This window comes from Dipodomys merriami, unplaced genomic scaffold (assembly GCF_024711535.1).
Source record: "Dipodomys merriami isolate MVZ:Mamm:240054 unplaced genomic scaffold, mDipMer1.0.p SCAF_2, whole genome shotgun sequence".
Taxonomy (NCBI): domain Eukaryota; kingdom Metazoa; phylum Chordata; class Mammalia; order Rodentia; family Heteromyidae; genus Dipodomys; species Dipodomys merriami.
Window position 1 is genome coordinate 67,980,720 of NW_027203381.1, and position 263,184 is coordinate 68,243,903.

General features: G+C 39.3%; 3 protein-coding genes across 7 annotated transcripts; all 3 read right to left on the reverse strand.

The window, feature by feature from the left end:
• Positions 1-291: 291 nt before the first annotated feature.
• Acap2 (ArfGAP with coiled-coil, ankyrin repeat and PH domains 2) lies at positions 292-116,720 on the reverse strand. 4 transcript variants are annotated; one of them, XM_070029876.1, is made up of 25 exons: positions 116,396-116,720; positions 83,340-83,397; positions 72,860-72,979; positions 72,059-72,112; positions 65,993-66,051; positions 63,696-63,879; positions 60,115-60,159; positions 55,340-55,435; positions 52,424-52,498; positions 43,012-43,124; positions 37,852-37,872; positions 34,669-34,720; positions 31,096-31,196; positions 30,218-30,323; positions 25,984-26,192; positions 25,696-25,765; positions 19,865-19,956; positions 16,072-16,256; positions 15,559-15,663; positions 15,103-15,195; positions 13,487-13,674; positions 12,994-13,103; positions 11,258-11,368; positions 7,470-7,531; positions 292-1,604 (listed from the first exon to the last, which is right to left on the reverse strand). In XM_070029876.1, exons 1-25 carry the CDS (start codon positions 116,446-116,448, stop codon positions 1,504-1,506), a joined length of 2,463 nt encoding a protein of 820 aa, XP_069885977.1. In that variant the 5' UTR covers positions 116,449-116,720; the 3' UTR covers positions 292-1,503. The 4 variants fall into 4 exon arrangements, with proteins under 4 accessions (XP_069885977.1, XP_069885978.1, XP_069885979.1 ...); XM_070029877.1 differs by lacking the exon at positions 37,852-37,872; XM_070029878.1 differs by lacking the exon at positions 15,559-15,663.
• Positions 116,721-153,150: 36,430 nt separating this feature from the next.
• Positions 153,151-175,895, reverse strand: Ppp1r2 (protein phosphatase 1 regulatory inhibitor subunit 2). Its single transcript, XM_070029880.1, has 6 exons — positions 175,534-175,895; positions 166,869-166,976; positions 166,266-166,343; positions 164,330-164,424; positions 156,631-156,795; positions 153,151-154,830 (listed from the first exon to the last, which is right to left on the reverse strand). The coding sequence occupies exons 1-6, from the start codon at positions 175,653-175,655 to the stop codon at positions 154,784-154,786; spliced, it is 615 nt and encodes a 204-aa protein (XP_069885981.1). The 5' UTR covers positions 175,656-175,895; the 3' UTR covers positions 153,151-154,783.
• Positions 175,896-197,277: 21,382 nt separating this feature from the next.
• On the reverse strand, positions 197,278-213,740 carry Apod (apolipoprotein D). Of its 2 annotated transcripts, none has more exons than XM_070029889.1 (5): positions 213,634-213,740; positions 209,370-209,531; positions 204,735-204,856; positions 200,491-200,579; positions 197,278-197,757 (listed from the first exon to the last, which is right to left on the reverse strand). In XM_070029889.1, exons 2-5 carry the CDS (start codon positions 209,487-209,489, stop codon positions 197,522-197,524), a joined length of 567 nt encoding a protein of 188 aa, XP_069885990.1. In that variant the 5' UTR covers positions 209,490-209,531; positions 213,634-213,740; the 3' UTR covers positions 197,278-197,521. The 2 variants fall into 2 exon arrangements, with proteins under 2 accessions (XP_069885990.1, XP_069885989.1); XM_070029888.1 differs by lacking the exon at positions 213,634-213,740 and adding an exon at positions 213,280-213,372.
• Positions 213,741-263,184: the final 49,444 nt, after the last annotated feature.

The window sequence follows — 263,184 nt, forward strand, 5'->3', positions numbered from 1 at the left end:
TAGAGCGCTTGCCTTGCATGCCTGAGGCCCTGGGTTCAATTCCTCAGCACCACATAAGCAAAAAAGAAAAAAGCCGGAAGTGGCACTGTGGCTCAAGTGGTAGAGCGCTAGCCTTGAGCTGAAGAGCTGAGGGACAGCGCCCAGGCCCAGAGTTCAGGCCCCACGACTGGACCCAAAAAAAAAAAAAAAAGAGAGACTTTTCTTTCACCAGAATCAACAGCAAAAAATGTTTCTTACAAAGACAAATTTCAAGTATAATTTTGATGACAGCATAAGTTGCAACATGCAAGAAACCTTTGAAACAGTTTTATTACATTGATATTAATCCATAAAGGTTTTAGGAAATCAGCCCCCAACAATGAAGAACTACAACTTCTGAATGAAGATGTTTTGGTGATTAAAAAACAAAAAGCTGAGCACTGGTGTCTCACAGCTATAATCATAGTGACTCAGGAAGCTGAGATCTGGTCCAAGGTTTGAAGACAGCCTGGGCAGAAAAGTCCTTGTGACTTGTCTCCAATTAGACACCAAAAAAAAGTTGGAAGTGGAGCTGTACATCAAGTGGTAAAGTGCTAGCCTTGAGCTACAAAGATCAGGGACAGCGGCCAGGCCCTGAGTTCAAGCCCCAGAACAAGGGGAAAAAAACTAACAAAAACTAAGAGTTCTTTGCTTCATAAACATGCAGAAAATTAAAAGACTGAACTTGGTCTAATTGTACAGCCATGATATATGTATATGTGTGTATACACGCGTGCATGCATGTATATAAATGTATGTTAGATTAGATATACATAAGATAGACAGACAGACAGACAGACAGACAGACAGACAGACAGACAGACAGATAGATAGATAGATAGATAGATAGATAGATAGATAGATAGAGATAGATAGATAGATAGATAGATAGATAGATAGATAGATAGATAGATAGATAGATAACAACTAAATTGCCTAAGGAATACAATGTCATTTCTGAGCAATGGGTCAAAGAATATTTCTAATTCAGTAACACATTGTGTGGATAGTAGCTGGGCTACCAATACACCAATTTCTAAAACAACAAAAACCATCAGGGAAGCTAAGGAAAAGATGTTTTCCTGACGCAGAAGGATAACGGGCTCACACGTGACGAAGACAGGCTTGACTGAATGATCCTGGGCACAGTGTACAGGAAGAAACATCAAGGCTATCACCCATCGGCGAAGAACCTCTTAGCATATTGTAGTATAGAAATGGCCTAAACCTAGATCCAAATTTTATCTATAAAACAGGCTTTAAAAAAATAAAAATGAAATAAAAGAGGTTGTAAAGTAGTTCCCTCTTCCAACTATGAGGTGTATGTTTTAATTTTTCAAAGTATCCACAAATGTGTACCTTTTCCAAAAAATTCAGTATCTACCAAAATTATATAAGCAGATTTAAAGCAGTAAAAAAAAATTATGAGTTTTAGGCTGTATACATTAGGAATTCATCAAATTTCAAATTTTCCCCTGAAAAATTTCAGAATTTCTGTGAATCTTGCTGAAAACGATTTAGCTTCTCTGGATTATTGGATGCCATTTGTGAAAAGTCACGAAAAATGTCCTGGTAAGTTTCATCACCTGCACGAAATAACAGGATAGTTTTAAAATATATACAATTAGAACATTAATAAAAACAGTATTCATTCTTTATAAATCATTATATTAAAATGTCTGTTCACATGAGCATTTTTGGAAGAAAAGAATTCCCAACTAGATACAAATCCAAGAAGAATATATAATGAAAAGAAAAACTATACCTGAAAAAAAGCATCTCAGATGCAGCCACAGAGGAAAGTTCAAAGTTAGAAAAGAGCAGAGATGAAAGTGTTCAAAGCAATGCAAAGAAATACATTTATTAACATATGAGAAATAAAAGTCATTCTAATAAAGTAAGCAAGACATTCTTTATAAATAAATATTTTTTGATAAAGGCCCAAACAAATGACCAAAACTAAACACTAATGTTTCTGATGGATGCAAGTTATTAACAAGGCAAAATATAAGCAGGTGGAAAGAGCCTTCTACTATAATACTATATTTAATTATAAGAAATTTGAATTAAGTAATTCCTTACTTAAACTTTAGTGCTTAGGATGAATATACCTAAACCACTATTTACTAAGCTTATAAAATAACAAAGCCTAGAAAACTACTAAACCAAAGTTTAACACTGTTATAGCTTGCTGTGTACTGTAGGGTCATATAAGCAATAGTGCTATGAAAAAATGGGAACAATAAAGATATCTGTTAAGAGAAATAAACATATGGACACAGGTAAATATTCTTATACAGATGCAGCAGAACCATAGCAAACTGAATACAGTTAATCATATTATGAGAAACTATATATACACATACCAATTAATCCCTCAAACAAAGGAATCTTAATTTCAAGATGAATAATTCATCACAAATGCTTTCTGCTAAACATTAGCTTTATATAGACACTGGCATAATGTGGTTTTCAGGATTTGGGGCATAAAACACTGATTTAAATGATTATGGTTACAACATGGTTGTTAAAATTATTTCCCATTAGATATCTTGCATCCATCTAATAACAAACTTATGCTACAGTTGCTGTCAGTGCACTAAGTTGTGTTATGTTTAAAAAGTAAGATTGCTGAGGCAATCCATGCTATACCAAAAGCTAGAATTAGAAAACTGTTGCGGAAAGGGATAGAAATCTAGTAAAAAGGCCTACCAGCACAACCCAAGAATTTTTAATAAAAAAATTTAATATGCTTAATACTTAGTCCTTTTACCACTTAGTTGACATAAAAAGCAATTTTTTAAACCCCTACACAGTTTTCATGTAGCCCTGGAAATTTAATCATGACCTGAAACAATTAGTTAAAAAAAAGAAAAGAACATTAAGAGAATAAGAGCTAGAGCTAAGGTAGGAAATGAAACTAAAGGCTGACCTACTGGAACAACTGGTACAACCCAATTACAACAACCCAGTTACGCTCAGAACTTTTTTTTTTTTTTTGGTCTTTTCTTTTTTGCTACTGGGGATTGAACCCAGGACGTTGCACTTGCTAGGCAAGCACTTTGCCACTGAGCTACATCCCAGCCCACGCTCAGAACTTAAGTGTACTTCTACACTAAGACAAGCTACAAACTATAAGCATTTTTAGATATTCTAAAAGACAAAAAACAAAATGAGAAAAAAATCAACACTAAATAGCAATTAACAAACCATACAAAATATTTTTAAATTTTTCTTATTTTTAGATGTTGAATTAAAGTATGTAAAATATTTATTGTAAACATTAGAAATATTTTTAAATACTATTTAAACTAGATAGTGTAGAATTTTACTTTCCAGGAAAGTTTAAAGTGCAGATTATAATACAAAAATACCACACTAATTTTACCAATCAACACGAAAAATAACTTAAAAGGCACACATTATACATTCAGAAGAAACAGGAAAAAGGTTCTAGCAGACATTAATGCCAAGTAGTTCACAGATAGCACCAGATGAGCATTCTCAAGTGTAACACCAGTACAATGGCAATATATGGCTTCTACAATCAGCAATGCATATTTTGTAGAACAAGCTGTGAGTTTTTATGGTTTTCAACGTTTTTTTTTAAATCATCTATTATCTATTCCACAAATACATTTTAGTAGGTCCATTGTACCATGCAAAACAAATTTTAAGACCTTTTACTCACTGAATTAAATGCTCCTTAAAGGAAAGTGTTGGTGCTGTAATAATCACTGGCTTCACTAACTGGGTATGTTTTAAAAGGATACACCAAGAAAGATGTTTTCATCTTCATACACAAAACTTTTTGTTAACATTCAGTTTCTAACAAAACATTAATTAATGCATTGTTAATATGCTACCTTTCTTAAACCTCAAAATATTTTGCAAAAAGCAAATGCTATAAAATAAAACAATAAGGACCAAGATAATTACTACAACTCACACAAATTGAAGTTCAACGTGATTACTCAAAATTTAAGTAGAATTTTAATCACTTGGAATATTTCCCAAGGCAAATACAATTTGTCTATACTAGAACACATAAACAAAACCCAGAATATATGGTCCTGGAATATTTCCAGAAGTACATTGCACAGTCTATTACAAACGAAAACAACTAATCATTCAATATTTGTAATGTTAAGCATATTCTTTAAATCACCGAACCACATTTTTTTCCCTTCAGAAGAGTTAGCTTTTCTTTATACCTGGTCATTTCTGAGTTTTTAAAAATGTAGACTGAAGGTGTGGTGGTACACACCTGTAATCCCAGCTACTTAGGAGGCTAAGATTGGGAGTTTGAGGTCAGCCCAGGCAAAGAGTAGGAAGATCCCCATCTTAACCAACAAGCCAGGCATGGTGGTACATACCTATAATCTCAGTTATGAGGGAAATATAGGTAAAAGGATCATAGTTTGAGGCCAGCCCCAGGCAAAAATGTAAGATCTAATTGGAAAAATAAAAAAAAGGAAAAAGGAGCTAGGGGAGTGGCTCAAGTGGTAGAGCACCTGCCTAGCAAGTGCAAAGCCCTGAGTTTAAACTCCAGTACTGCCAATAGAAATAATAATAATAATAATAATAAAGTTATGTTGTTTCCACTGATGATGTAAATTCATTCCTAATTTTTGGTATTTAGAATATCTATCACAACAGTAATTAGGGTGATTCAAGTGTTTACTGAGTTTAATCTTGAAAGTAACTTGGTCAAAGAACAGCAACATGTGTCTCTTACCCCCAGGTGATCATATGTACTATGCTGCTAGCTCTTGGTTCGTAACAGTTTCTTCCTGTAGCTACCTAGATCAGCTACATACTCACATATTCAGAAGTAGTTTCTAAGCCAGTGATTCTCTACTGGCTGAGAACTTGCCAACCATTAAGAAGAGACTAGGAGAAACTAGGAGCCACCAAACTGACTTCCAACAGTGGAGAGCAGGGTGTGCTACTTCCCTTACTCCCTCAGGCTTCTGAGAATCCTGGGAACTGCTAAAAAGGAACATGTCCTTCCTTCAGAAATTGTGTGCTCTTAAAATTGTCTTGCAAAAATTGAGGAGTACCAGGTCCTTAGGGTTGTAGATAGAAGTTCAGAAATTGAGTTTCCTAGAAATAAGTTCATGATTGCCAAGCAATTATAGCAGTCTTTTAAATGACAGAGCTCTTCATAATCAAAAGATTGAAAATTCTTACACAATTAAGGACAATTTTTCTAAGAAGGAGCGATGTCAATAAAACAATCAGCCAATGTCTGAGAAAAGAAAAATGAACAGATAAGCAGAGGGAAAAATAAAAGATCTGCTGTCAGATCAAACATATCTGCTCTCCAAAGACTATGAAGGAAAAGAAAGTAAGCAGAGGGCAAATGCTGTGCCATTTCATCATGTCACCTGTATAACATTAAAGATTTTCTGCCTTATTAGTAGGCCCTGAAGTGAGTCAAAAATCTAGCATTTTCAAGATGATCTCCAAATATGTAAAGAAATCGCTTTCTATCCTGATGCAGAATACTGATTAAAATTTTTTAACTTCTAAATTAAAAACTTTTTACTAGTAGAAAGATTTTTTAAAATTGGTACCTTTTTTTCAAATTTTCAATAAAATGGTTTAGTATTGATTAATGGAAGTTCATAGAGTTACATATAAACTTAAGACATACTCAACAATGAAAAAAACACTGGAGTGCTCCTATATGCTAGAAGAAGCAGCCCAATCAATTTGGGCTGAGCTATGAGCAGCAGGAACACAGAGGTTCTGTCCTGTCAAGCTTCCAATTCCAGAGAAGAGTTGATCAGGGACCTATGACTAATCAGCTGGGTGAACTTCCATCAGCAAATACCTTAAGGAAAGACCAGCTAACTAAACATATTAAGATTTTAGGGAAAAAATACTATTTAACTTAAAATCTTGAAGTTGACTCTTACCTCACAAATGTCTTTGATCAGTTTTATTTAAAGTGCTTAAACACAAAGGCCTAAAAAAATGGCCTAGTAATACTATCACTGAAGTATATCTATTACAAAATTATAACTTATTTAAACTCTAACATTCAAGTTTGAAACAAATGGGCAAAGTCCAGAATTAACACCAGAGCTTCACCTGTAATCAGCACTCTTAGTTCTTAGAATATCATAAGTCAATAGTACATATGATCCATAGGATTCAAGTGGGACATTCTAGATTACAAGTATCTAGCTGAAGTGCCTCTAGTCTCTAAGTCCATACTTGTTTCCTATTAAATTAGGCCAATAAGTAGTAAATACAGCTTTCTGAGGAAAGAATAGTCTCACATGGGTATTAGTTATATATTAATCTAGTTAAATTAAATGTCTGACGATAGTATAAAGCACAGAAATTTCAAAACATTTAACGGGAGGAAGAGATGATATTGCCAGGCCAGATTAAAAATCATTTTACAAGTAACTTAAAACAAATCAAATGTACTCAATGGAAATTTAACATGCCTTAGGTATTAGTCATGAATTCTTAAATTTTTTTCTAATATGTATATGAATTTAAAACAGGTATCTTAGTAATTCATATTCTTAAATTCATGGAACTAGAGGTCCAACAATTATTCTCTTCTTTGTGAAGAATATCTAATCAGTATGAGTTCAAAGAGAAGAAGGTAATCAGTAACATTTCTTTCTATCCTTGACATCTTGACACAGGTGAAAATTACTCAAAATGAAACTTGAGGTGATCATGAGTTGAGATTTCTCTACTAAGTCTACTTTACATCAGGTTCACAAAATACTGCTCTAAATACTTTTACTTATCCAACAAATATTTTACAATTGCTTGGAGCAAAGATTAAAACAAGAACTTTTTCTTTAGTCTTTTAAACTAATTCTATTTCCACTGTGGAGTTCTAAACTTTCTGGTAGATTTTTAGTTTAAATCTTCAACTCATTGCTAAACTGGAATACAAACATCAATAAAGTTTTTCTTACTCTTTTCCATACTGACTTTTTATATGCCAAATACAAGGTGACTTTTTTTCCCTGAACACAATTTATAGAAATTCCCTGAATAACAAAAAGAAAACAATGGTGTTATATTCACTGGAAAGATAAAAAGAATTTCAAAAAGGAAACAATTATTTTGCTGCTGTAAGTATATAAAGAACACTTCTATCATTCCATTCACTTCACTGGAATGTATATGGAAGACATCTGTACAGCAGACAGGGACTCAGCAGCCAGAGTTAAATATAGAAGTCAACGTGTACTGTAATAGAAGAGTTATGAGTTTTTAAAGGCTCGGAATTAGCCACCCAAGAATTGTGTGATTTACAGTACATAGCTAACAATTCACAATTTACAAGTAGGTTATAAAATATTATCACATTCATTATCTAGAGACCTATGAATCTTCCAATTGTAAACTGATAAATTCCTGAATGCATTTCTTATACTGCATTTCAGTATGGTTATTAGTGGAATATTGACCTGGCTGTCCATAAAGTCCTTCTGATTCCCGCATTTCTTCGTTCATTCTTGCTAATCGTAACCTAAAATCAGACAAAAGGATCTTTTAGATGAAGTTACAGAATATAAATGTTCATAAACCAATAAACTATATAAGGAGGTAATACATGTACTAATATAGTTTTCTTTCACTGAAACAAACTGGCTTTTAGCTTACAAGATCTAGCGATCTGAGCTGACCAAAACAACTTTCTTACCTTCATACAAGTCTCATGAGAAAGGTAAGAAAAGATTTCTAACAAGTGTATTTCAGACCCTTGCAATTCTTCCAGCAGCTCCTACAGCAACTATCAAGATAACTGCCAATTACTGCAATGAATGCTGCTATAGCATGCAAGTGATAGCCTGTTGTTTCACTCCAGCTCACTGTGAGGTGAGATAATTACCAACACATAAACAGCATATTTGCTTGTAGTTACTAGGAATTATTTTGATACATTAATAATAAATGATCGTGGGTTACCAAGATTTTTATTAGTTATATGTTCTGTTTTAGGTTAGTGATCTTGGAGAAAACATGTAGCACTGGATTAAGAAAACAAGTTTTCTTCTGCCTTAAAAAAAACAACCAACTAACTTTAAAAACATTTGAAATGGGAAAAAGTTCTCTCTTCTTTTTGAACTGCCTGCCTGGCCTCTGGACCAGTAATCTTAGCTACTCAGCAGATTCAAAGTAAAAGTGTTTCAGTTCCAGGTAAGCCTGAACAAAAAATTCAAGATATCCTATCTCAACAGAAAAGGCTAGATGTAGTGGTGTAAGGCTGTCATCTAGGCCAGCCAATGCAAAAAGTGAGACCTTGTCTCAAAAATAACCAGACCAAAAGGGTAGGAAGCATGGCACAAGTGGTAGAGAGCCTGCCTAGCAAGTACAAAGCTCTGAGGTCAAACTCTAGTACCACCAAAATCTTATTCAAATATTCAAATTCTTATCTTTAAAAAAACTAAACTAACTAAAATAAACTAAGCTAAACTAGCTAAACCTAGATCCTTATATATTACTCTGAACCAGAATCAACTCCAAATGGATCAAAGACTTTGGAGTCAAAGCAGACACCCTGAAAACATTACAGTAAGGAATAGGAGAAGCCCTAGGTCTCCTTGGCACAGGCCGAAATTTTCTTAATAAAGACCTAGAAAAATAAGAAATCAAAGAAAGGTTGGACAAATGGGATTGCATGAAACTGCAGAGCTTCTGCATGGCAAAGGACATAGCTAGCAAGATTAATAGAAAGCCTACAGATTGGGAGAAGATCTTCACTAGCCATACAGTGGACAAGGTTCTCATATCTAAAATATACTTAGAACTCAAAAAATTAAATCCCCCAACAACAAATCCTCAAAGAAACAACTGCCCAATTAATAAGTGGGCTAAAGACTTAAAGAGAGGGGCTGGGAAGGTGGTTCAGTGGTAGAGTGCTTGCCTTGCATGCATGAAGCCCTGGGTTCAATTCCTCAGCACCACGTAAGCAGAAAAACCCAGAAGAGTGGCACTGTGGCTCAAGTGGTAGAGCGCTCAATTTGAGCTGAAGAAGCTAAGGGACAGTGCCCAGGCCCAGAGTTCAGCCCCCCCCCCAAAAGACTTAAAGGGAGACTTCTCTGAAGATGAAATAATGGCCGATAAACACATGAAGAAATACTCAACAACTCTGGCCATAAAAGAAATGCAAATCAAAACAACACTGAGATTCCACCTCACCTCTGTTAGAATGTCTATAATCAAGAAATCTAGTAACAACAGATGTTGGAGGGGATGTGGCCAAAAGGGGACACTATTACACTTTTAGTGGAAGTGTAAGTTTGTTCAACCACTCTGGAAAGCAGTATGGAGGTTTCTCAAAAGACTATACATACAGCTCCCCTATGACCCAGCAATCTCAATTTGAGCATTTACTCAAATGATCACAACATGGCCATACTAAAGCTACCAGCACAACTATGTTTATTGCAGCATTAGTCCCTATAGCTAAGTTATGGAACCAACCCAGATGCACCTCAGTAGATGAATGGATCAAGAAAGTGTGTGTGTGTGTGTGTGTGTGTGTGTGTGTGTGTGTGTGTGTGTGTGTGTGTGTGTGTGTGTGTGTGTGTGTGTGTGTGTGTGTGTGTGTGTGTGTGTGTGTGTGTGTGTGTGTGTGTGTGTGTGTGTGTGTGTAATATATATAATGGAATTTTATACCTCCATCAGAAAAAATGACACTGTTTCATTTGTTAGGAAATAGAAAAACTTGGAAAAAACTATATTAAGTAAGCCCGTCCTAAAGAAACAGGTCCCATGGTTTCCCTTATTTGCAATAACTAGTATATGTGTAGGACAAGCAGAAAAGGTCAAAAGCATATAGATGATGCTAGGGCTGAGAAGATGGCTCAGTGGTAGAGTGCTTGCCTTGCATGCACGAGCCCATGGGTTTGATTTCTCAGCACCACATAAGCAGAAAAAGCCAGAAGTAACACTGTGGCTCAAGTGGTAGAGTGCAAGCCTTGAGCTGAGGAGCTCAGGGACAGTGCCCAGGCCCAGAGTTCAGGCCCCATGACTGACCCCCCCTCCAAAAAAAAATGATGCTAAGCAAAATAAACACCAATATAGGGACACAAGAAGTTTTATCTTTGTTGCTGTTGTTTTTAATGTACTTATAATGTACTATGTGATTTTTGTTTGGTTGTTTGTTCATCCCCCATGGTATAACCCCTGTTTTCACTGTATTTGATTCCAGTGCCTTGCATCTTATATATACATTTTTTTAATTTGGAGAGGTGAAGGGAAATAACAAAATGCTGAAACAAGGATACAGACTGACCCATTGTAATGATGAGATGTACAAGATACTATGTTGAAAACGAACTTTACAACTTGGGGGGAGGGTGGAGATGAGTTGGGGAGGGAAAGGATGGTAGGGGAAAAACAAAGGAGGAGGTAACAATGCTCAATACTCATGTAACTGTAACCCCTCTGTACAGTACCTTTACAGTAAAAAATATTTTTTTAAAGCACAGATTCCTATCATTGTCCAAAGGCAATATAACTTCACAAGTTAGTAGCATCAATGTCCCTGTCCTTCAATTCATAATACACTAATCCTCCAGGTAGTCAAATAACTACCTGTTACTCTACCACTTGCAAACCTAGCCCCAGTACTACACTAACAGGTAAATAAACAGCTTCACAAAGGCAATGATTATTGTTTTCACTAGCTAGGTGGTATGATAGAAGTGGCTAAGCACACTTACAATCAGAAGTCTTGATTTCAAGCCCTAGCTATAACACTTATTGATTTCTCAAACACTGATTGTTCAAATTATCTATAAGATAAAGATAATAAAATGATACCTTCTTAGCTGGGTGCTGGTGGTTCATACCTATAATCCTAATTACTCAGGAGGTTGAGTGAGATCTGAGGATTACAGTTTCAAAGCCAATTTAGGCAGCAAAGTCCATGAGACTTTTATCTCCAAAACTACCAAAAATATTGCTCAAGCACTAGCTTTGAGCACAAAAGCACCCAGGTTCTGAGTTCAAGTCCCAGAACCAGCACACACAAAAAATACCTTTACTTTCTTCATAGGGTTTGTTGGGAGAACCAAATCAAGTCATGTATTTCAAAGTGCTTTACTACATTTGATGTACTTAGAAAAGCACAAGACACACAGTAAATTAACTAGTCAAAGTTCACACATAAGCATGAAGCTGTAATGAGTACTCTGTACAAGAAATACGCTGTATGGGAATCATCAAATAAAAAGGAAATACTTACAAGGTTACAATATCAGCATTAGCTGCTTCCACAGCTATGCTCAAAGGGTCTTTCCCTTCCTCATCCGTGGCATGTTGATTGGCACCTCGCTTTAGGAATAAACATACTTGCCTATTTAAGGAAACAAGATTTTTAGATATGGCCAATAAATAAAAAGTTCTACCTAGTTACAGAATTAATATTTTCACTAAAAATTCTTGATTCATTTTACAAATAATTAATGAACATTGACTCAAGTATTAAAAATTCAACAATCAATATTTTACAAGTTTCAAGGTAGCTTCATTCATATTTACCTAGCATAATCTAATGCTATAAAAAGTAAGAAGGAATATAAATTATAATGAGCATCATTAAAAGATGTACACAGATATTGAGACATTTAAACAAAAGAAAAATCACTCAAGCCTATTATTTTGGAGTGAAAAAAAAAACCCAAGGCAATGTAAATACCATATTAATTAAAATACAAGAGTTAAAGAATAGGAATATTTTGTTATATTCCACAAATACTCATAATTTGAAGTGACAAAAATAAAAATAGCCAGGCGCCAGTGGCTCATGCCTGTAATCCTAGCTACTCAGGAGGCTGAGATCTGAGAATCACGGTTCAAAGGCAGCCCGGGCAGGAAAGACCCAGGAAAGACCGTGAGACTCTTATCTCCAATAAACCACTCAGAAAACCGGAAGTGGTGCTGTGGCTCAAGTGGTAGAGCACTAGCCTTGAGATGAAGAGCTGAGGGACAGCGCCCAGGCCCAGAGTTCAAGCCCCATGAGCAGCTAAATAATAAATAAACAAACAAATAAATAATTAATTAAAATAGATGAAAACAGATGAACAGATTATATAAAATAAAATGGGAAGAATTATGATAATCTAAGAAGAAAATATTTAAAAGTCAATTAAATAGTATTTTATGTATGAAAACTTTATATGAGGACATTATTGAATTGAATCTTTTTGCTACTAAAGGAAAACGAGCTCTAATAAAAGATACTATTAATGATAGTGCACTTCGCTAATCCAAGTTACTCAGAAAAGCACTGATAGGAGAATCATGGTCTGAGGCTGACCTGGGCAAAAGTAGTAAGATCTTTTCTGAAAAACTAAGGAAAAAAGAGATGGCAATGTGACTTAAGTGGCAGGGTACTAGCCTAGAAAGCAGTTAGCACTGAGTTAAAGCCCTAGTAACTGCCCAAATAAGTAAATAATCACCTATGACAAACATTTTGTACAAAGTCAACAGTTTTACTTCATTTACACTTTCTAACAGAAAAGTCTAGTTTTATGACATTATTGAGTAATAATATTGCTCCAGAAGCTAAAATGTCAATTTCCCAAAGAAAGTAGTTTATATAATTTAACTAGCTGCTACAAGAAAAAAACTAAGATTTCCAGTTAAAAGATTCTCCTAAAAAAGACTGTGTATAGATAGTGTATGCATACTACATGCATAAATACATACACTCAAGCTCTCCAAATGACTACAATGTCAGAAATAGGCAAAATACAAAAACGGATCTATTTAATGACAAGATATTTCATATCTGGAAAGAAAGTGTAGTTTTTATCTGAATAAAATTTTTTTCATTTAAAATTCCATCATAAAATATAAGTCATAGGAATGCATCTCCTTACAAACTACCTAATGACCTCAACCTAAGAAAATGCAAATTTTTATTTTAAAGTGTTTTTAAAAATAAAACCTACATAAATGTGTAAGCAATAAAGTTACCCTGTATGTCCTAAGACAGTTGCGTGGTGCAGTGGTCCTCGTCCTTGGACATCTCTTTGGTTTACATTAGCACCATTCTGTAGGAGAAACTCGCATGTCACCAAAGAGCCCTAAGAGAGACAAAGAAGGTAAGAATATACTCACGCAAACAACAAGAAACAGTATATTACTCAAATAGCACTTCAAAACACAACCTAGCAAAAGCAGTCTTCAGTCATATTTGTTTCTTCCCAATAACTACTTCCTGGTAAAGATTTACTTGCAAGTTTGTGATTTCATTTTACTACTTTTATTATCAGAATTCTCTTCTATTATTCCACCACCACTACCACAAAGCTAAAACAAAGTGATGTTCAGTAATTACTGAGGTACACAGAGTCCTCTTTATTTTCCAACCCATCTCAGAATACTAATAATAAAAAAAACCCATGTTCAAAATGTATTATAATAGTTTATATTTTTCTACCAAAAACTTCTTTGTTTTAATTCATACCCCTAATACAGCCTGAATGAGTGGTGTTGCTTTGTTTTCGTCTGAATTAGCCCAGTTCACATCTGCACCATGAGCCAAAGCTTCAGCCATTTTAGGAAGGTTTTTTTCATATGAAGCCCTATAAAGCTGAAGTCCTGGATTAAGATGTTTAGAGTCCAGAAACACTGAAGAATCTTGCCTTTCCCCTTCTGAAAAGCAAACATAAATACTTGAATAAAAATGAAATCTTGGTAAAGATCTTGTCTAAAAATAGGATGGATTACTGTCAGTACGGATCAATAATGTTTACTACAATTTAAGAAACAATATGAAACGTGAGATACTAGTTTCTGATGTCACTAATTGATGGTAATGGGATGTGTTTTACACAGATATCTTATTTCCTATAGACATAAGCATTCCTCAAATGTCAACTTTCTGTATAAGCCATTGTGGTCTTACAAGTATTCAACAGATGAGTTAAGTGTTGTGTTAAAAATTGGCTAATATCAAAGTGAAGAAACTCAATGAAGCATGGGTAAATGGCAGGAGTAACTTTGACTCTCTTAAGGTAGCCAAATACCTCGTCATCTAATTAGTGATGCACATGAATGGATGAATGAAATTTAAAAATTGGACTTAAGAGGAAACAAGAATCCCTAAAGTATTTTACTACTGGTTCAAACCTAAATTCCTAGGATGATTCAATACCATCACAATTTGCACTATAACCAGTTCAAATAATCTGAGGAATGTTTACTGCAAGACCCAAATCACTGAAATTATGGAGAGTATACAGGAATAAAGCATTTGTCATTCTCTAATGGGGATGAATTGCTGATCTTTTTTTTTTTCCTGATAAGAAAAGATAGCCATACAGGATGTCAGGTGACTTATAGCCATACAGGATGTCAGGTGACTTATACCTGTAAGCCTAGCTACTCAGGAGGCTGAGATCTGAGAATCAAATCTAGCCCCGGAGCAAGAAATTCTGTGAGCTTCTTATTTCCAATTAACCACCGAAAAGTTGGAAGTGGAACTATGGCTCAAGTGGGAGAACACTAGCATTGAGCGTAAAAGCTCAGGATCAGTGCCAAAGCCCAAAGTTCAACCCCAGGACGAGCCCAAAAAAAGCCACAAGGAAAGACAAAAGAATAATAAGCCGGAGGTATGGCTCAAAAGATGGAGTATCTACTCAGCAAGCATAAAGCCCTGAGTTTAAAGCAGAACTACCAAAAGGAAGCCAAGGGAGATGAGAGGAAAAGGGAGAGTGAGAGGGAAAGGAAGGGGGGGAAGAGGGAAGTGGAAGGGAAGGAGAAGAGAAAAGGGGAAGCTGGAGGGGAACAGAGACAGCATAAATGAAAATAAATATAAAATGGTACAGATGGACTAGAAGTTATCCTTGCCTATTGGCAAGGCACTTGAGGTGCACATTAAGTGGCTTAAAAGAATGTTGAACTAGCAAAGAACTTCCAAATATAAACAGAAAGAGTTGCTTTCTGATTTTACAGTATTACTCCTATTGCCTTCTAAAGAGCTGTTTCCTTTAAAGAAACTATTTAACGAAGAATTGGCATTTACTAAATGTATTTTTCAGCAGAGTATACCAATTAACACTAAAGACCATCAAAACTCACCAGGCTCATATAAACTATTGGCTGACACTGTGGAGGGTAAAGATTCTCTTCCATCATCACAGCTTTGCTGGATCCCACTGTCATTGCTTTTGACTGTTTTAAAGAAAAATTGGCTAGTGATTAAAGGTCACGACATTCAGAACAACATGTCCCACAACCAAAGAAATTTTGAAATGAGCTTTTATATGTCAACATGAACTCAGCCACCACCAGTAGAATATTTAATACAATTTTAGTTTTTAAATACTTATCTTATTGTGATATAAATCACTCACAAAGCCTGAAAATAACACATATAATACCCCATAAAATGTCAGGAATCATAAAGAGCTTGATTTATTGCATGACTGTAAGTAATATGTAATTCTGAGACAATGGGTAACATCTAGAGAAATGGCCACACCGCACAATGACCACTGGCACAGACTTGGAATGCTCCACAAGAGTAGTACTTACTACTACGCAGTTTTGAAGAAGTATCAAAGTAGGAGAAGAGTGAATCTAGCTCATCAGGACAGAACAGAGACTCCCGCCTGGCCTCGTCGCTATTTACAGCAACCACTGAGGACATGCAAGTTAGCAAAGCACAAAGCAGGCCATAAGAAGGGAAAGGGCAGGAAAAAAAATGTTACTGGGAAAAACCAGGAGGAAAAAATAGGAAGGAAATCAGGTAGTTAATCAGATATTTAGGGCTTCTGGCATGACAGATTTCTAATTCCCATTTCCCCTTGCATTTTAAGCAGTTTTATTCCTTAAAATATACACATTACCTAAAAATGTGGGTTATCATGGCATCACTTCAAATTAACTGCTTTAAAGACACAGATATCTAGTTTTTCCTTAGAATATGTAGAAGGGAACAGTGCTTAGCAAAAAAAAAGAAACCTACAATAGCTTCTAATTCAGAAATTATGAAACTGACTTCAATTTAAGGTAGTATTTATATTCATAGCAAAAGAGGTATAATACCTGGACTTTGGACAGATGCTCTGATTTGGTCACTTGGCCCAAGTTTAGAAATGCTCAGCCTCTTTTCTTCACAACTTTTGGAGGTAATCTTTTTGTCTAGCTCGGGAGGTGACGATGATAGAGAATACTTATCCACAAACTTTCTCTCCACATATTTAGCTCTGATATATGCCTCTTTTTCCTGTCTGGTACACATAAAAATGTCATGATATTCTTGCTGAATGCTGAGCATGGCCAATACTGAAAGGATGTTATTAGTTATAGAGTATTTTCAAACAATAGTTTTGCAAAACTAGTTAAAACAATCAGTGACAGTTCTTATATAATGTGTTTCTTTCCAATTTTTAATTAATCAATTTCAGAAATTAAATAGCCTAATTGAAAAATCACAAATGGTTACATGGCACTCTATTTTCTTAATTTTATGTATATTTACTTTTTACATATACTCTCATGCTTTTTACAGAATAAAAATATTACCAGGAAAAGCATAAAAATTTATCAAAATTAACTAATTCATTTTTGCCCAGAAATACTCTCATACTGAACTATCATTATTGATGGCTATCATTTTTCATAAGATACTTTAAAACACAGTAACATTCCTAAGTGAAAATAAAAGCATCACATTTAAGCTTTTGACTTACAACACCAAATCTGTCCTGTAGTTTTTCTCCATTATCTCTTTTTAAAATTCTTAGGTCTTAGCCAAGCACTAGTAGCTCATGGCTGTAATTCTAGCTACTCATAGGCTGAGATCTGAAGACCACTGTTCAAAGCTAGTCCAGGCAGAGAAGTCCATGAGACTTGATGGTAGAGCGCTAGTCTCAGATCCATTCATATACTAAGCGGCATCTGGGTTGGTTCCATCTTTTAGCTATGGTAAATAATGCTGTAATAAACATAATTGTGCTGGTAGCCTTAGTGTGGCCTTGTTTGTAGTCATTTGGGCCCAAAAGTGGGATTACTAGATATAGGGGAGCTCTATGTGTAGTCTTCTGAGGAACCTCCATACTGCTTTTCCAGAGTGATTGAACAAGTTTACACTCGCACCAACAATGCAGTAGGATTCCCTTTTGGCCACATCCCCTCCAGTCTCTGTTGTTATTAGAGTTCTTGATTCTAGCCATTCTAACTGGGTTGAGGTGAAATCTCAATGTTGCTTTGATTTGCAGATTTGCATTTCTTTTATGACCAGAGTTGTTGAGCATTTCTTCATGTGTTTATTGGCCATTCTTATTTCCTCTTCAGAGAAGTCTCTAGCCCACTTATTAATGGGGTAATTGTTTCTTTGAGGATTTGTTTTTGCGGGATTTAATTTTTTGAGTTCTAAGTATATGAGGCCCTTGTCTGCTGTATGGCTAGTGAAGATCTCCCAATCTATGGGCTTTCTACTGATCTTGTTAGCTATGTCCTTTGCCATGCAGACGCTCAGTAGATAAATGGATCAAGAAAATGTGGTATACATATACAATGGAATTCTATGCTTCCATCAGGAAGAATAACACGGCCCCACTGATAAAGAAATGGAAGGACATGGAAAAAATCATATTAAGTAAGCCAGACCCAAAGAAACATAGATCCCATGGTCTCCTTTATTTGCAATAATTAGTATACATCTAGGATAGTCTAACAGATAAGCAGAATAGCTCAATAGCTATGTACATCTGATAATATAAGATGATGCTATGCAAAATGGACTCTAAGACATGGACACAAGAGCACAAGAGGTTTTTCTTTTGTTGTTATTGTTCTCAATGTACTATGTGATTTCTTTTTTCCTTTGTGTTTTCCCCCTATTGTTTACCCCCTGTTGTCACTGGGTTTGATTTTGGTACCCTGGGCATTATATATATATGTTTATCTGAACTAGGGAAGGAAAAGGAAAAAACAAAGTGGTGAGACAAAGGATAAAGGGGGAACCTATGCAACAGCAATACTCACAAGACAACATGTTAGAAATGATCTGTATAACTTGGCAGGGGGTTGGAGAGGGGGAAGAGGGAAAAAAACCTTACTTATATAACTGTAACCTCCTCTGTACATCACCTTAACAATAAATTTTTTTAAAAGACAAGAAACTGAGACCTAGATAAGTGAAGAAAACTAGGTTGTCCATGAATGGAAAGTCTGAATACCATGAAAATGATATATGTCCCTAGTAAATTTGTTTTCAATTAAAAAAAAAAAGCCAGGTGCTAGTGGCTCTCATCTGTAATTCTCACTACTCAGGCAGCTGAGATCTGAGGATCACGGTTCAAAGCCAGCCCAGTCAAGGAAACTCTGTGAGACTCTTATCTCCTTAACCACCAGAAACCAGAAGTGGTACTGTGGCTCAAGCGGTAGAGCACTAGCCTTGAGCTTAAGAGCTGAGGAACAGCGCCCAGGCCCAGAGTTCAAGACCCACAACCAACAAAAAAAATAAAATTTAAACTTAAATTTTAAAAACCTCAGAGACAGCACTCAGAATCTGAGTTTAAGCTCTAGAACCAGGCACATGCACGCATGTACCCACCTACCTTAGAGATTGGGTCTTTGGCTAAATTAGAAAAGTCTAAAATATCTCAATTATGCATAGGCAAATGTTTAAATAGCACTAGTTTAGAGGGTTAAAAATCTCAGCATAAAATTCTACTAAATTAAAATTTTAAAATTTTCTTATTATGCTGGACGCCAGTGGCTCACACCTAAAATCCTAGCTACTTAGGAGGCTGAGATCTAAAGATCTTGCTTCAAGGCCAGTCCAGGCAGGAAAGTCCGTGAGACTCTTATCTCCAATTAGCCACCAGAAAACCGAAGTGGCACTGTGGCTCAAGTGGTAGAGTGCTAGCCTTGAGCTGAAGAGCTGAGGGACAGTGCCCTCGCCCAGAGTTCAGGCCCCATGACCAAAAAATAAAATAAAATAAAATAAATATTATTATTAAGTAGTTGTACAAAGGGTTTACAGTCCATAGTCAGGTAATGAGTACAATGCTTATTGGTCAGATTTTGGCAAGTTAATTTTTTTTCTTATTATAAGTAGTTGTACAAAGGTTTTACAATTCCAAAGCCAGGTTATAACTACAATGCTTCTTGATCAATGTCACCCTTTCCTTAATTCTCCCCCATTTTCTACCTCCTATGCCTATCCTAAAGTTGCATAGCTCAAGTTTTACATAATATACATTGAATATAACTACATTTAACAAATAACATTTCAAAAAGAAAATCAGAATGACTAAAAGCAGCACCAGGCACCAGCAGCAAAAATTTTATCTTGAAGGCACTCTCTTCTAGCTGCTTCATTCAGTAACCTCCTTATAACAGAACTGAAGTGCAATCTAGCATAGCACATAAGCCTTCTCTCCTGCATTATCATCTTTGTTCAACATTACAATGCCATTCATGACCTATGTGATTAACAAATATTTGCTGAACTAAGTCAAACACTGTAACATGATTCAATGTTGAAACTTGGTCATTGAAGACATTAATGAACAGATTATTTCTCTTTAAATTCCTCCCAGGAAGAGAACTATGATATACTTTTAACAGCTAAGCATTTTCTACACTCTTAACAGATGTTTAATTTTTAAGACTTATCTCCATCTATAAATTATAATTCCCTGTTCAATAAAGTATAATTGTCAAACTAATATACTCAAGACTGAGATACTCAAATTTGAAGAGAAGCAGTAATGATGACTTGTAAACACTCTGTCTCAAAAGTATATAACAACTGCAGTGAGATAAAATCATAGCTACATTCCTGCTTAGAGGTGGGGTATGACATTAAAGACAATTAAAATGGTACCTTTGTCCTGGCTGTGGTTTCTTTATTCCCATTTTTTCCACTTTAGCTTCATAAACATGATTTATAACATCATTCCCCAACTCACACATAAGCTGTTTGACAGGAAAATAGAAAAATAAGCTATAAAATTAAAAGTCCTGAAATTAAGCTAAAATTTAAAAGGACTCAAAGTCAATATAGTTCACTACTTCTTTTGCATATGCTACAATTACTCATTTCACAAAGAAGCTTAAAATTAAAACAGACAAGAACTGAGAGTAAGTATCATTTTGTCATTCTTCACTACAACATTAGCACTCCTACGTCTTTCAATCTAACAAAATACTATATGTACTGTATGTACATACATACACTGTATATAATGGCAAGCATCTACCTATCCATTTACCTATGTATCACAACTACTGTATCTGAATATCTGTAGTGGGGCAGTAAATTATAACTGATACAGTTAGGTATAGTTAATGCTAGCTAGTCTAAGGAAAATCAACTAAAGTTAAATATTTATTCTTTTCAGTTTTTTTCCTTATAGAAATATTCAAATCCATCAAACATACAACTTTTCTGAAACTTAGTTTTGAACTTTTCCTCCTCTTTGAGTTCTATCTCCAAATACTAAACAACTCGTTGCTGTATGTTTCAAAATCTTTTAGATGTTATTTTTATCTGTCCCTCTACCTCTGATTCAGTTTACAATTCACAAGATCTATCTGTAGTGTCTCAGTAGCAAATCATATACTTTTGGTTGGGTCTAATTCCAGACTTGACCACTAGACCAAACATACTATGCCAAGATGCAGGTGATCCAATTCATTTCCCTGGTCTTATCTAGCATAATAAGACAATGGTTGTAAAGAATAAAGTTAAGACACTGGGGATTATTAGTTGAGAGGAAAATGGCCTAGGATGATACATCAAGAAAGTGAGAATGCCATCTGGATATCAGAATCAAAGCAGGGGCTGGGAAGGTGCTTGCCTCGCATGCATGAGGCCCTGGGTTTGATTCCTCAGCACCACATAAGCAGAAAAAGTCAGAAGTGGTGCTGTGGCTCATGTGGTAGAGTGCTGGCCTTGAGCTCAAGAGCCGAGGGACAGCGCCCAGGCCGAGTTCAGGTCCCACAACCGACAAAAAAAAAAAAAAAAAAATAGAAGCAGTGTAGGAAAGGCATCTTAGAAAGTGTACATTAGGCAAGCAGTACATCAGGCAAGCAGAAAACTGTATACCTTTCTCCTTGTTTCCTTATTCATGAACTCTTTTAGGGTCTCATTATTTATATAACTACCATTTCTCTTCAGATGTGGTTTCCTGTCATAGGCCCTCCCTTTCTCTTTCCCCCTCCCCTGCTCTCCCTATCCCACCTCTCCTCTTCCTTTGTCCCTTTCTCTTTCCCCTTCTTCCCCTCTCAGCTGGCACCCTGACACAGATATTTCTTTTTTTTTGGGGGGGGGGGTCTAGTCATGGGGCCTGAACTCTGGGCCTGGGCGCTGACCCTCAGCTCTTCAGCTCAAGGCTAGTGCTCTACCACTTGAGCCACAGCGCCACTTCTAGCTCTTTCTGTTTATGTGGTGCTGAGGAATCGAACCCAGGGCCTCATGCATGCAAGGCAAGCACTCTACCACTGAGCCACCTTCCCAGCCCTGACACAGATATTTCTTATAAATTTTAAATGTGCCATTCTGTTTGCTGTGATAGGTTTTATGTTTGTTTTTTGGTGATACTGGTTTTTAAACTCAAGTCAAGCACTAGAGCTGCAGCTCCAGCCCTTTTTGCTTCAGTTATTATTCAGACAGGGTCTGGTCTGGTTGGTCTTTGACGTCCCTCCAGACTTCCAGAATAACTAGGATTATAAATATATTCTACCACAACTGGCTTGTTTTAGGAGGCGATGAATGCCTAACAAGTTTTGTGCAGGGATGGCCTGGAACCACCATCCTCTTAATTCCATCTCCTAAATTACTAGGATTATAGATATCAGTCACCCACCATGCCCAGTTTTAAATGTTCTATACTTCCTTATTTGAGCAATTATAATTGTATTTCATATATCCCGTTTTTTAATTTTCAAAGTAGTGATACCAATTAGGTATTATTCTTTAAACAATCTGCACAAGAAAAGCTAGGTGCTGGTGGCTCAACCTAAAATCCTAGCTACTAAGAAAGCTGAGATGGAAGGACTGAGCTTCAAAGCCAGTCCAGGCAGTAAAAGTCAAAAGACTTTATATCCAAATACACAGCAAAAAGCTAGAAGTGGAGGTGTGGCTCAAGTCATAGAGCCAGAGCTATGCAGCAGAAAAAACAAGCAAGAGCTTGAAATCTAGAGTTCAAGCCACAGTACTGGCAATGGTACACAGGCGTGCATGTGCGTGCACGCGCTCACACACACACACACACACACACACACACACACACACACACTCTAAAATCTGTATTAGAAATAGAGACAATAGATATATCACTGGATGAAAATGATAGCATAGACACCAACCTTATTTACAAAAATTTAAAATAGGTCAAAAAAGAAATTGAAAGGGAAAAAATGATAGGGAAAGTATTACTTTACATTTGATTCTAAGAAAGTTGGTTACAAATTTGGTAAAACTAGCTGTACACTGGTGGCTCATGGCCTATAATCCTAGCTACTCAGGAGGTTGAAACTTGAAGGATCATAGTTCAAAGACAGCATAGGCATACAGACTGTGAAACTCCATATTCAATTAACTAGCAAAATACCAGATGGAACATATGGCTCAAGTAGAGCTCCAGCCATGAGCAAGAATGTTTAAAGAAAGCCAGACGTCCTGAGCTCAAGACCAGGTACTAGTATAAAGTAAAAACAAAAAAAAAACAAAAAACACCTATTTGGAAAAATTATCAAGAATGACACAATTTATACTACCCAATGAGTAAACTGATATGTATATTATGATTAAAATGTATAAAATTAGCTGATAAAATAACTTATCTAAAATAAAAATGAATTTTTTAAGCCAAACTCAGATGTAAAGCTGTATGGCTCAAGTGATAAGGCACTAAAGCCTTAATCAAAAATACTCAGGGATACCACCCAGGCAGGCCCTGAGTAAAAGTCCCAGAAAAAGGGAGGAAGGGAAAAAGGGAGGGAGGGAAGCAGGCAGACCAACCCAAACTCTACTTAAAAAAACCAGCTAAATTGTAGCCAGGTATCAGTAACTCATGCCTACAATCCTAGCTACTACTCAGGGGTTGAGATCTGAAGATCAAGATTTGAAGCCAGTCTAGGCACGAATGTATCTCCATTAACTACCAAAAAAGCCAGTAATGGAGCTGTGGCTCAAGTGCTAACTTTGAGCAAAAAGCTCAGGGACCATGCCCAGGCCCTGAGTTCAAGCCCCAGGATCAGGACCAGCACAAATACATACATACACACGTACAAACATACATACATAACTAAATGGAATTATTCTTCAATTTTTTAAGATGCAATATTATATCATTTTTCTTTACAAATTCTAATATATTATAAAATAATCTGTAAGAATATGTGGCAAAAGAGTAACTATTTTTTTCTTGGATCTGGAAATTAAGCTCAAGGCTACAACCATACCAGCCCCAATAGTTCACTTGGAGTGAAGATGGTGGTTATTATTTTGAATACTTTCTTTTTGGTTACTTATTATTTCAAAGCTAATCTTTTATATATGCCATTTTAATTTTAAAATAATTAAAGTTGTACAAAGCTTATCTTAATCACATCCAATTATTCCTTTCTCCTATATATATGCCTAAAATGATTTCCCTATTTCTTCCCCTATAATTCTAAAACAAAGAAATATCAAACCACTATCAGTACTGTGAGCCTTTGGTCCCTTCAGTAATAACATCTGACTTCTATTTCCTCCCAAAGAGTTCTCATAATACTCCTCAGTATTTTCTACTTACAGTCTTTTAAATGTATATTTTAATTACCTGACACTCAATAATAACTTGCCTAAACTACCTAGGGGATAATTTCATTTTCATCTAGACAGGCTTGACCCAGAGTATTTCCTTCCTGTTTAAATACCTGCTTTACTAATAATCCTTTATTTAAAATTGGAACTAGGTGCCCAGTGGCTCCTGCCTATAATCCTAACTACTTAGGAGGCTAAGATCTGAGGATCTCAGCTTGAAACCAAACCAGAGGGAAAGTCAATGAGACTCTTATCTCCAATTAAACACAAGAAAGAGAAAAAAAGCTGAAAGTGAAGCTATGGCTCAAGTGGTAGAACGCCAACCTTGAGCAAAAAGGCTAAAGGACAGAGGATTGAGTTCAAGCCCCAATACACACACACACACAGACACACACACACACACACACACACACACTCTCTCTCTCTCTCTCTCTCACACACACACACACACACTCGCCTATATCTGCTATCTAATGTCATTACATGTATGTTATATTACATGCTGTTTCTCAGCATGATTTTAAGCTTCTGCAGAATCCATCTTCTACTAGTTTTCCTTCCCCCTTCTATGCTCTATTATTGATAATTTCTGATGAGTTAAATGGAAAAAGAATTCTATGGTCAGACAGGTAAGGTTTTAACTCAAAATTGGATAAAAATATACTTCCTCCTTTTAATTTGTACATAAGAACTTGTAAAATTTGCTTTAAGGTTTCATTTTTAATGTGTAAGATAGGTTTACATAATTATCTACATTCAAAGCTGCTACAGAAATTAGATTCTGTTCTTTATCTCACACTTTCTGCTTTGAATGCATAATAATTGGTAGGATCTAACTGGTAGGGCTCTACTCTGGGAGTTAATTTCATTTAGATGTTTACGAATTAATTCCATAAGGCATTTTTTACATAATAGACATAAGACCAGAAATAAAAACATAAGACACAATTTTCTGACAAAGTATATGTTGACTATATTCTAACCCTTAGGTGAATTTATTTTCTATAATATGGTAAACTAGACAGGGGAACTTGAAAGGACTGTACTAATAACTGCTAGGTAAATATCACTATAAATGGAGTTGTAGTCTAATGTCATTATTTATTACACTTTTAGAGATTTGAATCCTTAGATAAGGAAAAGAGAATTTCTTGGTTTGATTACTTCTGAATGGTCCTATGCTATAATAGCCCAGTGATGCCATTTGGTATAACAATACATTACAAAGTTTACTATACCAAGGTATCTGTATATTTTTAATAAGAATCTAACACAAAAATGTATGAATAGTAGTTTTCTTAAAGAGTGGGCTTAGAGATACAATTGCTATATATAACAGCCACTGCTTTTTAAACTCTATAATCCTTCCTATTCAGGAAACTTAGATCAAGAGGATTGCTGGTCAAAGCCAGATTGGGCAGAAAAGTCTGAGATTCCACATCTCCAATTAACCATCAAAGCAGTACTGAGGCATGGCTCAAGTGGTAGAACACCAGTCATGAGCAAGCAAGCTTGCTTGCTCAGTAAAGAAGAGGCTCTGAGATCAAGCCTATTATAAAAAAAAAAAAAAAGAAAGAAAAAAAAGAGGGAGATATAGGATCAGGTATGGTGGTATAATCCTGTAATCTCAGGACTAGGGAGGGTGAGGCAGTTAGATCTGAGTTCAAGGCAAGCTGTGGATGCACAACAAAACCCATCACAAAAAGCAAAACAAAAGTGTATACTATATAAACTGAACAACTTAAAAACTTAAAAACATCCAACTTACCAAGAGCCTCAGATATGTTTAATACCATTTAGTTTGATATTAACATGAGTAAACCATAAAACTATAAACCAAATTTCTGAATTCTTCACTTATGTGAAAATATGAAATATTTTCATGCAGATATTCAGTTTACCTTTAAAAGTTCAGGCTCCCAGGTATCTAAAGTTAAAGAGCGTACTTTTGAAAAATGAACCCCAAGACTCCTGTATGGGGGAAAAAGAAGACTGCATTATTTATTAATATAAAATTTTCAAGTTTCTATTTTATATTCATTCTCTCTTACAATGACATAAATCCTAATATAGCCTTCAACATACATATAAGTAGCAAAATTAGAGAAATAGAAAAGATCTGCTACCAAGTAAAGCACAGTAATTTACTATATCCAAAAGAAGTGTACCCCTCTGAGTGGGCTACCCACCGGTGAATCCCAGAGCACTCGATACACAAGGTGATGCCCAAGTTGATACTGGCCCACCGAGGATCTGCCAGACCACAATCACAACAGCTGGCATTGCCAGGGATACACTGAACCCGCTGCAAAGCACTTTCTCCTTTCAATAATTTCTCTTTTGACTCATTTCCAGAATCTAGGCTTCCTGTTGATGGAGATGATTTCTTATCCAGCTTCTGAAAAAATTAAGAATGTTTCGCTGTTTAAAAAGAAATTATTATGTTGCATACTATCTGCTTAAAAGGAAAAAAAGCTTCTAATTCAGACATTAAAAGGCTACTGAAGGCATAAAACAAGCACTAGTAGTTTAGGCACTGTTTACTGCAGGATGAAAAGACTCAGATGCAAGATTCAGGTTCCTCCATCAACAAACTGTCAGTCTAGTTAGGGTAAATATACAAACACTCCAAATTATATGTAAAAAGTGACACAATGAACATATGAACAAGATAAAGAGGCAGAAAGGAAGAAGAAAGCAAAGAGAATGGGAAAAACAGGGTAAGAGACAGAAAAGGTAATTGATACTATTAAGATTCATGAATAAGAAAGAATTCCAGAGCCAGGCGCAGGTGGCTCACGCCTGTAATCCTAGCTACTCAGGAGGCTGAGATCTGAGGATCACAGTTCAAAGCCAGCCCAGGCCGGAAAGTCTGTGAAACTCTTATCTCCAATAAACACTCAGAAAACTGGAAGTGGCGCTGTAGCTCAAGTGGTAGAGTGCTAGCCTTGAGCTGAACTGCTGAGAGACAGCACCCAGGCCCAGAGTTCAAGCCCCACGACCAACAAAAAAAAAAAAAAAAAAAGAAAGAAAGAAAGAAAGAATTCCAGCGCTAGGAGGATGAGGCAGAAGAATCATAAATTTGAGACCAGCTTGGTTACATATTAAGACCTTATTTCAGGAAAAACAAATATTTTTATATAATTAACTGTAAGGGAATTATTTTATGAATTACTACAGTAAATAACTAGAAAAAGGGGCTGGGAAGGTGGCTCAGTGGTAGAGTGCTTGCCTTGCATGTGTGAGGCCCTGGGTTTGATTCCTCAGCACCACATAAGCAAAAAGAAAAAAGCTGGAAGTGGCGCTGTGGCTCAAGTGGTAGAGCGCTAGCCTTGAGCTGAAGAGCTGAGGGATAACACCCAGGCCCAGAGTTCAGGCCCCACGACTAGACCCTCCAAAAAGAAAAATAAATAAATAAATAACTAGAAAAACTGTGGCTTTTGGGGGGGAGAGAGAGGGTCAGTCAAGGGGCTTGGACTCTGGGCGTGGGCACTGACCTTGAGCTCTTCTGCTCAAGGTCAGCACTCTACCACTTGAGCCACAGCACTACTTCCAGTTTTCTGGTGGCTAACTAGCATTAAGAGTCTCACTGGCTTTCCCACCTGGGCTGGTTTTGATCTGCAATTCTCAGATCTCAGCCTTCTGAGAGTAGCTAGGATTACAGGCATGAGTACCCTGCTGGCATTATTTATATATAAACTAAAGAACAGATCAATTACAGAGTGAATCACAAATAACACACAGTAAAAAGCTGTTTCTAAGCGCATAGTGAAGGTTATACAAATTATACAAGATTATATAAATTATAAAGATTACACAAATAATAAAAATATTCAATATACCCTAGTCTATACAATGACATGGCTCATTGATTCTAAGCAATTAAAGATAAGAGTCTACAAAAAGTTTTGATTTAAAAATAGAACAATTTTTTAAAAATAGTATGTTAGCAGAGAGTAGTGAGACATAAACCCACCGAAGAGAGCTACCTTGGCTCTTAGGCAGGGAAGTAAGGATGTGTGCCCAGAGAGGCAGTCCAGCAAGGGAAATACAAACCAATGAAGGAGAAGAGGGCATCTAACTAGGAATGCCCCCTAGTGTGAAGTGGCAGAGCCTAAGTAGGATATCAGTGTAGGGCTGGAAGGGCAGGAAACACAGGATATTGGTTATATACACAAGGATCTATCACAAAGCAAATCAAATGAGAATAAATAAGAGCCTAATTTCTCACTACAATGAAAGACATTATTAATATGGAAAAGAAGAAAACTAGAATCAAACCTGTTATATTAAACCAGAACTGAAGATACCAATAGGCTTACTAATGGTTTTCAATCTGAGTAGATAAAGAAATGTAGATGTAAATGTATGCATATGCGACACTATACATCCTACCTTGGTTTCTAAGTATCATTCTCTAAAAAAAGGAGTCAGAGATTTTTGGAGAAATGGCTAATTTCATGGCTTAATACAGAGAAAGCAGAAGATGCACCTAGAACCACTTGTTGAGCTATAAATAAAGGAACACTCAAAGAACAGTGAGGACAAAGCAAAAGAATACAGAAAACTCCTCTTTTCAAACTTGACTCAATTTAAGCAACAAAAGGATGATGATAGTAAATAATATTGGATAAAATAGGAGCTCATAGTCAGAAAACTGATTAGTTTTTCTAAGAAATGATACTAGCCAAAAAGACTGTGAAGATTGTGACTAGATGATTTTTCAACAACTAATCCAGACAAGTAGTTTACAGTTGACAAAATCTTATCTACTTGTCTAGAAGTTCCTCTGAGAAGTTCTAAGTAACTATAGTATTAATTATAATTATGAGCAAATTATCAGAGAAACAATGAAAGCCTATAAACACAAATGACTTTCATTCTTGGCTATTCATGGAAACTACCGGTAAGAAAAGCTCATGGACAGCACATAGGCCAGTTCAAGCCTTATGACTGAGAAAAAGGAAAAAAGGAAAAACTTAAAAATATTAATGCCTGGCTCCCAAGTCCATTCAGATGATCTGGTAGGGACTCAAATGATCTGGTAGGAACTTAAGCTTCCTGTGTTAAAGGGTACAATGAAATGAAGAACCAAAGCTGTAAAAATGTATCCATGACCAAGCAACAGATTTGTATAAACTTTCAACAAACATAAGGAAACTCTTGGAAAATTAATGCCAATAGGATGAAAATATCAATGGAAAGTTTAAAAGATTAACTGAAATTTCTCAAAGAGTAGGCTAAGAAACACACAATCACATTTAGAACACAATTTTAGAAAGAGAAATTAGAGAGAAAAAAATAAAGTATCATTAATAAGCTCCAACAACATTGGATACTACACACAAACAAAAATAAATAAATAAATAGTAGAACTAACAAAAATATAATGCAGTTAAAATTCTTAAGGATAATTATTTCCAATATAAAATTCTGTAACAATCAAATTATTAAAAATATGAGAACATAGTATTATTAAGATATTTTCAAGCATAAGAGTCATAAAACTGGGCACCAGTGGCTCATGCCTGTAATCCTAGCTACTCAGGAGGCTGAGATCTGAGGATGGTGGTTCAAAGCCAGCCTGGGAAGGAAAGTCCATGAGACTCTTATCTCAAGGACAGCATGTAGGCCCGGAGTTCAAGCCCCAGGACCAAAAAAAAAAAGTCATAAATAGCTCATTTTCAATAGCATATCGGAAAAAGTCCTCAAATCCTTCATAAGTCAAAGAGAAAAATATGAGACAAAGGAGAGAAAAATCTCCTTTATGTAAAGAAATCTTCTTTATGTAAAGAAATCTCAGACCACTAACTACATTGCAAACTTAAGGACAACTGATTTAAACTGGAGAAGTATAATTCAGGTGACACACCAATTTGAGGGTTTTATCACCAACATACCCTTTTTGCCAGTGTTCCAATAATTAGTATCCAATATTGGCTACTGATGAAATTGCTCCTCTCCTCATTGCTTGGATTAAGTAAATTCCTCATTTTCTGCTAAGGAAGGCTTCTAATTGAGCTACTCCTGACCTTTCAAATATAATTTAGGGAGCTTTTCATTTCCCTAATCATATTTCTGACAAGTGTCTATCACTAAGTTTATGCCTCAGCCCTGCCATATGAGTCAACAGCAGTGAGTTTCATTTCTCAAAATTCATTCACATAAAGTCATAAAATATTTAGGGGAAAACACTAACATTAGAATACTTTATTCCAATCTGGGATATACAGTCAAATATTAAAATAAAGGTAAGTTCAAATATTGAAAACTAAAATGAGAAATTCAGCCTAGATTTTAAAAACTCACTCAATTACATAAAAATTATCTATCATAAAGATATTATAATCATATATTAGCATGTGACTGAGATTAGACACTTCTTGTAATTTTTCACTTGATATTGATAATGCCTTTACTAACCTCTGACTCATCGCCCTTCTCTCTATAAGCAGTTGCAATACTGGTCTGAACAGCCTTAATCCATGCCTGGCGCAGCTTTTCAGAATCTGCCTGGAGCATACAACTCCTAAAAGGAAATAAGATATTGGTTCAATAATAAAAAATGCTCAAATCCATAAATTTTATACTTCTGTCCACTTTGCTATTTAATAATTTGTTGAAATGTTAAGCCTATTTTCAGGACAAATTGTTTTCAAAGAAATAAAGATACCAATAGTATAAATATTCTCTTAAAACAAATCATCCATCCCTAAACATAAAAGAATATAAACAAGACAAGTATAGTAGTCCATGCCTATAAACCCAGCATTTGGGAGGCTGAGGCATGAGACTAGTCTGAGCTACAAAACAAATACCTGTCTTAAGAAAAATAAAATAATCAAGAAATAGCATATAGTATGTATTTACTTATTTATTTATATTTATATAAAATATATATATAGTTTTAAAAGTAGATGAATTTACATTAAAATATACAGATAAACTCTTAAGCGTACCATACATTACTTCTCTGAACTGTGCTATACATGAAAAAGAGCTACCAAAGTTCATATCAGAATATGAAGTAAAATCCTTATCATAAGAGTTAAAGAGTTCTCATATGGGCATATAATCATTATAGAATTTAAAGGATAAAATTCATAAAAAGAAGTTATGTTATATAACATGTATTATCAAGGTACCTCATTAGCAGAGTAGGTAGTACATCAGTCTCATAATATGTATTATTACTGAAATTTATTTTTAAAAAATCTTTTTATGATAATCATAAATCAAACACAAATTTCATAAACACAAAGTTCATAAAATCAATTTTCAAATTCTTTAGAACTACTCACTTTGTTGGCGAGACCACCTCAAAGCAGAATCTTCTTTCAATGTCTTCACAATGCTTCACTGTGCAGAGCCTGAGATCTTCCACTACTACAGTGGGGTTATCCTACAATAAAGAAACAGGATTCCCATATTTATCAACTTATACTACAAATAACAACATACTTTAAAATATTATTTATAATAAAGGATTTTATTTTACCTTACTCTTAGGGACTATCAACACATATAATTAATAGAAGTAATTCTGTCTTATTAATAATTTTATTTGCCTCACAAAATTATTATACATGGAAAAAATATTACATATGGATTAAGTGAACTTATTAGATGGTCAATAATTTTAGCTATTTTTTTTCCACTTTCATTTATATTTATTACTCCTCTAGTCTCCACTTATATATAATAGACAGACACCAGATACTCATACCTGCAATCCTAGTAAGAAAAACCACAAAACTCTTATCTCCTATTAAACATCAAAAAACCAGAAGTGTAAGTATGGCTCAAGTACTAGAGCACCCAATTTAAGTAAAAAAGTTAAGGGACAGTGCCCTGACCATGAATTCAAGCCTCATTACTGGTACAAAAAAAAGTCACTCCATATGTTATAATGAATGACTACAATTTATGGTTTTTAAGAAGTTTTTTTATTTGGCTGTTCTGAGTTATTATTATTGTTGGGTTTTTTTGTTGTTGGTCGTGGGGCTTGAACTCTGGGCTTAGGCGCTGTCCTTGCGCTCTTCAGCTCAAGGCGAGCACTCTACCACTTGAGCCACAGCGCCACTTCCCATTTTCTAGTGGTTTATTGGAGATAAGAGTGTCATGGACTTTCCTGCCTGGGCTGGCTTTGAACCTCGATCCTCAGATCTCAGCCTCCTGAGTAGCTAGGATTACAGGCGTGAGCCACCAGCGCCCGGCCTGTTCTGCATTTTGAACTCATGGCTTTGAGCTTGTTAGTCAGGTGCTCTACCACTTCAATCATAGTTCCAGCATAATTTATGTCATTTTTAACCTTTCAGAATTATGACCACTGAATGAAAATCCTTAAAAAGCATATTCTCTTTCTGCCTCACAAGATTATCAAACAAAAAAATCATAAAGACATTAGAGTAATAATCCTAGGACACAAGGAAGTCCATCTCAAAGCTATAATTAAGAGTCCAGGACTCAGGCTGGGTGCTGGGGGCTTATGCCATAATCCTAGCTACTAAGGAGGCTGAGATATGAGGACTGCAGTTCAAAGCCAACCTGAGCAGAAAAGTCTGTGACTTTTATCCCCAATTAGCTACCAAAAAAGCCGGAAGTGCAGCTGTGGTTCAAGTTGAAGAGTGCTAGCCTTGAGCAAAAAAGCTCAGGAACAGAACACAAGCCCTAATTTAAGACATGTATGTGCACGCACATGCACAAACACACAAAGACACACACACACACACACACACACACACACACACACACACACACACACACACACACACACACACACACACACACACACACACACACACAGAATTCAGGACTCAAGACTAGAGTTGTAGCTCAAGTAGTAGAACATGAGCTACAAGTGAAAAAATCCAAACAATAACATTGAGTTCAAACCCTAATGCTGGCACATACACATAAAAGAATCTAAAATTGAGTGACTGAAGGGCATTAAATTTATACATGAAAATAGCATAATAAAGTCCATTATACGCTGTTTAAAAGGGGGAATAGGAAGAACAAGAAAGTCATAGGAGGGTCAATTTTATCAAAATATGTTCTATGCATGTATGGAAATATCACAATAAAATCCCTTTATGCCATCAATCTATACTAATAAAAATGGGAAGAGTGTCAAAATGCTTCTAATTATAATACTATAGAAATCAAGAGAGTAAAATTGCTCTTGGGTAAAACAGTGAGTATGTTCTCTCAATACAAAGATAAACTACTTTTAACTTTTACTGATGTATAGTTTATACCTACAACATGGAAACTTCAGTTTTAACAGTTTTATCAACCAGTGTAACCACTATTGAAAACAAGGTAAGACACTATTTCCATCATCCCAGAAAGCTCTCTGGCATTCTTTCCAGTTAATCTCCTCATGTCTACCTAGAAGCAAGAACTTACTTTATTTCTCTATGAATTTGCATGGCTGGTTCTGTGCAAATACATGTGTGTGTGCACACATGCACCTGCACACACCAGTTCTGGGCTTGAACTCAGGGCCTAGGTGCTGTCCCTGGGCTTTTTGCTCAAGGCTAGCAATCTACCACACTTCCATTTCCAGCTTTTTGGTGGTAAAATGGAGCTAACTGGCTTCAAACCACAACCCTCAGATCTCAGCCTCCTGAGTAACTAGGATTACAGGCATGAACCACCAGTGCCCAGCTTGCATTGCTGGTTCTTAAAAATTACATTAAAGAACGCATATAGTGCACATAGTCTGGTTTGTCTTGGGGATTTATTGTATAAAAATTTTACAGGGGCTGGGAAGGTGGTTCAGTGATGAGTGCTTGCCTCACATGCATGAGGCCCTGGGTTTGATTCCTCAGTACCACATAAACAGAAAAAGCCAGAAGTAGTGCTGTGACTTCAGTGGTAGAGCACTAGCCTTGAGCTGAAGAGCTGAGGGACAGCGCCCAGGCCCAGAGTTCAAGCCCCACACTGATAAACAAAAAAAGAAAAAAAAAATTTCACAGGTTTTTTTCTTCACCTCCTTTTGATGCTTCCTAATTACTAATTTTTTCTTGTTTCCAATACTGGTTTAAAAAAGAGAATTCAGATTCAGAATCATTCTGCCTTTAGGATAAAATATTGGTGGTTTTTAAGCTAGTTGTAGTGGTGTATCCCTATAATTCAGGAGACATAAGTAGGACAATCACTGTTCAAGGCTAGCCTGGACAAAGTTACCTACACACTGTATTTGAAAAACAAACTAAAAAGCAAAAAGACTACAACACTTGCCTAACAAGTGTGAAGCATGGAGTTCAAATCCTAGTGCCATCAATCAATAAATAAACATAATTTAAATGTTAATAGTTTCCACTCAAGAGTTTCCTTATACATGCTAAAACATAACACTAGTAAGTAGTAACTATAATAATTTTGTACATGAGCACTTATGGACTGTAATATTTACTAAGGCAAACTATAAAAAATAAAGTAAAATTAGAGACTGGAAGCATAGCTCAAGTGGTACAGTGCTCATCTAGCAAGTACAAAGTCCTGAGTTCAATCAGAACTGAGAAAAAAAAAGCTAAACTTGGGAACTCACTCAGCTTTCTCTTAATTTCTTTTCCTTTTTCCTGATTTTGAATTAATAAAATATGTGTAGTTTTTCGCAATAAAACCAGATGGGGCTGAAGAGACAAAACACTTGTCCTGAAGATAGTTAGTTCCAGATGCCAAAAAATGTATTTTTAGCCCATCCCCAAGTGTAGGTAAGTGGCATGACCAAGGACAAAGACAGGGCTGATAAGGACTTACCTACCAAAAAAGACTATAAGGCCAACTCTCCTTACAATGAAACACTGGCACAGGGAGCATTTGTGCGCATGAGTTTTCAGTTCATTTCTTAAGAAAAGACCTACCTTAAACTTTTTCTGGTAAACCAACTGATTGTTCTGTATTGAAAACCAGCGTCTAAATAAAAAACAAAATAGATTGTTTTCATAAACATAAATTTACTTTTCCTATGGACAGAAATGAAATACTGGAGAAAGGACTAACAATCAGCAAATAGTAATTATATTTTTTATAGACCAGAAGCAATGAGATAAATTAAGAGCAAACATCATAAAACCATAAATTAGGAAAATAAACTTACAATATTTTGATTCACTTTATATCATAAATTCACATCCCAACAAAAGCTGTTATTTGTGCTATCATCCAATAATTGTTTTAAAATTTAAATTTGAAGCTTTTGAGATTCCTCAAAATAAAATGTTTTCTCCCAATTACATATTTATCAAATTAAAATATAAATTGTGAATTGAAATATCCTTGCATATAAACATTAGGATAAATTGTTTTATTTTCAACCTTTCAGCAGATAATTCAGCAAGTCTTTGATTTTATAAGCAAAAAAGAAAACTTAATCATTCTAGAACTGATTCAAACAGGATAATCATCAACTAACTTGGTCATACTGTGTACTTCTAAGCAAAATAAAGTTATCACAAATGATCCTCTCAATTACATGGTTCTGCTTATTACTGTAAATTAGAAAAACATTTACTTGCAATCTGCTTTAGAAGAAAAGGCTAAGCCATGTATACCATATTTACTAATTCTAATTTATTAAAACAAAAAAGACTTAATATCACAGCCACAAGCACTTATAAAAGAAAGCAAAACTTCTCAACAAGCATGAAAGGTAAAATGATATTTAAGTTATCATTTTAAAATTAGTTTCATGTAAGATGGTCTCTATTGTAAACATTAGTTATTAATCTATTAGCAGATAGAAAGTCTACCTTTTCATTGCTACTAGTACCAAGCACTAGAAATTATATTTAGACATTTCAAATTTTTTAATTTGGAAACTTCTCCAAATCTGAGAAAATGATTAAGAAATGCTTTTCCATTTTCAAGCCTTTTACTAGATTGTTAGGTATAAGAAAAAGGTTTCCCCTTTTTTATTATAAAATTGTTAAAACTGTTAAATAAGCACCTAGATAAAACAAGGTGGGTTGCCTCTAAATGCAAATCACCAACAGGCTAGAAAAGGAAGAACTTCTCAGTATCTTTTAGAACAGATGGCTGGTTAGAAATGTTAAAGGAAATACCTACACACAAACAAAATGGTGCAACTCTGCCATGTGAGATGACATGCAATGGAAATAATCTCTGCTACTGATTAAAGGGGTTTTCTTAATTGTTTGCTGGAGAGTGACCTATATTAATGAAGATTCATAGGTCTTATAGCATAGTAACCATTTTATTGTTTTATTGAACTATGGGAAAAATGCCCATTTAACAATGTAACTTCCATGCTTCTAAGGTCCTTAAAAAACAAATTTCTTTTGACCTATTTCATCATAGGATAATACTCCCTGCAAAGAATAACAAAATACTGGGGGAGGAAGTGTTCTTTTTTCAGAGATAGTTCCCTCTAGTTATTAACTTCATATCGTATTTCTTCCTTCCTAGTCCCCAACAGTAGAGTTTGAACTCAAGAGCTATATATTTGCTAGGCAGGTGGTCTATTCTTTGAGACACCTCCCAACCAATCATATCTTTCTTGAAACTCAGTTTCCCTACCATTTATCTGCTTGTGAGTGGCATAATCACTTCATCAAGCTTTTGTATGCTCAGGAAAGACAATATGAAGTAATCTAATTTAGATACCTCCTAAGAAGGTATAACATATATCCTAGGTAGAAAAAAAATCTGAATTAGAAAGCTTACATATTACAATACTATCTCCCTCTACTACCACTAAAACTTAAACAAAAAAAGTGCACTCTTCATTGTTCAAAACTTCACGCAGGTAAAATTATTCCTATAGAATAAACCTAGTGATTATTAACATTTCTAAGAAAAGGAAAACTGAGAATGGCAAACAGCTCATGAGCTTTGGGATACAGAATATTTAATAGTTTTAAATACTTGGTACTTGAAATTTGAAAGTTCTTAAAAAAAAAAAAAAAAAAAGTAACAAAGCTGGGGCTGGTGGCTTAGGGCTTAGGACTGAAGTTTGAAGCTACTCCAAGCAGTAAAGCCCATGAAACTTTTATCTCCAATTAATCACCCAAAATTTCAAAGTGATAGAGACATGGCTCAAGTGTGAGGTACTAGCCTTGAACAAAGCAGCTCAGGGACAGTGCTCAGGCCCTGAGTTCAAGCTCCAGGACTGGCACCAATAAAGAAAAAAGTAATTAGATCCAAAGAGAAAAACTTTCAAAGGCATTATGCTAACTAATATACTAAGGTCTCCAAGATTAAGGAATGGAACACAAAGCCAAAAATACAAGTTTTCAAAAAGGAAAATTTATTCATTAATATCAGACAGCATTACATATCTACCCAGTTGAAATAATTCAGTATAGCATTTTTAGATTAAAATATGAAATTTATTAAAAAATTAAAGATCATTCTTTTTTATACACTAAGAATGTCCAGATGACAAAATTTTGATAGGAAAGGAAAAAATATTTAGAAAAATCAAGTATCATTTGATTACTAGGTTCCAGAACTGTACTTAAGATCATAAGGAAAAAGTCAAACTTCTAAGTCTGTAGATGGTTTCTCACCAAAACTGTAAATTATGGGCTCATACTTTATACATACAGATGCCAAGTAGATAAACATTTAATAAAATAAACTAACAAACATGATTTTAGTTTATATAAATTCAACCTACTTTATTATAGGGGAAAAAATTAAACAAAGAAAACTTAGGAACAATGTATTCTTTCAACAAAATTAATATGGTTTCCAAAGTGACTAATCTTAGCTGCTCAAATTTTATAGTTGGCTAGTTTATTTCCTTAATTTAAAAAAAAAGAGAGACATAACAGTATTCTTTGAGTAACTGAAAGTACATGAAATGTTCTTTATAGATTAAAATGAAGTACAGAGATGGGCAATCAAGAGGTATAATTTCATTCCTCAAATAAAATGCTTCTATTTTTGTTCCCAATTTAAAACATAAAGAGACATTTTATCCATTGCAAGTAATCCAGCTTAAATGCAGGTTAATTATGAGCTTTCTCGTGCCAAAGAAGAAACTGGAGTAAGATGAGAAAGGGAAGGAAGCCATTTGGTACCTGATATGATCGGGCTTTTTCCTGTCATGTAAAAAAATGGGGCAGGATTAAAACATAAGGGAAAGGTGGTAAAAGAATGAAAATGCAAATGTGCAAAAAAAAAAAAAAAAGCAAAGGACTAGCATGATACAAATAAAGCAAGAATTGAAGGAACAAGCTTAAGCTTATAAACTAACAAAATAATCAAAAGTATCTGCTGTATTTTATTTAAGCATCATATACAAATGTGTAACAATTAATTCTAACTCTTGGGAATCTGAAATACTAATATTTTAGAAATATTCAAACCATGCTTCAAGTATTACCTTATAAAAATTCTGGATGGTCTTAGTATACTTGGGCAAACCTCTTCTATTATTATTTTCTAAATCTATGGTCATGACTAGACAATACAGATAGTACCTTGCCACTTCATTAAAAACTGCTCCTAAAATCACTGCAGGTATATCTACAGAAATATAGAATAAATGAAAGGTTTTTGTAAAGAAATGGGATCACGTAGAATTTCAGATTATAAAATATTAGCCAAAGAAACTTCCCACCTACCCACCTCCATTTTTATCAAATGATAGCAAAGATTCTAAGGCCACACATAAGAGTCATCTTTAATTTATGAATACTTATTTTAAAACAAAAACCAGTAAGAATAAAACATTTAATCTGTAGCAGCAACATATAGAACATTTTGCTTTTTTAAACAAAGTTGTGTAACACATTTCATGCTTTTAGCTGTACTTTCTAGTACAACAATGATATTAGCTATTTTGTCAGCCTTTCTACATCGTTAAATAAACTATATCAAAATGTACTTATTTTCCTTTTTTATCTTTTCTACATTTTTTTAACAAAAGGAGGAATATATGAATACACTTGATCCTATTCCAATAGTCCACTAGTTTATGCATATGGTGACGCTATCATACTGAGAAAATAACTGACAAGGAAAAGTTATTATGGCAGAAAGAATACAGTAGTCTCTTGATATGTGTAGAGTTTCAGAACCATAACCCTCTTTCCAAGGATATCCAATCTATAGATGCTCGTCTTATATTTGCATATAATGTAAATGTGTGTGTGCATGCATGTGTGTACACAAGAGGGCCTTGTCAGTTGCCCGGACTACTCCTGAATTCCTGGGCTCAAGTGATCCTCCTGCCTCAGTCTGAGTATGATAGGACTACAGATGGGCATGCACCATGATATCTAGTTCTGTATACTAACACAATATAAATGTATGTAAGTAACTGTTAGATGGTACTGTTAAAGGAATAAGAAGAAATAAAAGTCTGCACAAACTAACTACAGACTTATTTTTTTCCAAATATTTCTGAGTCACATATTTTGCTTGAATCCATGGACAAAAAGAGCCATTTGTATTACAGATATACCTAACTTTGAGATGCCACTAACTACAAATCTGAAAACAATCAGAAACTAGCTCAACAGTCCACTTCAGATGTAAACCTTTTCACTCTGATGCTATTTTAATTGCATCACATAAAATATATATCTATTCTGGCAACTTTAAGACTAGTGAATACCACTTTCAAAAGACTTTTAATTACAAAACATAAGCTGAGGTTTTAAAACTATTTGGGAAGTCAAAGTCGCATTCACATATCTCTCAGGAAGGATGTCTTTTTAAAAAGTTGATGTTAAAAGTTTTATATGCCATAATTCCATAAAACTATAGATTGTCACAGTATGGTGACTATAAAATGTTCCCTAAAACTAATTAATCATTGGGCACCATTGGCTCGTGCCCATTATACTAGCTATTGAGGAGGCTGAGGTCTAAGTATCCAGGTTCAAAGCCAGCCCAGGCGGGAAAGTCTGTAAGACTCTTATCTCCAATCAGCTACCAAAAGAGCCAAAAGTGGTACTGTTGCTCAAGTGGTATAGGGCATCAGCCTTGAGCAAAAAATCTCAGGGACAGCACCCAGGCCCTGAATTCAAGCCCCAGGACATCTCTCTCCTTTCTCTCTCTCTTCTCTTCTCTCTCTGTCTCTCTCTCTCTCTCTCACTCACTAACTCACTCACACACACACACACTCACACACACACACACACACACACACACACACACACACACACACACACACACACACACAAGTATATAAGCAGTAGTTAGAAACTCTTCATATTAAGTAGCTGGGGTTACAATTCCGTAAGTCAGGTTATGAGTACAATGCTGCTTCTTCAATTTTTCCTTCATTTTCCCTCAATTTCCCTCTTCCATCTCTACCCTCAAGTTACATAGTTTCCTATATATTTTTTAAGTTAAAGCATAAATATTACAAATATATAATCTTACCCAAAGACTAGTAGTAACAGATTAGATTATGTTAGATGGAGAACTAATTAGAAAAGCAGGGCAGATACTAATAAAATATGGCTAAAGAGAAAGTATTTATATTTCCTGACATTAGCTTCTTGACAAAACTGTTAGAAACTGATACATTCTAAATGCAAAAACAAGAATATTTTAACTAACATTTACTATACTTTTTTCTTCTCCCATTTATAACTACTTTCTATTATGCTTTAGATATATTTGTCCCCCAAAGTTTTATGCCTAGTCCTCAGTATGGTGGGAGATAAAATCTTTAAGAGATAGGGTCTTGACTAGGTAATTACATGATTGGGGAACCACCAATGGAAGGGTGGTTATAGAAAAAGAAGATTGGCTCTTTTCTGCTCTCTAACTCCCTGTTGTCTACTATGAGTTGTATACCACTTCTGCCACTATGATGCAATCCACTACCAGGCCCTCACCAGAAGACAGATCAATGAGGACACTAAATCTTGAACTTTCAGCCTCCAAAACTGTGAGTGCAATTAATCTATTTTCTCTCTCAATTATCTCTAAAGCTCATTTACTTTACTGATAATTGGGCTATTAGACTTTAACCCATGATTCTAAATAGTAATTGTTATCTCAAAACATAAATGGCACCTCCTTTAAAAGCAGCCCAATTTCCAATCAGCACATAACATGTTTACTTTTGATGATTGTTTATCTATTCCTTACTTCATTTTATTTCTAGATCTATTAAATAGAATTCATAAATCAAATAAAAATGAAAATGTTAGCACACTCTAATACAAATTTTCTTCTATTGTCATAAGTACCAATTTAATTTTTCACTGTGCTGCTTCATTTATTTTTTATATGATTTTTTTTCTTTTTTTCTTCTTTTTTGCCTGTCATGGGGCTGGAACTCAGAATCTGAGCACTGTCTCTGAGCTTCTTTGGCTCAAGGCTAGTGTTCTACTACTTTAACCACAGTGCCACTTCAGGCTTTTTTCTGTTTATGTGTTACTAAGGAGTCGAACCTAGGCCTTCATGCATGCTAAGCAAGCACTCCACCACTGAGCCACATTCCTAGCCCATGTTGCTTCATTTTAAGTCTGAGATCATTCATCACTGAAGGAAGTTTATTTCTTTTCTTTATAACATAAAAGTTTCTATAGATTTATTGTATTTTTCCTTTTGTTAAATTTTAAGGAAGTTGTTTTAAAATCTGAAGTTTAAAACTTAATTCTAACATAAAACTATACTGGATGAATAATTTTTTTTTACTATGAGATTCACCAATAACATTAATTTTTTCCCATTTCATGTTCTAGTTACAGAAATGACCCAGAGGTTTAAAAGATTATTGTTATTTTTCAGACCCTGTAAAACATCCATTTTCATTTTTACTTCATAATAATTAGAAACATTATTTCTAATCAGATCACTATAGTTGAATGACTATGACGTGAGTATCACTATATTCATGTTTTTTTGTTTCAAGTTCTTCAAAACTTAAACAAGTTTAATGTCAAATATAATTATTACTCTTCCTAGTTGAAATTCACTCTCAGTTTGTTTTTCTAATAAAACCTTCTACCATTTAAATTTAAATTTGACTGTAACATGCTAGGGAAATATTCAATATATTTCCTTCATGTTAAGAAACCAAAGTAATCACACTCAAGGCATTAAACATTTGGGTTTCTATTAAATTATATACTGAACAAACTTACCAAAAAATCCTATTTGTATTTTTATTTTTTGTCAGTCGTGGGGCTTGAACTCAAGGTGCTGGGTGCTGTCCCTGAGCTATTTTGCTCAAGGCTAGCCACAGTGCTACTTCTGGTTTTCTGGTGGTTAATTAGAGCTAAGAGTCTCCCAGACTTTCCTGCCAGCGCTGGCTTTGAACCTTGATCCTCAGAGCTCAGCCTCCTGAGTAGCTAAGATTAGAGGTATGAGCCACCAGTACCTGACAGCTCAAGTGTATAAGTGCTAGCCTTGAGCAGAGGAGCTCAGGGATAGTGCCCAGGTCCAGAGTTCAAGCCACATGACTGACAAAAAAAAAAAAAAAAGAAAAATAGCTATTACAGTTTCCCATCTGAAAAATAACACTATGTCCTTAAGTTCCTCTTTATGGCTTCTACAAAGTACCAAATATCAGGATCATCTGGCTTAAAAATTAGTAAGTGAACAGTAAGTAAAAGCATACATATAGGGAAGGAACCAAAAGGGAAAAAAAGCTTAATTATTTTAATCATCAGTTATATTTAATATATAATTTGAACTAATACCTATTCAATAACCATTGTGGGAAGTAGCTTGTGTTCAATAATTGTGATGATATAGTCACAATAACCAAACAACATGAAAGTTCTACCTTGCTTCTTCCTTAACCTTGCTTGCAGTCTAAGGATTAAGAATATTTTCATTTTCACCTGCTTTAAGAGTCTTTTCTTCAATGGACTGGGATCAAGAAAGTTACTACAAGCTAACTACCAGTGGCTCACACCTACAATTCTATGTACTCAGGGGACTGAGATTTGAGGGTTCCAGTTTGACGCAGGCTAGGGAAAAAAGTCCAAGAGACTCATCTCCAAGTATCCACCAAAAGGCTGTGTAGCTCACATCACAGAGTACTAGCTTAACATGAAAAAGCTAAGCTCCCTTAGCTTTGGCCCTGAGTTCAAGCCCAAATAACAGCACAATAGAAAGAGAGAAAGAAAAAGAAAAAGAGAAATAAGAAAGCATGCAAGCAAGACATAAATTTACTACACAATTTATAGAATTTCAGGAAAAATGAAGGAAGCAATTGCCAAACTCCAAATATGGAAAAGTCATGATTCACATGTGAAATATATTACCTGTTCCACGTTTTGAAGGCATTACTGGCCCGTTTAAAGAGATACCCTTCCATGACAATGCCATTTGCAGCATCTACATTATATTCCAGCTTAGAATCATCACTGGAGAAATCCTATGCAAAATAACACACGAGAAGACAGATTAGGTCATGATGTTACCTACAAAAATCAATTTTTCTAGGGAAAGAGTTGAAAAAGAAGGAAAGTTTAGTATTAAGGCTGTTTCAACACTATTCATGAAAAATATGGGGGTCTTAGATGGCCAGTAATTGAGGATGTTTCAGCACACTAAAGTATTTTAATTCAACAGACTATTGTACAACAATTAAGATAATGTTGGTTTAAAAGGACAGGTGAATACATAGAATATAAAAAAACAAAGTAATAGTATGTAAACAAAGACACAGAAACCAAGTGATATATTTGAAATGCTTTTATCACAATTATTTATGACAATATGTGTTATAATTTTTTATATATAACAATATATTTAATTGGGATTATTTGAATCTACCTAGATATTTTAAATTTATTTTTTAATTTTTAATATGTATTTTTTATTGTAAAGATACTGTACAGAGTGGTTACAGTTACATGAGTAAGGTAATGAGTACATTTTCTATAAAGCATTGTTACCCCCTCCTTTGTTTTTCCCCTACCATTCTTCCCTCCTTACCTCCCCAACTCCCTGCCCCCCAAGTTGTAAAGTTTGTTTTCAACACAGTGTCTTGTACATATCATTGTTACAATGGGTCAACCTGTATCCTTGTTATTTCCCTTTCCCTCCCCAAATTGGAAAAATGTATATACAAGATGCAGGGCACCAGAATCAAATACAGTGACAACAGGGGTTATACCATGAGGGAAGAACATACAAAACAAACAAAAAAATCACATAGTACATTATAAGTACATTAAAAAACAACACCAACAAAGATAAAACCTCTTGTGTCCCTATCTTGAGGTTCATTTTGCTTAGCATCATCTTATATGGTCATATGTACATAGCTTTTGACCTTTTCTGCTTGTCCCAGACATATACTAGTTATTGCAAATAAGGGAAACCATAAGAATGTACTTAATTGGTACTATTTTAATATACTTATATATTTTTTAATTTATTTATTATTTATTTTTCCAGTTGTGGGGCTTGAACTCAGGGTCTGGGAGGTGACCTTGAGCTGTCTTGCTCAAGGTTAGTACTCTACCACTTTGAGCCACAGCTCCACTTCCAGTTTTCTGGTAGTTACAAGAGATACGAGTCTCATAGACTTTCTTGCCTAAGCTGACTTCAAACCATGATCCTCAGATCTCAACATCCTGAGTAGCTAGGATTACAGGCATGAACCACTAGTGCCGGGCTTCTACCAATATTTTCTAAATGTACTACTATCATGGTAGCTTTTTAATATAAGAGGAGCAATTACTATTTAGTAAGTTCAAAAATAGGACAAAAAAACTATGTTTTTTCTTTCCTCTAAATTAGAATTTAGTTTTGCAATACCAAAGAAAGGACTTTCAGACAATTTCAAGTGAGCATGTCAAACTCACTTTTTGGGAGGAAGTAGGGAGAAGATACTAGGGTTTGAACACAGGGCTTGGCGTCACTGACACACATATTCACCCCTTGTGCTCACTTTTAATGTTAACTACAAAATGATTCATAGGCTTCTTGTACCACCCTAATCATTCAAATATATATATATATATGTATTTCTATATACTGTATTAATATAGTATAGAAATATATAGTGATTAATATTTATCAATTACTAATTAAATGTTAATATTGATTATTACATTCATACAATATGATGTCAATATATTAACATATTATACATTTGCATGTAACTCAAATGTTTGATTTCCCTCCAATGATTCATAAAGTCTGGAAATCAGATAATCAATACTTTCCTCACGAACTTCCTAATTTGAACACAGTCTCAATAATGTTGAATCACAGCAAATTTAAAACTCTAAAAATCAAGTACCAGAACTTTTGAACTTATTCCTGCACCAATACCTACAACTAGAATGCTACTTGTCTTGAGAAACCTTTTTACTGATGGCCCACCTGCTGATAAACCTGAGAAGTAAGGGACCTGAACAGAAGGGGAGGTAGAGTGAGTCACTCAAGGGCCTTCCAAATCTGAGACTGCTAAGACAGGGAGTGGAAATGGAATGAAATTAGAAATAAAAGGAAAATCTGATTTTTTTAACCTTTATAATTACATAAAAAGGAATAATTTTAATAACTGCTATTTTTGCATAAGTCTTAGGCAAGGGTTGAAAGAGAAAGTCATTCATATACACATATATATGTATGCATACATATATATATATATCTGTATTAAAGGTGTTTATTTAGGTCATAATTCTGGACTTTTTAATGCCCACATGTGGTGATGGCCTTCCTGTCTGAAGAATCCCTAGGAGGCTTAGCATCTCCTGATATTTTTTACTCTTTAATCATAAGAAATGAATCTAGGAAGTGGCGCTGTGGCTCAAGCAGTAGAGTGCTCACCTTGAGCTGAAGAGCCCAGGGACAGCACCCAAGCCCAGAGTTCAAGCCCCACGACCAAAAAAAGAAAAAAAAAATGAATCTATAAATGGATCATTACATTTCTTCCTAGTACTTTTTAGAAAAACCACTGCATTACTTCAATTCTCTCAGTTAAAATTTATTTGAAGTAAAGCTCAAGAGTGTATCTCAGTGGTACTCTGCCAGCCTAGAATGTGTAAAGCCCTGCATTCCTCAGATCTGTAAAAAAACAACTAATTTATTTGAGGATATGATTTTGTCTTTATTTATATTATTGCATGTATATCTCAGTGCTAGATGTTGAACCCAGTGCTTTTTGCATGTACAGTAAGTTCTACCTTCAACACAAGGCTATAATTTACCAAATTATGCACATTTGTTTAAGTTTGAAATAGATATAACTGACTTTGTAACATTTCTAAATGTTTCATTCAGAAAGGTATAGTTTCTTTAATAATCCTAATTCTATTTAAGAAAATAATGAAACTGGGAGTGTAGCTCATCAGTACAGTGCTTTTCAATGATGCACAAGAACCTGTACTCAACTTCCAATACTGAGAGAGAAAAGACAGAGAGACAGAGAATAAAACCTCTCTGAATGTGTAGTGGATTATAAATGTTACTCTACAACTATGTCTTTGAGAGAAATAAGTATTTAATTTACTATTAATATCAATATTTAAAGTACTTTAAAATGACAATCATTGTACTTAAAATGTGAGAAATGTCATAATGTTAGCAACTGATAATATTGGAATGGATATATTGTAGAATCTCTCTGATGATCTAGTGATGACAAATTAAGAAAGAATACTCAAAGACAAAAGACTAATATGAAATTTGAAAGCCAAAGAAGTCAGCAGAGCAAGGAATCTAGCTTTCACATTAGGGGTATTTGCCCAACAAGAGAACTTGAACATTCTTATGAGGTTCAGGGAATAAAAAGGTAAAAACAGATGGATGGTCAGTGATGGGTATCAAATAGAAGCTTTTTCCATTGCAATTGTAAGCTAGACAAAAAATATTACCAGGGCTGGGAAAGTGGCTCAGTGGCAGATTGCTTGCCTTGCATGCATGGGCCCTGGGTTCAAATCATCAGTACCACATACCAAGTGGCTCTGTGGCTCAAGTGGTAGAGCGCTAGCCTTGAGCTGAAGAACTGAGGGGCAGCGCTCAGGCCCAGAGTTCAGGCCCCACGACTGAACAATAAAATAAAATAAAATAAAATAAAATAAAATAAAGTTGTTCCATAGCAGCAATAGTCCTAATAATAAAAGAAAAAAAACTAAAAAAAAAAGAAATATTATTACCACTTACATTTGAGTTTATGATAAAGGTTGTAGCCAGCCAGAATGGTGAAATGTTGGAAAGAAAAACCTACCATATTTATGAATGAAATGTTTTACAAGGATCATTTTAAAGTATCCAGAAAAAAAAATAAAGTATCCAGAAATAATCAGTATTCAAAGAGAATTACTGATTACAGTAATTACAAGAATACTGATTAGTGTCAGGCACCAGTTGCTTATGCCTATCATCCTAGCTACTGAGAAGGCTGAGATCTAAAAATTATGATTCCACAAATCCAAGAGGCACTAACATCCAATTAACCAGCAAAAAAGCCAGAAGCAGAGGCATGGCTCAAATGGTAGAACATCAGCCATAAGTGAAAAAGCTGTGAGATCTCGAGGCCCTGAGTTCAAGCTCAGTATCAGCACGAAAATAAAGAAAGAAAAAAATACTGTTTACAAAATCAATAGAGAAATATTGCCTTTATTCTAATACAACAGAAGGAAATGAATTTAAATAAATTAAAAAAGATAACATTACAAGAATATTTAAAATGTGTTTAGAGCCAGGTGCTAGTGGCTCATGACTGTAATCCTAGCTACTTAGGAGGCTGAGATGTGAGGATCTTCCTGAGCTGTAAAGTCTATGAGATGCTCATCTCCAATTAACCACCGAAAACCAGAAGCGGTGCTGTGGGTCAAAGTGGTAGAGCGCTAGCTTTGAACAAAAGCACTCAGGCCCTAAATTCAAGCCCCACGACTGATCCAAAAAAAAAAAAAATGTGTTTAGAATAAATCTAGCAAAAGAGATATAAAAGAAAATAATAAATCCTTATAAAATCAATCAAAAAACTCCAGCAATTGAAGAATATAACAAGGCCATCAATTAAACAACACTATTAAAGAAAGACATCATTTTCCCCAAAGATTATTACTTGATCTCATTTAATGTCAAAATCTCAAAAGCTATTTTTATGGAACCTGAAAAGCTGCTCCTAAAATTTACATGGAAATGCAAACCTACAGTAATTCATTTCTTCAAAAGAAAAGGTACGAAGCTGCTTTATTCGATATGAAGACTTACTATAAAGCTAATAACAACTAAGAGACTATAGTAACAGGATATTAAGAGAAAAAGATTAATAGAATAAAGAGCCCGAAAACAGCCTTAGCTATATGTAAATGTGAAGTACAAAAAGGACATACTATAGAACATTTGGGGAAAAAAAACATTGATAACTAGTCCAGATCCACTACTAATGGAAAAAAAATGAAAATTGGATCTTTACTTGACATCATAAACAAAAACCCAAGTACACATGTACTGAACATCTAAACATGAAGTCTAATGTTTTAGCTCAGTGGCACAGTGCTTGCCTAACATTTGTGAGGCCATGAGTTTAATCCCTAGTACCACAAAAAAAAAATTAAAGCAGTGATCTTTATGACTTGGAGATGGAAAAGATTTACTGAACAAGACACAAAAGGCATCAAATAAAAACTAATAAACTACATAAAAATTTAAAACACATAAACCCAAAGGGGCTTATCCTTATATTCAGAATACATGGAATGTATGATTGACAGCTAACCTGACAGGAAAAAGGGAAAAAAGGGAAAAAAACACTAATAGACATTTCACAAACAGTATGACTAAATGATCAACAGATATAGTCACAAAATTATGTATAAATTAAACCACAGTGATATAGGTTCACATCTGCCCACAAAATTAACAAAAACATAAAATTGTTTGCAATATAACAAGGTGACAATGAGCAATGGGAATTCTCAGAGTGCTACCTGCAAAGAATGGAATCACATTTTGAGATATAATTCAGTAATACCGACTAAGGGTGGACTCTTTGATTAGACAGTTTTATTCCAAGAAAATCACCAAAAATGTGTACATATCCAAAACCATGTACACAGATATTTACAGCATCACAGTGTCTTTAATTGATCAATTCCAGTTCTTTAGAAATCTAAGTAATTATATTAAATACAGTTTCCCTTAAATTTGATTTTTTTTTTTACCTGTAATGCAGCCTTGTGCCAGCATTTAAGGACAGAAAAAAAGGTAATTATTCATAATGAACAAAAATAGCATTATTTTCAATAAAGGAAAATAGTTTGAAGTATTGTTTAAAGTCAAATAAATTAATCTCAGATTTAATACCAGTTCTGAACCTCCAGTACAATCTTTAACAGAATAGGGAAAGATATGAAATTATATATAAATATATATAATCATTAAATGTTTGAATTCAAGCAAATAATCATATATTTCTACAAACATTTCAATCTTTGACTTCAATTAAAAATGATTCCATTGGGCTGGGAAGGTGGCTCAGTGGTAGAGCGCTTGCCTTGCAAGCCTGAGGCCCTGGGTTCGATTCCTCAGCACCATATAAGCAAAAAGAAAAAAGCCGGAAGTGGCTCTGTGGCTCAAGTGGTAGAGAGCTAGCCTTGAGCTGAAGAGCTGAGGGACAGGGCCCAGGCCCAGAGTTCAGGCCCCACAACCGGACCCAAAAAAAAAAAAAAGATTCCATTTTAATAATCTTTTCACAGTAATGTTACTAAAACAAATTACTCATCAAAATATATTGGGCCAAGTGTAGTGGTAAATACCTGTAATTCCAGATATACTAGAAGTCTAAGTAGGAGGATTGTAGTACAAATCTGATCCCTGGCAAAATGCAAGATCCTCTATGAAAAATAACTAAAGCAAAAAAAGGCCTGAGAGTGTACCTCAAGTGGTGGAGCATAATATAAAAGGGGTAGGGATATTTCTAAGTGATAATGTGCCTGCCTAGCAAGCATGAGGCCCCGAGTTCAAACTTAAGCACTGCATTAAAAAGAAAAAAAATCATCATGTCCCACACCCTAAATTTATTCCATTTTTTCCTGACAATAAAAAAAAAGTGCCCCAGCTATGATGGGACACACTTGTTGGTTATCCTACCACTCCAGAGGTTGCGGTAGAAGGATTACAAGTGCTAAGCTAGCCTTGGTCACATAGCAAGACTAAAATTTTTTAAATTGGTTTTAGTAAAAAAGGTAAAAATAAAGGGGGAAAGAGAGAAAAGTTACTCAAATAAAAAACTAAAGCCAGGGGGCTGGGAAGGTGGCTCAGTGGTAGAGTGCTTGCCTTGCATGTTCGAGGCCCTGGGTTCGATTCCTCAGCACCACATAAGCAAAAAGAAAAAAGCCGGAAGTGGTGCTGTGGCTCAAGTGGTAGAGCGCCAGCCTTGAGCTAAAGAGCTGAGGGACAGTGCCCAGGCCCAGAGTTCAGGCCCCTCGACCGGACCCAAAAAACAAAAAAAAACAAAAAACAAAAAACTAAAGCCAGGCATGGTATGCACACATGTAATCCCAGCTACTCTAGACAGAATCAAGAGTTCAAATCCAGTCTGGAATACATACCCAGATCTCATTTAATTTTTTAAAAAGTTAATCTAACCTTCCAACTTTAAATAAAAGAAAATATGGAGTTAGTTTTATCTGATAATAATAAGAAATAAAAAATCAATGTAGCCAGGCACTGGTGGCTAATATCTGTAATCCTAGCTACTCAGGAGGCTGAGATTGGAGGATGGCTGTTAGAAGCCAGCCAGGGCAGAAAAGTCCCCATGAGACTCTTATCTCTAATTAACCACTCAAAACAAAAACATAAACAAAAGCCAGAAGTGGTATTGTGGGTCAAATGCTAGAGAGCTAGGCTCAGAGACAGTGCCCAGACCCTAAGTTCAAGCCCTGAAACCACCAAAAAAAAAAAGAGGAAGAGGAGGAAAGGGAGGGGGACGAAGAAGAGGAGGAAGAGGAAGAGAACTAGGAGGAGGAGGAAGAAGAAATAATCTGAGGTGAGTCTAGGACAGGTTATGGTAGTGTATACCTGTGATCCTAGCACCCAAGAGGTGGACGCAGGAGTATTGTGGGTTCCAAGCTAGCAGGGTATACAAAGTGAATTCAAGGACAACAAGGCTACAAAACAAGACTCTGCTATAAAAAAAATGATAATAAGAATCATAACAAAGGTTGTCATAACAGAAAATCCTTCCTTTTTAAAATACTATTTAGCCAGGCGCTGGTGGCTCACACCTGTAATCCTAGTTACTTAAGGAGCCTGAGATCTGAGACTCAAGGTTCCAAGCCAGCCTAGGCAGGAAAGCCCATGAGACTGTTATCTCCAATAACTACCAAAAAGTTGAAAGTGAAGCTGTGCCAGTCCTAAGCAAAAACGTAAGGGAAAGTGCCTGGATCCTGAATTCAAGTCCCAGGATGGGAAGGAAGAAAAAAAGAAAAAAAAAGAAGTTGACTTAACTGTTTTTACTAAGAAAACAGAAAACAGATTTATTTTTAAGCAAGCAAGGCAGCCTGACATCTACTTATAATACTGTATCCAACCAATGCTCTCTCTCTTTTGTTTTCAAAGTACTGAAAAAAGGCAGGCTCCATTGGCTCACTACTGAAATCCTAACTACTTAAGAGACTTAGATCTAAGGATCACAGCTCAAAGCCAGCCCAGGCTGGAAAGTCTATGAGATACTTATCTCCAATTTATCACCAAAAACCCAGAGTGGAGCTATGGCTGAAGTGGCAGAGCACTAGCCTTGAACAAAACAGTCCTGAGTTCAAACCCCAGAACTGGCACAAAAAAATTACTGCACAGGCTGGGAAGGTGGCTCAGTGGTAGAGTACTTGCCTTGCATGCATGAGGCCCTGGGTTCGATTCCTCAGCACCACATAAGCAAAAAGAAAAAAGCCACAAGTGGCGCTGTGGCTCAAGTAGTAGAGTGCTAACCTTGAGCTGAAGAGCTGAGGGACAGCGCCCCAGCCCAGAGTTCAGGCCCCATGACCGGACCCCCCCCCAAAAAAAAATTACTGCACAAAAAATTCACTACTTAAGATATATTAAATATAGTATATATTATATACTATCATATTGCATTTCAGACATAACACTCAATTCATTATAAAGAAAAAAAGAGCTTAATATTTGAATTTTCATTCTTAAAAGCAATTTCCAAAAGCTAGTGTAATTGGCCTTGGGCATTTTAACAAATCACACCTTTTAGCACCACTGTGAAAGAAAGGAGTGTTGCTCTGAAGTGAGCGCACCGGGGAAATGAGTAACACTGTAACCAAGGCACATGTGCTCACAATCAATCTCTCTCTCACTGTCTTCCTCTCTCTACCTCTTTTATCTCCCTCATATCATCATTCTCTTTTATTACTCACTTTTATCTGTCTCTTCTTTATTACACAGATGCACACATGCACACATACATACATTTACAGAATATTAGTAGCATCCTAAATGAAACTATGAATAGTATTTAAAATAGGTTTTTTATAAACTGGTTCAAGAACATGGCTTTCAAATGTTTTGATCTGAAGGAATAATAAAATACATACCTTAACATCTGAAAAATATCCTACTTTCCACAAAAAGACATTTATTTGTACCATGAAATTAAACAACTGAAATGATTTGTTATAACACAATGGTACCTTGCTTAAACCAAAACTAATTTAGTAAAATGAAAATTAATCTTCTTTAACTTTTCCCCTCATGTACCTTTTGTTGAATAGTGGAATGTTTTTGTTCCATCTCTCTTTTTTCCTTTGCTGCATCTACAACCAGTTGATCCAACTAGAAAAGGAGAAATATAAACTTAAAAATCAAAGAAAAAAGCACTTTTTTTCAAACCATACTTGCAAGTTAGGCACAAAAACTCCTTTTGGCTAAACTTAAAAACACTTCATATTTCTTTCTGGTATTAATCCCTCTTGGAAAAGGTCCATTCCTGCTAGGGAAAAGGTTTCCAAGAACAATCATGGTGCCAAGCATTCAAGGCAGGAGGCCTTGTCTTGGGAATGTCAGCAATATGTGTTCAATCCTTGAATAAGGAAAATGACTGTAGCTTAAGGTACATGCTGACTCACTCCACAAATTTGGATAGTTACAATCAAAGTTACCAAGAGGAGACACTGGTGACCCCCAAATGGCAAAGGGTAGTTCAGCTAAACAAGTCTAGTCAACCCTCACAAATTAATATTAACAGATACTTCCTATCACTCAAGAGGCTTCAAGTCTTCAAGTTGACTGTTACAATCAAATCTAAATGTAGAAAAAATGACCAAATAAAAGATAGTTAAAAAAAAAATCATGAGCTGGGTGGCAGGCAGCACATGCCTATATTCCCAGCACTTGGGAGGCTGAGGCAAGAGGATCACTTAAGCAACACAGCAAGAAGACAACCCAATCTCCCAATAGTAACAATAAATGAATATCACTCCAGAGTTTTAGATTCTATTATTTACCAACTAAATTTCTAACAAAAATCCTAACTAGCTATTTATAGCAAAGATATAATATCCATTAAACACTATGGGCATTATTAGTTATTACAAAGGCCTGAAAACATTTGACATTTGAGGGGGGAAAATATTATAAAAGCAATTAATAAAACTTTAAAATATATAAATATTTCAACTAGTCAATTGCAATTTGATTTACAAATTATATTAAAATGAGAGTGTAATCTAATGTTTGATAGGCCAAAATCACATAGAAAAGTCTTACCTTCCCTCATGACTGGGCTACATATGCTATCTACTGATTTCTACAAAACCCTGACCCTTCTCTAAGTGGTAAATAAGGCTACTTGTTCTCATGACCAGAAAGGTCATATTTTAGCAGACCACATTCTGGCATCAAAGCTGTATTTTCCAGGTTTCCCTGAAGTGTGTATGACTTTGTGACTAACACTGCTCGTTAGAATGTACACAGAAATAACATACAATTTCCAGATGTCCTTAAGGAAACAGAATGTGTCTTTCCCCTTTCCTCCTTCCTGCTAGTTGGAATGTGAGAGCTTTATTAACTACTTTGAACCATGAAACAAACTCAAAGGATATAGCAAGCCTGAGTCCTTGAGAATCAAATAGTCATAATATTTTGCTTTGTATTTTTTACATTGAAGAACTGTATTTCCTCTGTATGGTATTTTCACAATACAAAACTTATTAAGAAAAAAAGAAAGAAAAAAAAGAACTATATTTCTACCTTTTTAAACTATCACTATTCTGTTTTCTCACTTGCAAATAAACACAATCTCAACTGATTTCAAACAGACTTTTAACAGAGATTAACAGTTTGGTGACTTGCTGGTTTCTTTTAATAGATTAAATTCAACAGAGACCAAAAAACCCAGAATTATGTGTGTGTGTGTGTGTGTGTGTGTGTGTGTGTGTGTGTGTGTGTGTGTGTGTGTGTGTGTGTGTGTGTGTGTGTGTGTGTGTGTGTGTGTGTGTGTGTGTGTGTGTGTGTGTGTGTGTGTGTGTGTGTGTGTGTGTGTGTGTGTGTGTGTGTGTGTGTGTAATTAAAAACATATGTCTTCCGTAATAGCTCAACACACACACACACACACACACACACACACACACACACACACACACACACACCATCTACATATACTTTTTTATCAGTAAACACAATTCTGAATCCATTTACATTTGTATCTTATTTCCTTAATTCTATTTTCCATCCTTTATTCCTGTGCCTCAAAAAATAAACCACCTTGGGGAAAAAAAACTACCTAAAAATTGACAATATTAAATCAAGAAAACCTATCAATCAATGACCCCACCCTGTTCTCAGGAAGGGGATAGAGTAGAGCACTTGACAAGCATGAACAAGGTTCTCAGCCCAAATCTCAATATGGGGGGAGAAGGGGGAGAGAGTAAAGAGGGAAGTTCCACTACAAAATGCTACTCAGATGTGGAAAATAATCTGAACACGGTGAAATTCATATATATAAAATTCTTGTGTATGTCTATGTGTATTCAGTGTGTGTATATATATGTATATATATATATATGTTTAAATATAAAATCACACAGACACATACTCAAATGCCTCTGTATAAAATGAAAAAGGACATAGAAATGGTATAGTCCTAAATTGCTATAATTTCATTATCAACATAGCAAAATGAAATTCTTTTAAAATAGAAATGTGCTATAATTCAAATGAAAAGCAAACTAGGACAGTATCTCAATTATTCAAATGTAAGAAACTAGAAAAATCCAGCAACATGTACTATAAATATAAATTTTGCATGTGTAGGGGCTGTGTGTGGGTATTGGGGAATGTTTTGAGATAGAATCTTGCTATGTAGATCAGACTGGCCCCAAAGTTACTATGTAGACCTGGCTGGTCAGTCTCAAAACTGAAAGCATCCAGTCTCAGCTTCCTTGAGTAACAGAATCACAGATATATGCCACCCAGTTTTTGGTTCCGTCATATAAAATCTATAAGATAGGCTATTTTTACCTTTACTATCATTTTTGGTAAATATATTTAGCCCATAGATAAATAAACTAGATGGCTGAATTTTCATTAAGTAAATGAAACATCAAATTAGCTAACATGATAAATTTCTTTTAAAATATAACTAATATAAAATCAAGAAATATAGTTCAAGATTACCTGTGCTCCAAGATCTTTCATGTAGGGCCCAAGTTCACTAAAGAGATCATATCCTTGATGAAAGAAGGCCAAATGGGCATACATAAAGGATAACATCTAATAGGGAGAAAAAGATCACCAACTTTAAACCCATTCCTAGAAAAATATTTGAAAATTTTATAAAATATAAAATTCCTAGGTCAATATTTTAAAGTTTTATCCTGTTTAATGTTTTAAATTTTTTCCATAAGAGTCCAAAGTATTAGATCTATTTTAAATTAAACAGTAATTTTTTATGCATGTGATAATTGTAAAAAACTGGAAAAAATAATTTCTTTTTAAATTTTAAAAGTTAAATTTAAATTCTTTAATTTGTTGACTTAAACTTTAAATTAACAATGACCTAAATTTTAGTTGTTTGGACTGTATCTAGATGATAGAAATTGATATAGATGATATCAACTAACCACATTTTCAGCAACCACACTATCATCTTAGGTATTCTGAGGTATATTGTGTTCCAAGAAAACTAAGGAAGTAAGGAAGTAACACTTAAGAGAAGAAGAAACATAAAACTCTCAACAACTCACAAACCACTCACTCTGCAGCTTACTAGATCACGAAGTGAAAACTAAAATAGGAGCATATATAATCATTTGGGGTTTGTTGTTGTTGTTGTTACAAATAATGAGTAAATACTTTGCCAGTGTGGAAGTTTCTTTATATTCATTCCACAACTCCAAAAAGGATATTAAGGGTTGAGTTTTTTCCCAGATTTTTTTTGTATTTTACTCACTTATGAAAGAAAAGTCACTTATTTTTATTAAGTTCTCATATGGGAAGGAAATATACAATTAAATGTTAATATTGAAAGAATTATATGATACTGATTTTATTTTTAGCAAGAAGATATCTATTTCTCTAATATCTAAATTAGGTCAAAGTTTCTTAAACTGTTTTGTTGAATGGAAACTCCTTTGTACAATAACTTAAAGATAATAAAAATATACTTTTTAAAAAGAAGGTTCATAATATTCAGTAATTCTACAAAAAAGCTTCTGGAATAATGGCTGATTAAATGCAACACAAAGATTAAAGGATAAAACTCACAAAAGTAAAATTATGCTAGAATTAAATAATAACAGGGGTTTTTTAATATAATTAAAAACATTGAATTATAAAAGTGAAGAGGAACTAACAGTACGATTATATATATATATAGACTTTATATATATATATATATATATAATATAAAGCATCTATACATTAAAAGACATACTAGTCACTGGTGGCTCATGCCTGTAATCCTAGCTGCTTAAGAGGCTAAGATCTGAGGATCACAGTTCAAAACCATCTCAAGCAGTCAGTGAGCCTCTTATCTCAAATTAGTCCCCAGAAAACTGGAAGTGGAGAAAACTGGAAGTGAAGCTGTGGTTCAAAGTGGAAGTATGCTAGCCTTGAGCAAAAAAGCTCAAGGACAGGCCCTAGGCTCTGAGTTCAAGCCCCACAACTGACAAAAGGAAAAAATGGCACACTAGTCATATTAAAAATGATAAACTGCCGGGCGCTGGTGGCTCACGCCTGTAATCCTAGCTACTCAGGAGGCTGAGATCTGAGGATCGCGGTTCAAAGCCAGCCCGGGCAAGAAAGACCCTGAGACTCCTATCTCCAATAAACCACCAGAAAACCGGAAGTGGCGCTGTAGCTCAAGTGGTAGAGCGCTCGCCTTGAGCTGAAGAGCAGAGGGACAACGCCCAGGCCCAGAGTTCAAGCCCCACGACCGACAAAAAAAAAAAAAAAAAAATGATAAACTAGGAAAAAACACATGATTAAGGATAATCTTAGATGTTGTCATTATGAAAAACTGACACACTCCAACAGACACAAAAATAGAAAAAAGTTCAAACTAATTTGTTATTAATAAGATACAAAATTAATCCCATCTATATCCATCAAGTGGCATGGGAGGAGACTGTAATACTCACTATTGGTAAGGTTAATGGAGAAATGTTCACTGAATCTCACTCATTGGTAGTGAAACTATTGTACAACTCTTGAAATTTAACAATAGTTTTCCTTTTCAATGTTAAAATTTATAGGTAATCTCTTATTTATAAATCTCCCCTAGCAATAATCAGATGATACATAAGAATAATCATTATAACAACCTTAATGACAAAAACATGGAAATTATTTTAAATTACATTAATAAATGAGGGTAATTTATGGTATATTTCGGGTGAGCAAGTTATGACCTCCAAACTACATCTAGACCTACCATCACCTATTTTGTCATAGCTTTTGGGCTAAAAATGACTTTTAGATTTTAAATCATTTAAAAAAATGAGAAAAACACATAGTATAAACATTTCATGCACATATATAAAGTTTTCCTAGAAAATAGCCATCACCATTCATTTATATATTTGGCTGTCTGCTGCTTTCTTCTTACCTGGACTTGGTTGACAACATAGCCTATGCACCTATGTTATTTATCAGCTAGCTGTATATCCCTATATAGTCACATGCTAGAATTTGGCTGCTCACTGCTGGGGGTTATAGTGCACACCTGAAATCCCAGTACTCCAGAGGTTGAGACAGAAGTATCTTGAGTATGAGAAGGGGCACTGTGGTTCAAAGTGGTAGAACATTAGCCTTGAGCAAAAGAGCTTAGGGACAACGACCAGGTCATGAGGTAAAGCCCCATGATTCCCCCCAAAAAAAATTTTTTTGGGGTGCTGTCCCTCAGCTCTTCAGCTCAAGGGTAGCGCTCTACCACTTGGGCCACTGCGCCACTTCCGGCTTTTTTTTTTTCTTTTTACTTATGTGGTGCTGAGGAATCAAACCCAGGGCCTCATGCATGCAAGGCAAACGCTCTACCACTGAGCCACCTTCCCAGCCCTCCACAAAAATTTTTTTAAAAAACCACAACCATCTCGAAGTTGATGCCAGCTTAAGCTATACAATGAGATGCTGCCTCAAAAGCAACAATAAAATTAGAAAATTTTAAAAAGAATTTTAACTGTTCACAAAAGTAATCACTAAATATTAGTCCCACCCATTACACTCAATCTAGAGAACATGAGAGGGAGAAATAAATATATATATATTAGTAAGCATAACTTAACTATATTATACTACCTAATAAGGTATGACATGAAGATTAACATAAAATTTAAGAAAAAGCAAGAACAAGATGAAGACAAGAATCCAAAGTAATTTAAGCACAGCCTAAGGGAAACAAAACTGCAAAGAAATTAAGAGGAGAAATTATTTTGAAGGTTCTCAAAATAAGAAAGAGTGTAATATGCCATATAATTCCACATCCCTGCTCACTTCCTTGTTAGCCCTAAGACCAAAAGGGGGGAGGGGGTAAATAAAAAATCCCTGTCATCAGTGGTAAAAAAAAAAAAAAAAAAGATTCAGGGGGAAAAGAGTAAATAAAAGCAAACCTCCAACGGTTTTGTAACTGCACACAAAAGAAACTCAAAAGCTGTCACATAATCAGTCTTAAGGAAAAATGTCACCAGATGTGATGTTACTATTAAATACTTTTTTTTTTTTTTTTTTTTTGCCAGTCATGGGGCCTGAACTCTGGGCCTGGGCGCTGTCCCTCAGCTCTTCACCTCAAGGCTAGCACTCTACCACTTGAGCCACAGCACCACTTCTGGCTTTTTCTGCTTATGTGGTGCTGAGGAATCGAACCCATGGCCTCACACACGCAAGAAAAGCACTCTACCACTGAGCCACCTTCCCAGCCCCAAACCTAAGTACTTTTAAAGTCTAAATAACACATATAATCAACAGGGCACTGGTGGCTCACCCCTGTAATCCTAGTTACTCAGGAGGCTGAGATCTGAGGATTGCAGTTCAAAGCCAGCCCAGGCAGGAAAGTCCATGAGACTATCATATCCAATTAAGCCCCAGAAAACTGGCAGTGGCACCATGGCTTAAAGTGGTAGAGTGCTAGCCTTGCGTGAAAGACCTCAGGTACAGTGTCTAGATGCTGAATTCAAGCTCTACAACTAATAATAGTAATAATAATAATGCATATAACCAAATATAAATTATAAATACTATAAATGAAGTTGCAGAGAAAAAATTTTAGTGACTATAGATGAGAGAAAATTCAAAACCTAAGTGTGATAGTATTTGTGTGTGTGTGCGTGTGTGTGTGTGTGTGTGTGTGTGTGTGTGTGAGAGAGAGAGAGAGAGAGAGAGCACATGCACACGTGGGTACTGGGGCTTGAACTCAGGATTTAGGCATGGTATCCCTGAGCTTTTCTGCTCAAGACTAATACGATATCATTTGAACGACAGCTCTACTTCTGACTTTTTGGTAAGTTTTATTGTCAATTAGAGTCTCATGGACTTTTGCTGCCTGGGATGGCTTTGAACTGTGATCCTCAGATCTCAGCCTCCTCAGTTGCTAGGATTACAAGCTTGAGCTACTGGTTCCTGGCTAGTATTTTGTTTACATGAAGTTCAAAACAAATATTCACAGATGTTTACAACCATCATTTTCAGTCATTTGCCAAATAGTACTAGATACCTAGTGTGTATGTGCAAGAATATATTAAGGTAATAGAAAATAAAAACAGAAGTAATCAGTACAAAGTTTATTTTTATGGAGCTCAGAGTAAAGAAGATACACACAACCATAACATGAAGACAAGATATGAGAAACGAAAGCTCAAAAAGAAGAACAATCATGAACTGAGAATATATACATACTAGCTACTATAATATGTATCATTTCATATTAACATTTTTAAATATTTCAGTTGATATCTTACTGATTTTAGGATTTCTGATCTTCTTTTTGATTGAAGAACATTAATCTGAAGAAAAATACATTTGGTTAATTATTCAGGCTTTTTCAAAACTAATTCCTAATACAATAGTGTAAAACTTGCTTATTCAAGTGGCTTTAACAAAATGTAAGTAAAGCCTGTTTTTCATCTTTTGACCTTTTTCTCTTTTTTTCCCAAAAGAGTTAAGCGAAACGTGCCAAAGAAATTCTCAAATGATTTTGATCTCAAGGTATATATGTCCATTAAAATTATAAGTTGTAGTGATAGAACTATTTTGACACTTGAATTCTGAAGGAGTATATATCTTTTCTCCACCTCCCTTGTCTGCAGTACATTAAGGTTCAACATAGAGCGTAAATACAAATTCTCATCAGTTGACCACCATCATATCTTTTCTGGACTGTTGTAACAGGATATGAACTAGATTCTGCTTCCCTTCTGACTCTCTTTATTACATTCTCAACACAGGTACCAGAGTGGTATTTATAAGATGTAAGTAAAATCCTGTTACCTATAGTTTAAAACCCTCATAACTACCAACAAGGCCCAATATGATGTGGCTCTTCCCTCTCTCTCTGACCTGGTTTTCTATTACTTCTGTCTGTGCTCTAGCCATGACGTTGCCTTAGTGACTTTGTACTAGCTGTTAGGTTATAACTTGGTGTACATGAGGCTATTCTCATCTAATCAAGTCTCTCCTTCAATAACACCTCCTCACAAAGGTATTAACACAATATCATACCCATTTAAGTTTACTCACAGCATTTATAGGTACCTTATGTTTTCTAATTGTTCCCTAAAAACTGAGTTCCAAAGTTAAAGGTTGCCTTTTTCTCATCTCCAGTCCCCAAGCAAACATAGTAAGCACTAAATAAATATTTGTTTTTTTTTTCTTTTTTTTCTTTTTTTTTTGGGTCCGGTCGTGGGGCCTGAACTCTGGGCCTGGGCGCTGTCCCTCAGCTCTTCAGCTCAAGGCTAGTGCTCTACCACTTGAGCCACAGCACCACTTCCGGCTTTTTTTTTTGCTTATGTGGTACTGAGGAATCGAACCCAGGGCCTCAGGCATGCAAGGCAAGCACTCTACCACTGAGCCACCTTCCCAGCCCCCTAAATAAATATTTGTTAAATAAAGTAATGGTTCCTAATATTTTAATTAAGGTTACTAAAAAACTCAATAAATTAAGAGAATAGCCTTTTATAGCATTTCTCATCTCTAAAAATTGCATTTTCAACATTTTTGTCAGTAATCACATATCAACTTATTAATGAAAAAAATGTTTGCACGTAAAAAGAATCATAAACTCTTGAGGCCAATGTCAGAATCTTACTTAATGTCCATGCCACTAATTTCTCTGCCTATCTTATAATAGTAAAGTACTGACTAGAAAACAAAAACAGACCAATATAAATCTAAATGATGTTTCTTTAAGCATTGGTTTCTTTTGTACATCTGTTTTAAACACTACTCAGTTTTGAGAATTCAAACATTAACTTCATATGATCTGAAAAAGAGCAGAGGTTGCAAATAGCCTATTGTTTAAATGAAAATGAAGAACTCAGAGAAAATAGATTTTGTCATCTATGTACAAGTGGTAATTTACACAAGGGCCATGATGAAAATGTCAGAAAATAATAAAGAAAAGAGTAGAATAAAATACAAGACTTAAAAAGGAAAAGGAAAGGCAGACAAAGGAGAAAAGCCCATGGCACAAATTGAAAAGAAACAGAACTTAGGAGAAACTAATTTCAGATAATGAAGACAAATGGATATTTCAAGAAGGAGGATGCGTATGTTCTATCTTTTCCGTAGAGTAGAAGAGCCAAGGTGGCTAAAACTAGAATATGTCTAATAAATAAGGACTCTACATAGGTCATTCATTCAGTGTCCTGTTAGGAAGGCTCACAGCTCATCCTAAAGCAGGAAAGGATATGAATGAAAGGCAGACTTAACTAAACTATGCTGAAAACCTGTATAATATACTGTATTTTTAAAAATGTTTCTCTTCCCACTTACTAGAAAAAAAACAAAATTCATATTGTGTTTTTGCAAAGTTACCTAAGTGGTTTTTAATCACTAATTTCTGCACAGTTTAGTAGACTTTTTAAAGAAAGATTCATACTAGCTACACAGGAGGCTGATATCTGAGGATCTCGATTCAAAACCAGGAAAGTCCCTGAGACTCTCTCACCAATTAGCCAGCAAAAAGCCAGAAGCAGAGGTATGGCTAAAACATAGAGTACAAGACCTGAGGAAAAAAAAGAATAGCCTGAGTTCAAGCTTCAGTACCTGTATAAGAGAAGAGAGAGTAGGGGAGAGAGGAAAGGAGAGAAAGAGAAAGGAAGGGAGGAAAGTTGAAGGGGAGAAAGGAAAGAAGAAGGAAAAGAGAAAAGGAGGGCCGGACAGAAGAGACAGAGGGAGAGGGAAAGTTGGTCCACAATCTCTGAGATAACACTGCAGTTTTATAAAGTAAGATTCAGAAAAGACCATTCCCTAAGCTTTAAAGCTTTTAACATCTAAATGCATGATACATAAAAACACATCATATGCATTTTAAATAAAACGTTCTACCTTCATTATCACAAGTTTCAAATTCCTTTGGAGATCTATCACGTTCACACTAGTTTCAATTACACACTGTACAAAAAGAAAAAGCTGTACCTTCTGGCAAAACATCAGAACACTATTTCTAGAAATAGGTTTGATTTAGTAATAACAGTGAGCCTTAAATATCTACTATAAAGAAATAATCACCAGAGCTCAGTATAAGCTCAGTGGTAGAGTACTTGCTTAGTATGCATAAGGACCTGAGTTCAAACACTGGGGGTAGAGGGTTGTACTGGGAGAGTGTCTCAAGTTGTACAACATTTACCTAGCAAGCATGATGAGGTCCTAAGTCAAACTCTAGTTTTATCCTTCAATAGAATTCTTTAATGTGTCAAAAAAGTCTATTATAAGTTATCACTTATAATAATTAAAAATTATTTTTTACTATTGCCAGTAAAACATGGCAATACCATGAGGCTAATATCAAGTATTAATCAAATGGACATAGCAACTTTAAAATGAGAGATGTTAAAAGAAGAGAAAAACTGTTCTGCAACCAAACTGGAGTGTTTGCCTGGTCAAAATCAGAGCCACCTAAAGGGAACTTTACCCATGAGCTAGGGATGTAGCAAAATGTCAGAGCACATGCCTAGCATGCACAAGGCCCTGGGTTGGATGGTCATCACAAGAAGGAAAACAAAGAGAGATTAATCAAACAAAGGCATATGTGTCCATACACCTATCTAAATGCATACACACATACACACACAAAAAAGACTGATGACTTGTCCCCACAAAATATCAGGTTTTCCACTGAACATGGTAGTGCACATCTGTAATCTCAGCACTGGGGAGGCTAAGGCAAGAGTATCTCAAGTTTGAATCCTACCTAGGCTATAATATAGCGAGATTCTGTCTCCCAAAAACAAAACAGAATACTTACCTTTCCATTTTAATAGTATTTATTTTATGGGGGTAACCATACATAGAGTAATAATATTTCAAACATGTAAGATACCTGAAGGACATAGTCTAAAGCTATGTGTCGAAAACATTTTCTTGTTGCTGTCAGAATGTTTGCAGCTTCTTCAACTTCATGTTGCTTGTTTCTTTGTACTTGGGCATTTTTTACTAATGCATTTTCTTTTTCTTCACTGACTTTTTCAAACTGTTTTTTGGCATCTTTGAATTTTCTAAGATCCCTAAAAATTTTTAAAAAAATAAGTGAGCCTTTGAAAATTTTGGCAAAATAACCTCAGAATTCTAACATATCTCTGGTCATTTGTTTCACTGAGCAATGAAAACTATAACAAAACTATATTATTTTTCAATTACAGGTTAAATACACCTTATTTGATACACCTGGGCAGATCATGGAGTTTTTGTTTGGATTTGGTAATATTTGTTTAGAATTCTGGTTGTATACTCCAAAATCCAAAAATCTAATACCCCAGAGCTCAAAAGGTTTCGTGTTTCAGATCTGGAGCATTTTAAACTTCGTATTTTTTGGCTTATGGATGATCAACCTGAATATACAAATCCTGACACAGTGAGCTAACATTTCATTATTTAAATCTATGTAAAAATGTAAATAATCCAATTAACAGAAAAAGGAAGTTTTTTTTAAATGACATCAGTGACATGTACCATTATCTAACCAAATGATTTTTTTAAACAGAAGTATATACAGAATCACTACTTGAACACCTGTATAAAATACAAATTCCAAGGCATTTTCCCAAAGATTTTCCTAAAGATTATAATTTATTAATTGAGTATTGATCTTTCTTCCTTTTTATCTCACTCTAGTTCAAATTGTGAATGAAGTCATTCTGTAAATTATGAAAGTACTTGGAAGTGCTATGACAAGTCTCAAAAAATTTGAGAGGCCTTGTAGACACACCTTTGATTTTACTTCTATAGGTAGTTTACAAACCTTACTTTGAGAAACAATATTAGTCAGGCACCGTTGGTTAAGGATTTCAATATTAGCTATTCAATGAGGCTGAGAACCTGGAGGATCAAGGTTCAAAGTCACCTCAGGCAGTAAAGTCTGTAAGATTCCATCTCAACCAGAAAAACTGTAGAATGGAGGTATGACTCAAATAGTAGAGAGCTAGCCATGAGCATGAGAGCCAAGCAAGCCCAATGCCCTGGGGTTGAGGTAGTAAGCTCAAGCCTGAGTACAGTGGAGGGGAAAGGAGAGGATAAAGATGAGAAGAAGGAAGACGGGAAGGGAGAGGGGAGGGGAGAAGGAAGAGAAAGAGAGCAAAGGGAAGGGGAACAATATCTGTATCTTCTCAGAGGAAATTAATGGGTTGAAAGGTAAACACAAGTAAGTCTTAAAATGCACACACACCTTGGAAGTGGCGCTGTAGCTCAAGTGGTAGAGCGCTCACCTTGAGCTGAAGAGCTGAGGGACAGCGCCCAGGCCCAGAGTTCAAGCCCCACGACCGACACACACACACACACAAAAAAAAATCACAAAAAAATGCACACACACCTCTGAAACAATCTATGAAACTTGATATTCAGGAGAAATTCTAACCTACTGGGCTAAAGTTGGAGCTCACTGGTAGAATGCTTGCCTAGCATGTGTGAGGCCAAGTTTAATGCTCAACACTGAAAACAAAAATGCATTATGTTGTTAATAAGATCTGTCACTACTTGCAGTTTTATAATATGTATAACATCTCTAATAATACAGCACAATAAACTTTTTCTTCAGTTCTTTATATTCTCAGTTAGGAATTACAAGAGGAAAAACAAAATTACTAATGTGAAAAAGGGAACTTATCTCATTTGAAAGTTTAGACTTTTTAAAAGTCTAACTCACTTTTATTTCACTACAAAACATGATGAATCTGGCACAAAAGATTCACAATAACAAAACATGAACTTCCGTGAGTCATTCTCTAAACTATCTTCTCTTCAAAGAAAATAACATATCCAGACTAGACAAAACTTAGTTCCAACTATAATACCTAACAGTATTTCAACTACCTTTGGGTTTCATTTCAAAAGGCCAGTAGATTTTTGTGTATATTTTTTAAATGTTTATTAAACCTATAACAACTCTAGCTATATATTTGAATACATGCTCATGAAACAAACTATAAGGAATCCAATGACAGACATGAAATCTGATTCCCATGCAGAAGAACTTAGGAAGAAATACAATGCACATATCACAAAGTAAACAAAGACCTCCAATATTTTCAGAAATTCATGATCCATAATTTCAAAAAATATCAATTCCCAGATGACATCATTAACCAGTCACTTTTCTTTGCTCTTCACTGTTAAATGACTTACTCTTTAACAAAATTCTGAAGTTGTGCCTTAATTGATCTCTGAGTTTGGTCAAACAGTATCTAAAAGACAAAATGTAACATTGGGTGATTAGAAAAGTAAACAAATAATTTTACTGTAGTTCTATAAATACCACATCATTTCACCAGTACTCCAATTCTAATAATACCGAAATTCCTTCTTACTGAAGACCATCAAATATGTAAGAATTTAAAAAAGAACCTAAAACTAAATTTAAGCCAGTTTTATCCTCAAAAATGAACTTCTTTCTATTTACAGAAAAAAAAATCAAATCTGTTTTAATGTTGAAATAGAATTCTCACACAGAAAGGCAACCAATTTTCTTTATTGTAATTCAGGCTTCAGTAGGTAAAATGAGTAATAGAACCCCCCCACCCATCCACAATAGATATTTTTTAGTCTGATATATTGAAGCACCACAAATGTAAACTCCAACAAAACTGCCTCACAGCCTAGTCAAGTGTTACTCATTTGGGAAGACTGTGTATTTAAATGTTGTATGTTTGAAATTCAAGTAAACCTTAAATAGTGCTTTAGGTTAAAGGATGGTTGCAATTAGAAATAAAAATAATTCTTTTGTCCCTCTTAAATGATACTTAACAAGGACCGTTTTAAGTATGGCTAAGTTTCACAGGACTTTACATGGAAATTGCAAGTACTTTAATAATTTACAGAATAATTCATTCTTAGTTTGAAGAAGAGTAAGATGAACAGGAAAAAAAGAACCTATCAGTCAGCAAGGTACATACTTCTAATCATAGCTCCTTGGGAGTTGCTGGTTGGGAAGGCTGTGATTAAAATCCAGTCAGGGTAAAAAGTTAGTAGGAACTATCTCAACAAATAAGTTGAGTGTGGTAGCTCTTGCCTGTGTCCCAATTATGTGAATATGGGTAGGCAGGAAAATAATGATCTAGATCAGTTCTAGCAAAAGGAGATACACCTTATCTAAAAAGTAACTAATGCTAAAAAGGGCTGGAGAATGGCTCATGGGATAGAATGCCTGTCTAGCAAGCATAAAGATAGCCAAAAGATCAATGAAACAGAAATAACCTACTCATAAGTTCAAGTCATAGTTTTTCTTTTCCTTTTTTAAAATCAATACTAGGATACAGGGCTTTGCACCTGCTAGGCAAGTGTGCAATCACTGAGCTATACTATATACTCAGCTCAAGAACTATAAATAGGGATAAGTTAATAAACAAAGACTGATGGAACAAAAATTTGGAAAGCCATATAGGGGGGTGGGAGGGAAGATGTTCACTTACGGAACAAAAATTTGGAAAGCCATATAGGGGGGTGGGAGGGAAGATGTTCACTTACTGTGGAACATCTCAAAACTTAGCTCTAAATGGGTCATAGGCTTACACATCTACAAATTAGCATAAATAAAATCTTAGTGAACTGTGGTTATATGAACACTTAAAGAACAAACCAAAAACACCCACAATTCACCCAAATTTAAAACTATAGTACTTCAAAAGATGTCGCTTCTAAAAAGGAAAAAGCAAGCCAACCCCTAAAAGAAAGTATGTGTAAAACATATCTGAAAAGATACATATGGAATGTAGGCTAGAAAAAAACTTTTTAAAATTTAGTAATAATAATATCAACAATTAAAAATAGCATTTTACCAAAAAAGGTGTATGAATGGGGAGAAATATGTTCAACATTACCAGTTATTATGGAACTACAATTTAAAATTAAAATCATTTCTTCCTTTTAAAAGTCAGTTCATTAATGTCTAAAAGCTGATAAATATATGTGCAAAATCATGCATGAAAGTTGGAAACCTGTTAAATACTACTTTTAAAAAGACATACCAGAGAAGACAGTAAATCAAGACTTTCCTTTGCAATCACTAGGAAAAATTACTAACAAGTATTAAATAAATGCTTATTATTTGTTCTACTCTACCTGTAATTATCAATTTCTCTAAACTAATGGCTTCCCAGTGGCTTAGATTTATATCAAAATCACACAGAAAGTTAGGAGAGTATGGAGCATTGTGGCACACACTGGTAATCTCAGTCCTCAAGTAGTTGAAGCAAGAGGATTGAAAGTTTACAGCCAGCCTGGACAACAACGAGACTTTGTCCAAAAAACAGAGGAAGAAGGTAGAGGAGGAGAAAGGCCATAAGGGAAGAGAGTGGAGGAAAGAAAGAAAAAAGTTAATAGAAAATACAAATGACAAAGATTTGTAGAAGACTGAGATCTTTCCATATTTTTAGCAAGTTTTCCAGGTGATATTGTTAACTAAATATTGAGACATACCAATAAACTACTTAGAAAAAGCCGGGAGTGGCACTGTGACTCAAGTGGTAGAGCACTAGCCCTGAGCACAAAAAGGTTCAGGGGCAGCAACCAGTTCCTGAGTTCAAGCCCAAGGATCAGAACAAAAGAAAAAAGATTGAGACAAATTGCTCTAATCCTAGAGTTTCCAAATTGGTTGCAGAATGAAATAATAGGAGAAAATATTAATATACAGATGCTGAGATGACTAAATAGACTGCTGAGTATCACCTTATTAGAAATGTAGAATATATAGAACAATTTCAGACATACCAGAAATCAGAGAAGAATGTCAGTAAAGAAGCCACCTGATCAGACTGGGCTACATATATGAATGCACTGAGGAATTCATTCTAGGTTCTTAACCCAAAGATTTTGATTGTAACTAGACTGGGTTGTAGCCCATTCATCAACATTTCAGTGAGAAGAATTCACCAATGACAGAAAAATCACTAAATAACTTTCACTAACACAGAAAACAGGTGTCAGTAGGTGTTATGGCATACAGTCCACAAAAGTGGGAAAAAATTAAGAAATCCTCAAGAGCAAAGGTCAGCATGCTGCTTCTGAAAAGGAGTTCATAGTAATAAATATATGAGGTTTGTAGACCAGATAAGTCTGTCACAACAATGCAACCCTTTTATTAAAGTCAAAATTAGATATAGATGATACAAAATAAGTGCAGGTAGCAGTGTTCCAATAAAAATTTGCAGGAAAAAGAAAGAAAGAAATGCAAGGAGCTATATTTGTCTGTAAGACACAGTTTACTCTAGAAGAGTAGTTCTCAAACTTTAGAGTGCCAAAGAATTGCCTGGAAGGCTTGTTCTAAAACAGGTTGCTGGCTCTCAGCCTTATAGTTTCTGATTACAGAGACTATGTGTGGGTTCAGACAATCTGCAGTTCTAGCAAGCATTCAATCATGCTGATGCTATTGGTTCAAGGACCATTCTAAAAATCACTGATCTCACCTTCAGTGGTTCTCGAATTTTCTTGAATCCTAACACTTGGTAAAATTAGGTATTTATTAGGTATTAAAAGATGTGGTAGAAGGCCAGTAATTCCTCCTATCTCTACAGGTGCCTGCTACACTTTCACCAAGAGGCAGAACTTGCCTCCTGATTCTTTCAAATCTGAACTCACCCTGTAGCTCGACTTCATCCAAAGAATGCAACAGAAGTAAAACAATGCGACTCTTAAGCCATAGGAAGCAACACCTACTGATTTTAGACCCTTGAACACCAACTGGCTGACTGTATTACTGGAGAAAAGCCAAATGCAGACAAAAAACAACCTGGAAAATAAGGCTAAGGCATGGCACAAATGGCCCTAAGTTCAAGCCCAGCAACATGAGATGGAGGGAGGGAGGAGAAAATAAGAGACTCCAGAGACTGCAAAGAACCCAGCCAACTCCAACCATTCTAGCCACCAAGCTCTGGTGCCAAACACATTGGTTCTTCCAGTCACAGACAAGCCACCTAGTCAACACTGGAACAGAGGCAAGCTGGACCCTCCATGTCCTGCTTAAGTCATTAAGGGTAAATATGAACACATTAAAAGAGATGTTGACAGTCATACAAAAGATATTCATGTTTGCAGTTATCTCAACCAATGGCTGATCATGGTGGCAAGTGCTTATTATCCCAGCTATAGGGAAAAACACAGTGGTATAGGTCATTGCCAGTAACACCATAAAGGACAAGTAGGAAGATCATAGCTCAGGCTGGCTGGCCCTAACATACAGTAAGACTCTAACTTTAAACAAATGCAAAATGGGGCTTAAGGTATGTTTCAAATGGTAACGTACCTTCCTAGCAGATGTCAAACAGTGCTGCCAAACATTCTTGGTGGAAAAAAACTTCATGAGATTGTTTTTGGAAATAAATTCTCTTGTGTTTGGAAATTAATTCTCTTATATATGATAGTAAAAGAACAGGCATCAAAAGAAAAACTGGACTTTTGGCTTTATCAAAATTTAAAACGTCTATGGTCAAATGACATTATCAGGAAAGTAAAAAGGAAGGACTAAAAAAGCCATTCAGGGATAGAACATGAACTTTTGGCATGAAAAAGATCCCAAACATCAAAAAGAAAAAGGAAAAACTGAAAAAGAAAATTTATGGAGAAAATCTATTGGCAAGGGCTTAATAGTCAGAAGATAGACAATATTCTAAACATTCAACTCAAAAACAAAAAAGCAATCTAAAACTGGACAAAGGACTTCAAGGGGCAGCAATGATAATAATGGCAAAAGACAATATACAAATAGCCAATAAGAACACAAAACATACTCAGTATTCATTAGTCACTAGGAAATATAAACCAAAACCAAAATGAGATTCTACTTTAGTCTTACTAAAATGACTATAATTTTTAAAAATTAAAATTAAAATTAATCAGTTTGGAGGCTCTTCAAAAAGGCAAATACAGAACTGCCATATGACCTAGCAATTTCAGCTAGGTATATATTCAAGAAAATTCAGACAGGCACTAAGGTCAGTAACTTGTCAATTTTGGAACAGCTAAAATTTGAACTGCAATTGAAAATAAATATGTTCATGTAAATTCACCCACAATATAATGATAAAAAATTAAGAAGCTCAAATTCACTAAAAACAAAAATTAGATTTCATAAATACAAATGTGGATACTATTGTAATAGCTGCTAATTATTAAGTGCTCCAAAATTTATGACAGCCCTATTCATTTCTTGAAAAATGAAATCTATAACTTACAAGTTTCCATATTTTCTGTAAATTAATTCAATATATAAAGGCATTTTGTGACATTTCAAGAGTAATATATACTCCTAAATCTTTTTTTTTTGGTCGGTTGTGGGGCTTGAACTCTGGGCCTGAGCACTGTGGCTCAGTTCTTCAGCTCAAGGCTAGCGCTCTACCACCTGAGCTACATACAGCACCACTTCCGGTTTTCTGGTGGTTTTTTGGAGATAAGAGTTTCACGGACTTTCTTGCCCCAGCTGGCTTTGAACTGCGATCCTCAGATCTCAGCCTCCTGAGTAGTTAGGATTACAGGCATGAGCCACCAGCGTCCAGCATACTCCTCATTCTTAAAGGAGAAATGCCCTCAACTCTTAGACATATCTATAAATACTTCTTAGAATAGGATTTAAAGATATGTGTATCTTAAAATGCTATGTGCTGAGGGACAAGGCTCAAGTGTCCAGAAATAAGAGAGGAAAGGAGGAAAAGAAGGAAGAGGAGAGGGACAGGACCAGAAGGAAGAGGAGAAAGAGGAAGAGGTAGTGGTGTTAGTGGTAGTAGAGGAGGAGGTGGAGGAGGAGGAAGCAGAGGTTAAATTTAAAGTGACATTTACTGTTTGTTTACTGAACCAGCCCAAGCAGAACCAAAACTTACTATGTAGCCCCAAGCTAGCCTCAAATTCACAATACTCCATTATGCACTAGGATTACAGGGATATGCCAACACACCTAATGACTTATACTTTTTTATTCTTAAATAAATGCTTAAAAACTAGCAAAGCCAGAACTTAAAATAGGGAGTGGGAGTTTTAATGAATGTTTCATTACTACTAATAGTTTACCACATTAGAAAAGAAAATTTAAGTGTGTACATTTCCTCTCTCACTGCCACAGCCACATACACACACAGCCAATTAAAAACTCATGGACCAACTAAAGTCATTAAATCAACTTCAGTATTGTCATAAAAATACTGTTGGTCAAAGAAAATACTAAAATATTAACATAGCCAATAGTAGTACCTACTTACTGACACTTACTGTGTGAAAATTTATCATTTCTTGAAGACTGTCAGAAAACTTGGTCAAACTTGTCTATAAGACAGAAACAAAAAGAAAATTAAGTCATTTAAAAGCCACAAAAATGTTATGTTAGCAATTCTGACAGGTCAAGTAACATTGTACATAACAGCATTTTCTTCCAGGAACAATCTCACTTATTCATAGAAATGCTCTGCAGAGAGGTCAAGTCTACATGTGGTAACATACAACCTAGAAAAGTTCAAGCAATAGCTTTGTCCTACCCATGGTATGAATGTAAAATTGTCTTGAGGCTATTAATACTGTGCCCCTTTAAATATCTATCGATTAATTCACCATCAAAGCACACCTACGTCTTCATCATTTATTATCATCTTGGAATAAATAACATAAGACTACACAGGTGCAACAAAGGATTCAAGCTAACCAAGGCAGCAGGCTCACCAGAAGCAAACAGTACACATACACACATTAGGTCCTGTTCTCAACTGGCTCACATTCTGTGTTTGTCTCAATAAGCAGCTACTGGTAACCTGTGCCTCCCAGCTCAGACCCTTGGGCAGATGTTGGTTCAGCTCATTTAGCAGCTAGCAAATTTAGTAAAGTGGCCAAACACTGAGAAGCTGGGTTAGTATTGATGCTAGACACATACATCGCAAATTAACCTTTACAGCTAACCATCTTGGTAGACAGCCTTATAGGTCGTAACAACAAGGGGTGATACCTTTTCTACTTCTAGTTTTAAATATCACTATAATTATTAGTAACAATTAGTTTACCTGTTATTTTAATAATACTGACCTCAACTACAGCATCATTACTAGAATACTGTGCTAGGTCTCGAATCCCATTCATGAACTGTTTATTTGCAACACAAAAGGCTTTTCCAGTATCAATCATGGCAATACAAAGTTTCACAAGCTGAAAAAAAAGAGAAAAAAGTATTACATCAGGTTCGAAATAATTTTATGTTACTTAGTTGAACAAGTCTTGGCAATTATGGGAGTTAACCTAGTTAAGATAAATTATACTTCACCAATAAGCCCAAAACAAATTATTTTTTCTTTGACTTATAAACTCACAGAAAAGTTGTTCCAAAAAGGTGACCTTTTAGGACCCAGAGACTGTCTGATAATAACAAAAACATAATAATTTTATCAAATTAAATTCAACCCCATAAATTAAATCCCTAAAGATTCAAAGTCTCTACTGGGAGAAAGGATGGGGATGTAGCTCAATGGTAAGAGCACTTGCCCAGGCCTGCAGCCCTAGTTTCTTTTCTTTTTTTTTTTTTTTAAATTGTGAAAATACCGTACAGAGAGTGTAAGTTACAATTACATGGGCAAGATAACAAGTACATTTCTTATCAAGCATTGTTGCCTCCTCCTTTGTTTCCCCTTCCCATTCCTTCCCATTACCCCCCCTCACCCCCCTACCCCATCTTCCCCACCCCCACCAAAGTTGTAAAGTTTGTTTTTCGACATAACAACTTGTACATCTCATTGTTGCAATGGGTCCATCCGTATCCCTAGTTAAACAATTTGTTTTTTTCCTTCCCTTCCACAAATTATACCAACATCAAATACAGTGAACGCAGGGGTTATACCGTGGGGGAGGGACATAAAAAGCAACGAAGAAATCATCTTATAAATATGTTAGAAACAATCTGCGGTCCTAGTTTCTATCCCTAAACTACCCCCCCCAAAAAAGGAGCTCCTAGAAGAAAAGTATGATAAAGATAATTTTTAAAAAATTAAAATAACTACGGTACACTGGAGGAAAGGTAAGTAAACTGGTATGTGGGTTAATAAAGTCATATTCATAGTTTTAATATAATTCTATCAAAGCAGTTGTCTGAATTTGATTAATCAACTTATTATTGGAAAAAATTTCTCTAAGGCCTATGGGTCTGAGCATTGTGCAGTGAAAGCTGTCTTTCTCTTTTGCTTGTTCTCATTCTCTCACCCTTATTCTTATCTTTCCATCTGCCTTACTTCTTTCATTCCCTTTCCCTCCTTTTTTCCTTTCCTTCTTATGTCTTTCATTCAGACAGAGACACAGAGGAGAAGGAAGAGGAGGAGTGGTGGAACACCTCTGGGATGAAGGAAAAATGAAAGGGGTTCTAGAGCAAGGGAAAAGGGGAGAGATCTTGAAGAGAACCACAAAAACTACAAAGGGAACTCGAGTATAATTTAAAACTAACAATTTCTTTGTACTACTACTTAGAAATCATAAACACACATATGATAAAATAAAATAGGACTGCTGCCCTAAAGCTTAGAGAATCAAAAGTTAAACTTGCACTCTGTTTTCAAGGAGCTCTGATTCTAACCAAAAATGGCAGATAAATTCCATAAGGCACAAACACCAAGTGCTATGACAAGGCCATCCGTGAGCAAACAAAGAAAATCACCTGATTTGAGACAGTGAAGATCACAGAAGGATGTCTAGAAAAGAAACCACAGGATACTACTAAACTTTTAGGTGCTTTATGTTTTTTTTGTTCGTTTGTTTTGCATTGTTGAACATAGAAACTAGTCTTACACATGCCTGGCCACTACTGTGCCATTGAGCTACATTTCCGGACCAGGAGTTTTTAATATCAATGTGTATTCAAGAGAAGAGATATAATATGTTGCAAGATATTCAGATATTCAAAAAATATTTTACCATGGAATTCTCTTTACAGAACACATTCCCATAAGATCAACTGTATACCTTTCACTATTTTCCACATTTCTTTCGCTGTAAGAAATGGTAGCAAGCCAGGCTCTGAAGGCTCAGGCCTATAATCCCTATAATCCCAGCTACTTAGAAAACTGAGATCTGAGGATCAGGATTCAAAGCAATCCCAGGCAGATACATCCAAGAGATGCTTATTTCCAATTAACCACAAAAATGGCAGAATTGGAGCTGTGTACACTTTACAGTGTACCACTGTAAAGTGGTAGAGTGGCAATCCTAAACTAAAAAGCTCAGGGACAGTACCTAGGCCCTAAATTCAAGTCTCAATATTGGAGAAAGAAAGAAAGGAAGAAAAGAAGGAAGGGAGGGAGGGAGGGAGGGAGGGAGAGAGGGAGGGAGGGAGGAAGGAAGGAAGGAAGGAAGGAAGGAAGGAAGGAAGGAAGGAAGGAAGGAAGGAAGGAAGGAAGGAAGGAAGGAAGGAGAAAAAGAAAGAGAAAAAGAGAAGGGAGGGGAGGGGAGGGGAGGGAAGGGAGATGGTGGCAGAGATGTCTTTTAAAATTATCCAGTGGGCTGGGAAGGTGGCTCAGAGGAAGATTGCTTGCCTTGCATGCATGAGGCCCTGGGTTTGATTCCTCAGTGCCACAGAAAAAAACAGAAGTGGCACTATGGCTCAAGTGGTAAGAGTGCTAGCCTTGAGCTGAAGACCTGAGGGACAGAGCCCAGGCCCAGAGTCAGGCCCTATGACCAACAACAACAACAACAAAAATCTAGTTTTTATATAATAAGATGCATTACAACAGTAAAACTAATTCATATACAGTAAGTCTATATGTAGTAACCAATATGTAAAAAGAGAAAAGATTTTTTTGTTGGCTGTGAGCTTGAACTCAGGGCCTACGCACTGCCTTGTGCTCTTCTGCTCAAGGCTAGTGCCATACAACTTAAGCTATACCTCCACTTCTAGCTTTTTGATAATATATTACACATATGATTCTCACAGACTTCCCTGCATGGCCGGCTTTGAACCATGATCCTCAAATCTTGGCTTCCTGAGTAGATAGGAGGATTATAGGAGTGAAACCACCAGCATCCAGCTTGGAAGAAATTTTTTGAAAAACTCTCAAAATAAGAACATTAGCCTTAAAAAAAAAAAAAAAAGTACAGTAACTGCAGTTTGGTAATAAAGACGAAGAAGCTGATCAATGGAAGAGAAGACACCCTCAAAAAAAAAATAAAAATATAAATAATATTACAGCAGGTTGGACAGTGCAGTATTTAACTTGACATTAGGGACACTATTGATCTAAAGGGGAATAGGAAATATTTGATTCTTGGGCTAGAATGTATCTCAACGACAAAGGACTTGCCTAGCAAGTGCAACATCCTGGGTTCAATCCCCACTACCAAAAAGGAAAAGACCAAAAAATAAAAATTAAAAAAAATCTATTTGATTCTAAGTCCCAAATATTTACATGAAATATTTACATATAAAAAATTGTAAAAAAAAAAAAAATTGTGGGGCTGGGAAGGTGGCTCAGTGGCAGAGCACCTGCCTTGCATGCATAAGGCCCTGGGTTTGATTCCTAAGCACCACATAAAGTAAAAAGAAAAAAAGCCGGAAGTGGTGCTGTGGCTCAAGTGGTAGAGCGCTAGCCTTGAGCTGAAGAGCTAAGGGACAGTGCCCAGGCCCACAGTTCAGGCCCCATGACCGGACCCAAAAAAAAAAAAAAAATTGTAAAACCAAGAAAAAACAAGTACTGTTTTTGATAATCTCAAAATGAAAAAAAGTTTTTCTGAAAATCAGTGTGAAGCTCAAAAGGTACAGGATAATGAACTACATAAAAATAAAATATGTTCTCGGGGCCCTATGGCCCATGCCTGTAGTTCTAGGAGCTTAACAGGATCTCACTACCACGCCAGCTAGAGAAAAATTCTTTGAGATTCCATCTCCAATTAACTAGCAAAAGGCTAGACTAAACGTACAACTCAAATGATACAGCTATGAGCAAGAAAGCAGAGTGAAGCCAGGCACTGGTGGCTCACGCCTGTAATCCTAGCTACTCAAGGAGGCTGAGATCTGAGGACCGAGGTTCAAAGCCAGCCCAGGCAGGAAACTCCATGAGACTCTTATCTCTAATAAACCACCAGTAAACCAGAAGTGGCACTGTGGCTCAAGTGGTAGAGTGCTGGCTTGAGCTGAAGAGCTGAGGGACAGCGCCCAGGCCCAGAGTTCAAGCCCATGACAGACCAAAAAAAAAAAAAAAAGTGTGAAAGCTTGAGGTCCTGAGTTCAAGTTCCAGTACTGGCACCAAAAAACGAAATAAAATATTTCTATAGCAAAAACATTGTAACAGTCAAGATACAAGTCACAATATGGGAAAATAGTATTAGCAACAAATTACAAGAGACTAATTTCCATACCATGAGAAAAGCCACACAAGTCATTCTAAACTTAACCCAACCATCCACTAGAAATAATGAGTTAACAGGCATACACAGAAAACTTCCAAGGAAAGGATATAAAAATGTGTCTTAGAAGCCGGGCGCTGGTGGCTCACACCTGTAATCCTAGCTACTCAGGAGGCTGAGATCTGAGGATCGCGGTTCAAAGCCAGCCCGGGCAGAAGAGACCATGAGACTCCTATCTCCAATAAACCACCAGAAAACCAGAAGTGGCGCTGTAGCTCAAGTGGTAGAGCGCTTGCCTTGAGCTGAAGAGCTGAGGGACAGCACCCAGGCCCAGAGTTCAAGCCCCACAACCGATCAAAAAAAAAAAATGTGTCTTAGAACTCATGAAGAGATATCTAACCTCATTTCTACTAAAATTAATGAAAATTACCTTGTTTTTTTACAGCTAAAAAAAGTTTGATAACATATTATAGAGAGAGTAGGTATGGAAAACAGTATTCTGACACCATTAGTGGGGAATAGAAATTGGTAATATTTCTACAGAAGGCAATTTAACAAGAACTCTCAAAACTTAAAACACACATAATCTTTAGCCTAGTAATTTAATTTTTAAATGTTATCATAGATACATTCAATCATAAACATTATGACATATCTGCAGTTATTCATTGCAGTTACAGTAAGATATTGGTGCAATCTTAAATGTCCATCAGTAACCAACTGAATAAATTACTATAATAAAAGTCAGCCATAAAAACATGAAACAGGGTTAGGGCTATAGCTCAGCAGTAGAAGGTGTGCTTAGCAGCTTAGTATATGCAAGGCCCTGAGTTAAATCCCCAGTGCCAAAAAAGGTCAGGGGACAGTTGAATAACAAATAATAACATCCAACATAAATGAGGAAAGAAAATCAATGTAAAATAGTACTCATGGTTGTGTTCTGTTTTGTTTTTTTAATGAAAGTCATTGTACTAAAAAGCAGAATTAGAAGCTTCTTTAAGAACACTTAAGAAACTAGGTCAATGTGCTCCTCTCGCAAAGAGACTAAAAGGTGACTAATTTTCCCTGGGCACACATTTTCTTTTCCTTTGAATTTTATCCCACATAAATATTATTCCTTATTCAATCAATTAAATAATTAAAGGTTTCCTTGAAAGGGGTAGGAGAATGTTAACAAAATAGAATTGTTAAAAGAAAGGTTCTCAGCTCAGTTTATTTAGGTTCAGATCCTAGTCAGATCCTGCTTGCCATCTAAGTCGGTATGGGTGATCTTAGCCTCAGCAAACTTCAGTTCCCTCCTCTGTGACAAAAATGGCACTAACCAGACTGGTTCTGTAAAAGGTAAGATACCTCACATAAAGATCTTGGTACAAACTTACAGGCACATGTAGGTTACTCAGCAGAGATTTTTGCTCTTTTTTCAGATAAATCTTCTAATTGTTGTTTGCTTTTGTTTGATTTTTACTAAGAAGCAGAGCTGAACCTACTTAAGAGGTGATAGTGAAAGGAGAGAAGACTGAAGCAAAATGCCAATGAAGTAGAGGGTTTATATAAAGAGATAATTTTATTACTTGAATGGGAGACAAAAGGTAAGAACAGATTGTACATTCTAGTTTGGAACAGAACTAAAGATATTCCCACCAAGCAGAAAAGATCATTCTGCTAAGAATGAAGGACAAAGTAGTGCATCCTGCAAAAATAATGATCAACTGAAGAGCTTACTAAAAGTAACAAAAGAGGGACTGCATCTAGAAAAGTTGTTTTGCATCAAGAATTTCAGGACTCTGTACCTATCAGTGGGTTTCAACAGTTACATAATATCTCCTGTAGGGCTGTATGGCACAGCTGTAGATGCTGGAGAACGAATTCTCACAAGCACAAAGAGGACGGAGAATTACTGAGTTCAGAAGTTCAATACCATCCTGAACAACACAGCAAGAGGCTGTCCCAGAGTAAAACAAAATTTTAAAAATAAAACAGAATTAAAATGGGTGGGAGATAGATAAAAAGGAAATGAAGGCCTCTAAGGAGAAATTTTAATGTAAATTAAGAGCAGACTGAAAGAAGAGACACAACTCAAATGCCCATCAGCTGATTACTAGATAAACAAATGTGTTATATCCATGAAAGAGCATAATTCAGACTGGGTCAGGTGGCTCACATCTGTAATCCTAGTTCCTCAGGAATAGGAGATCAGGAGGACTAAGGTTCAAAGCAAGCCCAGGAAAAAAGTTAGCAAGATCCCATCTCAACCAACAACTCGGGCAGAGTGATGCACACTTGTCATCCCAAACTCAGGAGGATATAAGTAGGAGGATCAAGATCTAAGGTCCATCCTGGGCAAAAAGTGACACTTTACCTCAAAAAGAGACAAAAGCAGAGAGAGAGAAACAGGGGGTAAGAGGGAGGGGAGAGGAGAGTATGGCTGAGAAGACACAAGACCCTGAATTCAATCCCAAATACTGCCTCCTCAAACAAACAAGCAAAAAGAGAGCATGTAATTTACTCCATGAAAACAAAGAACTGATACATGTTACAACATATTATGCTTGCAGACCTGGAAGCAAACGCCTGCAATCCCAGAACTCAGGAGGCTTAGGAAAATCAAGAGTCAGAAAGTAAATTTACTTGTCAGAGGATGAAAAGACAGGAGACTGCTAACAAGTATGGCTTTCTTTGGGGGTAACGAAAGAGTTTGGAATTTGAGAGTGACAACTGCTACACAACAGTATGAGTATACTAAAAATGATTTTTAAGCGGAAGCTTTTATGTTAAGTGAACTTTTTCCTCAACTAAAAAAATCCCCCTCCCCAAAAAAAGTATACGGAAGTGAATTTGTAAGTGATCTAAGACATCACAAGTAAACAGGCTGAAAAGAACAGAGGTCTAGGTAAACTTGAAGAACAGCCGCAACAATGAGGCTGAGAACTGGAAGAACTGGAGGCACAAGTGAGAAAGCAGCCTATCAGCATTCCAGATCTCACAGCTTACAAATGTGAGGAGGCACAGAATATGGCACCGGAAAACAGGTGACAGGATTAGCTCAGAGGTCACTATCACAGGAGTTAGGGGAAAACTGTAAGGAGCAGAAGCACACACATACACATTGCAGCTCTCAAAGAGGAAGGACTTAAGAATGCAGACAGAAACACAAAGACAACTAAGAATGGCAGTGTTTGTCATAATGCCAGCACTTAAAGAGACTGAAAGAACAAATGAAGAGTTCTAGACTAGTCTGGACTACTTAGCAAGATTCCATATCAAAAAAAGAAAAAAAGGGGACTGGGAAGGTAGATCAGTGGTAGAGTGCTTGCCTTGCATGCATGAGGCCTTGGGTTTGATTCCTCAGCACCACATAAACAAAAAGAAAAAAGCCGGAAGTGGCGCTGTGGTTCGAGTGGTAGAGCACTAGCCTTGAGCTGAAGAGCTGAGGGACAGTGCCCAGGCCCAAAGTTCAGGCCCCACGACCGGACTTACAAAGAGAAATGTTTCTATTTAAGAGTAAATGTCGGAAGTGGCACTGTGACTCAAATGATAGTGTGCTAGCCTTGAGCTGAAGAGCTGAGAGACAGCACCCAGGACCAGAGTACAAGCCCCACAACTGACAAAAAAAAGAAAGAAGAAACATCAAATTACTCAAAATTATCAAAGTAGTTGCACCAATTCATTCATTTCATATTTCCTTTACTAAAGCACAGATGACAGGAATGTAAAAAGCTTATTTTCTATCTTTGAATAACACACTCTTTAATTCTCACTTTTTCATGTGCAAACTGGAGATGACATGAACTTTGCAACATTATCCGGAAGATTAGAGCTAACAGAAGTAAACACAGGACTTTGTGCCAAGTAAGTGCACACCAAATGAGGGTCTTATGTTTGTGTGTGTTTTAAAAGACAGACTGTTTTCAAGGAGCTTATAGTCTATTGAAGAAACATCACCATCATCAATATTCATTTAGAATGAGTTAAGAACCATGTTAGGCACTCGGTATATATATATTAGGTGACCTTATTCTTATAACAGGAAATAAACATATACTCATATTTCCCCCTTTAGAAGATAAAGAAACCAAAGCACAAAAAGGGCAATTAGTTTGTCCAGGTCATATAGTTACTAACTGGCAGAACCCTGTTCAAATTCAAAGTAGCTACAAGTTTCATGCTCTTAACTACTAGGCTAAGCTACAAACTAAAAATTACAATAATGTTATAATAGCTTAAGTGGAAACCTACTCAAGAAATAATGCAATACAAGAAAAAGAGCCAAAGTTTGGTAGCAACTGAGCTGAGATTCAAATGATGTGCACTTAAATAAATAGGAACAAGCACACCAGTGAAAAAATGCAACCAATACAGAAATTATATCTATATGACAACTATGACACAATATAATGTTGTCTATTCTAGAACACCTTACAGAAGGGACAAGTCATTAGGCCCAATAAGCAATGCCGCTCATGAAGCATTACTCACGAGAAAAAACTTTTAACTACTGGTAGCATACATTATAAGCAAAGTAAACATGACCTAAGTCATCTAGCTAGTGTAGCCTGTCATTGGTACAAGTTACAGTGATATTATAGGTGGAACTTGCCCTGAACAGTTAAGAAATCACTAAAATAATCTTGAGCAACCCCTCCTCCTTTCTGCCAACCCCTACTAGTTCCTCAACGCCAACACCTTCACTAATAAGCACTTCTGTGTTCCTCAGATTTACTTCTCCCTATCAATGCCCATAGTTCTAAAGTAAAAATGATAAATAATTGCTTCAAAACATGTGAGAGAGCAAGATAATGAGTACATTTCTTATCAAGCATTGTTGCCTCCTCCTTTGTTTCCCCTTCCCATCCCTTCCCATCTCCCCACCACCACCCCTAAACCCCCACCACCCCCCCGCCAAAGTTGAAAGGTTTTTGACGTAACAAATCATTATCTTGCCCATGTAATTGTAACCCCTCTGTACAGAATTTTCACAATTAAAAAAAAAACATATGAGAGGTACATTTTATAAGGGATCAAGATCTTAAAGAAGAGAAACATACAAGCAACTATGGAACTTTGGGGAGAGAAGAGAAAAATAACTCCAGGTTAAAACTGTCAAATTTCTACCATGCCCTTTGGAAGAGAGAGCTCTAAATCAGGCTTAAGACTTCTAGTACCAAATGACAATATTTCAGTCTGTGGGGTTTTTTTGGTGTTATGATCTACTGAATCAGAATCTATGCTTTCAACAGATAAGACCTCAGGTGATTCCAATGTAAAATTTGAGATGCATTACTTTACATGCAATATGTTTTATAATAATTACACAAATAGAAATTGTTTTTCAGAAAAGGTATTTCAAATACATGCCTATGATTTATCTCTAAACATTTGAAGAGATTTAGCTAACAATAGTTGCAGAGGAATGAATAAATATCAGAAGTCATGTCTTGCTCATTTTAGTATCTGCCTGGTACATGACAGACTTCTTGTATAGCTAGCCAAAAAATATTATCAACAATTAATATAGAAGCAAGATAATGTATATTTACCCTTATACAGAAGATGGCTGCAACAATCACTAAGCATTTCTTATATTTTCTTAAAAATGGAATGAGCATTTTAAATTTTTATACTTAAACCAGATCACATCTAAATTTATAATCAATGATGGTCAAGGTTATATATAAAATCTACTAAGCATCCAAAAGGATAAATACAATCCACAAGATACTTAGCAAACTTTTAAGTCAGAATTTTGTTACAAATTCTTGCTTTGGGGGGCTGGGAAGGTGGCTCAGTGGTAGAGCGCTTGCCTTGCATGCCTGAGGCTCTGGGTTTGATTCCTCAGCACCACATAAGCAAAAAGAAAAAAGCCGGAAGTGGCGCTGTGGCTCAAGTGGTAGAGTGCTAGCCTTGAGCTGAAGAGCTGAGGGACAGCGCCCAGGCCCAGAGTTCAGGCCCCACGACCAGACCAAAAAAAAAAAAAAAAAAAAATTCTTGCTTTGGCACTTAATATTCTAGTTTCAAATAAATAAGCTACTCAGTATCTCTATCCTTAATTTCTTCAAGTGTAAAACTGGAATAATAGCACTTACCCTGATAGAGATATAAATTAAAATGAACTATCTACAGTATGACTGAAGATACTAATCATTACTCATGGAAAAGAATTACTATTTTAAAATTCTTAAAAAATTACCTTATCAAGCTTCAGTTCCAATTCTGCCACATCTCCTTCTACTTCTTCCAAAGCAGCCCTAGAAAAGTTAAATATAAGTAAATTTTCATTTATTTAAATGTACTCTTGAATAATAACTTTAAATAAAGATATAGTTTCCAATTCTACTTTACATAGAGTAATTATTTTATAAAAAACAAATACTTCATAATCGTGTAGTTTAGCAGACATAGAACTTTTGTTTGGGACAATGAGAAGTTTCATTAGGCCGATGTAATAAAAGCATTAGTATTATTCAAATTAAATCAGTAATTAAAGCTATTTTGCATGGTTTGTTTGTGGTTCTGGTGCTAGGGCTTGAACTCAGGGCCTGGACATGTCCCTGAGTTTTCTTGCTCAATGCTACTAGCACTCTACCACTTAAGTCACAGCTCCACTTCAGGTTTTTTTGGTAGTCATTTGGAGATAAGGGCCTCATAGACTAGCCTGGGCTAGCTTCAAACCACAATCCTGCCTCTAAGTAGCTAGCATTACAGGAGGAAGCCATTCATGCCCAGTTCTGCATTAATTTTTTAAATAACTAAGAGTTTGTAAAAACAAATGCTAGATTCATAGCTAGATAGCTATTAATCAAATAATATCACCCAAAATCACACATTAAAAAAAGCTTTAAAAAAATCTGAATAGAAAATGTTAAAAGTTGACCCTTAAAAAATCTGATTTCCACTTGGGGGGCGGGGGAAGGGAGTAGTTGGAGAGGTGGGGAAGGAAGGGATAGTAGGGGATTATGCTCAATAGGAAATGTACTCATTACCTTACTCTTGTAACTCTAACCCCTTTGTACAGTATCTTTACAATTAATTAAAAAATTTAATCAGATTTCCAGCCAAGAAAACACCTGCAGCCAAGCCACTGTAATACTGACAACCAAAGAAGCTTTTATCTTAGCGATAATTCAGAAAAATAGAAACGAGGTTTTTACTTTGTTGTTTGTATTTTTTTTTATCTCTTTGTCTTGTTTATCTGTCTTTGGGAGGGTAAAAAGAGGCAAAAAATGGGAGGGACAAAAAGGGTGAACAAATGCAGCAATGGTATTCACTAGATACTATGTTGAAAATGAATGATACAACTTGTGGATGAGGACAGGAGGGAAAAACTGGGAGAGCGAGGAAAGGGGTAGGTGACACTGTCTAAAAGAAACGTACTCAGTACCCGACTTATGTAACCATAACCCCTTGGTACATCACCTTTACAATAATAATAAAAATAAAGGTAACTCAGAATAGTATTAGCTTTTATTTTCCTATAATGCAGAAAAATTAATATAGAAACTTTAGCAAAGGGTAGACTGTATAAAAATCAGAAAATAAATAGTAAGACAGATACTTTTTCACAAAAGAGAATAATGGGCAACATGATCAAGATGCATTGTATGTTTCCAAATACTCTTTGGAAAATGGTGACTCCTTTGTACAACTACTTATAGATCATAAAAATATTTTTAAAAAAAGAATGAGTTCTAATACTAGTTAGCACTTTATAACAATACAATGCAATGTTCCCAAATTGGAAATTTATAGAAAACAATATATAGTACCAATTAGAACTTTCTTAAGGACAAATAAGATTTTACATTAAAAGTTATATATAATAAAGTCTAACTCACCCTACTTTAAGTCTGCTTAGTTTTTTTTCTTTTGTTGTTTTTTAATGCTGGTAACTAAACCCAGGACCTCACACACACCAGGTAAGTGCTCGATGAGTGGACACTTCCCAGTCTTATTTCATCTTCCTATATCTTCTTGATAAACTATTTTCCAACAATTAGCTTTAGAAGTAACTAAGAAGTGATTTAATCAGATAGTGGGAAGAGACTAACCTCCCACAAAACTATTCCAAATCCTAGGTAAGACAGTCTCAGGCAGTGGAATGGAGCAAAAAACATTAAGATTCAAAACTATTTCCAGAGCTACCTATTTCACCTCTGTGTGATCTTTGAATCACTCTAACAGTTTATGATTCTACTTCTAAATCTGGTGACATACATTTATTTATTTATTTATTTATTTATTTATTTATTTATTTATTTATTTATTTATTTATTTATTTATTTATTTATGGATCTGGTCATGGGGCCTGAACTCTGGGCCTGAGCACTGTCCCTCAGCTCTTCAGCTCAAGGCTAGCGCTCTACCACTTGAGCCACAGTGCCACTTCTGGCTTGTTTTCTTTTTTGCTTATGTGGTGCTGAGGAATCGAACCCAAGGCCTCATGCATGCAAGGCAAGTGCTCTACCACTGAGCCACCTTCCCAGCCCCGACATTTATTTTTTAAAGCTTTTAAATCTCCAAAATTAAAAAAACAAACTATAAATTGTTCAGTAAAGAATTGCTCCCACATATGGTAAGAAACAAGAGGCAGCATATCTCCACTCATAGAAACAGAAACACTTCCCTGACCAACAGTTGGCTATTACCTTCAGCAGTGTTTTTCAAAATACATATTGCTCCTTTACCTAGAAAAGCTTTCCCTTTCACTTTAATTCCCACACCTTCATCTACAAATCATTCAAACTTACCCCATATGAAAACAAATATATGTCTACTAGGGCATTCACTATACTTAACTATAAACCTGACTATCCAACAACAAGAACAATGTCAAGAAATGTACATTCATGTCACATAAGAAAACAAGTTTTGCCAGGTGCCAGTGGCTCATGTCTGTAATCCTAGCTACTCAGGAGGCTGAGATCTGAGGATCGTGGTTCAAAGCCAGCCTGGGCAGGAAAGTCCGTGAAACTCTGTATCTCCAATAAACTACCAGAAAACCGAAGTGGCGCTGTAGTTCAAGTGGTAGAGCGCTGGCCTTGAGCTGAAGAGCTGAGCCCAGGCCCAGAGTTCAAGCCCCACAACCAACAAAAAAAAAAAGGAAAAGAAAAGAAAACAAGTTTGGGGAAATGGTTGGTTAGTTGGTTGGTTGTACTGAGAACTGAACTCAGGGCTTTGCTGTTCTTAACCAGGTACTCTACCACTTGAACTATGCTTCCAAGCCCCTGTCTGCATTTATTTTTGAGGTAGGGTCTTGTTTAATGCAAGGATCATCACAGCTTGGGTTGTGATCCTCCTACTTGTACTTCACTGTATATATGGGAAGACAGGTACACCTCTGTGCCCAACCATTCTGCTTCCCTGTAGTTAAAATAATAGGTATGTACCTCTATGCCCAATTGTTGTGTTGGGTATCTTCAGCTCCAGGCAAGCTCTCTACCACTTGAGCACAGCGCCACTTCTAGTTTTCTGGTGGTTTACTGAAGGTAAAAGTCTCACAGACTTTCCTGCCCGGGCTGGCTTTGAACCGCAATTCTCAGATCTCAGCCTCCTGAGTAGTTGGGATTACAGGCGTGAGCCACCAGCGCCCAGCTAACTTTTATTTATCTTGACTCAAATTTCAATTTTTTTGTTCAGATGAACAGCTTAAATTTTGATGCAACCTTTGATTTCTTCTAAACTTATAGACTGATAGAAACTTCATGTACCCTTCAACCTTACTTCATCTTCCAAGTGTACCAAATTACCTTTGTGAAACAAAACTTTAAAGAAAGGTATAAGTTTATGTACAAGACAGAAATAACTGCTTTTTTACCTGTCACTTTAAAACAGTCTTTTTTATTCAAAGTATCTAAAATTTAGCCCTCCATTCGGCATTCCAAATTTCTTTAAAAAGAAAAATCTCTTGCTGAGTACAAGAGATGACTAGAAACCTAGCCAGTCTAGGGGGAAAAAAATGTCTAAGAAACTCCATCTCCCATTTAACTATAAGAAAGCCAGGCTGAAGACATGGCTTTAATGGTAGAATACCAACCACAGTCCTGGCACAAATAACAATAAAAGCAATTATAATAAGTTACTTAAAAATTAAAATTTTCTGTTGATCATAAAAGCTGTATGTGAAACATTTGTAGTAACAGATTAGGAAACTATTGTCTAAGGCATTTCTTAGTATAAAAACTAAGTATTTCTTAGTATAAAAAAATGCAGAATGGAAGTGGCGCTGTAGCTCAAGTGGTAGAGCACTGGCCTTGAGCTGAAGAGCTGAGGGACAGTGCCCAGACCCAGAGTTCAAGCCCCACAACCGACAAAAAAAAATAATAATAATAATTTTTTTAAAAATGCAGAATAGGGGCTGGGAAAGTAGCTCAGTGATAGAGTGCTTGCCTTGCATAAGGCCCTGGGTATGATTCCTCAGCACCACATAAGCAGAAAACGCTGGAAGTGGCGCTGTGGCTCAAATGGTAGAGTGCTAGCCTTTAGCTGAAGAGCTGAGGGACAGCGCCCAGGCCCTGAGTTCAGGACCCGTGACCAGCAAAAAAAAAAAAAAAAAAAATGCAGAATATAGAAAAGGCACAGTCTCAGTTCAAATTTTGTTCCACCATGGCCTTCTCTAGGCCAAAAGGTGTCTTACAGAAAAATGTGCATCTGTAAAATAAGTAGCGAAGTAGCCACTTAAAGGAACTATAAAAGATGATGCTGGTGGACTGCCTTGTAGACCCAGCTACCAAGTCTGTGAGGGAAAGAGATAGCTAGATCCCAGGGGGTTCATGACCAGCCTGATAACACAATAAGACCTCTATATCCAAAAAAAGAAAAGAAAGAAAAGAAGCTGTAAGGAAAGTTGAAATAAGGGACTGTCCATACCATCAACCACAATTTTGACTCCCTATTACTTCTATTTATTAATGTGCTAAAACCATTCTGAACACATGCTTAATATTAATAGTTTATACAACATACCTTCAAATATTAGATGACAAATATTACTCTTCTGCAACCCTCCCGAATATTACTCAGCATATAACTTTTTTAAGGTGCAACACATTTTAAAAATCAAACTTACAGATCCCTCTTCCTCTCCAATCTTAAAATTCATTATTTTAAAAAAAAAATCAGGCTGGTAACACAGAGGTAGAGCAGTTGCCTAGCATGTACAAGGTTCTGTGTTTGATCCCACTGCAACCACTAAATAAAAATCAAGCTACAAACACAAACAATGAAAGAAAATATGTAATTAAACAGTAAGATAAAATTTTTAAAATGAGGACAATAAATAAGGAAGAGAGAGTACAGGAGGGAAGGGGGAAAAGGAAAGGGAAAAAAAGGTATCAGCAAAATACTAAGAGCTAGCACATTATAGCCCAACAGGCAAGTGTGGTCTATAAGCCTGTTCAAACAGCCTGTGAGCTAAAAAAGGTTTTCATATTTAAATGGTTGAGGAAAAATCCAGAGATGAAACATTTGCAACATGCAAAAATTATATTAAATTCAAGTTTCAGTGTCAGTAAAGTCTTACGAAAACACACACAGATTATTTCCCTATTGTCTATGATAGATTTCATACTTTAATGTAAGTTGATTAAGACAGACCATGAGGGCCCAAAAGGCCTAAAGTGTTCACTTCTATCAGACCATTCACAGAAAGTTTCTGACCTCCCTCAATGAATACTAAATAAACAACATGAAGAAAAAGTCTTTCTCATATATAAGATACATATAAGAAAGTAAATTTTAGGACATAGCTCAAACTGTACCCTAAGAAACTGAATAAGATCAAAATTCAGAAGAATACATTTTTACTTTTGTAACATCTTCAATATTTATATATTCATATATCACAATTTTTTATTATTAACTAAAAAAATAGTTAACTCAAAACATGAAATTAGAAGATATAAAAAAAAAAAACAGCAGCGGATGTTAACACTGAACCATTTCTAATCACATAGGGATCACTTTTGGTTGAGAATTAAATGAAGCTCTACACAAAGCATTAAAATAGAACACTTTCCACCCAGATAATTACATATCCCTACTATGGCAACAGTTTTAAACTGCAGGTTTAAGAGTATCCATACAAATAACTAAATAATATATGTAATACAAGCACTACATTTTCTTTATGAAAGAAAATTATGTGAAGCTAGGCATACTGACATGCCAATAATCGCAGCACTCAAGATATAGGAGAATTATGAGCCTGGGTTACATAGAATTCGTCTCAAAAAAAGTAAAACAACAAAATCTTTAAAATGGAATTAGAAATTTTAAACTAAGTCATATGATAATGTAATCTAAAATGCAACAACAGGACATTCAAGATTAATGAGCACAAGCTGGCCACCGGTGGCTCACACCTGTAATCCTAACTATTCAGGAGGCTGAGATCTGAGGATCGTGGTTCAAGCCAGCCCTGACAGGAAAGTCAGTGAGACTCTTATCTCCAATGACCCACTCAGAAAACCAGAAGTGACACTGTGGCTCAAGTAGTAGAGCTCTAACCTTGAGCTGAAGAGCTAAGGGACAGTGCCCAGGCCCAGAGTTCAAGCCCCACAACCAACCAAAAGAAAAAGATTAATGTGCACACAAAATAAATATTCACAAGCAATTAAAGACAGGCTCTAAGTCATAATGAGGTCCTAAGGAATTATCAAATATATAAAATATTCAATAAATACACAAATATAGTATATAGGACTGAAGATTAACTCAGTGGTAGAACACTTACAGCATGAGTAAAGCCCTGAGTTTAATCTCACAATGTAAAAAAAGTGAATGTATCTATCATTTATGCAGAGAAAGAGTACAGATTTTCAAGCTAACATTTGAATTCTCTGTCATATATGCAGAGAGAGAGTACAGATTTTCAAGCTAACATTTGAATTATTTGGGGTGTTGTTTTTGTTTGGGTTTTTTTTAATATTTTATTTTATTACAAGGGGGATGTCAGAGGGGTTACAGTTATGTAAGGAAGGTAGTGAGTACATTTCTTGTGGAACAGTGTTATCCCCCTCCCTTGTTTTTTTTTTGGGGGGGTGGGGGTCTAGTCGTGGGGCCTGAACTCTGTTGGGCGCTGTCCCTCAGCTCTTCAGCTCAAGGCTAGCGCTCTACCACGTGAGCCACAGCGCCACTTCCAGCTTTTTTCTTTTTGCTTATGTGGTGCTGAGGGATCGAACCCAGGGCCTCATGCATGCAAGACAAGCATTCTACCACTGAGCCACCTTCCCAGCCCCTTGTTTGGGTTTTTTAATATATGTGGCAGTATTGGGACTTGAACTTTGGGCATCATGTCTGGGGCTCTACTGGTTGAGCCGTACCTCCAGTTCTGGCTCTTTGTTGGTTGACTGAAGAGAAATCTCAGACTGACTCACCACTGGTCTGGCTTCAGACATCAATCCTCAGATCTCAGCCTCCAGAGGAGCTAGGATTCTAGCTATGAACTACCCAGTGCCTGGCTTGAATTCCTTGTTTTATATTGTAGATCTATTCTTAAAAGTTGCCTATCTATTGAATAGCCATTTAGATACTCAAAACTGCCAGTATTCATACATCAAGAAAACTACCATCCCTAACCAATTCCTTCATTTAGCTAAACAGCCTTCAACTTGGGCCATAGTAGACTATTCTTCCAAAGAAAGGAAAATAGCTAAATAAGGAAAATTCACTATGATTCACTAAGAGAGAAAAAAAGGCAAAAAAAATCTCCACACATCAATAGATTGCTCCCTCTGAACTTTTGCCAAAAGACAGACACCAGAAACGCCCTTTTTAAAAGAAATTTCCTAAAACTATCGATTATGAAAACCCTCAAAAGATTTTGTATTAAGAAGTTTCATTTTTGCCTCCTAAAGTACATAGCAAAAGGCAAGGAATATGCATACAGATAAAAAATAGCAGGGTTTCTTAAGCTGTTTGCTAAGCTGAACTTTTTTTGTTGTTGTTGTTGGTCATGAGGTTTGAACTCTGGGCCTGGGTACTGTCCCTCAGCTCTTTAGCTCAAGGCAAGTGCCCTACCATTTGAGTCACAGTGCCACTTCCTAAGCTAAACATTTTAGAGGGAGAAAAAAAAATAGATTCTGCATTGCCATACTTGGATCTCCTGAGCATGCTTCATTTATTCTACTTTGCAGCTTGTAAACATTAGTCTGCCATTCCACAAATAGAATGATTTTTAAGGAGAGTGGTAGTGGGCAGCTAAAAACATAACTTTTTTCCCTTGAGTGCTCCCTATCAATTCAGAGCATCCAAAGTAAAACCATGAGATGGTAATAGTTGAATGAATATGTCACCAAACCATACTGCAAGGTTGTGACATAAGCATTATGGTACAAGTAAATGAAAAGCACACTCTTAAATCATTACTCAAGTATCAACAACCTTATAAATCCTAGATCACAAATTTTTTAAGATTAAATTCTTAAATATCTCTCAAGAGAAACCGCAAGACAAAAAAGTTGTATTGCAGCTCTCTTCCTAAGGGTTCAGCTTCTCACCTTAAAAGGTATTTGATTTCAGTAGTCACCACTAGTACTTCCTCTGAATAGCACATAGCAGCTATGCACAGTTATTTTTATCATGTGAGATGATAAATACTCATTATTTACAGGAAACTTGTCTAAGGAAAATCTAATCTAATATGAAATTATTTTTTCATCATAGTCAATTCTAATTCAGAAAACTATTTGCTTTCTTCCTCCTCCTGTGACAGACTGCATTTCTTGTCCAGAAAATTAGCATATTCAAGCCAGTGAAATGTCACTATGATGACAGGGGAAATTAGTATCATTATGCTTTGCTACAAGAAAGGGTAGAAAAAGAGAGGTCCCATTTGTTATGTATGCTGAAATCAATAAATCAAAAGTGGCAAGCAGCTGATTACTAGTTTTCATTGACGTTTTCATCATAGAAAAACAATATGAGCTGGGCACTGATGGTTCACACCTATAATCCTACCTACTCAGGAGGCTGAGATCTGAGGATCCATGTTCAAAGTCAGACTGGACAGAAAAGTCTGTGATACTCTTCAATTAACTACGGAAACAGACTGGGATCGGAACTTTGGCTCAAGTAGTGGTAGAGCTCTAGCACTGAGCCAAAGAAGCTCAGAAACAGTGCCCAGACCCTGAGTTCAAGCCCCAAGACTAGCACCAAAAAAGAAAAGAAAAGAAAAGAAAAGAAAAGAAAAGAAAAAGCCAGTGTAAAGGCACTAGTTCACCTAAAAGGGGTAAAGTCATTACAATGAGAAAGAAGGTAAAAAGTTAAGAGGGGAAAAGAAAGAATTACAAACTTACTACACAATATTGTCTTCAGACCTGTCTTTGACTGGGTCCAAAACATAAAAGCTATAGATATATACAAGTAGATACAAGTAGATTTGTCTCAACATTTTTAAGCTAACTTTCCACATCATTCCATTTTCAAGCATTACTATCACTTGGTAGGTTTTGACTTAATAGGAATATCAGAAAATTATTTTTACTCTTTAAAAGGTTAAAAATCAAAGTTAAAGCAGTTAAGACTTTTCTGTGTATCATACAGAAAGGTTTCAGTAATACCGTTAGAGAAAAGATGTTACTGCAGACTTCATGCCGACAAAAGGAGAAGAGGAGAATTCCAAGAGGAAAGAACACTGGCTGGCAATGCTGTCAGGATGACCAAGCATTTAATAGAAGACTAGACTATCAATGCACTCTCAATAAAAGGAAGGAAAAAAAAATCAAGGGACAAAGATATCTAGGGATAAGCTATAATAAAATTCCTAACAATCACATTCAGAAACCTGCTATATTCCTGCTTTCATGGCTGTTTTTGACTACCCTTTTCAAGTACCTAGAGCACCAGACACCCAGCAACTCACAGCAGGATAAGTAATCACAATCTCAGCCTCCCAGGGTTCTCTCCAGGACATTATCAGAAGCTGTTCAAGATTGCCTTTAAACCATGAACCTATTTATTGGGCTCTTAAATTTGTAATAATACATTCTATTCATAGATCTTGTAAAATTAAACATTTTATGAGGTTGAAATACAGTGTAAACACTTTTCTAAACACAGCTGCTTTACTTTCATTACAACGTTCTGCCATTCAGCAATTTACTAAAAGTTCTTACAATTCATGATCCTGAGGTTGTTACTCATTTCCTCTTAATGTTTTTTATCTTTTACATTACTATTTTATATTTTTATCTTAATGTAGCTTTATATATTTGCATAACATGATTTTGATATGTATCCTAGGTTGGCCTTCAACTTTCAATCCTCCTCCCCTAGCCTCCCAAGTGCTGGGATTACGTGTTACCACTATTCCTAGCTGATGTAACAGTAATTCAATGTCTCCTGTTGAGACTCAAAGGTCTCTAAAGATGGTCATTATGATTTGTTTACATATCTATTCCTACTTTAAGTAGTTAGTAAGTAAATATTGCTCAATAAGTGGAAAGATGCATGGAATGAATAAAAATTTTAAACCACTACCCCTAGGATAATTCTAATTAATGAACTTGAAATTTCCCTTGTTTTATTCTGACAACAAGAGACAACAAATAATATACTGCTTCATACACATGAATTAAAAAAAAATGATCCTTCCATCAGATAGCTGCCCATCTGAAGAAGATAGCAATAAATGAAAAACATTAAAAAATAAATAAATGAATTAGATGGTATGCATGCAGTATTGATAAGCACTGTAGGAAAAGAATTCAGTTTAGATACCAGTGGCTCACCTCTGTAATCCTAGCTATTCAGGAGGCTGAGATCTGGAGGATCATAGTTCAAGGCCAGTCTGGGCAGAAAAGTTTTTCATTTTTTGCCATTTGTGTGGCTTGTACTTAGTGTCTCATGTTCTCTGCACTCATTTTTTTTTTTTGTTCACAGCTGGTACTTTACCACTTGAGCCATGCCTCTACTTCCAGTGTAAATGTTCTTGATTCTTCAGTAATGTAGTTGGTACAACTGCATTAAGGTTAATGTAGCTAGATTAAGCAAAAATAATGAGTCTTATGGTTTTGTTTTCTGTTGAATGATAAACTTTCTAAATTTGTAGACTAGAATGTATAATCTATCCAGTTAATAAAAACAATTTGAAATGGCTTGTACTTGTGAATTCATTTTAATTTTGAGAATGCATTAGCAAATAGCAGTAGTAATAGTAATTGGAATGCAATCAATTCTAATTTTATAGAAAAACAAGAAAGCACAAATATTGAGCTGTACTATAGGTCTTAGAGAAGTAGCTAGATTAGCAGTCCTTGTGTATGTATGAGTTAAGAGTGTGTTTAAAGTCAACCTCAGCAGAACTATTGCCCTAGATATCTGACAAAGAAAATGATGCTCCCTTTTTTGGTCTAGTTTGTTACTTTGGTTTTCTTGAATGATTTTCAAATGGACAGTAAAAGAATCTAGCTACTTATCTTTCTTCTTGAATGTTAATGCATTTTCAAGGATTATAGTGGGAACAATCTTATTTATGTATGCAGGTATTGGTCCTGGGGTTTCAAATCAGGGCTTTTGCTGAGCCCACCTCCAGCCCTTTTTAATGCTATCAGTTTTGGACATAAGGTCATGCTTCTTGTCCAGGTGTGCCTGGGTTGCAATCTGCCTGTTTTATGTTTGCCATCATAGCTAGGATAACAGGTTGGTGTCACAAGGCTTCTTTCTGTTGAGATGGAGTCTTGTACACTTTTCTGCTGGGTTGTCCTGGAATCATGATCCTCCTAATCTCAGTCTCCCATATAGCTGGAATGACAGGCATGTGCCAGCTCCCAGTCCCTGAGTTCAAGCCCCATGACCAACAAAAGAGAAAAAAATTAACTACTAAGTCAATTTTGAGTAACTATTGTTTTTAGTTTAATGCCAGAAGGAACTAATGCATGTATATATATATTATATTATATTATATATATATATATATATACACTAAAATCTATTCATATATAAGGGTGCCAGAGTAAGAAATCTGAAATAAATGGAAACTGTACCCATCTCTGACCAACTAACGAACATTTCAAAATTCCACTCACTATTCTACTCACTATGGCCGAACCTTCTGAGTTGAAGTATGTGTGATTATAATAAGCTTCCAGGTTAAGTCTGATGCAATCAACCACAGAACAAAAAGCACTATAGCTGGGTGCCAGTGGCTCACACCTGTAATACTAGCTACTCAGGAGGATGAGAACTGAAGATCATGGTTTAAAGCCAGCCCAGGCAGGAAAGTCCGTGAGATTCTTATCTCCAATAGACCACCAAAAAAGAAGTGGTGAGGTGGTTCAAGTAAAGAGTGCTAGTCTTAAGCTGAAGAGCTGAGGGACCAGGCCCAGAGTTCAAGCCCCACGACCATGGGGTGGGGGAGAGAGGAGCACTACATTTAAGAGCAAATTAAGTCTATAAACTCCTTCAGAAAACTATATTGTAACAAATAAACCTATCTTTTTCTTTAAAAAGCATATAATATTTTAAAATAATAAAAAACTTTTTTTTGTCAGTCCTAGGGTTTGAACTCTGGGCCTGGGCACTGTCCCTGAGCTTCTTTTGCTCAAGGCTAGCACTCTACCACTTGAGCTACAGTGCCACTTCTGGCTTTTTCTGTGTATGTGGTACTGAGCATGGAACCCAGGATTTCATGCATGTGAGGTAAGCACTCTACCACTGAGCCACATTCCCATCCCCCAAAATAAGAAAAAACTTTATGTATGTTAATATATTATAGACTAACCATCATTAGTTTTCAATTCTAGTGGCCACTTTGCTAAAGAAAGCTAACTCATCTCTTAACATGTACTAAATAGAGGCATGTACTGTGTAAGTAGAGGGCAGTCTGATGTGGATATACTATTTAAGCCTACAGAATAAAGTCAACTCCTATGGAACAAGGGGCTCTCCTGAAGGAGAAGGTCATTCCCAGTGCCAAATGTTAAAATGCCATCTATTATCTGGAAAAAGCCAAGAGTAAGAAATGGGCAGGACCTAAGAAATGTATTTTACCCTAACACAAGTTAGTTGTCATTAACTAGACTATATACTATACTTTAAATTTTTCTCTCATGTTATTTAAAATTTAGAAACGTGCTTTTTAAAAAGCTTCACAGCTATATAAAAAAGAAGCAAATGAAAACATGCATCCAAATCTGAAAGTGAATACGATAGCAATGAAAACTAACATGTAGCCACACAGGGCAGTTCTTTCAAGGCTAACTTGGAGAACCAAGGTTATATATTCACTTTAATTTTTTTCTTTTTTATAGGGCCATATTTTTAGTACAAAATATAATGTTCTAAGAGGTAACCAGAATTAGTTCCCTACCAAGAAAGATTATACAAAATATTCTTCCTTCTTTGGTCCCTGGCCCTCCCCTTGGTGACTCACTGCTAATCTAACAATGAATAAGTTGACCAACCCAGAAAGATACCTGAAAAGCCTGATTATCTAGATTTCATAATATTCACTTCCTACTATATTTTCCTTTTACAGGTTGACTTTATGGATTTTTTGGAGGTATTAGGTTGTGAACTCAGTACCTCACACTTACTACGACAGTCAGTCTAGCACTTGAGCCATTCCATCAGTCCCTCTTTTCTAAGTCTTATACCAGCAAAACATCAAAAACATAGTCTGAGTAGATATATAACGGGTAAGGATAGAATCAACAATCAATAAATAGTCTGAGTAGATATATAACGGGTAAGGATAGAATCAACAATCAATAATTTGTTGATTATTCAATAAAGAAAATCCCTGGACCTAATGTTTAGTCTACTAAGCAATTAAAGAATGGATACCAATCCTTTCAGAACTTTTCTCAAAAAATTAAAAAGGAAAAAAACCTATCTATAACATTAGCTTTATCCTTATGTAATAAAGCCAGAAAAAGACCTCACAAAAAATTACAAATACACCTTATGAGATACTAATGCAAATATTCTCAATAAAATACTAGCCAGCCAAATTTCACAAAACAACGGATTATGAACCATAACCAAGCAGGATTTATTACTATAATAAAAGGATAGTTTGATAAACCAAAAAAATACATTTAAGATAGCATAATATTAGCAAAATTAAGGGGAAAAATCCATGATCATCTCAACTGATACAGAAACATCATCTGAAAAAATTCAAGATATTTTCATGATAAAAAAAAATACTTAACAAAATAGGAATAGAGGAGGAAATGAAAGTGTAGCTCAGCCTTGGGAGAAAAAGCCAAGCAAAGAATATAAGGCCCTGTGTTCAAGCCTCATATCCAGCACATGCACGTATGCATGCACTCACGCACACACTCACACACACACAAGGCAACAGTGGTCACAGTTATAAACCTAACTACTCAGGAGGCTAAGATCCTGAGGATCACTGCCAGGATATGAAAGTCAAATTACACTTCAAAAGGCTAGAAGCAGAGCTGTGGCTCAAATGGTACAGTGCTAGCTAGCTTTGAGCACAAAAAAGCCAAGGACAGTACCCAGGCCCTGAGTTCAAGCTCCCAGACTGCTACAAAAATGTGAAAAGTAAAGAGAAAAGGGGAGAGAAAATGAGGGGGAGGAAGGAAGAGAAAAGAAGTAGGGGGAGAGAGAGAGAGGGAAGGAGGGATACAGGAGTTACCTCACCATAGTAAAAGCCATGTATCAATAATTCACAGTAAAACCAGGCATGGTAGTACATTTGTAATCTTTTGCACTTAGAAACTGAGGCAGCAGGATCATGAGTTTAGGGCCAAACTAGGAGGTAAAGTGAGAGCTTGTCAAAAAAAAAAAAAAAGCCACAACAGTAAAAGCTTGGGCTCAAGTGATACAGTGCCTGTCTAGCAAATGCAGGGCCCTTTAAAATCTCAGTACTATCAAGGGAAAAAAATGAAAGCTTTTCGACTAAGACCAGAAACAAGATAATAAAGACACCTTGATCATTCTATTCATCAGAGTACTGTAAGTCCTACTCAGTGCATAAAGGCAGATTACAGTATTATAATTTGCATCTGCAATGCCCCACAAAGGCCAAGTGTTGATCACCAATCTGTAGCATTATTAGGAGGGGTGGAATTCTTAGGAGATAAGACTTGATAGAAGGCTAAGATCATTTGAGGAGTCCCTCAAAGATGATACTAGAACCTTACTCCTTCCTCTCTCTGTTTCCCAGTCTCTATAAGATCAGTGTGTGTTCCTGTTACAATATACTTACTGCACTACCACAGGCTAAATGCAACATGGCTGAATCAGGCATGGTACACACATCTGTAATCCTAACAGGAGGCTGAGGCAGGAAAATCTCAAGTTTGAAGCTGGCCTTGGTTACACAAGGTATATACAGGACTGTACTTAAAAAAAAAAAAAAAAAAGGAGGAGGAGGAGGAAGAGGAGAAAGATGGGGGACAAGAGGGAGAGGGAGGGCCAGCTGGTCATAGTCTGCAATTCTGAAATTATGAGCCAAAATAAACCCTTCCTCCTTGTAAGTTGATTTTCTCAGGTATCTGAGAATAGAAAACTGACTAACACATAGACTAGTAAAGATACAGAATTTAGAACTAACCCGAACTCTGTAATTTATGGCAAAGGTGTCATGACCATTCAATGGGAAAAGACAGTTTTCCAAAAATGGCATTCACTGGTAAACAATATACATATACAAAAAAAAAGAATATACAAAAATTAACTCCAAAAGTGATCTACAGCCTAACTATAAAACCTAACTCTGTTAGAAAAAAAAACTATAAACAAAAACTTCATGACATTTGGTTTGGCAATAGTTTATTATATATATCAAAAGCACATGCAACAAAAGACAATAAATTGCATAAAACTTAAAAAGTTTTGTTTATCAAAAAGACACCTAGGTTGGGCACCAGTAGCTCACATCTATTTAGGAGGCTATGATCACAGAAAAAGCTGGAAATGCTTCTATGGCTCAAGCGGTAGAGTGTTAGCCTTGAGCTTAGGGACAGTGTCCCAGCCCAAAGTTCAAGCCTCAGAACCAGCAAAAAAAAAAAACACCTATGACTAAAAGCTGGTGGCTCAAGCCTATAATTCTAGCTATTCAGGAGGATGAAATCTGAGGATTGAGGTTCCAAGCCAGCCTCAGCACATTCAAGAGACTTTTCTCCAATTAACCAGCAAAGACTAGTAGAACTAGAGATATGGCTCAAATAATTGAGCCATAGCCATAAGTGAAAAAGCCAAGTGACATACCATGTCCTGTTTCAAATCCCAGTCTTCCCCACCACCTTACCCCCAACACAAAGATATACACAGTAAAAAGGCAACCCAACCCAAAAAATGAGAAAATAGATTTGCAAATTATATTTCTGTTAAGGGAGCCAGAATTCATAGAGAATTGCTAAAATTAATTCAACAAAAAAAAATCAAAACCAAAAATGGGCAAAGGACTAAAACAGATATTTCTTCATCAAAGATTTAAAAGATGCTTAACATCACTAAGGAAGTTCACATCAAAACTATACCACCACCTGCTATGACTTAAATGTTTATGTCTTTCCATAACTGATGCTGAAATTGATCTCTATCCTTTAGTATTAGGAGGTAGGAAGTGATTAAGTCATAGAAGCTCTGAGCTCATGAATGGATGAGTACAGTACTGTTTTAAGAGGTTGAAGTGGGTATCTTTTTTGTTGTTGTTCCGGTTGTGGGGCCTAAACTCTGTGCCTGGGCGCTGTCCCTCAGCTCTTCAGCTCAAGGCTAGCACTCTACCACTTGATCAACAGCACCACTTCCAGCTTTTTTCTTTTTGCTTATGTTGTGCTGAGGAATCGAACTCAGGGCCTCATGCATGCAAGGCAAGTGCTCTACCACTAAACCATCTTCCCAGCCCCTGAAGTGGGTATCTTCAGTCCTCTTGTATCCTTGTTGCCCTTCTACTTTCTGTCATGTGAGGACACTGAAACAAGGCACAACTTTGGAAACACAGAGACAGGCTTCATCCATACACTGAATCTGCCAAACTAGATCATAATTTCCCAGTGTCCAGAAATGTGAGGGGGAATATATATATATATATATATATATATATATATATATATATATATAGAGAGAGAGAGAGAGAGAGAGAGAGAGAGAGAGAGAGAGAGAAAGTTGTCCAGAGTGTGGTATTTTGTTATAGCAGTATAAACAGGCTAAGACATTACCTTACATTCAATAGGATAGCCACTACAACGACAACAACAACAACAAAAAATACCAAGATAGTGGGTCACATCTGTAACCTAACACTGTGGAGGCCAAGGAGGAGGACTACAAGTCTGTAAGTTCAAGGATGCCTGGGTTCCATGGCACTGGCACTTGGTGAGAATGTAATGCTGTACATGTGCCACAAAAAACAGTATGGTGATTTCTCGAAAAACTCAGAATTATTTTATGAGTCAGCAAATCCCATTTGAGAGTATATACTCAGAAAAATGGAAAACAATACTTAGATACCCATGCTCACAGATCCATGTTTGCTTATTGTGGAGAAGCAAACTGTAGTATGTACATACAATAGAATACTATGAAACAAAAAAAAAAAGCACTCTGACATGTACTGCAACATTGAAGAGTGCCGAAAACAAAGCAAAAAAATGGCTGCTGCCAGTTGGAATAGGAAGAAATTAAATTAAGAATTATTGTTTAGCAAAAAAAAAAAGAATTATTGTTTAATGGCTATAATGTAACCGTCTTGTGAGAATAAAAGACTTCTAGAGAGGGAAGATGTGATGGTTACACAAGATGAATATAATTACTACCAAGGACTATAAATGTAAAAATTCTCAAGACAGTAAATATTACAGATTTTTACTGTATTTATTTATTTATTTATTTTGGTCATGGGGCTTGAAGTCTGGGCCTGGGTGTTGTCCCTCAGCTCTTCAGCTCAAGGCGAGCGCTCTACCACTTGAGCAACAGCGCCACTTCCGGTTTTCTGGTGGTTTATTGGAGATAGGAGTCTCACGGTCTTTCCTGCCCGGGCTGGCTTTGAACCGAGATCCTCAGATCTCAGCCTCCTGAGTAGCTAGGATTACAGGTGTGAGTCACCAGCACCCAGCTATTACACAGATTTTTATACTATAAAAACAAGCTGTTGTCCATGTAATTGTAACCCCTCTGTACAGTATTTTCACAATAAAAAAAAAAAAAGAAAAAAAAACAAGCTGTAAGAAAAATAGATCAAAAGGTGTCATGCATACTTTATTCAGCTATTTCCATGGAAATCTATAATCTTCAATATTTCTTCTCTGGTATATTCCTACTGCTGACCAATTTCTGACAAATTTGTAGGTCAAGCCATAGAGAAATTTATAAATAATATAATAAGTGTATTGCACTGAAACTCACACTGAACATTAAAAGAAATATTTTAAACTTGGCAATAGTAAACTATACTTTGTCATTAACTATACAGACCTGCCAGCAAACTTAAGAATCTATGCTTTTCTAGGCATGGTAATACACATCCATAATCCCAGCACAAATCATTTTCCATTCAAAACTAATCCTACAAAAATAAATGTTTCCCAATGGAGGGGGTAACAATGTTCAAGAGTTAGTGTACTCATTACCTCACTCATGTAACTGTAACCCTCTGTATAGTATCTTTACAATAAAAAAAAATACAATGTGAAATAATTAAAAAATGTTTTGAAGCCCAATAAAAAAATAAATACATAAATAAATGTTTCCAACTTGAACAGACAGGTAACTACTTTTCTCTTTGATCTGAAATCACTTCTTTGCCATTCACTAAATGTATACTCTTTGTCTCTGGCTTTCTAAAAACTTCTCCTTTCAGAATGACAATGATTAAGATGCATTATATTCATAAAGTTCTTTGTGAAACAAAAACTCCTTTGTGCAGCTACTTAAAAGGTAATTTAAAATATCCTCCTTTCATCTGTCTGTTTATAGGATTAATCTCTGTATTTCATTAATACATTTTAAAATCTGGTAGTAGAATGTTCTGATTACTATTATTTTTTTTTGCTTAACTTCCGAGTCTCACACATTTGTTCTTCCTCGTAAACTTCATAATACTGCAATACTTTTGCAATCTTTCAGTAAATTCCTCAGTCATATTGTCATTTTATCAACAAGTTAAATTCTACAATTGTTTTATAACTTATGAAGTCCTTCAAACTTTCTATGTCCTATCTTGTTACTAACTTAAATGAGATCTCTCCACAATATTTTTGTGTTTACTTATTGGTTTACAAGAAATGTATAGGTTTAAAGTATATACATTTTCAAAGGCTTTTTAAATTATTTCATTAATTTTCATTATGTCTGTCTTATCATTAATCAGATCTAAATATTATGAGTTGAAAAACACAGGATTAGGGTCAAAACATACACCTACCTCTGACCATACTCAACAATTAAATTCTCACAGAAGACCAGAGATATTTTCAAATATAAAGCAGAATGATTTCCATAACCATCAACTTGTTACAAGATAATAACAGCTAGGCTATGTGGGGAGTGAATGCCTATAACCCCAACTATCAGGGGGAGAAGACATGAGGATCATGAGCTGAAAGCTGGCCCAGAAAAAGTAAGCAAAACACTGTCTCAAAAACAAAATTCAGGCTGGGCCCCAGTGGTTCATGTCTGTAATCCTAGCTACTCAAGAGGCTAAGACATGAGGATTGCAGTTGGAAGCCAACCCAGGCAGGAAAAGTCCATGAGTTTCTAATCTCCAATTAACTACCGAAAGCCAAGAAGTGAAGCCATAGTTCAGCGATAGACTGCTATCCTTGAGCAAATTAAAGATGAAAAAGGTCAAAGACAGCACTGAGGCCCTCAGTTCAAGCCCCAGGATGGGGTAGTGAGAGAAGGGGAGAGGAGGGGAATATAAGGAAGGGGAGGGGAGGAGAAATGCAGGCAGGATGCAGTGGCTCACATCTGTAATCCTAACTTCTTGGGAGGCTGAGATTAGGAGAATCACGGTTATAATCCAGCCCAGAAAAAAAGGTTGCAAGTCTCCCACATCAACCAATGAAAAGCAGAGTGTGGTGACATGGGCTTGTCTTCCCACCTTTATAAAGGAAGTATAAATAGGAGGACTGAAATCCAGACCAGCCTGGGAAAAAGTGAGATCCTATTCAAAAGATAACGAACGCAAAAAAGATAGAACGCTTTCTTAACAAACAAATCCCAAGAAATGCACAAAGAAAACAAAAAAAAAAAATCATGGAAGAAGGGGCTATTTAATTTGAAAACGCTAAAGAAAATTTTATGTTTTCCAAGAAAAAAAACTATCATGTTACAAAAACAGTCTTGTTTTAGAAGAATCTTACTAATTCTAGATAAATTATAATAGGAAAATCATGAAACTTTATAAATTAGTGAACTACTTGGAATAATTTTTGTTTTGCAATGTTAATTTGAAGGCAGAGGGAGCAATTATGCTGCTCTTCTGATTTTTAGGCATGTTTATGCTCTTTCTAAAAAGAATGAATGAACGAATAAATGACCAGCAAAAATCAAAGCTAGACCCACAAAAGCAAACCAGGCAAGCAAATAGCCCTGAGTTCAAACCCCAGTTCTGCCAAAACAAACGAAACTAACTACAAATATTTTCATGTCATTTCCTTGCTAGAAACATTTTAATGTCCATGAATTGTGTTTCTGAAAATTTTACATTTTACAGTGACAAAAGGAGGAACAGTGTTGTAATAACAGTGAAAACTATATCTTTCTTGTAACTATTAGGTTAAATATAAGTTCAAAAGAGAAGAAAAGAATAAAAATCATTTTGCTTTCTTGTTATCTATTTACACTTGTTAATGAAGAATTCTGAGACTTTCAGTGTCCTTATAAGTTCATATTAGAATAACCTAGAAATAGTTTCAAAATTTCTCTATCTGTGTCCTACTTGCCTCTAAAAGTTCTCATTTAATAGGTCTGGAGCAGGGGCTACAAAAAGGTAGTTTGGGGAGAAAAAAAAACCCTGCCTGATTAAGAATTGTCTATTTGACTACATGTATAACTTCTCAAATAACAATGAAACATTAAATAAACAAAATGGGAACTAAAACATTATTTTTCTCTATTTTTTCCTTATAGGAAGAATAAGTCTTGAATAAGTGTAATTCTTTTTTTTTTTTTTTTTTTGCCGGTCGTCGAGCCTTAATTCTGGGCCTGGGCACTGTCCCTCAGCTCTTCAGCTCAAGGATAGTGCTCTACCACTTGAGCCACAGCGCCACTTCCAGCTTTTTCTGCTTATGTGGTGCTGAGGAATCGAACCCAGGGCCTCATGCATGCAAGGCAAGCACTCTACCACTGAGCCACTTTCCCAGCCCCATAAGTGTAATTCTTAGGATCAACTCTACCTTCAAAATACTGTCATCCTATTTTTACTTAAGCATTGCTATCACCTGTGACCAAGACACAGCTGCTAGACTGAAATCAAAAGAGATGCCATTGTTTATTTATATCTGCTGAAATCATAGTAAAGCAGCACTAGTAATGCATTAATGTTGTAATCATAGGAAAGATTACACACTACAATAGCCAATTGATAAGCAAAAAAAAAAATCTCTACAATAGTGTTCTATAATTGTGAGTGATGGTTTGAATTAAACAGTTTTGTAACTTGTACAGAATTTTTCTATTGTCATAGCTAGCATTCTGGTATACCTAAAAGACTGAGATTTTTAAATGAATACTCTAAGAGCAAGATTATGCAATACCTTAAAACATTTGATATCAAGAGATTCAGAAACGAGCTGGGTGCCGGTGGCTCACGCCTGTAACCCTAGCTACTCAGGAGGCTAAGGTCTGAGGATCGCCATTCAAAGTCAGTCCGGGCATAAGTCTCCATGAGACTCTCATCTCCAATAAACCACTCAGAAAACTGGAAGTGGCACTGTGGCTTACATGGTAGAGCACTGGCCTTGGGCTGAAGAGCTGAGGGACAGTGCCCAGGCCCAGAGTTCAAGCTCCACAACTTACCAAAAAAAAAAGGTTCAGAAACGAACAATTCTGCTAAAAGTTCTTTACCTATCAAATATTTAGCAGTAAGTTCTTTTGATATATGTGTGTGTGTGTGTGTGTGTGCGTATATGTGTGTGTGTGTGCGTATATGTGTGTGTGTATAGGTATATTCAGCAGTATTATATATATGAAGTATCACTCTAGAAAATAACATTAGTTTTGGATTACAGACAAATTTCACATAAAATTGAACATTCTGGTTCATTTGAGGGAGGGTCAAAACTAAGAATCAGTAGTAATTATCTTTTTTTTTTTTTTTGGCTTATGTAGTGCTGAGGAATTGAACCCAGGGCCTCATGCACGCAAGGCAAGCGCTCTACCACTGAGCCACCTTCCCAGCCCCAAGTAGTAATTTTCTTTATTAACCTTAAAGACACACCAAAAAAAAAAAATAGAAAACTAACAATACACTCCTATGTACCGATTACCTAGCTTCCACAATTATCAAAAATTTCTCATACTTGTTTATAGTCCTATCCCTTTCATTGTTGGTGTTCTTTAAAACAAATTCAAGACACTGTTATTTTTACTGATCTTCAACAAGAATCTTGAACAGAATCTCTTTAGCGTTACTATATAATATTAACAATAACCTAGTATCTCATACCTATTTCCTAATTAACTTTCTCAGATTGAGAATTTATTATAATTTTTTTGAGAATAGATATCCGTGTGTGTGTGTGTGCGCGCGCGCGTGTGTGTGCGTGTATCAAATCTAAATCTATCTTTCTATCTATCTATTGGGGGGTTGCCCTGTGCCAGTACTGAGGCTTGAACACGGTGCTGTTCCACCTTTTTCCTCACAGCTGGTGCTCTATCACTTGAGCCACACCTATACTTCCAGTATTTTGTTCATTAATTGAAAATAATAATCTCATGGATTTGTCTGCCGGGGCTAGCTCTGAACCACAATTCTCAGATCTCGGCTTCCTGAGTAGCTAGGATAACAAGCATGTGGCATGTTTGGCAAAGGCTGTATCTGTTTTGTTCCATACTGAGATACACTAAAATAGTTTGCTTTGAAAGACAAAGATGTGAACATGTCACATTTAGTTTCCCACTGTTTCTTATGATGATCTACAAAAACTCTTAGTATAACATAAACCATATCTAGCTCCTACCCAAATCAAGGTCTCAGATACAACTGAGATCTCACCTAGTGCCATAATAGTTAAAAATTTTCTTAGTTGTTAAATCATTCCAATGAGAGATGAATTGGTAATTGGTTCAACAACACACAGGTGGCTAAATGCAATGAAAAGCAACCCATGCTGTGAAGTTTGATCAAATACTTAATCGGGAAGGAAAAAAATAGTTATAAAAGTATTACTACTAATGAAGCAGGAGGATCACAAGTTCAGTGCCAGTTTGGGCACAATAAGAGAATCATCATCATCATCATTATTATACTATTAGAAATTTAGTATATTACCTCTAAAAATATCATACTGTTGTTATATTTCCTCTTACTATGATGTGAGATGACACAAATGCCTACGTGATGAAGGGTACTAAGATGAATGATACAGACATATGAAATGGCTATTCATCTGCTTCAGGTAATCCTGGACCACTGAACCATGGTGACATCAAAAGTTGGGTATCAGAAACAAAAGTCAATACTTAGACATTTTCAATAGATTTATACGGGTTTTTTTTTTTTTTTTTGCCAAAACCTTTTAGCATTTTGTAATGAGAATACAACCTCCATGTTTTATGTTCTGGTGTGCACAGGTTCTGTTGGTCATTTTCTCCTAGAAGAGCCTAGTTTCCTCACTGAAGATATTAATAGAAACCTTATTCAACTTTTTTTTTTTTGGTTAGTCGTGGGACCTGAACTCTGGGCCTGGGCAGACTGTCCCTCAGCTCTTCAGCTCAAGGCTAGAGCTCTACCACTTGAGCCACAGCACCACTTCTGGTTTTCTGGTGGTTTATTGGAGATAAGAGTCTCACAGTCTTTCTTGTCTGGGCTGGCTTTGAACTTCGATCCTCAGATCTCAGCCTCCTGAGTAGGCAGGATTACAGGCATGAGCCACCAGCGCCTGGCTTCAATTTTTTCCACACCACTGAAAATGTGGCAGTTTCTTCATCAGGCTCTCCAGTAAGGTTTGCATTTTTCAGTCCAAACATACACTTGATGGTTATACACATACACGTATATAATCTCTTCCTTGCAATAAATGGCTAGGTTTCAATCATTTCAAGGGCTCTTTTGCTTGAATCTTTTTATAGCCTAAACCCTAACACAACACACTGACATCAATTACACATTGTCTGTTCATGCCTTCTATTCACAAATTATTAATTTTTTTGCATATTAGCTAAACATGAACTATATAAATATATATGTAACTTTTACAGGCTGAGGTAAGGCACAAAACTAGCACAAATCTCTTATTCCATTTTCACAATTTCAGAAAAAGAAGAATCATTCTTACCATATGTGTTAGTTACTTTTCTTGTCACCAATACCAAATAGCTAAGCAAAATGTCTTAAGGAAAGAGGAATCTTATGTTTTCAGAGGTGTTAATCCATTGTAGTAGGGAGGGCATGATGGAATGGTTCACAGAACCATAGTAAACAGAAGGCAGAGAAGACAGAAAGAGACCAGGGACCAAGATAATCTCCAAAGACACAACCCCTGGAACCTACTTCTTGCAGCTGGACTCTCACTTCCCAATATTTCTTTTTTTTTGTTGGTCGTGGTGCTTGAACTCTGGGCCTGGGCGCTGTCCCTCAGCTCTTCAGCTCAAGGCGAGCGCTCTACCAAGCTACGGCGCCACTTCCGGTTTTCTGGTGGTTTATTGGAGATAGGAGTCTCACGGTCTCTCCTGCCCGGGCTGGCTTTGAACCGCGATCCTCGGATCTCAGCCTCCTGAGTAGCTAGGATTACAGGTGTGAGCCACCAGCGCCGGCCGGGCTTTCACTTCCCAATATTTCTATAATCTCCCAAAATAATGTCACCAGCATTCAACACTAAGCCTATGAGGAATATTTCATTCTCAAATCATAACATTCTGCCTCTAGTCCCCAACGGCTCATGGCCATCTCATAATGCAAAATGCATTTAGTTCACCTAGAAAGTCCCCAAAGTCTTTAACAGTTCCAATACTGTTCAAAAGTCCAAACTCAAAATATCATATGAAACTCAAGGCAACCTTTCAGCTGTGAGCTCCTGTAAAATAAAAAAAGGAAATCACATACTTGCAATATAAAATGACATAGTAAAACATTCCCATTCCAAAATGAAGGAACAGGAGAATAATAAGGAAGAATTAAACCAAAACAAGTAGGGCAAATAAATCTTATGGTTCTTTCTAGTATCCAGGGTGTCCTGATGTGAGTTCCAATGGGCTTTGGACAGTTCTGTCCCTGTGGCCTTGCTGGCTGCAGCCCAAGTGGGCTGTCTCTACTCAGTGTCAACTGTTCTCAGCAGATATTGCACGCGCCTAGAATCTCCACCATCCTGGGGTGTCTCTCAGGGACATTAATGACGTCATACATTGCCTGGTCTCCCAGATATTCTCTGAAGTCTGAGTGGGAAGCTCCCTGGCCTCCCAAACTCTTGCATTCTACATGCCTGAGAAACTAGATTTTAAACACTGGTATTTAAAAAGCAGTATCTGGGTCTCCTTGGAGCATAGCTGTACCGGCCTCTGGGCAGCAGAATAAGGTGAACTGAATCCTAGGGAAACACTGTCCTAGGCTGCCCTTTTGTGAGCAGAGTGCCCCAGAGACACTTCTCCATTAAGTGAAAGTCTTACAGAGGAGATCACTCATTCATGCCATTGTGCCTATAATAACTGGGGTCTGGCCAATTCCTGAGATGCCTTCAAGGCATCTTTCCTAATGTCCCCAATACAAAGTAGTTGGTTTCTTTTTATTGGCACTGATCTCTTCAGAAACTATGCCTTCTTTAGAACCATCTTTACACTGGTTTTTCTGACCAAATAAATTTTTCAAATCTTTCTGCTTTGAGTTATGCTGCCAATTCTCGAAATCTAGTTAAAAGCAGCCACTGATACCCAGGACCAAGTGAATGTTGGACTGCCTTGAACTTTCCTGCCATATTAATTCGTCTACTATCTTTAAATTCAGCATCCTATTATCACAGGACATAGACAAAATTTAGGCAAATTATTTTCCACAACAAGTATGGTCTCTACTAGTTCAATTACCAATACAGTTCTCAATTAATTACACCAGAAACTTCCTGAGTCTTCACTGTCTGTATTATTCTAGGCATTCTGGTCTTCTGAGCTCCCCCCAGAGTCACTTATTAACTTCTATTTAGAACACCCAAGTGCTTCTCTAGCCCAATTTCCCAAGCTCTTCCAAATTCTTCCCACAAACCAATTCTTCTGAACCCACATCATCAGGTGAAGTCACAGCAATGGATCAACTTCTCTGGTACCAATTTTCTGTATTAGCTTCACATTGCTGTGACCAAAATACCTAAATAACAACTTAAAGGAATGACTTATTTGGGCTCATGTTTCCAGCAGGTTTGACCCATAGGCTGCTTGGCTCCAGGCAGAACATTGTGGTGGCAGGAGAAGGAAAGAAAGAAAGTTGTTTACTTTGAGGACAGAATGCAAAACAAGAACAGACCAGGGGGCAGGTATAAGTTTCAAAGACATGCCACATGAAACTTACTTCCTCCAGCTGAGCCCCACCTCCCCAGTTCACAAAACAGCCCCATCAACTGGGCTCCTGTGTGCCTGTGGAGAACGTTTTACACGCAAACCAAAGCACCAAAGATATTTTTGCCAGTTGTGGGGCTTGAATTCAGGGCTTGGGAGCAGTCCCTGAGCCTTTTTGCTCAAGGCTAGCGCTCCACCACTTTGAGCAACAACAGCTCCACTTCCAGGTTTTATGTGGTTAATTGGAAATAAGAGTTTCATGGCCTTGCCCACCCAGGCTCCTTTTGAACTGTGATCCTCAGATCTCAACCTCCTGAGCAGCTAGGATTACAGGTCTATCTGGTATCCACCAGATATCTTAAATTCAGCATACAAGATCTTTTCACCTTTTCACTTAATTGAAGTACTTCAAGTATCTTTCTGGCATTTATGAATTGCCAGCATATCTATACTTTGTAATGGAGGCCATTACAAAGTAAGATAAAACTCATCTGAACACAAGCAATGCAATACCACTTCAGTTCATCTGAGAACCAGGACAGTTCAGTGACTAATGGGTAGGCAGCCTACATAGTATGCATATATTAGACAAGGGAACAATTCAGACCCCATTGGGATTCAGCAGGACAACATAAGATTTCACACTTCTCAGAAAGGCAAATTTTAAAAACATGAATTGTTTGTTTCTACAATTTTTCATTTGCTATTGTCACACTGAGATAGATTCATGGAACTGAAACCTTGAAAGAAAAAAACACAGATGGAGGTGTAAATTCACTTCCAAGTCTTATCTATCTACCTACCTATCTACCTACCTAGTCATCTATCCATTCAGCTATTTATCTATCTATCCATACAGTACTGGGGTTGGAACACAGGGCTTTATACTTCCTACGCAGGTATTACCTAGTCCACCATTAAGAAAGATCATTAATGTCTCAGAATATTCTGGAACCTGTCTAATATTTTTTTAAAATGAGGATTAGGGCTGGGAATGAGGTGTAGTAGTAGAGTGCCTAGCATTCATGAAGCCCTGGGTTCAATTCCTCAATACCACAAAAACAAAAAAAGGCCAGAACTAAAGCTGTGGTTCAAGTGGTAGAGTGCTAGCCTTGAGCAAAAGAAGTTCAGGGATAGTGCCCAGGCCCTGAGTTCAAGCCTCAGGACTACCAAAAAAAATTAAATGAGGATTATACCAGGTGCCAGGGGCTCATACCTATGATCCTAGCTACTCAGAATGCTAAGATCTGGGGAATGAAGTTCTAAACCAGCCCAGGTAGACAAATCTTCAAAGACTTTTATCTTCAATTAACCAGTAAAATGGAGATGTAAGTACAGCCCTAGTCATGAGTGAAGTACTCCAGGCCCTGAGTTCAAGTCCCAGTGCAAGAAGGAAAAAAGAAAGAGAAAATATTGTAATTCAGCTATGATGTACTCCTATTATCCCTGCACTTGGGAGTTGGAAGTAGGAGAATTATAAGTTCAAGGCCAGTCTGGGCTACAAGTTTGAAGCCAGTCTGTGGCAAAGACAGTAATAATTCCTACTTCATATTTTAAAAGTTAAGTGAGACAGTAGCTATAAAAATGTCCAGTATGGGTCTGAGAAGGTGGCTCAGTGGTAGAGCGCTTGCCTCGCATGCATGAGGCCCTCAGTTCGATTCCTCAGCACCACATAAACAGAAAAAAAAGCCGGGGCTGGGAAGGTGGCTCACTGGTAGAGCGTTTGCCTTGCATGCATGAAGCCCTGGGTTCGATTCCTCAGCACCACATAAGCAAAAAGGAAAAAGCTGGAAGTGGCTCTGTGGCTCAAGTGGTAGAGCGCTAGCCTTGAGCTGAAGAGCTGAGGGACAGCACCCAGGCCCAGAGTTCAGGCCCCACAACCGGACCCCCCCAAAAAATAAATAAATAAAAATTTTTAAAAGGCCAAAAGTGGCAAGTGGCACTGTGGCTCAACTGGTAGCGTGCTAGCCTTGAGCTAAAGAGCTCAGGGACAGTACCCCTAGAGTTCAAGCCCCACGACTGACAAAAAAAAAAAAAAAAAAAAAAGTCCAGTATGAGTTCTAGCATATTGTAGAGAACTTCAGGTTGATCATATTTCAAATGAAGATTCAGGAGGAATATCAGGGTCATGTACTTTGTCTACTGTGTTTTCAATATATTAGGTGCCAACTGTTAGAAAAGCTTACCTGTTAAAAAAATGAAATGTAAAGTAGCAAATCGGCCAGCTTAATAGCAAAACAAAGGACTGGTACCAGCTTAATAAATAAACAAAATATATACTCACATAACATTCCAATTCACCCATTAAACCAACATCACTTTTTTTTAAATTCTGTTGTTACTGCAACAGATAGTGTACAATCGAGAGTAACAATTTTTTAAAACCTAAATGTAAGGTCAGGAGCAGTGGCTCACACCTATAATCCTAGCTACTCAAGATGCTGAGATCTGAGGATCATGATTCAAAGCCAGCCAGGTCAGGAAAGTCTGTAAAACTCTTTTATCTTCAATTAGCCACCAGAAAGCCAGAGGTGGTGCTGTGGCTCTAAGTGGTAGAGTGTTAGCCTTGAGTGAAAAAGCTCAGGCTTTGAGTTCAAAACCCATGACCGACCACAATAAAACAAAACAAAATAAATAAATAAATATATCAGATAGAGACTATAATATTTGACCTAATGAAATTATTTTAAGAAGGAAGAGTGATGAAGGGAGTGAGGTTGATTTGGGAAACATTGTTTACATGTGTGGAAAAATGAACCCCTCCTTATAGAACTGTCATGCTAATCAAAAATAAATAAATAAGACTACAGTGTTTGAAAAGCAAATATTGTTTGTATCTGAGCACTGCTCAGAGGCAAGAAAACTTTCACAGTTCAGAAGAAATACAATTCAACTTCCTGTTACTTTTACTGTTTGTTTAGCTTGTGTGTGTCTGAGGGCAAAGGGTGTCCTTGTCCATGTCTGTGTCCATATGTGTTCGAGACAAAGTCACCCTATGCAGTCAAAGGGGGCCTTCAAAGTCATGATCCTCCTGCCTTATCCTCCCTAGTACAAGGATTACAGACATGCACTATCACATATGGCCTCTCAACTTTTTATTTCAAACAAAATATACATTTCCTAAGTCAATCAAAGTATTTTTAAGTAATGAAAACACCTTTTTTTTTTTTTTGGAGCCGGTATCTTGCTATGTAGTACATCTTAACCTAGAACCTAAAATCCTCCTACTGGGCCTTCCAACTATTGGAAATTTTTTTAATTGTAGGCGTGCAAAGGAGTTAACCATTCAAAAAATCAGTTATGAAAGCAATGTGTCTTCATTGATGTCACCCCTTTCACTATTCCTGTTGGGACTTTACAAAGTTCTAAACTAAATATAATTTAGTGCCCAAAATCTAACGTCATGGAATGTCAATCAAAATGTAAAGTTCCAGTAAAAACAAAAAATTCTTAGACACATTTACAGTTTTATAGATTTTTCAAAGTACAAGTTTTGACCTTTAAGCTAATTTTACTCTGGTGTTTAAAAAAACTAAAAAAGAAACTCCAAAAGTACACAATGAAATGTGTGTCCTCCAATCTAAAGACAAAAAAACAAAATAACCTTTCACTAGAATGTTTATTCCAATTACCAAACACAATGTCGCAACTACAACATTTTCTTCTCCTTATCTGAGCCAGTCTTCACACACACCTTTATTTCTTTAACCATTTAACAAGAAAAAGATCTGCCTTTTGCAGTTACACGTACATGCCAGATGCCAAATCTAAATGCAAGAACATTCATTTGTGAAAGAAAATAAAAATAAGACATAAAGACAACACACAGAGCAAGATGCATTGTACTCAGAAATTGACATGTTTAATGCCAGGCACTGGCTTATGCCTGTAATCCTAGCTACTTAGGAGGCTGAGATCTGAAGAATTATGTTCCTGGAAAGTTCATGAGACATCTCCAATTAACCATCAAAATTCTCAAAGAGAAAGTGCTAAAAGTACTAGCTGTGAGCAAAAAGTTAAGGGACAGCACCTAGGCCCTGAGTTCAAACCCCAGGACTTGGCATAAAAAAAGGGGGAGAGGGGGTGGTAAATGACATGCTGAATTGAAACCACTTCGGTAGAGGGAGAGAGAATAGAGCCAAACACTAAAAGTAAACTGGCTAGTCATCCAACTACAAAATCAGTCCTTCTTCCTTTCCTTATTTGTGTGTGTGTGTGTGTGTGTGTGTGTGAGAGAGAGAGAGAGAGAGAGGGAGAGAGGGAGAGAAAGGAGAGGAGGAAGAGGGTCTCCAATTCACCATCCCACCACCTCAATCTCCCAAGAAGTTGGCATTATAGGAATGCACAGCTCACAAATTTTCTATTTTGACATGCTTTAATATATCACTCATAACTTACATAATACCTAAGTCAAGTTTCTCTGATACACACATTGTATACTATTTATATGTGTCATATTATGATACATAGTCTATGATACTATGCTGATACTATAATATATACATCATATACTACTCTGAAACACTCATCATATACTATTTAGAACTGCATAGAAGTGAAGTTATAAAAAAATATATTGGGAGTATGAATAATGAGAATTTTTCCTCTGCTGCAATCTAATCTATTCTCAAATGCTGGGATTCTTACTATCTTAGTATCTCTTCCCAATTTGAAATTGACAATAATTAGAATGCTAGAAACAACTTCTGAACACCTCTATCTTAACTAATAGTGCATTCCAATCTAACAAGAGTTTGCTATACTATGCCATATAATTTAATGACCATATTTTATACTCAATTATTCCCTGAATTTTAAAAGTAAAAGCATCACATAGTTTGCGACCAACATCAATGACTAGAAGTATTTCCAAATCATTCCTCTCAACATTTTATCAGATTTAAAACATGAAACCAAGGGAGTACAAAGCTACATGCTCTAAAAAGAAAAGCACATTAATTCATTTAAAATTTTAAAAAAATCACATTAACAGAACTTTCTGACCACATTAGTAGAACTTTCTATGGTACTCTAAAAATTACTTAATTTGCCACTCTGCCTTGGAAACTAATTTGCAAGGCTGTCCTAAACAATCCATTTATGTTCCCCTAAACCCTGATCATAAAAGGTGCAAAATTTATTATCAAGTGTAGTAATCAAACCAAGTAATAGCTCTAAGTTCCAATTAAAATTAACACCCAGAAAAGATCACCAATTGCAGTGTTCTTCAAACTTCTCTAATAAGTTTCTTCGTTTTACATTTTCACTTCCTTCCCTGTTCTTCACTGAAAGAATGGGAAATCAAATGAATAGTGATAAGCATGGGAACAGTTAGTTCCTGGGCAGAATTAACAGTCCAGGCTTGGCAGGGAGATGAGTGCATGCGTGTGCGTATACATACATACATACACACACAATGCTTGAAGGAAGCTTTCTCAAGAAATTGCACTAACGGAAGTCTTATTTTAAGGCCTAGCACTACCCCTATCAATACACTACAAATTACAACCTAGAAAAACTCCATTCTCTTTAAAAAAAAAAAAAAAAAAAAGGCAATTCAAGAGTTTCCTACAATGCTAGAAAGAAAAGAGCATGTATTCCGGACTTCCTGAGGACTGCCACCTCTCACACAGGAGGCTGGGCAGTCCATGTGAATCACAGAATGCCACCAGATCACTTCATGTGACCGATCCACTGGGAGCATCCGACAGTAATCCAGGCCCCTTCAGGGCCGAGGCTGCGGGAAGAGGAACAGAAGAGCAATCCTCAAGGCACTCCTACTTCCGTTCTCAAAACAGAAAAGCTCGGGTTCTCTAATCCTCATCCTGCGCCCCAGTACCACGGCAGCCTTTTCTTCTTCTTCAAAGAGCTTATGCGGAGAGAAGAGCAGTCAAGTCACCGACTAGGGTCCACGGAACGCGCATGGTGACAGCCACCCCCCCCCCTCACTCCACCCCACCCCGACTCCCGAACAAATGAACCACCACCAGCGCTTTCCAGAACGCCACTCGGGTTGGGAGACGAAGCAGAAGCAGAAGCAGATGTCCCCGATCGCCCCCCACTCCTTCCTCCCACCCCCACCCCCGGGGAAGAGGGGCGGAAAAGCGCAAAGAGGAACTAAGTGGAGTGCACGGAGGATGCCCGGTACGCTCTCGCACACTCGCTCGCTGGAAAGCGGGTGGAGAGGGGAGAGGGGGTGGAAATCCAGACCGAGCGGAAGGAAGAGGAAAGGAAGAGCCCCTGGAAGAGGAAGGGGGCGAAGCTTCGCGCGCTCGCCAAAGGACTTGAGGAACCCAGCAGCACCCCGATCCCCACCCCCTCCCAAGCCCAAAGGAGGTGCGCCCGGCCTCCGGGGCGGTCCACCCCGAACCCGGGACGCGGAGAAGGGGCGAAGCGGCGACGTCCTCCTCCCGGCCACGCCTCGTCCCTCGGGAAGGGCCAGTCCGGGGCCGCGGTGCCCTCGTCGGGTGTGCAGCGGCGGCCACGGTGGCTGGCCCCGTCGGAAAGGCGCGGACGGCCGGGCCCGGCTCGCTCCCGGCCCCGCCGGTCCTCACACGGCCCCGCGGCGGGGCGAGGCAGCTCCGGGGAGACCTCGGCCGAGCGCCGGGCGGCGGTGCCGCTTACCTGAAGCGGGGCGAGTCCTTCAGGCACTCCTCGAAATCCACGGTGATCTTCATCCCACCTCCGCCTCGCCTGGCGGGCGGCGCTGGAAGAGCCGAGCGGGCCGCGGGAGCGGCGGCACTGGGGGACCCGGACGGCTTCGACGGGCGCGCGGCCGCGACTAGCTGTGCGCCGAGCTGCGGAGGGCGGCTCGCCTGCTGGTCATAGCAGCCGCGGAGACGGCGACGGCTCTCCAGGCCCCAGTCCGGCCCCTCTTCCTCCCGCCTCCAGCTGAGCGCCGGCCTCGGGGAAACGGCCCCAGAGTGACAGTCGCAGCCAGCCAGCCACAAACCCGGCGGCCAGTGGGAGGGGCTTCCGGCAGGACCGCCCGCGGGCGCTCGTGCAACGCCTCTGAACGACGGTAATCCTAGCCAATGAGCAACGCGACCGTAGGCACCTCCTTGCCACAACCGCACCCGACAGCCAACCAGGATACGCAGCCGTTGTTAGGCGGGATGCAGCGGTTGCTGGGAGGCCGGCAGCTGAGGCTCCTTGGGAAGGAAGTCACGTGGCTGCGCCCAGCGTTTTCCCCAACCCCCCCCCACCCCAGCCCCCGCCTCTTCTGTTTCCCCAGCCCCGCCTTGCTGAGCTGCTAGCGCCGGGGAGCCGCCTCCTGCAGGTCTGAAAAGGAGATTTCCTCTTTAAAGCAGCTTTGGCTGAAATCTGAAGATGCAAGAGCAGAAATTATAAAAGGAAGATGTAACCAAGCCACCACCTCCTGTCAGTGTAGAGGAACTAAGGCAAGAGAAAGGGGAGGGCAACTGTAATAATCAAGTCCATGTTTCACTTATTGGTTCCATCGCTTACTAATTTGGAACTTGCTCCCACATACATCTTTTTATATAATCAGAGACCACTTCCTGAAAGAGCTGACATTTAGGACTCATGAAAGGATTGGAAGGCCTTCGACGGGAGTGAGAGAGGGCTTTTGGTATGGAGGAACAGCAGTTAAAGCCACAGAAGCCATTCCCCCTAACTCTTCTCCCAGTAGTTTCTGACTGTTCTTAGATGCTAAGGTTCAGACCAACAGGATCTTTATATTCCACTTTGCAAAACCTATCGCCCTGAGCAACAGTTTTTCTAGAAGCACTCAATCCTCACAATTCTGCAGGGCAGGCATTTTGTCTTTTTTGGGCCTTGAACTCTGGGCCTGGGTGCTGTCCCTCAGCTCTTCAGCTCAAGGCTAGCGCTCTACCACTTGAGTCACAGTGCCACTTCCGGTTTTCTGGTGTTTTATTGGAGATCAGAGTCTCACGGACTTTTCTGCCCTGGCTGGCTTTGAACCGTGATCCTCAGATCTCAGTCTCCGGAGGAGTTAGGATTACAGGTGTGAGCCACCGACACTGGCTTAAATAAATATTTTTAAGTCAACCATCTATGGATGTATTTATGAAAATGCATAAGTAGGATATTCTAACATTATAGTGCTCTCAATGACAATCTGGATGGAGTCAAACTGCCTGGACTTACCTCCTAGCTTTCTCACCTTAAAACAAAGATAACATCACTGATCTGATAAAATTGTCCAGTTATTCACAGTGTCATATAGTAAATGATGATTGTTATATTTGTATCACTTTCTGCTTCAGTGTTATAATCAAAAGTTAAATCTGAGCCCTCTGACTTTTCCAAGTCAATACAACCTTTGACCCTAAGTATAGATTGTTATATTATTTTAGATTGTTGCATTGTTTTCTATAACCTATGGTTATACTTTAATCTCTTCAGCACCTTTAGAAAGTAACAGTAGTTAGCAGGTAATGTTGGCCCACTAGCTATAATTCTAGCTATTCAGAGGATTAAGATTCAAAAGACCACAGTTCCAAGCCAGCCCAGGCAGAAAAGTCTATGCCTCTAAAATAACCATCAGAAAAGTCCATGAGACTCTGTTTCCAAAATAACCAACAAAAAGCTCAGCTATAGTTATGGCTCACCTGTTGAGCAAGCTCCAGGCCCTAAGTTCTTTTTTTTTTTTTTTCTTTGGGTCCGGTCGTGGGGCCTGAACTCTGGGCCTGGGCGCTGTCCCTCAACTCTTCAGCTCAAGGCTAGCGCTCTATCACTTGAACCACAGCGCCACTTCCGGCTTTTTTCTTATGTGGTGCTGAGGAGTCGAACCCAGGGCCTCAGGCATGCAAGGCAAGCGCTCTACCACTGAACCACCTTCCCAGCCCCGAGGCCCTAAGTTCAAATGATGGTACTCTTTTAAAAAAAAAAAAAAGGTGCCGGGCGCTGGTGGCTCACGCCTGTAATCCTAGCTACTCAGGAGGCTGAGATCTGAGGATCGCGGTTCAAAGCCAGCCCGGGCAGGAAAGACCTTGAGACTCCTATCTCCAATAAACCACCAGAAAACCGGAAGTGGCGCTGTAGCTCAAATGGTAGAGCGCTCGCCTTGAGCTGAAGAGCTGAGGGACAGCGCTCAGGCCCAGAGTTCAAGCCCCACGACCAACAAAAACAAAAAACAAAAAAAAGGTAACAGTATAATATTGATATGTATTTTAAAGAATATGAGCATATTTCATATGTTGCTTCTTTGGTTTTAAACTTGACTTCTTTTTGTTTTAATTGCATAATTTGTATAGATTTTCTTGATAGCTTACAAACTATTAACTCTTAAATGTTTATTGTCCTTAGATACATCAGTTGATCAAGCCAACCTTTTCTAGTATTATAACTTATGTACCAAATTTACCAAAAAAGAGACTTTCCACTACATTTAATTGAATACTTAGTTTGTAACAACTAATCCACATACAGAATAACTTACTGTTTCAATGTTTTATCACAGAATAGCATTTTGAAAGGTGTCAAAATGACATTTGGGAGTCATATTTAAAATTTAACTTCACGGGAGGATCTTCAGTTTGAGGCTAGCTTGTGCTATATACCAAAGCTTTGTCTCAATTGTTTATTATTTATTTATTTATTTAAAATTTCAACCTGCCATGTGCCACTGGCTCACACCTTTAATATAACTACCCAAGAGGCTAAAATTGAGAGTAGAGGTTCAAAAACAAGCCTATGCAGAAAGCCTTGAGAAACTTAGATCCAATTACCTAGCAAAAAGGTGGAATTGGAGGCATCATTCAAAATCAGCCTAGGCAGGAAAGTTGGCTAAATGGTGGAGTGCCAGCCATAAGCAAGAAAGCTGAGTGAGAATGTGAGGCTCTGAGTTGAAGCCCAAATACTGGTACAAGAAAGGGAAGGAAGGAAGGGAGGAAGGGAGGGAGGGAGGGAGGGAGGGAAGGAGGGGGAGGAGAAAGGAAGAGAAAGTGAAAGAGAAGGAAAAGAAAGAAAAAAAGAGACAGGGAAAGAAGGAAAAAGAGAGGGGAAAGAAGGAAGAAGAGAATGGAGGAGAGAAAGAGGAAAAGAAAAGAAAGAAAGAGGGAGGGAGGGAGAAAGGAAGGGAAAAGAGAAAGGAAGAGAGAAAGAGTGAAAGAGAAAGGAAAGGAAGGAAAACGAGGGGGAGGAAGGAAGAAGGGAAGGGAGGAAAGAGGGAAAGAGAAAGAAAGGAAGGAAAGAAAGAGAGGGAGGGAGGAAAAAGAGAAAGGAAGAGAAAGTGAAAGAAAGGAAAGGAAGGAAGGAAGGGGGAGGAAGGAAGAAGGGAAGGGAGGAGAGAAAGAGGGAAAGAGAAAAAGAAAGAAGAAAAGAAAGCAAAAGAGAGGAAGAGAGAGGGAGGGAAGGGGGAAAGTAAAGGAGGAAGGAAGGAAAGAGAAAGAAAGGAAGAGAGAGAAAAAGAATTTTAGTTGGCAGTTTCTGGAACTGGGAAGTGCAGGACCCTAGGCATCTCTGGAACTGATTGTCTTCTCCTGGACACTATATATCTCCCTCCTTCCTACCCCTACACCTTAACAAGTTCCTCTGTGTATGGGTTTTTTTTCCCTGTGAAGTTGACGTGCATATAACACATCATTGGTACTGGCTGCTTCCACCTCCTGGTTTTCAGACAACTTTGGGGGCTCAGCAGATAAAGTGAATGGGGGAAGCTTAATTATAAGACGGTTTCAGAGGCCAGCAGGTAACTTGGATAAATAGATCTGGTCAGGCATTAAGCAGTGCCGAGTGATGGGAACTATGTTTTACAGAAAGCACGTGTCCTGAGTGTTGCTCAGCTCCAGTCAGGTTTGGACATACCCAACTTCAGGTTTACAAGAAAAACCAATCAGCCAAATTTTAATGCAAAATGTTGTTTTCAAATATCAGCAACCTTTAAAAATTATTAGCCTTGCACAAGTGATAAGAATAAATTTCAGGGCCACTCTGCAATTTCTGCTACATAATTTTTGCCAGTTCTTGATATATCCTTTTAACCTGAACTCCCAGAGTTGTTACTTACTTCAATCTGTTTCCCAAATTCTGGATCCCAGAAGAAAAGAATTCATCTAGCCCAGCTCATCTTTTTATGTCAGGCCACACTGAGCCACTTCCCTGGCAAGCTAATAAAGGGATGGGTTCACTTCAATTTAATCATTATGAGGACAAGTTTAGGAATCAGAGCTGCAGGAGAGAGTAGTGGCTGAGTAGTAGACAAGGCATTTCCCTAAAATAATAATGATGGCTGGGTCCCACAAAACAGTTGTAACCCCTGATTCAGAGTTCTCCACCCAACATCAGCTGAGTCCAACATTCACTCATTCTTTTCTCACTTAGTGATATCCATTGAGGGTGTACTCCACTTTAGAGTAGACTTTGAAGTTTAAGAGTGAAATAAGCAATCTTCTGTCTCTAGAGCTCTCAGAAGAGAGCTATGTCAGGAACATGTAAGAGTCTACTCTCCTGAGGAAAGAAAAGAAGTTCTTATACCTCTGCATATATGAGGAATTGGGTGTGGGGAGGAGGTGAGGGCGGGAGGGGGGGAGTGGGAAGGTGAGATCCAAGCAAAGAAGAGGAAGATCTTTCCAAGACCTTTAGTCACAAGGAATTATGTCACTAAACACACAGAAGTAAGAGAAACACATGGTCCTCAAGCGCTATAAATAGAGCATAGAGCTTTGGAAAGAAATAAGAAATAGGGCTGGAAAGGGAAACTTTATCCAGATTACAAAGGACCTTGTCTACCATGCTTAGTATATCTTAAAGCAATCAGAAGCCACTAAAAGAATCTAAGCCTGTGAATAACATTGTCTGATTCATGATTTGAAGGAGAGCAGGCATGGGAATAGGAGTTACTAGGACTGAGACTAAATGCTGTAAGCAGTTTTGATGTTTTCAACCAGTGCAGTGGCAATCAAAGTGCTACTTTGTGGTAGCTCCCATCTATAATTCTAACTACTCAAGAGGCTGAGATCTGAAGGTAGAGGTTCAAAACCAGCCTGGGTAGGAAGTCCATGACACTCATATCTCCAAGTAATCACCAAAACAAGTGGGGAGTGGAGCTGTGGTTCAAGTGGTAGAGCACCAAACTAGAGAGAAAAAGCTAATTGACAGTGCCCAGGTCCAGGCCCTGAATTCAAGCCCAATATTGGCACCAAAAAAAAAAAAAACTGCTTGGGAATAAAATCAAAAGGATCTGATGAACAGCTTAATGTGCTTAATGTGAGGGGAGGCAAAAAAAATCTAAATTCTGAAGACAACTTCAGAGTTTAGATTTGGGATGGGGAGTGGTAACATTTATACCTTTAAAGAATAGAAAGGTTATCTGTCTCAAAAATATACCACTTCAGAAAAATGTTCCCAGCCTTCAACCTTCTCAGAAGGTTCTCACAAGCTCAAACTAGATATCTCCAATTTTCTCTCCCATAGATTTCCTTCACACCCCCAGCACAGTACTCTATTTTTATTTTTTTAATCATCCAGGCAGTTGGTATCCACCCTGTCTTGTCTTCCTCCACCCTACCTTGTTCCCAGGCAGCATCACACCCTCAGCTCTGGAACAATCCAAACATTTTCTTTCTGCTTTCCCTACTTCAAGTTGCTGAGCAAAACTGGAGGCTGTGTGTGTGTGTGTGTGTGTGTGTGTGTGTGTGTGTGTGTGTGTGTGTGTGTGTATGTGCGTGCGTGCGTGTGTGTGTGTGTGTGTGTGTGTGTGTGTGTGTGTGTGTGTGTGTGTGTGTTACCAGGGAATTAATCAAAAGTCTCTAGCATGGGAGACAAGTGGTCTACCACCAAGCCCTACCAATTCATATTTAAAACAGTGGGAAAATCTTTGGAAAAAATTAAAGCAGAGAAATTATATGATTCAATTATATTTTAAAGGGGATAGAAGGCTTTTGAGGGTGACTTGAGTACTGCATTCACTGCTGTGTACTTAAGATCTCCAGCTTTGTGTATTATTGATCTGTGTTGCCAGATCCCTGGCCCACTGGTGCAACTGCTGTTTTTCTCAAGCCTTCTCCCAAACTATGGCCTACTCCTCTCATGATCTGTAATACCTTCGACTCTTCATAAAGAAAGAGTCACTAAGAACATTCACATCTTCATCTATATTCCTTCTTCCTTATGGGTTACCCCTGTACAAAGGAAGATACAATTCTTCATGCCACTCCCAACTAAGAACACCACACCTTCCATTCTCTGGTAAGAACAACTCAACTATCTTCTTCCTTCTTTACATGTTCAACCTTTCACACAGATGACCACACTTTTTCTCTTTGAAGAAATGAGAAATGAAGCTGGGCACCAGTAGCTCACGCCTATAATCCTAGCTACTAAGGAGGCTGAGATCTGAGAATTGCAATTCAAAGTCAGCCTGGGCAGGAATGTCCATGGGACTCTTATCTTCCATTAACCACCAGAAAACCAGAAGTGGTGCTGTGGCTCAAGTGGTAAAGCAATAGCCTTGAGCTAAAGAACTGAGGGACAGTGCCCAGGCCCTAAGTTCAAGACCCATGCCCAACAAAAAAAAAAAAAAGAAGAAGAAGAGAAAAGAAATAAGAAATGAAATCATATCACACATCATCTGTATCAGAAAGGATATTTTTAATAATTAGTAATGCCAAACCAAAAGAGTTTATGATTAGATGGGCAAGTTTTATCCAGAACCCAGATGGCAAGGCTTTCCATGAACTTTGAACTAAATTGGAAGGAAAGCCTATAAAGCCACCTGGATGCTCCCACATGCTAGTCATTTCCCCATAGCTGCTTTTTTTCTCATTTGCATACCTGTAACTCATTTCTGATACTCCAGAAGGCAGCTCCCAATATTACACAACCAACTGGAGCTTACAGATTTTATCTCTTAATCCAAAATCTAAATTTCTCTTGAAGAACTATACATCTACTTTGGATGAATGACCCTCACCCAGAGTTTATTAAGGCTAGATATCATGATGCATGCCAGTAATTTTAACACTTACCAGGATGAGACAGGAGGAACTCAAGTTTAAGGTCAGGGTGAGTTATATAGCAAGACTGTCTCAAAAAAAAAAAAAAAGAAAGAAAATAACAATAGAAAATCACTGAGGTCATGCATGAAATAGATAAAAACTTGGACAGTGAAGTTGAAAACAGAATAGAGACCCAGACTTCTGCTTTCCTGGCCAGGTTCCCCACCTCCATATGACCCATGCTTGGATTCCAAGGGCAAGTCTGGAGGATCAACTCCATACTCCATTATTATGTAAATACCTGACACCAGCTGACCTTTCATGATTTCTTCACAGCCGGACTCCCTTCTTAGACTAATATGTTTAGTCATTCTTGAAGAAACTCTCTCATCTGCTCCAGATGCAGCTTCCTCAGTCCTACGTAGGTAAGTGATAGTTCCTCTGCCTGGATGGCTCTTCCCTCACCTCCCTGGCTACATCCCCATCATAGTGACATGACTCCTTCTTTGTACTCAGGATGTTCTCCTACACATTGTACAGAAATGGACTGGAATAGAGTTTGGGGCATGATGAATGTTTGAGATTTGTATGCCCCTGTGTCTCTAGACTTTCTTGGTGGTGTTTTATGTTCTTTTCATCTTTGGAGCTCTGGAGTCTATCCCAGTACTTGGCACTTACTAGGGGCTCAATAAACACTGAATATGTGGATATATTCCTCTCCCAGAGTGAGCTCCTCATTAGAATCCCTATAATTACTTGTCCACTTATATATTCTTATCCACCATATTATGAGCTCAGATAACGGTATCTAACCGGCAGAGTAAGAACTAAATAAGATATGGATACAGATACAAGAGCCCCATCTACTGAATGAAGAGTTTCTATGGGCCTGGTCTGGACATGGGTCTCATAAGCAGTTGCAGTGACAGCATTCAGAGCTGAGAACTGGCTAAAATTCATTTTGTAATTCCAAGACACAGTACAGAGACCAGAAATATAATAGGTGCTAAGTAAATATAGGTGGAGGTAGAAATAAAAGACACATTCAATATTTAAAATGTGATTGTTTTTGTATTTCATAAGCCAAGGAAGATTAAGTTATCAAGTCAGGTTTCCGCTAAGAGTTCAGAGTAGAAGTTAACTGTGTCCCAAATTGTTAAATGTTTTTGTCAGTTGTGGAGCTTGAACTTGGGTTTTTTGTTTTGTTTTTTTGTCGGTTGTGGGGCCTGAACTCTGGGCCTGGACGCTGTCCCTCAGCTCTTCAGCTCATGGCTAGCGCTCCACCACTTGAGACACAGTGCCACTTCCGGCTCTTTCTGCGTATGTGGTGCTGAGGAATCGAACCCAGGGCCTCATGCATGCGAGGCAAGCGCTCTACCACTGAGCCACTTCCCAGCCCATGGGGGGCTTGAACTTGGGGCCTGAGTGCTGTCTCTGAGCCTCTTTGTGCTCAACGCTTGTGCTCAACCACTTGAGCCACTTCCAATGTTTGAGTGGTTAATTGGAGATAAGAGTCTCACAGGGAGTTCTCTGCCCTCTGTCTTTGAACCTCAGATCTCAGCCTCCTGAGCAGCTAGGATTACAGGTATGAGCCACCTGTGCCTGGCTCAAATGGTTAATGTTTCAGTGAACTCCATTTCTCCTATTTCTTCCACCCCTACACACCTTTCTACTTTTATTACATCATAAGAAAATGTCTTTGCTCAGCTACAATACCATAGATCCAGAACAACATATTTCTTAGTTTGTGTTTCCTAACCTTTAACTGTGTTTGTTCTGTGGGGTTGGGGACCAAACTCAGAGCCTTATATAAGCTAGACAAGCACTTTCACACTGAGCTATATCATCTCTCCAGAAGCTTCTATGAAAGTCTTCCTCTCCCATCATTGATGCATTTAACTGAACCCCCACTCCTAACAACTGCTGCCCATGTTCTAGCTGTTTAGTCTTTGCCCTTTTTCCAAACCCTAATACATTGCCTTGGTTTAGGTCTATGCTATTTCTTGCCCAGATGGTTCTAAATAGCATCTTAACCAGTATCCTAGCCACAGTCTCCCCTTGTCCAAGTTAGCCTCTGGTCTGCCTCTAAAAACCAACTTAAAAGCTAATCTCAAACTCAAGATACTGTGGAGTCATCCCACTCTTTCATTGGCAGCAAACACAGGAACTGTCTGTGGCCACCTTACTGGCTCAATGTCTCCTTGTATAACCACTTCTAAACCCCAGTGCTAGGACTATTGTGGCCATGGCCTTAGGTTAACAAGCAATTGAAATAAACTCTGGCTACTTTAAGCAAAAAAAGAATTCCCTGAAATCCTGCCAGTTGTACATAGAAGCCTTATTCAGAATTGTCTCAACCTGGAAACAACCTAAATGCACATCAAGAGACAAAGGAACAGGCCTGGGAATGTGGCTTAGTGGTAGAGTGCTTGCTTTGCATGCATGAAGCCCTGGGTTTAATTCCTCAGTACCACATAAACAGAAAAGGCCGGAGTAGCACTGTGGCTCAAGTGGTAGACTGCTAACCTTGAACACTTAAGAGGCTTGGGGACATTGCCAAGGCCCTGAGTTCAAACCCCAGTACTGACACACACAAAAAAAGAGACAAAGGAATATACCAGTTATTATATATCTATATAATAGAACACTACTTAGCAATAAAAATAGGATAAGAAACATGGCTGAGTTCCAAATATGCTATGCTGAATGAAAGAAGCCAGGCACAAAGCAGTATGTGTGTAACGTTCCATTTCTATGAAATTCCTGAAAACACAAAATTGTGACAGAAAACATATGATAGTTGTCTAGATAGAAAGGGATGACCATCATAGGGCACAAAGGAACTTTTCTGAGTGATGGGAATATTGTATATAAGGATTGTGGTGGTAATTATATAGGTATAGATATTTATCCAAACTCAATTGTACGTTTCAAATAGGTACATTTTAATTTATGTAAACCATACCTTAATAAAATTGATTTTTCTTTTTTGTCAGTTGTGGGGCTTGAACTCAGGGCCTGGGCACTGTCCCTGAGCCTTTTTGTGCTCAAGAGTAGTGCTCTGCCACTTGAGCCACAGTCCCATTTCTGGTTTGTAAGTGGCTAAATGGAGATAAGAGTCTCACCAGGACTTTTCTGCCTTGGCTGGCTCGATCTGTGATCCTCAGATCTCAGCTTTCTGAGTAGCTAGGATTATAGGCATGAGCCACCAGCACCCAGCTAATTGATTTTTTTTTTTTTTGGGTCCGGTCGTGGGGCCTGAATTCTGGGCCCGGATGCTGTCCCTCAGCTCTTCAGCTTAAGGCTATTGCTCTACCACTTGAGCCACAGCGCCACTTCCGGCTTTTTTCTTTTTGCTTATGTGGTGCTGAGGAATCAAACCCAGGGCCTCAGGCATGCAAGGCAAGCACTCTACCACTGAGCCACTTTCCCAGCCCTAATTGATTTCTTTAATTACAAAAGATGTGATATATTATGTTGATTAACATATGTTAAACCAGCCTTGCATCTCTGGGATGAAATGTACTTGATCATACTGTATCTTTTTTTTTTTTTTGATTAGTTGTGAATTCGGTTGACTAGTATTTTATTGAAGAGCTTTGCACCTGTGTTCATCAGACAGATTGTTCTATAATTCTCTTTTTTCATTGGATCCCTTTCTATTTCACAGAAAAATTGAGGAGTACTAGTGTTAGTTCCACTTTAAATGTCTTGTAGAATTCAGCTGTGAGTCCATTAGGACCTAGGGTTTTTCTTGTTGGAAGATTGGATTACTTCCTCAAACTCATTGTGTATATGGGCCTGTTTAAGTGTCTTATATCTTCTTGGTTCAGCTTGGTCAGTTTGTATGTCTCTAGGAATCTATCCATGTCACTAGATTTTCCATCTTGTTTGAGTATAGGTTTTGAAAGTAATCCTTCATAATCTTTTGGATTTCTTGGAGATCTGTTATAAGGTTTCCTTTGGCATCTCTGATTTTTGTTGATCTGAATCTCTTCCTTTCTTTTCTTCATCAATTTAGCCAGCAGTCTTATTGTTTTGTTTTATTTTGTTTTTTTCCCCAAAGAACCAGCTTCTTGTTTTGTTGATTTTATGTATAATTTTTTTTTGTCACTAGCTCATTGATCTCTGGACTAATGTTTACTATTTCTCTCTACCTAGTAGTTTGGGTTTGGTTTGTTCCTGTTTTTCTAGGAGCTTTTGTTATGTCACATCAACAAAGCCAAGAACAAGAAACACGATCATCTCAATAGATGTAGTAAAAACATTTGATAAAATCCAACATCTACTCGTGTAAAAAGCTCTGGAAAAGCTAGGAATAGAAGGAACATACCTCAAAATAATAAAGGCTATGTATGACAGACCAACAGCCAAACTCATAAATGGTGAAAAACTAAAGCCATTCCCTCTAAAATCAGAAACAAAGCAAGGATGCCCACTGTCTCCACTCCTCTTCAGAATACTTCTAGAATTCCTAGACAGAGTAATAAGGCAAGAAAAAGATATAAAAGTGACTCACAGGGCTGGGAAGGTGGCTCAGTGGTAGAGCGCTTGCCTTGCATGCCCGAGGCCCTGGGTTCGATTCCTCAGCACCACATAAGCAAAAAGAAAAAAGCCGGAAGTGGCACTGTGGCTCAAGTGGTAGTGCGCTAGCCTTGAGCTGAAGAGATGAGGGACAGCGCCCAGGCCCAGAGTTCAGGCCCCACGACCAGACCCCCCCCCCAAAAAAAAGTGACTCACAAAGGGAAATAAAAAGTCAAACTATTCCTATTTGAAGATGACATGATCTTATACTTAAAGGACACAGAAGACTCTATCCCAAGCTCCTAGAGTTAATCCATAACTTTGGCAAAGTAGCCAGACACAGAATTAACCCACAAAAATCAGTAGCCTTTCTGTATACCAACAATGCACAAGCAGAAAGGGAAAGCATGAAAACCAGAATAGCTTCAAAAAAAAAAAAAGAAAAAAAAAAACAACCACCTAGGAATAAACCTAAGCAAAGATGCAAAAGACCTTTATAATGAAAACTATAAAAATTTGAAGAAAGCCGGGAGCCAGTGGCTCATGCCTGTAATCCTAGCTACTCAGGAAGCTGAGATCTGAGGATCAGGGTTCAAAGCCAGCTCGGGCAGGAAAGTCTGTGAGACTCTTATCTCCAATAAACCATTCAGATCACTGGAAGTGGCTCTGTGGCTCAAGCGGTAGAGCACTTGCCTTGAGCTGAACATGTGAGGGATGGTGCCCAAGCCCAGAGTTCAAGCCCACAATCTACAAAACAATAAACAAAAAAATAAATAAAAATTTGAAGAAAGAAATCAAAGATGACATAGGAAGTGGAAAGGCCTTCCATTTTTATGGATAGGTAAAATTAATATTGTGAAAATGGCCATCCTCACAAAAATGACCTGCAAATTCAATGCAATACTCATCAAAATCCCAATGAGGTTCTTTACTGAGAGAAAACAGTCCAAAAATTCCTATGAAACACAAAAGATTTCTAATAGCCAAAGCTAGGCAAAAAGTAATGCTCATGGTATCACAATCCCAGACCTCAAATTCTACTACAGAGCTATTATTAAAAAAAAACACACAAACACAAAAACAAACAAAAAAAAAGCTTAGTATTGGCACAAAAATAGACCTAAAAAGCTGGGTGTTGGTGGTTCATGCATATAATTCTAGCTATTCAGGAGGCTGAGATCTAAGGATCGTGGTTCAAAGCCAGCCCAGGCAGGAAACTCCATGAGACTCTTATCTCCAATAAACCACTCAGAAAACTAGAAGTAGTGCTGTGGCTCAAGTGGTAGAGCACTCACCTTGAGCTGAAGAGCTGAGGGACAGCACCTAGGCCCAGAGTTCAAGCCCCACAACTGACCAAAAACAAAACCAAAAAACCCCATAGACCCAAAGATCAATGGAACAGACTAGGAGATCCTGAAATAAAACCAGATGCATAGAGTTATTTGATATTTGATAAAGGATCCAAAGATATACAGTGGGAAAAAAAGATAGCCTCTTCAATAATTGGTGTTGGGCAAACTGGATAGCCATATGCAGAAAACTAAAAGTGGATCCCTCTTCATCACTATATACAAGTATCAATTCAAAGTGGATCAAAGACCTCAATGTCAGACCTGAAACTTTGGAACTACTGCAAGAGGGAATAGGAAAAACACTAGAGCTCATAGGCATAGGCAGAAACTTTTTGAAGAGTCCCAGGGGCACAAAAGATAGGAGAGAGACTTGACAAATGGGATTACATCAAAATGAAAAATTTCTGCACAGCAAGGACCATAGTTGCTAAACTAGAAAGACAAGCAACAGACTGGGGTAGGTCTTTACCAGCAATATATCAGATAAAGGCTGAATATCCAAAATATATGAGGAGCTCAATAAATTAACCACTCCCAAAGCTAATAAACCAATCACTAAATGAGCAAAGGAGCTAAGGAGAGACTTCTCAGAAGAAGAGGTAAGAATGGCAATGAAACACATAAGGGAATGCTCATCATCTCTGTCCATAAAGGAAATACAAATCAAAACAACAGAGATTCCATCTCACCCCAGTTAGCTTGACCAACATTGTGAATTCAGACAACCACAAATGTTGGCAGAGAGGTAGGGGAAAAGGAACCCTTGGTTGGTAGGAATGTAAACTAATACAACCACTCTGGTCAGCAGTCTGGAAATTCCCCCAAAAACTAAATATAGATCTTCCCTATGACCTGGCCTGACCACTCCTGGGCATCTACCTAGAACATCACAAGCCAGGATACCATAAGGACACTTACACATCCATGTTCATTGCTGCACTATTCACATTAGCCAAATTGTAGAAACAGCCCAGATGCCTAAATAGATGAGTGGATCAAAAAAGTGTGGTACTGGGCTGGAAAATTTGCTCAGTGGTAGAGTGCTTACCTTGCATGCATGAGGCCCTGGGTTTGATTCCTGAGCACCACATAAGCAGAAAAAAGCCAGAAGTGGTGCTGTGGCTCATGAGCTTGAGCTGAAGGGCCCAGGTCTGAGTTCAGCCCCCACAACTGACTCCCCCCCAAAAAAAGTGTAGTACCTATATACAGCCATTAGAAAGAATATTATGTGGATGGATTTAGAATAAGTGTCAAGTGAGGTAAGCCAAGCTCAGAGAGACAAATGGTGTGTGTTTTCTCTCATATGCAGAAACTAGATCTAGGACTAGGGCATAATAAATTATATAGGTCTCTAGGCATTCACATACAGTGAGACCAAGGAGGACACTCTTAGGAGAGGAACAGAAAGGCACAATGCCTATGTGCATCTGATCATATAAAATATTGATCAAAACGAACTTCAGGAATGGAAATAGGAGGGTTTTTTTTCTATTTTGCCGTTTTGTTTTCTTTTTGTTTGTCTATACGTCTTTGTGAATGTAAGGGGAAGCCCAGAAATGGAGGGACAAAGAGTGAACAAATACAGCAATGGTACTCACTGGACACTGTTGAAAATGAACTATACAACTGAATTTAGGATGGAAGGAAAAACCCGGGAGAGAGTGAGGGAAAGGGTGACATTTTCCAAAAGGAAATGTACTCTTTGCCTGACTTATGTAACTATAACCCCTCTGTTTTTGGCATTTACAAATAAAAAATGATTTTTAAAAATTACCAAAGAGTTATTGGATCACCAAAGATCACAGGAGGGTAGAGATCTGTATCTGGGGAATACAGAGACAATGGTAGGGTGAGGACTATGGATGCTACACCCTGCCACCCATTGCACACGTCACCACCTGCACTAGCGCTGCCGCTACCACCAGACACTGTCCCTAAGTTACAGAGTCTTGGGGACCAAAATGCCCTCCCATTGCTGCCACTCCTGTCCCCTGATGGATTCACGCAATAGCTGTTGCTTCTGCCTGTGGCTCTAGACCAAATCTGGGAACATGCTTTTCAATGACACATCCTAGATTATGGTCCTCAAGAATGACAGCCATCTTCCAATGAAAAGGTAGAGTGCAAGGTCCTGAGATCAATCCCAAGCTAGTGTGAATTTGCATTTGCACACTTGTGTGCACGCACACTCACACAGTTAAATTATTGAGAGGGGCCTTAGTTTTGTTGCTTTTTTTATTATTATTTTAAGCCTCAAAGTGTTGTACATGGCACAAGGGCTATGCAGTGAACAAAGAAGCCCTTCCTACTGCTATAGATGTCAAGGTCATCCACCACCTTCAACACTGCCAAGTGCCTATGTTTTCCCCTTACATCTCCATAGAACTTTGGCTTGGTAAGTACTGTATATAAGACAATACAAATAAAGTTGTCTCCTCCTCCATATGATAACATTGGTATAGATAAAGCCAAACTGTTGACTTTCTTGACTGAAAACATTTATGTTCTCCAATCACTGATAGAAAAAAAAGTCAAATATGCCCCTTATTAGAAAATATAAGAAGCTACTTCCTAAGCATCTGGTCAGTATGGCTTATAGATGCCTCATTGCTTAATCTCTCATAATGAAAAGGTAGCTTGTTTTCATTGTTTTTATTTAGAATAAATGTTCAAAATCCTTTTGAGCCAGGTGCTGGTGGCTCATGCCTATAATCCTAGCTGAGATCTGAGGATTACAGTTCAAAGTCAGCCCAGACAGTAAAGTCCTCATGAGACTCTTTTGTTGTTGTTGTTGTTGTTTGTTGTTGGTCATGGGGCCTGAACTCTGGGCCTGGGCACTGTCCCTTAGGTCTTCAGCTCAAGGCTAGTGCTCTACCACTTGAGCCACAGCTCTACTTCTGGCTTTTTCTGCTTATGTGGTGCTGAGGAATCAAATCCAGGGCCTCATGCATGCAAGGCAAGCACTCTACCACTGAGCCACTTTCCCAGCTCTCCCTGAGACACTTTTCTCCAATTAACCACCAGAAAACCAGAAGTGCAGCTGCAGCTCAAAGTGGTAGAGTGCTAACCTTGAGGGAAAGAGTTCAGGGCAGTACCCAGGCCCTGAGTTCAAGCCCCACGACTGACCAAAAAAACAAAACAAACAAACAAGAAAAAACCCACCTTTATTGTGGGGCTTGAACTCTGGGCCTGGGCATGTCCCTCAGCTCTTCAGCTCAAGGTGAGCGCTCTAGCTCTACCGCTTGAGCCACAGCACCACTTCCAGTTTTCTAGTGGTTTATTGGAGATAAGAGTCTCACCGGCTTCCCTGCCCGGGCTGGCTTTGAACCGAGATCCTCAGAGCTCAGCCTCCTGAGTAGCTAGGATTACAGGTGTGAGCCACCGGCGCCCGGCTTAAAAAACAAACAAACAACTTTTAAATACACTGTCCTACCTCATAATAAAATCTATATTACAATTATAGCTTCTCACCAGTGAAAAAATTCATTGTAAAAAATGTTCTAAATGTTGAGATTACTAACAGCCTTATGCACCAAAACAAATGCTTGCCAAAATGCTGTAAGTTCCAAAGTACACATCTGATCCAGCAGCTGTATATGTTCTGGAATTCAGTGGGAAGGATGATGTTTCAAGTCAGTAAAAAAAAAAATAGCCAGAACAAGAAGTAAACTGCTAGAGAGTCACAGTGCCAGGAGTCACCCCCCCCCCCCCGCCTCCATGCCACCGCGTCCTGCTATCTAGTGGACTGACAACCCAGCCAAATTCAAAGAACAGAATCATCCAACTTTTTTTCTTGGTCCCAGAGTTGCTTCTCTGGTGCCTCACAGCCCTGACTTTTGGCTTTCCTACTTCTCTTAGATCATTAGAAAATGTATAAGAAAAGCCTGAATAGGTAAGCGAGTGCCAATGGCCTGCTGCCACTGACAACCACGGTATGTGACACTGCTGGCACTGACCAGGTAGCCACCCCTGGGTGCAGCTGACCTGCCATGCCCTTCACCTGGAGAAAAAGTTCAACAGAGGTGACCACCAGATGGGCAGGGACCTTTACCCTGACTGACCTCTGCCGATTCCCATGATGGGTAGCTGAAAGTGGAGGGGCAAGGTAGACATGGCTGTTGGCACTGAGCTCTGGGCAGCTTGACAACAACGTGACTTTCAAAGGCAACTGAGGTGGGTGGTACTATGGAGATAAGCGATTCATGTCTCCCCATCTCTCCATCCCACTCTCCACATTGGAAGCACAAGGTACTTTGGGATCTTCAGTTGGCCTTCTGCAACTGGTGGGCTAGGCTTGATCTCCCCAGCTGAAACCTTGAGGACTAGTTGGGTTTTGCTTGTAACTCGCTTGGCTCACATACCAAATAGGCAAGATTTCCTAAGCTCAAGTCATCTTTTTACAGAGCCTTACAGAGTCTGGAAAAGGCTCACCCAGAGGCACAGTCAGCTTTTTAAGACAAGTAGAACAGGTTCCCGGAAGCAGTGTTTCTGAAACTTGTGAAACCCAGAACTCTGGCCAGAAATTCATGTTACGGTCACGATTGTTGTGAGGTGAACACAGAGGAGCAAAACAGATCCATACAAGTAATTGAAACAGGAGTGTCAAGACACATGACTTCTCCTTTCCAAAGGCCAGCTCTGTTTTCTTTTCTATTATCGTTTTTGTAAAGCTGTTTATGACCCACTAAATTGGTCTATGGCCCACTATTGAGTCACAATGTTCAGTTTGAAAAGCACCATTCACATCAGCAAAAGCTCTTTTGATGTTTCTCACTGAACTAACTTTCAAGAATGTAGTGAACATTTTGAAGATAAGCATTATCATTCGTAATTCAAAAGTAGTCTCACAGTCCTTGGAAAGCCCATTTGAGAGGACAGTTTGCCCCCTTTTCATTCTCTATATTGCAGCCATAACAAAATTTTAAAACCTAAGTACTTCCACAGGCTCTTGCCTGTAGTCCTAGCTACTCAGCAGGTTGAGATCTGAGGATGGTGGTTCAAAGCCAGCCTGGGCAGGAAAGTCTGTAAGACCCTTATCTCTAATTAACCAGAAAAAAAAAAGCCAGAAATGGAGCTGTGACTGGTCTTGAGGTTAAAAACTAAAGGGCAGCACCCAGGCCCTGAGTTCAAGCCTAGTAGTACTAGGAAGGAAGGAAGGAAGGAAGGAAGGAAGGAAGGAAGGAAGGAAGGAAGGAAGGAAGGAAGGAAGGAAGAGAGGGAGGGAGGGAGGGAAGGAGGGAGGGAGGGAGGATGAAAGACAGGCAAGCAGGCAGGCAAAATTTCACCACTCAGAAAGCTGAGGCAGAAGACCGAGAGTTTGAGGCTAGTCTGAGCTACATAACAAGATCCTATCTCAAAACAAAACAAAAAGCAAAACAAAACAACCCTAAGTATTACCATGCCAATACTCAGCATAAAACTCTCCTAAACTCTTCATGGTTTACTCATTTGCTCCTGACAATAGCCCCAGAAATAGGGTCCTGGTCATACACATCCAACAGAGATGATGAGTAACTGGCCTGAGGGCCCACAGCACCCCTGAGGCAGGGTAAGAGGGGAACACAAACAGCAGTCTAGCTCCAAGGCCCAAACTTGCCCCTCCACAATGAACAGTGAGCCCAGCTGCTTAAAATAGTTTCTGAGCCTCATCACGCTGCCCCTGTATGCTCCAGCCTTGTGGCTTATTTACATGGCGGCCTCACATGTATTGGTAACACTGCCTACAAGGCCTGTGTTTTGCTCTCACCTGAGTTTCGGGTTAGGTCCTCTGCTTTCCTCACACTACTTGAGCTAGCCTCTTTTTCCACAGTATGCTCTCATGCTTGTGCTCTAGCTGACACACTCTCTCTCTCTTTCTCTCTCTTCCTCCCTCCCTCCCCTAAGCATCCACTCAATTCAGTTGATGAATTATTTACTGAGCACTTACCCATGCAAGGAGATAGCGTAGCAAAGGAGACAGAGCCCCTGCCCTCTAGAGCTTGTCTTTTCTAAGGGGAGATGTAGATAATGAGTGATTAAACGATATATCAGGTGGCGGTTGAGTGCTAATGAGAAAAGTGAAGGGAGGTAAGGTGGGCAGAATGTGTCACAGGGCAAGAGAAGGTGTCAATCTTTTTATTAGGAGGCGGGGGACAGGCTCATGGAGGTGATAGGACAGTGTGTGGATTTTGTGGGATGGGCCAGTCTAGGAGGAGGGAGGGTCCAGTGTGGCTGAGGCTAAGGGAGCAAGGGAATCAGAAGGAAATAAAGGGCAGTGAGGGAAAGGGACCCGATCTCCCAGGACCTTGAAGGTCACCTTGCCTTTTATCCTGGGTGAGCTGAGGAGCCACTGGAGACCTCTGAACAGAAGAGTGAGGTATTAGTTTTCCATCCTTGCTGTTATCAGAAACTTGGTGGATGAAAACAACATAAATTTATTCTCTTACAGTTTTAGAGGTCAGAAGTTATCTTGCTGGGGTAGAATCGATTCGTTGACAGGGCTACATTTCTTCTGCAGGCGCTAGGGGGGAATGAGCTTTCTTGCTTTCTAGTTTCTAGAGCCCTCCCCCATCCTTTCAAAGGCAGCCACAATGCATCTCTGTGACGATTCCACTGCAGCTTCATCTCCTTCTGACCACAGCCAGGAAAGGTCATCCACTCTGAGGGACTCATGTGATGAGGCGTGGCACATATGAATAGTCCAGAAATCTCCCCATATCAAGATTTATAACCACATCTGCTGAGCCCTTATAGAATAATATATTTGGAGGCAGGGATGTAGCTCAGTGAGAGGATACTTGCCTAGCATGCACTAGACACTGGGTTTGATCCCCAGAAACAATGAGTTTCAGAGATCAAGACACAGACATCTTTGGGGGTAGGGTAGACTTATTCTGCCTGTAATATGAGTAATGATTTGACTGAAGTGGTTTTTGTTGTTTGGGGATTTTTTTTTCTTTGAGGTGAGGCCTTATTATACAGGTTAAGTTGGCCTCCAACTTGAGATCATCCTGCCTTAGCCTTTTGGTGCAGAGATTGAAAGTGTGCATATCTATGCCAGGCTGACTGGTTTAAAGAGAACCTGTGGGGAATAAATGACAGGGGCTATGGGTGGAAACAGGGAAACTACTTAGGATCTATTAAAAGTAACTCAGGTAGGAGTTGATCAAAGCCTAGGCCAAGTACCAGCAGTAGAGCAGTGAGATACGGTCAGATTCTTGAGTTTTGTGACAATTGAGCTGACAAGATTTGCTGATGGGTTGGATGTGGGGTGTGAGAGGAGTCAAGGATAACTCCTCCCACATTCTCTTAGAGTACTTGACACATTCTGTGTTTATGGAACTCTGCTATTAGACAGACAGTTCTGGGGGAGCAGGCCCCAAATCTGGCTTGTGCATTGTTGTATCCTCTCATCTGCAAGTTCATGGAACACAGTGATACTCAGAGTTTCTATATTAAGCCACCGTTATGTCAGGCACTTTATATAATCTCACTTAATCATCAGAACCATCCTATGAAGTAGTTACTGTTATCCCCTCTTACAAAATGAAAACAGGGTCCAGAGAAATTAAACAATTTATAATAAAAAGTCCAGGACTTAAATCTTTGCTTAATTTTAATAAAATTAAAATTAATTAATAAAATTAAAATTAAGCAAAGATTGGGGTTAGCTAAATATCCTGATCACATATGGAATGGGAGGGGGACACAGGTTTATAAACATGTTGGGAAACAACAGAAGCCATAGCTACCAATTTTAAGAATTTTCAAACCATATAGTCAATCTAGCTGTGGTGGTTACAGCAATCACTGAAGCAGACAGTAATCTCAGAAAACTTCTGTAACCGCCCTGGAAACAAAGAAGAGAAAAACAGATGACATCAGGCAAAGCATGATGCTACAATGACAAATGCCCAGACTTGAGGGTAAAGAGGGAGGAAGTTTGGCCTCATTCTAGTAACAAGTACTTATTAGTAGATATAGCTGAGGTATTGATTTCATCTTTTGAAGAGGCTTAACTATAAAAAGAAGATACTATTGGCATTGTCTGCCTGGTCAACTCCTCGGAGAAACTAAATATATTCATTCAGTGAGTAGAGAGTATGTACCATGACTGGCACCAATCACAGTCATGTCATGAGCAAGACAGACAGAGCCCCCATCTGCATGGAATTTGCATTCTGGTGGAAGGGAAAGGTGATACAAGAATAAATAGTAGATAGTTTCAAGAATGATAAGCACTACAAAGAGAAATGTCAGTGGATTATGGAGTGATCAAGGAGGAGGTAACACTGGACAGAATGAGAAGGTAAATAAAATGAGAGAAAGTAAGCTTACAAAAAAGCAATCCAGTGGTAGAGCGCTCGCCTTGAGCTGAAGAGCTGAGGGACAGAGCCCAGGCCCAGAGTTCAAGCCCCATGACCGACAAAAAAAAAAAAAAAAAAGCAATCCAAGCCAAGAGGACAGGATTTTTGTTGTTGTTGTTACATTCCTGAGGTAGGAATGAGCTCCAGATATCTGAGTAGTAAGGAGTGAGCAACAAGGAAAAGTAATGGGTGATGGATGATGGTAGTGGATGATGGGTAACAGAAGACAGATGATGCTGGCAAGGGTCTTGCAGCCATGACAGAGCATGTGGACTTTAATATGTATGTGGTAAGAAGATAACTGAAACAAAAACTTGCAAAGGGTAGTGAAGGAACAGTAGACAAAGGAAGTATTTTATATGGACTTAGGCAACAATATTGGTCCACCTGCATCTAGAACGTGTGTTCTAAAAATTACCCAAGATGGAATTCTGTGTGTACTACTTGGTGTGTATGTGACATCAACTGGCGACATTTTCTCAGGGCCTTAGTTTCCTCATTTATAAATAGAGGTGATAATAGGACCTACCAAATTAGGGTAGTTTTGAAGCGCAAATAAGCTATTATATATATAACACTTAGAAAGATTTTGAGAAAACTGATGTTCGGCAACACTACTATTAGTAACTGAGATGCTCAAATGAGTTCATTAATGTGCATTTTTCTATTTCAGAATTTGCAGTTTATTTTTAAATGGAAATTTTACATATGAATATAAAGAAAAAATGTTCTTGTTTATTTTTGGAGCTAGGATTGAGTCCAGGGCTTTGCTAAACATATACTCCCACTGAACTATAATCCTAGCCTAAGGAAAACAATGCTCTTTATTCTTACACTTGATCTTAAATGGCCAAGAAGTAATTTTATTTTTATTTCTTTTAAATAGAATCTTGCTATGTAGCCCAGGCTAGCCTTGTACTCATGATGTTTCCATCTTAGCCTTCCAAGTACTGAGATTATAGACATGTACAACCACACTGGCAAAACATTGCTATTTAAACAGAATAGCTAAAACTATACTAAATAGCTAAAAGTGTAACAGAATTTAGAGATTTAATAAATGTAGCAAGCTTCCCTGGGTTAACAATGATGTTTAAGTGTTTAAATGTAGCGGACTTAAATGGGCACACAGAAGGAATTTATCTGCCTTGGTCCATGGAGTTCTGCTGAAAGGTGAAGATGAAATCCAGTGTCTTTTGAAGACACCCTAAAAATGATCTACGTGAATCAACCATGCATCACATTTGCTATTTTTCAGGGTAGAACCTATTCCACAGAGTAACATGGTACCATGTCCGTAGTCACAATGCAGTAGTAGAGGCTTCATCTATTTTCAACAGTCTAATGGGACTCCATCTATACTCATCTATTCCGTATTTGTGTAAGTCCTCTCTGACCTTTACAATATATAGCAAAGCCTCACTGTTGCTATGTGAATTTAAGAAGGAACTTAATGTGTAGTTGAAGCCATCTAGAGCTTATCCAACCACCTACCTTTCTTAATTTTTTTCTTTTGGAATTTGAATAGCAGCCAAAGTTAAATTCTCTTCAAAACTAGATTAAGGTGTTTCTGGATAAATGTTGCTAAACAAGTCTTCCTATATCAATAAATAACTTGAAAGAGGCAGTTGAAAAAGTCACTGAGAATTTATGAAAACTTGGTAGAACATTTATCACTTGGGTAATACAAGACATTATCCTGATGTGTAGTGAAAAAGTCTTTGTGTAAAGCATAGCTTAAAAAAAACCCCACCATTTGAAAAATATGGCAAAATGTTTGCTTTTATTTTTAAACTTTCTAAATCCAGGCACCCAGTGCCTTCAAGAAGCTATTTTGAGTGATGGTATGGTGTTCTGACACTTTTTCCACGAGTAAACTTGACACATCTGCAAAAATTAACATTTTTATCTCCATGGACCGAATTTCACTGAAATTACAAAACATTGTGTTTTCCTACTAACTAGCATTTGGAAGCAGATAGCTGTTCAAGTCAAACCTACCCTAGTCATCTTTGAGTAAATGGCCATGATTCATTCATTCCTATCACCTTTGCATGTTGTAAGGCCTTGCCCAGGAAAAAAAAGAGTATTTTCAAATTAAATCAAATAGATATTTTTTTCTCTTTTTTTTTTTTGGTCGGTCGTGGGGCTTGAACTCTGGCCCTGGGCGCTGTCCCTCAGCTCTTCAGCTCAAGGCAAGTGCTCTACCATTTGAGCCACAGTGCTACTTTGTTTTCTGAATGGCTTATTGGAGATAAGAGTCTCCTAGGTTTTCCTCAGATGTGATCCTCAGATGTCAGCTTTCTTAATAGCTAGGATTACAGGCATGAGCCACCAGCACCTAGCTTAAATAGATATTTCTTTTTTTTTTTTTTTTTTTTTTGTCGGTCGTGGGGCTTGAACTCAGGGTCTAGGTGCTGTTCCTGAGCTCTTTTCTCAAGGCTAGTGCTCTACCAGTTTGAGGCACAGTTCTACTTGCAGGTTTTTAAGTGGTTAATTGGAGGTAAGAGTCTCTCGGGTACTTTTCTGCCCAGGCTCGCTTCAAACTGTGATCTTCAAATCTTAGCCTCCTGAGTAGCTAGGATTAAAGGCATGAGCCACCAGCACCTGGCTGAGCCCAGAAATTTGTTCAGTATCCAGATTTAGAGACAAGAGAAAGGAAGAGCAATGTAGCTGGAATGTTTTCTCATATTCATTTGAGAAACGGATCCAAGGCACTGGAATTTATCTATGCAAAATTGCTTCTTATTCCTCCACCCACATCCAGCTGTAAATTGACATTAAGACACCATCAGTACAGATCGAAGTCACATACTATTGCTTCATTAATGAACATACCTCAAGACTCCAGAGTAAACATTCACAGAACCTTCCTGTGTTGGAAAGTATGAGGAAGATGTGAATAGCTCAGGGGACCAGACGAAAGGAACACATCAATAACACAGAGAACATAATATAGGAGAAATAAGCATAATATAATACGAATTCAAAGGAAATGAAAATCACATATGAAAAAGCTTAATGTAGGAGGTGGAATTTGACATTAAAAAAAAAACCAAGAATGTTAGAGGGTTGATATTCAGAGAAAGCAAGAAAAAGAATGGCTGAGCTTTACCCAAAACCCAGGGGACATAAAAAGATTAGAAATGAATATGACTAGAAACTTGGACCATGACCAGAACATAAAGGACTAAGGGCCAATTGAATTTTGATTTTATATTGCAAGCTCTCAGGAATATTTTAACCAGTGATTACATTTACTCCAAAATGATAGTTCTCATCCAGGAATAGGATGGGTCTAGATTAGCAAATGACAGAAGAGAGACTGAAGGAAGGAGACTCTTTAGAAGAGTGGGGCATAAAGGACCATGATCAGAGCAGTTACAAGAAAGACTGCGCAGATACAAGAGACATTTTGCAGGCAACTTTGACAGTCAGTGACAGTTTGACTTGATGCATGGCATGGATGACAAGAATCATTGTCATTGTTTGGTGAGGAAAGTTAGTTTTGTATACACTGGATTTAAACAAAAGAATATAAACTTAAGGACCTGCTTTTTCTCAGTTATCTTCTGAAAAATTTTGCTTTGACTGCTGGGTTCCAAAATTAGCTCCGAGCTGTGCTCTGTGCCCAAGCATCGTTACAGAGTGTTGAAGCATCCCTTTTCTCTGAGCCCTGTCTCCTTACTGTCCAAAACTGCATTTAACAAAAAAGGTGATCATTTCAAATGTTTTTACCCCCAAAATAGCCTGTTTTTTTCCACATAAATAGATATTTAAATTTGTGCTGTAGCTAAAATTAGATTGCAGTAACTTTTCTTAATAAGATGTGTGAACAAAGAGCTATAAAATTTGGGGCTCTAACAAAATATATGCCAGAGCCTCTGACTCTGAAAAAGATTTGTTTGTTATGCCATCTGCTTGAGGACTAATTAAAGGTTTAAAAATAGATGATCTTTTGAAGGCAAATAACATGAAAATAATGGAAATATTAATATAGATCTCATAAACACATACTACAGGAAACAATGGAGTGTTTTAGACACTGCTTTAAAAAAGGTGGGGGGCTGGGAAGGTAGCTCAGTGGTAGAGCGCTTGCCTTGCATGCATGAAGCCCTGGGTTCGACTCCTCAGCATCACATAAGCAGAAAAAGCCAGAAGTGGCGCTGTGGCTCAAGTGGTAGAGCACTAGCCTTGAGCTGAAGAGCTGAGGGACAGCGCCGAGGCCCAGAGTTCAGGCCCATAACCAGATCCAAAAAAAAAAAAAAAAAAAGAACAGGCTACAAGGCCAGATGACAGTGGCTCACGCCTATAATCCTAGCTATTGAGGAGGCTAACATCTGAGGATCTTGGTTCAAAGCCAGCCTGGGCAGGAAAGTCCATGAGACTCTTATCTCCAAAAAACCACCAGAAAACGAAGTGGCACTGTGGTTCAAGTGGTTGAGCTGAAGAGCTCAGGGACAGCACCCAGGCCCAAAGTTCAAGCCCCATGACTTAAAAAAAAAAAAAAAAAAAAAAAAGCCCTAATCAGAGACTGACTAAACATGTGCATAATATAAGGTGCAGAGAAAGGGAGGGAGGTACTTCAAGGAACAGGATAATAAATTATTATCTTATTCATAGGTCTCTTATTTCAAACTGTTATTGCTAATGATTGATTTTTAAACATTATCTTGTTTTTTTTAATTTAATTTAATTTTATTTGAGAACATACTGTACAGAGGGGTTACAATTACATGGGCAGGATAATGCATACATTTCTTACCAAGCATTGCAGCCTCCTCCTTTGTTTACCCTTCACCTCCCTTCCCAGCCTCTCCCCTCCCCCCCACCCAATCGTACCCCCCTCCCCCCCACCCAATCATACCCCCCTCCCCCACACACACCGACATTGTAAAGCTGGTTTTGACATGACATTTTGTACTTCTCATTGTTGCAACAGGTCCACCTGAATCCTTAAACGACTTGTTTGTCCCCTTAAACATTATCTTGTAATTGTATACAATAGGTGAACTTCCCGCTCTCCCATCTCCTAAGTCTATACCAATTCCTAAAATGTAATTGTTAAATATACAAAATCCCTGGCCCACATTGTCCATTCTATCTCTATTTTGGTGTTCATAAACTTGAACTTCTCACATATTCAATACCCACTTCTGCACTACGCACTCACTCCTCAGCCCCTCTGCCATGTGGCCTCTACCTTCACAAGGCCAAGTCATCCTCACCAAGATCACAGATGGCCCAGGTGGCCCTACCTATAAGGAAGACTTTGTCATGTTAGCCCTGTTGTTTGAGACCAAGTTATGTGGGCACACTTAGGAGAGTGTCTGAAATACGTGATATGTTCTACCTCACATCCTTCATAGTTTAAGTACATCCTCTGACTTTTCATCACATAAAATAATTTAAAAGTCAACATTTAAAAACTTGCTCGCTTTTACAAAACCCAGAATAAAAGAATGAGGAGGCAGGACATGGTAGTACGAATCAGTAATCACAGCACTTGGGAGGCAGAGGTAGGTAGATCTTAAGTTTGAGATCAGCTTAGGTTACATATCATTTGTAGAAACAGAATTAGGTAAAGCATGCCTTTTTGTTTAAATTATTTTTAAATTAATAAAGTTATATATAGATGTATATGTTTATGATATTTATTTTTGATGCTGGTTCTGGGGCTTGAACTCAGAGTGTTTCTTGCTCTCATTTGACTTTCTGCTGGATCTCTACCACTTGAGCTACATTCCCACTTTTTTCTGGTTAATTGGAGATGAAAGTCTCAGGGACATTTCTGCCTAAGATGGCTTAGAACCACGATCCTCAGATCTCAGCCTTCTGAGTAGCTAGGATTACAGGCATGAGCAATTGGTCTCTGGCTTACATGATTTTAACATGTATACATTGTAGAATGTTTAAATCAAGCTAATTAATTATGCATTTTCATGTATCTTTTCTGTGATGAGAACATTTACTACCATTTTAAAAGCAATTTTCAAGTATACAAAATATTATTACTATCGACACTACATTGTAGAATGGATCTCCTGAACTTAACAAATTGAAATATGTATCCAAGGCATGCAAGGTAGCATATACCTATAGTCCCAACTACTCATGAGGGTGAAATACGATAGCTTGAGCACATGAATTTAAGATTAGTAGTGAAACATAGCCAGACTTGCCTCAAAACTTTTTGTTTTTAAAAAAAGAGGAAAGAGATGAGACTGGGAAGGTGGCTCAATGGTATAGTGCTTGCCTTGATTCCTCAGCACCACATAAGCAGAAAAAAAACCCAGAAGTGGCGCTGTGGCTCAAGGGGTAGAGTGCTAGCCTTGAGCTGAAAAGCTGAGGGATAGTGCCCAGGCCCAGAGTTCAGGCCCTATGATGATGACCACCACCACCACCAAAATTTAAAAAAAAAACAAAAAACAAACAAAACAAAAAGGAAAGATAAGGGAGAGGAAGGAGGGAAAGAGGACTTTTGGGTAGTTGATATTTCCCCAATCCACATCAGTCTCTGATAACCATTCTAGTCTTTGCTTCTGAATGTGGCTTTGTTTTGCTCTTTCTGTGCCCAACTTAGTTTACTTAGAATAATGTTTTCCTGGTTGAGTCATGTCACAAATACAGGATTTCCTTCTTTAGCATTGCTGGGATTGGAATCCAGAACCCTATACACATGCTAAGAAGCATTCTGTCACTGAAATAGTTCTAACGCTGGGATTTCCTTATTTTTTAAAGGTAGAACAGTACTCCATTGTGTACCTGAGCCATCTTTTCCTTATCAACTCATCTATCCATAGATTGCTGATTGTATCTTGAATAATGCTGCAGTGACTATTGTTTGGAGAGCAAGTGTTTCTTCAATATAGTGATTTCATTCTCTTTGGATGTATATCCAAAAGTGGAGCGGCTGGATTATGAGGCAGTTGGTAGCTCTACTTTTAAGCTTTGGGTTTTTCTTGTCTCCCACTACCACAAATTAGTTGAGTTTCCCACGTTTGAGAAAAGCACAGGGTCAGCACATCTGGAGAGCAACTGATAAAGTTTGCTAGGGAATCCTATCTTCCTGATCAAGTTATCTCTAGGTCAGTATTTTTAACTTTTTAAAAAATCTTCATATTTTCATAACAACTGTACTAATTTAAATTCCTACTAACGGTTTATATGTTCCCCTTCCTTCTCATTTGCATCAATACTTATTCCTTTAGTTCTTCAGAAGAATCCCACCAAGATAGACTAGAAGAGCCATCTCACTAGAGATCCTATATGGATGGCAAATTACCGTATCAAAACTTGCTCATCCGGCACAGGCCGCTGGTGTCTCAGGCCTGTAATCTTAGCTACTCAGGAGGCTGAGATCTGAGGATCAAGGTGCAAAACCAGCCCAGGCAGCGAAGTCTGTGTGTGTGACTCTTATCTCCAACTAACCACCTGAAAACCGGAAGTGATGCTGTGGCTCAAGTGGTAGAGCGCTAGCTTTCAGTTGAAGAGCTCAGGGACAGTGTCCAGGCCCAGAGTTCAAGCCCACAACCAACAAAAAACAAAAACCCTGGCCCAATTAAAAAAAAAAAAAAAGGGCTGGGAATGTGGCTTAGTGGTAGAGTGTTTGCCTAGTATGCATGAAGCCCTTGGTTCGATTCCTCAGTACCTCATAAACAGAAAAGGCTGGACATGGCACTGTGGCTCAAGTGGTAGAGTGCTACTCTTGAGCAAAAGAAGCTCAGGGACAGTGCCCAGGCCCTGAGTGTACGCCCCAAGACTGGCAAAAAAAAAAAAAAAAAAAAAAAAAAAAAGGAGAAAATTTGACAAGATGCCCCACATCATTTCATGAGGGAAATGCGAATTAAAATGAGATACCACTACACAACTATTAAAAATGGCCCAAATCCAGAACATTTTTTACACCTAATGTTGGCAAGATGTGGAACAGGAACTTTTATTCATGCATCACTTGTGGAAAGACAAAATGGCATAGCCATGGAAGACACTGGGATTTCTTACAAAATGAACATTACTATATAACCCACAATTGTGCCTACTGGCATTTACCAAAGAAGCAGAAAACAGGTCACCACAGGCCACCATGATGTACTTGCTGAAAGTTGGAAACTAAGGTACTTCAGTAGATAAGACAAATAAACTGTGGAACATTATTCAGCAATACAAAAAAAAGGGCAAACAAAACATGAAGAAAAAACATGGAACATTATTCAGCATTACAAAAAAATGGGCAAACAAAACATGAAAAAAAACCATGGGAACCTTAAATATGTATCACTAAGTGAAATAAGGATATGAAAAGGACACATATTGTAAAATTCTAGAAAAGGCAACTATAATAGAACAGTGGTTATGAGAGTTAGGTAGAAGGATGAATTAGTAGCACACCAGATTTCTAGGGCAGTAGAAAGCTTCTGTATGATTTTACAATGGTCAATGTATACCATTATACATGTGTCCAAACATCAAGAGTAAACCCTGTTATAAACTAATTGGCAGTAAGTTGCTGGCAATGGGCAGAGGCTGTGCATCTGTCAGAGCAGAAGGTACAAGGGAATTCTTTATCCTTTGGAAAAGGTATTTTCCAAAAGTGGTAAGGACTTTCATAAGACAGGTACGGCTAGACACAGTTCAGGAAGTATTAGATATTTCAGTAACAACCTACTCCCCCTAGTGTGAGACTTTTGGCAATTTCTAACAGCCAGGAAATTGGAAATGAAAACAAGCCTCTTGGCAGTCACAGGTCCTAATTACAGAAACCATCAATAACCCTCAGATGTCTTATTTTCTAACTTTGTTTTGTTTGGAGGTACTAGGGCTTGAACTTAGGTCTCACATGCTCTTAGCTTTCTTCTTCATTGCTAACATGCTATGACTTACTTGAGCCATGCCTCCAGTCCAGCATTTTGCTTAAGTGGAGATGCCATGAATGGCTTGAATCACAATCCTCCAGGCCTCAGCCTCCTAGAGTAGCTAGGATTACAACCAGCACTTGGTTCTTTAATGGGCTTTTGAGAGTAAGACTCAAAATATATTCATATGCTTAGCATTCATAAGAACAAACAGGAGTCAACAAGAAAAACTTCATCCTGGAGACTTGGTTTGTTGATCCTGGAAAATACACCATTCTCATTGTAGCAAGATTTTTTTTTTTTTTTTTTTTTTTTTTTTTTTTTTTGTCGGTCGTGGGGCTTGAACTCTGGGCCTGGGCGCTGTCCCTCAGCTCTTCAGCTCAAGGCGAGCGCTCTACCACTTGAGCTACAGCGCCACTTCCGGTTTTCTTGTGGTTTATTGGAGATAGGAGTCTCACGGTCTTTCCTGCCCGAGCTGGCTTTGAACCGCGATCCTCAGATCTCAGCCTCCTGAGTAGCTAGGATTACAGGCGTGAGCCACCAGCGCCCGGCTTCATTGTAGCAAGTTTTATTTCAAAATGCTTACTAGTTTGGGAGTTTTGGTACTAGGCCTCATTTGAGAAATCCAACTTAGGTAGAATTATCCTGATTAATAAGTTTTGGGACTCTTATGTATCCCATACATAGCAACCTTGTGATCCTCTTGCCTCATCTTCCTGAATGCTGGTGTTTCAGGTGTGTGCCATCATGCCTGGCTTGAGTCAACTCCCTCTGCCCTGAATAAACCACCAAGAAGCCAAAGCAGGGCCACAGCATTTAACCCACAGAGACATTGCTTGTGAAACTGAGTCAGACAAACCAATTCTAGTCTTTCCTCTGCCAACAACCAGTTGGGTAACCCTTACTTTGCCTGAGTTGCCTTCTCAAAAAGTAATTAGACGAGTTGGTTTTTAGTTTATATTTTTTTGCCAGTCCTGGGGCTTGGACTCAGGGACTGGATGCTGTTCTTGAGCATCTTTTGCTCTACCACTTGAGCCACAGCACCACTTCTGGCTTTTTCTGTGTATGTGGTACTAAGGAATCGAACCCAAGGCTTCATGTATGCTAGGTAAGCACTTTACCACTAAGCCACATTCCCAGCCCCAATGAGTTGGGTTTTTAAAGGCCTTCTTGGTCCTAATATTCACACATGTATGTGAGGAAAGAGTGACAGGAAAGAAACAATGATTTCCTTATAAACACTCTATTCATCCAACATTTGTTGAGGCTTCTCCTGAGACCCATAGATGTTTAAAAAAAAAAAAAGCCCCAATCCTCTTGGAACTTTCAATTTGGTGAAGAAGCAACAACAGAGTGAATCAACCAGATAAGAAAATGACCAAGAATAGTAGTACACATCTTTTTTAGATAAAGCGAGTAGGGAACACCACCTCTGAGGAAGTTACATTTGAACCTATAGAAGAAAAGTCTTATGAAGAAATTAGTGAAGTACATGTCAGGTAAGCTCTAAAAGGGGGAAACTCAGGGAACTGGAGATACTGAAAAACAAAAGCAAAAATGACCGTTAATCACGTAGCAGGCGTAAGATTTGAAGTACTTTGGAGCAGTCTTTGCCTTTATGTGCATATTGCCAAGCAAAATTCCTGGAAAGGCTTGAACACAGAGCCTCATGCTTATTAGACAGGTACTCTATTACTTCAGCCACCCTTCCAGTCCCATAGCTGATTCTTTAATAAGCATTTCAAAATGTTCTGAGAAATAAACTTGTTTTTCCTTCAGCTTTATACATATTGGTGCACTCTCATCCAAACCATAAAATTTCAGATGACTCCAGTCGATCTATACAATGCTTGAAGCTTGAAATAACACTATTTGGGTTCAATTCATTTTAGAATTTCATCAGTTACATTCTTTTCACAGGGTTGGTTTTGGACCAAGAAAACCTACTAGGCTGGATAATATACTTTAGAATTTACCATGAACAACTCAAGACATTCCTTGGTGAAGCCAAAAATTATTTGCTTTCCAAAGTTAGCATTGGACTAGTGCACATTTCCTTAGATAAGCTAGAGTGGGACTCCCACATGGTTGTGGCCCCACATAGATTACCCCCGCCCAATAAACTTATTTAAAAGGCTGTAGTTTCATTGGTAAAGTAACAAGTGCAACCTTCTGTATTAGGCAGTGGTGTGAAATAGACAGTGGCACATCTGATTTTTTGTGGAAATGTTGTCTTGCTTAGTAACAATCTTGTGGTAGTTGACTACAGACATCTTAATTTGTCTTTAAGGGAATCTGCATAGAAATATGCTAAGTAGTAGTCTTGCTAATTATAAACAGCCCATTCCTATATTATGTACCAGGAAGGCCTCCTCAGAATGGCTGGAGATGGAAAGCAGATGCTTATGACTTTCTTGTTCCCTAAAGCAGTGCTCACTGCATTGTGAATTCACACCTAAACTTGGAAATCTTTAAAAATGGGAGCCTTAAGTCTGTATTTCCCCATATTTAGAGAAAGTGCTTAGTTTTCAATTGGGTGTGTCTTTTTCACACCCAATGTGTGTAAGAAGAAAAAAAATATTCTGTCCTTTAACTGCTTATACAGAAATACTTCAGAGAGGGTGCAGTTCTCTTTTCCTTATGTTTGCTACAGTTACTACTAACACTATCAGAGTCAAACAAGGCATATACAAAGTTGTTTATAAACTCCTTTACTTAAAAAGGTCAAATAATACTGAGACAAAGAATCAGCCTGTACAACCTTCTTCTATTTCTAGTCAACACTGTTATCAAGGTAGAAAGAATTAAACAAGAGGAACAGTAATTTATAGAAGTTCTCTTCCAATTCCAATAATCCCATTGGCAATAGAACTGAAATGCTTGGCAGACTTAAGGAAAAACAATTTCAGGTTGGGCAGCTGTGATAAAATCATGACTAAAACATTAGCCAAATCCACCCGCACTTAACTATTGTCACCATTACCTCCCCCAATTACTCTTCAAATAAAAACCTAGATGAGTATAGGAGGTAACAAACTAACCAAGGCCTGGGGTAATAAGCCATAGGCAGAGACACTTGCTAATCTGTCTTCTATTTTCCCAATAAGTAGCAGATGTGCTCATGTCAACCAGCTATGCAGGTGGTGATGGTAAGGACACTTGGAAAACTGCTTAGGGCAGCAAATCTTGGAGCAATATACTATCAGTACTAAACCACAGCAGCTTATAACCAACCACATCAACCACACCCTCTTCTGTTCTGCATTTTAAAGTTTCTAGCATAAGTTACCAAAAATTAAAGTCTTATGTTTGGCAAATTACATACAAACCATCTATTCCTTTTCTAGGATTAAGTTCAATTTCCATATATTGCACTTATTCCTCTATTCCTACTATATTACAAGACTATTCCTCTATTTGGGGAGTATTAGTCAGGTGACATGGTTACTGTGAAATACATTTGAAAAACATTAGATTAAGCCAAGTTTTAAACGTTTCCTTCATCAAGACTTATCAGACTTTTTTTTGTCAGTTGTGGGGTCTGAATTCTGGGCCTGGACGCTGTCCCCCAGCTCTTCAACTAGTGCTACTTCTGGCATTTTCTGCTTATGTGGTGCTCAGGAATCGAACCCAGGGCCTCACGCATGCAAGGCAAGCACTCTACCGCTGGGCCACCTTCCCAGCCCCCAGGCTTTTTGTTTTCAGACAGTCTTACTATGAAACCAGGCTGGCCTCAAACTTGCAACCTCCACCTCAGCTTCCTGAACGGTGGGATTTCAGAAATGTACTACTGTGCCAGATGTGCCACAATGCCAGACTTTATCGGCCTTTTTTTCCCCCCTTCTTTTTTGTCCAGAGCTTTGTACATGCTAGGTGTAAATTCTACTTAAACTACATTCCTAAATTTCATCAAGCCCCTTAATATGATAACATGTACTATTCTAAGTCTCCTTAATATGATAACATGTACTATTCTAAGTCTCCTAAGTAGTAAGAATAGTTTTTAATTATTTGCAAATATTACATATGGAAATCTTTTTCATTGAACCTTTTGTTTTTTGTCGGTTGTGGGGTTTGAATTCTGGGCTTGGGCGCTGTCCCGGAGCTCTTCAGCTCCAGGTGAGCGCTCTACCACTTAAGCCACAGAGCCACTTCTGGTTTTCTAGTGGTTTATTGGAGATAAGTCTCATGGACTTTCCTGCCCGGGCTGGCTTTGAACCTCGATCCTCAGATCTAGCCTCCTGAGTAGCTAGGATTACAGGTGTGAGCCACCGGCGCCTGGCTTCATTGAACCTCTTTTGGAATGAAGGTTTCATAAAACTTATTGGAAAATGCTGGTTTAGATACACACTGGTATTTAGGAACTAGCTTTATTTTATAATATCGATTCTATGGAAAAAAATCATGTTTCAAGTAGGAAGCAGAATGCTTTTAATTAACAAAACTTGTGGAATACAACCAAATCTTACACTTAAGACATTTTAACCACTAAGTATATGCGCATTTGACTTTCCTAACTGCCACCATGCCCAAACAAAATAATTTTTAAAAACTTCAGATTGGCACAAAAATGGAGGGATAATGGCTGAACAAATACAGCAGTGGTACTTAATAGACACTATGTTGAAAATGAACTATATACAACTTGTGGGTGGGGACAAGAAGGGAAAAACTAGGGAGAACAAGGGAAGAGGTGACACTGTCCAAAATGATATGTACTCATTTCCTGATTTATGTAACTGCAACCCTTCTGAATTATCATCTTTATAATAACAATTCAATTTTTTTTTTTGGGGGGGAGGGATCCGGTCGTAGGGTCTGAACTCTGGGTCTGGGTGCTGTCCCTCAGCTCTTCAGCTCAAGGCTAGCGCTCTACCATTTGAGTCACAGTGCCACTTCCGGCTTTTTTCTGCTTATGTGGTATGAGGCAAGCACTATACCACTGGACTTGCATGCATGAGGCCCTCGGTTCGATTCCTCAGCACCACATAAGCAAAAAGAAAAAAGCTAGAAGTGGCGCTGTGGCTCAAGTGGTAGAGAGTTAGCCTTGAGCTAAAGAGCTGAGGAACAGTGCCCAGGCCCAGAGTTCAGGCCCCACGACCGGACCCAAAAAAAAAAAAAAAAACAACAACAAAAAAAAACAGGACCTAGCACAATGCTGGGCAAGAACAAACATTAGGTTCTCAATAAATGGTAGCTCTTAATAAACATTTGTCTTTTTTTTTGAAATAGGGTCTAGCTAGTTCAAGTTAGTTTACAATTCACAATCCTCCTGCTTCAGTATCACAAGAAACTGGGACATTTCTCAGTTCTTTTTATTATTATTACAACTAAAAAAACTATTCAGCCAAAACAGTCTAAGATCATTCCTGGTATCTAAACACCTGCACAATGAAGTATGAGTTTGAGATAGCTAGCTAGGAAGAAAATAAAATTCACACACTGGCAAATGTAGCCCTATATTTTACTCTACTATTGCTAGTGTATATTAACTTAAAAGAAAAATATTTAAGGCCAGGTGCTGGTGGCTCATGCCTGTAATCCTAGTTACTCAGGAGGCTGAGATCTGAGGATCATGGTTCAAAGTCAGCCTATACAGAAAGTCTATGAGACTCTTATTTCCAATGAACTACCAAAAAAAAGCCATTAGTAGAGCTGTGGCTCAAGTGGTAGAGCTCTATCCTTGAGCAAAAGAATCTCAAGGACAAGGGACTGTGAAGGTGGCGCAGAGGTAGAGTGCTTGCCTTGCATGCATGAGGCCCTGGGTTCGATTCCTCAGCACCACATAAGCAGAAAAAGCCAGAAGTAGCACAGTGGCTCAAGTGGTAGAGAGCTAACCTTGAGCTGAAGAGCTGAGGGACAGCACCCAGGCCCAGAGTTCAGGTCCCAAAACTGACCACAAAAAAAAAAAAAAAAAAGAATTTCAAGGACAAGCCAGGAGCCGTTGGCTCACACCTGTAATTCTAGCTACTCAGGAGGCTGAGATCTGGAGATCACAGTTCAAAGTCAGCCAGGGCAGGAAAAGTCCATTAGACTCTTATTTCCAATAAACCACTCAGAAAACCAGAAGTGGCACTCACCTTGAGCTGAAGAGCTGAGGGACAGCGCCCAGGCCCATAGTTCAAGCCCCACAACCGACAAAAAAAAAAAAAAAAAAAAAAAGAATCTCAAGGACAGTGCCCAGGCCCTGAGTTCAAGCACCAGGGCTAGCACCAAAATATTAATAATAATAGTAATAATATATTAAAGTTTTTGGGGGGAATATATTTGGCTTAACCTTCAACTTTTCTCCATAGTGTACAATAGGCCACTTTTACAAATATAAAAGCATATGTGGATACTTCCTAAGAACTCAAAAGAGAAAAAATGAAAACAGAGATCTGAGTGCATCAACATTTGTGTAATTAGAATTCTGCATCTGCAACTGTAGCGGTACTTTGATAAAAGAGATTCAAAATAACAAGCACATTCTTCTAACAGCAAAGAGTCCTCCCACTGTTTATTAATTTTGACATTCCGCTATTTCCATAAACTTGATGTGGAAGGTAAGTTTTTCAATAAATGCCATTTCATATATATATATAATACACAGGAATTATTTTAAGTCTGATCATATTATGAATTCTTTTGGTACTAACAAAAAATTCAGTTACAAATAAGTTAAATAAAACCATCACTAAACCAAGACACACAGGAACTTCACTATATTTCAGGAAAAAAAAATCTAAACAATTCTTACTGTGTTAGAAGAATAAAGTACATTTGTCATAGTATACATTATCATACTCCCTTAGACAGGGGCTGTTTAAAATCTTTAAATAAAAAAATGAAAAAAATGCAGGTTTAATTCTGTCTACATTCAGAAATAATCCATCATTGGTTACATATAATTGTCTTATCATGCAAAAGTCTCTGTTAATTGTCTTCTGATATCTAATTAAGTCAAATGAACTACTAAGAGCAATTTCATTATCAAGCTGTAAATCAGACAGGTGTAGAAACTGAGCGACTGAATTGTATTTCCTGTCTATAGTACTATAATTACTCTATCTTCTTCTTTAGGACCAGTAGATATTGATGGTCAAAATAAGAATTTCATTATTGCAGCAAATGAGAGAATCTGTGGGAGAAATCAAGAGTTCATAATGGTAATAACAATCTTTGCCACTCTTTAACATAATCTTTATAATTCTATGTAAAAAGGAATAGAGAACAAAAGCACGAGGTTAAGACAGACATATAAAAGAAATGTTGTGAACAAAAGCTAAATTATGTTTATTTAAAAAAAAAAAGTTCTGATCTGAAGTCTGCCCCAAATACCAAAATAGGCCATCAGAGCAGACATTAGCGCAAGTTTGACTTGATTATTTATTTGTGGAAATAAAACGGATAGTTTTGATGAGAAATTTTTCAATCTTTTCCTTATAAACACCCACATAAAAAAACTCTATAGGAATTTTAAAGGTATCAGGCCAGAAAAATGCATGAGTAACACTTACGATCCTTCTCAATTAGACAAATCAAACTGAAGGTTAAGTGTTAAAATAACCTTTCAGCCTGAATATTTATCCAACTATACATCCTGTGTTCAAACTGGGGTTTTGATTTAAAAAATTAAAAAGAAACAACTTCTACAAAGTTTTTATAAGAGGTATCACACATCTAGAAGATGATGAAAATAACTTAGTCCCCTTCCCTCCCCCAAAGACACTTTTTAACCTTTAAAGCATAAAAAGCTATATAATATCTTATACAAATTAACCAGTGTTCTTACAAAAGTAAAGCAGTTTGGACTAAAGATGTCACACTAAAGTCTTAGTGAAGTACGCACAAGAATCTATGCATTAGACATTTTCATCTAACCAGCCTCAAAGGTTACCATTTAATTCTTGGCAATACATAACTGGTAATGTATTTTGGTACTTGAGTCATGAATTGTGGAGAACAAGAAGCAGTGTATTATAGTAACAGGATTTGTATTTGACAAACAACTGCAATGCTGGATACATGTCTTCTATGAATCTTGTGATTTGTTTTGTCGTTGGTCACTTGTAGTAGATCCTGCAAAGAAAAAAGGGAAAAAAGTGAATATAATTCGCTGTATATTGCTGTTATCATTTGAATATGAAATGTCTCTATAGGCTTTTATGCTTAAACTTCTATTCTCAGCTGGGTGGTGCTTTTTTGGGGGGGGAGGGGGGGAGGCACTGGTCCTGGGTTTGAACTCTCTCTCTGGGCACTGTCCCTGAGCTCTTTTGCTCAGGCTTGCACTCTAGCACTTGAGTCATGGAGCCACTTCCTGCTTTTTCTGTGATTAACTGGAGATAAAGAGTCTCAAGAACTTTCCTGCTCAGCGGGTCTTGAACTGTGATCCTTGAATCTCAACCTCATGAGTAGCTAGGATTAAAGGCGTACCACTAGTGCCTGGTGTTTTGGGTGGTACTATTTTGGAAGATTCTTGAAACTAGAGGATGAGGCCTACCTGGAGGAAGTTAACTTCTTGGAGCATATCCTTGGAGACTGTAGCTTGCCCTGCACTCCTGTCTTTTCTCAGCCTCCAGATTGCCATAAGGTAAGCAAGCTGTTCTAGTATACATATCCTCTCTTACCACAGGTCCAAAGTAATGGGATAAAGAAAATATGGACAGAAACCTTTGAAATCATTTGCTAAAATAAATCCTTCCTCTTCTGAAGTTACCTTCTAAGGTATTTGTTACAACAACAAAAAGAACCAACTAATCTTCAACCCTGGAACCAACAGTGTACATAATCTTCCACTGGTATGGCTGAAAAGCAAGTATAAAAACCTTAATAAGGTCTATCTCACAAAGGACAAATTAGACTGATGTGAAGGAAATCTGTATATCTCTATATAAAGAGCAGAACAGGAATATTTATTTGGTGGCAGGTAAAATACGTTTCAGATTGGACATTTCTACAAGTAAATCACAGGTAGAACCCTAAGAGTTTGTTGTAACTCAAAAACCTAAAACAAAATAAAAAAAATCTTAAATTTATTAGCCGAAAACTATACCACAGAGTCTAAATACTCTTCTCTTGATAAAAACAGCAATAAAATAGATCAGAAACAGGAGTCCAGGGTATAATTTGGTAGTAAAACACTTGCCAGCAAGACTGTGGGTTTGGTTCTCAGCATCTCAAAAATAAACAAACAAAATGAAAAATAAAGTAAAATCTATTTCCTATGGCTGATAAGAATTGAAAGGCCAAAGGTCTAGTTGTTAAGACTTAAAAAAAGCACAGTGGCACACACTTGTAATCAGGTCAGGTTGAGTGATATTCCTTCTCAAAATCCAAAGAACTCCCACAGAGATCAAAATAACTTGTCAATCCAGAAAGTACAAAGCATCAAAACTAAACACATACATTTTCTGCACCTAAAGTAATGTCAAAACAATCTCCATGTTAAATACATCCTTAAAATTTTAATAGCATGTGGGGCACTCAGTAATCTTTAGCACTAAAAAAATAAATCACGTAAAGAGACACACCACGAAAGACAATGATAGGCTTTAGATTGTTATGCCAAATAAAATATGATCTGCAATAGTCAAAAAACAAAACGTACTTTAACACAAATACAAATGTCTTTGCCTAAAGCCAATAAAGCTCTAAGAAAAAAGTAGCAATATGTAACATATGATCGATTTAAATCAACTCTAAGCATAAAAATTATTTTAAAGCTGGTCACCAGGCCTGAAATTTCAGAAACACTGGCATAATAAAAGTCTAACAGCAAAAATTTCTGAGGATTTTTTTTCACAAGTTTAAAGCAAAATAAAATATATTATCTTAGGTGCAGAGAATCACAGTCTCAGTAGTATTTTTATAACATCTGACCTTGATTTGAGTCTTCGATATTCATGCATTCTCCATCTGTCTCTGACATTTCTTCATCGTCCTCATCATCATGTAGGTCTTTTGAAATTAACTGTCTAGCTAATTTGATATTCAGTCCTTCATTGTAGTGGAGCTTCCTTTTCATTTCAAATTGTCGCTTTTTTTCTATAAGATTAAAAAAAAAAGCAAGCTTAGACAGCCTTGTCCATGCCTACTGTGTTTATCATGGTGAAAGCTGCTATTATACTCAAAGGCAGAACTTGGTAGTTTTTAATAGAGACAATATAGCTCACAAAATCTAACATATTTACTATCCATGTACTTCACAGAAGTTTGGCACCTCTACTTTAAATGGTTCAAATACATTTCAACAGAATGGGCATTAGAAGTCATTACTTGTGAAGAAAACATAGATACATATCTATATTACATATGAAGTTTGTGAATATATACACACTGAAAATTAAAACTCAGATTAATACTGGCAAATTCTGGGTCAAGGAAATATGGATATTTTCAGTATTTCCATGGTTTCTATTTTTGTAAGAAAACGAATTCCTTTTAAAAATCCTTATTAAACTTTTAGATACAAAGAGCTACCCGCTCAATACAACTGGCACATTTTATCAACAATACTTAAAATGTTCATATGTACTAGTCAACAATCATTTTTCAGTCTCTATTTAAGGTTGGAAGAAGCAAAGTTTTGAGACTGATATCAAATTATAAAGATTGTGCCAGGTGCACCTCTCTTTTTGCTTTTGTGAATATGGCAAAACAAAAATACTAAATCTTTGTAACTAATTTCCTTAATTTTTTATTGTTATCATAAATAAAGGTGATGTACAGAGGGGTGACAGTTACTAAATTTTCTAATTATATTTTTGAGATGAGAGTTTTGCTATGTTGCTCAGAATGTTCTCAAACTTGAGGCCTCAAGCCATCCTCCTGCCTCAGTCTTCTAGTAGGTAGGACAACAGGCATGTATCACCATGCTCTATTATGACTGCTTATTGACATATTTCAAAACTTCAAAAACAAAACAGCAACATACCAAAAATAATGGTTTGAATGATCTCTATTACAATGGACAGACTAAGTTAAAGAGCAACCCTTTTTCTCTTTAGCAAACAAGTAACACATATGTGGTGGGGTTGTACCTCAATGGTAAAGTACAGCTTAATACTATGAAGCGCAAATCTATTCCTCAGCACCAATACCACAACAAAATCCCAAGAAATTACCACTAACATGTTATAACTAGATTCTTTTTTTCTTTTTTTTGGGTCCGGTCGTGGGGCCTGAACTCTGGGCCAGGGTGCTGTCCCTCAGCTCTTCAGCTCAAGGCTAGCGCTCTACCACTTGAGCCATAGCACCACTTCCGGCTTTTTTGCTTATGTGGTGCTGAGGAATTGAACCCAGGGCCTCATGCATGCAAGGCAAGCACTCTACCACTGAGCCACCTTCCCAGCCCTAGATTCTTTTTCTTGTGGTGCCTTGTATGCAAGGCAAGAGCTCTTGCCATTGAACTACACATACATCTCTAGCCATTCTAGGCTTTTTTCTTTCTTTCTTTCTTTCTTTCCTGGGCTCCCTGCCTCCTCCTGTTTTGAAAATGTTACCCAAATTACCCTGGAACACACAATCTTGCCTCAGCTTCCTCAATGCTGGGGTTACAAATATGAACCAACACACGTGGCTGAAGTTTTTTCTAAAATTTATTTTATAAAAACTGGCCATATGTATTAAATCTAGACATTACAAAATATGACATTATTGTGTGGGGGGTAGAGGAACCAGCAGGAAGAGAAAGGGAAAAGGTGAAGGCATTCATTATAGATACATATTTATATATGTGTATATATATGTTGTATACATACATATATGTATATGCATGTTGAAAAGAAGTGATAAGGGAGGAGTTAAAGTAATATACATAGGGTGAATTTTGTCAAAAGTTCATTGTGTGCATGTTTTAAACATTACAAAGGAAGTCCCTTTGCATAAGTTATACTATAAAGTTTTAAACTGAATCATATATTAAGGTATAGGCTGGCTTTTTTTATTGTCTAGCAAGGTGATATACAGAGGGGTTACAGTTACATAAGTAAGGTAATAAATACATTTGTCAAACTTGTTACCTCTTCCCTCATTTCTCCCCTACTGTCCCTCCTCCTCCAATCCCCCCTCTCAACTTGTACAGATCATTTCAATATAGGTTTTTATTTATTTTTTTACTGTTAGATCATTTATCTCAGTTTACTTGGAGCAGTCTAGATTATGTCTACTATGTAACAGAAGTGTAAAACTGATCCTCATTTCACTCTCAAAAGTGTCCTTTCACTTTCAAAATAATAATGTTTAGCCAAGCATGAAGGCACATGTCTACAATCCCAGCCACTTGGGAAGAAGGGTCAGCTTAAGTCTGAGGCCAGCCTAAGCCAAAGCATGAAACACTATCTGAAAAACAAACTGAAGGATGGAGTGTGGCTCAAGTGGTATAATAATAAGTGCCTTCCAAGTGCTGAGCATAGGTAGGCTTATGCCTGTAATCCTAGCTACTCAGGAGGCTACGACCAGAGGATTGTGGTTCAAAGCTTGCCCAGGCAGGCAACTCTGTGAGAATCTTATTGCCAATTAACTACCAAAAAGTCAGAAGTAGAGCTGTGGCTCAGAGACTAATGCCAAGGCCTTCAGTTCAATCCCCAGGAACAGGGGTGGGGTGGAGGGGGGGAATGATGCTATTTCAACAATAAAGTATATAAATGTCAGATGCTGGTGGCTCATACCTGTAATCCTAGCTACTCAAAGAGGCTGAGATCTAAGGAATGCAGTTCAAAGTCAGCTTAGCAGGAAAATCCAGAAGACTCTTATCTCCAATTAACTACCAGGAAACAGTGGTTCAAAAGGGTAGAGTACTAGCCTTGAGCAAAAGAACTTAGGGACAGTACCTAGGTCTTGTGTTCAAGCCCACAACTGACCAAAAAAAAGTACACAAATATAGAGTAAACAATCTGTCTTGTATACAAGATTTATGTTTAAATGATTAAGTTACAAAGTGGTGAGTTACAACTTAAGTACATTTTCTCAAAGATTTCTAATTTCCCTATTGTTTCAAGGTTTTCATACCATTTTATGTGTATGTATGTATGCATGTGTATATAGCACTGTTTCTCTAAAACAAGTAAATCACAACTGATATACAAAAAGATGAAATGAGTACAATAACTAGAATACATCAAATGTAAGGATAAATACTGTATCACAAAACTTTCCTTTTTTAATTTTATGTGTTTGTGTACGCTGAGTGGAAACTACTACCTACCTATAGAATATGAGTATCTGTTTTCCCACATTCACATTAAAAGAGAAACTGTCATTTTTGTGTGCACAAGTATACATATGTGTGTGGTGCTGGAGCCCAGGGCATGCCTATTAGGTTAGCATTTAGCACCATTAGGCAAATGTCCATCTTTTTCATCTTTGTTGCTCTGCAAGGAAAGAAATGTGACGTGATGATGTTTTATCTTGTATCTCATTCCTTGGAGTTGATGCAATAGTGTTTCTCCTTTGTAAATTGTATTTATTTATGTAGTCTAAGAAAATTATTTCTTCCTCAGTCATATCATTAAAAAAAAATATGCCATTATTCTGCCCATGTAATTGTAGCCCCTCTGTACAGTATGTTCTCAAATAAAATAAAATACAATTTAAAAAAAAAAAAAAAAAAAAAATATGCCAGGCAACAGAGGCTCACATCTATAATCAGGAGGTTGAGCGAAAGGATTATGGCTCCAGATCAGCCCAAACAAAGTTTTTAAGACCCTCGTCTAAAAAGTAACCAACAAAAAAGCAGGGTTACAAGTATGACTCAAGTGACAACACCCTGAGTTCAAAAAAAGTGGCAAATATTTAATTTCATAGAAGTCTGTAACTTAATCTTTTAGTATTAATATTCACAACCTGCCAAGAACAAATGGGCTTTTTTCTCTATATATGAACCCCAAAACTGTATTAGCTTCCTTTTAAAAAAATATTAAATGGTTGCCCAAAAGTGTTATAATTCCATAAGTCAGGTTATAAGTACAATACTTCTTGGCCAATGCTACCCCTTCTTTCATTCTTCTCCTTTATCCTCCTCCTGTCCCTACCCTCCAGTTACATAGTTCATTTTACATTGTGTATAATGATATTTGCTCACCTTTCTTTCCTCCATTCCTGTTCCCCCACTACCCCTCTCCTTTGCCTATTGCCCAAAACATGCTTCTAATCCCAGGTATTCATTTTGATAACCAGTATATGAGTTGTTCAGGAGTTATGTCTTTCAATTTTTCTCCTAAGTATACCATCCTTCAGTCAGTTTGTATGTAAATGCATCGAGCCTCCTGTATATGTTATCGTGCACAGTTGTATTTTAGATCTAGCTTCTACATATCTACTTTTACAAAGCATGTCCTGGCTATTTTAAGTTATTAAAAGTTAACATCAACTTATCTATGATATGCTATAATCAGTACTAAGTACTTGAAATTCTCTATCTCATCTAATGGTTACTAACAGCTCTAACTTTTGTTTGTTTGAGATGAGGTTTTGAAGTCACTTGTGAACTTGTAAGATTAAAAGATTGTCTGTGCCTCAACCTCAAAAGTAGCTGGGATTAAAAGTATGCCTCAACACAGTCAGTTCTAGAATATCATTTTATTTTTATAGCTCCTAGTTTAAAAAATAAGAATGAGAGGGGGGGCTCAGAGAAATTAAGCAAATTAGCCAAGCAGCACAAACCCACAGCATAAACAAACAGGTTTGTCACACTCCAGAGTCAATAATTTTAATTGCTGTTATAAATTACTATTTTTTCCTAAGAATCTCTACTATCAATAAAAATGACCCCTTTTCAAATATGTTGTTGTTTAAGTGTAAAACACTTCATAATATGGTAACTACCAGAGGAGACTGAATTAATGACATTATAACTGGTTAAGTGGTTCCCCCTGCTGCCTATGTCATGGAACTACAATTTGAGGAGTAATTACCCTTAGGAAATAAAACAGTAATACTATGTTAATTTGCTGAGAATGGGGGGTGGGGGGGGGTGGAGGAAAGCTAAAAAAAAAAAAATTTGAAACCACTTCCATATGCCTCAGGGTATACTTTTGAAAAGTCAGTCAGGAAGTTATTATGAATATCAGAAATGTGCTCTGTCAAATTCTTTCTTGTACAGTTAAGAGTCTCAGACCAAGTTATTAGAAAAGAATACTGAATTACACCTTACCCACACATTACTAAGATCCTGATAAGTCACTGACAAATACTTGGAAACTTAGTTGTAAAATTTCTAACCTCCTTTACAATATAGGTAATTTTTATTGTAAAACTTCAATATTTTCTTTCTCCTTCCTCTTTCTTTCCTCCCATCACTCTCCTTCCTTCCTTCTTCCCTTTTGAGTGGTATTCAAACCCAGTATGGGCCTTGCACATACTATGCAACTTTACAACTAAGCTACATCTTCTGTCTTTTGGTGACTCCGTTTAAGAGCATAGTAAAACTAACTACACAGTTATCCCTCAGAATCTGAAGGGGATTGGATCTAGAACCTCCAAGAACATCAAAACTTACAGATCTAATTCCTTATATAAAATGATACAGTATTTGCATCTAATTTTCACATATAATTTATACTTTAAATCATCTCTAGGTCCACTTGTGATATCTAATATGTAAATAGTTTTTACTACTGTGTCTTGGGGAAATAATAACAGAAGAAAAAAATCTGTTTAATACAAGCTTACTTATTATACATTTTTGATTAATGTGGCTGAATCCACAGATGTGGAATCTGCAGATATTAACTCAGGATCTCCTACCTAGCTGGAAAGAAGCTCTTAACACTCAAGCCATACTCCCAGCCCTATTTCTTTTCTTTCTGTTTTCTGTTTTTCTTTTTTTGTGCCAATTCTGGAGCTTGAACTCAGGGCATAGATGTTATCCCTGATCTCACCAAGGATAGCACTCTACCACTTCTGGCTTTTTGGTGGTTAATTGGAGATAAGAGTCTCAAGACTATAACGCTACCAGCATAAAACTATGTTTATCACAGCATTATTTACCTTAGCTAAGATATAGAACCAACCCAGATGCCCCTCAGTAGATGAATGGATCAAGAAAATGTGTCACACACACACACACACACACACACACACACACACACACACACACACACACACACACACACACACACACACACACACACACACACACAATGGAATTCTATGCCTCCATCAGAAAGAATGACACCGCCTCATTTGTTAGAAAATGGAAAGACTTGGAAAAAATTATATTAAGTGAAGTAAGCCAGGCCCAAAGAAACATAGGTCCCATGGTTTCCCTTATTTGCAATAGGTAGAGTATGTCTTGGACAAGCAGAAATGGTCAAAAGCTATGTACATATGGCCATATAAGATGATGTTAAGCGAAATGAACCCCAAGATAGGTACAAAAGTGGTTTTATCTTTCTTGCTATTGTTTTTAATGTATTTATAATGTACTATGTGATTTTTTTTTGTTTCTTTTGTATGTTCTTTCCCCATGGTATAACCTGTTTTCACTGTATTTGATTCCGGTGGCCTGCATCTTGTATATACAATTTTCTAATTTGGGGAGGGGAAGGGAAATAACAAAATGCTTAAATAAGGATAGAGGTTGACCTATTCTAACAATGAGATGTACAAGACACTATGTTGAATACGAACTTTACAACTTCGGGTGAGTGAGTGGAGGGGAACCGGTTGGGGAGGTGGGGATGGTAGGGGAAAAACAAAAGAGGGGGTAACAATGCTGGATAGGAAATGTACTCATTATCTTACTTATGTAACTGTAACCCTTCTGTACAGTATCTTTACAATAAAAAATATATACAAAATAAATAAATAACATTCCTGGGAGTGGGAGGAAGAGTCTCAAGGACTTTGCTGCTAGACTGGTGCTGAACTGAAATCCTCAGATCTCAGCCTCCTGAGTAGCTAGGAGTACAGGCGTGAGTCATCCTCACCCAGCAGCCAGGCAGTGCAGCTCTTATTTCTTGAGATCATACATTCACATTGCTCAAAAAGTATAAAAAGCAACAAGGTAAAATGTGTCTCTTCTCGCCTCACCTCTAAAAATAAACATGGCTCCTTGTAAAAATAAACCACGAGGAGGTAGTCTTATCTGTGTAAGCTTTGAGTCTCCTTCCCTCCATGTTAAAAAAGAAGGTTGTCTCCCTTTCTCTTCCTATGATACTACTTCTCTGTGCTCCATGATTCATTTGATAAATTGCACTATTATTTTAAACAGAAAAAGCACAAGGAACAAGCTAATTAGCTTTTACATTTACCTCTACTTACTTTAAGACCATCTACTCAATGACCTTAAAAGCATTAATTTAACAAGTATTTCCTGAGTATCTACTCTGTACTAAGCAGTAAAAAGTACCAAAGTAAAGAATACTTATAAAGAAATTTTAAAGATGGCAATATTTTTCCTTAATTCTTAAAATTACAGGGAAAATACTATACTACAATAAAATAACAAGTAGAATTATAAAAGAATTGCTTTCTATTCTCCTGCCCTTTACTTCTTTCCACCCCTCCCCCCTTTAAAAAAAAAGTTTGCCTACCTTCCAAACTAGATTTTATCAATGCAGTAAAGGAAATAAACTACCTTGCTCTTCAGGTGAGAGGTCATTATCTTCTTCTTCACTGCTTTCTTGTTCCTGAATCCGATACTTTGGCTCTGAACCTTCAGCAGCAGCTAATCTGTATGATAATCACTTATAAATTAACACTGCGATACTCATGTATTGTTTAAAGTTCTTATTCAACTTTTGAGTGTCAGGAGGACAGCTAAAAATCATTAACATGTTAGCTATAGCCTCATAATAAAAAGTAAGAGTAGGAATAGATGTAGAAACCAGTAAGAAACAAGAACAGTAGAACGGGTGCTAAAAATCAATGAATAACAAAGGTTGAAAAAACTTGGTTTTTTTTATGGTCACTCATGGGGCTTGAACTCAGGGCCTGGGTGCTGTCCCTAAGCTCTTCAGCTAATACTCTAGCCCTTTGAGCCACTGCACTACTTATGTTTTTCTGGTAGTTAATTGGAGCTAAGAGTCTCACAGACTTTCCAGCCTGGGCTGGCTCTGAACCATGATCATCAGATCTCAGTCTCCTGAGTCTCTATAGGACTACAGGCAGGAGCCACCAGCACCCAGCTAATGTAAAATGTTTTTTTTTTTTTTTTTTTTTTTTTTTGCCAGTCCTGGAGCTTCATGCATACTAGGCGAATACTCTACTACTAAGCCACATTCCCAGTCCAAACTTTAGTTTTATATATTAATTTGTATTTGCTTTATTTTTTTTTGCAGTCCTGGGGCTTGAAATCAGGGCCTGGGTACTCTCCCTGAGCTCTTCAGCTCAAGGCTAGCACTTTACCACTTGAGCCACAGCACCACTTCTGGCTTTTTCTGTGTAAGTGCTACTGAGGTATCAAACCCAGGGCTTCATGCATGCTATGCAAGCGCCCTACCACTAAACCACGTTCTCGGTCCCTGTATTTGCTTTTCTTACTTTCTTCTTTAAAAAGTAAGTAGTAGGTATTTAAAAACAACATATGGGGCTGGGAAGGTGGCTCAGTGGTAGAGCGCTTGCCTTACATGCCTGAGGCCCTGGGTTTGATTCCTCAGCACCACATAAGCAAAAAGGAAAAAAAGCTGCAAGTGGCGCTGTGGCTCAAGTGGTAGAGCACTAGCCTTGAGCTGAAGAGCTGAGGGACAGCACCCAGGACTAGAGTTCAGGCCCCACGACCGCCCCCACCCCCAAAAAAAACAACCAAAAAAACCCCCCAACATATGAAGACACATCTGGCTTTCTCTGCATACAGGGAACTGAGGAACTGAACCAAGGGCTTCATGTATACTAGGCAAGCAGTCTACCACTAAGCCACATTTCCAGCCCCCCAAGTCTCTCAAATTTGTCTGCCTAGATTGGCTTTGAACTGAGATGCTCAGATCAGCTAGGATTACAGGCATGATCCATTAGTGTCTGGCACATGAAGACACATCTTGATTTCCCATTTTTAGGTATACCTGAACAGTGATTTCCTGCCACCTGAATATATTAATTTTTTTATTGTGAAAATACTGTACAGAGGAGTTACAACTACATGGGCAAGATAATGAGCACATTTCTTATCAAGCATTGTAGCCTCCTCCTTTGTTTCCCCTTCCCATCCTCCTCCCGCCCCCCCCCCAATTCTCCCCCGTCCTCCCCCCCTCCCGCACGAAAGTTGTAAAGTTCGTTTTCGACATAATGACTTATACATCTCAAATCATTTAAATAGGGATACAGGTGGACCCATTGCAACAATGAGATGCATATATTAATTTTAATCAAGAAACAGAACCATAACAATTGGTATGAAAAATCTAGATGAGATTGGGGATACAACTCAGTGATAGAGCAGTAGGCCTGGTTAGTACTGGTTCAATCCTCAGCATTCCCTAGCCTCCCAGCCTTTTATTTGCACTTTTATAAGCAGTATAATATGTATTTAAGATTGAACAATTTAAAACTCATTGCAAAACTGCTTTAATACTTACTTCTTAGCTAAGATATCTGGAGTCATGGCTTCATTGGCTTCTGAATCACTATATGCATCTTCATCATCACCTATCATACTAGGTCAACATACACATTTTAATTAATACATGAAATATAATTTTTCAACCAGGAAAACAAGTAAAAACAGACACTCAAAACACTCAAAAAACCATAATATGAATACCTGAACTACAAATTACATAAGCTCAAAAATAAGGATATGAACAACAGTAATGAGTGGGTAAGGTAACAGTTATTTATCAGTTACCCTTTTTGTATATTTGCAAAGGAAGGTCTCTGATTTCTATTTGGGAAACAAACTCAAATCTCATTTTCCTTTCAAGAAGGCAAAACTTACTCCTCTTTGTCCATCATTAGAAGATAGCAAGCACCTGCTATTATAAGTAACAACTGAATGTTACTATGATTGTGATATACAAAATGTTTCCATTAAAGTTAACACATTACTTATATTACTAATAACTTACGTATGTTACTTTAATTATATAAAACAAAATACAAATTCAAATATGCTGCTATCCAGAAGCTCATATCAATGCAAAATGTAAGCAAGTCACAAAAAAAATGTCCATGTATATTACCTATGGTAAGGAGTGCTTGGTTCATCTATTTTCATTAAACCATAGTCTTTGTCTGCTGGGTGATAGGTTGCCAGGATGTTCATTTCATCCCACTTCTGAGATTTTTTACTAAAATTGAGAAAGAAAAGAATACTTAGTGCCCATACATTAAAACCTAAGCTTCAGAATTAGCCATTCAAAACCCTATTATACTATGATATGCTTAGTTATCGTCTGGTCTATAGATTAACAGTTAAAACTAAAATCTATGCCATTATCCAATATCAGTACTTAACTATTTTTGTTCTACTATATATTAAGAATTGTTTTAATAAAATCATAAACAGGCCAGGCATGTGGTACATTTCTCTATCTCTTAACTTTGGAAACAGACCCAGGAAGATTGTGAGTTTGAAGACACCCCTGGATTATACTGCAAGACCCTGTCTCAAAAAAATTAAATCAAAGCAACTAACCAACCAGACAGACAAACAGAAAGTAATGGTTTATGCCTTGGAAGGCTGAGTTAGAAGGATCAGGAGTTTGAGGACTTACTGGGACATACAGTTAGAATCTTTCAAAACAAATAGAACAAAAATTACAGAAGTACTTCCCTAACCTAACTTCTTCAAGGATATCTCTAAAAATCAGAACACATAAAACTAGACAACTTATACTAAATTCAGATTCTAAGCTAAACTGAAAAAAATCATAACTTTTTAATCTGGAAAACAAGGGTGTGCTAAGAAACAATACATTTGGATTTACTTAAGGGAAACAAAAGTGTTTTCCAAGCACCTGTTAATATCTGTTCAATAAAGTATTCACCAACTAAGATCCTCAATAATTCAGTGTCTTAAATATCAATCTCATTAAGAATAAGCAAATATTATTTTGTTTTCTACACAATTTGTGACTTTCTAATGAACTTGTGATAAAGTGCTAGCCTTGAGTAGAAGAAGCTCAGGGATAGTGCCTAGGCCCTGAGTTCCAGTCCTAGGATGGCAAAAAAAAAAAAAAAAAAGAATACTTTAAACAGAAACAACTGAACTATGTAAATGTAATAAAGGGAGGAGGAAAATGGGGGAGATCGATGGAAGGGGTGACATGGACCCAAGATTCATTGTATATATTCATATATTAACATACTGCTTTGTAAAATGGCAACTCCTTTGTAAAACTACTTAAAACAATAAAAATACAATGTAAATTTAAAAACTACTGACCCAAATCATCTTTTCTTCATTTGTTATGTATTAGTAAAGTTTACTGTATACATTTTCAATTTCCCAAGTTCTAAAATGTCCTTGAAGAATGGCATACTTAAATTTATTACCATATTCCCCTCTCTATGCACTTAACAGAGTTTGATGAGTCACCTTAAAAATTACAAATGTTCCAGGAAGGAATAGTAGTACATGCATGTAATTCTAGCTCTCAGGAAGCTGAGACAAATGTATCTTGAATTTGAGGCTGGCCTGGGCTAGCAAATTCAAGGGCAGCCTTGAATGAGACTGCCTTATGGGTTACTAGGACTAAGTATGATCCACCAGCATCTGGCTAACAGCTAGTTAAGACACATGGACCATTATTTTAAAGTGCTGCATTTTGAAAGGCTTTTTATTCATTAAGCATGGATCTCATGTTATTCACCAAGCTCATCTGAATTTTCAACTAATCAAATTAAAATATCACTAATACTAAAAGAATCAGCTAATTGAATTAGACTGGATAAACAGACCTGGCTTTAGCACTGATATGGCTAAGGTTTCTATCACAACGGTAACTGATTTTGTGGCAGAAAACAGCAAAAACCTAGTTAAGAGACAGAGGCTTGAAATTTAATTTCAGCTATCCTTTGCTAGTCCTGTGACTACAGATATGCCAATGAAATGCCTCTCCTGATTATATTTACTCTACATGAGCACTAAAGTAAGAGTTTTTAATAACAGTCCTTATAATTTGGAATTGTTAAAATAATGGAAACTATGTTAAGCTGTGCGTTAGCATGATAGATAATGAGTTCAGATATGGTACCCTAAAAAAAGTTTCACTTTCTGCCAGGCACCGGTTAGAATACATACAATACATTTGGATTTACTTAAGGGAAACAAGTGTTTTCCAAGCACCTGTTAATATCTGTCCAATAAAGTATTCACCAACTAAGATCCTCAATAATTCAGTGTCTTAAATATCAATCTCATTAAGAATAAGCAAATATTATTTTGTTTTCTATACAATTTGTGACTTGCTAATGAACTTGTGATAAAGTGCTAGCCTTGAGTAGAAGCAGCTCAGGGATAGTGCCTAGGCCCTGAGTTCAAGTCCTAGGATGGCAAAAAAAAAAAAAAAAAAAAAAGAATACTTTAAACAGAAACAACTGAACTATGTAAATGTAATAAAGGGTAGTTCTAGCTACTCTGGAGGCTGAGATCTAAGGATCAAGGTGCAAAGCCAGCCCAGGAGGAAAGTCCATTTATCTCCAATTAGATACCAGAAAACCGCAAGTGGCACTGTGTCTCAAGTGGTAGAGCACTCTCCTTGAGCTGAAGAGGGACAATGCCTAAGCCCAGAGTTCAAGCCCCATGCCCACCACCACCAACAACAAAAAGTTTCAATTTCTTATGCACTGAATTCCTTCTACTTTTAGCTGTTAAGATTCAAAATGAATAATTTTGAAATACTGAAGACTGCTACAGAATATTTTTATAAAGCAATACTTTATATTTCTCCCTAATTATTGTTTTAGGAATTTTATTTAATTAAATACCCCTATCATATACAAAATACTCTTTTTATGGCCATATTCTCTTTCAACAAGGGAAAGAGATAAATTTCTACAGACTTAAGGTAGGAAAAATGATAAGGAGTTTCTGATTAGGATCATGAAAAACAGACAAAAGTTTTAAGAAAAGTATGTTCTGTGAAGGAAACAATCCAATTAAACACTTTCTAATAAGGATACTGTAAAAGAAAAGTAACAAATCTCCAGGAAGGCAAAATCAGAGCGCAGGAATGTGTATTTAGGTAAATACCCTAAAAATCAGGGCAATGGTTTTTCTTCAAATAAGAAAGAGATGAAAGGACAGGGGACATATTGAGGGGTAGAAACATTTCCTCTATTGACCAGAATGATACACATGAGAGTGCCTGCTTCATTAATTTCTGCAGCCTTAATTTTACATTAAATATACTTTTCTGGCTATGTATTATAATAAAATTATTTTAAAAACAAACACATACTAATGCCCTTGTTGGATGCTTCCTAATTTCAGAGTAGAACAAGTTTTTCCTAAATAATAGTGTATCTCTAATGCAAAGGAAGAGGGATATTAACTCCCTTTAAATCTGCTTCACAACATAATGACAGAAGAAAGATAAATACAGGCTATAAGCAGAAATTACATTTTCTTAAAAATCAAGATAAAATTTACTAATTTACAATCTCAGCCCCATAAGGCATTAATGATTCTGACTTCTGCTTATTCTTTCCACTAATACATATATCAGTACATGTAAAATAGTAAACATATATGAAATATATACTTTAAAATATATATGTTGATATGTATTGGATCAAGCTGCTTGTGTGTGTTTTTTAAAATTTTTGCCTTCTTTTTCTTTTTTGTGCCTGTCCCGGGGCTTGAATTCAGGAACTAGGCACTGACCCTGGGCTTTTTTGCTCAAATCTACCGCTGTACCATTTGAGTACTTCCAGCTTTTAGGTAGTTAATTAGAAATAAGAGTCTTACAGACTTTGCTGCCCAGGCTGGCTTCAAACCACAATCCTTATATCTCAGCTTCCTGAGTAGCTAGAATTACAGGCATAAGTCACTAGTGCCCCATTTTTTTTTTCTTTTTAATTTAAAGATAGGCTGGTCTTGACAATGCAAGTAATCCTCCCATCTTAGCTTCCTGAGTAGTTGGGTTAAAGGGTTTTCTATCTAGCACCTGTATAGTTTTTTAAAAATAGGACTACTTGTAATGTCTCCAATAATTACCAAAACACTGCTAGGACAGATGGGGATGGGGGAAGAGGGGTAAAGAGAACGAGAACAGGAGAGAGAGGGAAACAGAGGAGAGAGGGAGAGTTTCCAGTTTAACAGGTATAAAGTAGTATTTAAAGTTGCTTTGTGTTTATTTCGTCATTATCTAACAAATAATGATAAATACTTCTTTTACTTGTTTGAATTATTATTCTTTACTTATCAGAAAATTCTCACAAATTTGGGTGAGTTCTTAGTTTACATAAACAAGCTACATAATAATTATCTCTTATTTTTCCCAGTTTGTCATTGTTTACTTTCTACTGTATAAGTGGAATTTAAAGTTTTACATATTCAAAATCAACTATTTCTTTAACACTAGGAAAAAAATGAAACCCTATGCTTGTTCATCCAAGAAAGATAAACAGTATCTTGAAAAAACAAAAACAACCCAAGCACTTGTAAAGAAAGCAGATTCCAAAAAAATCCTAGGAATTCTTTAGTGAAAAGTTTGTGAAGCACAAGAAACTCTTATACAAGAAACTCTTAGTAAAGACTGGATATGGAAATTAACACTCCTAATGTTTTCTGAATTAACAAAATTCAAGGACCAATCCACGCTGAGTTTAAGCTCAATACCATCAGGAACTGTACGTATGACCTTATTTGGGTCGGTATCTCCACAAACACAAATAGGAACACTGTAACTGACATGAGAGATTCTGCTATGATGGCAGGACACCTGCTGGTTTCAGTTTCTCCACTCCTGCTAGGGTGACTGATTTTTAGCCTAAATTTGGTCCTTTAAAGTCACTACTTTTTACTTTCACTTCATTAGCTCATATAATGTTATCTTAAAGCCTAACTGCACTTCTTGTTGCCTGTAACTTGTTTGATAGTTTTGGCTGTGCTCAGAGTGGGAATTTGCTTCAAGGTGTTAAAAGTTTAATTGCATATTGCAATAAATGGTTCTTTCTTAAATGACGATTTAATTTATGTAGGCTGACAAGTACAAGGTTTTGAATCTTGACACCACAACTGAACTAATTACAGACTTAACACTAAAAGCAGTCACAAGCAAGGAAAAGGTGACTTTTGGAAGATAAACTTTTTATTTTACTTAGCATTTGACTGTAATATTAGACATCCCTTTAGTGAGCAGAAAAATACAAAGTTGGAGCATGCTTACATCTTAAATTATATTAAACACGCAAATTTCAAATTGAACTTGAGTGCATTATCTAAGACTATGTAAAATTTGAATCGAACAGTAGCAGGTTCCAAAGTAGACTGTAAAATAACCTGAGATATTGGGGGGAAAATATTAGATCTCTACATTTTGATTACAATGGGACTAACAACATTTATTAACTTAATAGTTAAACTAAGATAAAGAAAAATACATTGAAAATTAGAGCTAATAAAATGTGCTAATGAGAGGTTAGACAGGCAATTGACTCAAATTAAGTACTTATTGTTTTAAAAACACTTCTCGTAAGATAGAAAGAAACTATTGGGAGAAAGAGAGGGAAATGGTGACATTGTCCAAAAAGAAATGTACTCATTACCTGACTTATGTAACTGTAATCCCTGTGTTCATCACCTTTACAATAACAATAAGTTTTTTAAAAGATAGCACTTTTACTATTATGTTTTCAACAATCTCAAAATGAACCTTATTCACACTATAATGTATCTGAAAAAAATCTTAAAATGTTTAGCATTCTATAATTGGCAATAAGTTTTTTCTTTATTGGTGGCACATCTTAGAATCAATGAGATCTTTTTTTAAATGAAATACACACACACACACACACACACACACACGCACGCACACACTTGCTAGGTATGTTAGGTTAGACCTTCCCAAGTTGTACATACTACATTTCAAAGTATTTTGAAAGAAGAGGTTCAGAAGATGACAGTAGCATTTACATTAAACAGTACATGTTACAATATGCTGACATCTATGCTTAATTATGTGCATTATGGGTTTTAGTTAACCTGACACCTAAGGAAACCACTCACTGAAACTAATAATATTAATATAAAAAGTATAAGGAGAACAATAAGAAAATAACAGCATTGGCTAGGCATGTTGTACATGCCTGCACTCCCAACTCTGGAAGCTAAGGCAGGAAGGTAATGAGTTTCAGTACAAACCAATCAAACAAAAATAACAGTACTGAGTCAACTAAAAAAACCTTCTAATTACTGTTTGATCAGTTTTGATAAGAATTGAATTTTTAAAAAATAAAATTCGAAATATTTTGAAATATTTAAAATATCAACCTCAAGTTTATAAAGCTTACTTTTATGTGTATATTGTCTTGAGTTAGCTATAAATAATATGCATGTATATGAATTATACAAATATATAAAGTGTGAATATTTTTCCTTAAAAAAAAAAGCTATCTTCAAAAAAAAAACCTCCATGTGAAACAACATGTAAGATAGTGATACAAAAACTATAGATTCTCTATTTGGGAGTTCATTTACTTGCTAAAATTTATTTGTATCTAAAATCCAATATTGGAGGTGCTTAGGCTGCTTAGACATAAGTAGAGCAGGAAGAAATTTGAGTTACCCAATGAACATAGCTGAAGCTAAACAAGGAAATGTTTTGCTAAATAAAGTGTCTTTACAAAAATCACATAGAAAACAAGGTTATGTATTGATCAGTTGATAGAAATGTAATTAGAGGGTTGAAAAAACCCAACCTTATACTTTCTCTAAGAGCAAAGGTTCAGTACTTACAATTTAGTGTCTGTGGGGCTTATGCAAGTAATGACAACTTAGATTCCTGGTTATTTTCACATTGAGATGCACCTGCCTTATATTCTGTTCTAACACTTCAAGTAAGATCATTATACTATTTTTGTATGTTTACAAATTTTGAGCACACTGTAATTGCAAGAGGTATTTTTCAGTTCTTGTTATATGATATTTAAGTAAACTTTACAAAAAATTAAAATGCATTCAACTATACCTTTATGTTTCTATTTATAAAGAGGCTCTCATAAAGTTACTAATATTGCTTGCTCTGAATTGTGACAAAATAATAATGTATATTGTTTAGTAGTACAATTAACTTCTTTACAGTCTTGTAACTTACCATTATGAAAAAGTCCATACCCTTTTACTACTTGAAATCATACATCATACACCTCAATAAATAAATTATGGCTTTGTAGCTCCCTTTGAGGATAGGATTGTGACCTTTGAACTAGTAGGGTCAGTCACCTACTTGAAAAAATCCCTTTGAAGTGACTCTGCCCTGTCAGGAGTTTCTATAGATGAAGTACCTTACCTACTTAGTCTAATGTCTTTTATGGCAGAAAGACCTGCCTTAAAATTATTACCTAGCATGCAGGGGGCTAACCTATAAGTTGAGGTCACAAGTTACAACAGATCAAAGCTGAGAAGGTGTAAAGAAGTAGAAAAAGGAAAAAAACACACTTTTGGTAGTTGGACAGAAAGAAATTTACACTGGAAAATAAGTAAAAAGTGAGTGCTGAATGCTAAATACTCTGAAGCACCATCAGAGCTTTCTGTAGTTATTTTAAACTATTTTGGTTTTTCAGTTATGTTATAATAGGATGCTGTTTTCTTAGTCCCATAACCTCCAAGCAGAGGCTGGAAAATTGCCATGTGAGGGATCCTAAGAATGAAGCATCCAAAAGACTACAACTTTAAGTTGCATTCCTATTTATTTAGTATTTTCTCGAAAGTAACAATCCCCATAAAACTTGCCATGCCAAGTCATAAGTCAGATATTTTATACAGAAATGCTCTAAGTGTAATGTGTCACATTTCACTAAAATCCTCACTGAGCTTCAGTACAAATATCAGTAGTAACTTTTCTTAACCCTATTTTAAAAAAAAGTTGTTACATTACACACGCATCACCTTTTATAAAGGTTGGTATATATATTATTCCATTACACAAATGTACCATAATTAATATTTCATTATTTCCTCCTAATGGACCTTGGATTGTTTCCAATTATTTATATGCACAATGCTTTGGGTCAACATTAAGCTCTCCAGAGTTTGGACAACATCTGAACAGGACCACAAACTAGAAAGCTCCCAGAAGTCTAACTGCAGATGTAAAATATGAAGCAATAAATAATTTTCCACTAAGTATAGATCAGGACTTGGAAAATTCTAGTTCCACTGAAGTGCAGAGATGATAACAAAGCAGAGAACCAGAATGAGTGTGGTAAGATGATTAATAAGGAAATAAGTCCTTTTTTTTTTTTTTTGAGAGAGAAAGAGGTCTCTTACTAGTCTTGAGCCTGGATCGTTAAAGGATTCCTAAGGCAAGAAAACATTTCTTTAATTATCGAAGAATTTTAGTTTTAGATTCCAGACCATAGAGGTTAGGAAATAATAAACCCCTAACTGATAAGGTCTTAAAAACTCCTTGTGAGTCCTTAAGGCTCTCGGGACAAGAGTTCAAAGATCGTGTTTACTAAAAAGAAATTATATACACATATAGTTAACGAAGAAAACACGGTCACTACCCCCGCTCCTGACCGCACCCTGGCGCGGGCCGGAGCCGCAGAGCCCGGTGGTGTCCCGGGCACATCCACGAACCGCCCCGGCCGGCCGCGCTCGGGTCCGGGTGGGGGGGTATCGCCGGGAAGAGGGGCGTCACGGACTACTCCCCCCGCCCTCCCCACCCAGGCTCTCACCTTAGCTCCTCGTCGACGTTCGGGCCGGGCTGTTGGGCTGAGGCCACCACCGGGGGAGCCGCCAAGGTCTTGTTCTTCAAGATTCCCTTGATGGGCCGGTGCGAGGCCGTGGACGCCGCCATGGCCGGTCGCTCGGGCGGTCCGCTCAGGGTCGCTGCTGCAGCGCCGGGGCAGGAGAATGGGGGGGTCGGGCGTTACCGAGACCCGCCAGGCAGCCGCAGAGCCCGCGGTCATACACAGCGACTACCAGCGTCGTTCAAACGACCGCGACGCCACAGCCCACGCCGCGCGGCGGGCGGCCCTCTGCCGCCGGCTCTTTACCCGCGGCCCACAGCGGAGGCCGGTCGAGTGCCCCAGCGCGGGAGCGACGCGGACGCCCGAGCTAAGCGGGCCCGCCCTCTCGCGATATCTAGGGAGGGGCGGGGCGGGGCCAGTCGGGGGCGGGGCCAGAACAAAGCCAGCCTCCTCGCCGGGCTCCTCGCGGCTCTTTGCGGGCCCCGCCCTGGGGCTGCGGTGGGGAGCCTGGCTGTTGATTTCCTTAGAGCCTGACCTCAAGGTTCTCTGGCTTTGATGCTTTCAGCACCCTCTCTCCCAGCACCTTGTTATTCCGTTTCATGTCAGAAAACTGAGGCTCACAGGTAATCTCATTCCTCCAAGAGAGAGATAGTACCTTACTTTGGAAGAAACGAAATGTGTTTTCTGTTTAACCCACCTAAAAACTTAACCTCTCTATTCGAAAGTCGTGGATTATCAGCATTGGAAAGACCCTGGCAGACCTCTTATGACATCAAGAATGGTGGCTTTTTTAAGGAAAGCGTACAGTGCCTGGCTTGGAGAAGTGGGCAAACCCTCACCATGTCGCTGCCCATCACAGCATCTACAGACAAGGAGGATGGGAGACTTGAGGGGCTAGAGCCGAGAGACAGCTGAAATGCAAGAACCCAGGGGAGCACAGCTGACTTCAGAGTCGCAGAGTCCTCTTAGGGAGCTAGCCATGCCTTGATTTTTGTTGTGGCAGCCCCCATCTCCTCCACTTCTCTCTCTCAACTCCAATCTTTGATTATCATCGGGCTTTCTCCCCTCCCCTTTCCAGATTAGGCCTCTACGTCCTTGTGATAGGTTAGAGCAGACTAAGCCATCCCAAATTGGCATCTGTAGCATACTGTAGCATACCAGGTTTCTGGGGACCCAAAGACTACTAGGTCTGAAAGGGGCCTTATCAAGCAGTCCCATGAGTTGGTTGTCTGTCCTCTTTCCAACCATACCAGACCCTCACTCCCTAATCCTTCCTCTTCACAGCTCCCTTTACCGTGGAGGGGTGGAGTTAGGCAAGGTTCTATACTATCTTAAATAAGCTCCAGTCTTTATCTCTGGGTCCCCCCAAAAATTCCTAGTATTTAAGATTCCACTCCTAAGGAACAATTTCAGGGTCCTTGAAAACTAGTCTATTTTGATTTTCCAGCCTGGTCCCTGGCCGAGTTCCTGCTGATGGAGGGCTTTGGTAAGGGGAGGGAATGCTGATGGAGATAATGGGGGTGGGAGGAGTGGGCAGGAAGGCAAGAGAGATAGCAGTCCTAAGAGCTGAATGTATTCCCCTGAGAAATCTCCCAAGCCAGGCTTTCACAGCAATCACTGGCCCTGACCCTGCCTTTGTTCTCAGCCAAGGGTTCCCCAGTCTGTCCTTCCCAGGCTAGGACCTTACAATCAATCTAGTATTACAATCTTAACAGTCCTGTCTAACCCAGGGATCTGAGAGGATTCTCAGTGACAGGAGGGGGATGGGCTTGTCCTTGCCACCAGGGTTGGCAGCACCTGTGTGGTCTCTCCTGAGCTATCAGCAGGAGCCCAGCTCAGAGGTAGTAATTCTGTTTTCAAGAAAATCAACAAAACTTCTCTTCATATTCTTAATTATTGGGCAGCATGCTTTGTTCCTGCTTGGGCTTGGCATGCATCACACTGGGCCTAAATTTGGGCGCAAACTTAAGCAATGTCTTTGCTTGGAGACTCTCTAATGAAAAGGGTTACCACATATATTATATATATATATATATATATATATATATATATATATAATATCACATTGTGGTAACCCTTTTCAATATATATATTCAGCTCAAGGCTAGGCTAGCATTCTACCACTTGAGCTACAGCACCACTTCTGTTTTTCTGGTGGTTTATTGAAGATAAGAGTTTCATGGACTTTCCTGCTCAGGCTAGCTCTGAACTGCTATCCTCAGATCTCAGCCTCCTGAGTAGCTAGGATTACAGGCATGAGCTAGCAGTGCCTGGCGATATAATGTATTTTTGCTATAGTTAATAAGCTAAAAGATTTTAGCACAAGATGGGGTGGAGAATTCTCTGAAGAACTTCAGAGAATGTTTCCCTCATGACAGTTAAACTTTTGCCTTGTATTTGTTCTATTCCTGACTACATTAAAAGTGAATGCAAATGAAGAGAACTTCCTCAACAATTGAAAAACATAAAATAATACTTTGGCTGAAAGATCACGAGCACAACTTTCCTTCATATTTCAGAATAGTTGAACCACTTTATTTCTCAGTGTGACCCAAAGAAGATTTCCATTTGGGAGTCTCTAAACAGAGCTTTCTCTCCCTGCCTCTGCTTACTTTTGGAGGAGATCATCTAGACCAAACAACTCAAGCCATGAATTTGGCTGTATTTGTGTTACATTTCCTGTAGCTAAAGGTTTCACTGCTAAGAGATGGATTGTGGATGGAATCTTCCATGCTGGTTGCAGATTCTGATGTAGGTCTTGAGCTCAAGGGAAATCATATACACATTTTAAATAAATACATTAAATAGGATTGTCTGGCAATTGTTTCTGTTCTTAACGTCTTCTTCATGGTTTCTTGACTAATGTCATATATTTGGAAAAAGAGAGGAGACACTATTAATGCAGCCTGTGTGTGGCTGAGCCAGCTGGCTTTCTTTCCCTTAGAATGTATTACTAAAGCTGACACAACTGGGATTCCCACCAAGAACAAATTTCCAAAGCTGGAAATGGCTTTGGAGGTCAGTTCCACCCAAATTGCCTAAATTCTCAACTACAGGCCCCTGGACAGAAAAGTGGATAGTGCCTCCACTCCAACCCCTGGAAAAATACCCAAAGATTGTGACTTAATGAGCACAGAGTTAGAAGCAGCTCTTTGTTCGACAAGAATAGCATGTTGTTCTTTTCCTTTTCAGGTAATCACTCCCCCAACAGGATGAGCTCATATTTTGTAGTACATTGTAGAAATTCATGATATCAGAGGCAAGATGAAACAAAATATAAAATACATTACAGACAGAGCCAGAGAGAGGCAGAAAGTGTGCCAAGGACAAAGATTAACCTTTTTAATTTTTTTTTTTTGCTTAAAAGACTAGCTTTGATTAGTAACCATGAAAGCCCCACTATTTCTCTTCAAAGACCTCACACAAAAGCCTACAGGTGACCAAGGCAACTCACAGAGCACATGTCTCCCTTAGGAACACAAAGTTTTCATCAGTCCTTGACTCTTAAAAATTAAACACCTAAGGAATCTGGACACAAAATTCTTTTCAAAATATCTTAGACAAAAACTGGAAAGAAAAAGCAGGTTCAATATAATGGTAAGCAGAAAATGTTAATTATTGGTTTGCCTAAGCTCTGAATTTATCGTGTGCTTCCCAGACATCATTTTTTAATGTGACTAATTTTTCATAAGTCTTAATTGGCTTGTAAATTATTGTGAGAACTAAGCAGTTCTGTATTCTATATACTATAGTTTCATGATGTCAATTTGGCAAAAATCTTATTGCACTTTATTATTCTCTGAACTCATAATGGGATAGAGAGTGTAGACTTTGATTCAGAATATAGAGGCTGAGTGTGAGCATATTGGTGGGCATGGGCCTAGCATAAACTAGGTCCTGGTTTCAGTCTCCAGCAACACACAAGGTACGTGTATCACATACGTGTGTGTTGGTATAATCATTTCATTGAAAACTTTTATTTTGGACTCTAGTTATTGATTGCAATAAGAAGGCTATTTTTACTTTATTGCTGTATTTATACATGCTTGCATTTTTCCTAGTTTGAAATGTCCCAAATATATAGTTTTATTTAAATTGGTTAATTAGTTAATTTATGACAGGGTCTTGCTGTGTAGCTCATGTTGGCCTTGAACTCTCAGTCCCCTGCCTTAAGTTACCGGCTTATTGGGATTAGAAGTATAAATCACTATATGCCAAAATTTTATTTTTTTAATGATTGGTATGACAGCCTCCAGACTGATTCATCTAGGAACCTCCACTCTCTTTCCTACTTGTCTTCATACTGCTCTAATATTTTAAAAATTGGCTTTAGTAATGATTTTAAACTTATAAATTCAATTCTCTTTTGCCACACCCAAAGATAAGACATGGTTCAGATAATTAGACTCCTTTGTTTCTGTTCAAAAAGCTCCGCCTTAGGAAGCTGCATATATTGTATAGGGTAAAGTCTAAACTTCCTGGATCTCCACAATCTGGTCCCCTCTTTTTCTGTAGGCTCCTTTTCTTTTCAGAGCCACTTTCTTTCCCTTGTGTTCTTCCCACTAGTCACATTGCCCTTTTCAAGGTGCCAGAGTACAGGCCCTCTGAATAGAGCAACTGATTGAGCCAGGCACTAAGGCTTCTTCTGAAACAAACAAACAAACCTGAATAAAGCTAGGCACGGGTGGCTCCTGTCTGTAATCCTAGCTATTCAGGAGGCTGAGATGTGAGGATCACAGTTCAAAGCCACCCAGGCAAGAAAGTTCATGAGACTTATCTCCAATAACCCAGAAAAGGCTGGAAGTGGCACTGTGGCTCGAGTGGCAGAGCTCTAACTTTGAGCACAAAGAGGCTCAAGGATAGTGCCCAGGCCCTAATTTCAAGCCCCAGGACCAGGCAAACAAAAACAAAAAAATGAAAAAAACTACAAACAAAACAAAACAAAAACCTGAAATGCAAGTTTTCTCTAATAGAACAGAAAATCAAAGCTGGGAAAGACACACAAAAACATAGGTGTGTGTGTGTCTAGTAATAAAAGCTTTTTAAAAGGAAGAATGCTAAGCCCAGCAAGAAAAGAAATACTTATGTTCCTTCACCTTTTCATGAAGGAGCATGCCTTATTAATTTGTGTAAAATGCCATTTCAAATCTTACACTTGAGTTACTAAAAAGATCACTTTCTTCTTGCACACCATTCAAGATCTCCTGGGACTATTTACATTTCTCTTGGTATCTACTCTTTCACTGGGGCCTTTTAGGCCCTCTTTTTCCCCAACAGAATAACCCTATGAATGTGATGTCTGACATTAGGAGTGCTCAGTAAGGGTTGGTTGAATCAGGGAATTGATGAATAACTTGTTCTAAGAGCCTCTCTCCAAGGTAGTGCTCATAAAGTCATCATTTCTTGGAAAGCAAGCTGATTATACATCTTTGTTACACATGGCAGAGTGAAGTATCAACAGCGGAATGATGGGAAAGAAGTAATGAAATGAAGGCATACAGAAGAGGTAGAGAGTAACCAAAGGGTTCCTCCAAAAATCAGTGAAAGATCTTTAGTGAGGACTAAGTGCTAAGCCTTTTTCTAGTACCACCTTTTGCTTAGATCCATATAATAAACTACAGAACGTATTTCTTTTCAAGTTCAGAGTGCAACCCTTTATTATTATACACGCCCTTTTTTATGTCTCTTCCAGCTTTGGTTCTGTATGCCCACTGAGAGCAAAGTGTTTGTTTTCACAAAAGTATGTTTTCCTATTTGTGCCAGTCAGATATTCTTATTAAATGGCCCTTTGCCCTGGGCAGAGTTCTAGATCCTCTGTGTTGTCTTGTGGCTAAAGCACGTAAGGGAAACACAAAGCTATCCCAAAGGAAAGCAATATCTCCTATTTTCTTGCCCATGGACTGGAAATCAGGAGGAAGCCTTGTTAAAACAGACTCAGGGAAAAGCTTGGGAAACCTGCACCTAGGGCCTGTGTGTTGGTGGTATTTGTATAAATGTTCTGATGTGTAAAATACCAAGCAGGGAATGCTGAATCCTTCCAATGCTTGTTCATATATCTACTTAAGAACCTTCCAAGGAGTTGGGTGCTGGTGGCTTACACATGTGACCCTAGCTACTCAGGAAACTAAGATCTGAGGATCACAGTTTGAAGCCAGTCCTGGCAGGAAAGTCGGTGAGACATGTATCACCAATTAATCACAGAAAAAAGCTGGAAATGGTGCTGTGGCTCAGTTGGTAGGATACTAGTACCCAAGCCCTGAGTTCAAACTTCAGCACTGGCACCAAAAAAGAGACTATTCCAAGGCACAAAAGAACTTACTTCTCACTATTTCTTATATATGGGGATTCTAGTTAGTGGCTTGAGTAGAATCAAATGGCAAATGAAGCCAGAGGTGGGGGGTGTTCAGAATATATCACAATGGTAGAACACAAACTTAGAGTGTACAAAGCCCAAGTAGAATCCTCAGAATCCCCACAAAAGGAAGATAAAGTAGCCCAAGTGCAAATTAGCTTTACCCCCAGATTTCTATAAATTCTACATCTATGTCATTGTTTTCTAGGTAGCCAACTAAAATATTTTCTTTTCCTATTTGTCATTAATGCCTTATCTACTTGGGAGCTCTACTCTGTCCAACTTAGACTGCAGACAACGATTTTATCTTAATTTTATGAAAGTCTACCACACCACCAATATTCTGGCATTCTTAAGCACCACATTTCAGAAGATTCCAAAAGAACATTTGACTCTCTGTTAGATTCTTTATGGGTGACTACAGCTGAAGCTCACTTTGATCTTGCTTGATCCCCTCCATAGAGGCAACAATAAGTAAAGGCTGCAGGGTAAGTTCCTGCAGAGGTTTTCAGCCTCAAAGAGAATGCATAAAAACTTTAGTTTCTTTTATTTTATGTTTCTTCTCCCTCTAAAGAGGGACATAGAAATCAAGAAAATTTATCAGAAGGGCAAGAACAAAAATCTAGTTAATCATCTGTGCATCTTATTAAAGGTGACATTATACTCCTGGAAGGATTAGAATATGATGACATTAAATTAAGGCTATACTATTTCAAAGCAGGATTTAGCATAAATGTCTTGGCTCCCTCACTGCAAGCATTGAACTCTACTTTCAATCTTTCTAAGCTCTGGAATGCAGCCAGCCCCTTCACTCCTAAGACAGCTGCTTTCAGAAGCCAACTAGGCCAGCCCAGCCAGCCCTCAGGAATCAGGTGGTATGGTGAAGAAGCCTTTTAATACTCAAGATTCATTCATTGGGCATCTCATTCCTGGCATCCTCAGCCACTATGGACACACGCCTATTTCCCCATCATCACTCATAAGTATCTGCATAATGCATCTCTCCTTGGCCCTTCCTGCCACACACTCTGTGTGATCCTCATTCCTTAATTCTGGTTCTTTTACAACTCTCACAAATAGGGGCTGGCAGATCCCTGGCACTATATACCACAGGGCAGAAATCTAGGAAGAGGTTTTCTCTTTGACTCCTAAGACTGCTACTTCCTTCATCATGTCTCTCCCTATCCTAACCCACTACACATGTCATCGCTCCTCCTCACCAGCCTCATGTCAACTATGTATCCCTCACTGTCCCTTTTAGTTGCTGTCCTCTAGTAAACTCCCACCACCCTCTAAAGTTCATTAAGAACTCTATGTTCATTTAAGAAATATTTATTAATTTATCCACTGTACCAGATTAATGAAGGTACAAAGATATGTAAGACATAATTCATAGCTGGGCACCAGTGGCTCATGCCTGTAATCCTAGGTACTGAGGAGGTGAGATATGAGGATTGAGGTTCAAAGCCAGCCCAGGCAGGAATGTCTGTGAGACTCTTATCCCCAATTAACTATCAGAAAACTGGAAGTGGTGCTGTGGCTCAAAGTGGTAGAGTGCTAGCCTTGAGCAAAAAGAGCTAGGGCTGGGTGCTGGTGGCTCACACCTATAATCCTAGCTACTCAGGAGGCTGAGATCTGAGGATTGAGGTTCAAAGCCAGTCCAGGCAGAAAAGTCCCTGTGAGACTCATCTCCAGTTAACCACTCAAAAACCAGAAGTGGCACTGTGGCTCAAGTGGTAGAGCACTAACCTTGAACATAAAGAGGCTCAGGGACAATGCCCAGGCCCTGAATTCAAGCCCTGCAACTGACAAAAAAAAAAAAAAAAGCCATGATTCTTGTCCTTAAATATTAATTTGCTATTTAATGAAGAAATATAAAACAAAAAAAACCTCACTAGATTAGCTGGAAATGCCTGTGTATATTCCATACATAGAAAACATGGACACATGGAAATGTTGGAATATTGGTTTTCCATGTTTGCTACCACAATGTGAATGGTTTAAAGCAGTAGAAATACATTCTGCCATAGTTCTGGAGACTGGAAGCCTAAAATGGAGGTGTCATCTGGGCCATCCTCCCTTTGAGACTCTGGGTGGAGCCATTCCTTGCTTCTTCCTGGCATCTGCTAGTCACTACAGATCCTTATCACTCCTTACTTTGAAGCTGCATCATTCCAATTGCGGTCCTCATGTTCTCCCTGTGTGTTCCTGTCTTCATGGGGTGTTTTCCTTTTCTTACAAGGATATTAATTAGATTGCATTAGTGCTTACTCTAGTGAACTCATCTTAACTTGATTCAATTTACAAAGACCTTGTTTTCTAGTAAAGTCACATGGTATTAGAGGGTAGGGACTCAATATTTCTTTTCGGGGACATAGTTAGGAATGAAAGCAAGGAAAGGACATAGAAAGCTGTCTGGGCAGATGTGGTGAATTGACAGGTTGGAGTTACTGGGGAGAAGGAAGCTGTGTCATCTGGAGCCACATGTGCAAATGAACTGGGACCTGTAAAGACCTGGGACCTGAAATGGTTAATTTCATGTTCAGTTCATGTGTAAAGAATCTATGTTCACTAGCAGCAGGTTATTGGTGGGAGCCATGTCTCCAGGCAAACATGCCCATACTCCTTCCCTTTCCCTTTGGGCTAGCAGTAAGCAGTCATCCTGGACTCTTACTTCTCCATCGCTTCCCAATCAGAGTCGATCCCTAAGTTCCTATAATTCTGCCTCCTAAAAGTCTCCCTAAATCTATCTTCTCTTTCCATGCCCTCTGCCTAGTTCAGACCTTCACAGGGCACACAGCAGTGCCCTGGCCATCTGGCAGGTCCTTCCACTTTCAGTCTCAACCCCTCACCCCCATCCCCTCTGTCTCTTTGCTGCCAGAGCCATTGTTCAGGGTTATCAGCTCAGGCCAATGTCCTTCCCAGAGGGAAAGTATCTGGCCAGGAGGCCATTGCATAATGAATGAGGTTGCCTCTGTCTGCTGCCAAGGCTCACCAGCTTCTTCCTGCTTAGACCTTGGCATCCCTGGTCTAGACCAAGGGCAGAGAATTTGCTTCTCAGAGGACATCAGCCGCTGACCCATTCTTATTAATTTTTTTCCATTGAATAAATTGACATTCTGATTTTATTTTTAATGCAAATTAAATTAATTTCCAGCTTTTGTTTTTGTGTTGAAACAAAGTCTTGCTATGTAGCCCAAGCTGGTTTTGAACTCCTACCTCTTTCTTGAAGTGCTGGGATTACAGATATGTGCCACCCTGACTGGCTACTTTCTAGATTTAACACCTTCCATTACTTTCCTTCACCTTCAGATTGAAATATGAGCTCTTTGTCATTGAAGATCCTACCAATGAGCCAACCAATAGCCACCTACATAGCTTCATACTCCACTGCTCCTCCACAGTGCCCCACATTCTAGATGCTCCTGAATTATTTGAGTTCCTTCCGTGAGTCAGTCTTTCTTCTGCCTAGAATGTGGGCTTCCTCCCCTTCTATTTCCTGCTAACTACAGCTTGTTCCTCCAAAGGCAGTTTTGGATTTACTCCTGCCTCCCCACTCTTCCAAGGTAGGATCAGATAGTCCCATAATGCCCCATTCTACTCTGATTACAGCCTCCTAATCATAATGTGATCTCCACATTCCATAGTGTAATGGTTTATTTATTTTGTTCATCTTTTCCTCTAGCAGGCTCCAAGACAATTCTCTTAAGAGCAGTGGACTTAAACCACTGTCCTTTCAGCATTGATGGGATATTCTAGGTTTCTTTTGCTTTTTGCCCAATTTAGCATTTCTGTTTTGCTTTCTCTTAATGAAATTGCCAGATTTTCACAGACATTAGATATAGTCTTTACACCATCCTCCTTTCAAAGAGATAGTGTTTTGCTTATCTGGGGTGCTGAGTAGCCAGATCTCTGACTAAGGTGGGATGGGACACTTAGCAGGCAACCCGGAACATGGCAGCATATGAAATAATTGTGTTTGCATGGAGATTCTGAAGATGATTGTGCTGGGTAGATCCCATTTGTAAATTCTTGAAATAACTTGCTTTTAGTCACCCATAATATATAGTACGTTAGTATTTGTAATTTACAACTAACATTTTGGAATACTAATTATTTTACTATTATGCTATTTTTCAATTATATTATACTACAGTCCAATTTTTTTAAAAATATTTTTAAGATATTTTAAAAACTATCTTAATAGTACCATAAGAATACCAGCCACAAGGGAACTACATAACACTATCATTTAGAAAATGTTGGGTATCTGCTAGGAACTAATTTTAAATACAAAGTTGGGTTACTTTGGTCACAATATTTATTAAAATCCTATTTAGCCAATTCCTATAACAATACTATGTTAACTTGATTCCTCTGAAGTGGAAGTGAATAATACAACAATGAATTAGAACCACCTTTCACTGGGAGACAGGCTAACAAATTTACAGCTCAAAATCAAGTAGATGCCACAGGGCACTGGTGGCTCACACCTGAAATCCTAGTTACTCAGGAGGCTGAAATATGAGATCAAGGTTCAAAGCAAGCCCAGGCAGAAAAATCTCCACGACTCTTACCTTATCAACCACCAACACATATAGAAAAGAAGTGAAGGTGTGGCAAATGTGGTAGAGTACCAGCCTTGAATGATAAAACTAAGCAAGATCTCTAAGCTCTGAGTTCATGCCCCACTACTCTGTCTCGCTGTCTGTCTGTCTCTGTCTCTTTCCCGCTCTCTCTCCCCCCTCTCTCTCTCCTTCTCTCTCTTACACTCCCCCCTAAAAATCATAATGATTTGTATAAATTGTTTTTAGTGCTGCATGTTTGCTAGGCAAGTGCTATACTGCCAAGGCACATCTCTAATCCAAAATGATATTCTTTTCCTTTTTTTTTTTTTTTTCCAGAGCTAACGTAGGAACCCACGGCTTTGCACCATGCCAGAAAATTGCTCTATCATGGAGCTACATCTCCAGCTAATTTAGGTAAATAATTTAGAGTTGATATACACATTTCCCATCAGCTCTGGAGGCAGAAATTCTTAGAACAAGATCTACTGCCTTCCTGCCCAAGCTAATATATGATTGTGGGAGTTCTTAAGGCATAATTCAAATAATAAGTCAGACCAGTCCTCAGAGCAGAAAATTGAAAACATTGCCTACGCTACAAATTTTCTCCCCTCAAGCAAAAATCTACCATTGTTTATCTTGATTGAGTTGAATTTGGTGGTTTAAAGCAGTGTTTTCTAGAATGTTCTGTGGATTTTGTTTTTAGAGAGTTTCTTTGTTACTTGAGTCATTTCTATTTTAATATTTTGAAATGATTATAATTTGGATTTAGATCATTTTTCTCTGTACTTTTGTTTTCCATTTCAGCATGATACTACTACTTAGCTACCATTATTTGGTGCTGACAATAATATCTTAAAGGTTATTGGCCTTTCTTTGTGACTTTAAGGGAGATATTATTTTGGCAAAGGCAGAAATGCCTTTCTTTAGAAAGGTAGTAAACATGACTGTGATAACACTAGACATAAAGAATAATATTAATCCATAAAGAGGTTTGTTAGAGAGCTGGGACCTCAGCTTCCTGGGTAGCTAGTATTACAGTTGTGAGCCACCAGTGCACAATTTCCATCACTCTTTTCTGTGATGGCAGTGGCTTGCTTATGGGAATTTATGACAGCTCAGGGCTTTTATTTGCTTCCAATAATTTTTTTTCTCCTCTCAATAATAGAGCATGATACTTTTTGCTCTAGTTCCAAAGCATATCTCAGAAGGAATGATCTCAAGTAGAAAGAAGTAAGAAAAGAAGAATGGATATCATAGGCTACACAGTCCGTAACCTGTAAAGAAAACATTAAAACTGCACATTTAAAAGAAAGCAACACCATTATTCTAACTATGTATTAAATCCTTGCAATCAATGTTCATCTCTCACATTACAAGGAGGCAGCAGCATCCCAGAGGAGGAGGGGAAAGAAGGTTTATAGAAGTCTCATCTCTACTGCTGTGTTGTCCAGAGCTCTCTCAGGACTAAAGTGGCCATAGAAAGTCATTCAGTCTCCCTGATTCCAAAGGGAGTTGCCTTTTTACCATGTGAGACAATATATCTTTTTAAGGATAACCAAGACTTCCAGGGTGACAAGTCTAGTGGCCCTGGAAAACAGGGTGTCCTGTCATTATCTTAGTAATCTCTAATAATATTGAATACCATCTAGACTAGATAAAATGGTTTTTAATAATATTCTTTGGATAAACCTCTTCATGTACTGGTTATTGACTGGCCAAATAGGACATTGTCTTTATACCATAACATTTTTTTCTCATGGAGACAAATCATTTTTTTTTTCTGATAGAATATGCTTTGTTTGTGAGGAAAAGGAACAAAATGAGATTAAAAACAAAACAGAAAAACCCAAGTCTTACTTCTTAGATAGAAATTAAGGTCTAAGTTCAATTCATTAGCATAACTAGCTACATAGTTTTTTTCAAGACACTTCATTTAGCTGAGTTTCAGATTTCCCATTTGGGAAATGAATGTGCATACAAGGGGTGATATTCCAATGGCCAGCTGTGGAAACATACCAGAAATAGCAAATTTGGAAGCAATCTTTGGTGAAAATGTTTAGGCCTATGAATACATTTATATCTGGGTTGTGTTTTCATTTCTATTATTGATTCTTTCTGGGTCTTGGGATATTTATTAAATCTCTGTGCTCACTCATTCATTCAATGAATATTACTAAATGTCTCAATATGTACCACACCCTCTTATATGCTCTGAGGATACATGAGTGAACACAAAGGTAGGGTTGCTGCTTTTGGAGAGCCTCATTCTCTTGGCAGATAGGCACACTAAGCACGTGAGAAAATGAGTAAGCAAAATAATCAAAGATTGTGACAAGTGATAGGAAAGAAATCAAAAGAGAGAAAGAATGAAAAGTAACTAGGGCAATCACCTTTAGGTAGATGCCTCTCGAGAAGCCATCAGAGCTAAGGCTTAACAAATGGAATGTCAACAACCTCAGCGTCTAAGCTTGCCAAAGGAATTATTCCCAACTCCTCCCATCATGACAGGCATACACATCATGTGCCTGAAGGAATGTATTGATGGACATGTTAAAAATTATATTTCCTGGTAATACAACTACTCAAAGCCAGAGATCAGGAATATAGAATTTCAAATCCAGCTCAGACAAAATAAATATAAAATAATAACTAAAAGCAAAGAAGAGCTGGGGGTCCAAATGGTAGAGCACGTACCTAGTAAACAAGAGGCCCTGCAATCAAACTCTATACCACCAAAAGTTTTTTTTAATAAATTAATTGTATGAAGGATTGTATTTTCACAAATACGTGTATGCATATAAGGTACTTTGATCAAACTCACCTTCCTCCCATACTCTTTCTTTCTTCTTTTCTTTGTGTTGGTACTGGGGTTTGAACTCAAGATCTCTTGCTCTAGTTTAGCCTTTTCACTTTTGGCTAGTGCTCTACATCTTAAGCCACAACTCTGCTTCTGGTACTACGCTTTCTTAATATCTTCTTTCCTTCCTTCCCTCCAATTATTCTTGTTAATAATTTATAGGTTCAAAAATTACCCATCTAGACAGCTTCCAATGCACAATGTCCTTTGTTGACAAAAACGCCCTTAAGCAAAATGGCACTACATTGTGGATTTCCAAAGCATCTCCCAGTGGGTTGGTCCTGGCTCTTACCAACCACACCCTCACTTGGGAGGGAGGATGCAGGGAGTCCTCTGACTCTATGTTGCACACCCTGGTTCTGGTTCTCTGTTTGGACTCAGCTGCAAGCAAAGTACAAACACCCACTTAACTCACAGCTGAAACTCACTGACAAAGGAGGAGCCACCTGCTTCTTCCAGTTCTTCCTAAGCTGGCCAGAGAGTTCCTGAGTGCATTTGTCATCTCCTGGGGATGGATGTGACTCACAGAGGACTAGCTGCAATTTGACCATGGTGGAGTGGGAAACAGAAGGCTTGGACTGAAAGTATATGGAGCTGATAGTGGCCAATGTAAGATGCTTGAAATTTTTTTCCGTTGACTTGTCTACAATGCTTGAAATTCTGCTGCTAGGAATCAGCATCCATTCTGCTTGGACTTGAAAATGTTTTGGTTTTTTGTTTGTTTTCTTTTTCTTGTTTGGTGAGTCTTTATAATTCACATTATGGACAACCACACATCAGTATAATACGGGACAGTCATTATTCCTTCAGATACCTCTGTTGAGCCTAGTACATCAATGAACCTATCTGGAGACCCCATCTCTTCATGGAAAATTTCCCAATCTCACTGAGTGCCCAATGGACATTTCCTGAAGCTCATTCTTCAGATGAACTTATGAATTCTGACAGTGTATTCATAGTCATCTCCACATTGAGGATGAGAAAGTAGTGATTCTTCCTCTTCCTCCTCTCCTTTTGTGAAGTGGTCCTGGCCCAAGGTGGAACTTCTATCTTTTATTACTATGCATCATAAGAAAATAAAGCATCCTTGCAAGGGGCTGAAATTGATTAATTTATAAAAATTAATTTACAAAAAGAGTCTTTGTAGATGTGATTAGGTTAAGAATCTTGATGGGAAGATTATCCTGACTTATCTGGGCTTTCTCAGGTAGATCTTGGATATCTTTTTTTTTTTTTGGGGTCCCGTCGTGGGGCCTGAACTCTGGGCCTGGGCGCTGTCCCTCAGCTCTTCAGCTCAAGGCTAGCACTCTATCACTTGAGCTACAGCGCCACTTCTGGCTTTTTTTCTTTTTGCTTATGTGGTACTGAGGAATCAGACCCAGGGCCTCAGGAATGCAAGGCAAGCACTCTACCACTGAGCCACCTTCCCAGCCCATCCTGAATATCTTTTTTTTTTTTTTGGGTCCGGTCGTGGGGCCTGAACTCTGGGCCTGGGCGCTGTCCCTCAGCTCTTTAACTCAAGGCTAGTGCTCTACCACTTGAGCCACAGTACCACTTCCAGCTTTTTTTCTTTTTGCTTATGTGGTGCTGAGGAATCGAACCCAGGGCCTCATGCATTGCAAGGCAAGCGCTCTACCACTGAGCCACCTTCCCAGCCCCCTGAATATCTTATAGGAGGGCAATGGAAAACTCCAGAAGTGGCGCAGTGGCTCAAGTGCCACTAGCATTGAACTGAAGAGCTGAGGGACAGTGTTCAGGCCCAGAGTTCAAGCTCCATGACTGACCACAAAAAAAAAGAATGTTTAGAAGGAAAACTCTCTTTCTCTCTCTCTCTCTTTCATACTCTCTCTCTCTCTCTCTCTCTCTCTCTCCCCCCTCTCTCTCTCTCTCTCTCTCTCTCTCTCTCTCTCTCTCTCCTCTCTCTCTCTCTCTCTCTCTCTCTCTCTCTCTCTCTCTCTCTCTCTCTCTCTCTCTCTCTCTCTCTCTCTCTCAAAGACCTCATGGATATAGGGCAAAAAAATGTGAAGTAGGAGTGATTTGACTACAGACTAAGCAATGCTGGCAGCCACCTAAACCTAAAAGAGGTTAGGAGTATATTATCCTCATATAGCCTCCAGAAGGAGCACATCTCTGGTTGTACCTTCATCCATTCCTGCCCAATGATATTGATTTTAGACTTCTGGTCTTCAGAACTATGAGAGAACAAATTTCTGGTGGTGGTGCTGTGTGTGTGTGTGTGTGTGTGTGTGTGTGTGTGTGTGTGTACGTGCGTGCTAGGAAGATGACTCAGTGGTAGAGCACTTGCCTTGCATGCAGGAGGCCCTGGGTTTGATTCCTCAGTACCACATAAGCAAAAAAGAAAAAAGCCAGAAGTGGTGCCGTGGCTCAAGCGGTAGACTGCTAGCCTTGAGCTGAAGAGCTGAGGGACAGTGCCCAGGCCCAGAGTTCAAGCCTCATGACCAACAAAAACAAAACAAAACAAAAAACAAAAAACCCCAAAGAATCTCACCATTTAGCCCTGGCTAGACTTGAACTATTGATCCTCCTGCATAAGCCTCCCAAGTGATGGGATTAAAGAGTGAACTATCGTGCCCAACTTGGTGGGTTGGATTTTGACAGTAGGGCATGTCCAGAAGAGAAAAGATGTCTACTAATGGCATAGAGGTTGGACACATGGGAAGCATGGTCAGTTCTTTTGAAAAAGTAATGGTTCTCAGTTGTGACCTGGGAGAAAATCTGAAGCACTTCACCCTCTTTTATGTACTCTCTCCCATCCTGAGATGCCTTCTCAGAAAAGTGATCTCCACTTTCCCCAGGTGATCATAAGCATGCCTTGATAGAGGGCAGCAGACTGGGTGCCAAGAAGGATCAAGAGGGAAGAGACAAAAGTAGGCAGGAGGAAGAGATGCCAGGTGCAGAGGAGGCAGGAGAGAAGCTGAGCATCGCACCCTCTACAGGTATCCAGAGGAATCACTAGGGCTCTGTACCCACAAGCTAAGAGATGTGGGATAAAGTTTGCATTTTGGCCACATCACACACATTGGGCAAAGTCTCTGGTAGCTCTTGTCCCCAATTCCCTTCTGACTTAGTTTGTTGAGAGTCGACATAGGTTAACTAGCAACCTAGGTCACTAAGTACTCTAAATATGCCGAGGAGCTAGATTAAGGTGGACTTCTTTATATTTCAATTATAATATTCAGACTAGGAAAACTCAGGACAATAAAATATAACATTTCCAATACATTCATAGAATATAGCATGTAGCAAGACAATGTGTATTATTTTTGTATAGTGCATACATATACGGTTTAGAGGAAGATACAAAGTACAAGGTTAGTCTAATTTGTTTTTGCTTTTTGAGATGAAATCTTATTAGCTCAGGCTGGTTTCAAATTTACAATCCTCCTGTGTCCCCTCCCAAGTGCTGGGATTCCAGGCATGCACTACTATGTGTGACTAAAGGTTAATCTTTAAAAAATTTTTTATTGAGATTAAGTGATTACATAAATTTCACAAATTTCACAGTCCTGTGGGATAGTGATAGTTAGTCACAAGCAAATTTTAACCTTCACGAGGCTCATTGTCATTATCGTGGTCTATAAAGCTATGGACTCTACAAACTTGGACACTACAGCTATTTCTTCCAAATCGGATAATATGTATATTTCTCTCCTTTTGCTCAGTGTAAGCTGTTCCCTCTTTCTCTCTCATTCCCTCCTTCCCATCACTGCCCTTGAGTTGCTCATTTTCATCAATGTCCATTGCAGCTGATGGACCCCTCTGTTGTATTTTTCCCTCTGTTTCCCTCTGATTCTGTGCCCTCCTCCTAGCTTTCCTCAGATATGCACATGCATAAAGGTTAATTTTATAAATGTTTTTGGTTTGCTTTCCCTTTAAAAAGTAAAGGTATTTACTCCTTTTCAGCAAAATTTTCCTTTATTATTCGTTATAGAGATCTGCTGCAGTAAGGATCCAATTTGTGGTGGGTGAAAGCAAGTGTTAGATCCAAGTCTCTATTTCCCACCACACTTCTTGAAATTTCCACTTCATCCTTTCTACAGAAAAATATTAGATAACTCTTGAGTCTATTTTAATATTACAAATAGTCAAATAGTATAAAAGTTGACAATTTTTAGCAAATGTTAAAAATCATCATAGTTACTCATAACTTTCAAGGTGAAAATGATTGCTCTAGGGGGAAGTCTGTTATAAAATGAAACAATATTTTCCTAAATTACTTTAGATCTTCCATGGTGTCTCCTGGAAATGTAGAGGGCCTCCTTATAGTAAATAATGGTTGCCTTAATAGACAATATACAGACTAGAACACATCCTGTGTTCACAAATAGTATCTCTATCTCAGAGGTATCTGGTTATGATTCATTAAGATTCAAACAGGCCTCAAATCTCAGGTAGTTGTCAGAAGAGGCCCGTTTTGGAGAGGACTTACATTCAACTTCCCAGCAAAGGGTTACATTGAACTAAAAGCATGCTTTGGGACTGTATATGTGTATACATCTTTGTTTAGGTATCTACATATCTATCTCTATCTACCTGTCTGTCTGTCTATATCTGTATAACGCCATACTACAAAGACCAATAGTAAAAGGGGGAAAAGTCACCCATAGCTAGATGCTGGTGGCTCATGTCTATAATCCTATATACTCTGAAGGCTGAGAGTTGAGGATCAGAGTTTGAAGCCAGTCTGGGCAGGAAAATCCTTGAGACTCTTATCACCAGTTAACCAGCAAGAAAGACAGACGCACAACTGTAGCTGAAGTAGTAGAGAGCCAGCCATGAGTGAGAACGCTAGGAACTGTGCCTAGGCTCTGAGTTCAAGCCCCAATACTGGCACAGAGAAAAAAAAAATTACTCATAATTGCTCTATTCTAACATGTTAATTGCTTCCATTTTCTCTTTCACTTTAAGTCCTTGCCATCATTTCTGTGTCTATAAATACAACATAGTTCAAATACTTTCTTTTTTTTTTCACTTAACTTTATCTGTGAACACTTTTGTCCTAGGGTTATTTTGGTTGCAAGGAACATTTTACTTCATCATGTTAAATTATCTTTAAAAAGTGTGTGTGTGTGTATGTGTGTGTGTGTGTGTGTGTGTGTGTGTGTAATCTTGCAGAAACCCAAGGAAGGAATGTAAGCTTTGCAGGAATTGAGCTAGGAGATGGAAAGCCATCAGCAACCAATGCTGCCAGGGGGACCTGGAAAGCCATCAGCAACCAAAGCTCCTATCAGGGGTTTGGGGTGGGTGGCAGGGTCTCTGCTGATGTCTGCATTTCTACTCTGAATTATCAGAAATTCCATTGTATATTGCCCATCATAGTTACCCCAAACTATGTGACCTTACACTTTTGGAGATTTTAGCCCTCTTCTCTCCAGATCCCTGAAAGTCAAATCCCAATTTGATGTTCCAGTCTGTCTTTTTCAATCAAAAGTTGCTATTCAGCTTGGCACCGGTGGCTCATACCTGTAATCCTATCTACTCAAGAGGCTGAGATCTGAGAATCAATCTGTAAGAGATAAGAGTCTTACAGACTCTTACAGACTCTTATCTCCAATTAATCATCAGAAACCCAGAAATGGTACTGTGTCTGTCTCACAGTAGAAGAGTGTTAGCCTTGAGCAAAACAGCTCAAGGATAGCTCGAAGGCCCTAAATTTAAACCTCACAACCTATCAAAACAACAAAGTTGCTGTCCTGCCTGGGGATTGGTTATCACTAGTTCAAGCAGACCTACCCTGATTCATTCAGATGTGACAGTGTAAGTTGACTCACATTGTAGCTCTGCAGGGCAGCAAGGCCGCCAGCAGGGGCTCCCCTAGCAGGAGTGTGGGTGTGGCAGCCACTTAGGCCTGCTGATTTCTTTTTAATGACTGCATGGCATGATACCAGTGGCTGTTCTAGAATTTATGATCCTACTTCTCTGTTTTAAATTTAACCTTTCAGCTTGGAGTTGCTATGTGGAAAGTTACAAAGAGCACTTTTGTGGATACATCTTTTCTTTCATCTAGATGTAAAAATACCATTGATAATATTTTTATCTATGTAAAATACTTGTTTAGTTATATGGAGATTACATTATGTCCTGAGTAACCCCAGGATATAAAACATAACTTGGAAATTTGCACTATATTTGCTAGTAATGTGCGCTTAGAAAGCTATGGGGAAAGTAAAGGATCTGTTATCTGGGATTTGCAGCAGAACACTTTAAGAAGCCAGTCACCAGTGGTTCACATCTGTAATCATAGCTACTCAGGAGGCTGAGATTTGAGGATCTTGGTTCAAAGTCAAGCCTAGTCAGGAAAAGTCCATGCAATTCTTATTTCCAATTAACCAGCAAGAAGTTGGAATTAGAGATGTAGCTCAAGTGATTGAGCACTGGCCTTAAGCAATAGAGCCAAGGGCTAGCACCCAGGCCCTGAGGTCAAGCCCCGGTACCAGAACAGTACCAGAACATACACTTAAGGGGACAAAAAAAATTGGCAGTGGGTGATAGCTGGAGCAGGATTGGTCTTAAGTTGATGACTGTTGGGACAAGTAATGGATGGGGGACTGGCTACCCTTACTTTTCTTCTAGATTTTTGTTGTTTCCTCGAGAGACACGGCATCCACATGCTGTCCTCTGGAGTTTCAAATGCTTTCCTCAAGCTCACCTACCCTTGATTAACTACTTTATACGTTCCTTTCCCTTCTTTACAAAAATTCAATAAAGTCTACTCATCTACCCACTCACTGAGCAATTCATTCACATAAAATAATTAAACCTATGTACTGAGCATGACACTCAAAAAGGTGTAAAATGGCCTTGCTTTGTTGAAAGGAATGAGATCACAGTTTACTTTTACCATGAGATAAAAGACAGGCGACCATTTGTGTAATCATAGCATGTTAGAATTGGTTGGTGAGCACTGGGCAATGCACAGGGGTCAGCCTGCAGAGTTGGAAGAGGTTCTTAACTATCTTCCTCCTTCTCCTTGCCTTTTTGCCTTGTATTTTCTAGCCTTTTGGCATTTTAAATTAGAAGCTACATTCTAGGTTCTTATTTGATTTATAAAAATGTCTCAAAGGCTCAAGGAAATCAATGTTTTATATTCTTGTCCTTTTTTTTTTTTTTAAGGAAAAGTCTTACTGAAAAGCTCAAATTTCATTTCCCAAGACATTAGTAGACTATAAAATGTATGTGACTTAAGTGAAATTTCAGGGTGATGGTTGTGAGGTCTTTCTGATTTTATAAATCACGTGGTGAAAATGTCCAAGTCAAGATGGTTCTGACTCCCTGGCAGAGAAGGGAAGTGGTAAGGCCCCAGGAAGGACTGCTTTCCCTTGGCTTCCTGTGTCTCATAGTGGTTGGGGTTTTCTTAGAGCTCCCAGGACCCCCTCCATGTACCCCTACACCTGTACTTGATAGGTTGTAGTAACAAACAAGTAAAGACATGTCTTCTTTACTAGACTGTGAGACTATGAGCTTCTGTGGAAGAACAGAGTTTCTGGGTTTTTCAATGCCCAGAATGCAGTTGGTGTAAACTGAAAAAAGACTAAAAGATTTTTAACTCTTTTTTTTTCTAACCCCCTATCCTCTCCCTCTCGGACTCCCTCCTTCTTTGCATGACCCCCATGCATCCCCTGCAGTGGCCATTCTTCATTATCTTGATGAGATAATAAGATGATAAGACCTTCAAGAAACTTGCCTGACAGAACTTCAAAACCCCTAAATCATTCCCCTATAAGAGCCTCTGTTGCAGAATGGGGTATTGGTTCCAGGTCACCCAAAAATGTCTGCTATCAGCTTTCCCTTCCCAGAACAGGATTACTACTTTTAAACTAGACCCATTCAGAGCTTTGTTTTTTTTCTTTTTTTTAATGTAAGAGTTGCAGTATTTCTAAGCATAGATTTATAATAGAAACCCACAATAATCAAGCTAATAGGAATTCCACTGTGAGCACAATAGGTCGGCAATGTATTTATTATTAGGCTAGCAGGGTAATGGGGTGGGGCATAGCTGTATTTGAGCCAACTTTCCATGACTTTTTTTCCATGGGCCTCTGTAGTCAAACTCCAGAGGCAGTGGCTTATGATGATTGGTTGGTTTGCCTTTATAAGGGGTCGGCTGGGGTGGGTGGGGGAAAGCTAAGCAAAAGAAATAACATGGAGTGTTCTGCAGCTTCCTTCTGAGCCTTCTTACAGGAAATCAGGGCAGTTTGCCTGATCTGTTGTAGTCATTTTCTCGATGTCAATGTTATTAGAAGTCAGGATATCTTTTAGATAGGTCACTGTTTCTGGAGGGAGATAAGGGTTTCTTCCCAAGATCCAGACATGATCCAGGTGAAAGAGCCAGATGATGGTGGTACAGGAGTATACGAGGGCGTAGTTCTCGTAGTCGGTGGCCAGGATCCAGTATGGCGAGGATGGCATCACTGAGAACCAGGGGAAGACAGCATGAGAAAGGACCCAGGCAAGAGAAGCCACATCTGCAGGATAGGAGCCTATTGTTTGTGGTCAGGAGTTATTAACTGTTTTTTACAGTGGAATCATATGGGGTCTTTAAGAGATACTAAGCCCACTTTCCTGTACTTCTTCCTTAGCTTCAGATCTGCAGATGGTTGGTACTTTTAATGGCTCCCCAGTGATTCTAATGTTTGGCCAGCATTAAGAGCCATTGTTATACCCTCCTTCCTGGTAGAAGAAGGTTTCTTGGGGACAAGTAGGGGGTTCAGGTGTATCCTTTGGACCAGTGCACATGGAGTTATCACCTAGCCAAGTAAGTAAAGAATATAGGGCTAGGGCCCCAGGATTTCAGTGTGTACCACCCAACTTTTTCTAGAATCTACCTGGGGGAGAAAGCAGAGGCTGATTTTTTTGTCCTTTCTGTATGATCCCTGCAAATCTTCCCACTCTTAGTGTGGTAAGCCAGTTGGTTATGGTTTATAAGTTGTTTCTATCACAGTAGCCATAAAAGTTTCTCAATTGATATCCATAATGTGTGGAAACCCAAAGATTAAAGGGTACTCTAACTGGAGAGATGGAGAAATTACCCTATCTGGATCTAGAAACTTCCTTTGTGAATGGGCTTCTACAGTGGAGGCCCAGAAAGATTCATAGTCTAGCCATGGAAAAGGTACCAAGCAGAAGCTGTATGTTGTCCCCTAGAAATCCCAAATGGCTTTTCTGGGAGTGATTTGCTTTCCTGAGTTTCAAGTAGCCCACTTCCTCCACTAAAAAATATCTCTCCATTATGAATGACCTGAGAAGCTAGTCAGAGTTTGGTCAGATGTTCAGGACCCAGATGCTTATCAGGAAATACAAGATACCTGAGGGCCAGCCATCAAGCTCCTTCCTACCTTTTACTCTTCATTTATAAATGAATCAGAGGAAACAGAGGATGCTGGGAGGAAGCCAGGATGGAATCCTGACTTTTAACATGTTTTTCCAGCACTGTCAGTGCCCTGCCTGCCTCACTCACAAGGGTGGGAAGTCTATACCATCTGTCTGTGAGGCTCAGCTGCTCTGCATGACCCCAGTTGGAAAAAGTCTTGAACACTGCATGACTTGGTAGGGAGGGGGAAATGTTTTTGTTTCCTATCTTTTCCAGCAGCAAGAACATATACTACCTGCACATTCCCATTCTGTCTTCCCCTCACAGAGTATTAGCTCTCAAGAATATGTTTTTCCAGATAGTTCCTTTTAATACAGAAACCTTCCTCTCGCTCTCTCTATTGACACAACAGAGAGCTATGTCAATATAGGAGACATTGACAATCTCTTATTACAGGCATTGATTGCAATGTGAACTCTCTCTCATGGCACTCAAGGGCACCCTTAACCCTTTCCCTCACTCTATGCAGCCTCTCTTGCTCTGGCTTCTTTATCCAGGCAGCTCCCATACCATTCCCTCCACTTAGACCATTCATTCCCATATCCCCCATATACTCTGCAAGGCCCAGTGTAAATATCTAAGTCCTCCAGCCAGAATAAATCCTTCTCATCTTCCCCAGGAAACAGCTCAGGCCTCTGTGAACTCCTGTTCCAATGTTCCTTATGAGGATGGTGCAAATGATATTTGATCTTCATTCCATTCCCCAAGTCCTTCCCCATCTTTTTATTGAAAGAAACTCACTTAAGAGTTTGGAGGCATGGGAATGAAGTCCAAATCTACCTCTAGATAGTTCAGTAGCTTCCCTCATCACTCAGCTCTCCTGCTCTTCAATTTCTTTGTAAAAATGACAAGAACTAATTTGAATAAATGTGTACAGAACATGCACTATCTAAGTTTCTCTTCATGACACTGGGAAGATATTCCTAGTAGGTAAATGTGAAGTTATTTGCTCAAAGTCATATAGGTGGGAAGTGCTATTTTCTCCTTCCAACATTCCTTCCTTGATCTGTAAATAAGATCTTTTTCTCTAGACTTCACTGGGGTGTGTGTGTGTGTGTGTGTGTGTGTGTTTCTTAAGGGTGGTAGGGTGGTGGGATAGTGATTTCTCTTGCAGCTGGTGACTTCAACATCTGCTATGAAGGATGGAGAAGGTATCCCAAATACTTTCCAGCATTAGAAAACCTCACTGTTTGAAGCTCAGCTCTCCAGTTTGTCTCCAGGGACATTGTTCTATTCCTGTTTCCTGTGTCCATTCTCCAATTATCTTAGAATCCAGGGCGGATTGTGATTACATCTCTCTTAGAGTCCCAACAACGTGACTAGAAAGTGGCAGTGCCAGGGCTCAAATTTGCCTTCATTCTTGCATCTCTTGCCTCCCATAAGAGATGTTAGTTGTACTACTCACACCTTCTAAATTGGGGTCTTCTGTTCCCCTGAGAAGTAACACCATAATAGTTCTCCTGCCGCTTGTGCCACATACGCTTCCCTTTAGGGCTCATCTGAAGGAACACCACGGATCATCCTATGGTAAATCTGGTTGCAGATCAGCAGCCTATTGGGATGTCCACTTACGAAGGACAAGGCCAGCTTTGTCGTGCACATCATTTCATCTCAGGGCCTAACCCAGTGAATGGTATGGAGTGTGTACTCAAATACTTGTGTGTTGTGCCCTGATGGATGGCACTTCGGTGTGACAGAAGTCCTCCAACTAAGGCATAGACTTCCATTTGCATATGTTTATGCCTTAAATTTCCTGAGAAAAATGGATACTTACACTGGTAAAACTTAACTCCCAGCTTGGCTGGCTCTGTAAGGTTGCTCTGGGTAGCTTCACCTTCAATTTGGTTCACAGTTCCATCAGGTCTGTAATAAGTGGAAAACAAAAGAGAAAAGGAAAGAAAGAGAGTTTAAATGAAGGGAAAAAAAGACAACTCATTGAAAAGTCAAGATTTATGCCTTTCAAGGAACCATGCTGGCCAACATGGTGATTTCTGGTGTAAGGCTCTCAAAAGCAGTCTTGGAACTGGATACTAGTGGCTCATACCTATAATCCTAGCTACTCAGAAGGCTAACATCTGAGTCTTGAAGTTGAGACCCAGCCTGGGCAGGAAAGTCTTATGAGATTCTTTTTTTTTTTTTTTTTGGTCCAGTTGTGGGGCCTGAACTCTGGGCCTGAGCACTGTCCCTCAGCTCTTCAGCTCAAGGCTAGTGCCCTACCACTTGAGCCACAGTGCCACTTCCAGCTTTTTCCTTTTTTTTGCTTATGTGGTGCTGAGGAATCGAACCCAGGGCCTCAGGCATATGCAAGGCAAGCACTCTACCACTGAGCCAACTTCCCAGCCCCTTATGAGATTCTTTTCTCTAACTAACCATCAAAAAGCTGGAAATAGAGCTATGGCTCAGGTAGTAGAGCTCCAGCTTTGTCCTATGTCCAAGCCCCAGTACATACATATGCCACACACACACACACACACACACACACACACACACACACACACACACACACATACACACACACACGCATGCACACTTTGTACCTTCCTTTGAGAGACCAAGTGGGAAAAGGCAGGACTCAGTGATAAGAAGTAACTATGGAAATGGTCTGGATTTCGATAATTGTTTAGGCCTTTTTCCTTCAACGCTGTTCTTTTGGACCATCTGTCGTTTGCTTTTCAACCCATTTCCTGCTCCCAAACTCTAAAGAGAGGGGGAGCAAAATAGAAGAAAAATGTGGCAAAATAGCCCAACACAGAGAGAAGATTCACTTCCTCACAAATGAGAGAGTCAAAGGAGGAAGCTGACCAGTGAAAATAATGCAAAACATCCAGGGAGTCTGGAGTTGCAGATGCTTTCCTCTCCTTGGGTCTCAGTGGTGTCATGTCTCATCAAGGGAGCTGAGCTCAGAAGCCCATACCAGTTAAGCAAGCATCCAAGCAAGTATGGCAGATTTTGATGTGGACTAGGTAAAAACAAGCAGTAGAGAGACACGGACACTGACTTAGTGGTTGTCAGGTGATTCTAGACCTTGCACATTAAAACATGTGTTTGGTTAGGCTGATGTCATTTAAGACTCGCCCCTGGAAGTGCCATTTCTTTCTTGGTGGTACATAAAATGATGACCCTTCTTAAAAGTGATAGTCTTAGATTGAATACAATACTTGCACACTTTCAAGGGAACCTGGGACATTTCTGGTTAACTCCCAATGATCCCATGATCCTGCAGGGAAAGGAGAAAGGCCTGGACATGGGGGTAGAGAAGGGAAGTGCTCAGGTAGCTGAAGACCCTTCTTAGGAGGTAACAGGAGCTAGCTGTCCATCAATCCTCAAGCAAGCCAGCTAGATTAAAATGAAAGTAATCACATGTTAGAAGGTCAGCAAGTTAGTGCAGGTTCGTGATGATAGATTTTCTAGAAGCCAGACAATAAGCAACCAGTAAGGAAGCTTGGGAAATGTACTCTCATATTCCTGGCTGTATTGTCTGTTTGATACCAGGGGCTGAAGGGCATGCCCTGCTCTCTCACCTGGAACTCAGGCAGCTAGAATACTGGTCTGTTTCTCTCTGCAGTCAGTAACTTAGCAACAACTCACTCTCTTTCCAACACAGTCCTTCCCTTTTTGCCATCATTTGTATTTTGTTCCACACAACAGTTTCCAAAACACCAGTCTTTGATCAGAAATTCACAATTTACCAATGGAAAAATGTGTTTGTATTTGCAAAGGTAGAAGCAGCTTAGCCCTAAAAGGTCAAGTTTATTCAATGATTACTACATGCCGAACACTGTCTTAAGAGTTTTACATGTGTTTCCTCACCTAATGCTCAAACAGTCTCATGGAGGAGTATTTTATTATTACCTACAGGATAATCCTAACTAACCTATGATCACATACTGAGTGGCAGAACTAGGATGTAATACAAGGCAGCTGAACTCTAAACCCTCAGTTTCTCTGATTCTGGCTGAGAATTCCCTTGCCCAGATTCCCTGCCACATCTTCTCATCTGGTAGCCATCCTAAAAGGAGAAGCCACATCTTTTCCTGAGCTAATAAGCTTTGCTCCACCTACTCTGTGTCTGAAACAGGTGTAGTCTTAGAGGCAGGGATAGAGGGCCCTAGCCACTCCAAAAGAGATGGAGAAATAGAAGGAGAAATCTCTGCTTTGTGGTTTTAGAATGGGAAAAAATACTTAAAATAAGATCATTACAACTTGGTTGCCTACTTTGATTTGAATAAAGGTCCTCCAATGTCCATGTTAAAGGCCTTGGCCTTAGGGTGGTGCTATTGGAGATGTGGGGTGGGGGGACTTTTGGAAGTGGAGCTTAGTGGGAAGTCCTGGGGTTACTAGGGTGTGCCCTCAAGGCAATTGTGGGACCCTGGTTTTTTCTTATTTCTCTTTTCTGCTTTCTGGCTCCTGAGGGGAGTGGTTTGCTTCACTCCCACCATGATGGGCCACCCTTACCTGAGGCTTAAAGGATGGGGTGCTGGATCTCAGACTGGTACTTCCAGAACCATAAGCCAAAATAAACCTTTTCTCTTTCCAAGCTAATTACCTCTGAGATTTCACTGTTACATCAAACAGCTGACTAATAAGGGCCTATGAAATTCCTGTGAGATCTCTGGTAACTGCATCTCTATTCTTGCAGCCCTTTCCTGGAGTTCTGAAATGAGCTGGACTTGTTCTTTTTCTTTTTTAATAAAGATCCTTCCTTCACTATTCTGGTTTATGCAGGGGTACAGGGTCAGCTGTTAGACAGGGAGGTTGGTGGATAGTGGATGGCCACAGAGAATCTCTGAGAGCCTCGGAACTCCACATGATAGTAGTTGTTTTCTTGGTATTGAACACAGTTCTCCAAACCTATAGCAAACAGGAAGGACAACCTTTCCCAGCAGTATCTTTCATCTGTCTTCAGTTCTTCTCTCTATTTCATTTCTCCCGGATTCAAATGCTAGTTTTTTAAATCATTTATCCACTCTGTAGTAAACTTACTTTTCTCTACCTAAGTTTCTTCATCCATAAAAATAGGATTAACAATAGTTTTTACTTCAGGGTTATTATGAGCATTAATGAGCATGTATTAATTTGCACACATGCACACATAGAATAGTATCTTGCACATAGGAAATACCTAACGTGTTTGTTGATGCTGTTACCTTTGTGGATAGAAGGTGGCTGGGAAGGACTTCTTGGCGCTGTTTAAGTTTATGTTTGCTTCCCAATGTGTAAATCTTGGCTCAAATATCAGTGTTAAAAGCCCTCCATAGTTGGGTGAGAGTGGCTTATGTCTGTAACCCTATCCACTCAGGAAGCTGATATCTGAGAATCACAGTTTAGAGCCACCCTGAAAAGAAAGTCCCAGAGACTCTATCTCCAATTAACTAGCAAAAGAAAGCTGGAAGTAGAGGTGTGGCTCAAGTAGTAGAGCACCAGCTATAAGTGAAAAAGCCAAGTGAGAGCACAACATGCTGATTTCAAGCCCCAGTATTAACACACACACACACACACACACACACACACACACACACACACACACACACACACACACACACACACACACACACACACACCCCTCAGTAATCATACTCCTGAAGTATCCCCTAGGTTTGCATAACCTAGAATGAACATATGTGTATATAGGAATTTGATTCTTGCCTTAAGAAAGGAGTTTCCCAACAAGTAAATCTGCCCAGAGACAGGATAAACTGTGATGGGAGGTGAAATGTTCCCAGTTCCAAGCAAAGCTGAAGGTTTTTGTGAGCAGATGGTTCAGAAAGGGCTTGGGGACCATTGGTACAAGGTGGTCCCAATGTCTTTGGTACCAGTGCTTCTTACAGTGAAGGGTACTGTTGAGACCCTCGTGCTTCTCCAAGGGCATGGTATTCATCAGTGCCCAGCAGGTAGCTAATGAAATAAATGACTGCATTTTAGTCCTGAGGCATGCTTATCTTCTCCCTGACTCCAATTACACAGGTACCAGTCACCCCAGGCCAGCACCATGCCCGGACTCTGTGAGTAGTCACTTACCTCATCTCCTGGTTTAGCACTTTGATGTTTCCATTTCCCTTTAAAGAATAGTTTGCTTGGATGCAGTTTCCTTTTTCAAAGCTCACTGGGATCTTCTCAATTTCATACCATCTTCCAAGATACTGTGGAGATAACAAATAGAGCAAAACTCTGGGTCTCACTGGGGACCTGCGAACTCTATCCTGTTGTCCTTTAGAGCAGAGCCCTTTCCTGGGGAAACCAGCAAAAGAGGCTGCATTGTTCCCTGTGTAACTGAGCAAGACATTGATTCAAATGAGAACAAATGAATGGGATGTGTGCTGCTCTGGTTGAATGCTACATTCTATTCCTGAAGGGCTCTTTATTTAGGTATGTTCTCAATGCCCTCTTCAGTCAAAGCCTGTGTGAAATTCCAGATCCTAAAAAGGAAGGGATTAGTCTAGATGATGGAAAAGAATCTTCCATTTCAAAGGTTTCGGGATTTTACAAAGCATCTTTGAAATTTGTGCAGTCAGACATGTTGGCTGTAGGGCACTAGGACTCAAAGTTGGTTGTGACCCTGCACCAGAAGTTGGCCACAAAGGCTTCCGACAGGTGCTCAGGATTCAGATGACATCCCTCTGCAGGACCTTGTTCTCCATCCAGAACTTAGAAGTATAGTGTTGTCTTTAAAGAAGCTGCCACTCTGCCTGTAAGGGCCAGGGGAACCCTCCTACTGTTAAAAATGCCTAGCATAGACAATACCAATTTATAACTTCTGTGGAAGGCTGTTTGTCAAAATTTAGCAAAACTAAAAATACATACACACTTTGACCTAGCAATTTTACTTCTGGGAATATGTTTTTTAAGATTATTTGTTTTAGTACTGTTTGTAATGAGAAGAGACAGGAAATGGTCTAAGTGAACATAAATAGAGTGCTAGATAAATAGTACATTCATCCAAAGGAACTTTATACATCCTCTTTTTTTTTTTGGTCAGTTGGGGCTTGAACTTGGGCCTGGGTGCTGTCCCTGAGCTCTTCAGCTCAAAGCTGATGCTCTATCACTTTTTTTTTTGGTCAGTTGTGGGGGTGAACTCTGGGCCTGGGCGCTGACCCTCAGCACCTCAGCTCAAGGCTAGCACTCTACAACTTGAGCCACAGTGCCACTTCCAGCTTTTTCTGCTTATGTGGTGCTGAGGAATCAAACCCAGGGCCTCATGCATGCAAAGCAAGCACTCTACCACCAAGCCACCTTCCCAGCTCCATGCTCTACCACCTTAAGTCACAGGGCCACTTCCAGTTTTCTAGTAGTTAATTGGAGATAAGAGTCTTATAGATTTTCCTGCCTGGGCTGGCTTTGAACCACGATCCTCAGATCTCAGCCTCCTGAGTAGCTAGGATTAAGGCCTGAGACACCAGCACACAGTTTTGCATCCTCTTTTAAATGACTGATATGCAATTATATCTCAGATATATTTAATGAAGAATGGTAAAGAGCTAGGTACAAAATGATGTAGTAGCTTTATCTAAGCTATTTTTTGTGCAAAAATAGAGGAAGAGGTTATGATACTGGCTTTCTATTGTGGCATAATAAATTACTACAAGCTTAAAACAACTCAGACTTATTATCTCATAGTTCTTGTAGTTCTGATCTCAGTCTCCTAGACTAAAATGGAGATGTGGGCCACATTCTTCTCTGTATGCCCTAGGGGAGAACTTTGCTTTTATCAGGTTTAGGGGTCACCTGCTTTCTTTGGTTTTGAACTCCCTCCATTTTCAACACCAGCCAAAGTAGATTAGATTCTTTTTATATTGCATCTCTGATGCTTTTTTCTTTCTCTGACTCTTAATACTTCATCAGATCTCTGTTTGATGACAGCTCAGAAGGTTTCTCACATTTAAGGGATTACATGGTTAACCTGGAATAATTCAAGCTAATTCAATAATAATAATAATAATAATAATAATAATAATAATAATAATAATAATCACAATAATAAGTGGCCAGATTAGCCTGAGTTTTATTATTGAGCCACATCTACAGAATCCCCATTTCCACATAAAGGAATTTAGCCACTGGTTCCAGAGTTTAGGGTATGGCCACTGGAAGCCACTATTCTGCTTTCTACAGGTGTACACATATTTTCTTGTTTGTGAATACATTGTTTCCAAAAATATACATAATCCTCTATTCTTATTGGTTATTCCTGGGGAAGGCAATTGAAGTACAAAGGAAACAGGAAATTTTCTTATTGTGTATTCTTCTGTACCTTAAGTATTTTTGGTTTTGCTTTATGTTTCTATGAGGTGCCCAGAGCCTTATGCCTACTGGGCAAGCATAGTACCAATAAGCCACACCCTCAGCCCTCTTCTGCACCTTTAGAACTTTAAACTATTCGAGTATACTTAGCTAATCCAATATTAATTGAAATTATTTTAGAAATTTTAAAGTATTTTATTATTCAACAAAGCAAAATCCAATATTAATTGAAATTATTTTAGAAATTTTAAAGTACTTTATTATTCAACAAAGCAAATAGAAATGAGCTCATCTTCAGAATGTCAGAATGGGACTGCAAACAGGAGGCAGTTACACTGCTTCCTGTCCAATGTCACACCTGCATTTCCTGTGCACCTTTACATACCCTCATTATCTACCCACATATACCCACATTTATGACCACAACTGTCCACTCATTTGTTCACGCACAACTGTCTATTAAAAATGCTGAACTTTCCAGGTGCTAGTGGCTCATGCCTGTACTTCTAGCTAACCACTCACACCTATAATCTTAGCAATTCAGGAGGCTGAGATCTGAGGATCACAGTTTGAAGCCAGCTCAGGCAGGAAAGGTCATGAAACTCTTATCTCCAATTAATCACCTACAGAACAGAAGTGGGGCTGTGGCTCCAAGTGGTGGAGTGCTAGCCTTGAGGGAGAGCTTAGGAACAACACTCAGGTCCTGAATTCAAGCCCCATGACTGATCAAAAAAGAAAAAATGCTGAACTTAACATTCACTTAACATAAAAAAGTAAAGCTAAACTGGCTTCATAGATGTCTTCAGAAGTCGTTCCAATTTATAATACATTTAAAACAGCTTTAGGGCTGAAGTTGTAGCTCCTGTGGCAAATTACCTGCCTAACAAGCTGAAGTCCCTGAATTCAAATCCCAGTATAACCAGAGGGTGGGGGGAAGGGAGGGAGGGAGGGAGGCAGGCAGGCAGGCAGGCAGGCAGACAGGCAGGCAGACAAAGAAGCAAGCGAGTGAATGGCTGGTTGTTCATTCCTACTAGTCCAGTTACTCAAGAGGCTGAAATCTGAGGATCATGGTTTGAAGCTAGCTAAGGAAGATAAATACATGAGACCTTTATCTCCAATTAAAAAACAAAAACAGAAGTGAAAGTGTAGCTTACATGGTAGAGCTCTAGTCTTGAGTGAAAAAACTAAGAGATTGAAGCTCTAAGTTCAAACTCTAGTGCACACACACACACAAACACATTAGTATTTTATAAATACTAATCAATTATAATTTCCAAAGCATCTTGGGCCTTTTAACCTCAAAATTGAAATAAAACTTAAATTCCTTGGATCTTTCATTGTGGTATACCAAGTTTACCTAAATAAAGGATCGTCCCTTAAAATACTAATGGAGAAAGTCACTGTAGGGTTCAGTATAGATCTCATCTTCCTAACCCCACTTGAGGGAGCTCCTTCAACACTGTGGATACTGCTTCTGCCCCCTCAGTCTCTAGCCCCTCTTCTCACATTTTGACCCATTACCATATACTTCCCGTGGTATTAATCTTGACTGACAACTTGGTTGGGTTAAGAGACACCTAGGAGCCAGGTTCCAGTGGTTCACTCCTATTATTCTAACTATTCAGGAGGCTGAGATACAAAGATCATAGTTCAAAGCAAAATATCTGCAAGGTCTCATCCCAACAGAAAAAGCTGAGTGTGGTGACAAGCACTTGTTATTCCAGATGAGACAGCAAGTTTAAATAGGAAGATTGAATCCCAAGCTAGCCCAGGCAAAAAAAAAAAAGGAAACCCTGTCACGAAAATAAAAGAGCTGGAGGCATGGCACATGTGGTAGAACACCTGCTTAGCAAATAAGAAGTTCTGCTTGAGTTCAAACTCCAGTTCTGTCAAAAGAAAAGGAGATTAATAAAGTACCACACTGGGTGAGTTTGTGTGGGGGTTTCAGAGACAATTAGATTTTAAGGGCTCTGACTTAATCAATAGACAAGTCTCTTGATGGATTCATAATAGGATGACATTATTGGGAAGTGTTGAAAGGTTGGAAGTGGGTCTAATTGGAAAAAGTGGGCTATGGGAGAATGTTCTTAGGGAGCTTTCTCTTGCCCTAGCTTCTTCCTCTTTTTTTTCTTCTGCTCCCTGGCCACCATGACATGAAGTACTCTGTTGTGCCACACCCTCCCTGACTTGATGGACTGACATTTTTGAAACTAGGAGCCCAAAGAAACCCTTTGTCCCTTAGGTTGTTTCTGTCAGGTATTGGGACTATGATAATGCAAAAGTAACTAAAATTGTTATACTGTGTGACCAATAATCATTCATACTGAGGGCCAGTGACTGATAATAACTTCAGTGTTACTCATACCCAGGGTGTTGCTTCTTTTAAACAAATAGAGAGTTCGACTTTTGCCACACCTTATTCACATCAAAATTCTCCTGCACCGGAGGAGTAGGGCATTTTCCAAGGTGGAATGCTTGACCCTGGGCCACAGCAAACAGACCCGCCAGTGGGAGCAACAACATCATCTTCATCATCTTGGGGTCTGGAAACAAAGTAGCTGAAGGTGTCTGAGCTTCCTGGGGACACACAATGATGGAGAAAGATTCTGGTAAGTGCCTGACTTTCAGCATATGTCCTTTTCAGTTCATGCCACCCCTCATCCTGTGGGGTACCTGCGTGATCATCCATGACACTGTGTGGTCTTTTGAACCTCATTTGAACACCCTCATCCCATGTTTAGCTTGCTGTGTCCATTTGTACCCTATTCCCAACACATATGTATCTGCAGGATGGGCACCATGTCTAGTTATCCTCAGAATTACTCTAGGGCCTCAAGCTGTCAGACTCAATAGTGTGTATTTAGGGTGTGATAGGAGACAAACAAAGGGAAAGTGAAATAACAAACAAATAACCTATGAAATAACAAACAAAAACAAATCAAAGTAGGGCAATGCATTGAGCATCCTATGAGATTCCTAAGGGAAATGTCCCCAGCCTCCATACCCTTGAACTGTTCTACCAACCCCAGAAATAGATTTGAGACTATAACAGAGAACAGTATTCAGGGGAGAACAGGCTCAAACTCTTCCTTAGCCACCTACCAAATATAACCGTGTCCAAGTTATGACCTTGGTTCTTGGCCCCTAGAGTGGGAATGATAATCATACCTGGATACCTTATGAGTCTTTCTGTAAATTAAATGAAGCCATTAATATAAAGCCAGTGTTGGTGGTATGTGGGGTTATGGTGGGAGGATCACTTGAGCTCAAAAGTTCAAGACTAGTGTAGGTGATATAGTGTAGGTGATATAGAGCCTACCTCATGAGACAGAGACAGAGAGAGAGACAGAGAAGTATGTATAATTTAATAAGTAAACTTAACAAATGCTAGTTATTGAAATCAGAGACAGTGTCATACTTTCTAATTTTGGGGGGGGGTAGGGTCATGGGGCCTGAACTCTGGGCCTGGGCGCTGTCCCTCAGCTCTTCACCTCAAGGCTAGCACTCTACCACTTGAGCCACAGCACCACTTCTAGCTTTTTCTGCTTATGTGGTGCTGAGGAATCAAACCCAGGGCCTCATGCATGCAATGCAAGCACTCTACCACTGAGCCACCTTCCCAGCCCTACGTGAGCTTCTTTGGTTTGAGGCTAGTACTCTATCACTTGAGCTGTAGATTCACTTCTGGCTTTTTTAGAAGTTTACTGGAGAAAAGAGTCTTATAGACTTTCATGCCCAGAGTTGGATTCAAACCATGATCCTCAAATCTCAGACTTCTGAGTAGATAGGATTACAGGCTTGAGCCACCAGTGCCCTGCTTGCGAGCCTTTTAATTAATTAATTAATTTGTTGTTTGAGTTTTTTTTTCCAGTCATGGGTCTTGAACTCTGGGCCTAGGCGCTGTCCCTGAGCTCTTCAACTCAAGGTGAGCAATCTACCACTTGAGCCACAGCATCACTTCTGGTTTTCTGGTGGCTAATTGGAAATAGGAGTGTCATAGATTTTCCTGCCCAGTCTGGCTTTGAACCATGATCCTCAGATCTCAGCCTCCTGAGTAGCTGCTATTACAGGCGTAGATGATGAGCATTTAACTTTAGAAGGACTGTCAGCTGGTGTGTAACTGTGCAATGAGCATTGCAACTTAGAGATGCTCGGGTGGTGGGGAGGGGGGTCTGTGGCTGGAGAAGGAAGGGTGCTGAGGGCAGGTTGTGGGAAGCCTGGGCTCTTCTCTGCCCCCTTTACTGACTTGCCCTCAATCTGCTCCCTTCCTTATGACTCCTTGCCTGTAACTGCCCACAAGCTATTTCCACCTCTCTGCCTTTCTCTCTGTGATGAGATGACTGAGTCAAAGCAAGCAAAATGTTCTCAGATCTGAGCACTGAAAAGGATGTGTCACAACAGGAATAATTATAACCACTTCATTATGAGTCTCTGAACCTCCAAATAACTTTAATAATCAATAGCTTTTCTTCTGGAGGTTTTGTTGCTTGGGTTTCAAAAGAACAGTTATATAATGAGTAAGAGCTCAGGCGGGAGCTTCCAGCTGGTGTTGGTGGAGGAGGGAGTAGTAGCTGCTGAGGTGCCCTCTATCAAGTCTGAATTGGGACCACCATTTTTGGTCTTGGAGATTCCATTGCCCACCAGCTTCCACTGCCATGTAAACAGCACCTGCTTTTTCACCTTTGGGAAGCGGGAGAGTTTGTTTAAATCCACCAAACTTTGCATTCATTTTCAAGGGATTCCTGTATCCCTAGGAGCTCTTCCCATCAGTCCCTGTGTATCAATAGCCTCCTGACTCATAGCTTAGCATGCTCTTTCCCTAGGCTACACTAGTAAAGTCAGTAAATGATTAGCCTCTACCCCACTTTTCCTTGAGATAGCACTCCTGTGGGGCAGCTATAATCATATAAGGCAGCAAGATCCCCTAAAGCTCACAGGTCATATGGGTCACCTGAGAGGGTGACTCCTTTGGGAGTGCAAGATTCCCAAAGTCTTGGAGTTTATAAAAATTCCCCTGAGACAATAGCCAGGACTTCCTCTCCCTTGTGAGAAGGGTCTTGCCTGTCCCTTTACTGGCAATAAACCTTTTCTTGGTTCTTTGTACCTAGATGTCTGTGTTGTTTTCTGGCAAAGTCTAATTTACTCTAACATGAACCTTAAAGGGTAACACACAGTGTGCATCCTCTACAGGGTCTCTTTGCACTTTGAAACAATGATAATAGAAGTTCCATGTCTTACTTTGACAAATGTCTTGTTACAAGACATTCTCCAGTAGGCTGAAACACATTTTGGGTGCGTAGGAGAATTATAGAACAAAGATAATATCCTTTAGCCATATCTCTTGCAGAGAAGCCTCATGGTTGCAAGAGGTTGGTTTCTATGGCTAAAACTCCTTCAGAGAGGGGAGGTTGATAGATTCCTAATTTCCTATGTCCCTTCTATTTTCTTTCCCTCAGCATTTATTGAATATATCATTAATGTATACATATGGTCTTGGGTAAGATATAAATTATTTATAAGCATATATTCTCATACCTTCTGATACCATAGGAAGATTATCCTAATGAGTGTGACTTTTAAAAACAAATTTAAATTATTTTAGCCTACTCTCAAATAACTTAAGAGCAAACTAAGCACTGGTGGCTCATATCTGTAAACCTAATTATTCAGGAGGCTGAGATCTGAGGATCATGATTTGAAGCCAGCCCAGGCAGGAAAGTCTGTGAGACTCTTATTTCTAATTAGTCCCCAAAAGTCAGAAGTGGGGCTGTGGCTCAAGTGGTAGAGTGCTAGCATTGAGCAAAAGAAGCACAGAGAAAGTGCCCAGACATTGAGTTCAAGCCTCAGTAATGGCACAAAAATGAAATAAAATAAAACAAATAACTTACCAGCGATTCTTCCAAGGCTGAGATGCATTTATCCAAGGCCAGGCTCTGAGTGCGGCCAATATTCACTGAGCCTGTCTGTGGGAAACCCTAGCCACAGTTCCTAGATGTGCTCTACACTAACTGTCCAGTATCTCCTTTGAAATTAACCTGCACTAGCATTCTCCTTGTACTGAGTGAGGTTAGTCTGCCCAGCTTCTTTCCTGACACACCATAAGACCAGAATTCAAACCTAAGTCTCCCTAAGGCCACCTGGGTATCACTGTGGACCTCAGGGAGCTATAGAACATTAAGACTAGATTTTGAGGTTTCTCATGATGAAATAAAATATGTTTCCCAAATAAATAAATCATAATGACTCATTTTAGTCTTCCAATCTAACAAGAACAATAAATTTCAACAAAATATTTTGGTGCTAGAGTATTCAACATTCTGCTCACCTGATTCCAGTTTTCACTTGGTTTTTTACAACCAGGCACTGTGGGTCGTGTGCAGAGTTCATGTTCAGTCTGGTGCATGGAATTTTCTCATGGTCTTGTGTACTGGAGGAGGGTGTAGGATATGAGGAAACTTTGGAGTGAGTACAGGCCTGCTGCCTAGTGTATCCACACTTCTCACTTACATAGTATTTGTTTTATTATACTAATTAGTTGTACCTTACACGGCTGAAGAAAAATGAGACCAAGTTAGTGAGGCCCCTGTACAAGCACTCCATGGGCTGCAAAGGGGCAGTGCAAAGCCATTCCCTGGTAAGCATCACTTGTTATAAATAAAAACAAAACCACAGTACATACCTTTTGATCAAGATGAAAGCAATTTCCGCATACAGCATCAGCCACGTCAAGATGCCAGTCTTGGCGACTGGCTTCTCCCAAGTCCTTTTATAAGCATCTATCAGGTCATTGACATTTAGTAGTCATGCCTGCCACACCCCCCACAGTTCAGGAAGGCCAGCCTAAAAGCCCAGCTCTGTATGAAGTACAAAGATGGGGTGTTCTATCTGTGCCCTTCCTCCAATTTCCTTCACAGCTGCTCCCTGGAGAAGGCACAATGAGATATTGTTTATGGATGTGAGAGAAAGACAAAGCACATCTTCATTCAAAACATCTTTTCTTTTTTGCCTTGTGGATTTTCTAATTTAATTTTTTCCCCATCAGAATGTACTTTTAAGTTCCTGTAAAATGAACTGTAGCATGTTTTCAAACATCTGGTATTTATTTTTCCTTACTTGTGAAAATGAAAAATCAACAATCTCATTTCCTGCAATGGATCAGGGATTTCACCCCAAGCCTGGAATATGACTCAGGTAACAGAGCCAGCATTAAAAATCAGACCAAGCTTGCTGAGTGAGATGCAGCACAAGTCCCTACTTCTCTGAGCCTCAGTGAACTAGAGACAGATTGTTATTATAATCTCCAGCAGACATACCTCTTCGGTGCAGATGAAGCTGAAGTTGAGACATCAAAGTACTCTCAGCAGCTCCTCTCTTAGTACCCTTTATGACCCTCAAAGCTACATATTCTAGGCAGCTCCATATTGCTAGGGGTGGAGGAACGGAGTGTAAATTGAAACCTAGCAGTAGTTTTCGTTGGATCACATTAAGTTATCTGCAGAGCAGAGGGATGATCATAGATTTGAAATCTGGATGACTAGAGAGGAGTTTCCACTTCCACCACAGATTGCCTGCAGTGCAGAATGCCAAATAGACTAATTCAAGTGTGACAAACATTCTAGCTTGACTGGCACTGTAACCCCTAACTCCTCAGTTTCAATAACTAGAAAACTTCCAGGTCATCAGAGGAGTCAGCCGACATAGCCATGTTGGTTGAGGTATCAGGAGGCCACCTCAGACCTACCTTTGCCTCTAACAAGCATGATCTCCAGGGCACCCACAGAGATGAGTAGATGGCACAGTCTTTAAGGACTTGAGCATCTGTGATTCATACAGACCCACAATCAACTGAGCATGAATCATGTGGTGAACAGTCACTCGGTGGACAGCAGAGGAAGGAAGGGCTCAGGAGACTGAATACATCCTAGCTTCTGCTCAGACCCATGAGAACCTTGAGGAATGGGCAATCAGTGGTCTCTCCAGGATGGTGAAGCACCTAGGACATGCCCCCAGTTTGTCCTGCTGCAATTGCAGTGTCTTGATAGGTTGATACTTACATTGAAGGGCTGAGTCTCCCAACAGCCTTGCTCAAGAGGCCTCCTCATATTAGGGGTTGTAGGAAGAGCACAGGTTGCAGGTCTGTGACCCACAACATAAGGCTTCCAGGCCCAGCTTTGTCATCACCTAGCACCACATTGGCCTTGGCAATGACCTTCCTCTGCCCAGATCAAAGCTGAATCCTCCTGCTCCCATTCTAGTCTCCTGTGATTGGAAATGGAACCTACTATGGGAGGAAGGCAGGACCCAGGCAGGGCAGGAGATAAGAGGAAGTTAGGGGAGGGTCACACTAGCCTGGGGACCATTAGACCCCTTAGATCCCACACATCTCCCCTAGCATCTTTCAGGCCTTAGAGGCCCCTGTCTGCTTTCCACCTTCCACAGACACCATGCCCACCAGGCCCTATGGGCCCATTCTTCTCCATATGTCCTCCTACTATGGGAAATAGCAATAGAGACAGTAGAGTGAAGATGAGGAAGGAAGTAGGGGCAAGGAGTTTGCCTGGAGAACAGCATCTGCTGCTGTCTTCAGATGATGCTGTTTATCTGGATCGGAAAATGGCCTCCCTTTTGTGCACCAGGCTGCTCTGATGGAAATAATGAGAGTCGCACAACCCAGCATGTGATTATCTAACCTATCTTGTGGTCACAAAGGAAGAGCTGTGAGCCAGCCAAGAGGCGCAGACTCCCCAAGGCAGGATTTGGAGCTTTTGTAAATTCCAAACAACTTTCCCAGTGAACTATAGTAACCCACCACCATGCAGAAGAGATGGAGCCATGTCCTTACAGGGTTCATTTTGATGGGAAAAATCTCATCAGCATATGATGCTCAGGGTTTCAGCCAGCCCGTGAGCTTGCCCAACACTCAGCCCAGAGGATACTTGATGGAGAAGAGTGTCTATCTCTCTAGAACCTGGTAACTGAGAATATTCCATGCTTCCCTGAAGTAGGTAGTTTGTCTGTCTAGTGGTCTGATTGAGTCTTCCACCAGAATGGAGCACTGATTACTCTGTGTGTGTGTGTGTGTGTGTGTGTGTGTGTGTGTGTGTGTGTGTGTGTGTGTGTGTGTGTGTGTGTGTGGTGTATGTATATGTTGTGTGTATGTTAGTACTGGGACTTGAACTCAGGGCCTGGATGCTGTCCCTGAGCAAGCTGGGACAGAATCCAGTTATAACTCCATTTCTGTCTCTGCGGGGTTAATTGGAGATAAAAGTCTCATGGACTTTCCTGCCTGAATTAGTGTTGAGCCATGATCCTCAGATCCACCCTCCTGAGTAGCTAGGATTACAAGTGTGAACCACTGGCACTTGGCAGTAATATATATTTTAATTAAGGAAAATTATGCCAAATGTAGGACTTAGAAAGTATAAGCACCTCATAGCCCCATAGTTTGGGAATAAGCATTGTTATATTCACACCTGTTCTTTAGGTCTTCATAAACAAGTCTAAATATTCTCAATACTATTCAGTGTTCTAAAACAAGTTTTGTTAGGGTAATACATCAATTCACTTAGATCTGCCTTATTCTCCTGCCCGCTGTCAACTGTCTCACCATTTCTGTGGGTTTTTTTTTTTCATTGTCGCTTCAATTCTTTTTTTTTAAATGGAGTGTACAGAGGGGTTACAATTCCATAGTCAGGTAATGAATGCAACTCTTGGACAACATCACCTTTTCCTTTCCTTGCCCCCAGCTTCCCTTTTCCATCCCTGACTACATGTTAAATAACTCATTTCCCACATAGTATATATTGACTCTTATGACTGCATTTGCTCACCTTTCCATCCTCTGCCTCTCTTTGCCACCTCACAAAAGACAACAACAATAAACCAACGAAAAACCAAAACAATACCAATAATAACAATAAAATCATGTATCCATTTTCTTCAATTCATTTTGATAAATAGTATTTTAGATATTCAGGGGAGTCACACCTTTGGGTTCCTCCTCTAAGAGTATCCTTTGTGTGTGTGTGTGTGTGTGTGTGTGTGTGTGTGTGTGTGTGTGTGTGTGTGTGTGTGTGTGATATAGAGCTTGAACTCAGGGCCTGGGCACTTTCCCTGAGTTTCTTTTGCTCAAGGCTAGCACTCTACACTTGAGCCATAGCTCCACTTCCAGCTTTTTGGTAGTTAATTTGAGATAAGAATCTCCCAGGCTTTCCTGCCCCCGATGGCTTTGAACCACAGTCCTCAAATCTCAGCCTCCTAAGTAGCTAATATTACAGGCCTGAGAAGAGTATCCTGAGAAGGGTTCATGTGTAAATGCATAAAGCCCTGAATAAGTTATCATGTCCAGTTGTATTTTAGGTGTAGCTTCCACATGGGAGAGAAAACATGCACATTGCCATTTCTTTATCAGCATGGCCAGTGGTTTCATGAGCAAACAGTCCTTTGTTTGAATGATGTTACATCATATAGGTGATTGCATCAGCAACAAAAATGGAATTATTTTGGTGATCATTTGGGGCAAAAAATAGAGAACTATTTTGTTTTAAGTAAAACAAACAATAAAGTCATCCAGCTGGGAATGTCTTTATTTCTTAGTAAGTGATTCTTTCAAAATACCAGAGTCATCCTGAATACCCTGCTAAAGTGCTTTTTCTTTAATCGAGTTAAAACAAAGGGGAAACATGGCTGTACTTTTCATGTGAAAACCCATCCTGAGAGGGTTCCTGAATGTCCATTTACTTTTTATGAGTTGGCTTACATGTCCTCCTCAATTCTTTCCCATGCTGTGCTTTGTGTTTCTACAGTACATATTGCTCTGTCCTCAGCTCAACATACTGAGTTACCCATGGCTGTCATGTCTTCCCTCCTCCTGGATGCTACCCCCAGGCAGGAGTACTGGCTCTTTGCACAGAACCTGCACATACACACTATTTATTTATTAAATGTCATTGTGTAGATGGCTGACTGAAGAGTGGAATGCTTACCTCATAGTACTTACAGACTGATATTATGAAAGAACAAACTTATGCTTCTGTAGTCCACACCTTAGGATGCTCAGGCAAAGAGAATCTCTTGATTTCAGGAGTTCAAGACCAGCCTTGGCAGCATAGAGAAGCTAAGTCTTAAAGCAAAACAGCCCAGTAACTAAGACTATGTTTTCTAAGTGGAATCTAGAAGCTGAAAGAGGGTGGTATCCATACCTGCTGAAGATTAAACTGCAGAATGCTCTACTACCCTTGAATGAGCGATTGAAGTCAGTGTCCCCCAGCTTCTGGCATGTCTCAGCTTCAATGTCCTCAATTTGCCAATCAGATTTGCTATGTAGAGTTTGGGCCCAGTCAATGACCTACCTCTGATAACTACCACTCTGGGAATTCTCTACAAAAATCCTGTCCTGGATATGCCATGTTTGGGGCCATTTATTATTCAGAACTGCTTTGATGTGATGTCCTCGAGTTACCCCCCCCCAAAAAAAAAGTCTTCTGAATATGCTCTATTTTTTTTTTTTTTGGATCACTGAGTCCAACCTCTTTTTTCAAGTTAACTTTATAGACTTTATCGTTTATTCAGAAGCTCTCTTTCCTCTCCCTCCTGCCCCCAAGTGGCCATTTCATTTGTTGTAGGCGCTAGAACCATCTGAAGATCAAAGGTGAACAGGAAGAAAGCAATCAACTGTGGAAAGCAGAAACTTGATAGGGTAGAAAAGAAGATTGCATTGGAAGGCAGGAGGCCTAGGTTCATTTATTCTACAACGTATATCCTCATGCAAAAAACCTAAGCATATTCTGGCACTGTTTCTAAGCCTGCAATAGTGAAGAAGAAAGACAATGGAAAACCATCAACCTTTTGCCCATGTGGTTTTGTCTATAACAAGAACTTTTGTCCATAAATTTTTGTTTTGGTTACTGTACTCTATTTCTTAAAATTTTAATTTGATTTGATTTCAATTATGCTAGGTCATATTTTGGTTTCCTACAGAGGAAGTTTTGAGTTTATCTCTTACTTTTTTAAACATGGTCAGCATACATTTTTTTAGATTTATATCTGATCAATTCAAACATCTGAAGTCTTCTTTTTTTTGGAGGGGTGTGCCTGTACTGGGGCTTGAACTAAGAGCCTGGCACTTTCCCTTAGCTTTTTCACTAAAGTATAGTGCTCTAAGCTGGGCACCTGTGGCCCACGCCTGTAATCCCTAACTACTCAGGAGGCTGAGATCTGAGGATTATGGTTTGAAGCCAGCCCAACCAGAAAAGTCCCCATGGGACTCTTATCTCTAATTAACCACTCAAACACACACACACACACACACACACACACACACAAAACCTGGAAGTGGTACTGTGGATCAAGTGATAGAGAGCTAGCCTTGAGCATTCAAAGAGGCTCAGGGACAGTGCCTAGGCTGAGTTCAAGCCCCACAGCTGACAGAAGGAAAGAAAATGAAGGAAGGAAGGAAGGAGAGAAAGAAAGAGAGAGAGAAAGAAAGAAAGAAAGAAAGAAAGAAAGAAAGAAAGAAAGAAAGAAAGAAAGGAAAGAGAGAGAGAGGGAGGGAGGGAGGGAAGGAAGGAAAGAAAGAAAGAAGGGAAGAAGGCTCTATTACTTGAGCCACAGCTCAAAAAGCCACTTCTGGCTTTTTGCTGGTTCATTAGAGTTAAAAGCCTCACAGACTTTGCTGCGCAAGTTGGTTTTAGACCACAGTCCTCATAGCTCAGCCTGCTCAGTAGCTAGAATTACAGGGATGACCTACCAACATCCAGCAGTTTGTTTTGGTTTTGAGAATGAATTTTGCTATGTAGCCCAGGCTGGCCTCAAACTCCAGATCCTCTTGCCTATACCTCATGAGTGCTGAGGTTAACAGTGTGCCCCAGCGTATCCAGCTTTTGGTGGTTGCTTCCTGTTTATTAACTCCATTCATCACATCGTGAAAGGAAGGGATGACTACGATTCCCATGAGACACCAGGACACTCCAGAACGGGCAGGGGAACTGGTCATATAATTTGGCTAAAGTGATGAAATGAGAATTTAAATATGGATCCAACTCATATATCTAACATCATGCTGTTGGCCCAGTACAGAAAAAGGAAGGTTCGATTAATACCTCCCCATCTTCTCAGCAGAGTGAAGAGGTATCAACAGCCCACTAATTCCTGAGAAATATTAAGGGCTCTGTTTTCTTTTCCTTTCCTTTCTTTTTCTTTTTTGCCAGTCCTGGGGTTTGAACTCAGGGCCTGAGCACTGGCCCTGAGCTTCTTTTGCTCAAGGCTAGCACTCTAGCACATGAGCCCCAGCACCACTTCCAGCTTTTTCTGTTTTCTGTTTCTTTTTTATGGAGGAATCTAACCCAGGGCTTTATGCAAGCACTCTACCACTAAGCCACATTCCCAGTCCCAAGGGCTGTGTTTTCTGAAGCAGGCTGGCAGACTTAGTGGTCCAAACTCCAGAAAGGCCACCTTACTTATCATTCAGTCCACAGCCCACCAGTCACCCACCCATCAAGTTCTAGGTCAGGAACATCTGCAATCAGTTTCCAAAGCCTTTAATGAATGCTCAGTCAAGTTATTGTGACCTTAAGCCTTTCCGGATGTTTCTCAGGAAATAGTCTTTGTCAGGTTTTGCAATCCTGAAGAAAGCAAGGTCTGTTCTTGCGAATTCATAGAGGGTCAGTAAGCCATACCTTTCCTTGGGGATCAGATTAAGGCTTTTTCAATGTGGAAGCAGCATTTTATAAAATAACGAATAATTTGGTTTCTGCACAGGTCCAAGAATAGGGATATGATGGTTTGGCTTGGCTCTTTTATTGTATTATCTGGAATCCTGGATCCTACAGGAAGTTGGGTTGAGATATATTTCTGACCCTGTATCTTCTATTTATACATTTATAGAATTGTGCCTATATCAAAGCAAACCATGGTCTAGAGAGGGTGAGAACCCTGTCAGAGGATATCTGGGAGGCCTCTTCTTGGTTTGCCTTTTGTTTTTTCTCAGTACTGGGGATTGAACTCAGAGCCTCATACTTGCAAGGCAGGTACTCTACCACTTGAACCACGCCTCCAGTCTCTTTGGGCTGCCCAGGCTGGCCTGTGGTGCAATTCTGCTACTTGTGCTTTCCATGTCGTTGGGGATGATAGGCATGTGCCACTGTCCCCAAGCTTAGTTGATATGGAGTCTTGAAAATATCCTTTTGCCCATTCCTGCCTTGTTATATGGGAATTCGATCACAGGATACAGAGAAGCCACACCTTGAGAAGTCAAATCAAGAGTCTTTATCAGAAAACTGGCAACTATAAGCAGACACATGTCCCCAAAAATACTTGCAGCCTTGAATGCACTTAATAGTTAGAAAACTGAGCCATGAGGGTAGTAGAATTTTAAAAACAGCAGAAAAACAATCTTAGCAAATCAGATAAACTCTGATAGAAAGTTGAAGAGGGACGCCATGGTGACCTGAGTCAGTAGACATGAAGTGTGGCGCAAAATGGCAGCTGAGATGGTGGAGCCTAAATAGGATAATGGGCAGAAGGCAGGGTCTCAGGAAGCTCAAGAGTTCAAAGTCTTGCAAGTTCCTGATACAGGTCTGGCAAGTCCAATAACCTATAGTCCAAGTCCCTGCCCCTGCCTTTAGGAATTCAGACATGTCTATCACCTTGGGGTGGGATTTTACCTTCATCCACTAAGATGCCAAGATGGTGCCAGTTAGACCCAGTATCCATATTTCAGCCTCAAACTTCAACCCCTTGATCTCTGCTTCCTAAGTAGCTGGGGTTACAAGTTTGAGCCGTGATGCCCAGCTTCTCTGATCAATTTGACATTCTGCATTTCTCATTCCTTTGTCCTCTGGAATCTCAATATATTTTAAGCAAGATCATCTGAGAGTGGAGGCGTGGAGGGAAGTTCCTCAAGGCTGGGTAGGGAGGTTGGCAAACAGGAAGTAGTGGGGTCATGGCATCTGGGGAGGGCCCTGGGCAGTAGAAGGACAGACCCAGGCTCTTAGGCATCAGGTGCAGTCACCATCTGGATGAGGGCTGAAGCACGTACACACGCATCGTGGGTTTGGGATCACTCATGAAATGCAGGAGCAGCCTGCATCCAAAGGTATCTGGGAGCTATGTATTGTCTTGAAAAAGAACAGAGAGAAATGAAGGAAGTATGTTTGGAGGAGGTGGGAATGGTGAAAGGAACATCCTCCTACCTCCTTGATTATTTTGTGCCTGAACAGAGTTTCTGAGGGCAGAGGGTGGTAGAAGACATATCACTGACTAATGAGCCAGCTGTGGGATACTGAACACTCCTAAGACTAATATTTTAATACGTCATCTCTTTTAAGCTAGTGACAACTATGCCAGGTAGGTAGGATTACAGCCATTTCATGGAGAGAGTAGACTCTCAGACAGGGGCTGTCATGGGCACAGCGAGTAGATAAACTGAGATTCACATCTCCAGCTCCTAAACATACGTTTCCCTATTGTAAAGCACTTCACAGAGCACATCTACACTTCTCTTCTTGTGAGAGGGAGCTGTTTGTGGCTCTTAAGGTGCAGCATAGGTCTTCTCTCTCTGTCTCTGTCTCTCTGTCTCTGTCTCTCTTTCTCTCTCTCTGTCTCTCTCTGTCTCTGTCTCTGTCTCTCTCTCTCTCAGACTAGGCCTCACCCAAACTTGAAGAATAGGATTTCTGTCTTCATTCAAGTCCTTAAGAAAATGATCAAATGTGATGGATTGATTGATTGATTTTACTTTATCAAAAGCAATATTATATGATGTCTTTTTTCCAAGGCTACCACCATTCACCCTCAGTTGAAATTCATCTGCTTACATAAGACCTCAAGGCACCCGGCCATTGCAAACTAATTGTTTCCCAATCAACTATGTTGACAGTTCTGCTTCCTGCATCCCACCCCCAAAGATTGTTGCTACTGTGTGAGAGGCCTCATGTGAGGGATGGCTAAAACTCTGGCAGTGAGTTAGCATGCAGCTTAGCGGGGAAGCCCTAACCCGGGATCTCACTTGCTCTTAACCTCCTGCTTGCTGAGATGAGACACTCCCCTTGCTGGGAAGATCCTCACTGCCCTCCTCACTTGCCAGTGTTGGCTTGTCCCCAGGAGACTCTCTGAAGCCCTTGGTTAGGTTCTGTGGCTTCCTCTCTTCCCAAACTGCCTTCACCCCAGCTGTGAGATCGTAGTAGCTCTTAGCTACTCTTTCTTTTCTGGAAAGCTATACTTATGTCTTTGAAGCCTCAGGCTCTGCCACAAAGTCTGGCACAGTGTAAGAGCCATGTAAAAGTTTGTTGAATAAATTAGGGCCTGATGATGAATGCAGATTAAAAAAGAAAAAAAGAAAGAAAGAAATGTGGCCAGACTGGGACTGCTTCCCCCTGTTTTGCCAGGCCCTGGACACACCGGGAGAGCTCTGCATGTGTGTGCAGAGGAACAAGGCTGATGTTTGGAAGTGGGTTTGTTCTGTTTGAGAAAAAGCTCTCATATGATGTGATTTTAAAGTGTCAGAGGCTGTGGCCCTAGCGACCATCACCTGGCCCATAGTGTCTGCTCTCTGCTTGGCTTGTGTTTCAACCTGCCTCCTTACCCACAAAGAAATGTACTGTCCACAGATAATGATTATCAGGGTTTCCCTGATGCCAGGCTAGAGGGAAGATACGTTTATTTCTTTCTCTGTGTGTATGTAGAGCTTGAACTCAGGGCCTGAGCACTGTTTCTGAGCTTTTGTGTTCAAGGTCAGTGCTATTCCACTTGAGATATAGCTCCACTTCTGGCTTTCTCGGTGCTTAATTGGAGGTAAGAGTCTCACAGGCTGAGCTGGCTTTGAACCATGACCTTCAGATATCAGCCTCCTGAGTAGCAGGTGTGAGGCACTAGCACCTGGCAGATATGTTTTTGTTTTGTTTTGTTTTGTTTCTGTCTATTGCCTGGAGATTCTAAGAGGTAGGGGTATGTCCACTGCCTTGTGATACTCATATAAAGATGTTGGTTGAGGGCCCTCTGAAGTTTCCAGGTGGGTTGTCCTATCTTTAACAACATGGAAAAGGAAAGGAAGAGGGAGAAAGCAACTTCGATAAAGAATCAGTCAACTGGATGGTACTCAGTACTGTCCAGGTGTGCTGAATTAATTCACTAGTTCTCTTAGCACATGTGCCTACTGGATGGTGGTGTCCTTGCATTGTGGTTCCCTTTGATTCCCCTTCCTTTCTCATCTTTAGACCGTCCAACTCTGTCTATCTAGTCTTTTCAATTTCTACTCCATTCCTGCTCTTTCCTTGTGGCAGTGAATTAGCCTAGGATAATTTGATTTGGTATGAACAGGCACAAGTGTCATAAGCTCACACCACAGTCTTTGGTCCTGATTCTTGGATTGAAAAGATTTTCTCTGTTGAGCTGATGATTCTGAGATAAGATTACCCTGGGATCTCCTTCCATTTCCCCCATCTTCAGGCCTGCTATGAGAAATCTAGATGTTATAATCTAACAACTATTTACTGAGCACTTCCTCTAAGGACCAGACACCAAGAAGATGTGATGTACAGAATTAGCTCCCCACCCTTGTGGAGTTTGCTGTGCTATCTCTTTCCTCTGTATAGTCACCCTGGTCTTCTGCTCTCTGCCTACATAATGATCCCTCACATGGAACAAAAGGTTGGCAGGTGGCTTTGATAGCAGAAGGTGGGCATAAACATCATCCAGGAAAACTCTTGAAGATATAGGAGTTGTAAGTGGACACTGGTGCACTCCATTCCTCTGTTCACCTCCATCCAAGAGAATGAAACAGGATAGGGATCCTTAGAACCTCAAGGGCCTAGCTGAGCCTGGCAGTGTGCCACTCTGAGTATCTCAGCACTACTGAGGATCTGGGTTTCTTTGGGTTGGTGAGGGGGTGGGAGGGTGGGGGGCGGGGACAACCCATTCGCCTGAGGTTGGCCAGGAATCCTTCTAATTTTGGTATATTGGCCTTTTAAGTCAACTTGATTAACATGCATTTAGCACTAAAGAATCAAATCTCAGCCGGGCTTCGGTGGTTCATGCCTGTAATCCTAGCTACTCAGGAGGCTGAGATCTGAGGATCTAGGTTCAAAGCCAGCCAGGGCAGGAAATTCCATGAGACTTTTATTTCCAATAAACCACTCAGAAAACCAGAAGCGGTGCTGTGGCTCAAGTGGTAGAGTGTTTGCCTTGAGCTGAAGAGCTGAGGGACAGCACCCAGGCCCAGAGTACAAGCCCCATGACTGACAACAACAACAACAACAACAACAACAACAAGAAAAGAATCAAATCTCTTTTCCTCCCAAACATTTCATTTCTTTGAACTGGACTGCTTTGATATGACTGGAAATAGCAATTCAGGAAAAACAAACAAATCCAACTTTAAAACCAAAGTATGTGAAAAACTTAGAATAGCAACTGTATTTCAAATAGGAAACTTTCAACCACCTATGACTGTGATAAAGCCCAAGGAGAGGCTCCTTTGAAGAGGCCAAGAGGCGGCCCTGCCTCACTACGCTGAGCAACAACCCCACATTTAGAGATGGCCATTTTGTTGTCATGGTAACCATTCTAGGATGAGATTTTTCACTTCCTTGAGACATACCGTCATTCAAAAGAACCTAGTTGTCTGGGCACTGGTGGCTCATATGTGCAATCCTAGCTTCTCAGAAGGCTGAGATCTGAGGATTGTGGTTCAAAGCAAGCCCTGATAGGAAACTCCATGAAACTCTTACCTCCAATTAATCACCAGAAAACTGGAAGTGGAACAGTGGCTCAAAGTGGTAGAGTGTTAACCTTCAGCCAAAGAGCTCAGGGACATCGCCTACAATTGGCAAAGAAAGAAAGAAAGAAAGAAAGAAAGAAAGAAAGAAAGAAAGAAAGAAAGAAAGAAAGAAAGAAAGAAAGAAAGAAAGAAAGAAAGAAAGAAAGAAAGAAAGAAAGAAAGAAAGAAAGAAAGAAAGAAAGAAAGAAAGAAAGAAAAAAGGGAGGGAGGGAGGGAGGGAGGGAGGGAGGGAAGGAAGGAAGGAAGGAAGAAAAGAAGGAAGGAACGAACGAACGAAGGAAGGAAGGAGGGAGAGAGGGAGGGAAGGAGGGAGAGAGGGAGGGAAGGAAGGAAGAGGGGAGGGAGGGAAGGAGGGAAAGAAGGAAAGAAGGAAGGAAGGAGGAAGGAAAGGAGAGGAAGGAAGGAAGAAAGAAAGAAACAAAGAAAAGAAAGAAACCCAGCTGGTCTAAATATTTGGGTTTCCACCTAACTCACTTCTCCCCTATCCTACTCCTTTAGCCTAACTGATTTCCCAGAATCTTCAAATTTAGAAGAGGTCATTTGAAAAGAAGCCCAGAGTCTCCCTAATTAAAGTTGCTTTGCAGGGATGTGCTTGGGTAGGCTGGCTTCAGGGAGATGAGATTCAGAATAAGGAGAGGAAAAGGAAAGAGAGACATCAAAAACAAAAAACAAAAACTCTAAACAATGGTAGAAAGAAAACACTGCTCCCTGAGCAGATGGAATGGCAAGGTCAGCCCAGCCCAGGTTGCTGTACCAGGCTTCCCATGGCATCTGTACTGGGCAAGGCAGAAGCCCATCTGTGGCCCAGGTACAACATAGGCTAGAGAAAGGTTAAGAGGATACACAACCAGCCACAGGCATCAATGGCTCATGCCTGTAATCCTTAGCTACTCGGGAGGCTGAGATCTGATAACTGTGGTTTAAAGCTTGTCCAGGCAGGAAAGTCTGTGAGACTGTTATTGCTAATTAACTGCCAAAAAGGCCAGAAGTGGAGTTGTGGCTCAAGTGGCAAAGTACTAGTACTAGCCTTAAGCACAAAACTCAGGGAGAATGCCTAGGCCCTACGTTTAAGCCCAAGGGCCAGCACAAATGGAAAAAAAGAAGAAAATGAAGAGGATATATGACCATCATAGAACAGGCTAGGGAGCAACTGAATACTCACAGGAACTTAGATTTGAAATTCAAGAGTAGATGAGTGGATAGTACTACTGTGGGAACCTGAAGTGTAGATTGATGAATGAATTCAGGAGGCCCCGTGAGCATTGCAGTGTGAATCATACAGCCTACTGATACCAATTCAGTTCTAGTAACAAGAAAACTGCTGGACTTGTCAGGCTTCAGAAGGCTCTGCAGACATGACTATAGGTTAAGATATCAGGAGACTGCCTCAGACCTACCTCTGCTTCTAACAAACATGACCTCCAGAGTGCGCACAAAGATGTCTTTTAGGACTTTAGCATCTGTGATTCATACAGATCCACAATCAACTGAGGATGAATCACATGGTGAACGTGTAAGTACTGACCCAGAAAACCACTTGAACACACAGTCACGTAGAAAAAATAGAAGTGTTTAATGTCAGCTGGAAGCTGACAGGCTATCTCTCATGGGATAAAGAGTAGCAAAGTGCTCACAGAGCCGTAGAGGTAGATATAGTGTCAGGAGTCTGAAAGCAGAAGGGGCTGGGGCAGGAAATCTTTGTAGTCACAGCTGGACACTGGAGATATCAGACAGCCAGGGAAGGACGTTCTACAGCTGGCTTACAGCCAGGTAAAACATCCTATATCTGGCATGTAGCAGACACAATATATCTTATAACTGTCATGTAGCCAGCGGAAACATCTATAGCAGAGACAATACATTCTACGCTGGAATCTTGTGACTATACACTCGAACCCACATGTGACCAGGACTGGGCATCTGGATTATGTTGCTGTCAAAGCTGGGGTAGGTGGGAATAGACAACTATGACTGGGCCTGGCTTCTAGATGATCCAGGGTGAAGGATGTCAATCCAAAAGAGGGGTACATAAGCTTACAAATTGGTCACTCGGTGGACAGCAGAGGAAGGAAGGGCTCAGGAGACTGAACACATCCTAGCTTCTGCTCAGACCCCATGAGACCTTGAGGAATGGGCAATCAGTGGTCTCTCCAGGATGGTGAAGCACCTAGGACATGCCCCCAGTTTGTTCTGCTGCAATTGCAGTGTCTTGATAGGTTGATACTTACATTGAAGGGCTGAGTCTGAGAATCTCCCAACAGCCTGGCTCAAGAGGCCTCCTCATATTAGGGGTTGTAGGAAGAGCACAGGTTGCAGGTCTGTGACCCACAACATAAGGCTTCCAGGCCCAGCTTTGTCATCACCTAGCACCACACTGGCCTTGGCAATGACCTTCCTCCGCCCAGATCAAAGCTGAATCCTCCTGCTCCCATTCTAGTCTCCTGTGATTGGAAATGGAACTTACTATGGGACTAAGGCAAGACTCACGCAGGGTAGGGGATGAGAGAAAGTTAGGGGAGGGTCACACTAGCCTGGGGACCATTAGACCCCTTGGATCCCACACATCTCCCCTTGCATCTTTCAGGCCTGAGAGGCCCCTGTCTGCTCTCCACATTCCTCACAGACCAGGTCAGCACCAGGGCTGCCTGGTTCCCATTCTTCTCCATGTGTCCCAGCAATAGAGACAGTAAAGTAGAGATGAGGGAATGTTGGAGGCATTGACTCATGTGATCCCATTGAAGTCCTGCTTGCAGTGAGGATGCATTCGCCTAGCATGCATTCTCTCTGGGAGAGGAAGAGGAGCACTCCTTCCAAGTCAGGGTAAAGGTCTGTCGCCTGCCCCACTGCCAGCTTCAGATAAGGATTTGCAGGTAGTGCTCCTCAAAGTTAACCCTGTAGAACAATATCTCAAAACTCCCTTTGTGTGCTCACCTGTGCCTTGCTTACTCTTTACAACCTTTGATTACTACAACTGCTTCACATTTGTTGACAGGATTAGCTATTCCTGTTTATTGACTTAAAGTTAACCCTCATTGTCCGTGCTCCCATAAAACTGTTTAAGATTAACCTTCTGTCCCCTGACTGAAGATTTACTTCTCATGCCTGTACACTGTATATAAGCATGTTATGTGCCAATAAACTTTGTCCATAACCACATGGTGTAGTCCACTTTCTGCCTATCAGAGGTAAGTTCCCAGGTCACCGCTGAGGAATCAGCAAAAAGGGAGGAAGTAGGGGCCTGGAGAACAGCATCTGCTGCTGTCTTCAGATGATGCTGTTTATCTGAACCAGAAAATGGCCTCCCTTTTGTGCACCAGGCTGCTCTGATGGAACTAATGAGAGTCGCACAACCCAGCATGTGATTATTTAACCTATCTTGTGGTCACAAAGGAATCGCTATGAGCCAGCCAAGAGGCGCAGACTCCCCAAGGCAGGATTTGGAGCTTTTGTAAATTCCAAACTACTTTCCCAGTGAACTGCAGTAACCCACCACCATGCAGAAGAGATGGAGCCATAGCCAAGCACATCTGGTTCTCACAGGGTTTGTTTTGATATGGGGAGAGTCTCATCTGTGTGTGATGCTCATGGGGCTGTGACCAGAGGACACTTGGTGGAGAAGAGAGTCCATCTCCCCGGAACCTGGTAACTAAGAACATGATATGCTACCCTGGAGTAGCTTGCCTGAGCCAAATGGTCTGAGTCTTCTAACAAAATGGAGCACTGATTTCTCTATACTGTGTGTGTGTGTGTGTGTGTGTGTGTGTGTGATACAGGTATGCCAGCGCAAGTGTATTGGAAGGGCTTTGCTCATTAGCAGAGAGCTGAAGCCCTGAGGCTCCAAGAGAAAATCTGAATCGGAACCAGCCTCAGATTTTAGTGTGTGTTCTAAGCCAATGTGGAGAAGGGAGAGAAAATGGCCTCATCATTTCATGCCAGAATAATGAGGCAACCTTCTTATGCAGCACTAAGCACACTCAGGTCTCAGACCCATGTGCAGGGCATATGGCTCTCCCTTTCTTCTGCCTCTCAGGCAGCAGCTTCCTTTTCTGACTCCTTCTGCCCCCTTCTTGCTCCTGTCCCCAAAACTGCCCTTCTGTTTGTAACACCCATAGTTACCTGGATACAGAGAATGAGATGGCAACAGCCCTTTCCAGATTGAGCCCAGCTCAGGGCTGAACTTGGGGTAAAATGAAAAAAAAAGTGCTGGAAAAGAGGAAAAGCAGAGGAGACTGTTTGTGACTCTAAGACAAAGCACTTTGTCTCTTTCTAACTCTACAGCATTTCCTATGGGAACCTCTCTCTCCACTTTGCAACAACTGCTCAGCTCCTGTGGTTCAGATGACTGACAATGCTTTCACTGCAAGGGGAAGTTAGCTGTCCCAAGCCTGAAAACTTAACAGTATTCCTGTAGGGGCAACCCTCCTTACAGACTTCCCAGGGATATCTGCCAAGTCCTTCTAAAATTATTCTCTATATCTTCACTAAGTCACTATCATTAAGGACTATGCAAATTTAGAGCTTTCCAGGGATCATCTGAGTAACACATTTGAATTAAATAAGAGCTTTCTGGTGCTGGCACTCAGGACCTGGACACTGTCCCTGAGCATTTTTGTTCACAGCTAGTAATTTACCACTTGAACTATAGCCTTACTTCTGGATTTTTTGGGTAGTTAATTGGAGATAAATGTCTTACGGACTTTCCTGTCTGGGTTGGCTACAAATTGTGATCCTCAGATCTCAGCCTCCTGAGTAGCTAGGATTACAGGTATGATAAAGAACCTTTCTGAAAATGTAGCCAAGTAAAGGAACCTGGATCCATCCTTGCCTGAAGCAGAACTGCCGGTTACTGGTACATGTGTAAAGCAAAGACAAAGGTGAATGTGTGCATCATGTATAGCCAACAATAGCACAAGACCCAAGAGCTAGAGGACTAATGATGATCTATCCAAGTCCATAGCCTGCTAACTAAGAACTCTCATGTACAAGAGCAGGAAGAGATGGAGGTCTCAGCTTAGAAAGAAAGAGAAGTGGCTTACTCTGCCCTTTTGTAGTATTCCAACCCTCCATACCCTCTCCAAATTGGAAGGATCTGATTCATTCAGTTTGTGAATTCAAGTTAATACCTTCTAGAAATAATACTTGCTGGCTCACAGCTATAATCTGAGCTACTTAGGAAGCTGAGATCTGAAGATCATGGTTCAGAAGTAGGAAAGTAAGCCAGCCTTGGCATTTCCAATAAACTACTCAGAAACAATTGGAAGTGTTGTTATGGCTCAAGTGGTAGCCTTGAGCAAAATGAAGGAGGAAAGGAGAAGGAGGAAGAGGAGGAGGAGGAGGAAGAGGAGGTAGAGAAGGTGAAGAAGAAAAAAGAGAAGAAGAAGAAGAAGAAGAAGGGGGAGGAGGAGGAGGAGGAGGAGGAGGAGGAGGAGGAGGAGGAGGAAGAGGAGGAGGAAGAGGAGGAGGAGGAGGAGGAAGAAGAAGAAGAAGAAGAAAAAGCAGCAGCAGCAGCAGCAGCAGCAGCAGAAACAGCAACAGCAACAGCACCCCCCAGGCCCAGAGTTCAAGCCCTAGGACTGCCCCCCCCCAAATAAAAGAAAGAAAGAAAAAAAGAAAAGAAATAACTCTTTATCAGGTTTATTTGCATAAATTTAACATAAAATTAACTAGCACTTTTGATATGGAAGATTAAGATCACTCTGAACCTTGAAGAGCTAAATTTTAATTTGTTTCTCCCTGCTCTATTTTTGATAATTTTTTGGGGGGGGCAGTCGTGGGAGCTGGACTATGGGCCTGGGCGCTGTCCCTCAGCTCTTCAGCTCAAGGCTAGCGCCCTACCACTTGAGCCACAGCACCACATCCAGCTTTTTTCTTCTTATGTGGTGCTGAGGAATTGAACCCAGGGCCTCATGTATGCAAGGCAAGCACTCTACCACTGAGCCAACTTCCCAGCCCTGCTCTATTTTTGTATAGATTAAAAAAAGAAACTAGCACTGGTGGCTTATACCTGAAAGATCTGAGGACCACAGTTTGAAGCCAGCCTGGGCAGAAAAGTCTGTCAGACACTTCATCTCCAATTAACTACTCAGAAAAAGCCAGAAGCTGTGGCTCAAGTGGTAGAGGCTCAGGGACAGTGTTCGTGCCCCAGGATATGGCTGGGGTGGGGGGCGGGCAGGTGGGGAGAGAAACAGAGACAGAAACAGAAAGAGAAAACATTTTTTTTTCTTGCCAGTCCTAGGGCTTGAATTCAGGGCCTGGGCACTGCCCCTGAGCTTCTTTTTGCTCAAGGCTAGTCCCCTGCCAACTTGAGCCATAGCACTACTTCTGTCTTTTTCTTTTTATGTGGTACTGAGGAATCAAACCCAGGGCTTCATGCATACTAAGAAAACCCTCCACCACTAAGCCACATTCCTAGCCTGAGAGAACATTTTTGTACATCACTTTTATAACAAAATTAAATTAAATTAAAAAAAGAAAAAGAAGAAAACAATACCTACTAATAAGGTGGAAAAATAGTTAAGAAAAAGTTTTGTAATATTGTACTTTCTACTTTGGCCTTTTATCTAGTGCTTCTTAAGATAGTGTGGAGAAAAAAAAGACTCTATACATCAAAGTCCAATCCCATCTTGAAAGGGAAGCTCTTAGCTTAGATTACCTCCACTGTTAAAAAATTGAGGAGGCGCCTTAGAATAATATATGAGTTTTTTTTTTAATTTTTTTAAATTTTAGAATTTTACTTTGAATTAACAAGTAATTCTACATATTTATGGGACACATGGTAATATGTTTTTGTTGTTATTGTTGTTGGTTGTGGGACTTGAACTCTGGGTCTGGGCGCTGTCCCTCAGCTCTTCAGCTCAAGGGGAGTGCTCTACTGCTTGAGCCACAGCATCACTTCCAGTTTTCTAGTGGTTTATTGGAGATAGGAGTCTCACGAACTTTCCTGCCCAGGCTGGCTCTGAACCGTGATCCTCAGATCTCAGCCTCCTGAGTAGCTAGGATTACAGGTGTGAACCACCTGAACCCTACCAACAAGGTACTTCTTTAAGAAGGTTTTTTGTTTGGTCATTTTTATTTCCCTTCATGCTAAATGTATAAAATGGCTCATTTGCTTCATTTCACCAACTCTACACAAAAGAAAAGCTTTGTTTCTTAGGACCCCCCACAGGTTGCTCTAACTTTATATCAGATCCATTCTGTATTTATCACACAAAAATCTTACTGAAACATTCTTGATGTTATGACTACAGTGAAGAGTGAAGCAAAGATCCCATCTCTCATGAAGTTCTCTTCTAGTGGAAGCAGATGGCCATGTGCCCCTGGCTGCCAGCCCAGTGCATTCATTCATTCATTCATTCACAAATACTGGCTGCCTACTCTACTGGTTTTGCAGTGAGTCCACTTGGCTAGGCAGAATTTCCCAGCATTTCCTTTCCTGTCAGTGTTTCGTTAGCTTAAAGCACTCCTCAGAGGGCTGCCATTATTGGATCTGGAGGGTGGGAGAGAGCAGCAGCCATTTGTATTATAGCTTACACAGATTGCCCTCCTTAGCATGAGGTGTGGCCAGGACTGAAAGTGCTCTACCCTCCCCCGGATAAATTCTCCTTACAGGCTGTGTTCAATTTCATTTGTCATGGAAAACAGTCTTGTCTGGCTACTTAGTGAGAACAGACATTGTATCTGCCTTAGTGCAGTGTATGATCCAACAAGAAAGAGAGATGAAAGATTCAAGCAACTAAATACAGACATAAAACCAAATTTTAAAAAACTAAAGGAGGTTATGTGAAGATCAAAATGAGCTTAGGTAGAGAGAAGAGTAGGAACTACTCCAGATAAGATAGCCAGGGAATGCCTTTGGATCTAAATGTTTTATTAAATATTAGAATATTTAATGAGGACATTATGAAGAAGAGTTTTTTAAATGGAATGATTATCCATTTGGAAAACTCTCTGGAGGATCTGTTTAATGGAAAGAGAAGTAGAGATAGCAGCAAGTGCTCTGAGAGACCCATATTCAAGGTGAGGTCACTCATACAAGATTCAGCAAGGGGCTGGTAGTACGTGCCTGTTGTCCCAGCTACTCAGAAGGCTGAGGTAAGAGGATCACTTGAGGCCAACAGTTCCAGGCTAGCCTGAGCAACACAGCAAGACGCCGTCTAACTTTAAAAACACGAAAAACAATCAAACAAGAAGAATAGAAAAATGCTTTGTCCTGATGAAAGGAGGGAATGCACAAAAAGCAGTTCCTTTGTTGGCACAGAAACGATTCATTAAGAATGTTTTGAGGGGCTGGGAATGTGGCTTAGTGGTAGAGTGCTTGCCTAGTATGCATGAAGCCCTGGGCTCGATTCCTCAGTACCACATACACAGAAAAAGCTGGAAGTGGTGCCATGGCTCAAGTGGTAGGGTGCTAGCCTTGAGCAAAAGAAGCTCAGGGACAGCACCCAGGCCCTAAGTTCAAGCCCCAGGAATGGCCAAAAAAAAAAAAAGGTTTTGAGGCTGGGATGCAACTTGGCATGGGCAAGCCCCTGAGTTCAATCCTCAGTACTTTTCCTTCAAATAAAAATAAAAATTAAGTCACATAAAATAGTCTAAAAAAAGTTACTCGAGAGGGAACCTTTTAAAATCCTCTTAATGAAGACAGGAGTTGGGTGAGGGGGATGGGTTGCAGGTGGATCTTCAGAGGTCACACAGGACAAGCTTGGGATAAACAACTGGGAGGTGGTGTGCATATGCTCAGAAAACCTACTAAAATAGCCTGCTCTAGAGGTGTGAGGTAAGGGATCTTGTAAGGTCTACACAGGGACACCTCCCTAACTCTTGGCTAAGTTTCCGCCCAATATCTGTTACCTAGGTAACTGGCACACCTGGAAGCAATCAACTTCCCCTCCTGCTAGGTCACATCTTAGGCCACCTCTGGTCACATGCCTCCCATCTGACCTTAAGAAGGTCCCAGACCCTGAAGTCACATCCGGATCCAGTGTGGCCACCCCTTTCCATCCCTGGCCTAGATAAGTCCTGGCCCAGGAGTCGGCTGCCCTTTCCTTTTTCAGCCATTCCTCTCCACCATGCACAGTGAGGGCAGCAGTTCAGGAAATAAACTTCTTTTCCTGCTTGAATAGTGCATAGTGTTCTCTTCATTGGCTACCTAATGAAACCTACCTATTTAATATACCTTACATATGGTGCTGTGACTCAGATGGGGTTTTTGAGTTGGAAATGTTAGAATTTCTTAACCACCCCTTTTCCATGAAACAAACTGCCTTGAGACACCACCTGAGACTTTTCACTAATACCATTGCTGGCCTTCGCATCCACATCCACACCACTTGTTTTCTCTCTATGGTTCTCTGTTGCTCAGTCTCTGTCCAGATGTGGCACCACGTCAGAGAGCTCCTACAGCCTTTAGCTGAAAGGCTGGTCCCCTCTAGAGCCAAGGATGCTTGGCTTTGGGGGCTTGGCCATTTCTCTCTAGAGGGCTCTGGGGGAAGTCGGGACGCTGCTTCTGCCTGGTCAGCTCTCCTTCACTCACCAGACTGACTCTCCTACTCATTTAATGGGGTGCTATGAGTCATGCCGAGCCGTGAAACCCCTTTGAGATGCCTCCTGTGCTCCCTGGAAAGCCAGAGCACCTCATTTTTATGCCATTCTCAGATGTAGACAGTTTTTGCCACTGCAATGGTAAATGGTCAGAAGTCTGTTTACTTTCAGGCTCTCTTTGCTCTCTCTCTGCCAATCATGTACAACTTTCCCCATCTCTCCCTTTCTCTTTTCTACAACATTTTGGCTTGTGCCCTGAAGAGTGTGACGCAGGCTGGGTCCCGGGGACCCCCCTCTAGGTTCCCCCTCAAAGGCTAGCCATTCTAGGTTTGAAAATTGTCAGAGTTTACATTTTTTCAGGTTTTCTTTGCACTTTTTCACAAATTTGCCATCTTGGCCACATGGTGGGTTTGGTCTCATCTGACCCTTAACCTTCCACCAAGCTTACTCCTCCACCCATTTATTGCTGCCTCTTTTCACAGGCCCTAGTAACTGAGGCCCAACCACCTGATGTGCTTTGTTAGCAAAGATGTCTAAACATTGTTGTCAAAAAATTTAGGTTTTGCGTTTTGCCTTTTTTGTTTGTGGTGTATATTCTACTACATGGTTCTAAATACTGGGTAAAATAATGTCATCTTAGTGCTGGAATTCCAAGAGTCTACAGCCGTTAGTCATTTTGGGGTGCTGTAAAACTTAATGTGTATAGTGTGTGTGTGTGTGCGCGCGCGCGCACGCGTGCGTGCACGCACACATGCCTATACGTGTATGTCAGTGTCTGTGTAAACTTGTTATCTGGCACTGTAATCAAGTTATTTGGCTTAAATTATCTCATATTCCTGAAGTTTGTTCAGTTTGGATTCGTAGTTCAATGCCACCAGTCTACATGCAGTCCAGATCCAGTGCATCTCTTCCAACCTGGAAGACAGGCCTCACGTCTGCCTAGACCATCCTGACTACCTCCACCATGGTGAAAGTAGACTGGAGTCTGGCTTGGATCCATCACACACTGCTGATTTCCTGGTGAAAGATTGCTTTGAATTTGCAAAAGCTAAGGCTCTTTCTGTAACTTTGGTTAATTTAAGCACTGTTAGGGTTACCAGAAAGAAATCAATACTATATCTATACTAAAATTCTCATCATATCTAATGAGTTTTGTCATTTCAGAATATTTGTTGATCAATTCTTGATAAGGACCAGGTAAGCTCTACTTATTCTACTTGATCTCCTTGTTGCTTTAATTGGAAATAATAAAGGGTTTTTGTGGCAAAGACTACAGTTCAAAGCCAGCTTGGGCCGAAAAATCCCTAAGACTCCATCTCCCAACTAACCTGCAAAGAGCCAGGCTGGAAGCATGGCTCAAGACTCTTATCTCTAATTAACCAGCAAACACTGGAAGTGGTACTATAACTCAAAGTGGTAGAGCACTATCCTTGAGCAGAAGTGCTCAGGGACAGTGCCCAGGCCTTGAGTTCAAACCTCCATGAATACCAACTGGGACAAGCCATCCCAGCAACGAGCACCTAGACTCAGCCTGTCTGGGGATCAAAGGACCATGGAGAGGAGTAAGAGGAGATGCTGTCACATCAACTACTTTGTGCCTGCCCTTTCAAAATTAACCAGAGCTGGGAGGTCAATAGAAATAAGAAGCCTGCCCATCTAATGTCTGTACCTGTCTACTTTTTAACTGGACAGGAATTTACATTCTTGCTTTTGTTACCTGACCTTCTCTCTACCTAGTCGCTAGATATCAGAAGTAGCTAGGGACATTTCCACCAACTCCAGGACAGCCTGGAATTTGTTTGCTCTCTAGGTTGTGTGTGTGTGTGTGTGTGTGTGTGTGTGTGTGTGTGTGTGTGTGCAGCCCCTCACTGCCTAATGAGACTTCTTCCAGACTTCATTCAAGGACTACCACCAACTGACAACTGCTGCCTGCTGCCTTCTCCCAGCGGGGACCACATCTCAGCCTTTTACCCCTAATGTCGACACCCCTGCCAGCAGGAAGTAGTCAAAAAGAATCTTTGCCCTTTTTCATAATTATCCAAAGGCTGGAATGTAAGGTCTGCACAGGGACACCTTCCTAACTGTTGTCTAAGTTTCTGCCCAGTATCTGTTACCTAGATAACTGGCACACCTGGAAGCAATCATCTTCATAGCTTGAGCCACCTCTGGGCACATGCCTTCCATCTCAGGGTCCCAGACCCTAAGGTCACATCTGGATCCAGTGTGGCCACACCTTTCCCCCATGTGGCCACACCTCTTCCCTTCCCTGGCTTAGATAAGTCCTGGCCCAGGTGTGGGTTGCTTCTTCCTTTTTTAGCCATGCCTCTCCACCATGCACGCAGGGGCAGCAGTTCGGTAAATAAACTTCTTTTCCTGCCTGAATAGTGCATAGTGTTCTCTTCATCAGCTAGCTAATGAAACCTACCTATTTAATATACCTTACAGATCTGCATTTTCTCCAACATTGGCTGGAACCACTTGGACCAGCTGTGAGTCCCAGGAATCACTTGAGCACGTGAATGCTCAGGAATAATTCTTATATGACGCCAAACTATAGGGACCATGAACCTCCTTCTTTTGTGTCTCTGACAGGGTTGAGCAATGAGCTGGGCACCTGGTGGGAGAATCAGTACTCAATGTTCTTGTCTACAGAGCTTTCTATCCAGGTCAGGCTGGCTTCAAGGGCTTTTAGGATTGAGGCCTGAAATGTAGACTGAACATAGATAATAGGCACTGGTGGCTCATGCCTCTAATCCTAGCTACTCAGGAGGCTGAGATCTGAGGATCTTGGTCAAAGCCAGCCTGGGCAAGAAAGTCTGAGAGACTCATATCTTCAATTAACCACCAAAATTGCCAGAAACAGTGCTCTGGCTCAAGTGGTAGAATATTAACCTTGAGCAAAAAAGCTATGGGATAGCAGCTAGGCCCTCAGTTCAAGCTTCAGTACTGGTGTAAAAACAAATAAAAATATAGACAAAAATAACCCCAGACAAGAAATGGATCTTCTTCTAATGTGTCTCATGATAATTTCAGGCTTGTTTACTGATCTCAAATGCAGAGGAACTATGTTCCTCAAATTTGGAATTAGGCAAATGAGAGGAAGAACTCAAACAAAAACTAGGAAAGGCATAAATGTGACCAGGAAGTTTATATCCTTTACCTCAAGGACATTGCTTTCCAAACCAGCACCAATGCAAAGCTTTGGCAATCCCAAGTTCTCCATACTGTCTTACTCTTAGGGAGATTTCAGTCACCCAGCCATCTTCTCCAGGCTTGCTTTAAGCTCATTTAGCTTGTATTCCTATACTGATGGGTCATCAGGAAAACACAGGAAGAAAAAACTCAAGTTTAAATTTTTATTTGGAAGTAACAATGCCTAGGAATCTCTCTTTCCCTTCATGGGTCAGCATGCTCAGAGTCTCTGTGGTCTGTTTACCCAGAGAGACTAAATACCTTAATTTTCACAGATAACCAGTATAATATAAATGAATCCATTAGGTCTACTGGGAAAAATGGCCCCTTCCCTTTGTTTTCCCTCTGAGCAAATGTAGCCCTCTCTAGAAATCACTGCCAGGAACCTGTAACACAGATAACTAGTGCACCTGGGGGCAGTGGGAGGTCCCCCAGGCTCTGATGTCACTTCCTCATCCATTTAGGCCACACCTCCTCCTCACCGTCTCCTATATAATCTCTCTCCTACCATAAGTTTGCTTTTAGCACACCTCCATCTCATGGGGCCAGAGGTTTGGTTCTGCTAATAAACTCTCTTCAGTATGAACAACCACACGGAGTTCTCATTTCTCCAATTCTTAGAGAATCCATGTGAAAGATTCTGTTGTTACTTCTAGTAATGATCAGGTTCCAGTCTGGCCAGTCAACACATGTAAATATAATTGCTCTCCAGTATAATTGTAACCCTGCACTCATCTTGGTTATTATTGACCTTGGCATAAAGCAAGTGACTGTGTGAGCAAAAGTAACAGAAATTTGGATGAAAATAAAACAAACATTTGTGCACATGTAAAAGTTTAACCAAAGCACACCTACTAAGACTCTCAGCCATGTATATGTTGAGCTTTGCTCCTTGGGTGGAAACATGGTGAAAATCTGCAATAAATTCAACCCACAGGGAGTTTTCTAACAGCCCAATGGAGAAACCCTAGCTGAGATGCTCCCTCCAATATTGGGGCAGGTTTGTGATGGAGATTCCATTATGAACTCAGAGGCCAGGGTCTGGAGTTACCTGGAGGCATTGTCTTTTTATTTTATTTTATTTTTTAAATTTTTTATTGTACAGATACTAAACAGAGGGTTACAGGTACATGAGTAAGGTAATGAGTACACTTCCTATTGAGCATTGTGTCTTTTTTTAATGATCTAAAATAAAATTAATTTATTTGCTCAATGATTTGATGATTTGATTATCTACATTATTAGTTTTAGAACTTTCCCCTTTATGTTTTCTTCACATGTTAAAAGGCATTGTCTTTTAACAGGAGCTGAAGAAGTTTAGCCCAGAGCTCAGAGTTTATTGTGTGCAGTAAAAATCAATTATCCAAAGCCTTTAGTTAGAGCCTTGGGAGGACATTGCTAAGGAAGGCTTTCTGCCTACAGCTTTCTCTTCTACAGCTCTGCCAACGCCATGAAGGCTATAGCATCTCCTTGGTGCCTTCTTCCATTGGACATGTAGAGTTCCCTGCTGATTTTTCCCCCTATTTTCATTTCCTGGGGGAGGGAATAGAAGATGAGAAAATATAAACAATGGGAGTAAAGTCTTACTGGTGGCAGCTTCTGTCTGAGATTCAGGCACGTCTGTATTCACAACACCATTCACCATGCAAGCCAATGACTGGAGGAAAGACTGTTTGCCTCTGATTACACATGATGGTGATTGATGATGAAATTAATGAAGCAGAAAGCCCAAGTGACACCTGTGAGAAGCACTGAAGAGACTTGGGTAAGGTTATTGAGAGGGGAAAAATATCCACTGACAGTCACAGAGATGAAGGCAAAGTGAGTTATCAGGGCAGTAAATTAAAATAACAAAGAGGTATATCACTGTATACCAGTTAGACTGGCCACAGTTAGGAGGCTGAGGAAAGCTGGAAAAGAAAAAAAATTTAGAGATGAGGTAGGAGTTGAAGTGTTGGTGAGTAAGTAGGGTGAAGATGAGAGAAAATCAGAAAGGAAAAAAGACCTATAAAATGCAGAGAGATCAACAAACACAGGGGAAAATCATCAGCATTATGGAGACACTCAGAAAAAAATAGAAGGAAAGAAAAAGTTCTCAGAAAATATAGTAAATGAAGCTGGGCACTAGTGGCTCAAGCCTGTAATCCTAGCTACTCAGGAGGCTGAGATCTGAGGATTACGGTTCAAAGCCAGCCTGGGCAGGAAACTCCATGAGACTCTTATCTCCAATAAACCACCAAAAAACCAGAAGTGGTGCTGTGGCTTAAGTGGTAGAGCGCTCGTCTTGAGCTGAAGAGCTGAGGGACAGAGGCCAGGTCCAGAGTTCAAGCCCCATGACTGACAAAAAAGAAAAGGAAAGAAGGTATAGTAAACAAATAGAAAAATAACTGCTTTGTAACAGTGCTCGAATTGAACTCAGGGCTCATGCTTGTTAGGCAAGCACTCTACCACTGAGCCTGGCCCCTGATTCTTTCCTACACTATTGATTGTTGTGGTAGGGTCTCAGTTCCTGGCACCCACCTAGACTTCAATCCTACTATTTTTCATTTCCCACTGTACCTGGGATAACAGGAATTTGCCACATGCCCATCTTCTTCCATTGAGATGGACTCTTGTCATCCTCTCTACTTGAAGCTGGCCTAGAACTGCTTGTCTCCTATCTCAGGCTCCCAAATTGCTAGGGTTACAGGCATGAAGCACCAGCACAAAGCTTGACAGAATAATATTTATTATTGTTACTTTTTGGAATAGTAACACTGAAAAAGTGTGTTTCCAACAATAGGTACACTCAAATTGAATTTGTAAGGAACTACAACAGTACTGTCCTGGCTAGCTTCGTAATAAATCTTTGTTCTCCTTTTTAAAAAATCATAATTTTTTTTGCCAGTCCTGGGGCTTGAATTCAGGGCCTGGGCACTGACCCTGAGTCTCTCTGTGAACACTAGTGCTCTACCCTTGAAATTTTTCTGTTTATGTGCTACTGAGGAATCAAACCCAGGGCTCCATGCATGTTAAGCAAGCACTTTACCACTAAGCCACATTCCCAGCCTCATTCTATTTTTTTACATGCATATAAATTTTCTTTTATTTATTTATTTTATTTTTTTACATTGTATTATTATTATATTTAAGTAGTTGAACAAAGAAGTTCCTATTCTACAAAAGAGTATATGAGTACAAGGTGTCTAACAATATTGTCACCCATCACTCCTAACCCATCCCTTCTCTCACTTTTTCATTCTATTTTTAATATAATTTGTGTGTGTGCGTGTGTGTGTGTGTGTGTGTGTGTGTGGTTTATTGGAAATAAGTTACAGGGACTTTCCTGCACAGGCTGGCTTCAAAACATGATCAAACTACATCTCAGCTTACTGAGTAGCTAGGATTTGAGCCACCAGTACCAGGCACAATATAATTTTTCAATTAGCTTATTGAGTTCAGCCACAAAAACAACAAAACCTGTTGGATTTGAGAGTTGTGTTGAACCTATTGATTGATTTGAGAGAACTGACGTTTTAATAATGTTGAGCCTTCTGGTCAGTGGTTTGTGAGATCTTTTCAAACAACCTCTGATAGAAAGAATCTTCCCTACAGCACCCCCAAACTTGGATCATCTCTTGTCCTCTTCATTTTGGGGGAAGCTGCTCACGACATCCTGAGCAGCTGGTACCCATATCTGGCAGCTATGACTGTGAGAGCAAGCTGAATGGGCTTTCTCTTCCTCCCCTTTCTATCTCACACCCTTATTCAGGATCACACTGCCAACAACACTTTAGATATCTGAAGGCAGGCAAAGGCTGTGGTCATGTGCCTTTCTGAACTCTCTTCCAAGTTAAACATTGCTTGTCCCTTATTTCCCTCCCATGCCAAGTTCTTCAACCCTTCAGTAACTGCTACATCCCACCCTCAGATGCCACCACATGGCAGAATCAAGACTAGTCACTGCTCTTTTCTGGGGGACCCTGATTTTACTAATGCAGCCTAAGCTAATTTCAAATATTTATAGTCCCCCCTGAGCCTCTGTAACTTAGAAGAAAGGAATGGAAGTAGGAAGGAAAAGAGAGAGGGAAGCAGAGAAAGAGGGAAGAAAGGAGGGAAAGAGGGAAGGAAGGAAGCAATTTCTCCTTGAGAAGAAGAAGAGGAAGAGGAAGAGGAGAAGGAGAAGGAAAAGGAGAAGGAGAAAGAGAAGGAGAAGGAGGAGGAGGAAAAGGAGGAAGAAGAAGAGGATGAAAAGCTCTCAACTGAATGCTGTATTTATATTCTAGATGTGGGAGTCCCCTGTTCTCTTGGTCCTCTGAATTCCCATAATGAGAGACAATTATTGTGTTTTGCTATATGTTTTACTTGTAATTGTCTAACCATCTGTGGAGATCTTATTGTGTTGCTGAATTTGTTGCTGATCTCACTGTGAGGCAGGAATTGAGAAAGGGGCCAGCCTGAGATCCTGCCTGTAACTCAACACTGCTCATATCACGGGCCTGGGTTAAAACCTGGGAATTAGCATTTGGTATATATAAGAGGTGGTGAAAGGAGACCAACACTTGGTTCTGGCAGAAAAGAGTTTCTTTGAAGAGCCAAGCCACTAGGCTACACTGTATGGCAGGGTATAGCAACCTGACTTCTTTTTGCTGGGTTCAGTTATGTTAGGTAGGGCAAGAGAAGGTGTGGCTGTGATAAACAGGGAAGTTGTTTTAGAGCCTAGGGTCCTTTTGCCGACTCAGTCAGGTGATTAACAGTTACTTGGTGCTTGTAGTATTTGAGCAAGGGATTTCTGGCAAGGCTACATGCTGTCTTTCATGAAGAGGAAAAGGGGTGGGGGGGCTGTTCTCTCAGGTGGACCTAACAGTATACACAAAACAGGACTGATTTCAGAAAAAGCCTTTCTGTTGCTCAAGAGTCACCCAGGTCCTGGGTGTACTCCTCACCTGTCCATCCATACCTAACCCTGGGCTCCAAGCCTGGAGCCCTTGAATCATCGTGCTCAAGCCCATAGCTCCCTTGCATTGTGTCCTACTTTCATCTTAAGTTCTTTTGCTACTGTTCCTTTGTGTCATGCTCAAGTTTTTGTGTGAGACAGGAAAGAAACTGAATATACCTCACAGGGAAGACAGCCTCTGTTTCCAGAGTCTGGTACCTGGGAATACTGTGAGTACTCCATAGACTCCTTGAGGTAGCTACAGGGCAATTACAACCACTTGTTGCCAGAGCCCAACAGTTGCTCAATGGGCACTGTCCAGATAACTGCCAAGCCTAAAAGACCCAGGTCTCATACACTCTAGGCCTAAGAGCTGCTGCTGCTTGCCACCCTCTGCTGCAACCACTCACTGTCAGTACTGCTGGAAGACGCCAAGGATTATAGTAGGGGTTAAAGACCAGAACTATAAGCCTCTGACCTGAGTGCCAAGATCTATAAACTTCTGGCTCCTAAAGCTAGAAGCCCTAGGAGTTCCAGAGCATTAGGCCCTTAGCTCTCAGAGTTTGAACTCTAAGCCTCTGGATCTGCCAATCTAGCCTGCTGGGCCTTGGGCACTTACAGGTGTGTGACTGCCCGCACTGCAAGAATACCTCTTCACCCACCATGATTGCTATACTGTGAGTGAAAGGACCCCAACCATTGATTAGGGTCTATTTTCTTAATTCTGTGGCTTGAACTTAGAACTTTCCTCTCCCTTAGCTTTTTCACTCAAGGCTACCACTTAAGCCACAGCTTCACTTCTGGCTTTTTGCTGGTTAACTGGAGATAAGAGTCTCACAAACTTTTCTGCACTGGCTGGCTTCAAACTGTGATCCTCAGATCTTATCAGCTGAGTAGTTAGGATTACAGGCCTGAGCCACTGGCAGCCAACTGGTAAAACTTCTCTTGTCAAGGCATGGACATGGTTTTATAGGGAGTATTTTGTCTCATGTGGATCTTCTCCTTTGTGCTTATAACAACAGGAAAGAGGTTCTCTTTGCTTCCCAAAATGAATTCTCTAATCCAAAGGAACATCGACCACCAACTCCAGTGTCTCGCCCACTCCCTCAGGACAGTGGCCTGATAGGAGAACAGAGTGACACTCAGGAGAGCCTCTTGCACCTGGAACAGGGTGACTCAGGCACTGATTGGGGTGAGGAGGAGGACAGCGTGCCCCTGCCTCCCCTCTGGGAAGGAAGACTTTGTCAGTGACAACCATCTTGGAGGCCCATGACAACTGATAAAAGATTTCTGGGGAGGAAAAAAGAAATGATTAGGTTGGTACTCAACACTACCCACCCACAGAGAAACACCAAGTCCTATTTTGAGCAGGAAAGGGTGGAAATAACAGAGGAGAGCTACATGTTTTCCCCAGCAACGGCTCCGAATCTAAGCATTCTCTGCAGGTTTTAATTGCCACATAACCTTCAACTGGAGAAACATGTTTTTAAAATAATTGTGTGGGCAGCAGGAGTTTTTTGAAAAGTAGCACTCAGCAGGTTAGAAGCTTATGGTAAGTGATTCAAGGAGATTGAAAGTGCCAGGGATGGCGACCAGCTCTCAGGGAAAGTGGTTCCTAGGAAATAAAGTCTGGGGACAATGTCATGTTATCACACTAACCTAATGATGTACTTATTTCTTTGATTTAATCACCGTGCCATCAAAAATCTTCCCACAGGATAGATCTTAAAAGAAGACAAAAATTAACAACTCTGAAAAAGAAACTTTTAATAGAAAAAATATGGAAAAAAGAAAAAGGAAATAGCCACCATAGATTCTGTCCAGCAACACTGCATCACATTTCATTTTCTAGGGTCCTCATGATGTCATTTTACCAAATTAAGTTTATAGTATGTAGATACATTTTAGTATTTTGGTTTAGTTTCTATAAAATTGATTAACATTTCCTATTTTGAGGCAATATATTTGAGAAGTTAACATTTCAGTAATGTGAAAGTAGAAGCACTTAAGTAATTAAAATGAAGTATATACCAGGAAGCTGGAATTTGTGGTATGTTTATGGGGGAAGGGAGTTGAGGTCAAGAGGAAAAAGGATAGACAAATGGAGAAAGGAAAGGTGAGCAAATGAAGTCATAATATTCAAGGCAGGGACTGGAGGTGTGGCTCAGTTGGTAGCACTCTGGCCAATGAGTGAAAGTGTCAGATACTGTTGGAATCCTGGTTTCCAACCTAAAAATGAAATGTTCAAGGTATTTATGTGAAACTGAAACTAGAAAATTGAGGGGATGGGTGGGATTAGGAGAGATGAGGGAGCATGATAAAGGGAATGGCATTGATCAAGATGCATTGTACTCATAAACTGAAAATTGAATTTAAAGATAATAAAAAAATAAATAAAATGAAGTCTCTTTGAAGCAATTTCTAAGACCTTTACTTTGCCACCTCTACACGTATTCCCACCCCTTGCCATGAAAACATTTCCTATCTGCTGCTGTTTCTCTGGGAATTGTATTAGCAGAGTGGGGACATGTGTTGAGCATGCTGTGACCTGGCTGGGTGAAGCTGAGCTGAGTGGCAGAGGTCTCCAAAGGGGACGGAACACCTTGACGTGAATGTGTGGAAACCTGAGGGGCAGGAAGTACTGCCCCACACTGACATCACCACCATGCATGCAGGCCACTGGGGGACCAGGCATCAAAGGGCGGTTTGGGGGGCTGGCCAATAGATATAGGGAGGAGGGCATTCCAGGGAGGGGATATAGAGAGAAGGATGCTGCAAGAGACATGCAGCAAGGGATGGAGACCTGGGCTAGCAGAGATGCCTGAGGAGACCAGAGACAGAAGAGAGGCCCAAGGAGCCCAGGGCCAGAAGAGAAACCTGGATGGAGAGGCCTACATAGAGACAAGAGACCAGAGGAAAGGACTGTGCAGGGCCAAGAGACCTGAACAGAGCAGGGAGGCCCGTGGAAAGGCCTATGGAGAGTGGAGAGGCCTGTGGAGAGCAGAGAGGCCTGTGAAGAGTGGAGAGGCCTGCAGAGAGGTGGAAAGGCCCGTGGAGAACAGAGAGACTCGAGGAGAGGTGGAGAGGCCTGCAGAGAGGTAGAAAGGCCCATGGAGAGCAGAGAGGCCTGAGGAGAGGCAGAGAGAACTGCAGAGAAGTGGAGAGGCAGAGCAAGAGGCCTGCAGAGAGGCCTGTGGAGATTGGAGAGGCCTGAAGAGAGGTCTGTACAGAGGTAGAGAGGCCTGTAGGAAGCAGAGAGGCCTTCAGAGAGGTAGAGAAGCCTGTGGAGAGCAGAGAGGCCTGCAAAGAAGTTTGCAGAGATCAGAGAGGCCTGCAGAGAGGTGGAGAGGCCTGTGGAGAGCAGAGAGGCCTGTGCAGAGACCAGAGGCCTGTGGAGAGCAGAGAGGCCTGCAGAGAGGTGGAGAGGCCTGTGGAGAGCAGAGAGGCCTGTGCAGAGACCAGAGGCCTGTGGAGAGCAGAGAGGCCTGCAGAGACTGGAGAGGCCCACAGAGAGGTGGAGAGGCCTGAGGAGAGGTGAAGAGGCCTGTGAAGAAAGCAGAAAGGCCTGTAGAGAGCAGAGAAGCCTGTGGGAATGAGGAAAAAGGAAAAAAAAACAAAAACTTGCCCCATTGGAAGTTGCATCTGCTTCTAGTACTGAGGTGACCCAGGATAGGGTTGCAGCCCAACTAATAAAACTCCTTTGTCACCTTTAACCATGCCTCTATGGATTTTCTCACTCATGGGTTATTACAAATGTTAGGTGGATGAGAAAGACAAGAAAAGACACAGAGCAGGGTGGTCAGGCCCAGCCTGGCCTGGAGACTGTGTGTCCCTCCTGAAAAGAAGCCTTCTCCCTGATCCTGTGATGCTATGCCGACTGCCTGGCACTGCACAGTCCCACTACTTCGGACACACTAGAGGACTGAGCCTGAAGGGGCAGTGGTGAGGAGCCTCCCTGACAGAAGCCAATTGACCCTGTGCTTACCCTGTTGCCCTGGAGATCCCATAAACAATTCAGGGTGGGGGAAGATGTTGGATGGGTACACTGAGATCCTGGAGCAGCTGAAGGTAGAGGATGGGGTGACAGAAAAATAGACATGTGGTTTTTATTTATTTATTATTGATTGATTGATTCTTTGCCAGTCGTGGGGCTTGAACTCAGGGCCTGGGCACTGTCCTGAATTCTTTTTTACTCAAGGCTAGTGCTCTCCTACTCTGAGCCACAGCACCACTTTTGGTTTTCTGGTGGTTAACTGAAGATAAGCATCTCTTGAACTTGCATGCCTGGGCTACCTTCACAAAATGAGATCCTCAGATCTTAGCCCCCTTAGTAGTTAGCATTACAGGCTTGAGCCACCAGTGCCCAGCCGTGACTTAATTTCCTGAGGCTTTCTTGATAGCCATAGGCTAGAGTTGAGCTAGGAGATATTTTGGTAAGAAATATTGATTAAATTCACTAGCATGGAAAATATAAACATCTCAGAAGTACTTCTTTCTTAGTGTAGATTAGTTAGGGTAGACAGCTATGTCCCTGGGCTTCTTGCAGTATCTTGGCCTGACAGGATTAAATCAGATGCAAAAGAGTCAACATTGTTTCTAAATGGGTTCCAACAGGAAACAAAACATCCTTCCTCTGCCCCCTCCCTAGCCTCTTTTAGTTCTTCAAGTTCCAGAGGCCTTCCCTGGAGGAAGGGCAGTTGCAAAAGGATCCTGATTGGCAATTAAGGATGAGTCAGGATGTTGTAGGACCCAACCAATAAATACATCACCTTCTAAATGCTTAATTATAATTGGGGCAACCAATTAGAGCGTAGACCAGACCCTAGTCTCAGTCACCTAAAAGAGAGCAGGAGAGGCCTTCAACTGAGATAGATGATTCTAAAATGTAGTTTTTTGTTTTCTGTTAGATTTGTTCTTCAAATTCCTGAGACAAGAACCCCAGAAAGCAACAGCAGTGTGAAACAGCAACACTAGCAGGAATTTCCTGTAGCTGAGCTATAATGGTATCCAATGTTGCCTATGGCTGAGCTGTAACACTAGCAGCCACTGCCTGCTGTAACCCTGGCGGTAGAGACAGAGTTCTGTGACAAGAACAGGCTCTTCCCACTTTGAACTGCAGAAAAAATCCAGATGGTTGATTCCTAACACATTAAAGTTGATCTTCAGGGTCAGAAAGAGCCAGTACCAGCTGGTTCTCATTCTTCTCCCTGTGGCCTTGTTGGCCTCAAACAGGCGGTAAAAGACACTGGAGGAGGGAAGATTCTTTCTTGGGAACAAACTGTCAGTTCTTGAGAGAGAACAAAGGAGGAATGTGGTACCATATGCTCTTGGGAAGAGTGCTGCTGGGAAGTCTTCATTTGAGGAGTAACTTGAAAACAAATATGAACAGATGTCTTTAAAGGGTTCTTGTGTTTCGAAATGTTCACTTGTTGAGTTATAGCTGGTGATCTTCCGAAGGGAAGGAAAAAAGGGAAGGAAAAAACATGCTTTTCCCAAGAGAGATCCTGGTGGTGTGAGTGGAGAGGTGAACCTGGATCTTAGAATGGAGGAGTCCTTCCTGGAGCACCCACTGGGCCCCTGTGTCTAGTTTTAGGGAAATCCTCAGATGCAATCCGACATGGTTCTTGCTCTGATTCTTGGTGTGGCAAGAGCTGGTGCACTGCTGGAGGTGCAGGCCCAGCATTTCGAATTACGCTTGAAATGCTTTGGTTCTTGATTACCTTGACTGTCTATGGGAGCAGCACTGGGATGTATGACCCACAGCACCTGGGGAAACCTGGCTTAGAAGATTTGCCAAGGGAGGCCGTCTGTGTTTCCTCTCCTAGGAAGACTGGGTGGAATGACATCTCTGTTCTGTTGAAGATATAAGTAATGCCTTCATGTGTCAGTGTGTAGCCACCCTGCTGTATCCTGGTAGTTAGTGAGGAGGAAGATAAGCTTGGAGTGTTAATGAACTGAGTGGCTCACCGTTCCCCCCCACCCCACCCACCCCCTATATAGAAGTGGAGAGTCAAAGGGTCTTGAATGAAAAGTGTGGCCTGTCCTGGCAAGTGAGGGCTTTCTAATGGAACTCAGAGGAAATGTTGATTTTTTTTGAGTGCTGTTTCAGTTTTATTTTGATGCCAATGTTTGTCAGCTTTCCATCACTATGACAAAAATACCTAAGATAAGCTATTGTTTTAAAAGGAAAGTTTTGTTTGGGTTCATGGTTTCAGTGGTTCAGTGGTTCATGGTCCATGATCAGTTGGCCATGTTACTCTGTGTCTGTAGTGAGGCAGTGAAGCAGGGTGGTGGCAGCATGTGTCAGAATGCAAAACTGCCCATCCCATGCGCCAACAAGCAGAAGACAGATCAGGGTTCCACACTCCCAATAATCTAAGGACATCCCACAACCACTAAGCCTTGAATATATGGACCTCTGGAGAACATTCAGCACCCAGTCTACATCAAGGCCCTTGCCTGGTTGAAGATATTTCATCCATAGCCATTTTCTTTACAAGGCAGCATTGTTTGCTGAGGAAGGCAGGTAACTTTCCCAGGTGAAACAGGCAGCCAGGAACAGCGTGGGAGTGCCACCTCAAGAGAGAACAGCCCAGGTTCTAATCCCATCTCTAATCATTTCAGCCCAGTCATTTAACATGTACATTTTCTCACTTCCCACCACCATTTTTACATCCAACAAGCCCCACTGCCTTCCAGCTGAAACTCTGTTATGAGAATACTGTAAATACTATAGAATTGTCTTAGGGAAGTACCACATAGACAATGAGGCTTGACCAAGAACACAGGGAGAGAGAATTATAAAGTCAGTACCCACTGGCTCTAATTGCTCTTGAGAATACAGGGCTTCCTTCACACAGTGGCTCTGTCTGCAGATAATCCTAACCTATTAGAAATGGGTGTCGGTGCCTCTGGGTGCCTGCACCTTCCAATTTACACACATCAGTGCCGTGCTCTGCAGAACTCACAGTCTTTGCCTCCTCCCTGAATGTAGAAAAATAATCTAGGCTTTTCCATGCTGCCACAAGGCAATCCCTTGGATCCCAAATCACCTGATCTTCCACAGGACTCAACACCCTCTCGGTAGGGATGGCTAGATTGGAGAAAGGCTGTGATGGGTCCCTCAGCTCCGGACTGACTCCCTTCAGCAACCTAGGGACTCCCTTGGTGCTTGGTGGTCTCAGCCTCTCCATCTGGCTCAGAGAAGCACCTTCCTGGTTTGGGTGAAGATGCGCTAGGGGTTGGCACTTTTTAACTGGGGTCAGTGGGCTGGCTGCTGCCTACAGTCCTTTTGGAGAAGTGGGAGCTTGTGTATTTGGGTGAAACCTTGTTTAATGTTGGGAAAGGGTGACCTCTAGTGTCAACTCATGGAACAAGTGCAGCTGTTTTTTGTTTGTTTGTTTTTTGTTTGTTTTCCTGCTTCTGTACTCCCCTGGGTAGGTAAGATATGGGAGAGGTGGGGAGGTAAGTTCTAGCTTTTAAACTGGGGGAAAATCTAGCAGAGTAGTTCTGACATTTGGAAGCCCCACCATCTACACAGACACCATTGTGCTGTTTGAGATGGACAATCATATTTTTAAAATTGTATTTTAAGAAACAATCTTCAAGGTCTCTTCCTGCTCCACCCCCACTTTCCCCCTACCCCTCCCATGCTCCTTCACTTTTGAAACAAAGTCTCATTATGTAGCCCAGGTTTCTCTAGAACTCTCCATTCTCCTGCCTCAGCCACCTGAATGATGGGAATCACAGGAGTGCTTCATGCAGGCCCAACCCTTCCCTTGTTGACAGGTTACCTTGCCTAGGCCTCTTCTGTGGGGAACTGTCCTAGAGCTGTGATTGGTCAAAGGTCGTGACATTCTCAGTGCTTAGGAGGTAGAGGCTTTGAAAAACAAAGCGGTAAGGAGGTGTCTTTGCCTTTCCCAGCCCTGCAAACATGCTAAGAACCTTTGTGGTGGTGGTGGTTTCCTGTGAATTGCAACCTATCTCCAGATCTTACTAAGTTTAATGAGGCCCCAAGTTGCTGTACCAACAAGGCCAAACTGGGGGCTCTTTAACCCTTACCAAGTCTACTTTCAATGATAGGTAGGGTCCCCATCCATCTCAGTTTGGCTGGAACAGTTCTGGGTTCCATCTACTACTCTAGAATCATTATTAATCATGTCCTTTACACAGAAAAGGGTCCTAGATGGATGACAAACTATAGTTACCTTATTCTCAAGTTGTCTCAATAAGAAAACACTTAGGCATTCGAATTCCAGGACCATTTCCAGGAGGTGGGGGGAGAGAAAGAGAGAGACAGAGACAGAGACAAAGAGAGAGACAGAGACAGAGACAGAGAGATAGAGATAGAGAAAGAGAGACAGAAAGAGACAGAGACAGAGACAGAGAGAAAGACACAGACATGGAGAGACAGACAGAGACAGAGAGACAGAAAGAGAGAATATTACCAGGAACTTAAGGTGTAAATGGGGTTTTGTAATCTTGGGATAATTGGTCTTAAGTTCCCAGACAGTGAGAACAGAAGAAAACATACAGGGTTAGGTAGGTTAACTGTGTCTTGTAAAACAACATGCCTGTCTTCTGGAGGTGTTTTTCAAGCACCTACTTCTAGGAGAAATTGTTTACACAAACTTTTATAGAAGGGCAACACAGAGTAACTTAAGACACTATGTCGTTAGGGGTAATTTTGGCAAAACTGATCTGACCACTTGAACATTATCTGAGAAAAGCACAAATGAGCTGCATGTTGTAAACCAAGAAAGCACCTGGTTTGATCTCTTGTCCTGCCTGAGGAGCCTCAACTTACTGCATCCCTGAACTGTTCCCAGTAAGAACATTTTTTGTCATTTTAGGGAGATACTTGCACGCGCACGTGTGTGCGCCCATGCATGTGGACACGGATCCTAGGGCTTGAACTCAGGGCCACAGCACTGTCCCTAAGCTTTTTGCTCAAAGCTAGTGTTTACCACTTGAGTCACAGCTCCACGTTCAAGGTTTTGTTTTGTTTTTGGTACTTAATTGGAGATAAGAGTCTCAGGGGCTTTCCCTCCCAGTGTGGCACAATCCTTAGATCCCAGCCTCTCAAGTAACTAGAATTACAGGTGTGAGCCACCTGCACTTGGCTGGGAGATATGTTTGAATCTATTAAATACCTATTTGGCCTGTAGGTTAACCTTTCTAATAGTTTGTGGTGTGCCAGGACCTAAAAGTTTGGTTTTCAGTTTTCATTACCAAGTTAAATGGACTCCCCCATGGGCATGCTCAGTGCAAGGGACAGAAAGCTCTTCTCTTCTTGGGATGTGCTGCTGTTAAGCTCAGTTTCCTTAGAAGATGCCACCCTGATGTAAAGCTCATGAATAAAATCTTCACTCAGGGGAGAAGCTGAATTTAGGAAAGTAAGGAGAAGGGGGAAAGGAGCATGAGGGAGCAAAGCAAATACAAGTATTTGTGTTACCAACAGGCCAAAGCTTCTTGAGCAGTGTCAGCTGGCTGTTGGGAGTGTGTTGAGGGAGTGGGGGTTTGGCCAGGGATGCTGGGATGGTAGACTACCTAGGCACCTTACAATGTGGGACATGGCTTCTCTATTGGAGTATTTGAGATTTCAAATCTGAAATTCTTACTTCCCACCTCTCAGGTTACATCCTCTATGAATTAGAGCATATCCCACCTAAGTGTGAGAAAGTAGTGCATTTGTTTGCTTTTTCTTAGCTGTGGCTAAATATCTGAGCAAACCAATGTAAGGGAGGAAGGGGAAGGAAGCTCATGGTTTCAGTCCATAATGCTTTTGGCTCCCCTTTGATTCTGGGCCTGAGTGAGGATTCAGCAAGAGAGTGAACTATCTTCAGAGAGATGAGTATTCAAAACACAAAGGGATGGGAGAATGCCTGTACTTCTGGCTGAGGTAGGAGGATTACAGGTAATTCATGGAGACAGTTTCAGTGGCAGGAGGAGGGACAGCACTGATGTGAACCCAGCAAACATTTGTAGGGCATCATCTAAGCAGCACACATTGTGCCACGCACGAGGGATTCAGAGAGTCACCCATTCTGGTCCCTGGGCATCTGGGAGCTCTCCTATCAATAAGCAAGAACGAGCCATGGAAGACTTCACAGCAGAGAGAGGCCATTTCTTTGGTCTTTGGGCCTCTCTTAGAATTAGATATGTTGATGTTTACACATTGCTGGGGAGGGCTGACCTTTGAGTTGTTTTCTTAGTGGGAGAAAATTCTCTGATCTACTGCTCACATCCATGAGACTAAAGTGGGTCAGAGCTCTGCCCAAGACTGAAGGACTGTGAGCCAGCAGTTAGAGGGGCTAGTTTCCCAGACATGCTGCCAGCCCTCTAGATCAATTGGGAAGAAAATATACTTCAGTGAATGACATATATACATATATGTATATTATATATAACATATATACAATCTCCTCTTGGGTTTCTATAGGGCCCCTGCTACATTAAAAATGAAGAGGGAAAACTAACAGATAGTGATTGAGCAAAATTCCACTGGCCTCCCACAGCCATGGCTGTGTTACACCAGTTTCTAGCAGCATCTGCTCTTGGTGGGAAGTGGTTGTTGTCACTTCTGGAGGCTAGGTTATCAGTTAGGTAATGAATCCATTTCTTTTTGGACAATGTCACCCCTTCCTTTGTGTACTCTCTCTCTCTCTCTCTCTCTCTCTCTCTCTCTCTCTCTCTCTCTCTCTCTCTCTCTCAGCATTTTTTTGTTTTAATTATAAAAGTACTAAATGCTTTCATCTAAACCAAAGTATAAAACAAAAGCTGCCCACATTAATTCCCCTCTTTTTCTGTGCCAGTGCCAGGGCTTGAACTTAGGGCCTCGTGTTCTTGGTTGGCTTTTCCATTCAAGGCTGGTGCTCTACCATTTCAGACATATTTCCACTTCCAGCTTTTTTGATGGTGGTGGTGGTTAATTGGAGATAAGAGTCTCAGGGACTTTTCTGCACAGGCTGAATCTCAGTCCTTTAATCTCAGCCTCCTGATAAGCTACAATTGCAGCCATAAGCCACTAGTGCTCAACTTTCTCTTTTATATTTTTGCCTTCTCTCTCTTTTTTCTCCCCCTCTTTTCTTTCTTCCCACATCTCTCTGATGCTGTTCATGTGTTTATATCCTATCTGTATGTTTTTCTAAAATCTAGTCTTCTCTAAAATAATTTTAAGACATATTTTCCCCCAGGCTACTTTGGGCTTCTGGGTCATTCAAAAGTCAAGAATGAGACAGGATAGAAAAAGATACCTGAAGAAACAATGGTCAAACGTTTCCAATTTGATGAACACTATAATTCCACTGATGCAAGAAGCTCAATGAAACCCCAACTATAAAAAACCTAAAGAAGCCAAGTTAGAAGCTGTGGTTCACACCAGTGGTCCCAACTCCTCTGGAGGATGAGTGTGAGGATGCTTGCGCTCAGGGACTAAAGGCCAGCCTGGGGAAATGCAGCAAGACCTGCTCTCTGTCTCTCTCTCTTTGTCTCTCTTTCTCTGTCTCTCTGTCTCTCTCTGTCTCTCTCTGTCTCTCTCTGTCTCTCTCTCTGTCTCTCTCTCTCTTTTGTTGGTCATGGGACTTGAATTCTGGGCTTGGGCACTGTCCCTGCACTCTTTAGCTCAAGGCAAGCACTCCACCACTTGAGCCACAGCTCCACTTCCGATTTCCTAGTAGTTTATTGGAGATAAGAGTCTCATGGAGTTTCCTGCCCAGGCTGGCTTTGAACCGTGATCCTCAGATCTCAGTCTCCTGAGTAGCTAGGATTACAGGTGTGAGCCACCGGTGCCCATCAAGACCTGCTCTCTTAAAGGCAAAGCAAACTAAACAAAACCAGAATCAAGGAACAAAATAATCAACTTGCTCAAAACCAATGATGAAGAAAAAATCTTAACAAAAGCCAAAGGAAAACTGTATAGAGGAGGGGTGTGGTGTTACACACCTATAATCCCAGCACTGGGGAGGCTGAGGCTGAAGGAATCACAGTTAGAGATCAGCCTGGTATGGGGTGCTGGTGGTTCATGCCTTTAAGCTTAGCTACTCAGGAGTTGAGATTGGAGGATTGTGGTTTGAAACTCACCCAGGCAGGAAAGTATGTGAAACGGTTATCAATTAACCAGCAAAAAAGCTGGGAACAGAGCTATGGCTGGCGTGGTAGAGCACTAACTTTGAGAAAAACAGCTCAGCAACAGTATCCAGGCCCTGAGTTCAAGCTCCAGGACTGACAAAAAAGAAAAGAAAAGAAAAAAGAGAGCTGGGAATGTGGCTTAGTGGTAGAGTGCTTGACTGGCAAGAAGCCCTGGGTTCGATTCCTCAGTACCACATACACAGAAAAAGCCAGAAGTGGTGCTGTGGCTCAAGTGGTAGAGTGTTATCCTTAAGCAAAAAGCTCAAGGGCAGTGCCCAGGCCCTGAGTTCAAGCCCCAGGATTGGCCAAAAAAAAAAAAAAAGAAAAGAAAAGAAGAAAAGAAAGCAAGAGAAAAGGACCAGCTTGGGTTACATAGTGAGAAAAGTAAGTAGAGGAACAAAGATGAAGCTGGCAGTAAGGTCCCATAGAATGAAAAATAATACAAGCAAGAAAATAATGGAATTTAAAAAATTAAATATCATGGGGGAAGGGGAGTCCTGCTAACTAGAATTCCATCCCCAGAACAAATTTCCTTCATAAATGAAAGTAAAATAGACTTTTCCCCCAGACATACAAAAAGAAGATTTAATACTTGTATAATTAAAATACCAAAAAAATTGAGCTAAGTGAAATACCTCAAACCCATCTGATAACCACCTAGCCTTGATTGGTGACAGCACCCATTCATGTGCCATGAACAAGTACTGGTTAGGCACAGCTCAGGAGCCTTGCAGGACCAGTGGAATTCATGATCTACAGACCTCCACTCTCAGAAAGCAAATTCTCAAGAAAAACATGTTTTTTGATGAAAATATCGATACATGTTTTTATCCACTTACATGGGTAAATACTACTTTCCCCCATTATCTTAGTCTCTTTAAAAGGTAGTTGGCTATCCAAATGAAAATAAAGGGCTTTTTAGATTTTATAGCATAAGTAAGGTAAACCACAGCATCAGAAAGATGGAGTGGGTAAAGGTGAAAGTAGCATGATTCTTGTGCTTGCTGTGAATACCCCTTGCAGGTAAACTGTATGAAGTTAAAGATACATGTGCTAACCCCCCGAGCAAATGCTTCTCAGCCTTTCTACTTCCTTCCTGGGAAACTGGACACATCTCATTTAATGACTACAATTTTGTATTGCTGTGTAGGGAAGCCCCAGACATTGCATGTACCGGGCAAGTGCTTTATGTTTGAGCTGCCTCTCCAGCTTGGCTTACCTACTCTTACTCAGTGGAAAAAAGGAAAGGGCTTTTTACTATGTGAGCTATCTTCCCACTATGATCATCTCCGTAGTCACAAAATCTGGTAATAGCTAGTTCGCAGTACCAAGCCTATATTTACTTATGGCAGATGCTAAATATAAGAAACTTGTTTTGCTTACAACGTCTTTTCTTCTTTTGCTTTCCTTTCCTTCTCTTATTTTTTAACTTTTTATATTATTTTAACTTAAGTTGTACCTATGATAAGGTTCATAGTGATCTCTCTGTCTCTTTTTCTTTGTGTCTCTGTCTCTGTCTCTCTCACACATGTGGCCAATCTGGCTTTGAAGTCATAATCCTGCTTAAGCCTCTTGATCTGTTTGGTTTTTTTACTCTTTTCCCCACACAGGGAGTTAAAGATACCCAGCTCTCCAGGAGATGATTGCTTCAAATAGGTAAAGTGTGTGGCTGATGTCTGCGTTCTGCTTCCTGGGCAAAGGCGGAATGTCCCAGAACCATGTTTGCTAGTGCTGAAGGAAGGCAGCACAGGATAAAGTTTTGTCACTGTTTGTTTGCACGCTGCTCAGGCCTGAATGTTCACTGATGGGCCTTTCTGCTCCTATCAAGACTGCTCTTGAGGGCTGGGAAGGTGGCTCAGTGGGAGAGCGCTTGCCTTACATTCATGAGGCCCTGGGTTCAATTCCTCAGCACCACATAAGCAGAAAAAGCCAGAAGTGGTGTTGTGGCTCAAGTGGTAGAGTGCTGGTCTTGAGCTGAAGACCTGAGTGACAGCACCTAGGCCCAGAGTTCTGGCCCAATGACTGGCACAAAAAAAAAAAAAAAGACTGCTATTGATTTCTGAGTGCTGTTAACTTCTGTGGTCAATTCATGCTTCACATCCATCAGAAGCATTTGAAACATGTGATCAGCTCTGACTCTATTAATCAGGTTTGCATCATCAAGTCAATTCTCAAGTTGCTGTACAAGAAACAACCTGAGGAAGGGAAGTTGGAGCTGAGCCCTGGTAGCTTATGTCTGTAATCCTAGCTTGTCAGGAGGCTGAGATCTGAGGATTGAGGTTTCATAACTGCATCAGCCGGAGTAAAAAAAGCTTGCAAGGCTCTTATCTCCAATTAACCACAAAAAAGCTGGAAGTGAAGATGGAGGTGTTAAAGCACCAACCCTGAATGAGAAAGCTAAGGAACAATGCCCAGGCCTGAGTTCAAGGCCTGGTACTGGCACACACACACACACACACACACACACACACACACACACACACACACACACACACACACACACACACACACACACACACACACACACAGAAGGAGGAGGAAGAGAAAGAGGAGGAGGAGGACAGTAATAGACAATGAAGACTGGGCCTCACCAGTTTTCAGGGCTCCCTTCTGACTCCTGACCTCAGAACTAGGGAGTAAAGGTAAACTTTTGCTTTCTGTCCCACTCAGTCTTAGAAAGTAGAAACCCTAGGGAAGACTGGAAGATTGAGCACACGAGCTGTGGATGTAACTGTCCCCAGGGACTTCACCACACCAAATGTACCTTAGCACCCCTTGAGTGATGCCATCATTTTTACCACAGGAGCTATTCCTTTAGGTGGCTCTAACTTTGACCAGAACTGGAGAAATACTTCAGCCTGGTTTGTAAAACAGCTATTTCCTCCTGTACCCCATTTAAATTAGAGGAAAGTAGAGCTGTGACTCAAATAGTAAAGTACCAGGCTTGAGTAAAAAAGCTAGGGAATAGGACCCAGGCCTTGAGTTCAAGCCCCTACACATCTACTACTATGCAGTTAGTGTTGGCTAAAATATGTGTATTATATAAGGTTAGAATTTTCTACCAATATCTATATTCCCTATAGTAGGTGCTTGATTTTACAATGTGTTTTCCATCACATCTGCCTTCATAAGTCTTTGCAATCTATTTTTAACGATCACTGGGAAGTGGAATGTAATCCCTCCCTGTAGTGTGTCTTGGGCTTGATGACTTGCCTCCATTGAGTAGAAGGAATGGGTTAAGATAGGAACTTTCAGGTCTAGGGATGGTAGAATTCTTACCTGACATGTGTAAGACCCTAGATTCCATCTGCAGCACTCCACGGGGAAAAAAAATGAATTTTATAATGACCAAATCTGGCATATAGTTTCCTGAGTCAAAGGTCAAAGATAATATAATCAGTGCTAAGTTATTATCAGTGATCATACTGACACTGAAAACCTGTCCCTGGTCTGGAAGAATGAGGATATGTACATAGAAGGGGAAGTAAAATGGCAAACGTTTATTGGAGAAAAAGATAAGCAGAGCCCACTCTCACTAGACAAGAAGGGGCCCAAGGCAGGGCCCTGCCTGAGGTAGGTTGTACAAGGGTTAAGGTGCATCTAGGAGAGAGCTACATGACTTTAAGATCATTGGATAGCCTGTGGTCATATCAGTTACCATGTTCAATCAGAGGTCCCACATAACCTGCAGGAGCAGGTGTCCTTTAGCCCTCGAACTGAGTGACTGGTTTGCACATGCCTCTAAGATCCAATCAGTCCACTGTTCACATGCAAGTCTTCCAGAAGCTATGGGCCATGATGTGATGCCCAAGGACTCACATTCTCAACTGCTCAAGGCCACGGTGATATAATAGGCCTGCAGGAGGGACTGCTCAAGGGCATGGTGAATGATGCAGAAACTCTGCAGGAGGAGGCCTTTTGCCCCCATGGTCTAGTCCAGCTTATTCTCTTTTATTAATTCGTACCCTTGATAGGATATTCTCCCACACCCATCAAAAAAGTTTGCAGTCCAATCATGAGGAAAACATCACCTAAACCCTTCGAAGGACACGATGAAAAATGCTTTATGGTTATTCTCCAAAACTATCAAGATTTTAAAATCAAAACAATGAGAAGCTATGGCGGACAGAGGAAACATTGCCTAGCATGTGCTTGCATGTGAGTCCCTGTGTTTGATCCAATAAATAAGCAAATAAATAAAGTATGCATGCCTCTCTGTGTGTGTGTGTGTGTGTGTGTGTGTGTGTGTGTGTGTGTGTGTGTGTGTGTGTGTGTGTGTGTACTAGGGCTTGCATCAGGGCCTCACACTCCACTGCTGGTGCTTTTCCACTGAGCTATACCTCCACTTTCAGGTTTTTTTTCTGGTTAATTGGAGATAATTGGTTAATAGGTTAATTGTCTGTTCCTGTTGGACCTGGTCTGTGATCCTCAGATCTCAGCCTCTTGAATAGCTAGAATCATCCCACCGGCAACCCTCCTCCCCCATATGCACACACATCTAATTTTGGCCAGGCCAAAATTGGTCACGTCTATGATCCCAGCACTTCAGAGGCTGAGGCAGGAAGATCATGTGTTCAATACCACTCAGGGCATTGAGCTCCAGACTAGCCTCAGCTACATAGAAAATCATATCTAAAACTAGCATTTAGGGTTGAAGGAGTGACTTCAATGGTAGAGCACCTACGTAGCAAGCACAAGGACCCGAGTCCAAACTCCAGAACCCTCAAAAACAAAACATGAAAAAACCACCAAACACACAAGAAGTTACTCTGCCTGCATGGATTCTGAACAACTTTCAATGAATATGGTCCAAATGTTCCTGTCTTCCTGTTCACCTGCAGCTTTCCCTCCTCTCCTCCAGCCTCCTGTCCCCAGGGCTTGAGATGTTCCACAGCTCCTGAGGCCACAGCTATTCTTGGCTCTGCCTGGCCTTTGTACACCTAAGGAACATTACTGTTCCTGGTGTCTGATGTAACCTATCCCACCTCAGCCTAAATTCTACCTCAGCATCAACTAAACGGCATTCCTTCCAGAAATATTCATCTGAATCCAACCAGAAGGAAATTATCAGACCAATCAATATTTGGGGACATTATACAAAACTCATAAAACTCTCAGTGTCATAAAAGACCTTATGAAAGACTCTTCTGTTTGTCTCTCTTTCTCGCCTGCCCCCTCTGCCCCCACCATATTAGGAACTGGAATCTACTACTTGAGTTATGCTCCTAGTCCTGGTTGGAATATTTTTGTGTGTATGGGCGGGGGGAGGTGCGTGTACATGCATGCACAAGTGCAACTGCTATGGGTTTTGAACTCAGAACCTTGCTTTTTCGCTAACGGCTCTCACTATTATTAGAGCTATTCCCTGCTTCTGGCTTTTTGCTGGTTAATTGGGGATAAGAATCTTGTGAATTTTTCTATCTGGATTGGCTTAGAACCATGATCCTCATAACTCAGCCTCCTGAGTAACTAAGCTTATGGGTGCGAGCCACCAGTGCCCAGTTCTGATTGGAATCTTGATTGGAAAAAAAAAAGAACTGAAGGAATAATTGAGGGGCTTTGAGTAATAGGTGAATTCAAAAATATGTCATCAATGTTAAAGTTCTTGAATATGACAATAGTATCATATTATGTAGAGGAATTGCCTAATTCTTTTAAGACATTTAGAAATGGTGTGTTATGCTTGTAGCAACTGTTAGCTGAATTACAATATGCATATGTGTATGTTCATACAGAGAAAGGAAAAGTAAGATGTGGTGTTGTGGCTCAAGTGGTAGAGCACTTGCTTTGAGGTGAAGAGCTCAGGGACCGAGCCCAGGTCCAGAGTTCAAGCCCCGCAACTGACCAAGAGAAAAAAAAAAGAATTCAAGGAAAAGTAAGTGTAATATAAGTAACATTGGAAAATCTTGATAACAGGGATTTGAGTGTTCCTTATATTCGTATAGTTCCTTATCTTTTGGGTAAATTGAAATCCAAAATTTTCAGTCCTAGGGATTGAACTCAGGGTGTGTGCTTGTTAGGCAGGCCCCAGCCCTATTGCCTTCAGATTTTCTTTTTCAGATAAAATCTCACTTTTGCCTGGCCTGGCATCTTCCTCACAACTGGGATCATAGGCACGAGACACAGCACCAGGCCCACATCTGAACTTTTTCAAAAGCAAAAAGTCAGAGGAAAAATATTCTTCCTGTATAAGAGCTCCAAGGCTGTTATTTCCTCCTTGGAACCTGTTCCTTGATCCCAGCCTCCAGGGATAGCTTCCTCCTCCATCATCCCAAAGCCCCCCCTACTACTTCTAACTTGTATCTCATGGGCCAAAAGGCCCTGGAGTGGAGTAAACTAAGCTTTGTCTGTCTCCTCCCTGAGCTGCAAGCACCCTGGAGGGCAATGAACTCACAGACCTCTGAGGACAGAGACAGTGAAAAGCAAGCTTTGCCACGTCCCTGCTTGGCCCAAAACCAACCCTCCCACCTCTGCCCTGGGCTCCAGGCCCTGGGACAAGGGCCTTCCGTACTTCTGTTGAGTCCTGTCCTCCCAGACTGAATGGCAGAGCACAGCAATCTCTTTCAAGGTTGTATCAGGGTCCAATTGGAAAAACAGATCACTTTGAGTGGGGTGTTAGGGTTCTCCTGAAATAATACATACATGAACATAGCATATCTATGTACATAACATACCCATGTACATTTGTATATATAGACACATACATATAATACATATATACGTGTATCTCTATCTATCTATCTATCTATCTATCTATCTATCTATCTATCTATCTATCTATCTATCTATATGGGGAGGGGTACATCTATATCTGTATCTGTGACTATAGCTACATAAACTCAGGGCCTTGTTCTCTTGCTTAGCTTTCTTTGCTCAAGGTTAGTACACTACCACTTGAGCCACATCTCTACTTCCAGTTTTTTGCTAGTTAACTGGAGACAGGAGTCTCTCAGATTTGCCTGCCCAGGATGGCATTGAACTGGAGCTTCAAATCTAAGCCTCCTGAGTAGCTAGAGTAAGTAGCAAGGGTGAGCCACCAGCATATGGATTACTCCACTCTGAGATTCTGAAGCTTCCATATTGTACAATGATATAAAGTCAACAATATTTCAACATCATGAGACAAAGCCAATCCATGTTTTATTACTTGGTAATAGAATAAGACATGCAAAAAACCCCCAAAAAAACCAACCCAGAGATATTTACTGCACACACACACACACACACACACACACACTCATAAAGAAACATGGAAGCAATACCATGACAATGACATGTTTCTGTGGCTGGTCACATGATCATGGCTGGTATTTATATCCACCTTCTACTACCTGTTCTGTACTCTTTGTCCTCAACGAGCATTTCAGCTGTAACCATTCTTTATCTGGTGAGTGATCCAAACCTTCATTAATAATCCTGCCTGTGCCGGGTGCTGGTGGCTCACACCTGTAATCCTAGCTACTCAGGAGACTGAGATCTGAGGATCGCAGTTCAAAACCAGCCGGGGCAGGAAAGTCCGTGAGACTCTTATCTCCAACAAACCACCAGAAAACCAGAAGTGGTGCTGTGACGCAAGTGGTAGAGAACTCACCTTGTGCCGAAGAGCTGAGGGACAGTGCCTAGGCCCCAGAGTTCAAGCCCCATGACCCCCCCTCCAAAAAAAAATCCTGCCTGAATCAGGTTAT

Bases quoted from the DNA above. Each gene is read 5' to 3' on its own strand.
- Acap2 (XM_070029876.1), bottom strand. From the start codon at position 116,448: ATGAAGATCACCGTGGATTTCGAGGAGTGCCTGAAGGACTCGCCCCGC. The intron at 34,721-37,851 runs GTACCAAATGGC...TTTTTTATTTAG, and splicing joins AAAAAGCCCGATCATATCAG to ACGCTGGTTTTCAATACAGA. The intron at 13,104-13,486 runs GTATGAATTAAA...TGTCTCTCTTAG, and splicing joins TCATTCAGGCTGTATTAGGG to GGCTCTTTGGTGACATGCGA.
- Ppp1r2 (XM_070029880.1), bottom strand. From the start codon at position 175,655: ATGGCGGCGTCCACGGCCTCGCACCGGCCCATCAAGGGAATCTTGAAG. The intron at 166,977-175,533 runs GTGAGAGCCTGG...TCTCAATTTTAG, and splicing joins AACGTCGACGAGGAGCTAAG to TAAAAAATCTCAGAAGTGGG. The intron at 164,425-166,265 runs GTAAGTATTAAA...ATTATCATACAG, and splicing joins CCAGATATCTTAGCTAAGAA to ATTAGCTGCTGCTGAAGGTT.
- Apod (XM_070029888.1), bottom strand. From the start codon at position 213,357: ATGCACCAGACTGAACATGAACTCTGCACACGACCCACAGTGCCTGGT. The intron at 200,580-204,734 runs GTAAGTGACTAC...CACTTATTACAG, and splicing joins GTGCTAAACCAGGAGATGAG to ACCTGATGGAACTGTGAACC. The intron at 197,758-200,490 runs GTAAGTATCCAT...CCTGGTTCTCAG, and splicing joins GGGAGTTAAGTTTTACCAGT to TGATGCCATCCTCGCCATAC.